This window comes from Thermobia domestica, chromosome 3 (genome assembly GCF_964235325.1).
Source record: "Thermobia domestica chromosome 3, izTheDome1.hap1.1, whole genome shotgun sequence".
NCBI classification, from domain to species: Eukaryota; Metazoa; Arthropoda; class Insecta; order Zygentoma; family Lepismatidae; genus Thermobia; species Thermobia domestica.
In genome coordinates this window covers 174,458,001-174,746,358 of record NC_137456.1, presented here as the reverse complement: position 1 = coordinate 174,746,358, position 288,358 = coordinate 174,458,001, and the positions used below count along the sequence as shown (strand labels likewise).

At 36.0% G+C, this 288,358-nt stretch overlaps 1 protein-coding gene across 4 annotated transcripts; it reads right to left on the bottom strand.

Annotated features, from left to right (window-relative positions):
* Positions 1-67,156: 67,156 nt before the first annotated feature.
* Positions 67,157-260,247, bottom strand: LOC145680868 (TBC1 domain family member 19). 4 transcript variants are annotated; one of them, XM_081752006.1, is made up of 15 exons: positions 260,024-260,247; positions 249,978-250,105; positions 218,589-218,777; positions 215,755-215,893; positions 212,446-212,533; positions 192,533-192,593; positions 181,128-181,248; positions 177,195-177,307; positions 174,222-174,296; positions 171,777-171,839; positions 165,014-165,176; positions 160,040-160,241; positions 152,296-152,482; positions 147,296-147,419; positions 67,157-67,494 (listed from the first exon to the last, which is right to left on the bottom strand). In XM_081752006.1, the coding sequence occupies exons 2-14, from the start codon at positions 250,077-250,079 to the stop codon at positions 147,345-147,347; spliced, it is 1,578 nt and encodes a 525-aa protein (XP_081608132.1). In that variant the 5' UTR covers positions 250,080-250,105; positions 260,024-260,247; the 3' UTR covers positions 67,157-67,494; positions 147,296-147,344. The 4 variants fall into 4 exon arrangements, with proteins under 4 accessions (XP_081608132.1, XP_081608130.1, XP_081608131.1 ...); XM_081752004.1 differs by having other exon boundaries at positions 260,019-260,245; XM_081752005.1 differs by having other exon boundaries at positions 259,920-260,068.
* Positions 260,248-288,358: the final 28,111 nt, after the last annotated feature.

The following is a 288,358-nucleotide window of genomic DNA, read 5'->3' as shown; positions in this document are numbered from 1 at the left end:
ACGTCATTGTGGCAAGTTGGGGTGTTTTATCGTACCTTGGCATTAATTTGGTTACTAGCACATAGTTTCAAGGTCATAAGTTGTAGGCCGCTTGAAACAGCTATTACACAGTTATTTGAAGAGTTTCAGGCAGGCGGAGTGTCGGGCGTTTGACTTGCAGCTTTCGTTACAGCGTCTAAATTGCAGTATTGGATTGCGTCCAGCTTCTATGGCTGGTAAAAAAGTTATATCGCTTTCGTAATATGGTAAGAAATACAATGTAACAGTTAGGTATAGTATATATGACTAGTTTAATTAGTCGGAAATTACTCTGTTTCCTTGTCTTATTCTTTCGATTATGTTTAAGTACTGTGTCTTCATAGTATTGTTTCACTATTTCTAGAAGGAATTAAGTATTAATGAAGTAAAGAATAAGCAGAAGCCCACTTTGACGTTTACTATTTCTCATACTTCATTGAGAATGTTTTGATCCCCAATTGCGCAAACTTCTAGTATGTGTGTGTGTTTCTTTTTGTTGTTGTTGTTGCTTACACTGCTATAGATATGAGCTCCTTCATGGCTAAGCGGTTAGCGTACGCGCCTTTGGTGTGGGAGACCCGCGTTCGATTCCTGGCGGGAGTGGTTCGGAGTCCATGTTAATCAGTAAGTCCACGTCTCATACAGCCTCGTTGCAGAAAAGGATATTAAAATCAACTCAGCACTGCTTTACAGATGGAGTTGTTTGATTCAGGGTTCGAATGATGCTTTTTACGGGAAGCAGGCACGTAGCCAAGGGGTGGGTCCAGACCCCCCCCTTCGGATCCAGAAATGAAAAATATTAAGGAAAGATGAAACAGAAAGAAACAGATGAATCAGCCTCAAAAATATAAAGCTACAATAAGCGTTTTGGTTACTCTTTCTTACGAGGAGCTTTGTGTGGAGGAAACGGGAGGGGGGGGGGGCGGATCAAGTTGAAACTGGATATTATTGTAACGGAACATTCCGAATTCCATCTAGCTCCATGTTAACCGTATGCAGCGGCGCAAATCTGTCTTCAACATTGGGAGGGACGGGTAAGACAGTTCTCATAATTTTTTTTAAGGATGTTCAAATTATGAAGTTGAAAAACAATGCTGCGGAGGATCAGGGGAGCAGAGTTGTCTTCAAAATTGTGAGGCGGGCAGATTTAAGGCTTATTCTGGGGTGGGGACATCAATTTCATCTTACTTTCCTTTGTGGCAATCGGACACAAATCATCACATTTCTCTCCAAAAAACGCATTTCAAATCGGATTATTGAGGGGAAAGTCCCCCCCAGTTCTAAGATTGGAGGGGACATGTCCTCATCCCCACGGGATTTGCGCCAGTAACCCTATGGACTACAAATGACGATCGATAAACCGGTTCTTTCAGATAGCCTGTCAGAACTTAAGCAATGCCCAGAATTACCAATAATATGAACCATTTTGAATTTCGCGGCAACACTAATCCATTTTATAGGATGTCTTTACTCCCGAAAGAGATGTCGTTACTATCCTTGACGGCATTGAACTAAGATAAGAGAAATAGAAAGAAGACAAGAAGAACCGAGTTCGAATGACGTCGGAAGACTATGTCTTTGTCAATACTTTTTTCTATTTTTTTACGCAAGATTTCTTCATAATTCTTTAATTAAAATACTTACTAACATATCCTCATTTTATTGTCCTAACAAATCAATATGGATATGTTGTCAGTAAAATAGTTTAGATTGATCGAACCCCTGGTGTGATAACCACAGTATTTCGTCACGGACCTCCCGTATTGCGAAATCGTGGCTACGTGCCTGCGGGGAGGGGGCGACTTTTCAGATATACAATCCAAGCATTTTATTTCTCAGTGATGCAAATATGTAAAATATGAAATGAGGGAAATATTTTCCCGGCAAGGGAGAAATTCTTTGGCGAGTTGGGGAAATTACTTGACGAGAGGGAAAATCTTCATCCTCCCGTTGATTCAAATCTTGGTCGAAGATCATGCGAGTAGGATTCCATATTATGCTGTAGGTGTAGGTCGTACACAGTCTTGGCGCTGAATAGGATGCTAAGCTTCAAGCCAACCACACGTCTGTAATAACCTATTGCGATTGAATGGTAATGTAACGTAATGTACGATATGTGCATTTTCTAGATGCCATAAAATTATAATATTAGTTAAACATTCCACGATTATGTACTTCAGGTTAAAGGAGTTTGATGATTAATTGAAGTGAATAATCGAGGCAGTGATTCTCAATCTTCTTGACTTACGATACACTTTACTAAACCCCAGTGACATCGATATATTTGTTTAGATTTTGGATTGCTTTCCAACAAGTCGAGCCGCGCCAAAGCTGTGTAGGCTTACTAAGTTAAGTGAACTAATCCTAATCTAAATCCATTGTTTTCGGGGGCGCAGAAATGGACAGTGACACTTCCGATACTATTTAAATCAAAATTCATCCAAGCAACTTGGGGAGGGAAAGAGGGGAGACGGATCTTACAAATAATCGAAAATAACCGATATGAGAGAGCGTTTCGTAATAGTAAAAAAAGTGACTGACTAACGTAACATACATGCATTACTGGTTTTCTTATTTTCACCCAACGAAGCAGGTAATTAACGCTAGTACTAGGTATGTGTAGACTAAATGAGGTGATTTGTTTCGTGACCCTTCGAACAATGTACGAAGCGGATGCAAGCAGTTAATACATGGAGTTAGCTTACCTAAATTTAGATTTCGCTTTCCGAAATCTTAATGGATGTATTAAGTGATTTCATTACTTACACTCTCCATCTCTAAATACAAAAATTCAAAACACATTTTCGATTCCAAACTATGACTCTGCTAGACAAAGAAAGCATAGTCCAGTGTATGTTTTACTTCATTTTCATATACGTGCTCGTAGGTTTTCTCGGGGACTTGGTTTCCTCCCACTTTCTCATTTCACCAAATATTCCATAATCATTAACTTGCTTTAATCACCGACTCCCTTAGCCTAACAGCATAATCGTGGGACATTAAACTCAAAGACTTTATTTTTATTTTCAGGTAATTACTTTTCTCTCCCTTATTTATTTTTAATTTAATTTCTCTTTCAATTTCCCTCTTTTAGGAACATCAACATAATTTGCAATTCTTTCTCATTATAATAACACTATTAAAAGTCCCATATGCAGCTCACCACGTTGGAACCCAGCGGAAACAGATGAACAACGAATATTGTCGAAAATATGTATTGCTTACAGCGGCGTAGTGAGCGTTACAAGATTGGGAGGGGGATGAAACTTGAAATTGCCAAGTCTTGATTTTTATCTTAAAAAAATGTCAAGTCTTGATAAAAAAAATTTCCAAGTGTTTCGAAAATCTTACAAACCCTATGAAAAACTATTACAGCAACCTTATTTTCATATTCGTTCCATTCCACGCCCCGTCTGAGACACGAATAAGATCAGCCCTTGTTCCGCTCTCGAGTCCAATTTAACATCTAACCTCAGGATCATTATCATCACCCACGAAGCACAACTATTAATTTGATAACTCATGGCTATGTTAGGTAACCTCCGCCAGCTAATCTTCACGAGAACCTTTAAAGTTACAATCAGTTGTAGAAATGCATTTAAAAACGTAGAATAAGGTAGGTTATATTTACTGTTTGTGATGTAGAAGTGCCTAATTTACATATGAAACATTCAATTGAGTTGTTCAGTGAGAGACCAGGCTAACTTACATCCAGGTCAAGATTGAGATTTTGACGGAACAGCATACTAATGTCATTAATTGACCTTTGCCTCAACCACTTGTCTGTGTGGCTTGTCCTGAGACAGGTGCGGATCCAGGGAGGGTCTATCTCCCCCAAGAAGAGGAAACTTCGTGTATTTTAATATAAAATAAAACCCACCCAGAGTTGAATCTCTTAAAAGTAGCTCTATCTTGTAAGTAGTGGCATTACAACCCACCGCCCCCCAGTAGTCCATCCTGGATCCACCCCTGTTGTATACTAAGCCAAACTATGAATATCAGTCGTATCCTTTGTAACGTGCTGTTTTCATTTGTTTCCTTTTCTTTCAGAAAGTTAAAATTGTCAGTTAGCCTAGTCTCTCGCTAAACTGTCAATTGAGACAAAAACACACCAATAATTGTTGATGCCAACTAAAACATACATATCCAAAGCCTACAAAATATATCACATTATTTAAGTTTTTTTCTTTCTTTCTTTTTTTTTTTCAAAATTGCTTGCAATGTTTTTCTTCGTGCCAAGCATCCGAATGTCATCTTAAATTCTGACCTTCTCATTTCACTACAATTCTTTGAAGTGTAAGACTGCGCAGCTTTTTTTCCCCCTCTCTCTCGCTCTCTTCAGTCCTTCAGTCTCCCCCCACTTTGATTTCATGATTTCGCACTCTGATGAAAAGTATTAAACACCAAAATGGAAAAGTACTAATATATAACCTCTCTTTTAGTAGCCCCTCCAACCACACGCCCGGGGCACGTGCCTTGCTTGCTCGCCCATAGCTCTGTGAGCTATATAAGTAAAATACAATGCGCGCGCATATGTAAACTTGGTGCCAGCTTTGATTCTCACTGAGAGAGTATACATATAATGTTGGTTCGAATTCCATCAAAACCATAGGCTCATTTTTGTGTAATCTTGGTACTGAAGAAGACAGTAGACTTCAACAAATATTCCTGTCGGGCCTCGATGGCTCAGTGGTAGAGCGTTCACCTCTGGTGTTTGGAGTCTTTGGTTTGATCTCAGCTCGCGCCAAGTAAACTTTGTGGTGGACAAACACCGTGTGAGTGGGTTTTCTCGGGGTTCTCCCGTTTCCTTCCACTTTCTTCATTCCACCATTTCATTCATTATATAATCATCAGCGTCTCCTTTAGCCTAGCCGGTATACCCGTCATTATTGATACAACTATTATATACAGGATGCATCAGAAGTCCCTTGTCATCCTTTCTGAAAACTACAGGGATGTAGTTACATTGACTGCGAGATAAGAGATACACATTAGGCCCAGAGGGATACTTTCGGATTACATCACGCGGACGGTCGCCATCTTAGATTCGAAATTGTAATACGGACGATAAGTGGGTAGTGTGATACATGGCCATGCACTAAAATGTTCTGAGGATGTCAAATATGCAATCAGATATCATGTAACTTATTCTGGTGAAATGTTATTGGCAGTGAACCACGTGAGACTATATGTAGTGGTATGTCATACCCTTCTGTTCCCCCCCCCCAGTGATAGAGACATACCGTTTCTGGTTTTTTAGTGATCAAGATATACCTTCACGGAAGAATAAATGCTAAATACCATTAATAAATCCATTTTTTATACGTATTGACGAATAGCTTTGCACATAAAAAGATTTTATTTCTTATGTAGATTCTAAGTTGACAATACTGACATTTTTACCTTTTTCTACCTTTTGTTTGTAAAATGAGGTGTTTTCAAAGAAGTTCATCTAGTTTATATTTTGATGTGCCGTGTTGAATTGTTTCTTTCGTATGTATGTATGTGTCGTCTTGTCTGAATTCTTATAAGCGTCGTGTTTTGAGCATGGGCGGATTTAGGGGATTGCTGTGGGGGCAGATCTTACGGGAGTTTGAAATACCCCTCATTCGAGTGTGTGGTCCAGGAGTTTTCCCGCTGGAAATTGTTAATATTAAAAGTCGGTTTTTGAGCACTTTCGTGTATAATTCTCTGATACAAGGTAAGGGCTATTTTTATTTATTTTTTTCCAGAAAGTTGTTCACGATGGATGGATCAGTCTCTCCGTTTTTTTCTCTGTAACTAAAAGAAGCTTTCCAGTGGTTTTCAGACATTATGTAAATAGAAATGCAATCTTGTAGGCTTCACACCTCACTGCATTTGAACATTTAGATAGCCGATATGTCGAGTCAAAATCGTAATAAAACACACCGCCTCTGATTTTTCCCACTTCGAACACATTTCCCTGTTATAGTCAGGGGTAAAAGCGAGGGGGAACGCGGGGGACGCAGTTCCCCACCTCGAAAAATATGTAGGGCGTCCCCCAGATCCTAAAATGGTACAATGGGCAGAGATAGGCAGGAGGAACGGCGTGGAGTGATGCCGCTACCTACCGTCCCCCCACCTTTTCAGGTCCACTTTTACCCCTGGTTATAGTATATGTTCCACATGTTCCTACTGAGCAATAAACATTTGCAGAAGCTTCTTCCAATTGCTGTGGACACAAAGTAGGATATAGGGTCAAATTTGTGCACAGACGATGGCGATACTTTGTTCTAGATGATAAAAATTATGAATATTTACTGCACAAACCATAGCCTTAACTTTTCCACTTAGCTAGAAATTGAACAGCGTTAGGTCCGGTGATCGAGCAGCCATTCAACTGCCTCTCGTCGATCAACCCATGTTCTAGAGAATTGTTCAAGTAGTGACGCAATACGAATCCATAATGAAGAAAGCGCCATGGTGTTGAAAAAACTGCGAGAATGTACCATCCTCGGGCATCGCAGCTCGCAATATCTATCCCTGTACGAGCGTGAGGTATTATTCCGCAGTTAATTTTATGGAATGAAAAAGTGACTGATTAGACGTATTCCTCATTTGTCTGCCAACAACATAATTAATTTTTTTGCGCTGGTCATGTTGGAGGGGTCTTGCACGCGGGGTTGTCAGGTGACCAATTGTGCATGTTCTGCCTATTAACCTTCCCATTTACGTAGAGGTCAGCTTCATCTGAAAAGAGTATTTGCATAAAAATGTTAACCATAATTACTCACTGCACTTGGCGATCAACATCGTTCTCGTGGAGATGTTGCTTCATTTGCACCTCGTGCGGATGCACTTATACACGCGCAGACCCTATGACTCAACCCACATTGCATTAATAAATGACGTGTGCTCCTCTGGGGCCACATCGAGAAAGAAGTCAGCACTGCCGTAGGCGTTGCTTCATCTGTAGCTCTCTACGATCGTCCGCTACGACGTATGTCCACGAATGTGCCCGTCTCCTCAAATTTAGTTAATTACTGTGACACTGCAACATGTAACACAGTCACATTGTGGATGATTCTGTTTGCAATCGGTAACCACTGTACAGGCACTCCTCCCGCTCCACAGTTTGAATATTTCGATGCATTCCTCACGTGCTAACGGTATGGTTCTACATCTAGAAGAAAGAGGTAAATACAACGTTCAATTGGCAATAACTTTTCACCAAATTAAGCTCCATGGAATCTGATTGCATATTTGACATACTGAGAAAATTCTAGCCCGTGGCCATATATATATCACATTACCCACCAGTTTATAACAAACAAATTTAATCCAAAATGGCGGCCGTCTGTGAGAGTATTTCCAAACGGCCTAATGTGTATCACCCATCTCACATTCAATTAAACTACACCCGTGTAGAATTTAGAAAGGAACTTCGTATGATGTATACAGGGTGTTTCGAAAGTCCTCTGACGTTACAACAAAACGTAAGAGGAAAAACCATTTCTAAATATGTTGTTTTCAATCTAAAGTGAACACTTTTTAAATCGGAGGGGCCGTTTGGGCTGTACTCTTTATGCGCCCAATGTGGAATTAAAATGCAATGTTACATTTACCTGGACCCACAACATATGTGAATGAAGTTACTGTTTGAAATGGGGGCTAGCCATCGACATGTTAGCGTAAAAATCAGTAACTTCATTCACTTATGTTGTGGGTCCAGGTAAATGGCAACGTTGCATTTTCATTTAACATTGGACGCATAAAGAGTGTACAGCCAAACGGCTCATCCGATTTTGAAAATTCCTTCAACTTACATTGGAAACATCATATTTGGAGACGGTTTCCCAATTACATTTTGTTGTAACTCTGATAATAATCGAGTTACTTTATGTCAGGGGACTTTTGAGACACCCTATATATCTTATGGAATATATGTTTGATGTCCCTATAACTGTAGTATAATTTAGTTTGTTTAAATTTACAAGTTATTACAAGTAGATTCTGACTTACATGCGTAAGAGTTTGTATGTAACTAACTAATGAATTCTATTTCATGAAATTTACATTGAAATATTTAACACAAAATCTTTTATATTCATGCTTAACTTAGTGACTTTGCTTTGGACTGCAACTGATTATTGTACCCCATTATTGCTTGAGAAGAAAACCGATGTCCGAATCTTCATTTGGAGAAACCAAAGAACTATTGGAATGCTGAGGATTGCAATCATTAATTTCTACACTTCAAGGTGCGTAAATTATATCTAGGTATATTCTGTGTTTATTGTTATAATTACTATTACTATTACTATTATTGGGTTTAGAATCAATCAAGTACTTCATGATATTTTAGAGGGATCAAGATGGCTGCCAGATAGATAAATATTTGAGCGTCAGGCCCTTATTTCTTTTCAATTTTATATTTAATCAATGTCTATTCCCCCCCCCCCTCATTATTCCACCAAATCGTATTCCAAGATCATCAATTTTCAATACTCATTTGTGACTGTCAGCATACATAGCATAACCGTAGGAAGTAAAACAAAGATTTATTTTTATTTTTCGTTTTCATGTCTTTTCTTCATAGCTGTGAAAAATAACGCCTTCAACATCATAAATTTGTATGCTACTTGCCTGCATTCGAGCACAGTAATCAACTATTTGGACATTACGAAGCAAAGCAGGTCTACTTTGCAGTTAGCATAGTTTTGAAAGGATGTGACATAATGATATTGGTGTTGCGATGTTCAGCCTAAACAGTGCAAGTAAATAAATCTGTAACAATTGTATTGGTGTTTAGCTTACATGTCCTCCAGACGGGCCATTTTTTTTTAACATCTTGTTACTTCTACTCTATATAAGGGGTCGCGGTGGCTCAGTGGTGGAGCGTTCACCTCTGGTGCTTGGGGTCCTGGGTTCGATCCCAGTCCCCGCCAAGTGAACTTTGTGGTGGACAAACACCGTGTGCGTGGGTTTTCTCGGGGTTGTCCCGTTTCCTCCCACTTTCTTCATTCCACCATTTCATTCATTACTCATCATCACCGTCTCCTTTAGCCTAACCGGCATAATCGTGGGACGTAAAACTCAAAGATTTCATTTCATTTCTACTCTATATGAAGTATATTCTGAGGTTGTGTTTTTGGGGACGTGGTAGCTCAGTGATGGAGCGTTCACCTCTCCTGCATGGAGTTCCTGGATCGATCCCAGCACGTGCCAAATGGGCTTTGTGTTGGACAAACACTGTGTGTGGTTTTCTCGGGGTTTTCCCGTTTTCTCTCACAGTTTTCATTCTACTATTTCATTCATTCTCATGATTATAGTCTCCTTTAGCATACCCGGCAAAAGCGTGGAACGTAAAACTCAAAGATTTCATTTCATATAAACTTTGGTGCAAAAATAGATGAAGATATTTTGCACCACATACAAAAAAGTATGTTCAACATACTAACATAATGTTTGTTTGCAATGTTTTCTCTCCTGTATTTATACATTTCACTTTTTACACAAAACTGCATGTGTAACGAATTTATGTTACGAAATTCGAGACGAGACATAGCTCTTCCAATAGAAACAGATACAGTTTTCGAGACGAGACAACTTTCGCGACACCTTTGTGAGAGGTGACAGTCTCAAATCATTTCTCGTGCGTAACCCTAGCCCATATCGTGCGTTATCAAAAAGCATGTTAATGAGAAATAACAACATGTAAATACAATATAGGTAGTTAAAAACATTTTTGTTTTCATTCTTCAGTAATGCATTATTATTAACCTCAGTATTTTATAGTCCATTCTTAATCTTAAGGTGATATATAATTAAGTTTTGAATTCGGTTAACTTATTTTGTTTCTCAAATTGTATTAAAAATGTATGTACAAACATGTTTATTTTCATTCTTGAATGCTTAAAGTCACTATAGTTATTAAACATAGTAATTAATATTGTACTCTTAACGTTAAAATAATATACAGTTAACTTTTGAATTCAGTTAACATTTTTCTTACTGAAATTGCTTTAAAAAGTATGTAAAAACTTTTTTATTTTCTTTCTTGAGTGCCAAAAGTGATGCACAGTTATTAAGATTAGTACTTTATACTCTATTCTTAATTTTAAACTGATAAACAGTGCGTTTCTGAATAAATTATGTCAAGTTATTTGAGTGACGAACACTGGTACAAAACCCTAACTACCACTGGAACATTTCGATTTTGAGATGACTACTACCGGTGCAATACAAGGGATTTTAAAATATTGTTTTTCCTTCAACGGCTATTCGATTTTGAATTCTGACTACATGGTCATATAGGAAGGATCAGTGTCTCTTTCCAACTATGGTACAGCTCCGACCGATTCACGGTGCTCACAGAAGAGACAAAAGAGTATGTTTTCAACCTTAAAGTAACGACTACTGGTGTTCTTGCCCTGGTATGCAAAAGTAAGTGGGTACCCCAATGGGGTAGAGGGGTACTATGCGGTACCTAATTTCTGCATTTTAGATATATGGAAATACATGTGTCTAAAATGTAAAGAACTGATATTTGTTTACCGAAAACTGCAACTCGGTAAGCCTTACGGATACCGAGATATGGGAAAATAAAGAGCGACACGATATGTATGTGGGGCTTGCATACTTGAAGGTACAATTTGGAAAATGAATTCAAATATGACTAACGGCTATCAAGATATTGTCAAATAAAGAGAGGACCAATACAGGTATGGGATTTTCGTATTAGATGATAAAATTTCCGAAACCGGTCATGGAAAGTTAATAAACACCAGTAGCAATTCCATCTTCAAGTAATTAGATATTTCCATGGGGTGTTAGAACATCTTACAGTCTACCAAGATTAAATTTTAAAAGCTTTTGAAAATATAACTTGACATTTGTAAAGAGTATTAGAAATATGTATTTACCTAAAACTTGCAGCTAGTACATCTAACATGTAGGGAAACACCGTGAAATAAAAGAGTATGAGATGTTGAAACTTCGGAAAAATTATTGGTCCCAACAAAATTAAATAAGATGGTATTTCTATGGGTTAAGTAAGTACCTCAGTACAATTTCGATGGAAAGATTAGTTCTAGGTTTTCTTCAGGCAGTTCCAAAGGTTCATCGAGCTGTGTAAAAGAGTGAAAATTCCCTGTGAATATCTAATATAGTAACCAAAATATAACGAGTCATTTATTTTATGACGTAAAAATAGAGATCTTTAAGGATTTGTACTTCTGGGTCTTTGCTATAAGAAAGAAATTCAAAAACCTACTGTATATACCTTAATATGCAATTAAATCAGTGAGGACACAGTAACTTAGTGGTGGGGTGTGTACCTAGTATGTTTTGCAGAAACTACACTGGAGTATTCTCTTAATTCCCAGAGATACGATCACACTTAACTGCCCATTTAATTTTAAAATGAAATTAAGGCAAGTGAATGCTGATGATAGAATTGATGGAGTGTAAAGGTGGGAGGAAACGGGAGTACCCCGAGAATACCCACGAATACAATGTCGACTACAAACTGACTTGGACACGGATCAAACCAGGGACCCAATACACCAAAGGTACGCACTCTACCACTAAGCCACCGTGCCTCCACCCATTTAATTGTCTATTAAGGTGTATACGGTAGTTTTCTGAAATTTCTTCTTCTTACAGCAAAGACTCAACAGTACAAATCCATGTGGGTCTCCATTTTTACGACGTCGTAAAATACATAATTACTTATATCTCGGTTGCTATATTAGATATTGACAAAGAATTTTCATTCTTTTTGTACGCTAGGAATTATCACGCTTGGATTTACCCGAAGAAAACTTCGAGCTGAATTAATCTTTCGATCGGAATTGCCCTGACGAGTGTGAGGTACTCACTTAACCCATATAAGTACCATCTTATTTAACTTTTATTAAGATCAAAAGTTGTTTTATGAAATTTCAAGATCTAATACTCTTTTATTTCACGTGTCTCTCTAGCTGTAAGATGTACTGGCTGGAAGTTTTGGGTAACTCTATTCTCTTTTCTAATACTCTTTACAAATGTCAAATTATATTTTTCAAAGCTTTTAAAACTTAATCTTTTTAGACCCATGATGTTCTAAAACCCCATGGAAATACCCAGTTACTTTAGGATGAAATTGCTACTGGTGCTTATTCAGATTTCATGATCGGTTTCGGAAATTTCACCACCTAACACGAAAACCCCATAACTGTGTGGGTCCTCCCTTTATTTGACAATATCTTGATAGCCATTAGTCATATTTTCATTAATTTTCTAAACTACTGTCAAGTATGGAAGCCCCACATACCTATGGTGTTCCTATTTATTTCACCATATTTCGGTAACTGTTAAACATACCGACTTGCGGTTTCGGTAAACACACACCTGTAACGTTCTTTATAAGTTTATTAAGATATATTTTAGAATGTTTAGAAATGGGAGGTCTGCGAATGCCATAGTACCCGAAAACCCCCATAAGGACGTGTGTGTAGTGTATTGAATTGAAACTACTTTTGAAGTTGTTGTTAGCCCTCAGTAATTACGTTTTCGAAACTGCACAATCTAGTACGCAAAACTCACACTTCTATGGTGTTGTCCTTTATTTTCCCATACCTCGGTATCCATAAGGCTTACCGAGTTGCGGTTTTCTGTACTAAACAGATATCAGTTCTTTACATTTTAGAGACATATATTTCCACATATCTAAAAATGCAGACATATTAGGTACCCCATGGTACCTCGAACGCCAGTGGGTACCCACTTACTTTTGCATAGTAATACATTTCGAGTTGTTCAGCATCAACAAACACTTTTTTTTTAATTCATCATTTTTCTACCAGAAACCCAAAAGTCCATACCTGACCCAACAGATTTTGTCCATTTAATCTAAAAAAAATGTTAAATATTTTAAAATGTAACATTTTAAATATTTTTGGATTTTTGTTTCAGGTATTTCATGTATCAAAACAAAACCAGGATTTTGCATGAAAGACAGCGAAAAGAAGCAGTGTAATTTGTGGCTAAAAGCACGTCCTTTCTGAAGACAGACCCGATTGTATTTACATTCTTTTGTACAAATATGTAACCTTAATAAATATACTGCTCCGCAAATTATTTCTTTCTTCCATAAATTAGAATAAATGTATGTCTGTTTAAAGAAAATATTTGTTAGCGTTAAGTCTTTTCAACTCTTTTTCTCTGTAAATAAGAACATTATACCTTGCAACATTTTTTTTTATCATTGTGCAATTCCGATTGGATAAAGTAAATCTGCACGAAGCACTATTATTTCAGTCATACATTAATAACTAATGTATTGTTCTGTGAATAAGGCAATGGTATAGTGAATATGTTTTAACATAAAATCTGTAACTCAGCTTTTCAGTAGTCAACTTTATTGAGAATCCGAAGAAAGAAAGAAAAAATGTTGGACTTAACGAATTTCAAAATTATTTTTATTCGAATTCTGGACTAATCCAAATTATCCAAAGAAATCATTTATGTTGCTCTCTACAGATGTATCCTTTCTCCAAATCGTATGAAAAGGAGACTTCATACATCGTTATATTTTGTATGTACTGTGTTTCGTATTTATTTAATCACTTTGTACCTTTCTCTAGTGTTGACAAGGCCGCAAGTGTCAATCGAATAATTTAGTGTTTCACTCATGTAACCTTGTGACTAACGTACGTCCTGTCGGTATATATATGTTACTGGGTTCGGTTAGCGACAAACAATTTTTAGTGTTAAACAAATACAAAAATCTACACGCAATGAGATACGATGATCTTTGCCTCATAGACAATACCAAGCAACTAACGGTACTGAGTGTGGTTGAGTTTACTAGTGGTATTATCTGGCTAAAATCAATGTTCCGAGAGCTATACTTCTTTTTGTGCTCTGAATGCAAACTTTGATATAACCGTTTTAAATTATTGTACATCTATCTATCTATATAGCTATATCTATATCTATCTATCTATCTATCTATCTATCTATCTATCTATATATATATATATACAATTGTAAACTAGAAACTTCCGAGTAATTCTGAGAATCATCGCTCTTTCTTTAAATAATGTATGAGACTATTACACTGCTCGTTACTTAAAATGTTGAACTAAGAAGGATACATCCAGGAAAGTCCAAATTTGCAGAATGTGTAGAGCAGGGAAGGATAAATATGTTTGGTCGATGGCTGCACAGCTTCTCATACCTGTGAACTCCGCCAGCTACAGTTGATGAGCTGTGGCATTAGATCGTAAGACGCATGGCTTACCATACCAGAAGAGAACATCCTCTCGATGTCTCGCTGTGTTACAGTCGTTCTGGTTGTCAATGTTGGGTCAGTTCTGCTCTGCTATCACCACGTTGTCACACAGCGAATACAGCGGTAAGTTTAACCCTTAACGTAGCAAGCCTAAGTCGTCAAAGTTGTTTACTAAGCTGGAGTCTTCTGGGGACCCCAAGTATTATTTTAATTTCTCAACATAGTATTGCAGAGGGTTACTCCAACTATTATTTTTTGGATGTCTAGAAGCATACTTAAGTTAAATGAACATTGTTGACGTCAAATATTATGTATATTTGAACACTATTCAGTTCTTCATACAATTTCATACTTGTGTGTTCGTAAATCTGAAACACAGGTTTAACAATGGAGTTTTTACATTTTGAAGTGTGTTTTTATTTTTTGTATTTTTTAAAGAAACGCATCGTTGATCTAATCATGTAATTGATATCTCAAAGGGTTGCAGGATACATATAAAAATCGAGAATAAATTGATTCTTATAATTGCGGCAGTATCACCAAATATCACTCTCTGGGGTCCCTAGAGTACCCCGCTTGGTATGTTAAGGGTTAAGCATATTCGACACTTACTATTAGATATCGGCTTGGGAACTTTGGCGTAGCTACCCTGTCTCCCTGAAGTTGCATTTTTAATGGGGAGTACTGTTTAGGAATCATCTTGTGAGGAAAAACGTTTTCAGCTGACACCATGTTTTTAATTATAGCTTCATTTAAAAAATAACTTATCTGTTAATTAAAATGTGCAGAGAAGTTATTTCTGGAAAATCCTATTCACGCCTCTTGTGGTAACAACTTCTGCATTTTGGAAGAGGATATTATTAAGGAAAAGAATGAGGTAAAGTCGTCTTTATATAGTACACACGGAAAAGAAAGTATTTGACAGTTGACAAATTTTCTTTTGCCAATAGCTCGGCAACAAATTAATTAATTTGGATCTTTTTGTTGTTATTCTTCGAATAGTTATAACTTGACAACCTGCCAAAGTCGGTACTCTGATAGGTTAATTTATTGTTGAGTTTTTAGGAAAACAAATTTTGTCAACTGAAGAATATTTTCTTTCGTGACTGTACAAGCAATGGATGATAACGGCTTAATAAATGATTGTACCTGAGTCTTTTTTTAGTTTGAACATAGGATTGTACATGGCTGTGCATTTTGCATTATTATTGAAGTGCTGCAACTAAGTTATTGCAAAAGGTATGATAAATTCTTACAGTAATATTGTCACATATTGATTTACTCTGTATGAAAACTAAAATAGTTTAACGTATGGTTACCCTCCTTTGTGCCAATAATTTTAAAATTAACTCTTGTGCCACTTTTCAACACTTGGCTTTGCAGTAGCGTTCCAAAGAATTAGCAGGAAGTCCAAACTTACACCCTGCAGATAAATACATTTCTCTGGACAGTTTCACTGCTCCAAACTAAGGTTTGAAAAGTGTAGTATTTTTAGTTTTATTATTATTGGCACAAAGGAGATCAACCATATTTTAAGCTATTTTTGTTTCCATACAGAGAAAAACAATATGTGGCAACATTACAGTAAGAATGTATCATGCATTTCTCAGTATGTTGCAGCACTTCAATAATGGTGCACTATACGTACAATCTAGATCCTGAATATGTCCAATTCATATATTACAACAAGGCAATACGTATGCGATACAGGTAAAATCCGTATATTTCATATGGACAATCTACAAGCTACATACATCCAGTCCATACATTACATATGGCCAGCCTGTACGCGACATACGTGTAATCTATATGCCGCATGCAGACAGTCTGTAAGCTGCATATGTGCACTCTGTATGGTGCATACGGATATTCTGTATGCTGTATCGGGACAAGCTGTGTGCGACATAAGGAAAATCTGTATAATACATAGGTACAATACGTACACTGTATCTAGTCGTACGTACGGGGCACAAGTACAATATAGATGCTGTCTCGGGGTTGAACGCAAGAAACACACGTACAGAACGTATATTGCATACTTCTTGAAATTACGCTCCGTCCCGATAGTCAGTGAGTGTCGTCATTATTAACCCACATGCTACATACGACCCTGACGTCACAAAGCTAGATATTACCTCCGTATATACTTGTTACTGTAGATGACGTCACACGAATGACGTCATTGCACTTATGTAGACAGTACGTATAATACATACTTTTTCATCTATACGTTTGCTGCAGGATGCTATATACGGTTGTACGTTAAGTCCAGAAACTACAGGAATTACGAATGTAACCTACGTTTTTAAGTATGCCACCTACATTTTTTTTCTCAGTGTAAGAAAGCTGGTAATCACCTTATCTGTCAAAGAGAACGATAATATTTAATGTAAACTTCAGTACAATATCATGATACCAAAATAAAAGGGTTATTTAAGGAGGGGGTTGAACCCTCCGTGGGAACTTTAAGGTACTAAAAAAGGGAACAAAATTCTAAAATCCCGGTCTAGGATGGATCGACTGATCTCATGACGTCATATCACGTAACCTAAACAAAAATTGAATTTTCCTCATGGGCTGGGGGACTAAGATCATGTAACTTCTATCCACCAATCAAAATCGAGGTACCAAAGCACTCATCTTACCTGTAAACGGAAACAAATCAGTGAGGGATTTCTCCACGTTATACCATGTAATCTGTTCACCGTGTGGTGGGTCTGAAATCATGTGACTTCTATCAGCCAATCAGTATCGTGGTACCAAAGTACTCATCAGAGAAAATATCCGTAAAAGGGAACGATTTTCAAAAATCCTAGGACCTAAGATCACGTGACCACTGTCAGCCAATCAGCATCGTGGTACCAAAGCACTCATGTTACCCATAAAAGGGAACGAATTTCAAATATCCCAGGGTCTAAGATCGCGTGACATCTGTCAACCAATCAGAATCAGGTATCAAAGCACTCATCTTACCCGTAAAAGGGAACAAATTTCAAAAATCCTGGTGAGGGATTTCCCTGCGGGGTGACTCATGACGTGATACCACGTGACCTGAAAAATTTGAATTTCCCGCGTAGGTGGGGCCTAAAGTCACGTGACCGCTATCAGCCAATCAGAATCGAGGTACCAAAGCACTCATCTTAGCCGTAAAAGGGAACGAATATCAAAAATTCCGGTCATAAGAGAGAGTGAGGATGAGTCATTCGCGCCAACGGGGGGGGCCATGGGTGGTTCACCTCGTTCCCTTTTAGGGGTACGAAATTGCCAAATTTTAGTACAACCACGTGTTTGTTTTGGCTCAATTTATCCCCTTGCATGAGGTCCTATTACCTTATATGATTATATTGTTATGTATATTGGTCCATTCCCTATTATAAGACATGGGTATATTGATGCACCCTTTAAAACCTTGGCCCACCTCTTTATTTTGGAAATTGCCCAATTTAAACATTTGCTATAATAGTATAAGACCCTAATATATATATATATATATATATATATATATATATATATATATATTACTATAAATTTGGGTGGTCCATCTCGTTCCCTTTCATGGGTACGAAATTGCCAAATTTTAGTACAACCACGTGTTTCTTTTTTGACTTAATTTATCCCCTGGGATGAGGTCCTACGTATTACCTTATATGGTTATATGGTCATGTGTATTGGTCCATTTCCTATTATAAGACATGGGTATATTGATGCACCCCTTTAAATTTTGATTTAAGCATTCGGTATTATAGTACAGGACCTCAACATGTATCATGATAAATTTGGGTGGTCCACATCGTTCACTTTCATGGGTAAAAAAATTGCTAAAATATAAACATAAGCAATATGTTGTACCATGTGTTTGGTTTTTGGCCCAATTTCTCCCCTTTGATGAGGTTCTATTACCTTATTTGGTTATATGGTCATGTATATGGGTTCATTTCCTATCATAAGACATGGGTACATTGACGCATCCTTTAAAAATTTGAGAGGGGTATCCTGGCTCATCCACTCGGTTTTAGAAATTGTTTAATATAAGCATATGGTATCATAGTACAGGACTTCAATAATGTACCACTATAAATTTGGATGGTCCACATCGTTCCCTTTCTTGGGTAAAGAACTATCAAAAATCAAATTTCGGAGGTTATTGACCCCGTCTGATAAGGATTTAGCACGTTATATGGTTTATTACCTTTATATGTTTATGTTCTCTTTTAAATTTGGGAATTATCAAATAAAATTCGGTAAACGTTTTCCAGGACCCATTGGTGTTCCTGTTATGATCAAATATTCAAACTTTAAAGGTTATTGACCGGCTTTATTATTAAATGAGTACAGGATTTATTACTTTTCATAAGACACAGGTGTGTTTGTGTACCAATCTTAAATTTTGGGAGGGGTACATTTCTTATTGTCATATCAATAATTGGTAATTGTTCTTAAAATTGGATAGTATCTCATTCATTGGGTAAATCATTGTCAAATATGAGTATGATCACGTGATCAGTTATTGACCTATGATGGGATTAGGAGTCCAGGACATTGGTATATTGAAACTTTATAGGATAATTTGAGAATGCGTCATTGGTTTTGATTATTCCCGCCAAATATAAACGTAAGCAAGACGTTGTACCACGTGATTGTCCTTGATGAGGTAGTGTACAGCGATTCATTTCCTTTGTTGTGGTACTTCTTAAGTTTGAGTACACACTTCTAGAAAACAGTTGGTTCTACTCAGGTAAACAATTGACGGACATTATTGACCTTATTGAACATATAATGATATGATTAACTCTACGACTTAGGTATATTAAGAGAAGTATTCTTTAAATTTGGGAATGGTGATAGACAGAATTTTAACATAAGGCGCGAAATTTGAAACAATACATTGAACTTTAGTCACAGCTCATAGTCTAAGATCATTGGTGGTGATTGATTTGACCCTGAGCTTTAGAAATCTGATAGCTAACCTTATTGAATCTTATGACTCATAGACGAAAGGCAATACATGCTACAACAGTAGTCTTAACGGAATACATGCTACAACACTGGCAAAGTTATAGTTGATGCAATTTGATTGGTTGATCACTATCTTTCGTGCAATCTGATTGGCTGATCACTATCTTTCGTGCAATTTGATTGGTTGATGAGTTTCAAATCTTTCCTGCATTCAGTTTTAAGTTTTGTTTAACATTTAAAAAGTTTTTGAAAATTTTTGTTTGATACTTTGGTTTGAAATTTTTTAGTTTGAAAATTTTTGTTTTGAAATTGTTGTTTGAAAAATTTTCTTTGAAATTTCTTGCACTCTGCGGAACCGTTTCGAAAAGAATCGGAGCAGTTTAGGTAAGAAAATCTGGCAACACTGTTTCCATTAATGAAGCACTTACTGAGCAATAAATCGCTTAAACACACAACAATGTAATATAAGAAAACTACAAGCGACAAGGATGGACCCCTCTTTCACCATTGTTTAAAAAGGTAAGAAAGCTGGTAATCATCTTATCTGTCAAAGAGAACGATAATATTTAATGTAAACTTCAGTACAATATCATGATACAAAAAAAGGGTTATTTAAGGAGGGGGTTGAACCCTCCATGGGAACTTTAAGGATAACCATAAAAAGGGAACAAAATTCTAAAATCCCGGTCTATAGTGGATCGCCGTCATAGCACTCTGAATTTCTAGCATTGGGGTGGGGTAAGATCATGTAACTTCTATCTACCAATCAAAATCGATGTACCAAAGCACTCATCTTACCTGTAAACGGAAACAAATCAGTGAGGGATTTCTCCACGTTATACCATGTAATCTGTTCACCGTGTGGTGGGTCTCAAATCATGTGACCTCTATCAGCCAATCAGTATCGTGGTACCAAAGTACTCATCAAAGAGGATACTTGAATTTCAAAAATCCTAGGACCTAAGATCACGTGACCTCAGGTACCAAAGCACTCATCTTACCCGTAAAAAGGGAACAAATTTCAAAAGTCCCAGGGCTTAAGATCATGTGACCACTATCAACCAATCAACATCGTGGTACCAAAGCATTCATCTTACCCGTGAAAGGGAACGAATTTTCAAATATCCCAGGGTCTAAGATCACGTGACTGCTGTCAACCAATCAGAATGAGGTATCAAAGTACTCATCTTACCCGTAAAAGGGAACAAATTTCAAAAACCCCTGATGAGGGATTTCCCCGCGGGGTAACTGATGACGTCATACCACGTGACCTGGAAATTTGAATTTCCCGCGTGGGCGGGGCCTAAAGTCACGTGACCTCTCTCAACCAATCAGAATCGAGGTACCAAAGCACTCATCTTAGCCGTAAAAGGGAACAAATTTCAAATATCCCGGTCATAAAAGAGAGTGAGGATGAGTCATTCGGGCGAACGCGGACCCCTACTACTACTATAACGAATACAGATTAGATAACAATGCATTTTAATAGATTATCACGTGTACACCACCTGATGGAGTTTGGTTCTTATGGCGTGATATATTCTGTTATTGATATTAACAGTGATTTAATAGCTTTATATCTCTTCCGGTTTTGGTGGAGATAGACATATCAAAGTAGAGATGGAATACATTCTTGGAATGCTTAAGAGATTGCAGAAAACTACTTCTTCATATATAGTACCGTTTTCACTCTATAACGATCTACAGGTACATTGAAACCTGACTCATCGTTTCTGCTGAAGTCGTAGTGGATTTCTACCAATTAGTAGCTACTTCAGGATGGAAATGATATGTGCTATTGAGACGTTTAATCGATTGTAATAACCTGCTTCTATTTATTATAATTTTTACTCTATTTCTGCCAATTTCGGTTTTAATAGAGACACAAGGTGGAGAAGAATATATATTTTGGAACGCTAAATCATTACAAGAAACTGCCTCTCGTCATCTATGTGTTACAGATTTTGTTCTATGTTAATCAATATTGCAACCGGAAATGTCTGATTTCTGTCACTTCCGCATTGAACAGAGGATTGAGAGAAAAGATGGTAATTATGCTTAGAACGCTTAATCGACTCCGAAACACTGCTACTCGCTACCTGTTATCGTTTTAGCTTCATGTACATCTATTTTGAAACCGGAAGTTGATGTGGAATTTAAACACATTACGCCTCCATCTTTAACTTTCTACTAAAATCCAAAGTATTTTAATTCCACAACAACTTCCGGTTTCAACAACTTCCGGTATCTTCTAATATCTCTTTTCGTTTTTAGAAACATTTTTTAAAATTCAAAACAAACCACCTTTATCAACTTTATTTCGTATATACAGAGTGTTTCAAAACAACACCGACAACGTTTGGGAGACAACTTTTATAGAAGGAGTTTGGTTAAGGGCAAATAATTTGAAGTACTCAACAATTGCCTCTGTAAAAACTTGCAGAAGTACCGCAGGATTCTGAAACATGGCACATAGTAGTTCTTATGTGAAGTCTTGATTCGACTGCGGTAGGTCTCATAGTATTGGAGCTATGGACCTTTAAAGTTCATTTTTTCATGTTTTCGGCAGCCTATAACTCCGAAAGGAAGCATTTGTGCACTTAGGTTGGTCTATGCTTTTTGTCTTATCTTGACGCCAGGAATCACCTCCCAAATGTTGTCGGTGCTGTTTAGAAACACCCTGTATATCCTTATGTTTCTCGGCATATATTGTTTCTTCAAAATAATCAACAACAAACCCGTATCAAACGATTGAGTTTGGTCTTGAATCGAAATTTGTAAGTAAAGGCACTAGAGTAAATTTGGCCACATTCGAAATGTATTTTGTAAGTTTCTCATTCTGGTTTTCGTAACAAACAACTTTCTCTTCAAAACAATCCATAACCAAGGAAAACAAACGAAGCATAATATGAAAGGAAATGATAATAGAAGAATTTTCTTAGCTCAGGTTGTGAAAAAAAATGCCCTTGTACAACAGTAGCTGTATATATACAAATGTATCAATATTTATAGAACATTTATGCAAAATCCTTGTAAAAACCTACATTTCACTTTTTTTTTATCTATTTCACTGTGATGTGATAAGCTGGGGAGTTAAGAAGGGTGGGGTGCTGACTGCCACAGCCAATTATCGGTGCTGACTGCCACGACTGTGGCTGATTGCAAATATGAAGGTGCTGAGTGCCACGATGGCGTGCTGACTGCCACGAGCCTGAGAGAAAGTTGCTAGACGTAACATTACCGGACGCCAAGAAGCATGAAAGAAACGTGATGAACCTTAGGATCGTGTTGTTCAGACCAACACCTAACAAAGGTAAACAGGTCTCTGTATGTACACTCATGTCCAAAATTATTGTCGCATGACTATAAATATGTTGTTCTAGTATTATAATTTGATAACGAATTCGCCCGGTATTTCTTATAATGTTAGTATGTGTATAATCGGCAAAGACAAGTATGTGGTAAATTTCATGTCAAAAGAGCAGTAAATAAGAACAATAAAACGAAAATAAATTTTCTTGTCCATTAGTTACATTTTCTTTTACTCATTATGATTTTCGCATTTATAATTCTTTCCCTATAAAATTTACCACAAATATACATTTCCTGATTATACACATATCAGTATTAAAAGTACTCTGCAAAATTATCAAATTATATTCTTACAAGAAGACAGTTATAGATATGCGACAATAATTTTGGACATGAGTGTACTTCAGTTTTGTAAGGGAGCGGTGCGTACAAAATTGGTAGGATTTATGTATTCTCACTTAAACTCCCAATGTCATCATGAACTGTGTACAGCTGCGCAAATTGTTTCGAGCAGCTCTTGAAAGTTCCATCAAAAAAGCACTGCTGGCTGTCCCTCACAAGGGAAGTTCAGGATAAAGCACTCGCCTGCAGAGATACTAAGCATGCCATTTAAAGTCACAATTCATGCTGATTACAACAAGCTAATAAAATTCCTGTACGGTTGAGAACGGTTCGAGATATTCAACTTGGAAGTTTATATGAGAAAATGTGGATCTGCGCATTTATACGCGTTAAGTACAACATAATTAGTAACAAATATTGACATACGAATTGAAAGCTATCGGAAGTAACAGAAAAAAAGTGTTTCGCAATAACTAACGGGTTTGTTAGATACAATTAGTCATCACATTGTTCACAATAATCATAGGTTAGAGATGAAAATTGATCACTGTTGTTCTTCTGTTTTATGAAGAAATGACGCATGCAAAAGACTCCCTTGCACCATGAACATTTTATATGTGCAATTGCGTTGCATCCGTCAAGGGAACAGTTCGCAGAACCAAACCAAAAAGCAAATTCGACAAGTGATTCAAAAGTTATAGGCCTATAATTTGTTCGTAACCTGCCTTTTAGAACGCAAACTGAAACAATCCAATGTATAGCGGTGATCGGAAGTGATTCGTATGGACACGAACTTTATTTGATTCTTTCGTTGGTACATTATAGCGTCCAGATGAAGAAGTTTCATATTATGTACAAATCTGCCATAATATTTGATTGATCGGAATCAAAACACATCAAATGGTTGCACAAATCGTGTGCAATTCTTTGGTATCTTCTCAACCATTAGGTCTTTGCCATCCGTCATGCAACTTGTAATGGACAATTTGTCTGTGGATGGACCCCAGTGATCAAGCAATAGCAAGTTCAAACCATCAGGCTTCGCCATGGGAGAGAATACTTAACGCATTGAAACGTGCATCCACTCATTTTCCCATATAAACTTCCACGCTGAATATCTCGAACAGTTCTCAACGTAAAGGAGTTTTATTACCTGTTGTAATCAGCATGAATTGATCCTTCAAATGACATGCTTATTTCTCTGCAGGCGAGTGCTTCTCCCAAACTTCCCTTGTCAGCTGGTTTCAGACCCTCATATCAATTAAATAATGCAATAAAACAATTAATATAAACAATGAAATATGCAAATTGTACATATAACAGAAAAGACAATTCCTTTATAAACATCCAAGCGTATGTCGTTCCACTTAGTGACCAACCTTGTAACTTATAGGATGTCACATAGATTTGCTGTGATACTAAATTAATCCCTAATTAGTCTCTACTAAATTAATCAATAATCATAAATTTAGTATGAGGGATTAATTCCTCTCTTTCCAAATACAGTTTCTCCCAGGCTCGTGGCAGTCGGCACGCCGTCGTGGCAGTCAGCACCTTCATATTTGCAATCAGCCACAGTCGTGGCAGTCAGCACCGATAATTGGCTGTGGCAGTCAGCACCCGTGGCAGTCAGCACCTATCCTTAAGAAGTACCCTAACCTATAGCTTTCTATACCCTTGTACTTCCTTTTTCAAAATTGCGCAAATACCAGTTTCACAGCGATACAGAAAATAAAGTAACCGTGGTCAAGTTAATCATTAACAATTCCGTAATAAAAATCAGTATTAATATCAAAACATGAAAAATATGTACAAATACTTTTTTGTGCAAGAACTACACTGCAATGTAGACAAAAGTTTCAAGTAATCCCTTGTACAGGATTATGTTTATTTTATTTTGAGCGTCTTCGCTTGGCTTGCCTTTTGTAGGTTACATCTGGAGCATCCCTTGCAATAGTCCAACAGTAGTCGGCCAATATGTTAGAACTCCACTTTCCCTCATATCTCTTCTCCATGGCTGCAATATCTTGATGGAAACGCTCACCATGTTCGTCACTTACTCTCCACAATCTTCTGGAAAGAAGTCTAGATGTGAATGAAGAAAGTGGAGTTTCAAAGACATATTGCAACCAAGATTTTCGTAGCACAATAACAACTTTGCTACCAGTTGTTTGTAATTTGTTGCTCGGTGTCTTCCCAAGAACTGTGAACAAACACTCTTCAAGCTTTCCCACGCAGCTTTCTCCTCACCTTGGAGAATTTCGTCGAACTTGTGATCTTTGAATAGTTGCCTAATCTATGGCCCTATGAAAACATCCTCTTTAACTTTGGCATCACTTAATCGAGGGAATTGTCCTTTTAGATACTTATAGGCCTCATCCTCTTGGTTCATGCTCTTAACAAAACTTTTCGTAAGACCTAATTTAATATGTAGAGGGGGAAGCAAAATTCGGTTACGATCTACCAGTGGTTCATGCTGCACATTTTTCACTCCCGGCTGAAGAGTTTCTCTGGTACTCCAATCACTTTTGCGGTAATGAGATCCACGATCTCTACTGTCCCATTCACATATAAAGCAACAATACTTTGTATACCCTAACTGCATTCCTAGCAACAGGATACTTTAAGGTCAGCACAAATGAGCCACTGAAAATCGTAATATTTAATGGCTTGAAGTAAACGTTTCAAGTTTTCATAAGATTCCTTCATATGAACTGCGTAACCTACAGGAATTGAAGGAAGTTCATTTCCAATATGTAAAAGCACTGCCTTTAAACTCACCTTGGACGAATCTATAAAGAGCCTCCACTCCGTAGGTTCGTAATTAATTTTAAGTGCCCTCATGAGACAATTTACATGTGTACATGCCACAAGTGTGTCTTCCATAGTAAAAAATGAAGTGAACATCTTCTTCCTATTCCGATACACTGAAATATTTCCTTTTTCCGCAATAAATTCCATTGCTTTAAGCGTGACGCTAAAATTTCGGCTTTGCTTTTCGAGAGGTCCAAGTCTCTGATTAGATCACTTAGTTCCCCTTGAGTAAGTCTAGAGGTTCTTCTTGAGGTACGTAGGGTCCTTCGAAGTACGTGATTCAGGAGCTTCAATTTCTTGATCATCATCAGAAAAAAGATCGTATTCTTTAGGTGGGTCAGGAACAGGTAGCCCTTCTCCATGTGGAACAGGGCACATTGCAGAAGGAATGTTATTATAGATCAAGGCCCGCTTCTTCTTCGTGGAAATTCCCTTCTTGACGGAAGGAACCATACAAAAATAACAGTCTCTGATGTGGTCGCTTGGCTCCCTCCAAATCATGGGCACTGCAAAAGGCATTGAGCGCCCCTTCCCATTAAATCCAATTTCTTAGATTGCTGGCACAAGTGTTACACACAATGTGGGGTGCCCAAGATTTATCTTGGTCTCCAATTTTACAACCAAAGTAATATTGATAGGCTTTTCTTATTAGTGGTGTTATAGTCTGCTTTTGTGAGGAAAATGTCACTTCCCCACACACGTAGCAGAAGCTATCCGCACTGTTTACACAATTTCGCGGCATTTTTGTTTATTATTGAAATCCTCAAAATGTCACTTGAAATAGTTCCGACAACTATTTAAAAAATATACATTCGAAATACCAGTATTTTTGCGTACTTGTAGTTGTATTTTTATGTCCTGCACTACACAAACGTGACACCCAAAACGCTGATAACTGCATTAAACCTGTCTTTTCTAACAATAGCAGAACACTACTGAGATAAGGAACACAATGAAACCAAGCGTTCATATAGTTTCTCCAGTGTTGCCGGGTAGTAAAGTCCGGGTAGGAAAATTTTTGTCCACGAGCTTCCACGTCGAAAATGGCCTGAAACAAGGAGATGCGTTGTCGCCATTATTATTTAACTTTGTGCTGGAATACGCCATAAGGAAAATCAAAGATAGCAACCAGGGCCTAGAGTTGAACGGCATTCACCAGGTTATGGCATATGCTGATGATGTAAATTTAATAGGGGAGGATAGGAGAACAGTAGAAATAAATGCAGAGATCTTATTAAACGCTTGCAGGGACATGGGTTTAGAAGTAAATGCAGAGAAAACTAAATACATGGAAGTGCGTCGGGACCGTAATACGGCAAATTGTGGAGGCGTTAAAATATTAAATAATGCTTTTGATAAAGTGGATACTTTCAAATATTTAGGATCAATGTTAACAGACGAAAATCATATTCACGAAGAAATTAAATGTCGACTAAAAGCAGGGAATTCGTGTTACTATTCGGTTGAAAATCTCTTGTCGTCGCGAATTCTGTCGAGGAATTTGAAGCTTAAAATATATAAAACGATAATCATGCCTGTTGTTCTGTATGGTTGCGAAACATGGTCGCTTACTCTGAGGGAAGAACATAGACTGAAAGTATTTGAGAACAGGATCCTGAGAAGAATATTCGGACCCAAGAGGAACGAGAATGGGGAATGGCAGAAGCTCCATAACGAGGAACTACATAGTTTATACGGTTTACCCAACATTGTTAGGGTCGTCAAGTCTAGGAGGCTTAGGTGGGCAGGTCATGTAGCTAGAATGGAAGAAAGTAGAAACGCTTTCAAAGTCTTGACTGGTAGACCCATAGGAAAACGACCATTAGGAAGACCTAGGCGCAGATGGGAGGATAATATTAAGATGGATCTCGCAGAGATAGGAATACAAAGTAGAAACTGGATGCAATTAGCTAAGGATAGAAGTCAGTGGAGAGCTTTTGTGAACGCGGCACTGAACCTCCGGGTTCCATAGGCCATAGAGTTAGTTAGTTAGTTAGTTAGTGTTGCCGGATCAGTGTAACATTTTACCCCAAACGAAGCGAATATATTTATTTTTAAAGCGTTATTATTAGACATGCCTGTAAAACGAAAAGTAGAGCTAATATTCGAAAATAACTTTCAAATTTGTGATCAGCACCACAAAATCAATAAGAATTAGCTGATTTTGTTCAATTTACATTTTCGTTGTTGAACAGTGTAATCAACAACAAACGTATATCGAACGATTGATTTTGATTTCCAATCGAAATTTGTAAGTGGAGGGACCAGGGTAAATTTAACTCCATCATAACTATTTTGTAAATATCTCTTCATGATTTCCAAAAGGAACACTAAAAAAAAAAAAAAAAAAAAGAGAAACGATCAAAACAAATGAAAAACATACGATTGGTTACGGTTTTGGATCGAAATTTGAAAGTGCGGCAGGGTAATGAAAGTTAAAAAAAAATGAAATCTTTATGGTTTATGTCCCACGATTATGCCGGTTAGGTTAAAGGAGACGGTGATGATTAGAAATGAATGAAATGAAGAAAGTGGAAGGAAACGGAAGAACCCCGAGAAACCCACGAGCAAAGTGTTTGTCTACCACAAAGTCCACACGGCACGAGCTGGGATCGAACCAGGGACACCAAGCACAAAGGTGAACGCTCTACCACGAGATACCGCGCCCCTGGTAAGGAAAGTGTAAATATCTCTATAATTTTCGAAACAAACATTTTTCTTCAACACATTAATAACAAACGATTGACTTTGGTTTCGGATCAAAACTTGAAAGTGAGGATGACTGTGAAATTGCCCTCCCCAACTTTATTTTGTAAATATCTCCTTACGTTTATCGAAATATCTCTTTACATTTATCGAAATAAACGATTTTTCCTTCAAAACAATCAACAACAAACAATTGTCCTCGGTTTCGAATCAAGACTTGAAAGTGAGGGGATTGTGAAGCTGCTCCTCCCATCTTTCTTTTACAAGTATCTCCTTACGTTTTTCGGAACACATGATTTTTCCTCCAACAGAATCAATAATAAACTAAAAACAAATGATTGACTTAGGTTTCGAATTAAAATTTTCTAGTGGGGGTCGGTGTGTGAAGTTGGCCCCCCTAACTTTATTTTACAAATACTGTATCTCCTTATGTTCTTCGAAACAAATGGCTTTTCCTTCAACACAATCAATAACAAACGAAAAACAAGCAATTGGCTTAGATTTCGAATCAAAATTTGAAAGTGGGAGTCCGTGTGAAGTTGGCCCTTCTAACTTTATTTTGTAAATATTTCTTGAAGGTTTTCGAAACACACGATCTTTTCTTCAAGGCAATCAATAACAAACGAAAAAAAAACTGTTGATTTTAGTTTGAATCAAAACTTGAAAGTGGGAGGAGAGTGTGAAGTTACTCTCCAACTTTCTTTTGCAAATAACTCCTTACGTTTTTCGAAACGAACGATATTTTCTTTAAAACAATCAATAACAAACGATTGATTTTTGTTTTGAATCGAAATTTGAAAATAGGGGACAATGTGAAGTTGGGCCCTCAACTTTATTTTGTATATATCTCTTGAAATGTTTATTTTGAAACAAGCTATTTTTTTCTTCAAAACAATCAAGAACAAGCGAAAAGCAAACGACTGATTTTGGTTTCGAGTCGAAATTTGAAAGTTGTGGGCTAGGTTTGAAAGGTTCTCACCACAAGTCCCACGTCTATTTCTTCTCAAGTTGTAAGCTACTCGTATTTTTATCGAATTCCGAATAAATGTTCTTATTTTTACACCTTCAAACTTGGTGTAAGATATTTTAGATTCGATTTCCGGTAGTAGATCCTTGAACACATCATTCCCGTTCCAATGTTTTTCAAAATAGTTCAGAAATCAAATAATATTATAATTTATTTGTATAGGTTTCTAGAGAATACAAATATTGCTTGGTAAACTAACCAATGATTATAGATGGTTTTATTTCTTGCTTAATTCACCATCTTAACCAGTAAAATTATAATAAGGCTCATTCTTGTAGAATGAGGAACATATCGATAACACCAACTCTATTTCACGGCCGCGATGGCTCAACAGTACAGCACTTACCTCTGTTGGTGGGGCTCCTGGTTCGATCTCAGCTCACGTCAAGTGGGTTTTGAGGTGGATAAATACTAGGGGTGACCAATTCCGAACCAGAAAGTAAAATCGAAAATTCTGAAATTTGGATTTAAAAAACCGGAATTCGGAAAAAATACGATTTCGTAAAAAATCCGGAATTTTTCTGAAATCCGAAAAGTGAAATTTTCGATTCCGAAGAATAAATTTTCCGGAATCCGGATAATTTTGGCCATCTCTAATAAATAGCCCGTGTGTGAGTTTTCTTCGGGTTCTCACATCATCTCTCACTTTCTTCATTCCACCATTTCCTTCACAATCATCATAATTCTCTCTTCGCCTCGGAATATACTCACTTCAATGGCGGAGCCAAGGGAGGGCCTGGGGACCAGGCTCCCTTGCTCAAATTCTTGCCCCCCTAGTGTCTCCCCCAAAACACAGTGATACTGCTATAGGTCGACAAACGATGAGTTGATAGTGGCCACAAGTGAAACTACTTCCGAAACATCTCTCGACAAGTTACTAACTGTAGAATACCCTATGTTGCAATAGTCTGCGTTCCGAGTAAAAAGCTCCAGGCTCGTTTTTGTTTGTAGTACAGCAAGATCTAATTCGAAATCTGTAAGGTGCGTGCACTGACCTCACCATCTGAACGTTCCTTTTAACCTCTGTACCTTATCTGGTTATGTTCTTTGTTTTCGGCAAAGAATCAGAAAAAAAAAGCAAAACCAGTCGGCGTTCTCGTTCGCTTCGATATTGAGTCATACTAAAATAAGAGATGCTTACTTACAAATAGCATGTAGGGGGTATACTGCAGTAAAACATTACACTTGTGTTGGACGAAAGAAATCTTCGTACACTAAGTAATTAATTTCCATTGATTATGGCGACATAGAACAAATGTATAGCATCCATTAAATAATTTGGTATTATTATTATTATTATTATTATTATCAAATAATATCAAGTCGTCTTGTTTAATATACTTGAATCCCAATCGTTCGAGAAAATTAAGATATTAAATACTACCAACACCTACTATTTGCTACTGATATGGCTCTCCTTCTCGACTACCTTCTGGTCTTGTCACTAGTACGTCTAGTTTCCTAACGCTCTTGACTGTTGGCAAGTCAGTAGAAACTTTCTGCTGCGATGTTAACAAGCGACACTAGCGATCTCTAAGGAAAACGGAGTCAGCGCTTTGTGGACCTATACTACTAACTAAAGCCTGGGGAAATGAGAGTAACAAAAATCAGTGATTCTTTATAAATAAATCGTTCAGAAGTATTTTCTTTTAAACGATTTTAACTTGAGCTTAATCCCAAAGCTCCTACCTGTAGAGAAATTCCGAAATTTATCACAGAACCGGTACTACAATCTCCTGGATACTAACCATCAGGTAAGATACCGAGATGACACAACTTGGTCGCGGCAGTAATGCTATTTTGTGTAAAAGTGATAGTTATTCCTGTGACCAGGTTGTATCACCCCGTTATCTGATGTTTAGTAATCAGAGATATATCAGGAGTGAGTTTGTGGGGCTCGTCCAAAGATATTCCATTCAGTAAGTTCAGTCAGTGAATAGGAATTTTTGTCACAGATTTATATTTGTTCTTCGTTAACATACACATTTCTGAGAAAATCACATGATAGGAATTATGTAGAACAGTAAATCAGTGGTGATATGAATTTTCAACACGATATACTAATTAAAGCTTCTCCTTCAAATCTAATCTCAAAACTAACAATATTAATTTTGTTATCGTCTACAGGATAGTAGCGTTAAGTTATTTCAACTACATTTGAACTTTAAGGCTTTGAAACATCCGAGACTCAGAGGATAGAAATGAGGAAAATGAATCGATAGGGCCATAAAAATTTCTCTAGTGACACCGAGGAAGAATCTTGGTAATCTCCTCAGTCGAATGTTTATCCACGAGGGATCGATCTCACCTTCCGAATCTTAAGCTGATGTTCTACCGCTGAGTTTTGGCCATTCGGTGTGGGTGTGAAGTGTTTGTGTATTTGAATTCACGTCAAATTCTTAAAGCTAATGAAGGTAAACAAACGAGAGAAAGAAAAAAGGCCACGTATACTTCTTTTGCTGTAAGGAGTCCCGATTGAAATGTCTGTTCGAACACTGATATTAGGGAAAGAAAAACACATGTTCTCTTTCTGCTTCAAAGAGTGTTCACTTCATCATTTTAATAAAGTAAAGCCACATTCATTACTCAGCTTTAGAGCTCAAGGGTAAAAGTAACCAAAAATAATTGAACTACGGCCAGATCAAAATAAGATGCTAAAATCGGAGAAGTTCCCCGTGCGCCAGCAAACTAATTATTGGTGTGTTTATTGGTGTAGATGCAGATGAAGGGGATGCTAATTGCAAAATTTGCCCTGGGCACTAAATGTCTAGTTTCGTCACTGATTAGGCTACCATATTTTTGGAACGTGAAATCGGGACATTTTTTCTGAAATATTAAGAATACATGATAATTATTGGCAGTTTACTTTAAAGTGAAACTTAGCTTCAAGAGCAAGGCTTACAATTTAAAGTGGGCTGGAACGGTAAATCAGTCTTCAGTCCCTGTTTCTGTGCGACATTTGTCTCTTAAGAACATCTGTCCTTGTCCATCACTTTTTACTTTATTATTATTATTAATACAATTTATCTACCAAACAACTATTTATATTATTATGCAGTATTAAACTAAATCTGGAGTTTGTGATATTTATTTACTTCCATCATTCCATCCGGCAAATTAGTGTGATCTGTACTAGAAGGAATGTTTTCGGGCTGGTAAAATTTGAGATGACTGCTGCTATGCTATAACTTTGAGCGTCGTCTCATCTCAAGCAGATGCAGATATGTTGGAAAATTTGATTCTTGTAGATTCACTAGTTCAAACGTTGTCGAAGATGAGGTCTGGAGAATATGACTCTCAACGAACAACATTCGAACAAATTTATCAAGAATGTTTGGAGATACGCAAAGGAAATGGTCTTGAAATTCCAGAGCCGGAAACAAAGAGACTATAGGGATTCCTCGTGGAAACGAACTAGACATTCGCGATCGAAATATCACAAATTCATTTTGGATGAATCTCTTCCTTCATTGGAGGCAGAAAACGAATTTATACTAAGAGACATTTTTCTGCTTACTATTGATAAGGGAAATGTAGCAAAATCATTAGATCAATCACCACATCCAAAAAGTGAAAACTTTCTAAATTATAACATTGTCGAGCCTATGGCCCAGCATTATGGAAGTGATCTGGAAATATTCAAATATGAACTTAAAATCCTCCCAAATACAATTAAGTTGTATGAAAACGAGAGAAAACCAAAGTTGATTCCTTGATGAATATCGTTCATCTTTGTATCTACAGCAACGCACTCCTAGAAGCTACAAGCTAGATATTATCTCCGTGAATATATCAGTTTCTAGTGTTACATGTGAAAGGCTACTCTCAAATTTGAAAAGATTAAAGACATAAACGCAATTCAATGACTGATAATAGGTTGAAAAACTTATTATTACTATTATTATTAAGTATTCTTCCTTTCGGCAGGTCGTGGGACTAAGGGGGATTTTTTTTTCAATTTTAGATTTTGGCCTGGAAATGTTTCTTCCACTTTTGTCGATCTTCAGCTTCCTCTTTTAACTCCCAATATTTTCTCCTATCTTTCAAATCATCGATTAGCTGTGTTCTTGTTCCTGTTCCTCGCTTCCCTTCCATCCTTCCTTATATGGCGGTGTTAAGAAGACAATTTCCAATCCAATTGGCCTTTTTACGAAGGATGGTGGCTAGAAGTGTCCTCTTTTCTTCTGTCCGTTTTAAAACATATTCGTTTGTTGCTCTCTCTGTCCATTTTTCTTCTCTATCTTCCTCCAACACCGCATTTCGAAGCTCTCCAAATATTCCCTCTCTAACTTCCGTAATGTTCAAGTCTCTGTACCATACAGTCCAATGCTCCATATACAGTACTTGACCAACTTCTTCTTAGGTCCAATATTGAGCCTGATAGTTAAGAGTGATCTTTCCTTGTTGAATGCTTCTTTAGCTATGGCAATTCTTGACCTGATCTCTTTGGTGCAGTAAGCGTCTGTCGTCAAAATACTTCCCAGATACTTGAAATTATCGACCTCTTCAAGTTCTCTTTGTTCTACTCTGGTCCGTAAGGGCGCGTTTCCACGGAATATTTTCATGACTTTCGACTTTTGGATGTTAATTTCCATTTCATACAGTTTCTTAGGGTCAACTATTTATTCAATCATCTCCTGTAGTCCTCCTTCGGTTTTAGCCATTATAACTGTACTATCTGTATGCCTGATCTTGTTAATGATCTGTTGAAAAACTTAGGATTACATTATATTGAAGAAAATTACTGGATCGTTAGATCTTAAAGAGTTTGTTGATTAGTTTGCTGCTGCCCACAAGAATAGAAAGATCCTCCTTTAAGTAGAGGCATGAACCTATAAGTCATTTTTCTTTACCTGTAAAAGTGTATTTCTCTGCTTCCACTTAAATCAACCAGACACACATATTTTAAACACAGTGATTAAATAACTACTTACTTATATTAGAAATCAATTGTAGTAATGTATCCAAGTTATTTGAAGTAGTAAATTCTTACATTTTCACTGTAAAAGTGTAAAATTATGAACAAGGATGAAAACACACACACACACACACACACACACACACACATATATATATATATATATATATATATATATATATATATATATATATATATATATATATATATATATATATATATATATATAGTGTGTGTGTGTGTGTGTGAATAAAATATTTCATTCACTGGAGATTGGAGATGGCCTCCTCAAAATTTTCTTGGGCCCTTCATTGCCCCACCCCCCGAAAAAATTCTGGCTGCGCTACTGACTCATCACAAGTGAAAACAATCTATTCTACTGTGTTGTGTTTTCTAAGTAATAAATAATTACGTAGAGAAATATTAGGTTTAGTATTTTATTTGTATATTTTTTAAAGGTTGAAAAGTGAGGGCGCAACTGATAAAAAAAAAGTTGACTTCAACGTTGGGCAGCTGAAAAGGCAAAAAAGTATTGTTTGTCAAATACGAGGGTCACTACGAAAGTTTTGAGATGTGAAATAACTTACATACTTAAAATCAATTTAACACTTACATTTTCTCAAAGTATTCGCCATTACAGTGTACACACTTTTGCATCCTCGAAGACCACTTTTGGAAGCAGTGTTGCCAGTCTTTTTCTTCAAGTGTTGAAAGTTCATTCTCGTAAGCCACTACAGCTTCTTCAGGGCTGCAAAATTTCTTCCCACGCATGCGATCGTTGATCCTGGTGAACAGAAAAAATCACACGGGGTCAGGTCAGGGTTATACAGCGGATGAGTCATAAGTTTGACCTCCGTAGATTCTAGAAACTAAATTGTGATGTCGGCCGTGTGTGCGGACGCGTTGTCGTGATGAAGCAGGATCCCACGCAATCCAGTTCTTAGACGCCGTTCCTGAAGCTTCTGGAACACTTTTGTTAGGCAAATAGTGGTGTACCACTGAGCAGTAACAGTCCTTTGTTCTTCACGTGGAACAGTTGCAACATGGCCAGATTTGGAGAAGAAAGTTGCGACTATCTTCTTCCTCACACTTCGCGGTCGCTTCACTTTCGGGGGTGGATTTTCGTCTGGAAAGATCCAAACTGAAGACTGGCGTTTATTTTCAGGGTCAAATTGATAGATCCAAGTCTCATCACCAGTAACAATGTCACAGACGCATCGAGAATTGCCTCCATCAAATCTTGCAACCATTTCTTCACACCATTCCACACACATGCGCTTCTGCTGTTTAGTCAAAGTGTGAGGCACCCAACGAGATGAAACCTTCCTGAGCCGAAGGTGATCATGAAGAATTTTTGTTACTGCTGGCGATCCAATGTTCACTGTAGATTCAATGTCCTTGAAAGTTGTTCGAGGATTTTCTGGAATCATTTGTTCCACAGCGGCAATGTTTTCATCTGACACAGCTGTTGCCGGACGTCCAGCTCTCTCTTCATCTTTAAGTGATGTCCGGCCACTTCTGAGTTCACCAAACCACCTAAGAATTGTAGCACGGGAAGGAGCAAGGTTGCAGGGGCAGGAATTGCCCTCCAAATGCCCCTGCAAACGGTCAAGGTTTTGTGTCTCGTTCAAACTACTTTTGAAATCGTAAAGGATCATTGCCGAAAAATGTTCCCTTTCGAGCTCCATTCTAGACAGCCGAATACTGCTCACATAAACAAACAAGTGAAGGCGATACGGCCACGCCGATAAGCGAGACGAGTTGAAACTTGCTTCGCTTCTTCGCTCTGGATACCACTACCAAACGCAATTGTTGGAATTCAAATACTGTGCCAAAACAATGCGTATCTCAAAATTTTCGTAGTGACCCTCGTATCCGTTTATCGTCCTTCTCTTGTCCTATTGTCAGTTCCTTCTGTCATAATTTGAGAGGTGATGCATGTTGACCAGAATGTTACTGTAGCTTTAGAAAGTAAAAAACGAAATCAATCTTTTGATTTTATCGAAATCTTTTTTATTTTATGTACGTGGATTTCTCAGTGTTGTTTCCTTATCCGCTTGTTAAATTGTCCAGACAAGCCAGAAAAGAATAGCGTTGTCTACATACGTAGGTGAATTTTGTTGTCTGTCTCCATTGTATTACTTCGTGTCATACAAACCTGCGTATGCAACAAACTGTAAGAACTTCCTAGTTACATTAACATTATGCTGAAGAACGTATTCTCTCAAACTGACATTTTTCTGCACACGAAGAGATTTGGGTTTTGAGACATCACAGGTAGTACTTTTCCACGTTTCAGTACTATCTCTTCCGTGGTTTATAAACTGAGGACTTCCTAGTTTCACTCGGTCTCTAGTATAATCACCGTAACTAATAGGCCAACACCTTAAGATTTCAGAGAGAAACAGCCGAGCCCAACGTTATTTTTTAGTTCTTCAATAGTCTGAATTCTTTGTGCTGAGTAAGGAGAAAAACATGCAATGAGAAATTCGTTCACTTTTCCTGAATTTTTTTTTTTTTTTTGCCTCACATCAGAATTTAAATAATGTCTTCAAAGTGACAAGTTACAGGATGCGCAAAAGGTGGAGGGGAAAGCTGTTTTTTCGTCATGCCAATGCGACTTCCTTCATGCAGAACTCTGGAGCCGCTACTGCTTTAACCTTGCATAAGATTTCAGGAAATTAGTTACATGCACATACTATGATCTTTATCTTCAAGAGCTCTTTCTTGTTACCATTTGCATCAAAATTTATCAATGAATGCGCTGCTGCCGTTTTGCGTCCCTTGGGGTTTTGTTAGTGTACGAATTGATTCCCGCATTTCACAAGTTTGTCTAACGATAACATCCGAGTTGATTCCCAACACTACGAACCCTCACTGTCCGTGTTGATTCCCGTGCTGCTTTAACACAGTTCCTGCAGGTGTCGCTACTCACTTGCGAGAAACCAGTTCATTGTGTGCCAGCGATGGAGTTTGAAGTGATGCTAAGTGAAAAGGGCAAGCAACTGTTGGTGATAGATGGTTACAAATTTTGTTTCCATAAGTGTCTCGTCGGTGGAGTTGAAAGATATAAATGTACGAGAAGAACATGTAAGTGTTTTGTAATCCTAAACTCTTTAAATTGTGTTGTTCGCTCGCAATTAGATCATAATCATGAAAAAGATAACTCTGGTACATTAAACCGGCAAAGACTTAGTAATTCAGTCAAAAGGAAGGCGGAAGAAAATTTGTGTGAGCGCCCGTCGAAACTTATACGCATCGAATTAGCTAATAGTGATATCGACACACTCACAACACGTGATTTAGTTCGAATTAGGTAAAATATTAATGCTGCTCGCTCACGCAAGCTTCCGAAATTGCCTAATAACTTAAAAGAACTTCACGAAGCCCTAGAGAAAAGTGTTTTCAACACAAACAGGGGTGAAAACTTTTTGTTCGTGAATGACTCAGAAAAGAATATTGTTGGTTTCTAGTGTGAAAGTAATTTGGGTTTTCTTAAGAATTCGAAAACTTTATATGTAGATGGGACTTTCAAGAGCTGCCCTAAGCTGTTCCACCAATTATTTATAATTGACGGTGTAAATAAAAAAAACTATTTCCCGTTGGTATTTTTTTTGCTCCCAAACAAAACCTCTGAGACATACAAGGAAGCTTTGTGCTTAATTAAAAAATATCACAAATCCAGACATTATATACGTTGACTTTGAGACCGCAATCCACCAAGCAATTGCTTACGTTTGGCCCCAAACGACTATAAAGGGCTGCAGATTCCATCTCGGTCAGTCATGGTGGAGAAAAATTCAATCCTTAGGACTGTCAAATGATTTTAAATCAAAAGACTCTGAACTAGGAGCACTTCTTAAAACCTTGTTTGGACTGCCTCTTCTCCCACCAGATCAAATTGAAGACTGCTTCGTAGAAGATCTAATGTCCCGCAAACCTACACATGAAAAACTGGATGAATTTTTTGATTATTTACTTGAGACCTATATTCTCGCAAACAGCGACTTCCCACCCATAATGTGGGCCGACTTTAATAGTAGTTCTGAACGGTCTACTAACTGTTGCGAAGCATTCCACTCTAAACTGAACACTCAATTTTACTCTCCCCATCCAAACATTTTCCACCTGATAGAAACATTGAAGGGTGTTCAGACTGAAACTTATGTTAAAATGAGAAGCGAGAAGAAGACCACTCCCAAAAAAATGCGGGACAAACAGAACTATATAGAAGAACAAATGATTAAGCTAACAGAGTCTACCATTACCCGTTATGAATATCTTCGGAAAATCTGCTACAAGTTTCTCCCATGTACATAATCCATTACTTATGCTTGACAGTTGCAACTTAGCAAGTAAATTATGAGAGTAACAATAAAAAAACTTATAATAAAAATGTGTAATGCATGTGAACTAGTGTTTCTTAATAGGTGGTCCGTGGCATCTTTGCTAGTAATTGTGTTTCCTGACTGTGTTTAGTGAATGACTGAGTTCAGTGATTGAAAATATTTTAGTGGTGTGCTTAGTTATGCAAATGAAGTTGATATATTTACTCCAGCATCTTCCATGTAGCGGAAATGGTGAGTCAAAAGTAATTTTCTTCTTTTTCTGTAGTCTGTTCACTGTATAAAATTTCTCAAATTTATATTGCAACTTGTACCTGTCAAGTGAATTATTCAAAAGTTGAAAGTTGGTATTATTTAGGATAGTTTGCTTAACTACAACTTCACAAGCAGCCAAGATGTGATTGGCACACGTGAATCGGTACTGTATGCGAAATCGGAATCGCACGGTATGGGAATCAATTCGTACGCTAAGGGTAAATACGCACTCACCAGATGGGAATCATCTCGTACGCTAGGGGTAAATCCACTGTCAGCTAATGGGAATCAACTCGTCCGTTTCGGAATCAATTCGGTATCAGCCAATGAATGTTCAAGAATTGTTTTAATATTGTTGAGCTCATGCCTATTCTAAGCTCGCGTGACTTTGTTTGGTCCCTTGTTGAATAACCAATGGGAGTATTGAATTTTTTTCGGAGTTAACCCAGCATCACAAGACAATTGAAGATCTACTATATATATATATATATATATATATATATATATATATATATATATATATATATATATATATATATATATATATATATAAAGGATGTTAATGAACACTACCGACAAACTGTAAGAGGTGATCCCCCTCACATCAAAATAAAAAAAAAAAAGTTAATATGGACCTATGGGGAAAAGTGCATAGTTTCAGAGCTATGGCTGTACAAAATCGTGAAAAAGCAAAATTTCGAATTCGAGAAACTGTGGATGGTGATCCTTTTCAGCGTAAAGGAAATCATTCATACGCAGGCCAAAAATGCACATTTCATTAATGTTCAGGTAAAATTCCCAGGCAAGCCATCAACCGAATTTTGAGATATACTCTGGCTTTATGATAGGTCTAAAGTAGGCAAACGATAAGGCTTGATAGCAGTGAATACGGAATCCTTTGGCACGATGTCGGAAGTGTTAAGGATCGTCAGCAGCACGGTCTCTCGTACTCGGGAAAACGCATGCTACGATGTTTTCTTTCACGCTTATAAGTGAAGAAAACGTGAAATATAGTCTACTTTGACGAAATACATCGCATCATATGTTATTCTGAACACAAAAGAACATGGAGATGTCGGTTCCTAACACGTTCGACTTCCCTCCGAAGCATTGGATGACCATTGTTGTCAAGGCTTACCTCCTGCCTATTTTGGACTCCCCTTGAAATCAAGGTATTTCTGAAAAATCTATTGAAAGCATATCTGAGAATTACACTCTGTAGGGAATACCTGATACACCTATTGACAATTGATGAAATATGCACTTTTGGATTGTGTATGAATGGCTTCCTTTAAGGTGCTAAGGACCATCATCCACAGTTTCTGGAATTCGAAATAGGTTCTGTTGAAATTTAGCTTTTTCATGATTTTGGACAGTCCTAGCTCTGAAACTATCCACTTTTCCCCATAAGTCCACATGAACTCTGTATTATTTTGATGTGAGGAATCACCTCTTACAGTTTGTCGGTATAGTTCATTAACACCCTGTATATCCCCATCTTATTCTAACAACATTCGACTACTTAATATACAGATGGTGATCAGAAAAATGGAAACACCTGTAGTTGGTAACACGTCAGATGTATGGGTTGGCAGTGGTGTCGTGGCGCCCACAGCGCCGGGCCGCTGGTGGTGATGTGTTAGGTCGGTCTCCATCCACGTCAGGCGCAGTGGAACAGCAGTGTCCAGTGGCTGCAGCAGACGGAGGTAGTGTAAAATGGGAGACCTCTCAGATTTTCAGAGGGCAAATTGTTGGTGCGCGGTTATGTGGAGTGAGTGTGACGGCAGTGGCTACTGTGTTAGGTGTGTCGCGTGGGACAGTGTCGAAGGTGATGACGGCCTACACAACACACGGGAAAACCACATCGGGAAAGCGGAACAGTGGGCGGAAGAAAATCATGAGTGACAGGTCACGCCGGGTACTAAAGCGCATTGTCACGCAGAACCGTCGTGCCACTGCGGAGCAAGTGACGGAGGAACTTAATCAGCAACTCCCCCACCCTGTTTCGACAGTCACAGTCCGCCGCGAATTACATGACATGAACTTACGGGGTCGTGTTGCACGGGCCAAACCGCTCATCAGGGAACATACCGCTTTCGCACGCCGCAAATGGTGCCGCGACCATGCAACTTGGACCATTGAGGACTGAAAACGTGTGATATGGTCGTATGAGTCATCCTTCATCCTATTCCCAACCAAGGGTCGTGTTTATGTGTGGAGAACGCCGAAAGAAGCATATGATCTGCAGTGTCTCCGCCCAACTGTGAAACATGGCGGAGGCTCGGTGATGCTGTGGGCCGCCATATCATGGTTTTCATTGGGTCCTGTGGTCACACTTAGCGGACGAATCACTGCCAACGATTATGTCGCAATTTTAGGAGGCCACTTGCATCCTATGGTCCGGATGTTGTTCCCGGACAATGACGCCGTCTTCCAGGATGATAATGCACACATTCACACAGCTGGCGTTGTTGCAGCGTGGTTTGAGGAACATCGAGATGAAGTTCAACACTCCCCTGGCCCGCCCAATCCCCAGATCTCAACATAATTGAACATCTGTGGTCCGTCTTGGAAACACGACTCCGGCGACGATTTCCACCTCCATCCTCTCTCACAGAACTGGCCGATGCCCTGCACGAGGGATGGTGTAAAATTCCACTTGCTACCATTTACGACCTCTGTGCCTCCATCCCATGTCGCATCAAGGCTGTTCTGAAGGCGAAAGGTGGCCCGACACCATATTAATCTGGTAAGTTGCAATTTCGTTCAGGTGTTTCCATTTTTCTGATCACCATCTGTATATGCCATGCTGAATTAACCTCAAACGCAATATTAATTCATATATTATTTCTTTTACAAGAATTAAATTTTTGGGATCACATCCTACTAACATATGTAATGTAATTTGATCCTACCCACATAGATATGTTAAAAAATAGTGGCGAACTGTTCCGATCCTAAATCTGGACATAATATAAGGAGTCCCACAAAGAAGTGTTTGAATTTTAACAACTCGAACCAATATGAACAAAATGATTTTTGAAAAAAGATGTTCAAAGGATTACTGATAATGTTCTAGTGTCGAATAGATTGAAAATGCCCTCCATTGGCAGCAATACATTGCCGGCAATGCTGTTGAACAGACCGACTAACATGTGATATAGTTTCCATTGGAATGGATTCACAGGCAGTCTCAATAGCATGGCATCTAACGTACGTGATATTATGCTATAGACAGTGTTTTTTAGAGTTTCTCACAGAAAGAAGTCTAACGGCGTTAGATCGGGAGATCTGGGTGGATACTCGACACTCTTCGTCAGGCTATCCACCTATCAACAAATGTTTCATCCGGGAATTGCAGCACGTTTCAGTAATGTGGCAGCACGCGGTATTGTTGAAAGAGAAACAATCTTCATCTGGGTACAGTTGATGAACAGCTGGGACATTTTTTCCTGCAACATGTTAAAGTACTTTGCACCCGCCACTGTTCTTTTAAATAGTGGCCCGACAAATTCTCTGAGAGACACGCCACACAACAATGATAACACAGGAAGATCAACAACTCAATCTTCCATAACATGGGGTTATCTCTTGCCCAGTACCTACAGTTTGGCGATTGATGGTTCCATTCAATTTAAAAGTTACCTTATCAGACCAAACAATGAAATCAGTCAACTATTCGTTATCGCAAATCTATTCACAAAATTGGAGGCGCCAATCTGGAAATGTAGGATTACCATTTTGCTTGTTTTAAAATTTGGTGAACACCTGATTTGGTTATACATGATTCACACAAAGGTTGCTCTATGAACTTCTGTTAAACCTTCTGAAAGTTTGTAACACTGCTCCACCCCCCGTCTCTTCTTCGGATATCTAAAGATGGTAAGAGAAGTTTGCAAACTCATGCACTCTATATTATTTTCCATGCTTTACTTCACTTTTATGTAAATCAATATTTATTATACATCTGTTAGGATACTGCAGTGAATATCTATCACAACTTCATGATAGAAAAGACGATAATATGCAGAAATGTTAAATCTGTACGCTCTCTCTGCCTGTGTGCTGGGGACCACGGTGGCTCAGTGGTAGAGCGTTCAGCTCTGGTGCTTGGGACCCCAGCCCCCGCCAAGTGAACTTTGTGGTGAACAAACACCGCGTGCGTGGGTTTCCTCGGGGTTCTCCCGTTTCCTCTCACTTTCTTCATTCCACCATTTTTCGATTCATTTCTCATCATGACCGTCTCCTTTAATCTAGCCGGCCTAACCGTGGGACGTAAAACTCAAAGATTTCATTTCATTTTACCTGTGTGCTGAACAAGGTTGGAAAACAAATTTCCCTTGTACAAATACTAAATAATGCGCTAATTTTGGCAAAAAAAAAAGCACAGTAGTTTATTTCTAGTGGGTTTTCTATTGTAAAGCTACAGCCTCGCCGGTTTTCTAGCTACATATTCTCCTTATTTCTTTTTGCTAGTTAAAGACTTTACCTGAAAATTAAAAATGAACTGTATTCCTAAAACTTCAGAACATTTATTTCATTTTATTGATATATATATTGTATCTAGGAAAAAATAATGAAACCACGAGCAGAAAATTTCTCCGATCACGAGAATTGTAATTTCATTAAAGACATTATTGAATGTAAAAGACTGACTTGGAGCAACGAAGTTTAAACCCCCAAATTCGGCCGTTCAAACTAAAACCAAGTTCATCCACCATTTGACCGAGACTTAACCTTGAACGATGTTAGTGTAACAGACATTTTCACTGAACTTGGCTATGATCCTCGTTCAACAGTTGAACTTCGTTGGTGCACAAGGCTGGAGGACGGACTATTTGCATTCCGCCAAAGATGTAGGGTGAGTTGATATAGATCAGACGTGTATTCTTCTGCTCTGCGATTGCTCGCAATGGCGAATTCCTAGAGAAGGTTAAAGATATTATCAAGAATGCCCCTGTCATGAGAGAATATGAGTATTATTCTCGGGGACTTCCGTTTACATATTCACGCACCAAACATAGACAGCTAGTTAGCAAAGAAGACTGAAGTACGTTAAGTTACATGGCGAATCTATATTATGAGGGAAGAGGAGCAAGAAGAAAAACAAAGGCGGTTGTGCAATAGCCAGGTTGCTACCGATATAACAGTGGATGGAAAACGCAAAGAACATGAAGTAGAAGAATAGAGTACGTGCCAGTGAAGTACGGGAATCAACATTTCAACCGGCCAAGCGCCCCACGAAATCTCAACTATCAACTATTCCAGTGCCTACCAGTAACCAATTCATACCCCTGAAAATTCGGATGCAGTTTTGTCCTTAGAACATGATGTAATAACGGATACTTCTAAATCAAACAACACTAATATTAAATTACCTGCAGCTGCCTCCTCTGACCAACTGCAGTTAAGCCGCAAGAAGATCAAATCTTTTCACATTTATGATTACTCAACAGACAAAAGGGTAAAACTTAGCCATGGGAAATTTCCATATGCAATGAATTTTCGTAGTGCGCAGTAACGAAAGATAGCGTGAAATTTCAATACTCAAACCAAGACGACTATGGTATACTGGAACAGTCCTGCGAAGAGTTTCAGCTATCCTATTCAATGGAAACTGCTAAACTATATTTTCACTTTAAAGTTGTGATCAGGAAGCTCCCAATCGATACTCAATTGGACAACATACGGACTGACTTAACGAACAGATGATACGAAGTGATACATGTTCAGCAAATGAGAGGGAAAGGCAAAAGCCCGTTGCCACTTTTCCTCATTATCTTAAAGAAGACTCCTGAAGCAACGACCATCTACGAGTATGATATTTGTTTCCTGGAATTTTACAAAATTTCAGTGGAACTATACAGGCCAAAACAGTATATCCAATGCTTCAGACGCTAACGCTTCCCTCGATGTCTGAAATATTCAGCAACCCATTTCACGTATAAGTGCACAAGAAACAAAGACAAAGCTTACAAGTGTAGCCATTGCGGACGGGATCATCAGCAAACATTAGGGGATGCCCGCTGATTCAACGTACTAAAGCAAGACGAACTTCGAAAGAAGCACAGCTGCAGGAACAAGATTTTTCACCACTCACTGAAGACAGTACACCACTGCCCAAGAACAACCAACTACTGAGCTTACATACACAATTAAAATCAACCAAAGAAAACGCTCCACCATACCTCAAGAAAAATCATCCGCAGAACCGGAAGATTATACCAGTACTACCATTAAACAGCTCATCCAAATCTTCCAGTACTTCAAACCTTTGGCACTACTTTGTGGAGTCAAGATGATGTAACAAATTCTCCAGGCTAAAGACACTCCCAGTAAATGTTCGATTTTAATCGAGATTTTAGCTGACTTCACGTTAAAAAAAAAATCAAGGTATTGACTGCAACAGTTGTGTCTGGAGCAGACTCATAATATCTATAATATTTCGGCCAAACTACATCACATATAAGAGGTAAGAGTTATCGGTCTCCAGTTATCGATTGGTGCAACCCATAACTCGAAACTTAAACACTGAAACTGTCAGAAACCCTTCGCTATTCAGGCAACACACCTCAAGTTCATACCTCACCTCTAGACTCGCCTTCATCTATAAGTTACGTAAGTCGAGAAGAAGTGGAGCCTTCGAGGTTTACTTTAACTACCACAAGGAACACAATGTAAGTGCCTTTTCGTATTAAAACCTTTTCTGACAGTTTCAGATTTATTGTTTCATATTTCAAACACAGCCTTTATACACGTTATGAAAATAACTAATTAAATTAAAATCTCTTTATCACTCAATTATCTGTTTCCTATTCTTTTCAATTCATTTTTCTCTATTTCTCGCAATATTCGTGAGAAATCAACCCATGATTTAGATAGACTGAGAACCTAATATTAAGATTTCGATTATCAGTTGATACTTCGGTGAAGAATAACATTGTGGAAGAGTCTTAATGAACTTGTAGAATTCTGGGTTCGATTCTGAGTGTATAGAAGTTTTAGAATTAATGGATAATTAAGCACATTTTTCTTCGATATTTTTTCTTTCTACGACATACACACCTTTCTCGTATGTGTGTGTTTCTTTTCTTGGTTACGAAATGGTTGATATACATTTATTGCTTTAGTACATTAGACTACAAAAAGTACATGGTTCGATTTTTTTTGGCATGCTTGGCATTTAAGGTTTATTAAACCATTTTTCATGCCAGTTGATAAATTAAACGAGTTATTAGACAATATCAAAATTGAAGTTTTAAAGTTAAAGAAAAATAATAAGAAATACGCTTTTACACAAACACATATTTTACACTTGTGCGGCGTGCGTTGAAAAGACATTCATGATCTCAAACACTATGTCAGCGCAAAGTAAGACAGCTTCCGGTCAAGGAAGTTGCGACATAGCAAGAAGCATTCAAGTACAAATATCTAGAGGAACATATCCACCCCCTCGCTGTAATATAAGAACAAGGGATGAATATTAGAAACTTTCTCAATGAGTATGATAATATTGCCAATATCGATTCTTGAGACAATACGAAAAAGAAGGAAATGTTACTTTTAGCTTCTAGGGGAGACTTTCAGAAATGGTTAAATATATTTTTTGAGCGTAGAGACATTTCAATTGTCTACAATTGTATGAAAATTTTATTACCGTAAACTGGGGCTACTGGGGCTATTACCATGGCTCTTTTTCATACTACTCCTTGTTATTTATTGCAATTAATTTTTCTTCTCCTTGTGATGTTTTTAGAGCTTAGTCCATGTTACTTTTTCTTGCAGTCATGACAAAATTTTACTGAGATTGAAGCCTCCCACGAGTCAAAATGTACTGTTTCCAAGTAGCCTCGAAAGCGGGACTACTTGAAAAATATATGTCTTTTCATAGTAGTAAGAGCTGTGTGAAAGAAGGAGCTATTTGGAAAGAACCACTTGCAAGATCACATTTCCCTGAGAAAAATTGATATGGAACATATCTATGTTTCTTTCATAGTAATGCATTCCTAGGCTGTTTTAAATAAAAAAGATACTTTTTTTTTTTGCACAACCTTTTATTAAACACAATAAATTGTTGAACTAATCTAAACTAACTACAGTTGTAAATTTGTCTTCCTGAAGGCCTACAGAACCAGTAAAAAAAGTTTTTGCAATATACTTTTATAAACGGTAGTTTTTCAAACAATGCAAGGTAAATTTTGGCAAATGCCAATATACACATAAGCTCTTGAGACTTCTTTAAGACACTAAAACATACCCTACATATTTTTATGAAATTTATGTATATATCAGATCAGTAACTGCCTTATTGGTTTACAAAATTACCTGGTACCATTTTTACAAGTGTACATTTACGTTAACTCTTTGCAAAAATATCATATGGTACTGTGATAATAATAATGTAACACAGTACAATAGAGACAAAAATTCATGTATTAAAATTCTTTGCTGCAAAGTCATATGGAAAACTTGTTCTCTGCGGTTGTAGGTAGGTTCAGGGAAAACTTCAATGTCATCGCTGTCCATCCCCTGACCAATATAATCATTTTTAGTAGAAAAAAGGAAGGAACTTTAAAAAATGGCCACAGATTGTAACAAAGGAAGTGGAAATGTAAACCCAATTCATCCCATCAGGAAACTTTTGAAAGCAATGTTATTTAGCAGAACCAGGTAAAAATCACTTTTCATTACGGAAACACAAGGCCAATTTACAGAAAATTCAAAAAACACAAAAAGGAATCAATTGCTATGAGAATGTTTAGACTATTCTATAAATAAAACAACACTTATGACTATCCATAGTGTTTATTTTAGATGTCTATTTTTCATTCGTTTGAAAGAAAACGACGTATCTGTCATAGTTCTTTCATTATTATACCATATAACAAAATATGTCAGTTTTCCAAATAGTCCCAGATTTTCCAAGTAGCTCCAGTTTATGGTACTCTACTTTGGATGTTGAAAATGCATTCCATACCATTCCAATTGCAGAAGATTCTAGGGGTTCTACAGCACTTAACATTTCACGTTGAGGACTATTGTTATGTTCTCTTCCTGAAGACTATTTAAATTCTCCGACAAAAGAAGAAGCAAAACAGTTATCATATGATCACTTCAGGGCTTGTATCATTAAAGAGTTTGGAAATCCACTCTTAGTTGGATCTAGATCAATTAAGGGAAAGTATTCAATGTCCAGATCGGTCACTAATTTTGTTCACAATATCATATTAATAACAGATTTTGATAATACTTTAGCAGAGGATTATCGCTCCCACAGTTTCCGCTTTACAATCATATTTTTAGAACAGGTAGAAACGCAATTGTTTAAAAGTGTTGAAGAACTACTTTCGGCTTTCGTAAAAATTGAAAAACCTAAAGCGAGAGCTAAACTATGGAAACAACGAGAAACGAGCAATTTGCAATCTTGGAAATCTGTAATTCCAAAGTTAAGAAACAAAGAAATCACTGAATTTTCAGATTCCGACTCGACTGATGACACAGATGACAAAAGCACGCATCAACAAGAAAAGCATTTGTTATCAAAAGTAAAGAATCAACACACAAAATACCAGTCAACATGTTTCAGACACTACTGACACAATTAAGATTGAACAATTACAGCAAAAAGTAGAGAAATTAACGTTGAAAATCGCTAAGGTTAACGAAACACAGCAATCGAGAAATAAGACGCATAACAAAAGCAAGCAAAACGGAAGTAAGCACTTTAGAAACACAAAAGACAATGGAAAATATTATCGTAACAAACAATAATATAATTGAAAGAGTAAAGCACGTGATAATCCTAAACCTTTCATCACAAGAATTCAATCTCCAGAAATTTTAATTTTTATTTTCAAGCATCCTTCTTTCGAAATCAATAAGCGTCATACATTCCAGTAAATCAACTCCAACGATATCAATCTTATCCATCTCAGGAAACATTGTCTCCTGTGTGTTCTTACTGTGATCACTCTTTCATTCTCAGGATAATTGTTAAAAAAACGTCATTTAAACATGCAAAATCTATGAATGTAGAGGGCACGTTCACAAACACCAAAAACATGGCAAAGAGAATAATAGAAAAATCCTCCACTATAATTAATGACAAAGATTTTGTTATATTGCTAGTATTAATACAAAACAAATTAGCTAAAGTAATCTTAGACTGTGGGTCATAAATATCAATTATTAGAGATAATATGGTTCCAAGAACTACAAGAATTATTAGCGAAGATATAAAATTTCCTAGTTGTCAATTAACTAGCTTTAATTAAGATACGGATAGGGACAGAAATTTTCGTCATGTGTTTAGAATAATAAGAATTTTACACAAGAATTGCTGCTTGGAAAGAATTTCTTATTGGCCCACAACTCTCAGACTGATATGGTGAAAAGTACTTGAAGTTTGAGAGATATGGTAGATCACCTAGAATAACTATCCCTATAGAGAAAGAAGACGCAGATCATAATGTCTTCTCAAAAACGGGTAATTTGTTAAAACAATATTTAGGTCCCATGTTTGTGTTGACAAGAAGTATTTTCCGTTAGAACTATTTTCCGTGGAAGTTAATCACTTCTAGAACTGGAAAAGAATATTTGTTAGAATCTAATAGCCAATTGGAAGAACAATCAGGAATTTTGATTCTGATAGCAGTGTTATCGAAAGAACAACTTTTCATTCCTCTTATTAACCAATTTGTGTATAACATTATATTACACAAAAACAAAGTTGTAGGTTTTGTAGATGATGTCATATCTGAAAAGGAACTTAGTTGCTCTCATTCTACATCAGAAGGTGTCGAGTCGGAAATTTTTGCAAAAAGAACAAAACTTGTTTGAAAAATTAATAACCGATATAGTGAAAACTGCAACATTAGGAAATTAAAGAAAACAAACTTTTAGATCTGATTTTTCGTTATGCAGATGCCTTCACTTAGACAGAGAATTTTTTGGGAAAAGGAAAATCTATGAACACCATTCAGTACTAAAGATACACATGCTTTTAATCTAGTCCCAGCGGCCTTAAGACCAAAAATAAGAGAATAAATTAATATTTTGTTGGATCAAGGTGTGATTGAAACCACAGAAAGCCCATATAATTCTCCAGTGCTATTTTTAAGATAAGGAACGGGGATCTAAGAATCTGTTTGGATCCGAAACTTTTAAGTATGCTTCACAGCGTGGTTCTGCCTCCCATCTATGAAATTCTGTCTACAATTGGAGGAAGATTTTATTACTCTACTTTGAATGTTAAAAATGCATTCCACATCATTCAAATTACAGAGGATTCTACGGATGTTACAGCGTTTAATATTTCTCACTGAGAGTTATCGTTATGTTCTCTTTCTCAACACTATTTAAATTCTCCGGCAACAGAATTGTGAAAATGTCACTTTCCAATGTTATTTTTATGCATTTTATACATTATATAGAAGGTAATCTGCGCACCGCAATTCTCAGGAAAAAAGTTACAAATTTTAGAAAAAAAATATTTTATAGGTTAATTAACAAGGAAATCAATCAGCGACCCACTACTGCTAAAAAATGAAAGAGCTTTTTAGAGTTAATGAATTATATAAGGATATTTTTAAAGAATAAAGCAGAAATAGTAGAGCCTTTACGTAGGCTGATGCGGAAAAATGTAAAATTCGACTGAAAGGAGGAACAGGAAATAAGGTTTCAAACTTAAAGAAGAACTCATGAAAATCCCAATGTACAAGTCTTATGGTCCGAAGAAACCTCTGGCCTTGTTCGCGGATGCTTTACAGAAATCGATTTCAGTGATTTTGGTACAGTGTGAGGAGAATAATCAGTGATATTCAATTAGTTGTTACAGCACAAATTTAAGACTCAGAGAAAAATCTAGACATTTATTATTTGAACTGTCGCCTATTCTCAATGCTTTCAAGGCGCTCAAACTATTTCTGACTGACACAGAGATTTTTCTTTTCAGATAATAAAGCGATCTCATATTTAAAAAAACATGCCCAATTTACCATCAAAATTAGCATGTTGGCAATTACATTTGGTGGAATTTTCGTATATACCAGCCCATGTAAAAAGTCACAAAATATGTCTGGTTGTAAATGGAAGCTAATAATACTTCTACTTCAGAGAATTCCAAAATTGACGAACTAGACACCTTCATTGCATTTATAGACGAGATAGACGTGTCAAAATTGTAAAAAGACAACATTTTCTCTCTATATTTGCCACTTTGGAGGGATAGCCAGCAGAAGACCCAAAATTGAAGCGTGAGTCATTTTACTACGAAATTAGAAATGATAAATTATTTTGAAAGTAAAAATAACTGGGAGGACATAGATACCTTTTGTGCATACCATTGTCTTTGAGAAATTATAACCAGTAACATAATGCTAAATTAGAAGGTACACACTGTATTCTCAAAATGTTATTCAGTCACAGTTAACAATATTTACATGCCTGTGAACAAAAGACGCACAGGATTCAATTGCATGCACAAACGTTTCCATCATATAATCCAATGGAAACGATGGTTTTGGTTGAATTTGTCACTATGCCTTTATCAGCTTTATACGGACACAAACATGTGCTAATAGCCTTCGACAAATACACAAGATAAGTAATAACAAACAGTATTCCAGATGTGTCAGCAGGGTCAATATTTCAAGTATTGTATGAAATCGTACAGCTATTTGGAGTACAACGGAAGATTGTCTCAGACAAATTTGCCGCACATAAATTCCCTAAAATTATGCAAAAATTTGCGGATATATTTGATATTCATTTGGTTGTTGCGAATACACTAATACACTGTGGGATTAGCAGATGGAACAACATAGAATTCTTTACATTATATTGATCACAAAATGACCTCATGTGATACATAACTACACAATTTTAGGAGTGATTAAAAAAATGGATCAAATGATTGCGTTTTTGGCCAGGGATTTTAGGAATGATAAAAAATGCATCAAAAGATTGCGATCTTGGCCAATAATTAGTTTTTGGATCAGGGGCCAAAGAATTTTTGAACGAACCCTAAATCAAGATTTCGTATTTTTTGCGGAATAAGCGCGTCATACTGAATAAGTGATAGTTTTGGTTTGGCTTCACTATATGTAGTTTTCTAGATATATATGGTGTACAACAAACTTTTTGATTGAATTAAATATATTGGATCTTTTGGATCAGGGGGCACAACATTTTTGAGCGGCCCCTAAATCGAGTTTTCGTATTCTTTTACGGAATAAGCACATCATACTGAGTTAAGTGATAGTTTTGGTTTGGCTACACTATATGTAGTTCTCCAGATATAAGGCTTACAAGAAAATTTTTACCTAAAATATATTGGATCTTTTGGTCCAACAAAATGTATTTTCAATAAATTCTCACATACATAAAGGAATAAAATATTCACCACACTACTTATTTTTTGGTTGGAATACTAGAACACTACTTAATCATGAATTGGACCTACCATGTCAATATGTTGACAATGACATTCGTATCAAAAGTGTTAAGAATGTGTGATAATTAGCATATTGCAATTTAGAGAAGAGATTTAGAATGCAATAAGACTATTTTGAACGAAAGTTTTCAAACCATTAATATGAAGTTGGACAAAAAGTTTTAATAGAAGAAGTGAATCTGAAACAAGGAATACCGAATTTGTAGTACACCAAATAATAATAATAATAATAAAAAGTAATAATTGAATTTACGATCATTTCCAGAAAAGGTCAACCACATCTTCTAGACTTACCTAACTTATAAATAAATGGCAAGCCTAGAACTGAATTGTGTTGACTGAATGTAGATGGTTCTTTATATATAAAGCTACGGAATGCAATCTGCATTCCTTTTATATTTCCTTGTCTGGAAGTTCTTCGTGTATGTATGATACAATCAAATAAGTTTTAGGCTTGTCTCAATGAACCGGATTAGATTTTGGAAACAGCTCTGACTTAATTTATTCAATTCAGAGAGTTAGTATTTTATACTCAAGCCAGCCCTGAATTGTTTACATAAATTTGAATATATACAATAATTTCTGGGTTTTTATATTTTATGCATTATTCACAAAAACACTATTTTATGCATTACTTCTTTATACAGGATATCCAAGAAAGAGCTTTGGGATTTCTGTAGTATATTGTATGAAAGGACAATGCCAAATGTTTTATTACCTTTCAGTGTAACTCAATATGTGCAGCGTTTACGACAATACAGACATTACGACACATTCTAAAGACCTTATCATGTTAATTGGTATCTGAGCCGATGAAAATTAAAAGGGCAATGAGTCAGCCAGCCAATTAGCTTTTATTCATAACTTACATCCAATTCTTACTTGTCAAAATGTATTCTTACCATCACATGCAAAAGGTTACTGGCTTAATGCCACTAACTGTACAAAAGACCATGTCAGCCACCATCTTGTGCAAGTAAATTTACTAGTGTATTTTCACAAAATACATCAATAAATACCTAATCCTAATCAACCTCTCAGGATGTCAATTATTGTTCTCAGTGATATTATAATTTTACAATATAAACGCATTGTATTGTCAGTGTACTGTATAAATGCAGAACTGTCTATATCGGTTTCTGTCCAAGGCTTAGCAGTTCCAACCGCAGGGACTAAGCCCGGAAACACACGTGCACGAAGCATGCACATTAATTACTTGACCACGAAAGAGTTAAATGGGATAAAAACATTTCTTTCAGCAAATAGCATCAGAAAAAAAAGAGGAGCGAGAGAGAGAGAGAGAGGGAGAGGATGCTGTATAACAATTGGGAAGTTGTCACAGCTATTTTATATTGGATTGTTTTAAAGAGCTCACTTTTTCAGTATTTTTTCTTTCTATTCTTCAGTGGGACGAGCCAAAGTACATCCTTTGTTTGAAAGTACATCAGAGTATTATGGAAGTTCTTACACAGCATTCACCAAAATAAACTCTTTCGGGTCATATAACAAATACTAATCGACAACGATAATTTTCTTTACTGCAGGAATGTTCAGCAATGTTTCATATAAATATCTAACACTTTATTGATAACTAGGATGCCGAAATTCTATCGCTGAGTGATTGGAAAGAGTTCCCTTTAGTTCGAACTTGGCTTCGCTACGTTATTATGTAGTCGTTATTTAATGTCATTTTTACGTTGTTTGCAGCAGAGAACTTCTTACCACGATAACTTTATACTGTACAACGACAATGAGAACGACGAGAAAACATGTTCCGACGTACTTCTTGTAACGATTTGTCTAGTGGTGAATAGCAAAATAGAGATGAAAGTGACAGTGAATATTTAAACACTGAGTTGTCTTTTTATGATGGATTAACTGTGTAGATTATCTATTAGTCTAGTAGCTTAGCGACTGGATCATGCAAAATGTGATACCAACATACCACTTCCAGGGATGATAGACCTATTAATAAGAAGTAAATCCTGATATAGACCCAAAACGGCGGGGGTCTTGTTTTAGGTATATGACGTCATAAATATGGCCGCCAACGAATTTCGACTTAACTGAGTTTAAAAATGTATAACTCCATTACCATTGAAGGTAGAAACTTCCTTTTACCTTTATTTTGCAGAGAATACATTGTGCCTTTATTGTCATTATAAATACTTGCCTTATATTGCCGCCATTTTTAAATATGGCGTCTCAAACTGGAAAAATGTTTATTTTCAAAACGATTTTCTATGTTTTATAGCAAATAACTTTGAAACTGCTATGATTATGGGAAAATACTTTGATATAATCGTCAAAGGTCATTTCAATAGCTTTCGAACGCGACCAGAATCATTGATGTATCTCAACAAATAACCGAGATAATCAATTTTTTGTAGGACTAAATGTCGAACTTTCGTGAATAATGTTCGAATGTATCCGTAGATGAAGTTATATGGCATTTGTAGTTCCATTGGCCCTTTGATAATAGGAACATAGTACCGCTACCAGTATGTTCCTTTTAACGTGGAGAATAGCAAATCACAATTGTTTATCTTTTGTCCGTGCTGAAAACCCTTTATAATGTCATAAATCCAAGATGGCCGCTGCGCTTTATCTCCGGTGAAAATTTCTCGCCACAGAAAGATAATAGAAACATGCAACAAAAGCCAATCTCTTTCTTTGGATGTGAAAAAATCTTGACATAACATGTGATTGACTCTTCTTTGTGTCTATAAGCCAGTATATGACGTCATAAACACAGTATGGCGCCATGGCTTACATACGGATTATGAAAATTATTTATTTCTCGCATTAGAGAAACGATAGAAACGTGCAACAACCATCAATATCTTTTTTTCATATGTAGAATCATAAAGACATAAGTTTTGTCTTTTCTTTCAGGCGAAAGGCGAGTATATGACGTCATAAACCCAAGATTGCCATCGACTCTTAAATATGTGTAATGCATAATATTATATGATTTATTTTTCTCGGCCCAATTCAAATTTTGGTACACGGCCATGAACCTTGAATCATTTCTTTTTTATTTGCTGGACAATCGATTTTATTCGATCGGTGAAATTCTCCTCCTATTGTAGTGCATTGGATCAGATTTGTCCCTGGATGTTCGCCTTGGATCGTATCAATTATATCCGTTGGATGTCAGTATTCGTAAAGTCTTTGGGAGAATTGAATGTACGAAACCCACAAGTATATGATGAATTTCAGAAAGGTAATTTTGTGGAAAGAAAGACTAACAGTAAATATTCATACATGTCCCACGACCTGTTACATGAACAATGTAATAAGGATCTAAAATGTGAAGGAGGTGCCATTGGTCTATTTGATAATGAATGTGCTCTTCTGCGTTGGATGGTTTCGGATCCAGTGATTGCAGGATTACTAACCGAACTTGAGAAAGAGGCAGAAATAAGTGACGATTCAGATTATCACAGTCATCATGAAGATACAGACGCTTTTTCCTCTAGGTTCAAAAAACATGTGAAAGCTTTAATAAATGCATGTGAAGATGATGACAGAAATACATTTGCTCAAGAAAATGGTGCCCTAATATGCGTTGCCACATATGCTGTTATGGATGAGAAAGCAGCTGAGTCTGTCTTCAAAGCAGAAGAATTGGTAAAGCAACAGGACAAACATTTGTTCGGAAACGGCTCATCGAATGCCAGACGCCTTTAAGAGAACCGATTAAAAGAAATAAACTTTCGCTTTTTCACACATCGCAAAAAGAAGGAACGAAGAAAGGACTCAAGGAGTCAATTTTAAAGAGTTACTGTAACCTGTTTTCTTGCTTATACATAGCTTGTCAAAGTCGAGGTGGAAACATCAAAGATTTCTTTGCTCACGAAAACCTTTCGTACCCTCCGTCACTCTCTTCAAATAGTGAATTGCGCAAGGGAGCAAAATCAGATATTATTTCTTGCTTAGAACTACTTGGAACATCACAATACGATGTACCTAGTGTATCGTGTATTATATTTGATGAAGCAATATTAGCTCACATGCTGAAGCCTATTCCGGGACAGACGTTTTCTATGTATTACCCTAACACATTTCAACCATTTTTAGAAAAGTTTGCGAGTGATGCCGTCTTTGACAATTATGATCCCGACAGTCTGAAAAAAGAAGAACGAGATCAACGAGGAAAAGGACCAAGAATACTTGTGAAAGACTCCGCACTAACTCCCAAAAAATGGGCATTGTTTTTGAATAATTCTGAAAACAAAACTGATTTATTTTGACTTCTGTGTAAACACTCACAGAACATAAGTGATTCTGGTGGTAAGAGAGAGATTGTGTGTGCATGTGATGATACCGCAATCAGCAAACTCTAATATGGACGTGATAAGCCTTATGCCCTGCAAATAAGAAGAAGCAGACACACGCATGTTCTTGCATGCATTGCATGCCAGCAACCACGGACATAAGAATATCTCAATTAAAACTGTCGCTTCTGATGTTGTTATTGCCGTTGCTTTATTCTTTGAGCTCAATATATCACACTTGTGGATTGAATATGGGAGTGGTAAAAATAAGAGATATATTCCTGTCCACGAAATTGCAACAAGCCTAGGAAAGTCTCACTCAAAAGCCCTGCTCTTTTGGTACGCATTTGCAGGGTGTGACACAGTGTCCGCTTTTGGTGGTCATCGCAAGAAGACAGCTTGGCAGGTGTGGCAAGAATTCCCTGAAATAACGGATATATTTATCAAACTTTCAGTTACTCCTGCTGAAATTTCAGCTCAGGACTTTGCAGTTCTTCAATGCTTCACCGTACTCCTGTACGATTGCTCTGTCGACAAAGATTAATGACGAAAAAGAATTGTTCTTACGAAGGGATCGCACCTACATAGACAGCCCTATTTCAACACTGTCTGCGAGCTGCCCTACAGGCCGGGTATTACTGGTCTCTAGCTCTCCAGAAAGTGCCCATAATACCCGAAATTTGTAAAGGGGTTGGAAGAAGGTGGATCGTGGTTATTATCCTCTGTGGTCCTTACTTCCAGAAGTTTCTGCGCACTGTAGAGAACTTATTCGCTGTGGTTGCAAGACTCCTTGTCAACACTCTTGCAAGTGTCAAAACTTGGGGTTAATGTGCACTTTGTTGTGTACCTGCGATGGACAGTGTGATAGAGTAGATCATTTTATTGTGAGTTGATCTTGTCTAAATAAGAAATGTGATTAACAAAAATTACTTCCCCTAGTTCTCTGAAGTACGTTTCAGATGTTAAGTTAATAGTCATACTACCTCACAAATATTTTCTCTTCCAAATTCTTAACATATTTAATTGTATAACTGTTTATTGTGTTGCAAATTTATCTCTCGCTGATATACTGTTAAATTTATACATTGAGTCTGTTTCATAAAGATTTTAATACAAACTCCAAAAATATCAAATTAAGCTGGGCGGTGGTTTGAAAACGTGACGCCTTTTGCCTCGAGCTATTTTGTAAAATAATATGAAAAGCATAATTTTCAGACAATTACATTCTCAATGGACTGATTAAAAATATTTTAAATGTAAAATATGTCTTCCGAAATGCACAGTTCCCATATTCCTTGAAATATTCATTTAGCGCAAATACTAGTGCAAGCCTTATACTTTCATATAGCGCATAATTCTTTATTTAATAACATGAAAAATATTCACTTTCGGACAATTAGTATTAAAGAGAATATATTTAAAATTTATTTTCGAATAATGCATAATTTTAGCTTTGTTACTTCATGATTTAACTTATTTAAGGAGAAAAAATAGTTGCTTTGCACGTTTCTATCATTTTCCTTAGGTGAGAAAGGCACAGTTTTCTTCATGCATATTTAAGAGTCAAAGGCAATCTTGGGCTTATGACGTCATATACTTTCGCCTCAAAGAAAACACAATAACTTATGTTACTTTTTGATTCTACATATGAAAAAAGATATTGGTAGTTTTTGTACGTTTCTATCGTTTCTCTAATGCGAGAAATAAATAATTTTCATAATCCGTATGTAAGCCATGGCGCCATACTGTGTTTATGACGTCATATACTGGCTTGTAGACACAAAGAAGAGTCAATCACATGTTATGTCAAAGATTTTTTCACATCCAAAGAAAGAGATTGGCTTTTGTTGCATGTTTCTATTATCTTTCTGTGGCGAGAAATTTTCACCGGAGATAAAGCGCGGCGGCCATCTTGGATTTATGACATTATAAAGGGTTTTCAGCACGGACAAAAGATAAACACTTGTGATTTGCTATTCTCCACGTTAAAAGGAACATACTGGTAGCGGTACTATGTTCCTATTATCAAAGGACAATGGAACTACAAATGCCATATGACTACATCTACGGATACATTCGAACATTATTCACGAAAGTTCGACATTTAGTCCTACAAAAAATTGATTATCTCGGTTATTTGTTGAGATACATCAATGATTCTGGTCGCGTTCGAAAGCTATTGAAATGACCTTTGACGATTATATCAAAGTATTTTCCCATAATCATAGCAGTTTCAAAGTTATTTGCTATAAAACATAGAAAATCGTTTTGAAAATAAACATTTTTCCAGTTTGAGACGCCATATTTAAAAATGGCGGCAATATAAGGCAAGTATTTATAATGACAATAAAGGCACAATGTATTTTCTGCAAAATAAAGGTGAAAGGAAGTTTCTACCTTCAATGGTAATGGAGTTATACATTTTTAAACTCAGTTAAGTCGAAATTCGTTGGCGGCCATATTTATGACGTCATATACCTAAAACAAGACCCCCGCCGTTTTGGGTCTATATCAGGATTTACTTCTTATTAATAGGTCTATCATCCTTGAAAGTGGTATGTTGGTATCACATTTTGCACAATTCGGCCCTTTTATGCTGCTAAGCTACTATGGGGTTACCTTAAGAGTAGGAATAATGAAAATGAAACTAATCTATTGGCGTAGCTAAATTCAAGCAGCAGGTTAAAATTCACGTCCGGAGAATCGAATATGTGATATTGCACAAGATACATCAAAACATGATTCTACGAACTCAATGTTATATAGCCACTAGTAGAAACCTGACATAATCCATAAGTACTTGATTTTCTCATTCCTATACATAAAAAAGGAAGAAATACAGGAACTTCGACTGATCCTGTACCACAGAAGTAAAAAATGCTTTTCTGATACTGCAGATTTGTCACAGAACTATCACTTTTATCTACAACACGATATGAAATTGGATGAAAACTTTGTTTAAAGTAACTAACAATTACCTCCCTCAAGGATAAACACTGTTGTTTCATGCTATGTAATTACAAGTCAAAAACTGTGATAATTTTCATCTATCAGACCTTTAAAAAATCAACACTGAATTGTGACAATACTTGAAACTCAACAGCAATCTCTAAATTATTAAATTAAAAGAAGGTAATAAAAATTACATATTCTATTTGTAGTTAACAGCTTTATAATTTTAAAACTAAGTGTTTAAAACACTATTTTAAAAACTTGATGTTAGAAATTATATTTTAAAAAAAGTAAAAGTGAGCATTTAAATGATTATTTATGACCAGTCGGAAATAATAGTAATAATAATATGATAGAACAAAAACTAAAAAGCTTACAGAAGCCTAGAACAGACACCCAGTTCTACATATAAATAACAATGGAAATATAAACATATTTCACATTAGGCTGAAACTGAAACATCAGAATATTTGGATTAGAGTAGTACATCTACAGTATATCTTTTATAAAAATTAAATAGACGTCTGCTACACCGTAACGAAAAGAAGGCTGTACCGTTTGAAATGAATCACTTAACATAGATAGTACCTACCTCGAACAGGGTTTTTGTCACGCCACTATGAATAAAATGGACATCCTAAGGAGGAGAGGGGGATCAAAATACAAACCAAAAACAGAGAACATCAGAAGCACCTCAAGCTAGGAAGGTTAAAATCACTATATAAACTCCTCATTAAAATTAAACGGACAGGTGCCTTTTCAGTAACTTTTTCGGGCTATCAACCAGGTGAAGGTATTGACATCCGGCTTTTCGAAAGCAGACATCGCATTCATCTTCAGGGATTGTAATGTAAGAGACCGGATGCAAGGCAAGGCAATGTCGGTTTCCCCAAAAGGGAGGAGGAACGTCTAGTCATCAGATTACTTTATCCAATGTGTTCTTTGCATATTTTAGCACTTCTATTTTTGATGATACAACACAATTATTTTCGAGGACGTCTAGGGAACAGTGGTTGTGGGATTCTTCTGATTGCGTATTCTGCTAGTGTTTCCATTTCTTCCAGGGGCTCTTCGTTTTTGTTGAATTGCCTGTGCCTTCAATGGATATCTGCAAAGCAGGAAACTCCCGTATTCAATTCAGAAACTGTTGGTGTGTGGTATTATTAAATTATTATATATATTTTTTTAGGGTTGCTATGTGCTGTTATTTTTCCTTTACTTCTTTGGTGGTGAGTGATCTTAGTTGATTTGATAAAAATCTCACCATTCGTAGACATCAGTATATTGAGATCCTCGTTAAGAATTTGTTGGGAAGCTCGTTGAATGGCCTTGGTCAGCAGAGGATGTTGAGCTGAAGCAGTAATCGATAAAATGGAAGATATCCACTTCATAATCTTCTGTGTAGCAGTTTGAATGACTTCTTGAAGGATCAAGCTTATTGGTTTAGTTCTTGGTGCTTACTCTTCTGATTGGGTGGTCGCTTTCTTGTTGAGTTGCAATTGGAGAAGCTGCTGTCTGGAATTGAGCCTGATAAGAGCCAGTATCAATGTTGACTGGTGTCGGTTTGGTGGTAATGATGTTGGGAATGCATTTGTAGACAGTCTGAATTGGTTTTCTGGGGTAGCGACTATGTCCAATTCGGTGATGGATGAGTTTGCAGACGGCACAGAACTTTGGGTTGATAGGCATGTTGCACTTCTCATCATGACTCCCTGTAGCAAATCTTGTTAACATATAAGTGAGTAGGATGATCGTACATACAACAATTCCAACATGGTTGTGATCTAGCAGTTGCCTTCGATGCTTCAATCTTGAGGTAAGTCTGGAACATCTAGATTCCATTCTTGAATTGATTTGTGCAGGATTTTTGAGAAGAGTCGGATTAGTCGTACAGGACCATTCTTGCCGTTTATTCTGACGAGATTTTCAAAGTCCATTTCCAGTTTGGTGACTTCAGTCTTGATGCGTTGTAATGGGATCTTGGGGTCTATCCTTTTGATGACGCATGTGTATGTGGTGTATTTAGTTCTTTGATGGTAGAGAATTATTGATTAGTGGGTCTGCGTCAGAGTTCTTCCTGGTAGACTGCTTCGTGTCCTGTGACTGTTCTATGTTACTATTTTTCTTTGGTTGCTGCTGGGAGTTACAAATGTCTTGTGCGGTTCTTTCTTCTGCGTGTACTTGTGGTGTTTTGTAAATTGTATGGGAGTGCTTGGTTCTGATTGGTTCCTCGCTTCTTCCTGAATGCTTGGTTCTGATTGGTTCCTCGCTACTTCCTGAGTGCTTATTTCTGATGGGTTCCTTGCTTCTTCCTGCGTGCTTGCTTCTGATTAGTCCTTTTCTTCTTGAGTTCTTGTTTCTGATGGGTTTCTCGCTTCACCCTGTGGTCGGATGTGGGAGGGTAGGCGAGGCATGGCGGTTTCTGAATTTTGTGCGATATAGTCAGCTTTGGTCCTTGACAGGGTCGCATCTTTTCTTCTTTGTTCGTCTTCATTGATGGTGTGTGGCAGAGTTTCACTTAGGGCTGTCTTTGGTGTATTCTAGAGTTTGTTACTTGCTGGAGGGGATGTGGGTAAGTTTTTCTTCTTTCGGGATGTGGTTTGCTTTGGAGAGAATACTCTGCTGGGTGAGATGTATATGGGTTTTGTTGCATCCCTTCCTTTTCTATTTGCGGGGTGGGGAGATTCAGTGGTGTGTTGTCTTTTTATTCTTCCGATGATACTGTATTTTCTTCTTTCCAGCTGTGTATGACTTCATGTTCTGCTGATCTTAGGTAGGCATACCATGTACGGGGACGAGTGCAGAAACACAGTGATGGCTCAGTAAAGCGCCTTTAGTGGATGTGCCGACTTGAGGATAGACTTCTTATTGCTTGTCATGGATACTGTAGTGCGTTCAGCCTATTTCCTGTCCATTTTTCCCTCAGTATCTCTTCTATGGTAGTGACGTGTCTGGTGAATTTTGGTGCTACATTGTGTACAATAGCCTTGAGGCCAGTTTCGTATTGCGCGTAGCGGTGTGCGTTCAACAGCGTAGGAATTCCGTTTTCTTGCTGCGTGCTTCTTGGCTCTTGATTGCTCTTCTGTGTGGGGGTTGGGTGCTATTTTCGTTACGTCGTTTGACCATGTTGAGGTTTGTGAAGTTATTTGTGGCCCTGAAAAAGCCGGATGTGAGAGTTTCGGTTTTGGAGTGGGAATAGAATGATATCTGATAGTTTTGGACGTATTCTTGTGTGTTTGTCTCTATGCGATTTAAAAGAAACAGTGCTGAGTTCCTGTCAGCCGACTGTCGGCAAAGCTTGTTCAGTCTATACAGTCAGAGATAATCTTGGTCCGCGAGAGGGGGTCCAGCCGACAGAAAAACAGTACCTATTGCTAATAAAAAGCCGCTTGTGTAGTTGAAAGTTGTGTTCTTCAGTTTTATTTGTGAAAAGTATCACTGAGCAGCCTATCTGACAAGACTGGCTGCTTGCTCTCTTCTGTGATACATTCCTTCAGTTGGCACCGTTAGGTTCCGAAGTATTAACTGCAAGTCATGCTGATTCGAAGTTCTGTGTCGAAATCTCAATTGCCGTTGAATTTCTTCTTCAACTACACACAATTCCGAAGTTCTTTGTGAAACTAAATTGTAATTGTGAATGAGGGACGGGAAAATAAATTACAGGTAAAGAGGGCCCCTTAGCAAGAAAGCTCGTTCCCTTGAGTGATGCACCAACCTATATCTACGTGCACCTCCTACATGCAGTTAGAAATCTAAAGTAGCATGTCGAATGTTGTTTCGCGCCGTGTTTTTTATCCTAAGACATTTACCGGACAATGTGTGTTAGAGAAGGAAAGAAAGGTAAAAAAGAAGACAGGAAAGCGAGTGAAGAATTTTTCATCTCACCACTGGCTTGTGTAGTAGGAGGAAAACCCCCGGAAACACATGGAGTCCAGGGAAACCTCCTTTATTGGTCATACAAATGCTCAAGTTATTTACATGGTAAACCACACAGACAAGGGGGGGGGAACCATGTAAAAAGCATATTTTACTGTCTGTAATTATTTTAAACTTTAAAAGCTGGGTGTGATTTTAATATGTTAGATGTCTGTAGTTTGGTGGGCTAGTTTGGTTAGTGGAACATGATGTAATATTTTAAGCATGGAATTTGGGCTTCTTCCCCTTCATCCCGTTGTTGCCTGGTTTGGTTTTGTCTCAGCCGGTTTCTTCCTCTCCGTTCTTGGACTGTAGGCGTGCGTTTAGGATTTCCAGTGTGGCAATTTTGATATCTCTAACTAGTTGTCTGCTGGTTTCTTGGTTAGTACGCTGGAAACCCACATAATGATCTTATTTGTGGCTTCTTTGATAGCTTCATTCACGTATTGTTTGACGTGATCTGGTACTGATTCTGGTTTCTGCTGTTATGGTTCTTTGGCTTGTTGTCTTGTCTTCTGCTTTTCTTGTGGTGTATGTGTCACATTTTGTTGATCGTGACGTTGGCTTTCCACGGTATGCTTCTGTGTGAAAATCGTTCTTCTTTGCTGGGGAGGCTCTGCATGACGAGGCTGTTTGGGGAGATGCCACTTCCGGTCCGATGTCCGTCCCTAGCACACGTTGTGAAGAACATTTTTAAACAGGTCTGTTGCAGGTGTCACTATGTGCTTCCTCACAACGGAAACAAACTCTTGATTGGTTACACTGCTGCCTACGGTGTCTATACTGGTAACAGTTCCAGCATGGGTCTGGTCTTGCCTGTGGTGCTTTCCGTTTATGCGTATTCCATGCATTATGAGAAAATGAATCTGCTCTTGATTTGTTGTGAAGACCGTAGTAGCGGGAGTGGCCCATCTGCTGATTTTATTCTTATTATGTTCGAGAATACAATGTTCTGTTTGCGAAACTCTAGTTTGATGGGTTCTAAATCTTCTTCTAGTGGTACCCCTTTTATTACATAAGTAAACGTTGGGTTTTTGGCTTCTGTTTGCAGTTGGGACCATTGCTTTTTTCTCTACTGGGCCTGGAAAGGGTCGATTCTCCTGACATTCTGGTTGAGCTGTATTTCTTTTTCTGGATTTTACTTCTTTGAAGCTCCCAGCTTTGTCTTCTTTATTGTGGCTCTGAGAAGGACCACTTTCTCTATTTCTGCTCTTGGTAGGCATAGGTTTTTTTCTAGCTGTGCTTTCGACGGAAACTTTCTGACAAAAGCATCGACTTTCTCTTTAAAATCCGGGCTGGCATACAAGTCTTCCTTCTTTTGTCGTTGCTGTTCCTCTTCTTGGTTTTTCACCTGTTTGGTCTCTCTCTTTGTGTGCTGGTTGGTTTCTCATCTGTAAGATTCCTTCTGTGTAAGTGTAGTTCTGTGGCTCTGGAAAGGGCCACTTTCTTCTAGTCCTTCTTCAGAGCTCGGCATCTCCTTCCCATTATCCATCACGAAGTCGACACCAAAATCTTCGTGGTCGAAATGCGTAGAAATAGCTCTCGAACAACCTAAAAGGGAAAATTTATCATAAATCTCCTTTTTCTGACTTGGGTTACTTTCATTCCAGAAGCGTCCATTTTCTTCTTTATCTGGCTAATATCGTCTGAGGTCTGAAATCTGTGGCCGACGGAGTACGTCACCAGGGGTAGCGGTTGCTCTGTTCGTTCTCTGGTTCAGCTATGACAGTTTTCTCTGGTTCCGGGCGCTGTGGCTGCTCTTTGCTTGTGTGTTTCTCTGCGGTGGGGTTCTCTTGTCCCTCCTTCTTCTTAGCTGATCGTTTGTGCTTTGGCATCTCGGACTGTTATCGGTCTATTGTTTGAGAGTGTGGCTCTAAAAAGGGCCGAATAACTATATTGGGATTTTGGACCTAAAGAGGACCTTACTTGATCTACTTTCAGTGTGTTTTGTCTCTGCGAACTAAAAAGAATAGCACTGAGTTCCTGTCAGCCGACTGTCGGCAAAGCGTGTTCAACCTATACGGCCAGTGTGAATCTTGGTCCGCGATAGGGGGTACAGCCGACAGAAGAACAATGACTATTCCTCATAGAAAGCAATGCGTGTAGGTCTATGTTGCGTTATTGAGTTCTTATTGCGTAAATTTTCTCTCAGCAGCCTATCTGAACAGACTGGTTGCTGGCTCTCTTCTCTAAAATATCTCCTTCAGTTGGCACGTTAGGTTTCCGGAGTATTCAATTGCAGGCCATGCTGATCTCAAAGCTCTATGGCAACGAAATCTTCAACCGCTATCTCCTCTCTGTGCTCACTACTGCTTCGCTTACTACACACGAGCGACCTCTCTCTGTGATCTGTTCCCAAGGGACTGGAGATGTGAGCATGTGTATATATAGAGACTATTTAGGGGCAGATCCATGAATGAGGGCTTGTGATTGGCTGAGGAAAATGAAGCCTTCTGGTTGGTTGAGGGATGCTGGCTCCTGTTGTCGCTACAAGAAATCGCTATGCTGAATGTCTGTTTCTGTTACTGAAAAGGGCTCAGCAAATTGGGCTGATTTGAAACTTATTGTCTCCATTGAGACTGTTCCTCTCCCGGGAGATAGTTATGAATTCCTTTATTGTTCTTTCCCAAAAATTACTGCACTTGGCTACTACGGTTGTATTTGTAAAATCAATTCTGTGTCCAATCTCTAGGCTATGTTCTGCTAGTCCTGACTTTTCGCGTTGCTGATGTCTTATGTAGCTGTTGTGTTATTTGCATCGTTGTTCTAGTGCACGTCCACTCTGTCCTATGTATGCTCTGCCATTCACATGGTACACGGTAAACATCAGGGGTGTGCAGGTTAAGGTAGTCTTTCACTGGTTTGAGTAATGATCTGATGTCGGTTGGAGGTTTATGAAGAATTCTTATACCATGTCTGGCAAGTAATTTGCTGAGTTTCCCGGAGGCGCGGCCGATGAAAGGCAATATGATAGTAGAGAGATAATCCTCACTATTAAGTTTTTTGATCACTTTGTGTTGCGAAGTAACGGCCCTTAAATTTCCCCGGTCACTTACGGACAGGTGCCTTGCATTTTCGGTAATTCCACTTTTAAAGAAGAAAGGGGTAATTGCTAACATTTATATTTCCACATTCAAATAGACGTAATTTGTCCCATTATCATGATGAAACAGCTGAAAGGTTTGAATGAATTTTTGAACATAAAGCTATTCTCGAGTCGGGTCACTTTTATTAAAATACGTATCCTAAGAGAAGGGTGTTTAAAATACATGCCGAAAATATAGTGTCTCACAAGCCCCTCATGGTAGGGAGATGAAACTTGGTATATAGACTATTTATTAAAAACAAATGAACACATACCCCAGCGTTTTCGAATCGCTTCTCAGGAAAGGAGCAATTTCTATAATATATACGACATTGTTTATCTTATCACGGCAAAATACTCAACCGTTTGAAATGAATTTCGGAACTTCACTCGGACCAAGCTGGACTTATTTAGGTTAATTTCATTAAAATGCGTATCCTAAGGGAAAAGGAGGAAAGGCACTTTCAAGTATTTTCCATAAACTTGTGCTTCCAGCGCAAAGAATCGACATTTCAGGAAGTTCACAATAAAATAACAATTATCAAACCAATCTTCTATTTTATTTACAGAAAATGTTTTTACATTATTTTAACATTTATTTCTGATACAATAATGAAAATTTCTAAGACGTGGGAAAGCCTTTTACACACAAAGTTAATACACAAAAACAGTCGCTAATGAAAATTATAACTTAGATTTAAGCCTATCATATTCCAAGTAACAACGGTATTCATTATATATAGTTTAAAATTTTTGTTGGAAACTAATTTACAATAATTTGAAGAATAATCAAATAAATACGCCAGTTTCTAGCCATCTCCAATTTTCATTATATGGACAAAAAATCTGTACTCTTAAATCCTGAGTTTTGAATACCTGCAAAGCATTTAATAACAATACAGTTTCAATGCATATGTATATGTGCATTTATTTAACATATCAAATTTAAACTATGATTTATGTAGTTATCAAATACGAGAAACAATCGAAAAGTCTTTGTACCTATTTATTTTTGAGCGCGTAATATATCTTATTACATAATCACGATACACGAGCGATGCGGTAGGCTTTTCTTGGCTCGGTCCCAGTGTATCTTCCAATTTATTCCACCGTATGGTGCTGTTATCAGTTGCCAAAGATGGTCGCAGAGCTCAGGACATTCACGCTATATGAGCAGCGAAGTGTTATTAGTTTTCTATGGGGCAAGGGAAGCACAGATATTCCCAGAGAAATGGAGTCGGTGTATAAGGACAAATGTTTAGCAGTGCGAAGTGTGAAATGGTGGTACAACGAGTTTGAAAATGGGCGGGACAATGTCCAGGACAATGAGTGATCGGGTCGATCTTGTTCCCCACTAACTGACACCGGACATTACATGTATTGACGAAATGGTGAAAGCGGATCGACGCGTTCTTCTCAAAGACATTGCCAGCGAACTTGACATTTCCTATGGTAATGTTTATAACATTTTCCACGATTCGTTGGAACAGCCTTCTTTAGTCTCTGTGCGTAATCATGTGACGTAAAAATCTAGTTGGGACACCGCAAGGTGTCAAGTCAGTGGGTTCCTAAACTTCAACAAGAGCAAGCGAATGATCATATCACTGAGCCATTTCCAGCGTTACATAGACGAGGGCAACTGTTTCCTGAACCTCATTGTCACCGGCAACGAAACGTGGATACTGCATTATACTCCCGAATCAAACCAGCGGAGTATGGTGTGGGAACACCACAGGTCGCCAATAACGAAGAAACTCCGAATAATACCATTGACCAGTACACTAATTCTCACAGTTACTTGGAACGCTACTGTCGCACACTTTCTCATCTGCGAGCAGCCTTTTGGAAAAAAAAAAGTGTCAGGGTAGTCGGGATGTTGACAATGTGGTTTTCTACGTGGGAACGCAAAACAACACGTGGTGAACAAAACAATTGCCAAACTTCACTCTTGGGGGTGGAGGATTATGGAGCATCTTACAGTCCAGATTTTGCCCCTAGTGATTACTATATTTTCCGTCCCTTGAAGAAGTTCGTGGCAGAACAGAGGTTCACAAACGACACCAAAGCGCAGAAAGTTGTTCGTTCCGTGATCAGCCGCTCACTTTCTAAGCAGGAGCATCAAGAAACTTGTGTTACGGTGAGACAAGTGCCTCAACAGATGTGGTGATTATGTGGAAAAATAGACAAAGGTGCATAGAACAATGTGTATATTTTGTTTTTCGTTTATGGTTTGTAAACTGGCAGTAAATCCATAGGCGAAAAGACTTTTCAACTTTTCGTCGTATATACAAAATAATATGGCAATATTCATATGTACTGCAACTTGTTGAAAACAATACTTTACTGTATGAATTACCAGAAGTTTAGAAAATACAAAAATCGCAACACTGTTTTGAAGTGCGACCAGTTTCTAAAATTTACACATATACAATAAGCAAATAGCATACAGCATTATTATACAATAGAAGCAAATCTTGTTATAGTAAATACGCAAAGCTCCACTTTTAATTTACACACACATAAAAGTTCACAGAGTTACCCGTAACTAGTGGCACTATTATAAAAAAACAGAGAAACTACAAAAGTATTCAGATGTGTATCAGTGGTTATTTATAAATGCACTTCAGAACGTATACCTAAGTAAAGATGATATTTACGTACAAGCATACGAGAATGATTACAAAGAAACTTCGAAAAACACAAATTATAATTTCGGTTTGAGTCTGTCATATTTTAAGTAACGCAAAACTCATTACATATAATTTTGAAGACCCCGTTGGAAACTAATTCACAATAATTTGAAGAATACTCAAATAAATATACTTTTCTCAATACCAAAGAAATGCAAAGTAAGCAGCATTTCCTTTAAGGGACAAAAATGTTTAGGCACGAGAAAAAAATCTCTAATCTATCTATCTGTTCCCTCTTTTTTTTTTTTTTTTTTTTTTTTTTTTTTTTTTATGTCTGGCACGATGAAATGGCTGGCAATTGGTTTCATATTGGAGTGGCACCCTCAATATGTCTACAGTATGTTATGCTCTCTCAAAATACTTACTATCAAGTAACATTCTCCTCTTTCAATTCAAAAGTAAGTCTGCATATTCGTAAAAATGTGAACAGGCCTTTGACAGTTCAGCAAAACGCTACCGTGTCACTCTTTATCTGCACGTTTACGTCTCCCTTTTTCGATCGTTTATCTGCGTCATCGAAAGCCAATGACATATCAGTTCGGCATATGACATATCGGAGATTCATAGTCCCACAGCAACGTGCTTTTCTTTGTTAGTTATTCATAGATTGACTTACGTTTAATTCCTTGTATTTGCCTACTCATACGAACTACTAACTGTGAACAGCAAAGTTGCCTCTTGTTCATCTGCATATTGATATGCAGATGAGTGCACAGTTACCTATCAAAATGTAAATGTTATTCAGTGAACTTTTGTGATTTTATTAATTAATTGATATATTAAATAATTTAGGGATTAGTTAATATATCACACAGTGACATTCGACAGTATTAGTATAATAATGTGTAGAAGTAAATAACATGTGTGGTAATTTATTGGTATAATTTTGACATGCTATTAGTGCATTTAAATATATTTTACAATTTTTAATGGAAGTCATAGGTGGAACTAATAACGTTAGCCATCATTACGGACATTAATGGCAATTTTAATTAGCAATTTGAAAAAAACTAACATTTTAATACTGAATCCACGATGGAACTTGGAATCTAAAGAGAGCTAGAACAGAAAGTTTTTTTTTTTTTTTTCCTGGAGGCAGCTTTCTGTATCATTCACCTGCATTCAACTGTTGCTAGCTATGTATTCAACAGATGGCTAGTTTGTATCTGTAATAGAAGAGTAATTCTATATGCTAACCTACTTGAGCTGCAGCAAGAAAAAGGAAAGGTGGTTGGTTTCTCTACCAGCCCACTCTGCTAGATGCCATTGTCTCGAATATCATATAACTTTTAGCAGAACTCTTCCTCTCTGTTTCACCCTATGAAGATTATAAAACGGAAGAACGTCAAACACGTCAAACCAGTGTAGCCAGTACAAAAAGTGCACTTTTCTGTTAGAAAGGATGAAAGACTAATGTCCCTTTATCCAATTTTATGTATGGTCAAACGGCAAAGCAGAATGAAAAGATTTTCGGTTTATATTAGACCCCAATCCCAACTGAGATGCTATCATATCACATTGATTATAATAGTATACCAAGGAGGAGTAGGAGGAGTCTGAATTTTAGCGTTTTTTATAATTCCCTTCTGATTCCAGACCCTCCTAACACTCAATTTTCTTACACACACCCTTGATAGAAAAGGAACCCAATTCTATCTTCAAATCCAATTATATGAATCAGTATCATATGTTTACTGGATCATTTTTTATTTATTTATTTATTTATTTTTTTTTAAAGTTAGGTTTGCTGATTTATTTGTTTCTTTTCAAAATACGAAGTAAACATATTCTCATGTCTGGTTTTGTAAAATTTCATTGTTTCGGAGTTTTGATCATGACAATTAACAAAATAGACATGCTTAATCCTTCTCTTCTGGGCGCCGCAGTCCCTTCCGATAAATAATACAGCGTGTATTTTTTTTTTTTTAAAGCAAATTGATACGTACAAATGAAGGTTGAAAGAGAGGAGACCATTAAACCAGTTTATTATCACTAATAGTTGAGTTACAGAATACATTGCTTTGTGAATACACCCCTTTTATTTTGAACATCCCCATAAGTAACAGTTCCTAGAGTACGTACTGATTCACTTTTTAGTAGGAGGGCGGGCTTTTAGTATATGACGAGTTGGTAGTGGGTTGATATGTAAAAATAATCGAAAACGATTGATATTGGTGTCGAATCCGTAGTTTGGTGGTCACTGACATGGATAGTAACTCTCCCGAAGCTGTTCTAGTCTAAGCTTAGCCCCCATCCACATGGTGGGTATGAAAATTAAAATGTCCAAACTCACTAAAATTAGTGTAGAACTCATAGTTTTCGGGGTCGCCAGTTGAATAGTGACCATCTCCAATCTGTCCAATAAGGTTTTATCGTCTCGTCTCGATTATGGAAGACTTAGTTCTCGTTTTGATTATCGAAGGATTAGTTCTCGTCTCATCTCAAAATTTACTCGGATTGTTTTGTAAATTTATTTATGCCCTGATTTTTCTTAATTTCATGCAAAATTTATGAGATTCCCTCCTCATCACGAGAGTTTTACGAAAGGTGTAGTATAACAACAATTTAAACTATGTTAATTTTTGTAGCAGTAGTGTGGCCAGGAAGGATCCGTGGCTATACACCCTCAGAAAGTTTTTTTTTCTTTTAATCCTGCATTATTATTTTTGTCAAAGTTGTACCTAGCCAAATTTAAAATTGTCAAAGTCAATAGCCTATGCTATTCTTATTTTTAATACACTGTATTTTTTGGTGTATTTTATTGATATTTATGATGTAAAACTTGTTTAAATGCGCTTACCCTTTCTCTATTGAAAGTCTTTAAGCAAAACAAAATTTGCTTAAACAAGTCATTGAAGTGATGGGGGAATATAAAGGCTAAAATTCGTAATTGAAAAAAAAGCCTAAAACGATGTTTACGGGGGAGGGTTTCCGGAACACCCACTATCCTATGTGGTATTCCATACTACTAGTGCGAAAAGAAATAACGGTTTTTCAGTTTTCGAAAGAACCGACAGATTTTTAAAAAACCGGGAAGATTATAAAACAGTTCTAATTTTCAGAGAAAATTGATTCAAATTTAAGAACTGTCGCGTTTGTAACTTAAGCCGATTTTTAATAGAAAAACGAACCGTTTTTTAGCAGAAAATCGAACCGGTTTAAAAACAAAAACTGTTTTGGTGAATTCGGTTAGTGACAATTTAAAATGTTATTGAAGATTGTGGTAAAAATAAACTTTAGTGTTAACTTGCGCGGTAGCTTATAATTGTTCGTGTGTCCAGCGTAGCTGGTACGTTCAGCTAGTATATTAATGTAAGTATTTGAAATCCTAACTGTAGCCGACGATAGAAGGAGAAGCATGACACAAGTAAGATTGCCAGATTTACTCACTCAAATATCAGTGAATCGGAACACTTGTAAAATGTAGCTACCTTTGCAGTAGATACACAAAGAAAGTAAGACAGACTGTTACATAATAACAATAGAGGTACCGTAAACTGGGTATACTTTGGCCCTTTTTTTTTTTTTTTTTTTTTTTTTTAAATTTTCAAAATTCCCATTCTAACATCTCCTAAGATTAGGGAGGTAATTTAATGATATTTCTCCTTGTTAAAAAGCAGTAAACACTCAGTGTGACCAAGAATGATGATTATAGTTCTAATTTTTTGATGCCATGCAAGATTTTTCATGATAGGGGTAACTTTAGCCCATTTGCCAAAATGACTAATTAATACACGAAAGTATTATTGTAGCACTGTATTTAAGTAGCAGAAGAGAAGACCAGAGTATAGTAAATACATTGGTGAAATTATCAATGTTTTTTACTCAATTTCAGTAGAACGAGAAATGTCGTCTGATGAAAATATCTGTATTCTACTTGGGTGAATACGAAATCATCTAAGCGAATGAATACTTAATATCCGAAAATAAGAGCACCATATTCTTCATTGCGGTAGAGTACTTTAGCGGTACTATACTGCTCAGTTTTAGGAAGAAAATTCTTGCAATTCAGGCATTGTATAATATCCTCTTTTAGAAGCTATTACATCGCACCATTTGTACACCATTTCATCTTTAATATTGTGGCATTAGCAACACAGAAAATATGGGCCAACGTTTTCCCCAAAATTGGGTCAATGTTACCTTACACAATTAAACGCTTAATAGTTTGTGTGTAATTGAACAAACATTTAAGGCGTTAGCATATTAATATTCGCCAATGAACATGTTTTTATATTTTACTTACTTGTGCATTCAGGATGTGTCACTTTAATGCAATGAACAAAAGTTGTGGAACTTGAAATATGATAAATGTTTACTTGCTAACAATTGCTAGCATCTGGAAACAAATCCAATGTGTTTTCATGTGTTTTCAATGTTGTAATACTTCGATCCACAACTCTTCTTACAGATAGAAACCGTAATAATCATGTAGAAAGAATTCAAATTTTTCTGTTCCTTTGGGCCAAAGTTGCCTTTAAAGGGCCAAAATATACCCAGTTTACGATATGCAAACTCATTCTTTATCAGTTAAACTTCTTACGATACGGTAAGTTTGGCAACATGAACTCAGTTATTGCCACGTCGGCGGAAGCGGGATGACAGTTTTGATTCATTGTAATCTGTGACAGTTCAGTGCGCGTTTGTTCTGTTTTGTTTTATTTTGTTATTTTCTTGTTATAGTTATTTCGTGTGTTATTTGTGTGTTATTATTAGTGTTGTTATTAGTTAATTTTGTGTTTAACTGTTATAGTGCTATTTTTGGAGACAGTGGCTGAAAATTTCCACAGTTATAAGAAGCAAAGAAAGAAAGAGAAACCTCTTTCTACTGGTGAAAAACCCATGTTATTAAAGGTTTATTCATATTTTCGAAACCAGACAGTGAAGCTGGAGAGAGGGTTTGTCAGCTCAAGGCACCTCTGGAAAGGGGGGTGGAGGGTGGAGAGTAATAGTGATTCATACCATGACTGACAGTGGGTTAATTCCTGGAGCTGACCTTGTTTTTCACGGCACAAAAACAGGTGATTATCACGGAGAATTAGATGCGAACAACATTTCTAAGAAAAACACCTCCCAAATGTAATACCAAATGCCGTGATTGTTATTGATAATGACCCCACACACTCAGTAAAAGACGGAAAAATCACTACGAAATCATGTACTAAAAAAGAAATTGTAGAGTGGTTAAAAAATAAAGGTGTTGAATGTGATTCAAATTGGAACAAATTTGAAGTAATAGAAATATTAAATAAAGTTGCTTCTAACATAGAAGTCTCCTACAGAATAGACCGCATTGGAAAGGAAGCCGGACATGAAGTTCATCGTTTCCCACTTATCATTTCGAACCCTCTCTTACTGAACTTGTGTGCAGTAAAGATTTGGGTGTTTCTTGCCTCCAGGAGTAGATCACGTATGGTAATTACACTTTCTGTTCTTCTTCTTCTAGCGCTGTTTGGTTTATGTTCCTCTTATATATTTTCTCAAATCGGCCGCCTTCCACTCATAATAAGTGGCAACATCGCGCTGTAAGACGTCTCGTTGAACGTCACTTCCGTTTTATAATCTTCCTACGGTTAGACCGAGAGTCGAAATATTGAGGTTGAATAAAACAGTCTTCCACACCTTTGAAAAGAATTTATGCAGTAAAGATTTGGGTGTTTCTTGCCTCCAGGAGTAGATCACGTATGGTAATTACACTTTCTGTTCTTCTTCTTCTAGCGCTGTTTGGTTTATGTTCCTCTTATATATTTTCTCAAATCGGCCGCCTTCCACTCATAATAAGTGGCAACATCGCGCTGTAAGACGTCTCGTTGAACGTCACTTCCGTTTTATAATCTTCCTACGGTTAGACCGAGAGTCGAAATATTGAGGTTGAATAAAACAGTCTTCCACACCTTTGAAAAGAATTTATGCAGTAAAGATTTGGGTGTTTCTTGCCTCCAGGAGTAGATCACGTATGGTAATTACACTTTCTGTTCTTCTTCTTCTAGCGCTGTTTGGTTTATGTTCCTCTTATATATTTTCTCAAATCGGCCGCCTTCCACTCATAATAAGTGGCAACATCGCGCTGTAAGACGTCTCGTTGAACGTCACTTCCGTTTTATAATCTTCCTACGGTTAGACCGAGAGTCGAAATATTGAGGTTGAATAAAACAGTCTTCCACACCTTTGAAAAGAATTTATGCAGTAAAGATTTGGGTGTTTCTTGCCTCCAGGAGTAGATCACGTATGGTAATTACACTTTCTGTTCTTCTTCTTCTAGCGCTGTTTGGTTTATGTTCCTCTTATATATTTTCTCAAATCGGCCGCCTTCCACTCATAATAAGTGGCAACATCGCGCTGTAAGACGTCTCGTTGAACGTCACTTCCGTTTTATAATCTTCCTACGGTTAGACCGAGAGTCGAAATATTGAGGTTGAATAAAACAGTCTTCCACACCTTTGAAAAGAATTTAGCGTCTCCAGCTGGTTGAGCGTCTCGTGGCTTAGATTTTCAACGAAATCCCTGAAACTGGCGACCGATCCTTGGTTTTTCCAGAACGCACGATTTACTAAGTTTTAGGAAATATTACCAATGCTGTCGTATATCAGGGTAATGTTCTTGGAATTAGTGCGAAAATTCTTTGTTACATTAATCACCGTGGTTCCTTTCACCTGAGTGATTTACTCGATTACTTCAAAAGAATAGCTCTGTCGTAGAGGGGTTCTCATGTTTTGAAGAAGCAGACGAAAAGCTGTTTACCAACACGAGAAATGATGATATCCTGTTAATAAAGCATTGTCATGGGTTGTCATAATAACTACTTTATCATTGTACAGTCCGCAGCAAAAAATCCTTCAACATGAGCAAGTAAGTTTATTTTGAAACGACGAAGTCTTTTGCTCCAAAATAAGTGTGCAGGGGAGGACGCCGAGGTTTCTCCTGGCGTGATTCGTGCCACTTAAAACGTTATGTTGATTCCCTGCGCTGTTAGGCGTAGTTTCACAATATACTTACATGTTTATGTTGCAGGTTTTTTGCTGCGGACTGTACCGTATGTGGTTTGCTACCACAGTCTGCAGTGAGTCATTTTATTAACCAAACAAACTTTAACCAACTGCAGACACAAAGGTAGGAGTTTCTCCTTACCTCTGTAGGTGAAAGTGGTGGCAGCACGTCTCTGGCCGGTTTCATGAACAAGGGAGTTCAATGAACGTTATGCATAGTGTTGTATTCAAATATAATTTATCTGCTTAAATGATATTATAATTTATTGTGGTGCATATCTAAAGAACAGGAAAGAAAAAGGAAGAAGATAGCATACACTGCATTGCAATAACGTTATTTGGTAAATAGCTACAGAATGAAATATGTAACTGTTTTAATTTTTCATTGCTCGAAAAGCAGAGAGGCTACCCATGGAGAAAGACCTCGGGGGTGAAGCTATTTGCGAAGCAGGTAGGGTCAGGGCGAGCATCTGCCCGGTCTTCTGTTTTGGAGAAGGGAGATTGTCAACCCACGGAGGAAGGGGGACTAATTAAGTTTTAGGACAGAAGACAATGTCACGGCGAGCGTTTGGTCTTTATTCTCTTTGAGATTATTTTTTCTCTCAGAGCGGGAGTGCGGATTCGATAGCGAGTATCGGTGTGATCATATTATAGTTGCCGAAGTTATCTAGTGTTTGCTCCTTGAGAAGGGGGACAATGGTGTGGAACTTTAATTAAAAGAAATATTGTAACTTTGTTGATACCAACGAACTCTCCAAATACAGAGTGATTTTTTTTCACGCCCTACATCAATATGGCAGTATCATACATGAAACAGTGTAATAGATCTTGATAAGCCATACTCAGGAGTTCAGACAACCTCACGGTAGGCTGTTTGTCGTCAGAATATTTGAGATTGTTGTTGTCGATGTCAGGAGTGTTTGTTTGATAGATAGTAGCAGTGTTATTATATTATTGCTACTGAAGGCAGACACTTTACGAGTGAATATCTATATATATATATACGAGGATGAGTCAAAAATTTTCTACACTTTTGTCTCAATTATTCTTACATTGCGCACTTTTGTCTTCTGTCCTCGCATATTTTACTGTTATACTTTGTGGTAATGCTGTGAAAGTGTCATCTTAATTCCTCCATTTTTCTTCCTTCTGTTACAGATATATCATGGCTGCTCCATTAGAAGTTTGCACCAAAGAGGAACAACGAGCAGTGATCTAATTCCTCTGGTCGGAGGGTGTCAAAGGGCAGACATCATCGCAATATGGGAGAAGTGCACTATCACGTAAAACGGTGTTTTTGTTGCTCGAGAAGTTTAAAAGTGGTCAAACAAGTGTAACGCATGAAGAGGGAGCAGGACGGCCATCAACCTCCACTACAGATGACAACAATCAGCAAGCTCGAGAGATGGTTCTGGCGAATAGGCGAATCACTATCGATGAGGTAGCAGCTGCTTTTACAATGATAGTGTCTATTTTTGTATGTACTTTTTAAGTAATGTTTATATTTGCGGGCAAAACTGCCATTTTAAAGGCACAAGCACTTAAGAAGAAGAAGAAGAAAATATAAAGAAATAATTTAAATATTTGTATCATATCGAGCTATTTCTTAATTTGGTTGCTATGACAACTTGTTTATCTGTTTGATGTCGTTGTTATGGTAATGTAGAAAGATAGAAAGAAGGAAGAGCCATCTTGTATAGACTGAATGTATAATATTTTAATGTGACAAACACTATATATGTTGAAAGTGAATATATATATTCAAAAGTGCATAACTATGTTGTTTAATTCATGATAATCTCGTGAACTGTATAAATATACATTTCGAATCAGGGAATGTAACGTAAAGAAAGTAAATAACGTTACATATTTATATGGTGCCGAAACCGTGGAACTTTGAGATTAGTTAGAAGTAATAGTAAGCTATCTCATTTAACATCACGGATTATCTTCTACTACGCAAAAAAGAAAAATATACCGAAGACCTAAAATAAATTCCAATACAGGAGTTGAAGATGTCGATATTCCAACAATTGAGACTTCAACGGATGTAATTAATCTTTTACGTCAAGTAGGACAGCAGATGAATTCTATGACATAACAGATGGATTCCAAATTGGATGCGAGATTGGAACAAGTAACGCAGCAGATAAATACCAAATTGGAAATAACCGACAATAGGACAACAAATTATTCATAGATTTGCAGTGGTGAGAAGTACTGATGATATAGTCGAAACGCAAGTCAACGAACATTCAAACCAAATTCGAAGACTGCAAGAAGAGGTTAATACCATCAAAGAGAAAATCAATACGGCCCAGTGTAATCCTGATCCTGCTCTCAACGTTATGTATGAAGAACATAGGAGAAATGTGTCAAGACCCTGTGAAGAAGACAACAACTCATCAGAAGTCTACTCTGAAAGGGAAGATACTATTTCAAATATTGACGACGAAGAAAGATCACATCGCAGGAACGTACACACGTAAAACCCCGACATCTAAGGTATTTTAGTACTAATAATAGTCGCGTGAAATTCAGTGGAATAAGATCATTAAATTTAGCGGTAGATCTGAGGACATCCCAGCGAGCACCTTTTAAAAGAAATTGGAGGAAGAGTGTAAACTAATTAGAATAGATAAGGCTAACTTCCTCAAAATCTTACCGCATATTTTGTTACCACCTTGTTCGGTATGGTACAAAGCAATCAGAGGTAGTCTGCGCAATTATTCCGATTTTAAAAATGCGCTGTTAGCAAATTTCGAGAACGATTTTATGTTAGCAGACCGAGATGCTCAAAATAGGAACCGACGTTTTTATCCCAAAGTGGACATAAGCCTTACAGATTTTGTAATCTCTGCGTATAATGACTTGAAACAGATCAATCCATATCAGCAGGAATCATGTATTATCGCATCAATAAGAATATTATTATCGTTTAGGCTAAAGCAAGTATTGATCTCTTCGCAATGTATGAATTTTAATAACTTAATAATGATAGTTCAAAATTATGAAAGTCAGACTAGATTGCAAGGTAATAATAACAGAAATCAAGCTAACTATATTACTGTTCGAAATATCAATGTTAGAGAAGATTGTAATCATAATACGAGAGGTAATGTTAGATTTTCTCGTATTGGCAATACGACCGAATCTAATTTCAGAAGAAACAGAAATAATCATACAGCTTTTAGGAATAATGTAAATTATCGAGCTAAATTCTCGAGAACTCAAGGATTTCGTAGTAATTACATAGGTGGCAGAAATGTTCAAAATAGAAGCCAAAGAACGGGTGAAGTAAATAACATACAAGAATTTACTCAAGATTGTGTCATTCAATGCAACCTAATCGAATCTTTTGACAATGCTAATTTAAACTAGATCCGGCTGACGGAACGGGTTAAAGTCACGGCAGCAATTTATTCGCAAGAATATAAAAACAGTGATTTAAACATAAAGGACTGCTTTAAATCCTTTAAATGACAACAATCAACAATATAGTGCTTTAAATTCATATGGAAATTCTGCGATTAGCTTTTCTGTAAATGAAACTATTCCTAAAACTTTAAATTATAGTAATACGCTTCAGTATATTCCTGTAAGCAATTGCCATTGGACGTTTGATGATGATGTAGAAGATATGTGTTTACCCGATAATAATTTTGTTTTCTTAAAAACCCTTTGTACAGCTAAAATACCTATTAAAATTAATAATATCCCCGTTCAAGCTTTGATTGACACTGGCGCTTCTGTATCACTCCTTTCATATTCATTTTGGTGTGAACTCAAAAGAATATTCTAACCCTAGACTGCAAAAAGTAGACAATAGAATTTTAATTGATTATACAGGTAAACATAAGAAAGGGTTATGGGAAAGACACAAGACGTAATTACTATGCAAGACTACGGAATTTCAGTTCTTATGTTAGTTATAAAGGAATTGAATGAAAAGATATTAATAGGCCTCGATTTTCTTACGCAATTAGTTTTGGATTTTGAGAACAGGACATTTTCTATACGAAATCTTAATGATAAAATTATTCAAGATTTGATTCCTGTTAGTGAGTTTCGCTTCCCAATGTCAAGCCCTTATGCATAATGTTTTAAGTGTAAGTAATTGCGATGATAAAACAGATAGCGAGGAACATAGGAATGAAGAGGCTATTGATAAAGCGCATGGAAATTTCGTATCCCAATTGAAGGGAATTCTTTATAATCATAGAAACGTATTTTCTAAAAGACCTGGATGTTGTAAAAATTTTGTGTATGATATTGACGTGGATACCGAAACTCCTCTTGTAACGAAAGCGTATATTATACCATATAGATTTAGAGAGGAAGTGAGAAAACAAATTAGTGAAATGTTCAAGATGATATAATAAGGCCATCACAGAGCGTTCATTTAAATCCTTTACATGTTGTACCTAAGGATGGCAAACGACTGAGAATAGTACTAGATCTGAGAAAATTGAATAAACATAAAATTAAACAAGTTAGATATCCTCCTGTTGAAGAAGTTCTTAGTTCCTTGTAGGGACATACTATATTTGGAAACTTGGACTTAGTAATGGCGTATAACCAAATATTATTAGGGGAAAGTTCTAGACCATTTACAGCTTTTTCATTTGAGGGACAATTGTATGAATACAACCGACTAGTCTTTGGCTTGATTAATGGAAGTGCTGCTTTAGCTTCATGTCTAAATAAAGTGTTAGGACAAGATCCACGAGCAAACGTAATTTTTTATGCAGATAATAACTTAATTATGGGAAAAACACCAGAGGACTATTTGAAAAATTTAGATATTGTTTTGGAACGTTTGGGAAACGCTGATCTAACTTAATTTAGAAAAATCAATTTTTTTTTAAAGAAGTCTATCCAATTTCTAAGGTATACAATAGACGCTGAAGGAGTAAGCTTCAGAGAATCAAAAATTCAAGCTATAAAGGATCTGCCACCTCCAACAAATTTGAAAGAAACTCGACAAGTTTTTGGGTTATACAATTGGTTAAGAAAATCCATACCTCGGTTTGCAGAATTAGCTCAGCCTTTATTTTCTATAATTAAAAAGGAAATTCCATGGCAATGGGGTGTTCTACAAGAAAGGAGTTTTTACAAACTGAAAGCTTGTATTATGGAAAATATTCCTTTGAATCACCATAGGTTTGATCGTCCTTTTTATATACAATGCGACCGATCGTTGTCTGGAATTTCAGGTATTTTGTGGTAACCTAACCCTACTGTAGATGAACCAGCAGTCATACATTGTTTTAGTCGTACACTGAAAAGTTCAGAGAAAGGGTATACGACGACCGAAATTGAATTACTTGCGGTACGCTTTGCACTCCAAAAGTTTGCTCCATATGTAAGTGGTTCTCATTTTATAGTTTTGACTGACCATAGCTATTTATGACATCTTAGGAAAGTTCAAGGGTACAACAGTCGTTTATTGCGGCGGTCACTGGAACTTCAATCTTTTGACTTTGAAGTACAATATATTAAAGATGTAAGTAATGTTCCGGTAGATACGTTGTCAAGATTGTTTCCAGACGATAATCACCGAGTGTTATCTATAAATGGCTTGAAAATTTTACAGGATGAGATAGATAAAATATCCATAGATGAATTGAAAGAACACCAAAAGAATTATGAACATTATTCCAAAATCATATATCATTTAACTTCTTGCCCTCAGGATTGTGGTAGTCCTCGTAATTGGATTTCACTGTATCAAATGTCTAATGAAGTACTTTTGATTGAGATTTCAAATTTAAAAATAGAAAAAATTTGCTTTCCCCTGACGTTGGTGCCTTGTATATTAAAAGCATATCATGACAATTTTGGTCATTTTGGATACTAAAAGGTATATTCACTAATTAGTAAATTCCTTTATTGGAAGTCACTGAGGACGCAAATTAAGAGTTATATTAATGATTGCGAGGAATGTATGAGAATTAAGCATAATTTCCAATCTACATACAAACTAATGATGTCAATCATGCCGGAAAGACCTTATTTTTTCATTTCTATCGACTTGTACGGACCTCTTTCTTGAACACCTACTGGTGATACTTTTCTTTTGACTGTCATGGATGTTTTTATAAGATATTTAGTGGCGTATCCTTTACGAAAAGCAACTTCTTCTGCAATTGTACATCGAATCTTGAATGTGTACATATCACATTGTGGCCCAATTGCACATATTTTGTGCGATAATGGTGGACAATCTTGCAGTAATGTATTTATCCGTGCGATGAATAATGCCAATATTAAAGTACATTTTGTTACTCCATACCATCCAAATAGTTCTATTGTTGAGAATATTCATCGAAATCTTGGTATGTTATTTCGACACTGTTGCAAGAATAAACACACAGACTGGATTAAGTACGTCATGGAGATTACTTTGTAAATTATTCAGTTTCCGATACCTTGGGAGTTGCTCCTGCGAATATTCATACTGGAACTGATTCAATAAAAACCATGGAACAGCATTTTAATGTCGAACTTAATGAGAATGGTGAATTGGATTATTCAAACCTTGTCAGTTGGTACATCTTCGTAGAACACGATAATTCCTTCTGAGAAACAAAAAGATCGAGCGTCAACAGACAGGTAGATCCAAAATTCAAATCAATGATCTGTTTTTTGTGAGGTTACATCCTCGAAAGTGATGCGTCATTGAAGAGAATTTATAAGTGCGATTTATATGCTGGACCTTATTTATGTATTAAACAAGTTAACCCTAAGGTTTTCGAATTAAAGGATGTAAAGACTGGTAAAACTTTTGGGTTTACGAAAAATTGACAAACTAAAGTTATAGCATCAGTTAAAGCATACCAAAAGTAAATGGATGCAATTAGTTGAAAAGTTAGTTCCTACAGAAGTTTTATCTAAGATTAATATAGATCATATTGAAGTTTCAGATTAATCCTTAGTGTAATCAATTCTTTATTGCGTGATTATTTTTGTGATATCAATTTGTTTTTGTTTTGTTTCACTTTGAATATTGTTATAAGTTCATTGTAATTTTTACTTCGTTCACATTTTATGCAATTACATCTATGCATCAATACTAATATTGTCTATCATATTTGTTAAATATGCCCGAATAGATGAAACATGCTACGTTGTATTTTAACCCACACCAACTTTATTGTTAACGAGTATAAATGGCATTGAATTCAAGAATCTATTTAGGATCTAAAAATAACAAACATATTTACCAATTTGAAGGAAAACCAGTCAACATTAGTTTCGCCAATTTTTGGAGTTCACCCTTGTTTAGCAAGCCGTTAAAGGAACATCAACGGGAAGATCCGGAATATTATCCAAGAAGTGCAGCGAGGCCAAAGAGTTAATGAATTCTGCCTTTAGAATGGAATCTTAATGAAGAAGACCCGTGGCAGACGAGACCATGGTTGGAGGATAGTCTCCCAAAGGAAATGGTGTATTCTATCATGAAGTATTTCCATACTGATGAGATGGGAGGTTTTCACGCTGGTTATTCGAAAACTATCGCGAAAATAACCTCTAGATGTACCTGGAAGACCTTATACCGTGACGTCAGAGAATACGTGGGAAGATGTTAGCGATATCAACTCTGCAAGGACACCAACAGGAAAAGGCAAGGAGTATACTACAGTAGGAAGGTTACCGCACCGAACAACAGTTGGTATCTTGATACCGTCGGTCAACCACCAAATTCGGGACCCTACCGTCATATCCTCGTCATTACGGACGCATCATCACGGTTTGTCATGCTTCAGCCTTTGCGTTCCTTGAATTTCAAGGTTATATGTAAACACTTGATCAAGTTGTTCATGTTAGTAGGACAACCTCAGAAAATTATCCATGACCGTGCTCAAGTGTTTTGTAGTCACCATATGAAGCAATTTCTCTTCAGTTTAGGTATCCAGGATGTTAGTATAGCGCCGTACAATCCTAGTAGTAATCTTTGTGAGAGAGTGAATAGAGTTCTCAAGAATATGTTGAGTGTTTATGTTAATGAACATCAACATAACTGGGCCGAACTGTTGGACAGAATCCAGTTCACTTTAAACATCAGTAAAAGTGAGAGTACGGGATACGAGCCATCCGAATTGTTTCTGGGAAGAAAACTTTATACACCTCTTCATGTGTTGTGGGAAATAGATTTCGAAGAGTTAACCAAAGCGCAGGGTGAAGAAGAAAGGTTGAGGAGAGTCACCATCAATATTGATAAAGCATGGCGTAGAAAAGAGAAATGTTATAATAAAAGCACAGAATCATGTAATTGTTCTGAAGCTCAAAAAGTATGTCAAAAAGTTTCAAAAGGCTTCATTAATGAAACATTACACATCTAAGTTATCCCCCTTATTTCATGGGCCATTTGAGATTATTAATAAATCTACCTTAAATACCCTTTGGTTAAGGAAATGTGACCAACCTAGTGTTGTAATAAAACGTCATGTCAAACATATAAAACCTTACATTGGTAATAATAATGAAACCTAATATGTATTCTTTCCTTGTAATAGTTTATAGAAATTGTCTGTGGTTTATTTATTCTTTTCTTGGCAGAGAGAGGTATACCATATTCTCCTAACGTTTTGTAAAACAGAATTGGCAATATTAAGAGGTTTAACCCTGCTGTTCTGTTCGGGTCTATTTGACCCGAAATGGATTTTGATTTCTCATAAAATTTATGATAATTTTTGTAATGTGAATGAAGTTTGTGACTTTGTTTTATTCAATCCAAATTATATTTTTGAAAATCTCAAACTTTTATTATTAACGGTTTTCGAAATTTTTCTATATATTACTAATGTACTGTTCGGGTCAATATGACCCGAAGAAGTTTTTCTGTGGTGTGTATGTGTATTTTCAACTGCTGTTTTATATTTCTCGCAGAACTTGTGTATCTACTTTCGTGATGTGGGAAAAGTGGATGGAAGTTCTTCCTAAGCTATATTATCCTGATGCAAACGTTATTGTTGATGAACAATTATTAGAATTTAAAGTTCGTTGGCCATTCAAGGAATATATACCAAGTAAACGGGCAAAATACGGTATAAAAATCTGGACTGTATATGATAGCAAAACATCTTACGTACTCAAGCAACATGTATATATAGGGGTCTATGTAAAGAATCTGGTGCATAGCCTGAGATGAACCAAGGTATGCTTGTTGTGAGTGATCTTGTTTCCTAACTAATTGGTTATAATGCAACTTGTATATTTTTTTTCATCTCGTTCACTTTAGGACAGCATCTTCTTGAAAAGAAAATAACCACGCTTGGGACAATAAGGAAAAACAAACCTAAACTTTCGAAAATTTTGTCAAACAAAGAACTGCATTCACCGTTGTTTTATTTTGCAAACAATACAAGCGTTGCACATTATATCGCTAAGAAAATTAGAAACGATGTGCTCATGAGTATTCTTCACACAGAAGAAATCAGCAACCGAGTTGACAAGAAACCTAACATAATATTGGATTGTAATTCAACTAAAAGAGCTGTAGACACTTTATATCAACTTGTGAACACATATACATGTAAGCACAAAACCAACATATGGCCAATCATATTGTTCTATAATATGATCGATGTATCAGCTTACAATGAATTTATTTTGTGGACTTGAAACAATCCACGCTGACAAGGAGGAAATCTCATCAAAAGAAGATTGTATTTGGAAGAACTTGGAAAATCTCTAATTTTACCTGAGATACAATCTAGACAATATATGCTTAGAAGTGACAAGACTCGAAGGATTGTAACCAGAGCACAAAGAAATTGTGAATCTGAAGCTACAGTGATAAAACCCGAAGCAAATTCTTATCAAGCGTGCAAGGTGCAGGTACTGTCTATCACCTAACGACAACAAGATAAATTTGGTTTGCTTTATTTGCTAGAATCATATGAAATCCCATGCTGGTTATTACTGTCCGCTCTGTAAATAAAGACTGGTGTGATCAAGTCTAACGCTTACCAATTTGTTTCATGGAAGCTTGTCAATAGTACCGCTTACCAAATTTACCAACAAGTGTTATGCGCGTCTAATGTGTTATATTCTCTTTACTAATTACCAATCTTGTGAAGAGTAAAACCAGTAAAACATGTGGCCTTTACAAATATGAACAGCTGCATAGTAATAAAATTCTTACTACCATAAGCCATCTTGTTTTAGGTGAAAATAACTAATGTTCCAAGTTAAAATACAGTAAACCATTAGCAAATGTCCAATATTTGTGTCTAATTCAAAAGTTCCTACATTTTGGTTTCATCAAGAGTATGTACATATCATGATGATGATGAAATTTTCTGCTCGGAGGCAGGTCTTGACCCGAAGGTCCCTGTGCAAGGTGAACCCACGACGGTTTGCTATTGCCTTCCATGGGATGATGAAACATCCTAAGGACGGGACCTACAATTCAAAGTGGGATCCGAACCACTTGTGTCCCCACCGGGGATCGACGCCGATACCCCTTGATTATAAGGCAACGAGTGTAACCATTCATCCATCGGGGAAAGTATGTACACTCATGTCCAAAATTATTGTCGCGTGTCTATAAATATGTTGTAGGAATATAATTTGATAACGTATTCGCCCGGTATTTCTTATAATGTTAGTATATGTATATGTATAATTGGCAAAGACATGTATGAGGCAAAGAGCAGTAAATAAGAATGTCAAAAGAGCATGTCAAAGAGGAGTAAATAAGAATAATAAAACGAAATAAAAATTTCTTGTCCATTTAGCAACATTTTGTTTTACTCATTCTAATTTTCGTATTTATAATTCTTTTCCTATGAAATTTACCACAAATATATATTTCCCGATTATACACTTAGTACCAGTATTAAGAGTACCCTGCAAAATCATTATCAAATTATATTCTTACATGAAAACAGTTTTATATATATGCGATAATCATTTTGTACATGAGTGTACATGTAATGCATTGTAAAATATTTAAAGACAATTAAAATATTTTCTTAGCACTAGACTATAAGGTTGTCCCAAAAGTTCGTAAACACATGCAAAAACTTGAAATTTTATGCAATTGTTAAATGTTTGTGTGTTTATATCGTGATAGGGATGCTCTTCATTTGTGTATTCCAGATGGCAATTGATAAAATGGTGTTGCGAGTTTTGATTCGCTATTGCTGGAAGCGAGGACTCTCAACCAGAAAAGCTGCAGAAGAGATTTGTGCTGCCGAAGGTGAAGGAACAATTGCATATGCTGCGATCTCAAAGTGGTACAGGCGTTTCGAGTCAGGCAACATGAGTCTTGAAGATAAGCCTCGTTCCGGACGGCCGTTAAAGTTGGATGATGGAGACTTGCAAACCGGGTTAGACACTGCGCCTTCAGCGACCACTCGGGAATTGGCTGCTGAGCTTCGAGTTGGCAAATCGACAATTCACCGACACTTGAAGCAACTTGATTTTGTTCACAAAAAGCCGCGCCAAGATCCGCACGAACTCACCGAAGAACAAGCCAACAAACGAGTTGAAATTTGCCGTCAATTGCTCAGTATTCCATTGGACGACCGTTTTTGGAAGCGTATTGTGACATCGGACGAGAAATGGGTCTATCTGGTCCAGCACAATAGAGGCAAGCGATGGGTTAAGAAAGGGCAAGAAACACCATCAGTTCCAAAACAAGATCGCTTCGGCAAGAAAGTCATGTTGTGCGTGTGGTGGAACTTTGAAGGAATCGTGCATTTTGAGTTGGTTCCTAATGGTCGTGCCGTCAATGCCGAACTGTACTGTCAGCAACTGGAGCGGGTCTATGACAAGTTGAAGCAAAAGTACCCGACTCTGATCAACCGAAAGCGCGCGTTGATGCAGCAGGACAATGCAAAGCCACACACCGCCAGGAAGACCAAAGACAAGTTTGCAGAGGTGGACGGGGTTGAAGTTTTGCCACATCCTGCATACAGTCCGGACTGTGCTACATCAGATTACGGCCTTTTCCACTCAATGCAACACTTTCTGAAGGGCCGCCGATTCGAATCGTTTGATGAAGTCGCGGAAGCGTGTCAAGAATTCTTTAATTCGAAGCCGGCTGAATGGTACTTGAACCAGATCCGAATGCTTGCAGTTCGATGGCAGAAAGTCTTAGAACATGATGGTCTTTATTTTGAGGAATAATGTTTGGTATGTAAATACTTGGCGAATAAAATGTCAATTGTTAGCAAGTGTTTACGAACTTTTGGGACAACCTTGTATTAAATAAACTACTCATTGTTTGAAAACCTGGTCCTTTTCCCATACAATTTAATTATGGGCCATATTGACCCGAATAGTATATGTGTATAGTAAATGGGAACAGAGCAGCGGGTTAAAGTACATTTGTAAGATTCTAGAAAACTGTAAGTAGAGAAATTTATTCTTGGTCAACAATTCTTTTTTCCATTTATTGTGGACTATTTGTAAGGTAAAGGTTAGAAATTTAGAGAGAGGTAGAATATATTATGTAACGTAATAGTTCCAATAAATGTATTTGTATTTATTTTTTGTATAAGAATATATTTAAGAGCACAATGATTAAAACTCTTCAGAGAGAAAGAGATAATCTATTACTTACTAGCCTGTGTCTGAAGTGTGCTGCCATCTGGTGGGCAATTACGGTACTAGAGCCGGAGCTAAACCGTCCCGTACCGATTTTCAAACACTTTGGATTTAACAGGTAAGACGCAGGGTTGGGAAAATAACGACGTCCGAAAGGAGGTCATAATCTATAATATTATAACTATTTTTTTTTATAAAAATATGTAAATGGGAAAGGAAGTTCTAAGGTACCATTCTGGCATAAAAAAGCCTCATTTAATTATATATATTTGGTCTTATTAACCTTCAAATATGTTGCAAATCTTCACTTGTCACGAGGCCCTTTACTCAAGTATCATTTGTGCTCACTTTAATATTCTATTTGAAGTGTTATTTATAAGATTGAGTATAAAAGAGTATTTATGGTTAAGAAGTATTCAAAGAATGCGATATATAAATTACTATTTCTGAACTTCGTTACTATCTATCACTTGTCGTTGATAGGAACGAACAGGTTATTTGTTATTCAACGTGTAAAAAAATCATACTTTTACTTGTTAATAAACATTTGTTGAGTTTCAAATTTCATATTATACTTCGCACGATATATACCAATATGACCTGTGCTGGCTTCCGTCAAATTTATTAGAAGCCCTGCACGTTATAGTTTGATAACCTAAGCCCAGACATGGTACATGTTGGATTTCAATGAATAATTCTGTGAAGAAAACATGCAATTCGACAGAAAAGTATAACTCTATTGACGTCTGTTGAGCACTGACCATACACTGCCTGTACATAGCCCTTCCTAACAGCAATGTACAGGCGATGAACAGCTACATGTTTAACACCTGACAAGGAATAGTTGAACAAATGTTGTAGGAATGACTTCCAGGCTCCAGAAACATTCCCTTTACAGAGACTGTTTTTAATGTTAACATGTTTGAAATGAACAAGCACTCCACATGCGTTCAAAACATGCATTGCATATTATGTGTTTGAAAGCCTGTACACAGACATGTTACATGCTGAATGTACAATGAATGCTTTTTTAAAAGAATACATGCAAATCGACCACGAAGTATACCTTGAATGGCTTGTATTCTGCATTGATCCTGCATTGGCTGTACATAGATATTCCTAACAGCAATGTACAGGCGATGTGCAGCTGCATGTTTTAACACCTGATAAGAAATACCTGAACATGTGTTGTATAAATCCTTTCCAGACTTCCGAAACATTCCCGTTACAGAGGCTGTTCTTAACGTTAACATATTTGAAATAACAATGTACAGTCACTCAAACCTTGGGTTGTACACTATGTGTTTAGTAGCTTGTACATAGGCATGCTACATGTTGCAGCTACAGGGAATGTTCCTGTGAATAATACATGCAATTCGACAGAAAAGTACATCTGGATTGATGTGTTTTGCATTGACTATTCATTGGCTGTACAAAGCTACTGCTAACAGCAATATACAGGTGATGTACAGCTACATGGTTAACATCCAACAAGGAATAGTTAAATATGTGTTGTACAGCGGGGGACACTTCTAAATGGTACACCTTAGCCGTAAATCTCCATATGGCTGTACCATTTAGAAGTGTCCCCCGCTGTACAAGCGATTTCCAGACTACCGAAAGATTCCTTACAGAGAAGCAGATTTTAATTAGCATTGAACGTACCCGCTTTGCTTCATCAGACCAACAATTGATGAAATGCTGCGCCTCCTCCCTCCCCCATGGAGATGGGGCTACTTAGATTTGAATGGCTTCTGGATTAGTACTAATCATCTCAGCGATCCCAACAACTATATATTCGATACTTATCTTGTTCAATTTGAATATTTTATTACCTCTCCCTTACTGTCGATGGGGGCTAAACTTGGATTGAACAATTTCGTAATTGTCATTGCTCATGTCAGCGACCCTGAAAACTATAGATTCAACAGAAATATTGACCGTTTTGGGTTATTTTACGTATAACGCGTTATAAATTCCCCATATAGAATATAGAAAATATCCCCTCCCTAAAAGAGGGAATTTTCGAAAACACTAGGGAACATGTCTGTTTATTTTTAATTATGAGCTAATATACCCAATTTAAACTTAATAAGTTGAATAGCTCGTGAGATACTAATAATTCGTTAAAAAAATCACCGCTGCTCTCCCCTTAGGGTACGTATTATAATCAAAGTGAATATTATAAATCTCCTGTATATACCAGATTGGGACCTAACTATACCAAAACTTATTTCAATCGGCCTTATCGTTTGGCCGTGATGACAAATATCGTCATTTTTAATTTTACTAGCCTTCGGCTAGCTGGAGACTTTGCACACAGACAGTGGCGTAGACAGGATTTCATTTCGAGGAGGGTCGGGGGTCTCCTCCCTTAACAATTTTGACTGAAAACGCGATTTTAGCCTTTATTTAACAACTTTTAAAAATTTCGGGATGTTTAGATCCCTGGATCCTCCCTAGCTACGCCACTGCTCCCAGACGCCCGTAAAGGCTCGGCCTACGACCTCGCACCTCATAAACATGTAAGTATATCGAATTTCACTTCAAATACCAAGTGTCATGTCTCTAACCTGACAGAATTCCGAGCTATACCGAATTTCAGTTCAAGTAACAGGGAGCTTCGTCCCCAAACCCCCCGCTTTTACTTGTACTCGGCCTACGGCATCGCACCTCATAAACCTGCAACCACACCGAATTTAAATTGAAATACCAAGTTTCATTACTCCCTTCTTAGATCCCAAGGTACAAACATCTTATTTTAATAATTGTATTCCTCCACACATTTTTCTTCCCGCCCTTCTTTTTTTTCTAGGTTACATATAGATATAAAAACAGAAATACAGATCTATTTTAAATAAGAGGTTCAGATACCAAATTTCATGTTTCTAACCTTCAGAGATTCCGAAACATCGACGTCTTATTACAATAATTGCAATTCACACACCTTTTTTCCCCACCTGTTTTCTTCCCCTTTTTAGTAAAATATTTAAGAAAAAAAAACGCTAAAAAAATGTGTCAAATTATTTCCAATGAGAAATCCAAATACCAAATTTCAAGTCTCTAACCGTACGGAATTCGGAGATACGGCCGTCTTTTAAAAGTTTTTCCCATCCCATTCTTCTCATTCCCCGTTGAGTTTCCAAAAATCCTTCCTTACTGGCACCCTACATCACATATCTTATGTACTGTCCAAATTTCAAGTTTCTAGCTTAAGTGGTTTGACCCATGCATTAATCAATCAGTTAGTCAGTCACTCTGAACTTTGTCGTTTGTATATTGAGATATGTGTATGTGTTTAAGTCATAGGCGTAACTAAAGGGGGCAATGTTGTCCCCCAGAATACCATTACAATACTATATGATCACTGAAAAATTCTTTCAATTCTCAGAAGTAAGGGCCATGCCCCCCTCAGCTAAATATCCTAGTAATGTTAATGGCTTAATCCTCTCCTTCAATGAGTTTCTGGCTACGCCACTGATATACAGTGCTTTTTCGTGTAAAGGAAACATGGATCTTTATAGTAGCTTGTATGTCTTTCATGTTGGTAATATTTGCCTGCAAACTGGGGTTGCTAACTGTAAAGGCTATGTTAACTGTGAAGTACAGCCACAATACATGCACAAATTTAATGATTGAAAATATCCTCACAAGATGTCAGCAAAAATGTGGACGGAATTACGTAATTGTCTTTATTTAATTCTAACGGCATATAAAATAAAATGATATAACATAAAATCATATGAACACGCAATGCACACGTATCCTGTACAGGTACTGTAAACGTTGCCTATTCGGTGCATGTAAAAAGTTAATCAACATGCAATACACAAGTAACCTGTACAAGCATTATACACATTGCCTGTTCAGTGCATGTAAAAAAAAAATTAAGAACAATAATAATCATGCAGTGTACATGTACCTGTACAAACAATGTACATGTATCTGTACAGGCAAAGTACAAACATTTTACAGTTATTGTGTTGGGTGCTCTAAAGGGGTGCTGGGTGTTCTAATTGGGTGCTGCATACCTGAAAAGCACATGTATTTCACTTTATACATGCAATGTACATCTACTGTTTCTTTCTCTAGACATGTGCATGTCTATGAATTTGTGTTTGTGTTAGTGATCCTGAAAACAGCATGTTCCTCACCTGTAAATAAACTGTTTCTTTCTCTGAACATATACTGTACATTGAATGTAAAGGCTTCTTGTGTGTGCTTGACGCTTGTAAATGCATGTTCTCTGCGTCTATACAGGCACATTAACTGGATAAGTCTAGGCACTGTATAGGTGAAAAGTCGTGTTCTATTTTTAGGCACATATTGACATTAACTGTACAGGTGCCTGTTTTTTTTCGTATAGGCAGGGATCCAAAAATATAAACATCTTATTGTAATTGTGATTCTCACCTTTTTTTCTTTCCTTTTAAGCCAGATATAAAAAATACGTATAGGGTGACATCTTATTATAATAAATGCAGTCCCTACCTTTTTTCCCGCTGCTTTTCTTCCTCTTTTCACTAAAATATCAGAAAACGCTTAAACACATCTCAAATTAGTTTAAATGAGAAAGACAAATACCAAATTTCAAGTCTCTAACTATGGGGATTGAGCGTTTTATTATAATAAGTGTAATGCCCACCCATTTTTCTTTCCGCCCCTTTCCTTCCTTTCTAGGTAATATATCAAATAACGCTGAAATACGTGTCTAATTATATTAAATGAGAAATTCAAATATCATGTTTCTAACCTTCAGAAATTCAAAATATCGACATACTATAATAATTGCAATCCTCCACTTCTTTTCTTACTCTTTTAGTAAAATATCAGAAAACGCTATTTAAAAAAAAGTGTCATATTATTTTAAATGAGAAATTTCAATACCAAGTTTCAAGTCTGTAACCTTAAGGAATTCGGAGATACGGCCATCTTATTAAATTAATTTCCATCCATATTTCTCTCAATTTCCCGTCGAATTTACAAAAATTCTCTTTAGTAGTACCCTATGTCACAAACCTTACGTACTGTCCAAATTTCAAGTTTATAGTTTGAGCAGTTTGGTCTGTGCATTGATCAGTCAGTCACTCAGATAGAACTTTGTCTTTTATGTACAGAAATATGTCTTTATTTCACTTTTACGTTGTATCTGAAATGTTGTAATATATGAAATGGAGACTTTTTCTTGGATCGGATTGTACTCCACTAATACTTGGTTCAGAAGCTGAAATTAAAGGAATTAATCATATTAATTTTACAAACCAGAGATCATTTTAAAAACTGCTTATTCAATTTTAGATTGTATTGTATGCGCTGTTTAATTCTGGGAAGCAAATTTTTCTCTTATGAACTATTTTGAAAAATCATCTGTTTGCACCCTTAGGGTATTTCAGTTTTTGCGTTGATAACGATTAGGTCATGTCTGGCAGGACCAAAAAGTAAAGGGAGCGCGAGAGGGAGACTTGTTATTCTGGAGATTGGAATAGGATGACTCATTAACAAATGAACTAAATTCCTGAGTGGCGGAACACGGAAAGTCTTCATTCGGTTACATCTTCTACGTCAAGGTGTTAGTTACGTTACTCATTTTCTTGTGCTCCATATTTACTGAAAATGAGTACAGTCATTATTATTTCAACGAGCAAGTGAAAACTGAGTATTTTGCATAATGGTTACATCAATACCTCCCTCTCTCGTCGTTCAAAAATGGTAATATGTATTGGGTTTGTTACAAACAAAGACATCGAAGGTGCACCGTACGAATTATAATGAACGATAAGTAAGAAATTATATCGACAAGGGAACAATTGTGCATACCAGATATTGCAGCCACTGAAGTTAAAGAGAAGTTATACAATGCGAAAAAACGTGTTCGGCAGGATTAGGGGTCAACGTCGTCACAAGTGTACAGAGAAGAATTTGGTCTTCTGTTTAACAAAGGTTTCGAGTTTGCAACTGAAATACCGAGATACGATACAATCAAGAGGTCAACTGAACATAATTAAGAAACAAGTTGAGTGTTACAATGTATTCTCCTAACTCGCGGGTGATCGGTATTGCCGAAGAAATTGTAAGAATGCGTCATGGGTCTAGTTTTCTCCTCGCAAATTATAGGAGTGAAAATAGTGTTAGTGACTGTTCTACAAAGGGTAAACAAGTGTTGGAAATGTCTTGTTTTTCGTGGATGGTACATTTAAAAGTTGTAGCAAACAATTTAGTCAAGTATATACTATACACGCGGACTTGGGAAGTTTCACGGAAGAAAGTAAGGTGATCCCAGTAGTGTACGCGCTTTTACCAAAATGAAATATTGAAGCATAGACACGTTTCTTCTCTATAGTGAAAAATAGTTCCCAATAAGAATCCAAGAGTAATAAAGATCGATTTTGAACAAGCGTGTATTAGATCGCCAAAACGTATGTAACCTGATGTAACTACTAAAGGTTACAGCTTTCATTTTAATCAATGTTTGTGGAGGCAAGTACAAAACAATACATGGACGATTCCGAAGTACGTATACATATTCGAAATTGTTCGGCATTGGCATATCTTTCCGTGGAAGATATAGAAGAAGGATGGCTATGCATAATCTTGCCGACGATCTCAAATTATACTCCAAAGTAAGTTCGATTGATAACTGCGTGAAACTTCAACAGGATCTAGAAAGAGTTCAAATGTGGTGTGATAAGAATAAATTAGTGCTGAATGTATCCAAATGTAAATCTGTATCTTTCACGAGGAAAGAAAATGTAATTAACTTTACTTATACAATAAGTGGCAATTCCCTGTCTACCCCAAATACTATCAAAGATCTAGGAGATATATTTGATAGCAAATTAACCTTTGCTCAACACATTGACGCGATAACGAGTAGTGCATCTAGAAACCTAGGTTTAATTTATAGGATAGGACAGGATTTCTACAAAGAATCAACATTTATAAGGTGATATTTCTCATATGTAAGGTCAAAACTAGAATACTGTTGTACTGTTTGGACACCAAATGTCACTAAATACTCTGATGCAATACAAAATATACAGTTTAAAATTCTTAAAAATGCTTGCATATAAGAAAGCTGGTTTCTACCCAAAGTATGTCCCGTATGTTAGTAATGAATTTTATTTTTCAAACATTAGGAAAAAAGAGATGGGTTTTTGATTTGTTGTTCTTAAATAAATTATTAAACGATAAAATTGATTGTCGAGGGATATCAAGGCAATGGGTACAGGTCACGATAGGGAAGTGCCGGAACTATCAGGACCTCGTCACTCATTTTAGGGAAGCGTACTTGAGTGAAGAGAAACTAGCTAACTTCCGTGCCTCCATTTTAACTTCGAGATTCGAGACACGGGGCAGTAAAAAGCCGACAGAGTACTTATTGGAGTTGCTCCACACGAATAGTATTCTCGACCCCCCTTTGCCACCCCAAGTTTTGTTGAGAGTATTGCCCAGGCAATTACCGTTTTCGATCTACAGATGTATAGTTTCCTCGAAACCACGCTCTATAGATGAGTTACTGAGCATTGTAGGTGAGCTGCAGTCCAACTACCAGCCACCGAATTTGAATAGCCGGAGGGGAATCAATTCTCTTACGATAGAAGTAGGTCGTTCTTCTCCCCCACCAAGAAATAGTAGGCCGAGTAACCCCACTAGAAACAGGAGGTACCATAGGGACACTGGGCCTTATCATGCTAGGGGTAACAGAAGAGGCAATAGTAACAGAGACGGCTATCAAAACGGTAATTGGCGTTCGAGGAACTCCAATGGTCGATCTCGCAACGATGGAGGGTCTCAAACCGAGAACGTTAACAACAGAGGGCAAAGGCGTGGTAGAAACCGGGGTCGTGGCAATGCACAACGAGACAATAATAGGAACGGTGACTATGCTGCCGAGGTGAACGAGCTCCGTGTTCACGAACAGAGGGCTACTCAGTCCACGAGACAAGTCTCGTCTCGTGGCAATTCACGTTCAAATAGCCCAGGGAACAATGCGAGAAACTGAGGACTGTCCGCATGTTCTCAGGACGGTAAAAAGAATACTAGCGTGCTGGATATTCTATGCGAACCGGCGAAAATTACTTCTGAGAATATGCGTATTAATAACGTTGAACATATTCATGTATTAGAAGAAGAAGAAAGTTGTGAGACAAGTGTAAAAATTGTACAGACACTCGAGAATGATGACTGTGAGACATGTATGAAAATTATTAGCATGACACATTTCAATCGTGTAGGAAACGACGACATTCGTCATTCAGAAATTTTATTTTTGAAAAGAAATGGGGACAAAATTAAGATTGATAGAAATTTGTTCGAGGAGACGAATGCGATTTTTAGAGATTTATTAGAGACATCTACAGAGAAATTACCTACTAATAATTTAGTAACCCTACCGGAAGTAGAAGTAGGATTATTCGACAAAAAAGTTCTGGCATTGTTTGACAGTGGTGCGAGTATCAGCGCGATATCGATACAGTGTTGGGAAATGATTGACCCCCACCTGCATTTATTAAATCCACCAATATACGTGTCAGTTCTGCAATCGGTCGTTCTCTGGCATCGATTATTGGTCAGGTCTTATTAGAACTAATTATTGCGGGAAAGGAGTTCTATACTTCAGCAATAATTGTGAAAGGGCTGAACCGTGAACTCATTATGGGTTCACAGTTTTTCGTAGAAAGTAGGGCAATTCTAGATTACGAGAGGAACGTCCTTTTGTTAAATTACCCCCACCATATAGAAGTTTCTTTTCGCGATATAGAGGTCGAAGAAGAAGAGCTCGTAATAAGAAAATTATCCTGGGAGTTCGAGGATGATGTGGTTGATTGGTGTAATCCCACAGTAAATTCCCATCGCGCTAGAGTCTGCAGATGGATGCCACCAGCGAGAGTTGGCTACTCTGCGCAGCCGGTTGGACGATGGGAAATTTCCAACCGCAGCCGAACTAGCAAATGTCGTATACTCGCCACAGGAATGGGCGAAGGTTCCACCAGATGACATAAGAGACCACGTCGAAAAGTACACTGATTTGAGGGGGGATGAAAAAGAAAAGTTGTACGCCGTGCTCTACAAGCATAGGGAAATCTTTGACGAGAAGCCCGGTACAGTGAAGAACTACCAACACACGATAGAAGTGACAGATGACAGGCCAATGAAGACCCGAAAGTAACCGTACCCGTTACGTCACAGGACTGCCGTTACGAACACTAAATCGATGGATGGCGTGGGAAATCATAAAGAAGCATCCCACTTCTTATCTGAGTCCGCTTGTCATAGTGCCAAAGAAGAATGGGTCGCTCGTAAATGTGTGGATGCCCGAAAGCTCGGGTCAATTACGCGTTGCGAATTCGATCAACCGATCCCTGCACTAAGCACTCTTCAAGACTTTTGTGAAAGACGTTGGTTCAGTAGTATCGATGCAGTGGATTCCTTTCAGCAAATTCTAGTAGAAGAATATAGCCAGAAATATTTGGGTTTCCTGCACGATGGAATAACTTATGTGTTTAAGAAATTGCCATTTGGTACGAAGCAGAGCTTAGCTTCATGTGTGCGTGCGATCAATACCATTCTCGGAGATGAGTGTCGCGATTTCTGTGGCCATTATGTAGATGACATTACGTTGTCGTCATTTTCTTTTGAGGAACACTTACCTAGATATAGTCTTGGGAAAATTGAAGTCAGGAGGTCTCACACTAAGGCTCAAGAAGTGTCAGTTTGCGCGACGTAGGATTTCTATATTAGGTTATGATCTCTCGCCTGCTGGAATACAGAAGTCGCAGGAGAAACCAGAAAAGGTCATGGAGTTTAGAAAGCCCAGAAATGTCAAAGAGTTAAGAAGTGTTATTGGGTACTGCCAATTTTATAGAATATTCAGTACGCAGTATTCGGAAATTTTGTATCCCTTATTTCAGCTACTAAAGAAGGGAGTGAAATTTAAATGGCTTCCGTGTCATGACGAAGCGTTTGAAAGGATACGTGAAGTCTAGGGAAAAAGTAGTGCAAAAGAAGCCATTCCCGGACAGAGCTAATCTTGGAATGCGATGCAGCCGACGTCAGCTGTTCGTCGCATCTTTACCAATTGGATGATAACGGTGAGATCCGTGTAATTGGGATGACGTCACGCATTTTCAATGCTGCAGAAAGGAATTATGGTATTTCAGAGTACTTCGTATGGCCGAAGATGAGAAGTGCCATCAAGAAATTCTCAGCTTCATGTGGTTTGTGCCAGAAAGCATCCCCCCACACTTATCGTTCGGGACCACTGAACCCAGTTTTAGTGCCCCGACCTGGGTATATGATCTGCTTGGATTGGCTCGGGCCTCTCCCCTTGGGGGTAGGCAACGTGAGCTACATTCTGGTGTGTGTGGATGCTTTCTCGAAGTTGATTGGTTTATACACCTGCAGAAGGGCGATCACAGACACAGCGTTGAAGGAGTTCCTGAAACTGTGCCCGTCCGCCGAGATCATCTTGACTGACAACGGGACACAGTTCTCAAGTTCGAAGTGGAAGAAGGAACTCTCGGACTTAAACCTTAAGCCTATCTATAGTACACCGTACTATCCTCAAGGAAACATGGCCGAGGTGGGTGTGAAATCGACAGTGAGAATGTTAAGAAAATTGTGCCATGACAAGCAGAAAGAATGGCCCAAACATCTAGAAAAAATAGAAAAGTGTCTCAACTCAAGCGTACATCTGTCGACTGGTTTTAGTCCATATCAAGTGCACCTGGAAGAATCACCTTTAAGAGAATTGGCCAAATTATTTGAGATCCCAGAAGTAGAGAGAGACAAATCATTAAAGTACTACGCAGAGTTAGCAGCACGAAATTTGAAGAAGTCTGCACAGCGGAGAAAGAAGGCCTTTGATAAACGTCGCGAGCCAGCGCGTTTCGAGGTTGGAGTACTGGTGTACTGGTCAGAGCTTTTCCCAAGTCTGACGCTTTCTCTGGCATAACCAAGAAAATGTTTCTCCTTTACACGGGACCGTACACCGTCCTTTCAACATCCAACAACAATGTGTGTACTCTCGGTGATCCTGAGACAAAAGAGATAAAAATGAAGAGGAATGTGTTTGACCTGAAAAAGTATGTTCCGCGCGAAGAAGCGCCTCAGCAAGATACAGCTGATCTGATGACGTCGTGAAAGAAGAAATGTAAACAAACCGCGTCATTCAGGAAGGAAGAGTGAATGATCTTTCGCTCAAAGTCACACCTCTCCACAGGTGGTAAGAGAGAGTAGTTGCGGTGAGTGTCGTTTGTAAATAGATAGGTCGTATATGGTTTATATGGTTTTTGCTAACTAGTTTTTTTCCTTTTCATTTTGTTTGAACATATTTATGTAGGCTAGGAATATTTTCGTTAGTGTATTGAATATACGGCACATGTATGATGTATAGGTAAAATGTATTGTCCTCTCTTCTGAGAAAATGCAACGATTAAGTAATTAACGGGTATAGCAAATTAACCTTTGCTCAACTCATTGACGCGATAACGAGTAGTGCATCTAGAAACCTAGGTTTAATTTATAGGATAGGACAGGATTTCTACAAAGAATCAACATTTATAAGGTGATATTTCTCGTATGTGAGGTCAAACTAGAATACTGTTGTACTGTTTGGACACCAAATGTCACTAAATACTCTGATGCAATACGAAATATACAGTTTAAAATTCTTAAAAATGCTTGCATATAAGAAAACTGGTTTCTACCCAAAGTATGTCCCGTATGTTAGTAATGAATTTTATTTTTCAAACATTAGAAAAAAGGAGATGGGTTTTTGATTTGTTCTTAAATAAATTATTAAACGATAAAATTGATTGTCCAGAATTAGTTTCATAAGTATTATTACGTGTCCCAACAGGTAAGACTACTCGTAGAACAGCAAACGCTGGGACATTGTATTGTAGAAAAGCAATAACTACCATAGGACATAAGTCTCTTCTATGGAGAATGTGTGCTTTATACAACGAAATGATTAGATTTCATGTAGTAGATGGGTTTAGTAGAAGATCAAAAGAAAAAAAGATCAAAAGAATTGTCAGGCAATAACTTCTGTATAATTAGAATTAGAAGATGTATATTTGTGTATGTATATAATGTATATATAATAGTGTATGTTAAATAGTTTTATATACGACACTATAATTGGGCATTAGGCCTGTTGTGTTGTGTTACGAAATAAATAAATAAATAATAGAAGATTCGCCTGATAACCAAACAAATCCGACAATTTAATGATTACTTTGTGGAATAATGGCTGAAAAATCTACATATACTCCTAGAAATGTGGAACCGTTGCAAGGAGAGTCATAGAACGAATAATTCTGTAGAAGGATGGAACCGAAGATTAAAGGTATTATTAAAGAAGCCTCACCCAAATGTATTTCATCTGATAGCAAGTCTCAGAGCAGAAGATGAGTACAATGACTATCTGATTGATAGAAATGTTTTGAATATTGAAGGCAAGAAGGAAGGATAAAATATGTCAAATTAGACGAGAATATTAGAAAGATGTGTGAAGAATACAAAGTTGACAGAGATATTAGGAAGTTTCTGAAAAAGATGGCTTACATTCAAAAGTAAAATCAAGAGTAAAACCAGCGAAATTTCTTGAGGACTGCTTCACCAGAAACTACAGTAAACCAGTGAAAATCTTTGAGGACTGCTTCACGTGTACATAATTTATCAGAAACTAGACTAAACCATTTTTTTTACTTTCACGTGTATATAATTTATCAAAAACTAGAATAAACCAGTGAAATTTTTAAAGACGGCTTCACATGTACACTCATGTCCAAAATTATTGTCGCATGTCTATAAATATGTTGTTGTAGAAATATAATTTGATAACGAATTCGCTCGGTATTTCTTATAATGTTAGTATGTGTATAATCGGCAAAGACATGTATGTGGCAAATTTAATGTCAAAAAAGCAGTAAATAAGAACAATAAAACGAAAGCAAAACTTTCTTGTCCATTTAGCATTATTTTGTTTTACTCATTCTAATTTTCGTATTTATAATTCTTTTCCTATGAAATTTACCACAAATATTCATTTCCCGATTATACACATAGTATCAGTATTAAAAGTACCTTACAAAATAATTATCAAATTATTTGGTCTAGGAATTAATTCGTGCGGGTGGACAAGAGATGGCGCAACGAACGGAGCATCCCACAGTTCCGTGTATCCACACATGTGTTGCAAACCCCTGTCATCGCGTATCGTTCGTAGTATAGGGCAGTGGATTAAAGCGTCAACAACACCAGTTTGTAGTTAAGTGAACATGGCGCAATTTGTGCCTGATAAAGTGTTTTTGCGGGGTGTCCTGCTGCATTACTTTAACATGCAGAAAAGTGCGACTGAAAGTCATCGTATTTTGGTGGAAGTGTATGGTGACCATGCTCTAGCTGAGCGAACGTGTCAGAAGTGGTTTGCACGGTTTAGAAGTGATGATTTCGACTTGGCAGACCAAGAGCGAGCTGGACAGCCAAAAAAATTTCAAGACGAAGAATTGACAGCATTGCTCGAGCAGGATTCGTGTCAAACGCAGGAACAACTTGCAGCAGCATTAGGCGTTGATCAAACAACAGTCTCCAAACGCTTGAAAGCCATGGGAATGATTCAAAAGATGTCACATTGGGTTCCACATGAATTGAAAGACAGAGACGTTGAAAGACGAAAAACCATTTGCGAATTGCTGCTTCAACGACAGAGCAGAAAGGGGTTTCTGCATCGAATTATTACGGGTGATGAGAAGTGGATCCATTACGAGAACCCTAAACGAAAAAAGGCCTGGGTGAAACCAGGTGAACCAGGTCCATCACAACCAAAACGAGATATTCACTGTGCAAAGGTCATGCTGTGCATATGGTGGGATATGAAAGGTGTGGTGTACTATGAGCTGCTGCAACCGGGTGAAACTATGAATGGAGAACGTTATCGACGACAATTAATGCGTTTGAAGCAAGCTCTGGCCAGAACACGACCAGAATGGGAGAACAGACATGATAAACTTATTGTTCAACATGATAACGCTCGCCCACATGTCGCAAAACCGGTCAAAACCTATTTAGAAAATGTCGGATGGGAAGTTTTACCCCACCCGCCGTATTCACCAGACGTTGCTCCTTCGGACTACTACTTGTTCGATTGCATGAACAACGATTTGATTGGACAGCGGTTTACTTCTTCAGAAGATATCGAAACATGGGTCTCTGACTGGATCGCTTCCAAGGATGAGGACTTCTTTCGCCACGGAATCCGTACATTGCCTGACAGATGGGCGAAAGTGGTGGCTGGCGATTTACAATATTTTTCTTAAGATATTTATGTATTTTGTGTTTGTACTACAGCTTCAATGTGTGCGTACCAACCGCACGAATTAATTCCTAGACCAAATATATTCTTACAAGAAGGCACTTATAGATATGCGAGAATCATTTTGGACATGAGTGTACATAATTTATCAAAAACTAGAGTAAACCAGTGAAAATTTTTAAGGGCTGCTTCACATTACATAATCTATTTGACAAAGGAAATAGCTTGCAAATCTTGTAATTGTAGTTTTCGACAAAAGCAATTTCCTGCAACTTTTAAACTGCCTATTTTCTGTACCTCATATAAGAAACAGCTAGTCCTAAGCCTAGATAAAGTGTGAGGGAAAATTGTAATAGCATTGATTTGTCTAACAAATTCTGCCAGATCGTGACGAGATGTTCTATATTATGAGAAACAACTTCCTTTGCCATCTGTGAAATTTAAAACTTTAAAGTGTTCAGTTCTAATAGTTTCATACCTTGGTTTCATTGAAATTCCCAGTTTACAATAGATGCAACGCCCTCAAAAATTACAATTCTCGCCTTCCAAAAGTAATAGATAAGACAGTTGTTGTTTTCGATAAACCGCGATAACTTGCTATGTAAACTAACTTTTATTCAATTTCGGGACTTTTTTCCATTCTTAACAGCATCATTGTGGTACCCCATACGAAAATTAAAATCTGTACAAGTACTGTACAGGCACTGGAAACGCATGTTTAGTGCATGTGTTACATTTTTCCAGGTCCTGTTTTATGCATGTTGCATGTTACATACTGTAATCAGCACACAAAAGTGTTAAATATTTAATTTGCATACTAAATTTTTGCATAATAATACACATAATTAATCTTTTAATTAGGACGATTTTGATATTAATTGTAATGAATTTACATATGTAGCAGAGGGAGCAGACTTAATGTTGGTATTTTGTGTATATATATTGTTTGTGTAACAGATTTAAGCATATAAATGACATCAGGACAGGACAGGATACAAGGAACAGCGATGAATTAATATTATTTGCATATGATAATATAGAAGGACGTAGGAGTTGAGTTCGAAATATGCTAGGATTTGCGTTTCGTAGAGGCAGAGAAGCCCTCAGAAAAAAAAAAAAACTTCAAGAAAGCTCGCTTCTATGCTGTTGCTTTGTCTGAGTGAAGCTTGGGTATGTACAGTTATACACTGTATCCATCTTGTTTTGGAATAGTAACCCAAGAGCTTCAAACTTCGTTTATAAGAAGAGATAGGTACAGTTCCTAGTGTGGTGTTTGTTAGTAACATACAAAGTCTCAGTGTAGTCACCAAGTCGGTGAACACAATGGCTTTGCACCACACGCAAATTTAGCGTGTCCATGGCAAATCGACGACACAATAGTGTGCGAATATAGATAACTCCGCCTTCTTTTGGCGCCCTAGATAGGGTACGCGTCCTTTTCGCTAACGAACTTCTGCCTGGCTGGAGAAGCTGAAAATTTTGAAATTTGGAAGAGTCCACCTTGGTCCTTGATGTAGTAAGTCAGAAACACACGATAGATGTCTCTGCTGTTTAAGAATTTTTCGTCTGCTTCCCTCAGCATGTCCTGCTACTCGAGTATGTTTTGATATGTTGTGAAATAAACTTTCTGGATGATTCCGTACTATTTACATATATTTTAGATCGTTACTATGTTATCAGTAAAGTAATGGCTTGTATTAATATAGATCAGAAGCCTGGTTGATGGTTCTGGGAGGTAACATATGGGAAAGACACAAACCTAAGTTTTTTTTAAACCTCCACCCATATGCTAATACTGGGAGCTAAGAATGGAACGCTCGCCAGAAACACAATCCTTGATTTCAGGTGTCACTTAATGACAGCCCCTAAGAGGCTGTCCACAGCGTAATTAATATGTATATTCTGTTTATTTTAATTCATTTACTTGGATAAACAATTTTAAAGCAAAGAAACATTGAAAGTAACCAGTGTAGATTGATGCTACCCCAAACGTCACTTGGACAAGAGTTTGGGTGATTGGTCACTAGGTGGCAGCACTTGTCACGACACAGGTCGGAGTGCATAGCAAGTGACGAAATTGTTGATTTTTTTGTGTTTATTTAAACATTATGAATTAATACGTTACAGTGTTTGATAGTGAAATATATCAAATTAGAGCTTATTAAACGAGCTATGCAGTGAGTATAGTGACACTAAATACTTTAATTGGTGTAAGCTATAAAGTGGTGAAATGTAGGCAAACTTGTTGATACATAAAATAAGTAGCTCACAGGTAGTCCCCTGTGAGGGCGGAACTTCCACCCACCTATTTTTTTGAAGTTGCTGAAAGTGGATTCACCCGACGCGAGTTTCGGACGAACAATGAACTTCCGTTTGAATAAAACCGAAGAGGTCATGAGACTCGGGGCAGTTTTTTTTTTGGAGATTCGGTGGTACCCACATCGTGTGCCACAAGTTCGTTATTAAGTGGCAGTTGATTAATAGATTCGGTGGTACACACATCGTGTGTCACAAGTTCGTTATTAAGAGGCAGTTTTTACTTGACCGTTGAAGTGTGACTGAAAACTTGTAACATGGTGATCGCGTGTGAAGCTCAGGATGAGCATGTTATTTTATTCAGAGTGAATTTGAAAGATTAATCACTGATCCATTGGTGCTCACAAACTTAGTGCGTCAGTTAACTTTCATGCACAGTGAACCAATGCTTTGATACAGTAAATTCTCAAAAAGAATCTCCAGCGTCGTACCCACGTGCAAGAGACTGAGTGCGAAATAGCCTTGTACACGTTGGGCCTAAGTTAAAATCTATGACATATTGAATTGTATATATATATATATATATATATATATATATATATATATATCCTTCGTCACCATGTGTAAATATTCATTCTTTAGTGCTTCGTGTATATAGAAATTTTATTTGTGTGATTTATTGTTGCTGCAGTCGAGCAAGACTTTCCAGTGCAACTCCAATTAATAGCACTATGCTCGAAAGTACAACCGCCACTAGTGTAATCCAATACATAGGGTATGAATGACAGACCCCTAAGGAAGCGAGGAATGCAGACATCCTGGGAACCAGAGAAAGAGGTGATCCGGCAACCGAATCCAGAGTCCCCCCGTCATCTGTAGGAATCAGCAGGAATCAGCGGTGATGTAGAGAAGGATCGAGAACACAAATATATGGACACTGCAAGAAAGAAGACATCGGTGAAAGTGTGAAGAAATAGCGTGCACGAACGGTATCGTAAGCGAGAGCTCCGCTTCCACATCAGTGTTATTCAAAATTTATAATTATTTTTTTTCTTTTCTTTTTCGTATCTGCGCGCGAGTGCGTTGTCAGAATGTATTCTCACACTTTGAGTTCTCAACAATATCATTAAAAGGATTGAAGCAGAATTATCGGAGAGTGTTCCCTTTTCATCACCCAGCTTTGCCGTCAGGTATGTGTTGGAATTTTCAGTCCTTATGTTTTCTTTTCAGGCCAGATGCCAAGATTATATAAAGACCATGAATCTGCTGGGCATATTTTATGTTTAAGTGAGTGATTTTCAAACTCAGGTTGGTTGTTAAAACCGCGTGTACCTTGTAATCAAGATTCTCATGTTTCATATTTTCTAAATTATATTTTCAAAATTTTGATTTCAATACTTTAGACTCTACCGACACAATTACATTTGCATCGAACTTTGTGAGTGGAAGGGTACGCATAATTAACGTAATTATTAGCTTGTGTGTGATGTCTCCTCCCACACTAGCATTTTACTAAAGTAATTAATTATCTGTTTTCACATCACATGCATTAAATCTCTCCCCCGTTCACAATACCTGTTTCATGAAAGAAAACAGGCGTTTCTGGATCTGTAAGTGAATGTATTGAGGTCTATTTTGAGATAAACGGACATGCGCTGTACAGTGAACTCGGTAACATAAATGTACAGTGCATGTATAGACACTAGTTTTGCCTTCAACATGTTAAAGAAGTAACAAGCACTTAGAAGCGCTCAAAAATGCGTTGAACAGTGAATGTTTAATAGTTTAAATAGAAGCATTTTACATGTTGCATGTACAATGAATATTCCTGTGAAAAATACTTGCGATTCAACAGAAAAGTACACCTATATTGACGTCTGTTCTGCACTGACTATACATTGTCTGTACATAGCCTTTCCTAACTGCAATGTACAGGCGATGTACAGTGCATGTCTAACACCTGACAGGGAATAATTAAACAGGTGTTGTACAAACTACTTCCAGACTTCAGAAACATTCCCTTTACAGAGGCTGTTTTTAACATTAACATGTTAAGAATGAACAGGCACTGCACAAGAGTTCAGAACATAAGTTGTACAGTATAGGTTTGATAGCCTGTACCCAGACGTGGTACATGTTGAATTTCAATGAATGATTCTGTGAAGAAAACATGCAATTCGACGGAAAAGTAGACCTGTATTGACGTCTGTTGAGCACTGACCATACACTGCCTGTAAATAGCCCTTCCTAACAGCAATGTACAGGCGATGAACAGCTGCATGTTTAACACCTGACAAGGAATAGTTGAACAAATGTTGTAGGAATGACGTCCAGCCTCTAGAAACATTTCCTTTACAGAGACTGTTTTCAACGTTAACATCTTTGAAATGAACAGGCACTCCACATGCGTTCAAAACATGCATTCCATATTATGTGTTTGATAGCCTGTACAAAGATATGTTACATGTTGCATGTACAATGAATGTTTCTTTAAAAGAATACATGCAAATCGACCACGAAGTATACCTTGAATGGCGTCTGTTCTGTATTGATCATACATTGGCTGTACATTGCTGCTATTGTTAACAGCAATATACAGGCGATGTACATCTGTATGTTTAACATCTGACAAGGAATAGTTGAGTACGTATTGTACAAACGGCTTCCAGACTCCAAAAACATGCCTTTTACAGAGGCTGTTTTTAATGTTAACATTCAAGAAATGAACAAACACTGTGCATGAGTTCAAAACATGCATTGTACAGTATGTGTTTGTAGCCTGTACACAGACACGTTACATATTACATGTACAGTGAATGTATATTTGGAGAATAGATGCAATTCGACAGAAAATGTATAGCTGGATTGATGTCTGTTTTGCATTGATCATATATTGGTAGCACACAGCTTTTGCTAACAGCAATGTACAGGCGATGTACTGCTGCATGTTTAACACCTGATAAGAAATAGTTGAACATGTGCTGAAAAATCCTTTCCAGACTTCCGAAACATTCCCGTTACAGAGGCTGTTCTTAACCTCAACATGTTTGAAATAAACAAGCAATGCACAGTCACTCAAACCTTGGGTTGCACACTATGTGTTTAGTAGCCTGTACTCAGGCGTGTTACATTTTGCAGGTACAGCGAATGTTCCTGTGAAGAATACATGCAATTCGACAGAAAAGTACATCTTTATTGATGTCTGTTTTGCATTGACTATACATTGGCTGTACAAAGCTACTGCTAACATCAATGTACAGGATATGTACAGCTACACGGTTAACACCCGACAAGGAATAGTTAAGCATGTGTAGTACAAGCGATTTCCAGACTACTGAAAGATTCATTGCAGAGAAGCAGATTTTAACGTTAACACTGAACGTACCCGCTTCGCTTCGTCAGACCAACAATTGATAAAATGTCGCGCCTCCTCCCTCCCGCCATGCCGATGGGGCTAAACTTGGATTTAACGACTTCGTAATTGTCATTGTTCATCTCAGCGACCCTGAAAGTGGCGGATCTAGAAGGTAAAAACGGGTGGGGGGCAGCCATAACCCTATGAAGGTATATCATTAGTTTACTATAAACTTGCAAAAATATATAAATAATAGGTTCACTTATTTTTGCCACTCGAAAAACTGGGGGACCTAGGCCCCCCGGCCCCAGGCTAGATCCGCCACTACCCTGAAAACTATAGATTCAAAACAAATATTGACCGCTTTGGGTTATTTTACATATAACGCATTATCAGTTCCCAATATGCAATATAGATGATACTTCCTTCCCTCCCTAAAAGAGGGAATTTTCGAAAACACTAGGGAACATGTTTGTTTATTTTGAATTACGAGCTAATATGCCCAATTTCAGCTTAATAAGCTGAATAGCTCGTGAGATACTAATGCTTCGTTAAAAAAGCTCTCCCCTTAGGGTATGTATTATAATCACAGTTAATATTGAAAATCCCCTGTATTACCCAGATTGGGGTCTAACTGTGTACCAAAAATTATCTCATTCGGCCTTATTGTTTGGCCGTGATGAGATGACAAATATAGTCATTTTTAATTTTACTAGCCTTCGACTAGCTGGAGGCTCCGCACCCAGACAGTGGCATAGACAGAATTTCATTTCGGGAAGGGTCCGGGGTCTTCTCCCGGAAAAAATTTTTTACTGAAAAGGCGATTTTATTCTTTATTTTAAAAACTTTTAAAAAATTCGGAGTGCCACTCCTCTCAGACGTCCGTAATGGCTCGCACCTCATACACCTGAAACCATACCGAATTTTAGTTGAAATACCAAGTTTCATTACTCCCTTCCCAGATCTCCACGTATAAACATCTTATTTTAATAATTGTATTCCTAAACACATTTTTCTTCCTGTCCTTTTCTTTCCTTCTAGGTTACATATAGATATAAAAACAGAAATACAGATCTATTTTAAATCAGAGGTTCAAGTATCAAATTTCATGTTTCTAACCTTTAGATTCCGAAATATCTACGTCATTACAATAACTGCAATCTTCACACCTTTCTCTTCCTCTTTTTACTATAATATTTTTTAAAAAACGCTGAAACATATGTCAAATTATTTCAAATGAGAAATCCAAATACCAAATGTCAAATTATTTCAAATGAGAAATCCAAATACCAAATTTCAAGTCTCTAACCGTAAGGGATTCGGAGATACAGCTATCTTTTAAAAATTCTTCCCATCCTATTCTCCTCCCTACTCGTTGAATTTCCAAAAATCCTTCCTTACTAGTGCCCTGCATCACATATCTTACCTATTCTCCAAATTTCAAGTTTCTAGCTTAGGTAGTTTGACCCATGCGTTAATCAATCCGTTAGTCAGTCACTCTGGACTTTGTCTTTTGTATATTGAGATATGTGTATGTGTTTAAGTCAGGCGTAACTAGAGGGGGGGGGGGGGCAATGTCCCTCAGAATACCATTATAATACTATATGATCACTGAAAAATTCTTTCAATTCTCAGAAGTAAGGAGCCATGCCATCTCAGCTAAATATTCTAGTAATGTTACTGACTTAAGCCTCCCCTTCGATGAGTTTCTGGCTACGCCATTGATATACAGTGCATGTTTATGTAAAGGAAACGTGGATCTTTATAGTAGCTTGTATGTCTTTCATGTTGGTAATATTTGCCTGCAAACTAGGGTTGCTAACTGTGAAGTACAGCCACAATACATGCACAAGTTTAATGATTGAAAATATCCTCACAAGATGTCAGCAAAAATGTGAACAGAATTACGTAATTGTCTTTATTTAATTCTAACGGCATATAAAATAAAATGATAAAACTTGTAAAACTATTTATAATATAAACAAATACGAGTTAGCTTTTTAAATATCTTTTATTACTAGTTGGTGCGCGTGCATTCAAATGTGGCGCAAAGTGCGAGAACAAAGAACTACCGGTATATAACGTATATGTATGGGTTGCGGTGTTATACAAGTTGAGCGAAAAGAAGTCGTCACCTGTGTCAACATAATGTCAAATTTATATATGCTTGTAGAGTGGGATAACGGGAAGAAATCAGTTCTTCCTCGATCACGCTGTGAAGAAGAGAGCGTCTGCATTAACAACACATACGAAGTTAAATGGAAGGAGGCAAACTGTACAATGGAACAGTTCTATACATTTGTAAGTCTTTGTGCATATTCTTTATAAAAATATAGCATATTAGATATGTGTAGTAACATACAATATGTAGAATTTTAATTAATATACTTGTGCATGGTTTTTAATATGTTTGTCTATACACACAATGAAGCATAATATGCCAATTCACGTTTTCTCGTGTTAGGAATATCGCTTGCTGCGCTGTTTTCTCCACGCTTGGTGACGTCCTAGCTTCTAAACTATGTACTTTCTCTTCATGTCCACAGGATTTTTTTTTTTTGAGTAATCACCTCTTTCAGTTTGTCCATGTGGTTTATTAACACACTGTATATACTGCATATCAAACAAGACGCTGCACTTCTGTAATAAAATCACGCGCAAACAGTGGGCATTACGCACGCATATGCTTCTCGGCGTAACAAAGGGCAGCATTGGCCACTTGGTCACAATAAAGAACTAAGTTGTAATATTTGACGTTAGTTTCATTGTACTTACGATTATTTTTTCAGGAGCAAGAGGTGATTGCGAAAGGCGTCTTAAAATTTGTGACGATGATACAGACAGAGAAAGTGTTTCAAGTGTAGATTTTCCTGAACACGAAGTGTTTCCAACACGAAAAGAACGAACATTCCAAGAAGAGTTTGAAAACTCAAAAGTTACAGTAAGCGGTAGTAGTGCATCGAATGCCACAGCGTCTGTTACAGAGAGCTGTGTAAATTGTAAAGAGCTAAAGAAAAATATTGTCTCTCTAGAAGAAAAATTGCATGAGGAAGAATGTACTGTTGCAGCGTTAAAAAAAAAAAAAAGAGTGCTCAGTAGCTTCCAAGCGAGACAAACGGTTGCGAATACCACATAATGTGAAACAGTTTTTAATAGATTGGTTGGAATTAGACTCTCACGATCCTGATCAGTCGAACTCTGAATCTGGCGTGACTTTTCTTCTTTCTTAGACTACAGAAACTTGTAGTACATCATTTAAGGATAGCTTCTAACATAATTTTGCATGCTTTTGGTTGTAATGATGACTTTTTCGCTATTTTATTACTATATAGTAATCGTATGGTGACGAAAATGCTACTAAAGAAATCATGGGACTTTTTGTTAATTGTTTGTAATATACAAGGTGGTTCAAATATGACTTTTTAAAATACCAAAACCTTTACTGAGAGCGAAAGAATTGAACATGCCACCCTTCAAAGTACTCTCTTCTAGAGTAGATACATTTTTGCCAGTGTTCTGGAAGCATTTTCATACCCTTTTCATAAACTTTTTTCTATTGGTTGCGAATCCCTGAACACTGACAATGTTGGAGTCGTTATCCACTCCATTCATGCCTTCCAAGTGAGATTTAAGCCTTTAACTACTTGGAGCCAAACCTCATACTGTATTTGGAGTCTCGCTGTCAAATTTCAGATGACATAACGTTTTCTCTAATGAGAAATTTTATCAATAATGCATTCATTGTTGCACGCTCCCAGGTAGCTATTGTTCGCTCATCACTCTCGCAATTCCTGGACACGACTGAGCAAGTTCTATCTGCACGGGAGTTAAGGTGGAGTTAGTGGCTGTACTCACTCAGACTCACCAGCAAGTGCATAGGTTGTGGTGTGCAACAGCAACAGTTGTGGTCATATTTAAACTCCCTTGCATATTCATTAAAGATATTATTTCGTGGATCATTACACAAAACTGTTTGCAAGTTAAACCTAAGATATACATGCCAGGAAAGCTAAAGATGCAAATCTCACTGTATTTTGCTTTTTTACTGGCTTGCTTTTTAAGGGTTTAAATTAAGTGATGTGGGCTACAGCTTAGCCGAATTAGTCCGGGTTCTGTGTACGATTGTCGGTGGATGATCGGAGATTTTCTGATTGATTAGGAAGCTACGTGTAAGTAGAAAACTTCCTTCTACAAAGTCAAAAACATATCATATCGCCTAAGATACTGTCCATGTATCACACACTTAAACGTATGCTATCTGGCTGGGCACAGCCTTTCGTGAATTGTGTGGACAGTGACTTTGAGTTTTTAAGTGGTGATTTCGGATCAGTCAAGGGAACTTGTTAGATATTCATAGTTACATTCAGTTATCTCACTTGTGATAATTACCTTCGAACTTAGGACCCTATCCTGATTCACATTTGCTACTGTAAATGCGTGCTTCGATTTACTTTTATTTTTAATATCGTCCACATTTAATTATAAATTCTAACAATTTTCTACTGTTACACCAATATACTGCGTGGTACCATTGAAAGTTAACGTTTAGTGCAAGAAGATATATGTCGAACTTTTCATATACAATCGTAGTTAACTTTGTGTATCTTTTCTTGCTTTCTAGGTTGGTGGACAAACTTCATCGCTCAGAGATGAAGTTATATTGAGTACTGACTACCCTCAGGTTACACTTAAAAGGTCTGTGGTACTGAGATGTTTGGCAAGTGCAAATGACTGCCCCACAAAACTTACTAGAAATTTGATGTCTGCTCTCTTTACATGTACAGAACTAAGTACGTGCTCAGTAACAGGCCAAGGAAAAGTGATGAATATGTTGAGACGTGATGTTATTAGTGCAATCAAAGGTAAGTACTAAACACTATTTTTTTTTATTTTAAAAAATCCAGTGAAATTGAACTAACAGGTAAACAACTAACTGTTGCATTTAATTGTATTGAAAGCTTTACGATATTCGATCTTGGTATCAGAAATGGCAATAGGAAAATTTACTAAATTGTCCCTTTTAAGGTGAGGTTCAGAAATTCCCATAAATTCATCTCTTCATCACAAAAGCTGAACAGGGCTCAAAAAATATTTAAACCGTGTTCACTATTCGTGAACCTATTGTAAACAAAGTGTATTTATTGTATCCCTCCGCTACATTTACTGCCAAATTCTCAATCTGGCGAAGCGTATCAAACTAAAACAATGTATTATAAACAAACATTTTACATACTACTTTGGAAAGTTAATAACAGGAAAGCATTAACGTAACAGTCCTAAAATTCGATCTGTTTTATGTGGATGCAAAAAGAGACAACATACGTAGGTTTGATTTGATTCGGATCACTAATAGTGAACACGATGTAGATTCATGCAGACCATGTTTTTGAACTTTCTCAACAGTAGTTTCAATTTAGGGAAAACTGAATGTTACTGGCCGGTAATGGATTACAGTTTGCCAATAATTAAACTACTTTTATTTTTTTTTTTTAAGAAAAGAAAATTTAAGGGATGATACGCAAGCAAATCATGTGGTTGGTTAAAAGAGGCAAGAAAAGAGTAACTCGAGGACTTCCAGTAACACGATGTTATCTACAAAATAATCTCATGGCGGCACTGAATTATGGTCTTGACTTATCGTTTGGATATCGACGTCTGGGACTTTCGGACGGCCTGAGGTGAAAAACTCCACTTTACATCCACCGGAATTTGAACCGGGGATCGTTGAACAGGCAGTCGGATACTCTAACGACTGGACTATGACCAGCCTTTAATATTCTATAGCATTTGTGATAATTAATAAAAAAGCTTAGAACCATGTAATCCTAATTCTGGGCATTAACAGTAATGTTCCATAAGTTAGACTTACTTAAGGGTCTTCACTACAGCGAAATCAAACAACTGCTAATTTTAGAGTTTTTCTGTAATGTCTTCACAACAAATAAAAATACTCGAAAAGCAGAAACGGAGTGAACTAGACAATACGATTTTACATGTGATACTTTTACTATAATTCACCTATCTGCTTTGGGTATGATGCTATTCACAGAACTCGCAAAAAATGCTAAATCTATCTACAGTTGCAAATCAAAAGCAGATAGATGAGTTGTGATAACGGTATCACATGCAAAATCGTATTGTCTAGATCACTATGTTTCTGGTTTTCGAATATGTTTATTTGTTTTGAAGATATTACAGGAAAACTCTAAAATTAGCGGTAGTTTAATTTTGCTATAATGAAGACCCTTAAGAATACTCCCATTGAAAAACAAGGGAAAAAGTTGTTGCAGTGAAATAATCAGAAGTGTGACACTGAAAAGTAACGTTTTTGAGAAGAAAGGAGTTTTCTATGTTCTTAACTTCTGATATCCGCATTTATTCTTTGATAGAAATGTCAAAGTGTTCGTATATTTTAGTAGCAATAAAATAGACATTATATTTCGAACTTTTTCGTTTGTTTGTTCAGTTAGAACATCTTTTTCTGAGTTGGATAGTGTACTCTTTACATGTAAAAGTGAGTAAATTTTAAACCTGTTTAAAATAAATTTTGTGAAGATTTACGGGGTTATATATATTTTCCCTCTTCCTTCAAGCGGGAAATTTTCGCTTAGAATTGTTCCGTTACTCACAAGTTTCACTGTATATAAGCCTGTGATGAATTATGAATATCTGTATACATCTGATTGTAAGATTTGCTTTCGTTTTCCTTATAGCTGGGGATTTTTTTTTTAAAGTTGTCTGTCTCTTCGCTGCAGATTTTAATTCTGTCTGCGCGGCTCAAAAATGTATATTTTCTTTTTTCCTTAGACTTCGTAATTGCTAAGTACCCATCAGTAAAACCATCGAAGATTCATGCTGCCATGACAGATAAATGTGTACAACAGAGACGAATGGCCATGAGGAAAAGCAGTGTTCGAAGCTCAGAGGAGAGTGAAAACACAAAGGAACAGAACTAATCAGTCTACATCTATATCTATTTTTTTTTTTTTTTTTTTTTTTTTTTGTGTGTGTGTGTGTATTTTTAGTATATTTTCAGAACACAATTTTTCATATGTGCTTTTGATAAGTTTCGAGCTGTTCACGAACCTGTAACAATCTTTTGCATAAATGAAGCGATCATACAAACAATATTTAAATGAAGATAGTGCGCTTGCATTACAAATAGCAAAGATACCACGAACAACTGCTTACAGATGGTGTAATCGTCAGAATTATACAAGTGCTGACGATACAAAGGGCAGTAATGACCATCATGTGTTGAACTCTTGCGTCATTCTTTCTGAAAGAGAAAGTGTTGTATCAAGTAGTAACCCCACATCCCAATCACCAACAGTTCAACATATAGTTGATCAACCAAGAAAGTTACCTGCAGATAAAATAAGTCTAGATCACTTAAATGAGATGGACGATAATGTTAGCCTCGCTGAAAGATGTGGAAGTAAGTCAGAAGGTAACGTTAACATCATCATGCAATTCATTAAACGCAATAAGATTTTACAGGTTGCTATTAATAATCTAAGTTTAGTACAGTCTATAAATGCTAAAAATGTGCCAATCTCTAAGCACTTGCTGTATAGAAGGTTTAATGAAACGTAAGCAATCACACAAAAGAAACATTACTTTTGTTGTAAATGTGGTAGTTTGTTTGAACAGTCTTCCAATAACTGTGGAAGATGTTTACAACATGAATGTGGACAGTTACACTACTTTGTAACACTTGATCCAAAGACTCAAATAATGACAACCTTTTTGCACAACCTGATTTCATTGAAAATTTATCGAGAGCTCACACACGAAACGTTATGAGTTTAATACGTGATGGTAACATTTATGTCGAATTTAAGAGTAAATACCCACAGTTAATTTCTGATGAAGGCAGATTTGTTTTATCTGGAATTTAAATACTGACGGAGTTCAATGTTTTGTTGGCTCCAACATCTCTTTTTGGCCATTATACATTTCAGAAATTAGTTTTAGAAATTAATTAACCACATCGGTGGAAAGCTGAAAATATGTTGTTAGCTGGTATCTTTGTCATACATAATTTACCAAAAGGTTCAATGAAAAAATGTGATCTCTTACACTGTACTATCTACAAAACAATTGTTTCACAGCTTAAAGATTTAGAAGCAGGAGTTGAATTATCTACTAATTTACAGATATTCGGGAAACTTGTACAACGTGTTACGTTGTTTTTTTGATGGGAACATTTGATAAGATCGCAAAATGCATTGTGCAACAGTTGGCTTTATTTAACGGAAAATACGGGTGTAGCAAATGCTTACAACCGGGTAAATATTTGCGAAGAGGCTTAAGAGTTTATCCTTATGTAAAGGTAAATCCGAAGGGTCCTCTAAGGCGTGATGCCGATATTCTGAACTGCTCGGAAACAAAGGAATATGGAGTGAAAGGAATATCTGTTTTCACACAGCTCACTTCATACAAAATAATAGAAGGCACATTGGTCGATTATATGCATTGTTTGTGTTTAGGAGTATTTCGAATGTTAATTATGGTGTGGTTTGATCTAAAAAATAAACAAGAACCCTCGTATTTAGGTCGAAAAATAAATAAATTGGATAAAATTTGCTAGCAATTAAACCTCCATCAAACGTTACACGTTTTCCTCGTTCTTTCAGAGAAAGACGTAACTGGAAAGCAATAGAATTCGAGCTTATTTTCATATATTATTTACCAATTTTTAAACAAATTTTTAAGATGATATGTATTTCAATCATTTATGCCAAATCGTAAGACCTTTGGAATGTTTCTTGTGTAAAAATATCAATGCTGCCCCAATGCAGTAACAGCTGAGGTTATTGTTCTTATATGCATCGCCTCAAACGTGTAATATATGCAGGACAATATTTAAACTGTTACTGCGTAGTAAGCAGGGTTTCCACTCAAACTAAATAACCAAATTCACGGTTTTCACGTTTTAAAATTTTTCAATTTCTTGATCGGAAAGTGTATAAACAGAATCTCTACTGACCGCACTGACAATAAAAACTGCCTGATGCGGAATTGAACCGTGGGCGTGGCAGCCGCTATGTTGCAGTAGAATAATTACACTTGCCCTCGTTCAACCTTACAATGCCAACTAAACACACAAGAAAAAGGGAAAACACTAATTAGAATTTTCGAGGTTTGATAAAGAAATTCACGGTTTATTCCAGGATTTTCACGGACGAAATCCACGGCTTATTCACGGTTAGATGGGTAGCCTGGTGAAGTAATTAGTACCATATTATTCATTCAAAATTATATGTGTGCAAAATTCACTTGTCACTGAACGGCAACATGTATGCATGTCCATTTACAGATAATTTTGTAACTGCGAACGGAGTAAGTGGAACTAATATATCAAAATATAAACACTATAATTACTACTCCGAATTTTTTTTCTTTCTAAAAAAGGAAAACCTTTGACTCGTTAAGGTACAGTCATGTTCAAAGATCTGGGAAAGCTACTTCTTTTCAGTCGTAGCTACTCACCTTTGACAATAGCTAACACAGCTTAACATAAATGAAAGGTTTGTCGCCTTTAGTCCTCTTCGAGATCTTTTTCTAACCGTATGTAAAGAAAACGGAAGGTAGACTCTTTTAAAATAGATGCGTCAAAAGATTTCTTGAATATGACTGCATATAGGCTCGTGTACACAGCAAGTGCAGGGAAAACAGATTTTAAAGAATTTTTGCATGAATATATTTTTTTAAAATTTATTTCCTGGGAAGTAGCATGTACACGGCTTGTACAAGTGTATACAAAATATTATTTGTACTTTTTGAACTATTGTGGTACATTCAAATGCAATTTACTGTTACCTAAAAATTACTTCTAAATAAGCATTACAGTTTTTATGCGTTAAGTATAAAAATACTTTTCTCTCTCCCTCTGTATATAATAAATCTTAACTATGAACCCACAAAATATTTCGACTGTACACAGTACCGTTTTCTACTTATGTCTTTCTTTTAGAAATATTGTATGGTCCAAAAAATAAAGTGCATATGTTTTGAATACACGTGTTTTCATTGTACATACTGCCATCTACGTCAGTTTACTGTTATACAGGGTGTTAATGAAGTAGACAGACAAACTGAAAGAGGTGATTTCTTACCTCAAATTAAGAAAAATGTTTATATGAACATGTGGGAGAAAAAGTGCATAGTTTCAGGGCTAGGACTGTCCAAAGCACGGAAAACGTAGATTTAACACGTGTTATTTCGAACACGAGGAATGGAGGAGCGGCGGGCTCTCCACATCAGCATAAAGGAAGTCACAGAACACTCCAAAAATGCTCATTTCAGCAATATGTAATGGGTGCGCCCGGGATTCCTCACATGAAAAAATTCCAAATACGTTCGCAACAGAACTCCCAGTTATGCTCCAACTTGAAAATGGGTCCAAAGTAGCCGAAAAGTAAGCCTTGACAGCAGTGATAGGAGATTGGAAGTAATGTTTCTAATGTTCAAAATAACGGGCGTCGGGATATTTTTCTACACGTTTTTGGACAGCCCTATCTCCGAAGCAATGCGTTTTCCCCCACATGTCCACATGAACTTTTTTCTTATTTTTAAAGGTGAACATTAAGAACTTATTAAAGAAAGAAAGAGAAAATAATAATTTAAGGAATCACCTCTTTCAGTTTGTCGATCTAGTCCATTAATATTCTATATATGATAAAAGAAGCGAACATACGAAAAAGATTTCTGAAAGTATCTGGAATTCAAAAAGAAATATAATCAACCATGCATAGGAGATATTTATCACAATTTTTGCTTTACAGAAATATGTATTTTCGTACCACGTACAAATCAAACTATGAAAATTACACAGAAAAAATCGACACTGCACTGATGGGGATGTGTACGAATATCTTGCAGGCAGCTGCTCTAATGTCGTTTAGCAGCAAAAACACCCAAAAATCAGATGTTTCACTGACAACTCAGTCGAAGGAGGAACACACATTTTTCTGAGTTTGCTTTATGAGAAAGGGGAGAAAGAGGAAAAAATACTTCCTTATGTTAGTTTTACACAAAGTACTTTTTGAATATTACAGTGATATCTGCTGTGCTTCGTATTAACGGACTGTTTTCTTCCCAACCAGAAACTTTGCTACTTGTGATCTCGAAAACTCATGTATGTATGTTTTATAATTTCATTCGGAGATGTAGCTTCCTGACAAACTATACCCACAAGACGAAAAAATGTCAATATAAGAAGAGTAATAAATATCCAAGTTTCCTTAACGTGCGACATGCCGAGCTTAGCTATAGTTAATTCTCCAATAAGAGGCAGCAATGGATTCACAGTAAAATAGTGTACTTTCAGATGTGCAAAAAGTTTCTGTTGCAACGTGCTGAAAGTCAGTTCCAAAAGTACAACATAATTTCGGAACCAAGTATCAAACAGAATCATTAACGAAAAAAACGATAAGAAAATGGTTTATATTAAAATTTGAAGTAAAGGACTTATGGGTATATGACAGAAAACAAATAGGCAAGCCAATGTGTTAGGCTGCGAACCGCGTACGAGAATTCTTCACCAAAAGTCTCCAAGAAGCACATCGCGCAACCTGAGAATTGTAAATGTTCAAACAACTGTTATTTATGCTACTCAAAAGAGTTGCTTGTGAACTACACCACTTAAAGGTGACCCAAGTTCTCACCTCTTAATAATATCACATCCGTTAACACTGTGTATAGACTATCGTAGACTCCTACGTCACTCAACCTCATTCCATGACTTTTCCCCCTGTGGTCGTATATTAAAGACAATAAGTGCTCATCCCGCTCACACCCTAAGTTAATGACAGTATAGTCTCAACATAGAATCAACGCTGGATGCAGTTAGCACATCGACATTGATATATTACAACGTGTGCACCGGGCAACAACTTAATTACAAATTTGGCATCAAATCACGAAAGGAAGGCATATCGAACATATGTCAAGTAAATTATAAACTTGCGTATTACTATTTTCAGTGACATGTTCTCAGCCTCAATGGATGAGTTAATCCCTCAGCTACGAACCTATATCTCGAAGAGGATTTTCAAATACCCATTATATGAAATTTTCTTCCTCTTGCTCCGATACAATCAATCTCTTTTTTTTTTTTTCTAATCATACATATTCCAATTTAAAAACGATGAAAAGAATGTGTCATTTCCAACTCTAAAAGTACATAATTTTCTAAACAGAATTTCTCTCGTTAAGTAGGATATATTCTTGCACAAAGGTAGAATTTTTTGTAAACTCGAAAATGTGACAGTGAAAGACCAGACCATTTTTCTACGAAAGCATGGTGGACTTGTCTTTTTACAACTTTCATGAAAATATGTTCTTTTTCACACAGAACGCACTGCATTACAAACATTTCTAATATTCTACAAGCAGAAGTCGTACAATTTTCACCTTCTTTTAACAAGAAATAACTGTCATCATGTTTCTTGCCTTTTGAATAATTCAAGGTACAATATAAAATCTTTTTCGTATTTTTATCTTTTATTCTATTACATTTATACAAAAGACAATTTGAATCACTTGCTGCTGCATTGACAACGCAAGTTTGCGTTAATGATATATTGCTACACTTACGAAGAATCCTATCGTTGTTTGAAGTATTTATTTTACATAGTTTTGGGAGTGACACCGAATAAGAACTTAGGATATATTCACTGTGTGAGACATTCGCTGATCGAGTCGTTCAATGCAAATCCTCTGAGCAACTGCTGACCAATATACTGTGTACCATAAAGTTGTCGTTTTAAAGTACCATTTAAATATTCGAATGGGAAGCAGGAAAATGAGTATAAGGGTCCTGCATTTTTCACACAGTCACTAATGTGTAGTATATCATGAATGTTGGATGACATAAATCTTTCACCGTATAGATGCTGCATTTGAAGTACGAAAGAGTGTAAACACTTTTCCATAGTTGGTATCTCATGAGCATTGATATTTTTACACAAGAAACATTCCAAAGGTCTTACGATTTGGCATAAATGATTGAAATACATATCATTTTGAAAAATTTGTTTAAAAATTGGTAAATAATATATGAAAATAAGCTCGAATTCTATTGCTTTCCAGTTACGTCTTTCTCTGAAAGAACGAGGAATACGTGTAACGTTTGATGGAGGTTTAATTGCTAGCAAAAGTTTATCCAATTTATTTATTTTTCGACCTAAATACGAGGGTTCTTGTTTATTTTTGAGATCAAACCACACCATAATTAACATTCGAAATACTCCTAAGCACAAACAATGCATATAATCGACCAATGTGCCTTCTATTATTTTGTATGAAGTGAGCTGTGTGAAAACATATTCCTTTCACTCCATATTCCTTTGTTTCCGAGCAGTTCAGAATATCGGCATCACGCCTTAGAGGACCCTTCGGATTTTCTTTTACATAAGGATAAACTCTTAAGCCTCTTCGCAAATATTTACCCGGTTGTAAGCATTTGCTACACCCGTATTTTCCGTTAAATAAAGCCAACTGTTGCACAATGCATTTTGCGATCTTATCAAATGTTCCCATCAAAAAAATAACGTAACACGTTGTACAAGTTTCCCGAATATCTGTACATTAGTAGATAATTCAACTCCTGCTTCTAAATCTTTAAGCTGTGAAACAATTGTTTTGTAGAAAGTACAGTGTAAGAGATCACATTTTTTCATTGAACCTTTTGGTAAACTATGTGTGACAAAGATACCAGCTAACAACATATTTTCAGCTTTCCGCCGATGTGGTTAATTAATTTCTAAAACTAATTTCTGAAATGTATAATGGCCAAAAAGAGGTGTTGGAGCCAACAAAACATTGAACTCCGTCAGTATTTAAAATTCCAGATAAAACAAATCTGCCTTCATCAGAAATTAACTGTGGGTATTTACGCTTAAATTCGACATAAATGTTACCATCATGTATTGAACTCATAACGTTTCGTGTGTGAGCTCTCGATAAATTTTCAGTGTACCGCCTTTTACCCTCGACTACAACCCTGCTTGTACCAATTTAAATAATAAATCTTTTTCATTCCACAAAAGGATGGACATGCTAGGATGGACATGTTTATATATTGTTAACTTTATAGGATGTATTATAATTAATGATTGTAAATTTGTCTTCATTCAGGTAGGTGTTGCATCTTGTGCCAATTTAAATTATATATCTTTTTCATTCCACCCCCCCACTTACCCCCCCACACACAAAAAGGAAAACTTAAATGAGATATAAAGTTTTTACATATGGCTAAGTTTGCATGGTACACTATAATTAATGATAATAAATATAATAATTTTGTGTGTTCAAATGTTGTACCAGATATCAATTTGAGTGATATATTTGTATCTTTTAAATTGCAGGAAAGAATGATATGTCAAAAAAAGTAGCAGTCAAGATGAATTTGTGTTTCGATATTATGTGATATTGTCTCTGTAATGTTAAATTATGTAATAGTGCATTTTCTGCTTATTTCAGAAAAAAAAAGATAGGAAATAAATAAAGCACATTTTTTGTTGTCCTGGAAGATGTACAGAAGAACTATAGTTCACCATTTGGGATGCGGAACATTTAAGGATAATGCGGAAGATCTGGTGATACAGCCGAAATTTTTGAGGATACCGTATACTTGAGGAACTACTTGATGGATCATCACCAAATTTGACCAAAATATAAAGGGTCAAAATTTGTGAAACTTGTTTGTTGTTAGAACCCGTTACTTAATCGGGAATGGTACAAATAAAATGTTTCCGGTTTTACTATTGATCGCCATACAGCGGAAACGGTAACACGTAGCCACAGACGGTTTTCAGCAATCGATTATGCGTTTCAAGAACATATGAAATTTCCATCCGTAATTCTGTACTAAAATTGGAAGTAGTTCAAATACACTATAACTTTCGTTTTCAATAATATATATATATATATATATATATATATATATATATATATATATATATATATAATATATATATATATATAGAGAGAGAGAGAGAGCAAAAACGGTAATACACAGCGAGAATCGGTTTTCTGCTATCGATTAAGCGTCTCAAGAATACATTTTATTTCCATTCACAACTCTCTACTTAAACCGAAAGTGGTTCAAATACACTAACTTTTTCAATCGGGATGCGGAAGATTTGAGGATGCTATAAAACTTATCCGATTGAGATGAAACTTGAGCTATGACCTCACCCTGCCCTCGAGAACCTATATCAGACACGAATGGCGATGCGATCAAAAATTTTGAAAATGCTCAAAATCAATTTGTAAGCATTTTAGCAAATATATGAGCATCTTCAAGAAGGACATTTCCTTTCGTTTTCGAAATTCGACAAGTTTCTATTATAAGTAAATAAATAAAGATTATGTAGTTGTATAACGACGAATACAATAGTAAAATTGTCCAGCATTTGGAATTTTTAACACATTACTTCTTATTTTAATGATGTAATTTGCTAAGCTCTTAGGCTTATTCGATATTAAAAATATCTAAAAGTTAGAGGTTTCATTCAAGGACAACGCTACAGGAAGGGCCAGAGCCTTCCAAAAGTGCCTTCAGCCCCCAGTACCCCCCTAGATTTAAACCTATTCTCCAAATACTGTATGTAATAATATTGGTAGTCAGCTCCCCTGAAAATTGAAGCCACAGTCCTTAACTCCTTCACTAACTTTAGTCTGGCACTGTCCCTGTTTTTATTTATAGAGGGGCTAGGTTAGGACCAAGCATCTATCGTCACACGTCCAACGGTTTAACTTTCTATCCGAGAAGACAGAACCTGTTTAGTGCTGCATTCCACTGAACCTTAAATGAATTTGGTGGTACCTTTCTTGACAAACTCTCATAAAATTACTTATTCCTAGCGATTATTATGCGAAACTGTGAGGTGATATCAGAAAAACAATGATGTATCATCTACAGAAGTTATTAGTTTGGTAAAGTTATGCCTTTGCCTTCATACAGTAGTTAAAACACATTAACCGAGTAGTGGTCGATGACTAAACAGTATGCTGTCAAACATTAAAGAAAAGTGGTCGAACCAGGGTTGGATTTACCATGTAATACGCTTAATTATATATATTGATTGACTACATTCATTAAGGTTAAAAATAAACAAGACGGCTGCATACATCCAATTCTTTTCTCCTTTTAGAGAGAAAAAAAAGAAAGAAGATAGTCATTATTTTACGGCCACACACGTGAGAAAAAAAAGCGCGTCGCCAAGCTTGTAAGTTTCGTAGTTTCTTCCGTGAAATTTTAGACTGTAGCGTCTTTGCAACCCTGGAGAGGAATTTTAACATAGACAATTCATTGACTGATACGAAACAGACCATTTATTTATTTTAAGATTGTTACTTGTAGGTTGTCACCAAGACACTTTCGGGAAAATGATCATATATATAGCAGACGGGAGTGTGGTTTTAAACAGTGTGGGGACCTTTTCCCAAAACTAGCTAACATTCACACAGTTCAGACTAACTGGAGACGAACAAGCAGAAACAGAAATTAGCAATACGTTGCCAAATTTATAAGAGAAATAAGCACACGAAATTTTAATGTATAAATAAAGCATCGCTACTAAGAGTATATAATGGAATAGGTAACATTGCCAAGATAGGAATAATATTATTTAGTAAAGGGACGAGCGTGAATAATGAGCTGTATAATGGATTATTAGAATTAGACGTGTAAAGATCTGGCAACAATTAAACACATGGTAGAAAGAAACTGTCCCAACGCTGTGAACCCGACACTTTGCTTCGGAAAAGAATAAAAACAACCCCAGAATCGGCTACGTAAGGGGTCCAGAATGGCCTGACATAACGCTAGAAAAGAATTTTAATTATTCGACACATAAGCAGAAAACACAAACCGCATGATGACACAAACGTAACAAGACTAAGTTGTGTGGTCATTTTAAGAAATTTTCCCAAGACTCTCCGGCGTCTCTCGATATTAATTGAGACACGTAAGATGTACCACGAGAAGACATAGTCGCCAAGCGGTCATAGTGTGCAGCTGCAAGAGAGAAAAAAGAAAAGGTCTTTGAAAAGCAACCCCAAGAGAAGAAAAAAAAAACATCATAGAACAAGGGAAGACGTAGAGAAGAGGGGTGTAGAAATACGCAGGAAAAAATGTGGGGGAATTTTCTTAACTAAAATAATTAGCTAACTAAAATTACTGTAATACGTAACAATGATCGAAGTTGATTATCAATCTACTGCTGGGCAAAAGATCATTTCTAACCTAGTTAAAAGCTGTACATAATCTATGAAAATATTTAGAAATAAAATAGTATCATTATTATTATTATTATTATTATTGGTAACTAGTATTTTGCAACATCATAAAAAAAAAGAATTGCGAAAAGGAGGATCATTTTAATAGCGTATAACATATTCAAGTAGATATAGATATTTTATAGAAATACCTTAATTATCATTATATACAGTGAAACCTCTCTAAAGCGGACAGCCGTGGGGAATCAAAAATTGTCCGCTATAGAGAGGTGTCCGCCTTAAAGAGGTTTCAATATTTTCTTACGTAAATTAGTAATCAAGGTGATATGAAATTAGAAAAAAATATTTTTGTATGAATCGTGTATTTATGAATATTACCAAAATGTTACGATACCTGCATTATCTTCCGCCATCCAATACTCTATGTTCGAGGCACAACATTGAAATAAGACGCTATAGTTCTCTGCACTTTACACTTATCACTACTTACTACGTTTTCAGTATACCGCTTTAATTTGTGGGTTAATTGCAGTCCAGAAGTGTCTTTTTTGAGACAATATGCGTACCCGCGGGCAAAAAATACCAAACTCGTCTTCTGCTTGCTCAGAGAATCCAAAGAGACAGCAGCATAACATGTCATTCCAAACATCGGGCAACTGTCAATCACTTTTGTGTCTAAAATAGCTTGGGTGGGAGTGGGATGCATACAAAGACATGCGAGTGTTGCTAAACAGACACACATCATCTGGGTTGCTGAGCAGACAGTTGAGGAAGCTAAATGTCACATTGCTTCCTTGGTGACACATACATGAAAAAATGAATTTTTACTATACTTTCTAACTTGTTTCTAGAGAAAGTGTCCCTAATACGGAGGTAATTGATACCTATAAAAGACAGAAAAAGACTGTCCGTGTCCGTACTAGAGAGTGTCCGCTTTAGAGAGGTTTGCCAATATGTTTTTTCCTATTCCAGTGTTTGGGTATTACAAAATATGTCCGTTACGGGAGGTGTCCGATTTATAGAGGTGTCCGTTAGTAGAGGTTTCACTGTATATACATAGCTTGTATGTTGTAAATTTCGTCTTATTTAACCGACAAAATATTATTATTATTAACACTATCAGTGGTAGAAGTATAGTTTTATTCAACATCATTAATACCACCATTATTATATCAAGCCAAGATTGCGATAGAAATATAAATATTCGTATTCCAGTAAGTAACATCTGAGAAAATTAAATTAAATTGTCACAAAAAATATAATATTTAATAAATCAGGTTTAATAAATATTCAAATCTATATTTGAAAAAAGATAATTTCGTAAGCCATTCACATTTGTCACTGGAGAATCATTCTAAATTGATAGTACGGTAACCTCAGCAGGATGTCTCTGGCTAAAGAAGGTGACTGAAAAAACAGAGAAAAGGGGAGGTCTTTGTTAAGAAACAGGAGAACAAGCAATGAAAAGAGAGGGTGGTCAAGAAAAAGGAGAGAAACCAATAAGATAGCAAATGAAACTTACTGAAAAAAAAAAAAAATATATGGTAAAGTTAAACAAGGGGTGTGTCAGAACGTAGGAAAATGGTCAGAGTATGTAAAGGACAAATAGGAAAGGAGAAACAAAAATGAATAAATAATTAGTGTGAAATAATAAAAGAAGACGACAGAAAGAGGACATGCAGTTTTTTGGTTAGGTTGAGAGCAGTTAAGAGGTTGAAATCATTGAACCGCGAAGTCCAGACTTTAATTTAGGAATAACAACCCGTCGAACAAGACATCTTAGCGCCCTGAGCGTTGGAAGACAGTTTTAGTGGGGCAACTGGCGCTAGAAATGCGGGAGGCCGCAAGAGTAGGCTATTTTCGGGCTGTGATAAAGGACAGTTAGTTGCAATTCCATATTATAACGGAAGACCAGATACCTAGTATAATATTTTGATCAATGTTTTAAAGAAATGCAACATTGGTTGTGGTGATAGAACTCAGTGAATGGAGTAGATGTTTGGAACTCGGAAGAATTTCCAGGAGTGTAAACTATCTAAAAAACTTTCCGGTGAACGGGACAATAAAAGCAACACGGAAACCTTCCACACAGAGAAACAGCGAACCTACCTTCTGGGAGAAAAGGAAGATGTTCAATGGATAGTAATCAGAAAGAAGGTAAAGTGGCAGACATTTTATTAACTGAATTTTGAGTGCAGTGCGCGATAAAACTAAAAACCAAATGACACACTATAACGTTATCGTTATATACGTCTCAATCAACCCTCGTGTTTGATGAGGATTTCTTGGAACTGCTGCGCACCAGTATAAGAATTCTTAGAAACCAAGATGCTGCGAACTCCTTTGCTTATACATTTCTATGCGTGTGTGTGTGCATCCACCCACCTACTCTCCTCTTCGTGCGACCAAATACGGACAAAAAATTCAACTCAGTTTAACATTTCTTTCCCTCCTACCCAAAGCTGAATTCCAAAACCAAAGACAAGGGTGGATTATACGTCATAATGTGTATTTTTTACTATAACCAATTATTACTTATGTAATCATGTGTTTAAATGTGATTAATATGTTCCCAATAAGACAATATTCAATTAATCAACTTTTATCAGCAAAGAAATTACTTAAAAGTTGAGTGTTATGTGGGAACTATCTTTTATTCCACTAGTGTATTCATACGCCATCAGAGCGACTACAAGGCGTAATGCACAGCAAAGGCGGCAGGAGTTTCGCCCTGGAAATGAACCGCTAAACACATTACTCTTCAACCGTTTTAAAAGTGGCCAATATTTTTTGAATTTCGAAATTGTATGTGCAAAAGGCGAAAATAGATACCTCCAGTAAAATTTTAAAACTTTAATAACCAGTGCATATACCAATATAAGCCAAAAATTATCAGTAACCAAAATAATAACTAACTAACTAACTCTATGGCCTATGGAACCCGGAGGTTCAGTGCCACGTTCACAAAAGCTCTCCACTGACTTCTATCCTTAGCTAATTGCATCCAGTTTCTACTTTGTATTCCTATCTCTGCGAGATCCATCTTAATATTGTCCTCCCATCTGCGCCTAGGTCTTCCTAATGGTCGTTTTCCTATGGGTCTACCAGTCAAGACTTTGAAAGCGTTTCTACTTTCTTCCATTCTAGCTACATGACCTGCCCACCTAAGCCTCCTAGACTTGACGACCCTAACAATGTTGGGTAAACCGTATAAACTATGTAGTTCCTCGTTATGAAGCTTCCGCCATTCCCCATTCTCGTTCCTCTTGGGTCCGAATATTCTTCTCAGGATCCTGTTCTCAAATACTTTCAGTCTATGTTCTTCCCTCAGAGTAAGCGACCATGTTTCACAACCATACAGAACAACAGGCATGATTATCGTTTTATATATTTTAAGCTTCAAATTCCTCGACAGAATTCGCGACGACAAGAGATTTTCAACCGAATAGTAACACGAATTCCCTGCTTTTAGTCGACATTTAATTTCTTCGTGAATATGATTTTCGTCTGTTAATATTGATCCTAAATATTTGAAAGTATCCACTTTATCAAAAGCACTATTTAATATTTTAACGCCTCCACAATTTGCCGTATTACGGTCCCGACGCACTTCCATGTATTTAGTTTTCTCTGCATTTACTTCTAAACCCATGTCCCTGCAAGCGTTTAATAAGATCTCTGCATTTCTTTCTATTGTTCTCCTATCATCCCCTATTAAATTTACATCATCAGCATATGCCATAACCTGGTGAATGCCGTTCAACTCTAGGCCCTGGTTGCTATCTTTGATTTTCCTTATGGCGTATTCCAGCACAAAGTTAAATAATAATGGCGACAACGCATCTCCTTGTTTCAGGCCATTTTCGACGTGGAAGCTCGTGGACAAAAATTTTCCTACCCGGACTTTACTTTGGGATTCACTTAAACATATCTTAATTAATCTAATTAGCTTTCTCGGTATTCCAAGTTCTGTAAGAACGTTGTATAATGTTTCTCTCCTAACCGAGTCGTAAGCCTTTCTAAAATCAATAAATAGTTGATGTACCGGGGTATTGTATTCCCACTTCTTTTCGAGTATTTGGCGAATGGTAAATATTTGGTCGATAGTTGATCGATTTCGTCTAAATCCGCACTGATAATCTCCAATAATTTCATCTGCGTATGGGGTCAATCTTGCTAACAGAATATTTGAAAGGATTTTATAGGATGTTGACAGAAGAGAAATGCCTCGATAATTATTACAGTCAGTTTTGTCGCCTTTCTTGTGAATTGGAACAATGATTGATTCTTTCCACTCTTGTGGCAATTCTTCCTTGTTCCAGATAAGGAGAATGAGTTTGTGTATCTTGTTCCACAATTTACCGCCTCCAGCTAAAATTAACTCAGCCGGAATTTCATCCACACCCGGAGATTTGTGTTTCTTCAATTTCTTTATAGCGGCTTCCACTTCTATTCGATTGGGTTCTGGAAGTGGTCAAATTATACTTTTGTAACGTCCAAGGATCCATCTGAAGGAATTAATTTCCCAAGTGGCTGTGGAAAGAAGAATACATGTCTTGTCTTCAAGAATTATTGCGTATTTCCATGAATCCCTGAAATCGTGATATTCGTGCGTACTTACCGGCACCGTTTCCGTGCGCGTCTAAACCGTATTTTTCGGCCACTATTTCCTTAATGGAAATTTATTGTGTTTGTGTTATACAAATGTGTTTCTGATTACCTAAAGGTTAAAATATATGTGTTAAAAATATTCATTGCGTGTGTTAATTTCTAAATCAAGTGACAACACGTTTATAAAAGATATATTGTGCATAATGCTATAAGATAATATAAGATAGTGTTATTGTGCATATTTTATTGTGTTATTTTTATTATTTAACAGGATAATTATTGTCATATACTGCATGCATGTTTCAACATTTCATTTTTGTCGTAGTCACAATGCATTTAATGTAGCGCAGTGCAAAGGTACATTGGTCTCTCTCTGTAACCATCCGGTACTAGTTTTACCTTTTGTGCTCCTCACAAGTTTTCTTTTCGAGGCTACAGGATACATTCGGAAATACAAATACAACTCATGTGAGGCTGTGGATAAAAGAGGTTCTAACCCTACTATTGTAGTGTGATTGACCCGTTAGAGACGGTGGGCAAATGAGGAAGTCTTTTTGAATTAATCCAAAAGCACCCGAACCTTAAGACCGTGAGTGTGTATTGTTCCCTTACAGGAACATAAACTGCGATACCGTCATAAAATGGCTTTCCCTCACAAAGCATTAGGAATACAAACCTATGACTGCCATAAGTGGTTTATCCCAAACGGGAACACACGGTAATCGAACCCAACACACTCATAATACCCTCGATTTAGTCATTTATAATTTGAGTGAAATTAAATTTCTTCCCTTTTGTTTTGGAAAATGAATTAAATTATTAGTGTTAAAGAAAAGGCCAACTTATATTTTTGTGTTGGGTGCAGTATAAAATATTTTCAATCCAACTGTAAGTTTCATGAGTTAAATACAATTTTGCAATTAACATAAAACTGGTATTCTACAAATAACACTATTATTCAACATTGTGATAACTGTATTTATATTTGTAAATTTTATTTTATCTCTCATTTTGATTATTAAAGTAGCCAAAGTAAACAATGGAGTTTTCATTAACCAAAATTTATTGTTGAGCAAATAAAGAGTTATGGTACAGATAACTTTAGATGGAAAGCTAGCAGCAAACGGAAGCCCGACAGAAGACCGAGGCCACGAAACCCTGAGATAAAAGTAATTAATATATTATGGTAAGTCTCAGCAATATTTTGACTTTTAATACGTCCACAAGGCCCAGGCCTAGGGGCGCAACGTTCCAAGGGGCGAACTTTGGACGAAAATTTAATAACCTAGACGAAAAAAATCCAAGTTCATATGAAATTTTTGAGTTTAACGTCCCACGATTACCCGGTTAAGCCAAAGGAGACGGTGATGATGAAAGAATGAAGATGATGGTGGAACGAATTGTGGGAGGAAACGAGAGAACCCCGAGAAAACCTACGCACACGGTGTTTGTCCACAACAAAGTCCACTTGGCGGGGGCTGGGATCGAAACCGGATACCTACGCACGAGATGCCTACGCACTGAGGCACCGCGGTCCCCAAAAACGTCAAAGTTCAATAATAATAATAATAATAATAATAATAATAATAATAATAATAAAAAGGAAGCTCTCCAAGAAATAATTGATTTTGCAAATCTAAGGCTTGAATCATTGGTCGAAGTGAAATTTTAATCTTATACTTGCAGTAGACATTTGCATACAGTGTCCAACCCCCTTCCCTAAGTTCTCTTTCGGATGTGACCCTCGACATCTGCCACTTTACCAATCTCTATCTAGATAAATTTCAACAATTTAAACAGTTATTCTGATCATTATAGAGACATTGAGACATTTCTCTGCAAGTTCTTGTGAAGAAAAAAAAAGTCGAAGAACTTTGGACATTTGCGAACAGCTGATTAGTTAAACAAACTTGTGTATGGAAACATTGACTTTGTAGGTCAATGTCAGGGTTCTGATATTCGTTTGTTTGAAGTGATCGAAACGCCATCTATCTTGTGTAATCTACCCGCAACTATTACGTTTCCATTAGAATGAAACGTAAGGTAGGCAGGGGTAGGAGCGGAGCATAAAATTCTGTTCGTCAAATTGAAAATTAGTGAACTGTATTTTCGGTATGATTTTGGCTTATAGTGCTCCTATATGTAAGGTGGACGGAAGTAAAGTATAAAATTATATGTAAAGTGAACGGGGATATACTGCTCAGCGAGAATTTGTAAGTACTAAATTTTATCCTATTATTTTTCTCTCTTTTGGCCAACTACTGCAAATATTTGGTGAGTAGTATGTCTTTGCTCACTATATTTAATCATTTGTTGTTAAGTATTTGGAAATTAAATTCAATTTAGTAGTAAATTTTGATATGAGTAATTTTCTAAATTATATAATCTGTAAATTGCGTTTAGATAATTGAAAAGTGGAATGATAATGTTGCAAAACTTCCGTACTACCATTGGAGCTCCTTCGTAGCTAAGTGGTTAGCGTGCGCGCCGAGACCCGGGTTCAATTCCCGGCGGGAGCTCATGTGGTTCGGATTCCACGTTAATCAGTATTTCCACGTCTTATACAGCCTCGCTGCTGAACGGCACGTTAAGCTCAAAACCAACTCAACTCAACTCCGTACTACCATTGAAAAATGGGAAAGGGTTAACTTTGGTTTGGATTTGAATATTTGTGTATGCACCTTTATTTCGTTATTGTTGAATTTATTTTCATGTTGAATGACTTATACAATAAATTGTTAATGTTGAGGAAAATCATAACTTTTATCTGGAAAAGATTACTCGTCCAATTGTTCCGCATTAAGGGAAAGAATACTGACCTTTCATAGGTAGTGGTTTACTTCCTGTCAAGATTGCTTAACAACATTCTCGGTAGTTTCAATATTAAAACTATTACGTACAGTCGAAAATTTGAAACGAATTTCTTGTATTATTGAACTAGCTCGTATTGTAAAACTCAAATTAATCATTTTCTGTAAATTTACTTAAAAAAATGAATTTGTAACAATTCAAATCTTTCTTTACAGGATACAAAATGAAAATGCGTTAAAATTTGTACAAAAACCAAGATATTTATAAAATAAGTTTTTTTTTTTACATGATTATTTTGTATTGTTAAAATTTTGTACATCGACGGGAGGGGGAGAGTGCCAAAAGTTTTTGGGCCTAGGGGCGGCAAAACATTAAATCCGGCTCTGGGTCGAACACTAAAAATAAATCAATCATCGGTGTTTGTCCGACCAATATTACATAAATGGTATAAGTTATCTCCGTTTTGGATAAAATATAGACGAAATATAGCTTTAAGAACACATGTGAGCTAGCTGCATCCTCCTAAGTTTTTCCGCTCTCTGAACAACGATTAAGGATTATACGAAAATGAGTTAAGTGGTCGAGGACTGGACATTTGCCCTAGTAATACAAAACATTTATTTATGGCTGTTCTGCTTAGTTATATTTATACATAAACAATTATTTGCTAACTATATGAATTTTATTTCCAAGTAAATAGTCGGTGTATATGAAATTCTATATACTTATCAAGATGTAATAATGTCCCTCAAATACTCGCCCAGAAAATATGTAAATTCTATTTTCTATTTGGAGCAGGCAGGGGTGTCCACAGGCTGGTTTTAGGGCGTTGGTTGCAACCGTTACTTTTTGGGGGGAAGGGGGAGGGCATATTTTCTTTCAAAATGACAGAATCGAATTTTTAATTATACTGTAATTTTCCTTTCAAGAACGGCAACCGTGAAGGCGAATGAATGTATTCTCTGTGGCTTGTAAGGATAAAATTATGACGGAAGGTGGAATAAAATACTGTATAGACTGATCCTGTTTAGAAAGAATGGACAAGGGCTACCAAATGATGTAGCCTGCAATGTATTCGACATGCAAACTAGTGCGAAAACTCATTGGGGAGGGGGAATCTCGTTAAGAATTTAAGCACTCTGTTTTGGGGGGCGAATAGTACATTCGGGGGGAAATTGCGTCCAAGTAGTTGGAGAGATGAACTCTCCTCGGCAGAGAGCAGGGGAGGGCTGCAATTCTTATGTGGTTAACTGCTAGCCCGCGATTCAAGATTCCCCTCCCCTCTAGAAAATTCGTAAATAAAACACTGACTTAGCCTACAAAATCCCTATTAAACAATGGCAAAAGAAATCACAAGAGAAAACTACAGTTAAAGGGACAAAGGAAAATATCCAAACCAGTTTTGGCGGTAATGTATCTTTAAAAATGAAGGTAAATACAAAACAATTTAATTTAATCGGTTATTTTGTGATACTAAATTATGAATATTCCTGACCGGATTTCGAAGCCAAATACACCAGTGTGCTCGACAAAACATCAAGACATTCCATGATTATTTTCTACTTGCTTCTAAGAAATACCTGATGACAAAGAAACTAAAACTTGTATCCCAAGTTAGCCAATGAAAAAAAAAGGTAGCAGACCAAAGATACTCCCTGCTTACTTATGGTCGTTTCACAGCAGGTGTTATCTTTAGATATAGAATAAAAAGCTTTTGTGTAGAGAACAAAAAATCTAGTCTTTTCGAATTACAATATACTTCTTCCTGCTATTGGAAGAACCAGGCGTCTACTTTGATCCAACTTCACTCAACCTCACGCTCACATCACTAGTCTGACCTCACGCTCACATCATTAGTCTGACCTCACGCTTACTCAATCTCATGCTTACATCACCAGTCTGACCTCACGCTCACATAACCAGTCTGACCTCACGCTCACTTCGTGAAGTTGAGATCAAATAAGCGTGAGTTCCGAACTCGTGAACGCCGACCTCATGAGTTTGGACACCTCTGCCGCCAACACCTGGGAGAGATTAAAGTTACGGTGAAAATTCACAAAAAACAGATTTGAAACTCGAATAATTGAAATTGGAATGCGAAGAGCTGTTGAAGTCTCTTCAATTATTTCAGCAAGACATTCAGAAACTGAGTACTGAAACGTCAGCAATCCAATAGTGAGCTATAGCATCACAAACGACGAAAAAGGCTGACAGCCATTTCATTTGGATAGGTGGTCAAAAGGGAGATAGCGCAAATTGTCACAATCTTGTGCATAATTTGCTTTATAGAAAGACTCCTCAATGAAGAGTATGATGTATGGAATCACACATGAGTCGTTAGTGATAGAGGAGTATAATAAAATGAATACATCCTTCAATGTCACGCGATGTAGACTAGTAGTTCACAGTAGCTATCCTTGATTAGCTGCGAGTCCTGATGGGCTTATAAACGACGATGGATTGTTGCAACTGAAGTGTCTAAGTTCAGTTCATGAATATACTCCAACAGAAGCGGCTACAAAATTGAAGAATTTTTACTTACACATAGACTCTCTCACCAAGGAGCTGAAACTGAAAACTAACCATAATTATTACTATCAAATTCAAGGACAGTTACAAGTGACAGGTAAACAGTGGTATGCCTTTGCCGTTTGGACACCAAAGGGACTATCCCTTGAACGTATTCGGAGGGATGATAGGTTTTGGAATAAAGCGTTCCCAAAATTACAAACATTTTATATGTGTTGTAATTTACCGGAGTTAGTGGATCCTCGAGTAAGAAGAAGTCACAAGATACAATTTCGTGATTGGAGGGATGATCTCAACTCTTAGAAGGAAATGAGTCCAAAATATACCATGTAACTTGGGAAGCTCATGCATCCAGCTGTGCATTTCTTTATATTTCTTTATAATTCTTAAAAAGTTATATCTAAAATTTCCACCATGTAACAGTTTACATTTAAAAAAGCTGGTATGCCATATTTCATTGATGATTATTTGAATATCACATGTGGAAACGTAAGAAGTACTGTAAAGTGGTAAGACTTTTTAACAATATTTTCATTTGAGAAACAAGTGAGTTTCCTTTCAAAGTGAAAAACTACAATAAGTAGCTTCCAAACTATGGGAATGCAATAATAAAACTGGAAGTAGTATAACTTTTGTTTCCAACAGAGTGATCGTGTGTTCCCATTTGGCAGAATCCTGTTTCGCAGATAGGGATTCTAACTGTTTTTCGCGCTCAGCGTTGTCATTTTCGAAGAACAGAAAAACGCAATGAGTGTACATTCCCGTTTAGTAGAATGAGAGACGTAGGTTTTTAGAAAATCTGTACTGCACCTAAAGTACTCCAATCTTTTAATTATACGCTGAGAAATGCCGACATGTGTAGTACATGTTGAGAAATTGATCTCTCGTTTGGAAATTGATTCCATAGAAACAAACATGAGGGTAAGATCTTTTACTCATTGATGACAGACAAGCACGGGCGTAACTAACGGCCCGCAGATCCCGCCGTGTGTGTGTGTGTGGGGGGGGGGGGGGGGAAGGGCTCACAAAACTTTTCTATAACATAGTAAACCTGAGCACGTAACTTGGTAATCTTTAATAAAATGAAGACAACTTTTAAAATGTCTTCGCTAGACAGCTGTCAATAATCCACAATTTTCTGCTGCTTCTAAATTCTAACGAATTTCTTGAAAGGACCTTGGCCGCATTCCTCCAGTTTTGTTGCACCCTGTTCTCCATTTCTGCTGTCTCTAAAGTTTTATGAGCATCAACCATCCCTTCAGGTCAGTGGATTTTTCTCCCTGTATCTAATGGTTTTCCAGCTGAAGAGGCCACCGCTAGTCCCCTTCCCACGTCCCTTTGCAACCGAAGGAAGACACACACACACACACACACAAAAGGTCTTGTCAAGAAAAACGTGTGTCGCCAAACAAATATCCTTTTGCGAACAAATAAACGAGAGAGAGAGAGAGAAGGGGGAAAGGCAGAGATTTTGGTGTGTATCGGTGGAGGGATGGAAGGCAGATCTTGACATATGCACGGAAAATGACTTAAAATTCTAGTTTCTTGTTTTGGAAACCGCTCAATTTTGCTACCGTCACCGGGTGTTCACATCATCATCAACTCTGACGTGAAAGAAATTCGTGTGTTTGTGTCGTTCGTGTAGTAACTGTCAAGTGAAGTGCAGAGAAGATGAGCTCAAATAAATCTAAATATTTGAGCGGTTTTCAAAAACGAGAACTCGAAAGGGAAGAATCTGTTAAAAAGTTGCCTAAAATTGATTCTTTCTTTAAAAGTGTCAGAGGAAATTCTTTGCCAGGTCCCAGTGATAGTGCTACGTCTCGTAATAATACTGCATAGGTTGCTAATTTAAGTATGAATGTGGCACAAAACTCACAGGAATACCATGTGACAGTGACAGTGATATCTCAGCACACAGTGATTTTGAATCTGATAATGCGTAAAATATAATTGACACTGATCGTGGCCGATATAGTGATGAGTTAGATCAGATCTGAAAATGAAACTTGTTCATTCAGAACCTCACCAGCTGAAAGGTCCTTTCCGAAGGACCCTATAACAAATAGATCTTTCAATTCTGAATATTACAACATTAAAACAAAGACAGGACAAATCTTACGTAGATTTTGGTTGTTACTCAACAATACTAAACGCAGTATACTGTCATGTTCGCTAGTCTTTCGCCGACAGGAGCAACAAAAGCTTTAATAATGCGTGGTGCAATGGTACAACTAGGGATTGGCAAGAGTTATCAAAAAAAGTAACAGTAAATGAAACATCGATGATCAACCTCACATCATCTTTGTCTTCCGAACAATTCAAGAAAAGCTGGTCGTTACCGTCACATTTTTTTAAAACAACAGTATAGGAGAATTACCGATATATTATCAAGGCTATTGAATGTAATTTTAACATTAGCTCGTTGCAACATACCATTCCGTGGTCACGAAGAAAGAGAATAATCTCGTAATAAAGTAAATTTTTAAAGTATTATTGACTTACTTGCTCTATATGATCCTGATTCTTAAGTCTCGTATTGACAATGAGAAAACAAAAATAAAATATTTAAGTCCAAAACAACAAAATGAACTAATTTCTCTACTTTCAAAGACAGTTTTGGGATCAATCATACAAAAAATCAAAAATGCTCCATTTTTTCTATTATATGGATACGACTTAGGAGATAAGTAGGGTTGATCAGTTAAGTGTTGTGCTTAGATATGTACAATTCGATGCGGAAGCTCAATAAACATTTACGAATCTCTTATTGGGTTTTATGAAATGGAAGACCAAACAGGAAAGTCTTTTGAAAATAAGGTTTTGAATATAGTTGAAAAAAAAAAAAAAAGTTGGATCTAAATAATTGTCGTGGTCAGGGGATGACGGCGCAGCTAACATGAGCTGCCAATATCAGGAACTACAAGTGCGTATCAAGGAAAGAATACCCGCTGCTTACGTACATTGTGCCCCCCCCCCCCCCCACAACCTAAATTTAGTTTTAAATGATTCTGTTAATAACATATCAGATATCAGACTTTTATACATTAGTGCAGGAAATATATGTGTTCTTCAGTGAAAGTTTACCACGCTGGCAAAAACTGAATGCTCTTAATAATGAAACAGTCAAACGAACACTCAAAAACTGTCCTACTAGATGGCATTCGCAGTTTGACAGTTTGTTCGCCTTGAAAACTGGTTTTGCGCAAGTGATGATGTGTCTCGAAAATAATATTTTGTTTTCGAAAGCATCTGAAAAGAAAGAGGCCATGCAAATGAAGAAATAACTGAATAGTTTGCGCAAGATGTTACAGTCAATTAATATTGTTTCGAAATATTTGCAAGATAAATCCACTGACATTCTGAAAGCCACTTCAATGTTAAAACAGGTGCAGAATGGTATGTCTGAGTTGAGACAGATTTTCACAAATATAGTTTTAAAGGAAGCGGGAGAAATTGCGAATAATTGGAAAATAGACCCAGCTTTTAAGCAAATACGACAACGTCACGCTAAAAGGTTTTTCGATGAGTTGACGATTAATGAACGAATTCAAAACCCAGAAGAATGATTCTGAATGTTTGTGTTTAACGTTTGCCTTAATGTGATTATCCATCAGCTTTCAGTACGCTATGCAAAATGAATGATATATCAGCGAAATTTTCGTTACTGCAGCCAAGAGAACTAATCAGCTTAGAAGAGAGGGAAATTACGAAAAACTTTGCGAATATTATCCACAAGATTTATCTCTTATCCTTTCTGGACAGATTGTAAGTTTTAGATTGTAAGTAATGATGGAACAAATTCGTGACCTTTCAACTGTAGAAGAACTGGCCGAGTTTCTGATAGTGCAAAACTCCGTCATTGCTAGTAGTGTCCCGGATTTATGTACCGTGCTGCAACTGTATCTCAATTTACCAGTCACAACAGTATCCGCCAAGCGGTCGTTGAGCAAATTAAAACTTACAAAAACCTACCTGCGCAGTACCATGTCACAGATGAGGTTAAGTTCACTGGCTTTACTCTCCATTGCAAGTGAAGAAGCCAGCAATATTAATATGGAAAGTGTGGTGAACGAGTTTCTGACAACAAAACAATGACGCTTTGGAAAATTATGATGGATATAACTTCTGGTGAGTTGTCAGTTAACTGCAATATTTCTTTAGTGTGTAAGAATGCAATGTAGGAAACTAGAAACATGATTCTCATCTTGGATCAGAATTTGAGTAAGGGAGCCCTTTATAATTTCATGTATCCAATTATTATTTTTAGAAAATAATAATAATAATAATAATAATAATAATAATAATAATAATAGAAAGATTGATATAAGGGGCCCATTTTTAAATACTGCGGGGGGGGGGGGGACACATGAGATCTTAGTTACGCCATTGCAGACAAGGACAAGCTCTATTACGAGCCGAACCTCTTTCTTAGATTTATATTCGATTTATTTTCCTTTCACCAAATATTTCTAATAGTGAGGTGCTACCAAAACTCTTCATGTAGTTCTGCGAAAGAGGAAATTGAGGTGAATTACTCATCGACATTTAGCTGCTAGGACACTTTTGCACAATGGGAACTGGTAAACTTGGCAACGCTGAACACTGATAACACATTCTGCCAAACAGAAGTAACCAGAGTGAAAAGATCAAAGATAGAACCTGTTCCTCCGACGCTGTATACATATCAAATTGCAATTACCTGCTATCTTGCACTTCCGGTTTCAGGAAAAGAATATGCGTGAAAGTAGAATAAACTATTGGGACGTGGAATCGGTTCCCAAACAGTGCTTTTAGCAATTTTACCGTTTCTGTTCTATGGCGATGAAATGTGGAAGCATAAATGACAATTTCTACAACTTGTGATTAAATCGAGTTTAACGCAGGAGATGGAACCTATTCTTGCGACAATGAGTACATTTCATAAAACTGCTCCTCGCCATCTCTTTCCGTTTTTGCTCTATGGCGACCAATATTGAAGCCGGAATTTTATTATTATTATTATTATTATTATTATTATTATTATTATTATTATTATTATTAACATTTCCAATTTGAGCAGAGGTATAATGGAAATGATGATACCTACTGCTAGGATACAGAATCAAAGACAAAAACAAATTGCTTGTCGTTGTCTCGTAACAAGTTTTGCTCTTTGGTCAATAATAAAAACAGAAGAAATTGGTAATATTTTACTATTTCCAGTTTTAGTAGGACGATGCGTATGAAATTTTATTTTCTCTTGAGACGAAGAATCGATTCCACAAAACCGCTTCCTGCTATGTCACCATTTCTGTTCTATGGCGAACAAATTTGAAATCGGAAATTGTTAATTTCTACCTATTCCAGTTTCAATAGGGGATGAACATAGAAGATGAAACTATTTTTGAGACACCGACTCAATTCCAAGAAACCGCTTATCGATATTTCTTACGGTTCTTGCTCTGATAACTCTTGACAGATAGACGGATAGTCATTCTATAACACGTCCCATACTTACGCGTAGCATAATTCGGAATTCTACACCGTACTTTCGTTTCGGAGTTGGGTGTGGCTTTCAAGGCATTAGAGGAAGGAGACATGAATAATTCAAACAAGATCCCCGTAACGCTATTATTTGAAAGGTAAGCAGATTTTTAAAATAATAATAATAAACCACTATTTACCTGTTGAATGAAGAAATGATAGAAGGGATTTTCAGATTGTCATAGACGTGTGAAAAATGAGTAAATGTACTGAACTTCCTTGGAACAAACACACACAGACCTGCATCTCATAAAAACGACCCACCAGCTGTGAAATCCCTCGACAAAGAAGGACATTTGAAGGGTAAGGGGAAAAAAGAAGGAATGTCACAAAATTACATTTTTGAGAGAACGGCATTTTAATATTTGAAATCACGTACAAAGAATAGGGTTATTAAATCTTTCGTCCCTTTTTACATGGATATTTCTACATCTACGCGTGCATGGCATATACAATGAAATAGTACCAAGAGTCATTAACAGATAGGACAAAGCACCCGGTAAAGCACATGCATGGACATTCCTTGTTTTTTTCCCCTTACCCTTCATTTGTCGAGGCTACAAGGAACAGCCATCAAATCATTCTTGAAATGGGCGGAGAGAACAGACTCACTTTGCCTGTTCCATTCACATAGCTCGTGCGAATTCTGTGGACTTTTCCCACTGTTTGTAAGCTATGAACAGAATATCTCAATAACAATTTGTTGAAGTAAGGCAATTTGTTGAAAACATGTCAAACAACTGTATATACTAGTACCAAATATCCACCTGCACACACTAGCGTTAAATCATATTTTACTTGAGGGTAGGAGCGGGGGAAGATTCTGATATAACCCATATAGATTTTCATACTGTTTTATGTTATTGAATGTGTCTATGTCCCATAAATAATGTAATCGAAATTCCATGAGAATCATGCACTCAGTAGCGTAGCTAGGATGTTTGTAAATGTGTGTGAGGAGGAAGGGGGGATTAGTACCGTATATACACAAAAATTACAAACCTAAAAATATATAAACAATTACTAACATCAAAGTACCAGAGTACATTGTCGGAACTCTTCGAGGGGAGGCCCCACTAAGACCCCCCCTTCCTTAAGCCACTGGATGCACCAGATAGTGTAGTGAATGAGCATGAGTGATAAGGCAGCATTTGGTAAATTTATGATGGAGATATCGCGATTTTCGTTTTCAACAATGAAGTGTCTACAAAAATGAACTTCACAATTTCGTATCAATACTGCACTAGATATTGTAGTAGAATAAGCGCGTATATACGATAACTTTTGATAAATCGTCAACGAAATTATTATAGTTTATTTTTCAATGATGGAAACTCCTAACAATGATAATAATTAAGTAATCGCAATTTCGTTGACGACATACTGCAGGCTATGAACCATGCAGTAGATGTTATAGCAATCTATAGACGTGTGTGGTGTGGCAGCATTTGATATCGTAGCCCGCCTTTTCAACAATGGAAGGCTCACAACAATGAGAATAATGAGGAAATCAAAATTTCGTATGGGTAATGCACTAGATATTGTACTAGTACATATGTCTGCGTGATTTGACATCCATTGGTGAATTACTGACTGAGATATCGTGGCCAGTGTTCTCAACAATGGAAATAATGAGAAAATAAAAATTTTGCATAGGTAATGCGCTAGATATTGTACTAGTACATACATCTGAGTGATTTGACATCCATTGGTTAATTACTGACTGAGATATCGTGTCCCGTGTTTTCAACATGAATGGTTGTAACAATGGAAATAATGACTTAATCAAAATTTTGCATGGGTAATGCACTAAATGATGTTGAGGTATGGTAATATTCTAAGTTTGGTTTTATTATTGCTGTAAATAAAGTAGTTATTGTGGCCCAATCTTTTTTTTTTTTTTTTAATTTATTTTCTAATATATTTCTATTGAGCGAGGGTTGCACCATCTCATGGCTCAGTTTCAAACTACTTACAGGTAGGGAAGAACCTTAAGTAAAGTTGGATGGGAAGAAATAAAGTATAGGACACGAAAACCAAAACACAAAAGTGTTGGTCGCGATAGGCTCCTCATCCATTTATTTTTCTCTATTTCCGTTTTCCCTTCTCAGACAAGCAGTAGTTCGCGTTTCCACATATACATAATCCAAGAAGTTCATAGGAACAACGTATTCTTCACTGCACCCCCCCCCATATATATATATATATATATATATATATATATATATATATATATATATATATATATATATATATATATATATATCACAGTTTTTTTGTTTATATTTTGTATAGTAAATTGAGATACAAATTTCAGTTTGTATCGCAATTTGTAAATTTTGAACTATAATGAGTAAGTATAGATTCATAAATGCAACCTAATAAATACGAAAGTACGAAAAGCATATAATTGTGAATTACTTTCCTATTTATTGGGTTTCTTTTATAAGTCTTCTATTATTATTATTATTATTATTATTATTATTATTATTATTATTATATAGTTATGCAGTAATAAAAATAAGGAATTTGGTCAATTTCAAACAGTTGGTCGATTCATAAGCTTAATAAACATGGAAAGTAAAACGGACATTTCTGTGTTTTACTAATTATATATCCAAGCCCTACTCATGCTACACCATATATCGGCTAGGTCCAATATAGTTTGAATTTATTTTCTCTGGTGCCAATGCGCCTTTTCTTCAAGGGACATTTTTTTCTTATTATTACACACTCAGAAACAAGGATAGGATGACCCAAAACCTGAAAAGGTCTGGAGGATGACCCACTAGCAACAAACCGACAAAGGGAAGGAAAGACAGAGTGGAAAACTGTTTTGCAACCCAAAGTGAAGGCATTTTTTTCTTGCAGCAACCGCCCCTTAAAATAAAAGTTTCTTTAAGTATTAGTAATATTTTTTCAGCTTGCTCCATATTTTAGCTTCCATGGTAGTAATGAAAGATGCAAAGATGCATCGCAATTTGCAATACATTTTTCAATTTGTATCGCATTTCCTTGTTCTTGCATCGCAAACTGGGATGCGATACCGCTTAAAAAAATATATATGTTCTGTAAACGGTAAATTGAACATTGAAGCCCATTTAAGTTGTTGTCTCTTAGAAAGGCGAAAAAAAAAAAAAAAAAAAAAAAAAAAAAAAAAAAAAAAAAAACCGCATGTGTAGAAGAATTTGTCTTGCGCCAGAAATTGTTAAACTTCATACACTGATTGCACGTGGACTGGTTCTTTAAATAGTGTATAATGATAAAATTTGAGGTCATACTTGTATAAGCCACGTTTGATTACACAGTAGGAATTCTACGAGGTTTACGAAGGGTTGATTATTTATTTATTTATTTATTTTTTTTTTTTCACGATAAGCAATTTGCGCTACAATGTAAAATTAATTTAGGTTAGTATTTTAAAAGTTAATTGTTCTTCGTTTGTCATATACGTATCTAGTACTCTATCTTCATATTTTAGGTATTTTTGATTGAATTTGCGTTTGAAAGCAAAGCGGGCATTGTACACTATCTAGTGTTTGAAAGTACATACGATTTATCCTGGATCATCACCCTGCTACAGTGACTGTTTTCTACATATAATTTCTCGTCCCATATTCTTAAACGGTTTTCTTTTGAATATCTAAATAAATAAATCAGTTCAATGTAGCTAATAAAAACAAACCTTCTCACATTAGACGAGGAAATGCAACCCTAAACTACCTTCTGCACAGTTTATTTTGTTTATTTATTTATTTTTTTGCCAGACTAAAACTAACATCATTTCATGAATATTGAGTTTGCTTCAACAGTGCAACCGAGTCCTAGAAATCTGTACTTTTTACTATGAACTTAGTAGCAAAGTTCCTACGTTTCTTTTAGTCAGTTTTACTCATAGCTGCTACCAGGAACTCTCCAATGGCAATCAGTTCCATTCAAAACTCTAGCGAGAGCATGAGCACGGAAATATCTTTTCTACATCTTTCCTTGGGTGTTCTGTGATTGCGAACGCTGTAATAAGTAGATATTTCTTAAGAGTAATGATTCTCTGCCGATCCCTGTTTGTGAGCTTGCACTGAATACAAATGTTCTCTATCATTCAAAGTTTTGAATAATCATGGTGTCTACTAAAATTCCAAAATGAAATTTCGTGATTTTTTTTTTTTTTTTTAACGAAACCATAAAATTTGGTAACATTCTCAACAGCGAATTAGGCCGAATTTTCATGCACGTGATAGAAGCGTGCTTCCTTGTGTTTTGGTAGCTTCTAAAGCCGATCATAGACATTTTTGGTGGTGAATTTTGACGTTTTATAGAACAAAATTTTCCAGTCTGTACTTATATTTGTACAGATAAAAAAAGCCGTAACCCAAGAGCTAAATTTCGTGACTTTTACTCGATTTTCATTATCGTTTTCTGATTTCGTGACTTTCGTGACCGACAGACATCCTGATAATAGTGAAAATTATTTTGTGATGTTTCAAAATTTCTTTTCCTTTTTTAAAGAATTTGGTGATTTTTGAATACGTTTTCTGTACCCTTATTCCCTTACCTTTTCTATTCCCTATAATGCAACTATGTGATAACTAACAGAAATCAAAGCTTCTTATGCAAAGAATGACTTAAACATCAACTATTTGCAACAATTAAACACATTACTGCAACTATCTCAGTTCAACTGCTATTGAATGCACCTGAATACTTTTGTTCTGGCATAAATAAATCTAAAAACAGAATTTTTAATCTAAACTATATATCAAAGCATGGGAATGCACAATTTCTAAGCATCAGTTATTTTACGAAAAAGACAAATATCACACACTTTAATATCATACACGTTTGTCTGACTACTTTTATTTGTTTCTGCAATGTAAATTTTAATTTACACATGACTAGTTTTACTTTATGGTTTCTATTTGTGAAAACTTAAGTCTTTTCAACAACTCTGAGTCCCAAGTCTGGAGGTGAGGTGCACCGAATATTTAAATAAATAAATAACAAAAACACTGGAAATGAGACGGAAAATACCAGTGAGGTTTCACAGCAATTATATCTACCGTGGTTTGCATTTAAATGAATTAGCTCATACGTAAAGTGTAATTAATTGAACAGAAAATCAGAGTTTAATGACAAAAGATTTCTATCACTAAAATACTTGACATTTAAATAGCATTTAAGTCACTTTTCTTTCAGAGAACATCAAAACGATTATCATGGAGGATAAAGAACAGCTAAAATGTACAGTACGCTTGTCTTTGTGTCACAAACAACTTTCTGATGTCACCATAAATACCTCCAGAACATCATATCAGAGGAGGAATTTATTTTTGATTTATTTGAACATTTAATTTTGACGAATAATATATGTATTTTTAAACTAAAATTATTCATGGAATGTTGAATAACTTTTGTATTTCTTAAGATCAGTACATAATAACTATTAAATTAATCCTCTTTTATTTTTTATCTACGCTTACAATTAACTTTTTCCACGCAATATAAATCAACGTCGAAGCAGCATTTTTATCAGCTTTGAAACAAAGAATTTTGATCTTAATTTTGATTATCATGACAGATGAACAAGGCAATACACAAGTCAAGAAATATCACTACAGCAAAAGTGTACCTTCTTTATACATGTTCGTTCATCAATAACTTGATAAATAATTTGAGTAGAGTCTTCCTTGGTGTAGATAAAATAAAATTCTCAATAACTTACATAGAAAGGATCTCTACAAAATTGGTAAATTTGTCCTACCCATTCAGTATTATAATATATTACCTGAGAAATTTTGTCATCAATTGAAACAGTTTTTGACTCAGTTTGAACTTCAAAAGGTGTCTCTCATGAGGGCCAACTGAATAAGTGGCATAACCATTACAGAGGACAAATCAGCCAAAACAGCCTGAAACGAAAAGTAATTTGATATTGAGGAAAGATTTAGTTCATGCTGATGCTGACAGAACATAAATGGAATTGCTACCAATATGTAAGAACTAAGAACTCATTTAATTCCGCTGCATTAAAAAAATCAGAAACATTTCGAATATATATTCTTCCAACCTAAATACAATAGTGGAAGCACTTCTATCGCTGATTACTCTTTGTTAATAATGAATAACACGAAAGTTGTAATGCATATACTTACAGAATATGTTTATATGGAGTTTTTCTTGTAGATTACTCACAAATAAAGCTCTATCTAAGATTTTGCGCATTGCTGAGACCAAGATTATCTTTTATTTTAAAGTAAAAAGTTAAATGAATAGTCCCATGCCAAAAATAATCAAACACCCACGATTGCAAATAGCGCATTTATTTATGATATCATTCATAAGAACGTTCTTTTTCACTTTCTGTACTTGGCAATGTTAAGAAGGAAACAGCATTTTAAACACTGTAGAGGAAAAAATAATACAAGTAATATAAATGGTAAATAGTCATAATAAATAATTAAATACTAACGCTAGTAACGGTAATGAAAATTGCAATGTAAAGGATGTGAAAATTGGGTTAATTTAAGGTCTCCAATATAAAACAGCAAGAAAATTAACATTTCTCTAACTATACTAAAGACAAAAAATAAAAATACGATTCTTTTGTTGCGCTATGCTTTCTGACTAAAGCAATTTTTGATTATAATTCCAGTTCCGTTCTTATTGTCTTTGAGAGTCCAATAGCTATTTATTCTAAACTAATTTCAATGTTACACAAAATAATTAAATAAAATAAAAATTTTAAAAAATCAAATGTCAAACAAAAACTGCAGTTGCATTTCATTTTATTGTCTACTTAAATAATATGTAGGAATGTAAATTTGTATGTAATGTTTACTTAGTATATCTGGCGTTGCTCAATTAAAAAAAAAAAAAAAAAAAAAGCAATTTTGTAGTTTTAACAAATTGATTATTTAATACTCTGCTGCTAATCGACGTTAACAGATTAGTTACATAACTTCATTCATTGAAATAGTTTATTCCTTTCCATAAATGCTGATGCCCATTTCTAAGAATTCCTTTATAGATCTTAATTATACAGTAATCCTATGACAAAATTTCTTTTAAATTAATCACTGCAGTTATCTTTTAATCCAAGTTTAATCATTACGTAAGTTATTCCAATTCCAATTTTAATTTTATTCATTCTATTCTAACCTCACTTTTCGTAATTCTATTAAATATTAGCCTTTTAATTTATATTAACATTCTGTGCTCATCGATGAGCTTAATGCAATATAGGTTTTAATGAAAAATATAAAAAAGAAATATGTGATATATATACACTCTAAATCACATATTTATTATTTATAATTATTTTCATTAAAATATCAATTCATTAAATAGCAGCCCAAACGTGTTACGCGTGTTTTCAATAACTATTACTACCACTATGACAAATAGGCCTCATCAAATAATGAAATTGATCAGGTAATATATATATTCATATCGCTGTAAATCAGACTTAAACAGATTCATTTTAAAAGGAAAACAGAAACGGTTAGTAGTATATCACAGCATTCGCTCAAACAACACACACTACTTTCTATCGAAATTGAAATGATTCACTATTATGCATAATTTCACGGCACAACTGTATTTTAGAAAATGAGTAAATAAAGCTTTACTTTTGTAACCAATCCGTTTTTTTTTTTTTTCTGAGGTCGAAAACAATTACTGAAATGTGCAAAAACATATCATAGTATCTCCAAGTGACAGCCATTTCTCAGTCATACTTCCATATTCGTATTCACCTTAACACTGGTGCAAATAAGGAACATGCAAAAATAATGAGAACTGGTGTACTTCTGACTAGCAGAAAAATATGGTCAATAATTAACTTTTGGCTGACCACAATCCAAATTATTGTCAAATATAAAACTTATTTCTCCTCGTCAGTAGGACCGCTCATAGAGTTCATGGGTTTAAAGGCAAACTTAATGCGGCATCATTGTCAACTCCGTTTCTATGATAAACACCACTAGTAATTCAAAAGTCGCTAAACTTCTATATTATCGATGGACTAAATTTTATTCTTGCCATCAAGCGGTGTTTAAAGAGTCGCTAAATCCATATTTTAATCTAATTTTATTTAATTTAATCTCTGGAAAAGTTACGATTATTTCGTCTCTGACAGAAATTTGAACTTTGAAAAACTGCAACTGAATTAAGAAAACCTAAAATAAGATATTTTTTGCGAGTTTCCGATATTTGTTGAGATTGGTCCCCCTTATGAGCGGCTATATTACCTGGAATCAGTTGGTAGTTGAATCAATAACCTTTGTGATTTACTTTCGGAGATACTTTCCGCATCCAAATTCCAGTAATTTACAAATAGAGTGACTCTAATCAATGTCTCTGATTTCTTAATTAAATTTATTCATATAATTTGCAAACGATTAGAAAATCACTGATTTTTCATCAAAAAATCCTTTGCCGGTAATAAATACCTTTGTAATTCACAGATTAGTAGATATGCACAGAACGGTTCTCTTCCGTAACTTTCTCTAGTTATTTTACTTTTTTTTTTTTTTTTTTTTTTAATCTGGTTCCCAACTAACTTTACCATTGACTTCTTGCTATAAACACCTTGGTTACCTGTACAATGAAGGCTACATAATCCTCACTATGAAAACATCTAAACAAATGTCATTTGGTTATATTGGAAAGCATTGAACTCAGCCAAAAATAGTTTATTAAATTAAAGAAAATCACGCAAATCGTAATGAAATTCGTTTCTTTTAATCTCTAAATTGAAATTTTAAAAATTAATTCTGATGAAATAACCTGAATTTCTGGATGAAAAATATTTTAAATTATCATATTTGAACAGAGAATTATTATATACGATCATTAATATATTACTGCGCATATACACCAACTATTTTAGATTGAAAAAATGCTAACTGTTAATAACTATAAACGGCACTGTAGAAAAAAAAAAAAAAACATATTACTGTAACCAAAACTTGATAACTACAAGACACTCCTATATTACCTTTTATTATTATTATACTAATAACTTTGATCTATCTTTCATTATTACATTTCAATAGTGCTGGGTTATCATTTAAAACCTGAACACTAATCGACTCAAGTCCTCTAGATTTTATATTATTTCCTTTCTCACTTCCTAACATCCACTTCTATGTTTAAACATCAACTAATGAAAACTTCTATCATTATTATTATTATTATTATTAATGTTTAACGTCCTACCTTTATGCTCCGAGGCTGATGGAAATGACAGAACCTCGAGAAAGCCCGACACGGTGCTTGCCCACCAAAAAGCTCATTGTCACTAGCTGGTATTGAACCAGGATTGTTTTGTGCATTCACCCACATACCACGTTCGAGTTGTTGCACAACCAACACTACTTACAAAAATAACGTGTTTATATATATATATATATATATATATATATATATATATATATATTTGGTCTAGGAATTAATTCGTGCGGGTGGACAAGAGATGGCGCAACGAACGGAGCGTCCCACAGTTCCGTGTATCCACACATGTGTTGCAAACCCCTGTCATCGCGTATCGTTCGTAGTATAGGGCAGTGGATTAAAGCGTCAACAACACCAGTTTGTAGTTAAGTGAACATGGCGCAATTTGTGCCTGATAAAGTGTTTTTGCGGGGTGTCCTGCTGCATTACTTTAACATGCAGAAAAGTGCGACTGAAAGTCATCGTATTTTGGTGGAAGTGTATGGTGACCATGCTCTAGCTGAGCGAACGTGTCAGAAGTGGTTTGCACGGTTTATAAGTGGTGATTTCGGCTTGGCAGACCAAGAGCGAGCTGGACAGCCAAACAAAAATTCAAGACGAAGAATTGACAGCATTGCTCGAGCAGGATTCGTGTCAAACGCAGGAACAACTTGCAGCAGCATTAGGCGTTGATCAAACAACAGTCTCCAAACGCTTGAAAGCCATGGGAATGATTCAAAAGATGTCACATTGGGTTCCACATGAATTGAAAGACAGAGACGTTGAAAGACGAAAAACCATTTGCGAATTGCTGCTTCAACGACAGCGCAGAAAGGGGTTTCTGCATCGAATTATTACGGGTGATGAGAAGTGGATCCATTACGAGAACCCTAAACGAAAAAAGGCCTGGGTGAAACCAGGTGAAGCAGGTCCATCACAACCAAAACGAGATATTCACTGTGCAAAGGTTATGCTGTGCATATGGTGGGATATGAAAGGTGTGGTGTACTATGAGCTGCTGCAACCGGGTGAAACTATGAATGGAGAACGTTATCGACGACAATTAATGCGTTTGAAGCAAGCTCTGGCCAGAACACGACCAGAATGGGAGAACAGACATGATAAACTTATTGTTCAACATGATAACGCTCGCCCACATTGCGCAAAACCGGTCAAAACCTATTTAGAAAATGTCGGATGGGAAGTTTTACCCCACCCGCCGTATTCACCAGACGTTGCTCCTTCGGACTACTACTTGTTCGATTGCATGAACAACGATTTGATTGGACAGCGGTTTACTTCTTCAGAAGATATCGAAACATGGGTCTCTGACTGGATCGCTTCCAAGGATGAGGACTTCTTTCGCCACGGAATCCGTACATTGCCTGACAGATGGGCGAAAGTGGTGGCTAGCGATGGACAATATTTTTCTTAAGGTATTTATGTATTGTGTGTTTGTACTACAGCTTCAATGTGTGCGTACCAACCGCACGAATTAATTCCTAGACCAAATATATATACTTCCTTTTATAAATGAAGTACGAACTTTAAGACAATGCTAAACGTATTTACCTCAATATTTTGAAGCGTATTTACTTCCAGAAGATTTTCTCTTCGAAAACTTAAAATCGAGACAGCCAACAAAGACAAGATCTCCAGAGAATCATAAGCAAGCACTAAATCCCATAGGAAGAGAAGCTGTTCTGGTGGCAAGTGACCACTGAAACCTCTCATCAACCATTTGAATACTACACGCACTCTGAAAGATAACAAAAATTACGATAGCATGGATGAAAATAATATAAATGCAAAGTTCAGGATGTATTCATCCTTCAAACTAGAAGCAAAGTTCTTCTTGGTTATACCACCAAAGTCCCTCACATACGCAAGTGATCTCTATTCAATAGAAAAGTATAATCATTCTGTGTAAACTACAATCAATGTCCAGATACAGATGCTCTAAGCTTACAAATTTCCGGCTTCAATACTGAAATCTGGCATATACTGTTTGTTACCTTTGCATTACTGTATCAACTTCATTATTAAACTGATAAAGATTTGTATACATACGCAAATATGTGTATTTGCATGTTTTGAATTTGAAAAATGAGCACAATTACTGCTCCTCTCTTCTCCTTCCATGTGTAAATATACTAAAACATAACAATACTACCAGCTAATTAGCTCATTAATAAAGTCAACTTTTGGTTACCAAGCAGTCTACTGATTAAAAAAATACAAAAGGAAGAAAATATTAAAAAATAAAGCACAAAGCATCTGTAAACGAAAGTCATCTGGTCATCTACCAATGAATGTTGGAACAGTACAGCTTTCACACGAAATCTACAGAAATCCAGAAAAAAATGCTGACATCCCATAGTCGAATATATACAAGACTTTATGCGAACATTTTTTGTTTTCCTACCAATTGGAATTCTCGCAGGCCGATAGTCTTCTTTCTGTTGGAAATCAATGAGTTATTCAGTCATTAATATTTAGTAATGAAGCAACCTTTCACCTTTCGGGTAGAGAGGACTCAGTAACATTCGAATCTGGGAGATGGACAGCCCACATTCCTACGAAAAGTAAATATATGACTCCCAACACGTGTACTAATTTTAGTGATAGAATTTACAATTACTTACCTTAACCCGCAGTATTTAATATTCCCGACGATAATTTGGTTTACAAGTCCTGCAGTCTTCTTTGTCACTTAACACACATATCATTAATAGTTACATTTCTGCCATACACGTTATAGCATACCAGCATCGACTCAGGTCCATATTTATGTAATCCTTATCAAAATAGTAAATTTTACGCCTATTTTGGTGATTGTTTCACTCCTCTCCAGGTCTGGTACCATAGTAGACAATGATTTTTAATTTAAATAATGGTACCAGCTCTTGTGTGCAAACGCAAAACTGTAAATCGTGTATTAGTGAAGTGACTAAAGATAAATACCGAAAGACGATATAAGGGCACATAGAAGGTAAAACCCCACATCAAATTAAATTAAAAAATCTGATGCCCGGTTGCACCAACCGAAAATTAAGATTCGATAAGATAATCCATTGATTATTTTTATCTTTCGATAAGAATCTTACATCGTTGCACCAACAGTTTGTGAGAAAGGATTAACTTATCCACGAGTAATCGGAAGCTGTATAAAACTATGACGGGAAGAAAGCGGGTGAAGTTGACTGCTCGGGAAGACAAATATGTTTTAATGCTTTTGGACAAGCATATCCTTTAACAAATAATAATAATAACAGTCATATTAAATACTAGAAAGAAGCTGTTTCTGATATTCCTATATATATATATATATATATATATATATATATATATATATATATATATATATATATATACGAGCGCTTTTTTTTTTTTTTTTTTTTGGATAAGCGGAATGGCGTGGAAGATCAACCGGCGAGAGCTCATGTAGTTCGGATATTACATTAAGCAGTAGGACCGCATATTATATAGCCTCGCGGCTGAAAGGGATGCTAAACTCCAAACCAAATCAAATATAGATATCTAGGGTCCAAATATTAAATTGAAAAAAATAGAAGAATAGTTTTGTTCTAGCAGATCAAACTCCTTTATCCGGCTGTTAAGAGACATTTTCAAGTAAGGGTGTGTAGTCCATTTTTCTTAAATAATTTTTTACTACAAACTACGCTAAGCTTCAAACAAATACTGTCTTGTTTAAAATCCAACGTTCGGTATTTGCACTGAAGTATAGGATAGGATAGGGAGAAGTAGAGAATATTAGGGTAGAATACGGTAGCGTAGCGTAAGTTAGATTACGTTAGCTCAATGCTTTGCCAATTTTTTCAAATGTAGGGTAGGGTAGAGTACGTTAGGTTACGTTAGCTCAATGTTTAACCACTATTGTAAAATGTAGGGCAGAAAAATGAAATGAAATCCTTAAGTTTAACGTCCTACGTTTATGCCATTTAGGTTAAGGAACACAAGTGAATGATAGAAAAATTGGTGGAATGAGAATTGGAGAAAACAGGAGTACCCTGAGAAAACCCACGGACACGATCTTTTCCAAAACAAATTTACTTGGCCTGCAATCGAACAAGGGACCCCACGCACCAGAGGTAAGCGCTCCAAATGTAGGGTAGAGTAAGTTAGGCTACCTTACAATCAATATTTAGGCTATTATTTTGAAGTGTAGGGCAGAGTAGGAAAGGTTAGGTTAGGTTAACTCATCATATTGCCGTGTCTCACCATCACACTGTATTTAACAGTTATATGAGTATAAGTGGGGGGATAATGGGAACATCAACAATGAGGTTATATGTCCCCGTCTCGCCCCCCACGACTCTGTTCGGACCACCTTTTTAAAATCCAAATTTTGATATAGATTTACATCTAAATCGCATTGCCAATTCCGCTGAAAAAAAAAAAGGTTTAAGTTTACATTTGCGTTGCCAGTTGGTTATACTTCATTCCAGAAAGTAGCACTGGTGTACGTAAATATGGCCATCTTTATAAAGTAAAGTTTATTTTAGTAGTTGACTGTCGGGTTTGCATAATGTTACAAATTGGCGATGCGGTGCAGATTTACGTATGGATCCAGCACAAACTTCTTGCATATATATACTTCTTTTTCAGTAAATCGACCTTTTGTATCTTAAACAATCATTCTTGGGTGAGGACTTGCATTCCCTTGTACAGGTTCATTTTAGGGGAACTTCAGTGTATGTACACGATAAGAACTATTGCGCAAAAGACACTAACCAACTCTTGCTAGATGGTCACTAAAAGCATGAATGCTATCTAAACAAGTTACGGTAGAAGCGCAGAGGAGTGACCCGATCGGTAGCGAGGGTGTGCGTTAGCGAAGGTGGGTATAGATATAAACGAGGATAGTGCAAACACTATATATGGCATCAAATTACCTTACATGTTGAATAATGTATTTGCTCGTTACTAAAAGGATTATATGTAATACCCCGATTTTTTTATTGCTTGTATATTTGTGTTCCAAATTAAGGGTTAAGTGCTGTATCGTCGGACCAGTTTTAGGAAATTTACCGGGTAAATTGGTTAATTTATTTTGATTTCTGATGAAGAATTATTGAAAGTCATGTGATGGGAAAGGTTGAAGTTAAGGAAATGTCTGTTGTTGGTTGTTTTAGATGTAAGCGGCATTACATATGTAGGCGGAAGGGACTATTTGGCGGATAGGTACACTTGCTATGATTTAGTGGCAGATAAGGCAGTGTGGAAATGGCGCGTATGTGTCAAAGTTCAGACACTCATATTTGAGTTTTATCGAATTATATCCTAACTAAATGTAAGTTAACCAACCTAACCTGCTAGGTGACTACTACGACAATGTGTTTCTGCAAACAGTGCAGATAGTTATTATTATGAACCCATGACAAGTGCTATTGAAACTCGTATCATTACCAAAATTCACGTTTTCACTACCCTCGCTTGCGCGCATACACGCCGCTCCGCGCCCGCTCCTTTCGGATACACTTCTGCGCTATCGTGTGGGTCCACTAGCTTCGCCCTGCCCCGACTGGGTAGGTAGCATTTGTGCTTTATAGTGGCCACCTAGCACAAGTTGTTTTATGTTTTTTGCACTGTAGTTTTTATGCCATACCTATATCTGGACTCCATATTTATACGAATATATTGATTTTTTATTCCAAGCTGTAAAAGTTTATAAATATCTGTTTTCAAGATAATTGACTTGCAACTCAACCTAACCTAACCTGAGGCTTAAGTTTAGAGTTGCTCCTCCAGTTTCATACCTACAAAAAAGCAGTAAAAACATCAAAACGTGCAGTTTTACTATCCGGATCCATAATATAAGCAGTAGTAGTAGTAAGAGTAGGAGTAGGAACGGGTTAGTAGGGTTCTATTCTTGACATAAAATGGGCACGCTGCTGAATCATCGAACCTTCCGCGTCTTGCAACCTTCCGAACCTTCCACATATCTTTTCTCGTATTAAACATAACTTTACTGCCAAAGTTACATACCTAAACAACGCAAAAAAAAAAAAAAAAAAAAAAACCTACAAATCATCATTTCTTACCGCATTTCTCCTGTAAATTTTCCTAATTTTTATATAAAAAACGGACTAACCTAATATAATGTTATCTAATCTAATCTAACGAAATGTATTTTTTTTTGTTTCGATTTTCGTGTAGTCCGGCGATACAGCACAAATTCTCAAATTAACATAACGCATTACTGACGTAAATTTCATAATTATGTGAACCTCCTAAGCTCAGACATTTGTCGTTGCGCAGCATGAATTAGCAGTTTATGATATACTATGATTAATAGCTACCTTATAGGAAAGTCCACGAGGAAGGTTCTAGATTACTGGTCGGTTGATTTCTTTCTGTACTAAAGTTTATACATTTAATTTACACAGTACTGCCGAGCGAGCGTTAGCGAGTGAAGGCGGGTTAGAGCCCCGCACGGCACGTTGATTTCTGTCTTTATTACTGATCAATCTGAAGGGGGACCAGTAATCTAGGACCTTGTCCGCGAATAACAGGTTCGACTTTCATTAATATATTTTTACGTAGCTATGTATTTGGGATGTCTTCAGGTAAGAAGAAAACGTATTTCGATTAGTAACACATTAGTCTGTTAAAATATTATTACAAATTTGTTCTGTAAATTTTACAAATCTATGGATCCGTGCAGTAAATGTGCACCGGAAATTCTAATGAAAATTTGCTTACATTTTTTTAAAAATATATACACATCAAGTATAGAGGCACGATTATCGGTAGAAGTACGATGGCAGCAATCAATAGTTTTTATTGTAAAATTTGCAGAACATGCTAGCAGATTTAATGTAAGGATGGGAGCAATTCTAGTTTATGACATACAAAGTTAATGTTCCAATTTTCTGCTTCGGTTTATTACTTTTCTTTTCACACTTATTTCTGCAGTGTTTAATATACAAGGGCATATTCAACCCAAATAAACCAAAATTGTAAAGATTTAAAATGCCAATAGTCCTGTTAAATGAACGAATGTTGTAGTGTATACCATAAAATATAATTGACCCCAAGAGAGTTTCTTGCAGCAAGGTCGAATCTTATAAATATAATTACCTTAACTGTGAGGTAAATTTAACCTACTATGTCCAACTCTACTAGATAGCCACTAAAAACTACACTTCTTCAATTCACAATCTATAATAAATAAGTCAATGAATATAATGAATTAGTGCAAGTATGCTACTATAATCGGTCCATTGTAGTAATGACAGATATTTATTGATACAAATATTTTTTTTTTTTTTTGCTTTAGGAACAATTGAAATAAGCACAGTAACACCATTTATATCCACATAACCACATAAATAACCACATAAACAGCCAAATTATTGATATAATCTTCTGCAAGCAATCCTGCAACAAAACAGAGTACTTCGACAGGAGAAAACGATTACAAAATGCATCATCGTTGAAGTACTCGAAAGGATCTTCCCTGTCTCATTGTTCTTCTAGGTCGGATAGCATATTCTATCTGTTCGAGCACTTCAGATTCATCTAAAATATCCAAATGTTTTGCAAGCATATTCACTCTACTCACAGCTGATCACGACGTTATCAAGGATTAAACTCCCGTTTTCGATGGCTAATGTTAATTCGACGATTTGGCAATATAATCTTCAGATCAGTGTTGGTGCAACACATTATCCTCACTTCGATGATTAACTTTAGTTTAATCCCTATCCACGGATTAATCCTCGGTTGGTGCAACCGGGCATGAGTGTGTAAAACCCTTAGACCCAAAATAAATTCAAAAATCTGAACTTAAAGATTTAATCCTTGTAAAGGGCAAATCATCTGCTAGAGTAGTTAGTCGGTTCACTGCCACGTCTTTCCCGATGTCGTTCACCGAAGTTGTCCGAGACAATTATTGGTTGGAGAGAATTATTTATTTATCCCGTTTCCATAGACGACTTTTACTATAGTATCATTGATGTTCGGAAAGGCATCAGTTAAAATCTAACACTTAATGTTGACCTTAGCAGATCCCTCCACCTTCTCTCCGCTCGTACCCGCCAATTAATACAAAACTTTTTTTTGGGGGGGGGGGGGACGGCGAGATGTAAAAGTGGGGATACCTACATGTTAAGTACATTTACACATGTAAACACTTTAACATTTTCTTGATATTATTTTTAAGTTTAGTCTTTGCTCATATTTGTACGCGACGCGAAGGAACGACGGATAGTTTAAGTGAAGGTCTAGTATTGTCTAATCAATAAAAAATATCATATATTTATGTCACTAGAAACTGGCAGTCGTAGTTTTTTCCGTCAGCACTTCATAATACAGTTAAAAGAATTATTAGGTAAGTTTATCTATGTTTGGACTAACACACACTCTATGACGTGTCTAGTATTGTGTCTTATCCATATCAGAATGACGCACTATTCTCTAAATACTGCGTACTTGGCTGAGAAGAAAATTTCCCGAGAAGTCTTATAAACATATTCATCTTGAATGCATAAAAGGAAAACATAAACATGTAATGTAGTCTAGCAATACCGTATAGTAAAATACAAAACTATCGGCTGATCATTAATAGAGAACAGTATTTGTTTTCTTTATTTAACGTACTCAGTTTCTTGAATTTAATTTGGTATGAGGGTTTTACTTTCTACATGTCCTTATATGGCCTTTCGATACTTCTCTTCATAATCACCAACACTAATACACAATCTGTATTATTTTCCATTGTGCAAGATTTGCTTTTAGTATACTTAAATCCGATTTAAACTACTCGCTGAGCAAAACAATACGTTTATTGTAAACTTCGGTACGGTATAATTTTTACAATAAACGTATTGTTTTGCTCAGCGAGTAGTTTAAATCGGATTTAAATACGATTTTACAGTTTTGTATTTACGTTTGCACACATCAGATGGCACCACTATTCAAACTTGCAAATCATCGTCTGCTATGGTACCAGATCTGGAGAGAAATGAAATAGGTGTAAAATTTATTATTTTGATAAAGATTGAAAAACTAGTGTCACAGACTTTAGAAAAGAATGAGAAGTTGTGGTAGCCATTTCACTATGATGTAGAGGCAGAGTACGGGTATGTTCTAAATTGATATGGATGCCAGAGATTTTCTTGGTCAATAATGGAATTTCCTACCGAATTTAAAACTCATTGCGTACAATTAAATATGGACGTAAGCATTTTATTTTATGGCCTGTTGTCATGTTTGAACGTACTTCTTTGCACGAAATGAAAATTAAAAATAAATAAGTAAAATACACTACAAATATAAATGGAATACTTACGGTTGAATATTGATCGCTTTAAAGTGTAGCCAGAGTTCCGGTTCGTGTCTTTGCAGTAGTCGTTCGAAAAGAAGACACAAACAAAGTATTCCTTGTTCATGTGATGACACCTCGTGCAGACGAAACCAATACCTCATGTAGAAGGCTCTGAACGTATAGTATAATTGGATTGGGTCATCATAAATATAACAGAACGGTGTGGCTGAAATAAAGAGTACAAAAACTAAGCTGAATTTTCACACAGATAACAACTAATCAGACTTCATACTAGATAACAACTATCTCTAAATGAGGCTGGGAAAACTTTTGTTTGCCCAATTAGTACCCAATGAATATCAATAATAAATTTTACTTAAATATGCATTATGATTTTACAAAAATTGTTAATCTTATTTATAGGATGCAAAAATCAAAATGCATTTATATAACTGAAATACAAAGTATTATATTAACAATTTTGCATCCTATAAATGCATCCATGGCAGAATATAAATGCATGTAAAAAACCTAAGAAAAAGTAAGCATTTTGTTTTATATATATTCTGCCATCCGTAGCTTGCAAGTGAAATGTTTCTATTTACTGACTTCAATATGTATGCGTCCTGAACAATTACGAGCTGCATTCAAGTTTTCCTTTCTTCAGGTACTGTAAGCAGACGAATGTATGTAGTTAATCTTAAAATACATGAACATACTTCGTATTTTGATGTACAAAGGCACCATTGTAGAGCGCTAGTAATGCCTACACCCGCTGCTAGAGTAAACAGCGTGCGATCATCCGTTTCCTCCATCTGCGTAGTGCGGCAGCGATCGATATTTGCCGACAAGTCAGTGTTGGGACATGTGATGAAGGTGTAATGGGTGCGAAGAGTATAAAGTTTGTGAGTGCGGAAATATAATACTCGAATCTAAGCAGCCTCGACCACGAAGAAGTCGGATCGACAATATGATTGCATCATTGGAGGAACACCGTTCAGGTATGTGTAATACCATTTGCAGACTTAAAATTTCCATGGGACATGTTGAAATCGTTTTGCATGGAGACCTGAAAATGCGAAAAGATTCATCAAATTATGTTCCCCGAACGCTGAGTGTTGATTACAATGCTTCATGAGCAGCGATGTATTAATCTTACCATGTGATCACGTTATGGATGCCCCTTTTTAATTTTGAAACGAAACGGCAGCTGTCTCAATGGAAGTACACAGATTCTTAGCCACCAAAGAGATTTCAGGTTATCACTAGTGATCAGTAATGTCCGGATTTGTATGTAATTACATATTTTTTTTCCTTCATATGTAGGTTCGTCAAATGTTTGTGATTCACACCTGTAGAGTGCTTCAACTCAAGTTCCATATTACATATTTTTACATATTTTGACCAATATTACATATTTCTATGGTTTCTACATATTTTTTATATAAAACTGTCTTAAAATTTTGCGTTTACTGAAATTTTAATTTAAAATAAAAAAAATAAACTCTCCAACTGTGCAAGGCTTGCATCTAGATTCAATTTTGTCATGTCTATCTTTTCGTTTCTTTACCGAAAGAGAAATATATCTCATTTTTTTATTTGTCAAACCATGTTTCGCAGAAATTTTTGCCGATAACAAAAGAAATGTAAGAAGAAACAAGTAAAAATCCTCCCTACGGGGTACATTAGCAGCGCCCTTTATTCTCAACTCTGGAGGAAGACAGATCACGTGTTTGACAGGCGACTGGACAGAAAATTCCTGAAATGAAGTCTATTTGATTGCTATCGGAGGTCGGACGGGAAAAAAGATGAAAGCACATCCTGCAATTGAAGTTAAAACTGTATGCTAGTGTGCTTCCAGGAATTTACTGCAAGAGTTCGTTCCAAGAAGCTGGCGACAATGGCAATATCATAGCAGGTAACCTACGCTTTCAAAGAACTTCGCTTGTTCAAGTGAATGACAGGAGGACAGTACTCTAGTATTGCAGTTGCAAAAGGCACGTGTTCTGTATTGACCGTCGAAGTTAGAAATGGCTCCGGTTGCCTCAACTTTATCCGTGAAATTGCAATCGTGGGTAACTATCCATGATGCGTTTACTACGGACGGTAAAGTGGTGTTGTGCCAAGTGTGTGATAAAAAAATAGATGTTCAATGAAATCTCAGTTAGAACAACATGTACGAAGTGCACTCCATGCAAGAAATAAAAATTTGCGAACTGCAAAAAAAGAAAAAAAAAAGTACTCTTGACACAAATGCATCATGATACTTCAGCAAGTGAGTTTTTCAAAGACTTGTGCCAAGCAATGATAGCAGCAAACATTCCTTGGAACAAAGTTCAAGTGCCAAAATACGGGCGTCGAATTCCTGACGAATCCACTCTTCGAAAGTGTTATCTCGAAGTTTGTTATAGGAAAGCTTTAGATACCATTAGGGCAGAAATAGGTAGTTCATATATTTGGATTTCTGTGGACGAAACAACAGACGTTTTGGGACGTTATGTAGCAAATTTAGTGATTGGAAACTTAAGTGAAGATGCTCCATCTAAATCCTATCTTATTGCGAGTTAATTGCTGGAACGCACGAATCATTCCACGAATGCTCGCTTTGTAAACGATGGTCTTCAAGTGTTGTGGCCGGGCGGAGTTCAAGAAGAAAAAGTCCTTGTTCTCTATACAGACAATGCAGCGTACATGTTAAAAGCGGCTAGAGCACTTACAGTTATTTACCCTCACTTAATTCATTTCACCTGTATGGCCCATGCTCTTCAGCGTGTTGCTGAAGAGGTGAGAGACAACTTTTGCGAAGTAAATCAACTAGTTTCTTCCACACACACACACACACACACAAAGTTTGTTACGGCACCACAACGTGTTCAAGTTTACAGAGATCAATTGCCAGACGTGCCACTTCCTCCGGAGCCTGTGCTAACGCAATGGCGCACTTGGATACAGGCAGTACATTTCTACAATGAACATTTTCAAAAAATTAAGCCTGTTGTTCATTCATTTCCATCGCAGTCAGTTTGCATTGCTCAGAAACTGTTTAATGACTCAAAAGTAGCGTGTGATATCGCATATATAGACAGCAATTTTGGTTGGCTTTCTACAAGCATTAAAAAGCTAGAGACTGTTGGGCGGCTTCTTCCGGAATCCATGGAAATCATAGAGAATGCAAAGAGACTGCTGCAAGGTGTGTGTTAAAACTGTATGCTACTGTATGTAGGAGATGTAGGAGAAAAAGTTCGTAAGAAACTAAATGCAGTGCTGGAAAGAAACCTGGGTTACGACAGCCTATTGGCAGTGTGTGAGATTCTCAGTGGTGAAACAAGAACCCCCCTGAAGATATTTCCCCCAACTACATCCCCCTGTTGAAATACGTTCTTGTTACCTCATGTGATGTGAAGAGATCATTCTCTGCAAACAGAAATATTTTATCCGATCGCCGACAAAATTTTACTTCTGCTCATTTGGAAATGTTACCTTGTAACCCATTGTGCAACAACACATAGTTGAACTGCAGGCACATCTTTTGTAAGTACTTTATTTCAAATTTAAAATGTTCATTAGTGGGAATATTCTTCAATCTTAGTTCAGCTGGTATTGTTTAAAAGATACAGGACTGCTTTTTCCTGCATGAAATAAATATATATAAAACAATACTTTTGTCTTAAGTTGCTTTTAGTATTTAAATTTGCATATTGCGTATACTTCATTTTAAGATTGGGACGTGGTGACGGATGCACATTTAGTGTAAAAGGTTCTAGATTTTAAACGGGACCACACCACACCACATGGGATTTCTGACGTACAAATGCCGTATGCATTGCTTTTCTCGGGGCTTTCCTGTTTCTCTCTAGCCGATTCACATCATCCTTCATTCGCGTCAGATTTTTATTATCCTGCAATCAGTCACGTCAGTGACGTATGGCTGTCTCAGCTGTTCAAGCATTTCACTTCATTGGGGGACTTGCATTAAGCAGGATAAAGTGTAGTAGATTTTCCTTTTTATTTTCATAATTTGTTTAAAAATTGCATACTCATACGCGTGTTAATATTACGTTTTCATAAATATGTAACATATATAATATTGCATATTCTTATATAATATTACATATTTCTTACATTTTTAAGCGATTTTTGTTACATATTTCTTACATTTTTAAGCGATTTTTGTTACATATTTCTTACATTTTTAAGCGATTTTTGTTACATATTTAGGGGGTTGATATTACATAAAAATCCGAACTCTAGTGATCAGAAACTGATGGTGGCCAAATTTTGGGACAGCGAAAGCGTAATCCTCACTCATTGTGTTTCAGAGACTAGTACACTGACGGCTGTATCTTACAAACATGTTTTAAAGATTAAGTTCACTCCAGTATTGCAAACAAAACAATCAGAGAAGGTTGTTCGCGTGTTTTTCCATCAATGTAATACTATTCTCCTCATCGGGCATTCCTAATTCAGAATCTTCATAAAACAAACTATGAAGTGGGGTCACACTTCCTATTCACCACACCTCGCTTTATAGCAATTTTTGAATGTTTTTGACAATAAAGGACACTCCCTAGACGTTCATTTTCAGTGGAGCAGTTCTGGTGCCAGCGGTTTTCCAGTGATCGCAATTACGAAATAAAGTGTGTAAAGCTATATTTTATAGGATAGATAAAATCGCAATTGGAGATGTAAAGAAAAGGATCCAGTGATGCAGGAAACACAACTGTTGCTGAAGATGTCCGCAGAGCAGAAGGAAATGTACAATTAAAGGAACAAAACTGAGGCACAAGGTATGTCACGTTTCTTCAGTTGTCACTATTTTCTCTACTAACACAAACTTTATATTTTTGATTATTTTAATCTTTTCTTTCAATATATTTGCACTGAAAAGCAATTACTGTTGAGTTACTCTCGTTGTAAAATATTTTAAAGTGAGACACACATTTCCAGGAAACTTATAATACATGAATATAAATAAGAAAAGCTTATTTGACTACTTACCGTACATGGTGAAACCGTGAAATGGAATAACACCACTTGGTGGAAAAACAACTGTGTCTTCTGGAGAGTTCGGTCTTCCTTTTAGAGTGGCAAGCATAGGATTGCTAGCACTATGATTAAACAAATACAGAATATCGGTGTCTCTTGAAAAACATAGCAACACCTGTTAAGAAATATTGTATAATTACTGAGAAACAAAGTTTAAAGTAAACTTCTTTCAATTCTACAAATAAATCATTTTCCAAAGTTACCAAGAGCACTCTGAACTCAATCGAAAGTTTAAAATGTTTATCCACAAAACATATGTAAACAGAAACAAGAGGGGTGTTCAACTTACGAGTTTGATTGTACATAAATTGCTTTGTTTGCGGATAACTTATATTTTCTTGCAACATCAGAAACAACCTACAGAAGACTTTGACTTTTTCCAGTTTACAGTACAATAATAATCATTCCAACACTCCTCTCTTTTCTAACTTTATCTATTAAAAATTATAGTCTCTGAGATTCTGTGAGATGAAATTTTCTCTTCCGTCTTAGTCACTTCTCTCTCTCTCTTTCTTTTTGTTATTTCAAGATTCCTTAAATATTTAGTTTAACGCCTATCAAGAGGCGATCATATTTTATTGGGTGTTAATTAATTTTTTTAATTCTGCGCTCAAAAACACAACCGTTCTACCATTGGTTCTCTTCAGTGGCGACTTCTCTGGGTGTGCAAGTTGTGTGTTAACGCCCAAAGAAAAACAAACAAACAAAAACAAAAATAAAAAAAAATAAAAAAATAAAATAAAATAAAATAAATAAAAACTTTTAACTTAATTAAATAGATTGTGAAACTCAAATTTTACATATATATATATATATATATATATATATATATATATATATATAGAGAGAGAGAGAGAGAGAGAGAGAGAGAGAGAGTGGGACAAATAATCAAGCACTGCGATGAGGCAGTTAGACAAGCGAGTCTTGGTAACGCTGTGAGTACATTTCCACCACATTATAAGATTCACATTGCGCGTGCGCTTCATACCATCCACCCCATGCTTCTGCGATCAAAGGTATTGTTTTCAGTTTAAACGACTTAAGTGTTCTTTGGCTCCCCTGCGTCTTTCAAGTTTACAATTGTAACGGCTTTATACTTTTAATATGTCTAGTGAACGTAGTTGCGTACCCAAGGGGCGGGGGGGGGGGGGATCGAGGTTTAACCCGTCTTGAGAATATTACTATTAGGTGTTCTGCCTTTAGACAAGTCCTGAGACTAATGAGCTTTTTTTATTTATTTATTTATTTATCTTATTTTTTTAACGTTTGGGCCTAGAAATGTTTTTTCCACATTTCTCGATCTTCGGCTTCCTTTTTTAACTCACAATATGTATTTTTTTTTTGGGGGGGGGGGAGAAATAAATGTTATTTTTTCTGAAGTAAAATAGTCCCCCGTTCGGATCTCCGGGTGGAAACTACCCCAGGAAGAAACATTAGAGGAGAAAATAATAATAATAACTCATTTCCGCATAAGAAAATGGAACGTACGAACTGTGAGAAGATATCATGGAAAATTGAACATTTACTATATTAAGATATACATACACACAACAATCACGCTTGTCCTAAAAGAAATGAAAGTGAGTACTTGAACCTTCACGGATTTCTGCGTACGCCACTAAGTGAAAGTAAAATTCAAAAGCTATTAAGTTATTTATTATTACTTTCTTATAATGAGAAGAAACAAATCGGCAATGGTCGACAGTGCACTAATTTTACAATGTCATGTACTGTGATGGGCAAAAATAGTGCTGCTTTAAAGAGAGATTTGCGGATGCAGTGAAGGAAACAAATTTACTGCTGGATATGTTTGTTATTTTCAATTGTGAAAAATGTATGGAATCATAAACCCATAAATGTATGGATTTGAACTATCTTAATACTGCAGTAAAGAAGCATGGTGTGTACAACTCCTAGAAGTATCGACCTTCTTTTGCATTCTTAACGAAGGCCTGAAAGTACCATGGACAATGAAAAGTAAAGAACAGGGATATATTGAAGAGGCTAATTAAGGCCGTCTGCTATTTAACAAAGCAGAAGCTATTATTCCGCTTTTATAACGAGGAGTCAGAGTTACCAAATTTATAAATAAGGGAAATTATATGGAATTTCTTGCTTGCAAGTGCAGAGTTTGTTTCCACATTAAAAGAACATTTAGTTTTCCGCTGTACTTTAGCAACCACTCAAAATTATGTGGTAAATTCTGTTGCCGATGTTCTGAGAGATGTGAACATTACAGTGTGAACATTAGGGTGGAACGAAAATGGCCTTCTCTGTTATGTTTTGTAATAGTGGGGGAAAGTTGCCTTTTAGGTTCAAAGAGAAAAAAAAATGTAGTTTATATACTACATCATCTTGAGGTGCCGCAAAGAGCTTACAGTTTCTAAAATACTTTTAAAAAATGAAAAATTATAAACTTTGATAAATTATTTTTTATGGTTTTTTCGTACATATATTGTTACAAAAGATAACTGTCAATACATATATAAGCATTAGAAATGGAAAAAGTTATTAATGACAAAATATAATTAAAAATTTTTTGATGTCAAGAATTTTTTATTTTAGCTAATTTTGAAACTTTTGTGAATTATTTTTGTTGTTACAAACAGTAGTAAATAATGCTAAAATAAAAGCTCGTCAAATGAATTAGAGCACATGTTAAAAAAAAATATCATTATTCACTTTTAAAGACATTGAAAATTCCATTTTTATCATTTAAAAAACCTTTAACGATTACAAATGTTACAGCTGCAAAACGTTTGTTTCTACTTCATTGACAAATTACTTTTTTTTTTTTTTTTGTATCAAATTTTGGCATGTTCTCACAGCAGTCAATTTTTGCTCTTACATATACTTCTCTTGCGATTGAACCACAAACATTTTGAGCCGATTCAGTCACCAGTTCACAGCTCTTTCCACTTCTTGCGTGTGACAAGGAAGCCGGAAAAAGTCGATAAGCGGGTCCACTTTACTATTTGCTTGAGCATCAGATGTCTTCCGTATAAAGTCTTTGAGAGAGTTAGTAGAAACATGTTTTACCAAGGTGGTTCAGTTACGTCATTTTCATCCCATGAGATCATGCCGATGTACTACTTTGCGTCAAAGTTTATCTGTGGAATTTTAAACTTCCTGACTCCGCCTCTACTTTCTGTTCTTACTTTTAAAACTCGTCGTAAACCAAATTCTCTTACATTTTTGCGCTCATCACCTGCATAGACAAAAGGAGATTTCTGCAGCAGCAAAGTATCCATTTCTTTGAATAACCGGTATGTTCTTGAAATCATCAGAGAGATAGTGTGAATATGAGATAAGCTTACAGATGCTTGGAACCACAAGTACATGAAAGTTTTAACTTAATCTTAAACCACACAGGTGCATACACTTTCACAATGTTCTCAGCCAGAGTCTTAAGGTGTTCAGTTGGATTTTCAGTTGCCACATACAATCTAAGTTGCTAATGTAAGCCACCTGGAGTGAGTAAGTTTTCCAGTGTTTCTTAAAGATAAATCTAGTGAACAATTTCCACTTGATACAGTGATACACATATCCAATAAATACTTCTGATCTGCACTTAAATCATTTACATTCTTCAAGAGAGGAAGGTTATTTTCAATTGGCAAGAAAGTAACCAGACAAGCACAGAAAAATTATCAGTTTTACAGCTGCTGACCTATTTCGCCTTTAAACTCAATGGGTCCCTTCGTTTACCATCTAAATGAATAATAATAATAATAATAATAAAAAGTTAAAGATAGCTCATTTCCATGGAACAAACAAACTAACCCTTATAAACGTCTTTCTATTTCATTTTCCATTAAAGAAATCACACTATTATTATGTCTAGTAGTTAAACGGTTCCATCACCCAATAGCACTAAAGTTCAAAATCTGTTTGTTGTGTACTTATCTTCAAGAAACTCCAGTATATTGTCTGCTATGTCTTTTCCAGTAACGAACTTAGGAGTTATGTGGCCTAAAAACTTTGAGTTTGGTTCCTCTATTAGTGAAACATGCTCTTCTAAATTTTTTTTTTTTTTTGGTACAACTTAGTTCCTTTCTTTTCTTGAACAATTGTGTTGTATTTTCTTACATCAAAAACAATCCTCTGTTTTCGGTTATCTGATCATAAAGACTGTTATTAATGAGATCTCTTCGATTTTTTTATCTTGTTCATCTAGTCTTCATCCTATCTATTATTTCGGTTTTGTCTTCCCTTGTGATTAAACCCAAGTCCTGTAAAGCGCAATAGCTACAGCTGCAGCAGCTCTAGCTGATATTCCGGTACGGTCACAAATGGAAGCTACAGATGGTAATTTCATACGCATTTGAGTGCCTATCTTTTTCTCATTTTTTAGTTTTGAAGGGCCTGGTAGTTGCTCTTAGAAAATCAAGTCTTTTTGCTCTTCAGCGCTGTCATTGTCGTCAGTAACTGTCTCTGTTACACTAGTACTTTGTGTCTGTTCTAGATTAAACTTAACTGTTCTCTACAGTTCTTTACTTTTTCTTGATTCTTTCTTCTTCAAAGCGTTTGTAGTAGTTCTATTAACATTTCTCATAACACTTTCCCGTTAGAGCGTTATCTTTTAGAAACTCTAGTTCTAAAACTGGTGCTTTTTTAATTTTTTCTTTTATATACAAGTATCAAAACGTTGACATTTGCAGGCGACAATATCAGATAAACGTTTAGCTTCTCTAAATTTTGCGAGGTTGAGTCAAACTTATCTGACCCTTTTAGACTTTAATAAATTCCTATTGGAATTTGGAATGATAAACTCTCATCATTTGTGAAATTCTAAGGTTAGAAACAGCGGGGACTGAAGCTCTTTACTATATTTTTTTTTCTATTTTAGGAACTAAAGTCTCAGATATTTCACTTACAGTTGCACTTCATTACATCTTCGTAAGTAGGCAGTACAACTTCACACAAATCATTAAATCTTCCTAAAATAGGACATTCCTATATTTGTTTTATCTTAATTTGTTTAGACTGAGCCATTTTAACTCTCAAAAATAAAGCAGCACACAAACTAACAAAATATTACGTTACTCTGTTACACAATAGATGCCAACTCAACTGAACTCGGTAAAATGACTGACACCTGATCTGAGCTTGTCACCACACGCAAAACAACTTCCGCCGCCCGCCTCCCAAACACCCGTTCCGGCGATGACTCATGCTCCTGGACACCAATACGATAGTTAAACTGTTTTTATCTTTCTATTCACACGAAAACGCCTATTTGAAACATTTTATTGCATAATCAAGACATGTAAAAATCAAAAAGATCAAAAAGTGTGTTCTTACAAAACTTGATTGTTCTTGCGGCGCCTCAAAACATAATTCAAAAAGCTAAAAAAGTGTCTTTTTTAACATAAAAACTGCTTTTCCGACAGTATTTGAAATAAAACAAATTGACAACTTCTTAAAGCACTTAAAAATGTAGCGAAAATTGCAATTTTATGAAACTTTACCATCCTTCGGCACCTCAAGTCGTGCTTTAGTATTTTTCATCTATATATATATTTTTTACCTTATCTACACTAAAAGGCAACCTTTCCGCGCTACTACAAATTAAAAATCAAAACTTGTTATTTTTTGTTCCACTCTTTTGAAGATATCTCATCCGGAGTGCCGTGGTGGACATTATAGTGTCGCTCACTGCTATCTCAGCGCTGAATTATGTTAACATGTGTGGTCTTATTTGTGTCGATGATGTCTGATGAGCACTGGACTGGGAGAACACATGGCTTTAGGTCAATTTTCACTGACCCAGAACAACAAACGCCCCAGGCTACAATGGGGGATTGCAAACTATCGCTTATCTGGTGAGTAAAGATGGTCGTTTTCGGACGAGTACCGCTTTAACCTGTCTAGAGTGGTTGGATGCTGTCATGGTGATCATAATCCGACAGCATGCATTATGGAACGTCATAACGGTTGAATGGCAGATGTCACTCGGTGCAACACGCGATTTCGTCCTGACGACGCTACTGACTGGCTTGCACGGTCGTGTAATATGTTGCCAAGTCGAACATTGTAATAGTTGAATGGCACCTTGTACGGTCACGGTCCTCCAGCCGACAATGTCCTCATTTATAATCTCGTATACAAGACACATGGCAGGCAATTATTCAGGAATACATCCAATGCATTTGGTTCGATGCTACCATATAGAGACTGATTGCAGCACATGGTGCCTTCATTCACGTCATATTGATTTACCAAGATGCAGTACAGCGCTGAAATTGTAACCACTTCGTATAATTATGTAGCGAATCTATAGCATAAATTTCATTCTACTTATACATGGCTTTCTTCGGGTTGTAATTTTTACAAGCACCATTGTAATTAAGATTATCAGTATGTTGCTAAAAAAGAAAACAGCAGAAAAAGTGATTATGGAAGGAATTTATTTCCTTTAAGAAGCGAGAAACAAATTCGCTAGATTAAAAAATTTACAACGGATTTTTGAAAAGAAAATGAACGTGAAGAAAACGGAAGATGAAAACGAAACGAAAGAACGTTAAAAAAGAAACTTCTTTTTACTTCTCTTAAGAATTAGTAACTAAGTGAAACTACTGCTTAATAAATGTACCTTAATTTTATCTACAGCTTTGCATTATACAACCAGAAACCAATGGCTCCCTACTGTATTTGCTTGTACTAGTCATACCGTAACCGATACTAACTTTAGAATAAAATAATAAAAATATACCTGATAGAGGACATCTTCAAACACAAAATATTGGTCATCATTAGACGCTGTTAGTTGAACATCCTACAAGAAAGAAAAAAATACTAAAAGTTTAATTGTTTTATTGTAGTTTCCAGGGCTTAACTCTTTATTTAAGCTAAAACATTTCAGTTTCCAATTCTCTGAACATCCAATGTACATAATAAAGGTTGGCAATTTCTTTTCTCTTTAATGTCAGAGATTGACTATATTCCCTTATTCTGTGAAATACAATCAAAACTCTTTTTATTTAATTTTCCACATCATGCGTAATATTCAAGTCTATGAATTATTGATACGTTTTAGCATTGGGAGAACTGTTGTTGAGTTTAAATGCGTTGTAATATATGTAGAAAAACACTCTACGGTCTGATTCTTGTTGATGCGAGAGTTAGCAAAGGTTCTACCATTCGACTAGATCGGCACTTGTGTGTCTGTTTCACGATAACTTACATGAAACTTTTTCATGAAATTTTCTTTGGGCCTTTCTTCAACTTGCAGAACTAACCCTACTGCCTGGAATTGCAATCCATCAGGTAAGGGGGTAAAATCCAGCCTCAGTTGCACGTTTGTACATATGCATAGAAAATAATTTTCCAGTATTCCTATGAATAAATTATTCGATTTTGATAAAATGTAGTGCATATTTTTCTTTATGGCATTCTGACCATCCCTATTGGTTGCGACTGAAATAGATCGAGGATTATTGTATAAAACAGGTTCCCACAAACGTTTATTTTTCTTCGATGAAGTTTGCCAATATGATTCTATTTTGATACGATATAGCATATATATATATATATATATATATATTGATGCTTCACAATCATGCCCATTGCTCGAAATTAAAATCGGTCAAGAGTGAGGGGCTGAAATACCCCCGATATTTTGAGAAGAACTTAAAAACGATATCTTTCGTAGAAAATATTCGATTTTTATACAACATTAGTGTACATGATCTTGGAAGGCTTCTTTCTTTCATTTGATTGGGTTTAAAATCAGTTAAGAACCAGGTGAATTTACCTCAATGAGGGGCCAATACTTCCTTCTCAATTTTAAAAAGGTACACTCATGTCCAAAATGATTGTCGCATATCTATAACTGTCTTCTTGTAAGAATATAATTAGATAATGATTTTGCAGGGTATTTTTAATACTAATACTATGTATATAATCGGTAAATGTATATTTGTGGTAAATTTCATAGGAATAAAATTATAAATACGAAAATTAAAATGAATAAAACAAAATGTTTCTAAATGGATAAGAAAGTTTTATTTTCGTTTTATTATTTTTATTTACTGCTCTTTTGACATGAAATTTGCCATATACATGTCTTTGCCGATTATACAGATATTAACATTATAAGAAATATCGGGCAAATTCGTTATCAAATTATATACCTACAACAACATATTTATAGACATGCGACAATAATTTTAGACATGAGTGTACATCATAAATTTCATTTAAAAAATGATGATGATGATTTTGAAGCTTCAGACCAATGAAGAATGAGGGAGTGCATTACCTACCTTCTGATATATTTTAAAAAGAACTTCCGCGACATCTTTCGTAGGAAGTATTCGAATTTTATACAGTGCAGTATATTTTATATTTATTATTTTTTTTGGGGGGAGGAGCTTAAATCAGTCTAGAATGAGGAACAAATACCTCCTGGTTTAATATATATATATATATATATATATATATATATATATATATATATATATATATATATATATATATATATATATTGCATGATTACTCTCGTGTACGTTATTTGATTTTGACAATACGTTGTATATGTTTACTGGGACTTCCACAACAGCCTCACTGTTTGAAGTCAGTCAAACATAAGGATTCACTTGACACTCTTTCACCCACTCCCTTGCCAAAATTATATATATATATATATCTGTTCTATGATACCTTTCGTACTTTTTTTTTTCCCGCATAAAGTACACTTTTTTTGGGGATTTACAGGCGTCTGTATTGCTTGGAATTGAAGTGTGTCAGTAACGAGGGAGTGAATTTTCTCCGATTTTTATAAAATATGGTGTCTGTTTTGTTGGAGATTTTAGAGTTACTCGTATAGAGTTAAAATTAGAGAGGAAAGAGGAACAATCGCTTGCTTTAACAATGCACATCATCGCTAGTTAAGTTCACAGCGTGTGTAGTAGCATTTCTGTCATGCATTATGTCTGTCTATTATGAATACAGTTAAAGGAACTATTTCACAATTGTCAGTAAATGTAGTTGATGGGTATATTGACTTTACCTAGTATATATGCATCCGTCGTAATTCTTGAACTGCTCTCCATCATGTCAATAACTCATCTAATTTTTAGATATGTACACCACAATACACGAGCCATAATTATTAAAAGATTACCAAAAATAATATATCTATATAAATATAGTCTACCTTAATAATCAACTTGTCCACCATCATATCGTACTGTAACACTGCCTCCTTCAGTTCCTTGAAGTACTGTATATGCTGCAAAATATAAATGGAATGATTTCTTCAGTCGAAAAATTTCTCATAATGGTATCTATAACTTGATTTAAATGCTGTACATTTCTAACGTTTTGGTAAACAGCAGATATTACAAAACGGTATTACCAACAATATTAATTAAACTATTCATAAGGAGTACTGCTGACATAACATAAATTGTTTAAGTTAGACTTTTGTTCCCACAATCTCTATACTTTATTTTGAAACTGACAGCAAATCGCACAAATTTAAATCAACATATAATTCTTCCCTCTCTGAAACAACAGTGAGATACTACTTCAAACTGTAAAAGAAAAAACAAACGCTACATGCTATTTGCAAACAGTAATTCGTAAAAGAATCAATATTCTACGATTAACTCGGGGAATAATTGAGACTACTGCAACAAACTTTTGTAGGGTACTTTGTAGACCATCATTTAGACTTTTTTTTTTTTTTTTAAACCAAATTTTATTATAAAACGAAGATATTTGAATCTTTACACATGTATATTCGCATCTTGATAGTAACAGTTCTTTTAATAGAAATGTAGTGGCAACTCTGTATAATATTAGGGAAGATTAATGTGAATCACTGGCAGTTGATGTAGACAACCTCACGTTCCGGATGCGTTTACTCCCAGTTTTCTACAGGTACCCCATTTATAGAAACTGGGTGGATCTCTAAGCTGCATTTCAACGTCAGTAGAACAACCACTCCCACTAGAGTTTAGATCTGGGGCAACCATTTGGTAGATAAGACACCTTAACAACTACACAACCGCGGATCGTAATAATAATTAAAGGATTCCGAACACACACAATATCTGTTTACTATATTATATCTCCAATCTGTTTACAACTAAAGCCTATGTCATACTACCTTGACTGAGATATTTATAATAGAAAAAGAATCGAATACAATTTTCTACTTCATTCTTCCGTTTATTTTTAATTCACAGTTGTCCACAGCGTGTTTGTCAATCAGTCAATTGTGTACATAACTTCAGTGACAGATCAATATGTAAGATCATTCATGCTAGAAATGTATAATATCACTCAAGAAGAATCAATATTTTGAAAATTATTTGAAAAGATAAATAAATACTGCAGTCAGACAGTTGTATGATGGAGGATGTACTGTACATCAAGCGTGAAACCATCCAGTAGGTCCTGAAAGATCTGGGTCAAAAGAGGATTTCTTCTTTTTTTGCGAGGTTTGTGATTCATACTTTGATTGAAGAGCAAAAATCGGAGAGTGAGTGTTGCACAGAGTTGATTAAATTCATAGAATCGAACCCTTCATTACAGGGTCACTTGCCACAGGCGATGAAATTTGCGCAAAATAATCATCCTTTTTAACAAAGAATAAGTGTAACAATTAGTGGTTCCTTCAAGCGCTAGCAGCTGATTTCTCCTGTATGAGAATGCTTGTCCTCATTCAGCAGTACTTGTGACAGTTTTTAGAGAAGAATGCGGTCCCCAGACTCACTCACTCTCCTCATTCACCGGATTAGGTTATCGCAGACTTCTTCCTATTCCTCAAACTCAAACTGATACTGAAGAAATTGCGTGTCACAGATAACTTAGAGCTGAAAAGACATTACTAAACTACATCCAACTACCAAACGAGATAATAAAAGAAAAATAATTAATCTGTTTTAAGCACTTTGTAAGAATAGGTAAATTTAATTTCAATTATATGTTTCAACACACCAATAGTAATGTAAGGGTTACTAACAGTTTGAATAATTACAATGATTAATTAATAATATAATCATATTGATAAGTTTTACGAAAACAAATACTCGAACATTTTTCCGAGAGAATGAATTCGTCATTTATGTACAGCTGTATATAAAACGCTCTGGAGACTCTCATTTTCACCAATATCTCTATATTCCACACACGAAGGGATCTGTGACTCTTTTCTTACTCTTATTACTAAGTTATTAGTAAGGGGCAAACGTATGGCTAGAGGGAGAGAAAATCGAAGACGTTAAGACATTCCCTATTTAGGAAGTCTAAAATCCTCGGATGGAAGAAGTGAAAAGGACGTAAGTTCCAGACTAGCGCAGCTAAACAAGCATTCAATTGGAAAAGAGGACTGCTAACATTAAGAAATGTGTCGTTGGACATTCGAAAAATAAATATATATATATATATATATATATATATTAAGACCCTGGTATGGAGCGTGCTGCTTTACAGGTCAGAGACATAGACATTGAGAAAAGCTCAAATATCCAAGCTGGAAGCACCTGAAATATGATGTTGGTGCAGAATGCTGCGCATATCATGGATCGAAAGGAAAAGGAATGAAGACGTGCTAAAAGAGGTTAATGAAGGACGACAAATAATGAAGATAATAGGAAAAAGAAGGAACAGCATGCTTGGCCATTTTATTCGGCATTCCGATTGGATCACCGTGTTTATAGAGGGAAAGACAGAAGGAAAACCAGGAAGAGGAAGACCAAGGATAGAATATCTAGACGCAGTTACAAAGAAGAGACCTTATCAAAGTATAAAACAGCTCTCCCAAAAGAGAGAAAAGTTTTAAAATTTCCATGTTGCCCACCAACCTATGGTTGACGTGAGAAAGATTACAAAGTTATTTTTACATAAAAGATGAACACAATACGTCATCACTGTGAGTCTCTTTTGCAGAAACTAAGAAATCACGATGTTCAACACGGGTCTGAAGATACAGCATCATTTATTTTGCAATTAACTTCGGAAGCACACGTAGCATCTATTATCAAAACTTTCTGCAAAATCATCTTTAGTACAAGTTTAAGGCACTATCTGAAATTTATTTATTATGAAAACTATTCCTATTATTACATTGAACTTACATAAGATTTCAGATGAAAATATTACAAGAGTTGTTGACACCTACCTGCTCTTTCACATCAGATCCCAAAACCTGCGACCATACTTTTCCTCTGAGACTTCGAGGACAACCCTTCTTCAAGAATTCTTGAGCTATAGGTGCATGGCCGCTTAAAATAACTGGAAGATAAATAGGTTTAAAACAATTAGTACTTGTAAAAACAAAACAATCAGAGCAAAATGACAACTTAACGAAAAAGAAATAATAATAAATATAAAACAAAGGCAAATATAAAACATGTACAAGTTTACAGTTTTCAGTTTACAATTTTTATTTCTCGGGCAATCTACAATCAGAGATTATGTATACTCGTCATTACCAAAGTGCCAAGGTCACTTTACAGAACTAAACTTTAGAAACTTAAAAATTAAGAAACAAAAATAATGTTCATAATGTGATCAGCGTTTTTCCTATCTAAATCAATTTGTAAACTTGAGCAACAATATTTGTACTCAACTTACGTGACAATGATTTATATCAGACTTTAAATCCATGAAATCGATATCATTTAAGTTCTAGAAGGGATCGTGTTGAGAAACAAACTAGTTCAGAGATTCAAGCAACTTTTAAATATTGGACACTTTCTATATATATATATATATATATATATATATATATATATATATATCAGGGCTCAGATTTCTATGACCTAAACCTTTGAGAATATATATGTATTAATACTCTAAACATGGCAAAATATAATTTGAAATACAACCTGAAAAACTAATCAACTTCACACTACTAGAGAACTTGACTGCAGGTATCTTGAAACTATATTCAGAAGTGTCAGGATCTTTGAAAAAGAGAAAGAAAAAAGTTTTATCATAAGCACTAGTGGCCAGGGGTAAATTTTTGCAGGGTAATATCTTTGATCATATTTAATGTGTATTACGAATATTTTTAAAATACTACTTTCATACCCCAGAGGTGGATGGAAAAACTTTCCACCAACATGCAACACAGAAATTGCACTGCAGAAGAGGATGCAGAGACAGAAGTGGCAACTCCTCTTTTTTGAAGTAGCTGATATTATGCCAGGTCAAGAACAGTTACTCCTCACACTGCCTAGTATTCATCAAATTTCGTTGTGTAAAGTTAAATATTTCTAAGAAAGGAAGTTCTAAATAATCTCGTTGTCAACATTGGCATATACATTTCTGAGTAATAAATGAAACTCGCCTAAAATATGACCAAATACATGCTTTTATATCACATAGGGTCTATGACCTAAACCTAAATTATCGTTCAAGTTCTACATAATCTCGTTGTCAACGTCGACAGAGTAGTAAGTGAAACTTGCCTGAAATATGACCAAATATAAGTTTTATATCACATAGTGTCTAAATATGACTTAAAGATAAATTATGGTTCAAATATGCTTACACGACCAATAAAAAACGTATTTTTGTGAGAAAAAGCGGAATAGCTACTACTCACTGCTTTATTTTGCGGTGAGTAATAGCCTTTCTGCTTTTTCTCATTGAATATAATCACCGTTCGCAATATTGTGATACATATTTTCTTTATTCATAAGTAAAAACGTATTTCTATGTAATTAGACACGTAAGATGTGAAGAAGCAGTTCCTCATAATGTTTATTGATTGTTAATTTTCTATAAAATTCAATAATTATAACTTCCCTTCTAGAGATGTTTTCAAAGTAAAATGTATGCTCAGAGATAAACAATTATATATATATATATATATATATATATATATATATATATATATATATAATTTGGGATTATTTCACTTTGTAGTGTTTCCCATTCGTCTGAAACAAAATCTTCAATCAAAGATTGAACTAAATAGATTGTGCAATTGAATTAATGTCTGTAGAATACAACGTTTCATGTACGTTATGAAAACTCAAACGTTTCAGAACAGGGTTGGTCAATGGTAGTTTTGAAAAGGCATTGTCTGTGGCCTTCTGATAAAACATCATTCCATGCAAGAATATTGTGTTCTGGTTTTCAATTTTTCTGGAAGTTTCTTGTTTTTAATCCTAAGAGTTCAATAATATTATTGAACTCTTGATATGAACTTGGAAATAATGTTCGAATAAGTTCTTCAATAGACTGATCTAAGGTCACTGACGTTTACCAAGCAACCCAACGAACTCTTGACAAGGGTGCACCGACGTACATAAATTATTGGATCCTCAGACAGTTTTAAAAACTGAAAAAAGGTGTAAAAACTTGTTAAATGGTAATGATGCATAAACTAGAAAATGTAACTGGCTAAGAGTTCTCAAAGGAGAGTGATTTACACAATGCAGTATCTATTTAAATAAATCATTTTGTCCTGGCTTTTGATCTCGTTCGGAAAGTTCTGAGAGTATTTATTTTCTTTTTAGTATTATTTTATACTACCGTATTTTAAATATATATATATAATGAAGTGGCACAATTTTCTTTTTCTTACTTCTTTCGCACACTTTTAATAAGCAAATCTATGGAGAGGTCAGAAAGTTCTTATCCTCATAACGATAGAGATGAGCTATAGATCTGCAGTTTGATCCATAGATCTAGATACTAACCTCGTACTGCCTTACATTTCTCACATCTACCAATGAGTACACTTTGCATAAAAATCTGCGATTTGGAAGGAAATAGGCTTTCATTGCATTAATAACCTTCTCATAAGCAAACTGCCTACCCCTGCAAATGTTTCTTCATATTTAGGAAGAGGAAGTAATCGGACGAAACCAGGTCGGATGAATATAGAAGGTAGGGCAAAGGTGCAAAGCACATTAGTGCACAAAATTGAGTGTTTCTACTGGTCGGTATGACAGTGCATTACAGCAAACTCCGTCTCTTTACTTAGATAGCATCCCGTAACTTTTGCAATAGGTTCCTGTAATATGTTCCTGTCATTGTAGTCCCTTTTTGTACGTCATCAATCTTCACTGATGACGTACAAAAACGAACTACACTTTTGTAGGCTCAAAATACGGACAACATGACTTTGCTGGATGAAGGCTACATTAGCCTTTTCGAGGTGAGAGAAAGGTACGTTTCCATTGCCGTTTTACTAATTTCTTTGATTTCATGTCAAATAGAAATACTCAGCATTTATGCATAATAACTAATTTGTTTACAAAAGCATCCTTATTCTTGTGGTATAGACCCAAAATGCTTTATGCACATTGCACACGTAGCTGTTTCTGGCCAGGTGTCAACAATTAGGGAATTTTGCTCATATCAGAATGTCATATAATATGATGTGAACAGATCCCAACAAATGTGAACAGATCCCTAGTTAAATAATTAATAGTTACATATCTATCTTCAAACACTAGCTACTCAACTTTTGCCATCATGCTTGACTCAGGAGTTGAAGGACGACTTTCTCTGGGTCATATTTTAGACTGCAGGTCATCTTGTGTAGACTTGTGCGACCGCATTGAATTCTTTCTTACAGCGTTTCGCTGTGTTATAAAAGGGATAATTTCTCACCACACACACCTGCCATCTCCTCATGTATCGTTTGCATCGATTTTCTTTGAAGACTGGGGAATCTAATCACAAGTAAGTATTCGATTTGGTTCAACATGCTGCCCTGGCTAGTTTTCACGCCATAACATCAATTCAACACATTGTAAAGACATATTTGCATACATATTTGTGAGGTGCCAACCTACAAATTTTTATATTACTAGCCACATCTCTATGGTGGTGAGAGAAAGAATTTTATAGCCTACCCTCACACAAATTATTTTCTCTAAACAATCAACTAACCAAAGCTTTCTTGGAAAAAAAGCTGGATTATTACTTGTACTCTAAGCTACATCGTCTTAAACAGTAGTTTGAAAAATGTGCTAGAAAGCTTTTTATATTTCACGTTACATTAAATATTCAACTTATTGAAAAGTACCTTTCTCGCCAAGAGCTTTTTATATTTCACGTTACATTAAATATTCAACTTATTGAAAAGTACCTTTCTCGCCAAGAACAGTTCTCTCCACTTCAAGAGTTGGATAGTTACTAGAAGGGGTCGGCATATTTGGGTTTACTCCAAGCAATGGTTCTCCACGTGTCAGTTCTATGTATAGAGATTTCTACAACAAAAGAAAAGTAAGCATATATACATCTTGAAAACATACTAAATACTAGAAAATAATATAACAATGTGTTTCACCAATACCATTATTTTTTTTTTTAATTAATCAAACGAAACTCTTAAAACAAAAAATGAATCTCACTTATCAATCTGGAGACACAGATATTAAGAAGAAAATATATCTTCATACTTCAAACATAAAAATTACGAAAATAATAACATACATTGTATATAATGTTATATAAATGACATTTATGAAACTCATGATCTAAAATTCTGCAGTTCATTTTCAGAGATACTTTATCATTCTCAAGGATTTAGATTTCTGGGCTGTCGGCATCTATGACCATCTACCTCGTCACGTTTGAGGAATGACTTCCTCGGCGAGCACACTATCCGGGGAAAGGGAAGGAAGGAAGCGGACTGGGACCTGTAAGTTACCTTAGGTACAAGCCCAGTGTGAATGAGGAAATCCCAGGAAAACCTCATTCAGACTGGCTGGCCTGAAAAAGCGTTTTACACTTTTTCGACTGAGTGCCCTCATCGGGAATCGAACCCGGGACGTCTCTCACCGTAAGCGAGAGCGTTAGCAACTACGCTACGCGGGGCCACTCTATCATTCCCAACTCAAGGAGAAAATATGTACTTTTACAACCAATAATAGTTATTTTTATTATGGGTTGGAAATTTGCATATACGACATACATTCTGTTCTTAATGGAAAAATACAGTTGTTTAATTTCAATTTGAAATATAACCTCAAATTTACTCGATAAAATCAGTTCGACATCAAAATACGTAGTACGTTCGAGTAAAATAGGAATATAATTTAATTTGTGCTAAAGTACTAAAGTCAAATACATTTCACACCTTCATCGCAGTCATACTACAGAAATACATTATTTAAATAAATGTAAATAATGAAGTGATTCTTTTTCACACACAAATACTCGTATATTTAGTAGCAGATGCGTTTCTTTAGGAGTACCTTACGTCACATATCCTATGTTTTGTCCAAATTTTAAGTTTTTAGCTTAAGAGATTTAGGTTGGGCATTGATCAGTGAGTCAGTTAGAACCTCCTTTATATAGAGGTATAGGTTAGAGGTATAGCAGATGGTCAAATTATTGGCCTACCTATCTATATTATAAAAGTGAAATCGACATTTCTGTGAAGGGTGGCGAGAAAATTTACGGAATTTCCTGACTTCCCGATTTTCCAAAATATTTTCTGAAATATTCTCTCATATGTACGAGTAATTAGCCACACAGACTTTCCCATGTTCATCGAAGAACAAGACCAAGAAAACATGGCAACGATGATAGATCGTAATATATTCTGCCCCTACTCAACTAAAACAGTGAATAATATAAAAACAAATATAATGTATTTTAATATGAAATTACAGAACACTTACATAAAAGAAAATACAGCACAAAGCAAGAAATTAAATATCTTCCCTTAAACTTTAATCTGTAATGTTAGTGAAAGGAAAAGGTTACAGTGAGACATTCACCGAAAACGGGTGGAAGTATATATATATATAAAAAAAACTGACTGTTCTATGTTAACAATATCTTTCGAAGTATTATGTAATTCATTTCACTCCTTCAAATGCTACATTTCCACATCAATACCAAACATATCTTACGTTATTATAGTTTTCTTAGTTTCAAGTTCAATTAGAATGATGTTCTGTCTTCTGTTTCTTTTTGTTTCTTTTTACCTTCTTCTCATCGTTTATTTGTTGCTTCTGCAATACGAATAAGAGCATTTCGTCCCTAATGAATCATGGATTTCCTTACGGGTAGTTTCTCAAGACTACCAGAAAAGCAACTGTATCGTATCCAAGTCTGCGTGCTATTCAAATTTGTTCTTTTAAAAAATCTGCTACAAACTGCGCACTGACTGAAATATCCTCTTTCCAGATTTGTTTCATGAGAGAAAACAAGATAATTTTAACATTTCTTAATCACTGCACTCTGAATTATCCAAATTATTTACCCGTAAGTGATCTAAACGCTGTCCAACTCATAATTGTTTACAATTGGATTTGAGTAACTCTTTGAAATGCCTCACAATCAATCTGCCCTATCATCATCTAACCGATTATTTTTAACTAGTTTAGCTAAAACAAGACATCACGCGATTCACTCCAACATCAAGTCCTGCAGACGCATTAAAATCCAAATACGTAAGAGCTCTTGTCAATTTCTAATTTAAAGGTGACTTCTTCAAAGTTTAAGAACCAATTTCTGTAAACACTTTCTGTAATTTTGGCGAAAATCCAGTGTTCAAATCCGTTATGAGTTGGCATTATTTTCTTCATTTTCCACATTAATTCGTATACATGAACTAAAACAACTAAAAGCTTCTGGTAGACTGAGAGGAGCGTCAGCCCGAAATTCAGTAGAGAATGGTACTCTGTCTGAAGCAAGCGCTTTAAAAAAATGCAATTATAGAAATAAACATTTTATCTTCTTTCAATATACCTGAAACAAACTGACAGCTGATTTGACTCGAAGAGCTGGCTTTTTTTTTTTTTTTTTTTTTTTAAATCCTTCCTGACAATTTGAATATACAATACAAAATAGGGATAAATATCAATGGCTCGTGAGCAACACTACTATTTTCAAGCTAATGCACAAGAAAACTTCACTGGAAAATTTTCTGAGCCTCTATAGATGTACTCGACACAGCATGCTGGAACATCCTTAAACAAGGTATGCAGAACTGTTAGAAATTCAACGAGTCATCATTTTGTTGCGTTCATTGCAGCAATAAATGCTCCATATAAAGTAACTAACCCACAGCTTCCTATATCAATTATTGCAGTGTCATTTGGCGACGTCTTTATATTTGACTTGAAGGTATGCAGATATATAAAATTTACATTGGGGCCATCAATTACAATTTGAATCATCTTTTTTAAAGTTCAAGGTAAATGTGTCTCTTTGAAAGCAAACAATCAGAAGCTGCAGAGTTCTTTAGAAACATCGATGCACAAACAACGCGTGCACACTTGCCCTTACGGTACGGTAATCCACAATCCCACATTTGTCTCCTTCAACAACTGAACTAGTTTACTTCTAAAGTTTGGTGACAATAACTTACACACGAAAGTGTATGTTACTTTGTCACGTTGAAACAGCATTTTCCTGACAATCTCACTGTGTGGAAACATGAGTTCGACTGTGCTTCTGCTTTCGTTTTTTCTTTTTCTTTTTTTTTTTTTTTCCCTAAGAATCCTCGTAAACTACTTTATTTAATCCCCGAACTCGTATCTACTTGCATCGTAGAATTCATATTTGAATATGCAGCATCACCAGAAGCCGTAAGTTCTATAAGATGAGATATAAATAGGATGACAATCCAAGTCAAAAGATACTGGCTTGATTCCTTGATTCAAAAAGACATTAAATGCTCCTAATATTGAGACGGACACGGCCATCCTCATATGGCTTTTACTCTTCATGTGACTTGTTACCACTTGACGTCCAATGTTACTCAGCGGAGGGTATTAAGAAATGTAGCAAAAATAATTTGTCACCCGGTATTTCCCGAATCCATGATACAAAATTATCTAACAACCACGAATTGAATGTGGTCTTGGAGTACTTGGAAACCCACATGCTTGTTATTTGCTCAGGAACACTGGATACAACGAACACCAAACACTACAGCTACAACACCTCTTCACTTTCGATACTGTCTCTTCAACTTGAACCACCACGCTAGACCAGCAGAAAGATACAATAGATATAAATACATACAATGGGACTCTTGTATGTTGCTTGCTTGTAACAGAAATAAAGATTCATGATTTCTTTAATATTACCTCTTTCAAACCCGTGTAACATCTGAAACATGCTCGATCCCTTGGTACAGTTTCCTTCATTTAATATAGCACGTGATAATAAATAGTCATCAAGAACGAATCAGTTTGCTTCCGTATTTCTAATCCAAGGATTTTGGCGAAAAACAAGATATAAAATAGGAACATACGAACATAATGGAGATCCCATTCACGACTTTTTTCCCCATAGAGTAAAGATGTGAGGATGTCAACATTAAAACAGGAATTGCACACATTAAACTTCGTTACCTCCACAATATAGCGGAAATAAATGAATATTATATCTATTAATGAAGAGGAAAATATATATATACTAAGTCACCTTTTCACTCTTTGTGTGTTACAGAAGTCGCACCTATAGAGAATTCTGGAGTGTAAAAAAATTGGTTGTTTCCTCCTTTCAATAGTATATATGAAATCACAACCGTCATAAGATGCTCGGTACATGGACGCAGGATTGTCCAATCATAGCACAGGTCTGTGGCATAACCCACTTTGTCTGAGATGAGAGCACCGTGTCACTTTTTTACTCTTTGTGTGTTAAATGAATTACTATGTGTATTACTTTACCATAATTTGAATTGCAAATTCTACCCGATCCTTTTCCTTTTATTTTACTGCGAATGCTAAATAAAGAAATCCAGTCTTTGTTACGTATTTTTGGGGAGGAGTGCTAGCAGAATTGTCCCCATGGTACATTTTCTAATCTCCAGAATAGTTTTTGTGCCCCTCTCCTTAAAAGCTGTATTTCAGTTACAAAATATTTTTACACGTCTTGTCTGAAAGAAACTTGTTTTGTAATCCTCTGAACATTTCGCATTAGCGTTGAAAAAGCATACAAAAATTTTGCTCAGAGAGTGAATAAGAGAGAAAGTGAAATTGTATTTAAACTCATGTAGCATAAATATTGTTCACAACTTGGTACATCATTTTTAATATCAAAATAATTTTAAAAAGAAAACAAACAATATTTTCATTAAAACTTATGAGACGCATCATCATTAATGAAAATTATAAATGTACAACTATTGATGGATAATGATTAAATATGTATCTATAAATGTATATTAGTAATTAATAAATATTGCACTATAAGCACGAAGTGGAAAGTACACTTTGGTAATTATAGACATATCTCATATTTTAAGATATGTCCAATTAAATTAGTCCGACTATTCACTAGATATTTATAAGGGCCTGGTTCGATATTTTAAGTTAATCTTCTAAATAACTCAACGCGTTTTATCACTTTCTTAATTGGCTTTTAATATTTGACCATGGCAAGTATATATAATTAACTTTTCTGCACATATAATAAAATATATATAGACCTTCATACACACTTATCTACTCGTTAAGATGTCTACGTATATGTACAATTATTTATATCGTTGCTATAGTAACAACAACTCATATTTTAGCTACCGATTACAAAATAATAATCTCAAAATCTCTATATGTCTTTTTTTTTTCATTATACATTATATTGCTCACATAATTCGCCTCTGATCCCCCTTTCTGTAAAATAGGCACAGATTGCCAATGATACATACAACGTTATCGTTGTAGATGTCGCCTCGAACGGGACTTCCATAATAGTTTTACTATGAAGGAAAGAACCCTGGGTTAGATATCACGCCAACATTTATCTTTTGAATAGCCCTCACATATATATAATATTAACTTTAATACACATACATAATTAACTTTTCCATTTATATATAATATACTATAACATAACATAGTTTTATATTTTTGTCAATATATCTCGACATTAATAACGACGAATTATAATTATCATAATTAAGGCTATTCAAGAATTAGTCCTAACTAATAGTTTCTTTATAGGATACAAAATCAACTATTCCTTCATATGCAAACAACACTCTTTACAAAGATCTTCATAAGATTAGGTATTGATAGGATCAGTCAACAAAGCTGGAACATATAAACGCATTGATGGTTATCATTTAATACATTAATAAACTTTGAAAAATTAAGAGATTCGATATTCATTATTCTTACTCATTCCATATAATAAGGTGCATCTATTTAATATATCTGTCATTACTTTCTTAAGTTTACATTAAAATTACGATCTTTTATTTTTAAATATTCATAATATTCAAATAAGTGATTATGAGATAACTTTGCAAAAGACATGAAACACAAATTATCATTTCTTCAATTAGTGCTATAAAAGGAAATTGCAACAAAACTATAAGGAACAAATCAATAATATTTTCAATTAACTGCCATAAATTAACTTCGTCAATATTCCGTAAATTAATGAGTTTTACCCATAATCAAAATATTTCATAATTACATATGTTTTTAACATACATTTTAATAATAAATCGACTGAAGAACATATCAACCATAGACGTAAGCAAAGGTCAATTTAATACAAATCCATCGGACGCCTTTTTGTCAGTTCAAGTTATACGTTCGAAGGGTTCATTTAAGGAACATTGTATAGCACAATCTTGTGTACGTGCTTGTCTTTCATAGGATGATACCATATTTTGACTCCTATTTACAGAAATCCTGCCATCTGCAAATTGATTTTGTGAAGATCTGCGGTAGCTATTACTCCTACGGAAATTCCTGTTGTTATTTCTAAAATCCCTAGCTCCATTTCTATAATTGGGTTGTGTTTGATTTCCGATACCATTATAGCTACTCATTCTAGTATTGGAATTACGTACATTAATATCATTTTCAGGTTGTATATCTACATTACGAACAGATGCATATTGTGTCTGATTACGTGCATAATTACCCTGACCTCTATCCTGCATCTTATTGTTATTCTGAATTGCAGATTGACTCTCATAACTTTGAATGAGCATAATTAAATGATTGAAATTAATGCACTGAGCCGACATTAACAACTGTTGTAGTCTAAATGGCAATAAGATCCTAATTAAAGCTATAATTCGGGATTCCGGATGATTCGGATTTAATGATCTTAGCTCATGATATGTTGATACTACAAATTCAGTAATACTACGGTGTAACTTTGGATTGTAGTGGTTCGTTCGTAAAACAGCATCTCTATTTGCTACCATAAAATCGTTTTCATAATTCGACAAAAGAGCATTCTTAAAATCTGAATACGAATGAAGACTACCTCTAATAGCCTTAAACCATGTTAGGCAAGGTGGCAACAAGATATGCGGTAATATTTTTAAGAATTGAGACTCATTTACACCGATGAGCTCACATTCATCCTGGAATTTTTCGAGAAATGCCCTAGCGGGTATATCTCCTGGCACGCCACTAAACTTTGTGAGCGACTTTACTTCGCTAAACCGCAACTGATTACCTGTAGATGTCTTCATACCTCTACTGGAGATGCGTCTGCGTTTGGATGTTTGCCTCTCTCGTTCTTCTCTGCCACTACTCTCTCCATCACTCGATGATCCAGCAAATTCCAATGTTGCTCTTGGAGGATGATCAGGTACCCAACCTGTGGTTATAGGATGACTCGTGCCTTCTGTATCCTGAAATGAAGTTCCGGGAATGCATCTTTCTTTGATGAAATTAACTTCATCTTGTAGTACTTCGATGTGGTTTTCATGTGCGTTAATTGTCGATTTTAAAACATCCATAGATTCTCGAATTTCTGTGCTTCGCTGTACAACTTTTTCTATTTTCTCTTCGTATTTCTCGAATTTTTGCACCACATGTAAATTCATTTGATCTAACTGATGTTGCACATGCTCCCATCTATCTTCATTACGTTGATTCAATTTTACTATTTTTTCATCAAAGTCGTTGGCTAGTTGCGTTAATTTCTGGTCCAATTTTTCATTCACATGCATTTGCTGGTCCAATTTTTCATTCACATGTTGTATTTGCTGGTCCAATTTTTCGTTCACATGTTGCATTTGCTGGTCCAATTTTTCATTCACATGGATTTGCTGGTCCAATTTTTCATTCACATGTTGCATTTGCTCCGATTGGTTTTTCATCTGCTAGAACTGATTTTTTATCTGTTGAGCCAAATATTTTAGAATGTCTGCCAAATTGTCCCTCGGAGTCAATTCAAGATTCATACTTTGTCCTTTAACCAAATTATTACTTTCCGTGGCCATATTTCGTTTAATTACTTTTCCACTTCGCAAAATTGTGATATTAAGATCGCGTTGAAATGCCGTTTTTACTAGACCTTCGAAACGACACTTTATATAACTCCCGTGGTGAGGCACCAATTTTTATAAGGGCCTGGTTCGATATTTTAAGTTAATCTTCTAAATAACTCAACGCGTTTTATCACTTTCTTAATTGGCTTTTAATATTTGACCATGATAAGTATATATAATTAACTTTTCTGCACATATAATAAAATATATATAGACCTTCATACACACTTATCTACTCGTTAAGATGTCTACGTATATGTACAATTATTTATATCGTTGCTATAGTAACAGCAACTCGTATTTTAGCTACAAATTACAAAATAATAATCTCGAAATCTCTATATGTCTTTCTTTTTCATTATACATTACATTGCTCACATAATTCGCCTCTGATCCCCCTTTCTGTAAAATAGGCACAGATTGCCAATGATACATACAACGTTATCGTTGTATATTAACCCAATCCATACGCTGACGTCCAACTTTACCAGTAGTTTTTGTAAACTCATAAACACTTCCGAAATAAACCTTTTCGCAAATTAAAACACAGCAATGAAAACATAAAAGCTAAAATATAAGTAATCGTATTTCAAAACCCATTCGTTTGCTTAATTACCCACCATCATTTAATGCAGAAAAAGGAACTCCAATAAAATCAAAATTAGTGGGAACGAAAATGGAAAAAAGTTGGAATTTATGCGTGCATCGAAAATGAAGTTACCATTGATCCAACTGCACTTTATGGATAATTCTCCAAGATGATATTCCACTGCACAAGCGAAAGCAACATATAATACGCACAACTACAGAACGTAAGTTTGTTACACATCATTAGTGGGAAAGACAGATAAATTTCTAATTTTAAAGTTGGCAATTATCGCTAAAAAAAATAATAAATAAATAAAAAACTACGTGAATATGATGTATTTATTGGATAGTTTCTACAAAAAGGAACAAGTACATAAACTTACAAATAACTCAGTATATAAATATATATATATATAAATTTTCACCTTTGCACTTGGAAAGATTTTAAAATTAACCTTTACAGACCATATAACGACAATAAAAACCGTCCGGTGGTCGGTACGTTACATTGGAATAACAAAGCTTGCCCCTATTCAACCTTACAATGTCAACTATTCATACAAGAAACGGGAAAAACGTTAAAAATTAAAATTTCTTTCGATTTTTATTTTCTTTTGATAAGTTTTTCCTATTGATTTTTATTTATTTATTTGCTTTTATTTTTGAGGTTTGATAACGAAATTCACGGTTTTCATGGTTGAGTGGGCACCTTGTTTTCGGAATTTTTTTTGAAAAATTCTCTCTGTTACTTCTCTCTTGTGCATTGAACTGAAATACGTAGAACATCGTCTTCTAGGTTGGACCGTTGGTACTTGAATGAGATAATATATATATATATATATTCTACTTCAATTAGAACTTGAGTTATAGTAGCTATAGTTGCAGCCAGAATTTTTTTAATACTTGTCTGGCGGTCATTTTTCAATATGGTGTGCAAACACGTCACCGGATATTTTGGGACTACTAGCAGTGGTCGAAGTGAGACGGTATGTGGTGGTATCCCATAACGCCTCTGGTTTTTCTGATGAAGCCATACCGCCTCTTGTTTTTTAGTGACTAAGACATACCATCACTGGAGAGTAGATGCTAAATACCTTTAATAAATCCATTTTTATTCATAGTAATTGACGAATAGTTTCGCACGTAAAAAGATTTTATTTCTTATGTAGAAATAATTCCCAAGTTTACAACACGGACATTTCTGTTATCCTTTTCCTAACTTTTGTTTTTAAAAATGAGGTGTCTTCAAAGTCTCTCCACGTCCCCTCCCCGTAACTACAGAGAAGCTCTCTAATGGTTTTCAGTCATTATGTAAATAAAAATGCAATCTTTTAGGCAACATACCCTCACTGTATTTCAACATTTAGATAGCTGGTATGTCGAGTCGAGATCATAATAAAACATACCACCTCTGCTCTTTCTCCACTTCGAACACTGACTACTAGTATGTTGTTATGTATACCTTGCCGAAGGTGTGTGCCTGATTTCAGCTTACTATGATTTTTTGGGGAGGTTTATCACTTTTAGACTTCCAAACTATGCTACACGTAAGTGTTGAAAGTCTTATAAAACGAGTTTGTCCGCCCGTCTGTTGAAAGCTATCAAACCAACATTGGTAAGAGATACCAAAATACGGCTTTTAGCAATCGATTCAGCGCCTCCAGGAATAGATTCTATCTGCTCTGTTAAGCCTCTATTCAAACCGGAAGTGGTCACCATGAGTAATTTTCAGTTTCAACGTTTATCGCCATAGAACGAAAACGATAACAGACAGCACGAAGCAACGGTTTCTCACAAACGATTCAGCAACTCAAGGCACCATATGAATATCCAAAACATTCTAAGAAAACCAGATGTGGTTCAAATTTACTATTAGTTCCGGTTACAACATTGATTTCTATAGAACAAAAACTGCAGCGTTCCAAGAATAGATTCCATGTGCTCTGTTGACCTTCTATTCAAACTGGAAGTTGTTAAATTTAGCCACTTCCAGTTTTAATACTGATTTCTGTGGAGCAAAAACGTAAATACTATCAAGATCGTTTCTTTTGCAATCGATTCGGCGTCCCAAGAATTGGTTTCATCTCCTTTGTTAAAGCTCTATTCAGACCAGAAGTGATTAAAATTAGCCATTTCCGGTTTCAACGTTTATCGCAATAGAAGAAACCAGTAAGGGATAACGAGTAACGGCATTTTGCTATGGATTCTGCGTTTAAGAAATAGGTTCTATCTTTGACCTTATTACTTTATTGCAACCAGTACTCTGAATTCGCATAATTTGGAAGTCTTAGTTTCAGAATGTGAAACAACACTCACTTGTTTTTTGTCTAATTTAACTGGATTCCACCTTAAACTGTAGGCCATATCTCATTCAGCTTTAGCTCTCTTTCAACAAGCAAACATAGCAACAACAAAACAACTAAGTAAACGTAACTGAAAAGAAAATCCTATATAATACTGAAATTGCACTTTCCAACAGAAAGTACTTAAAAAAAACTTTCACAATAATATTTTGCTTAGCTATCTAACTTGCAATCACAATGCATTAAGTACACTTGCACAAGAACTAAGTACAGTGCAGAAAATAAAACTTAAAAGCATAATAATAGTGGTGAAAATTAAAATAAACACACTATATATGCAGAAAGACGATAAACAGTGAATTTTAAACCAGGTACATAAATACTTACGAGTTCATTAATTGATTTTACCCTTAAAGGCAACATACAAAATTCCCAGTTACACTCAGCTCTGGAATAAAAAATACCACTTTCAACTTACATGTTGCACAAAATACATGAAAGGTGGATAAAAATATAGTTGCTAATTACATTTTTCATAGCTCCTTTAATTTAGTACACTTCCAGATATATATACATATTTTTATTTCTTTTGTCAGATGTACAGATTTGTCAAGTAAATCATTACTTTAAAATGTAGAGATATATCTAATATCACTACTTTCCCAAAGCAGGGTATTCATTTCTAGTATCCCTGACGACTTCATTGAGTCTGTAATTCATTTCAAATAAGCTGATAGGCAATCAAAACAAACTGCCCTTCTCCTCATTCCTTTGCCACCGCAGAAGGGAAAAACAAATCGCTAATTTTAACAGGGAGGGGAAACTTTCTTAAGATCTTATCGTGTAAAATCTAACTCTTGTCCCAATTTGTATCTGATGTTGAAAAGGCATTGCTGCTCCTTTTAGCCAGTATCAAATCATGCTAGCAACAATTATAGTTTTAAAGTTTTGTCTTTCAAAGAAGTGTTGATTTATTTATATACTAAAGATTTATTTTTAGTTGTCTTTTTTAAACTGAATTTCTAGAAATAAGAACTCATTCGTTATGATGTTAATTCCTAAGATTCTTTCTAAGTTTCTAAGAATCTAAGAGTCGGAAGAGGTTACAAATCAAACCAATTCTCTAGAAATTCTACTTTTTTTTTTTTTCTTTTTAATGTAAGAACATCTGTTTACAAGAGGGCCGGATGAGATAGTGTTGCTTTTTTATCATTTCAAGTTTCGCCGTTCTCATGCTACAGCTCTAATATATTTCCCTTACAGGCTGTATCTGCTCTTGCAATACATATAATTATGAAATTATTGTGTAAATACAGTAAGTACCCATTCAATTCCTGTCATCGTTTGCAATTGTAACATCATTTCACAACCCACACTGCCAAGAAAACGTCAATTTAATTTAAATTTATTATTATACTAAAAGATGTGCTACTTCTCTCACTCATACAGATAATAGCAATAAAGTGTTTTAAAAATGTAGCGCTATTCTGAAAATATAACTAATTCTTCAGATATATTTACGTAATTCTATATTTGTGGAAGTTCATAGTGGAAAGAGGAACATTAAAATTCACGTTTATCAGGTCACGTGCGTGAGCGTGGTAGGGTGAAAACTTGTTTTGATTTCCTATCAGCTTACCTGGAATGAACTCTAGTGACATTTCCCTTCAGTATTTCTGTTCGGCAGAAAGTGTCACAGTCACTAGTACTAGACTTTGATTTTATAATTAGATACGTTTCTGTCCTTGAGTTTGTTTATAGCGAGAATTAAAGTGTCAAAGGTTTTGATGTGTGGTTTGCAAAAGGCATATTTTGCAAGAGTGTAACTGAATACGTACCGAAGAAACGGCGTACATCACTGCAGTGAACGAAGTTACAAGAGTCATACAGAAAGCAATAAGCAAGTTTTTTCATGATCCAAGTTCTGGTTTTATTTAAGAAAAACAGACTATATCTTAATCAACCGACTTTACTTTTGAACAGAGCTCCTCCGTGGCTAAGCGGTTAGCGTACGCGCCTTTGGCGTGGGAGGCCCGGGTTCGATTCCCGGCGGGAGCTCATGTGGTTCGGATTCCACGTTAATCAGTAGGTCCACGTCTCATATAGCCTCGCTGCTGAACGGGACGTTAAACTCAAAATCAACTCATTTACTTTTGAACAGTCTCCACTTATTTGCACACCACTTCTTCCACCTTTTAGGAAGCTTGGAAATACTATCTCGGTAAGAACTTGCTCCAGCTGCTCGCAGACACTGCCATATACTGACACACCGCTCTTTGTATGTCCTCCGTCATCTGGTAGGGATGATCTGGTAACTGACCCTTAACAAAACCGAAAACATGATAGTCGAGAGTGTGCAATACCGGTACTAGGGATACTGAAGCAGATTGTCCTACCCTATTTACACAATTTATCCCTGGTCAACTGAAAAGAGTGCGAATAGGAATTATCACGTTGAATAATTATTTCCTTTCCAGCAACCCAGAATAGAGCTTGAGAAGGTTTGTACGCAAAATAGAGTATTTATAGTTTCCCCAGGTTCAAGAAAATCAATCAGAATGCATCCCAGAAGACAATAACCATAACTCTGCAATCAAGACAGCGTTTTTTCCTTTCCTTTTTGCAGGCGACATGGAGTAGTACTATTCTATGTTCTGCCGCTGTTTCCGGTTCATAATGATAGAACTTAGCTTTCACAACCGATCACAATACTCAATTAATTAAAAGAAAGAACAAATAAAAACTTCCTTTGATTCCTCTAAAGAAGTTTCTGGCAATAGTTTTTCGGTGCACTTCGTATGTTCAGATGATAATAACCATGGGACGCAGCAATATCAAAATTTTTGGATAGTTCAAGCTCGCAATCATTTTCTGTGCTGTATAGTAAAGTCTTGTTGCAATTATGTCCATAATGACCCTGTCTATATTAATGATGTTAATTCTTTCCATGTTTCATTGTGTAAAGATCACTCATAGGTAACCACTCCGACGCTAGTCTTTAATGTCTATGTTCCTATCTTTTAAAATATTTTCTCACTTTCTAACACTGCAAGATTCTATCAACACACCTTCATATGCACGTTAAATCTTACTATAAATTTCAGCAGCAGGAATTCCTTACTCACGAATGTCTGCATTCACGCAATCGCAGTTAGTGACGTCATACTACATTGACGACCTCAGTGAAGTCTGTTGAATTTGAAAATGCACTTGGCGTATATCGATGGATTATCTTTTTGAAAAAATGTTGCTAATTACTTTAAACATGCTCCTCCTACAATGATGGAATATATTCAAAGTACTTCTAATACAGTTTTCAGCTCAGAAAGATTATCCCCCCTCCCTTAAAAAAAAGATCTAAATAGAAATGGATATACGCTGTAACTTATCGTTACAGTGATTAGAAAAAAAAAATCTTTTCATACCCCCCACTCTTTCCTTTTTACCGTATAGATTTTTTTTTTTTTGTGCTTTCTTAAGCATCAGCGCTTTACCAAGAAAACAGAAATTTCAGTTAATAATTAATCGTAAAAGATTTGTAGCATCAAATTTTCTTTCTTTGGGACCATAATAGTACAGATTATTATTTACAGAATCCTTTATATTTATTGAATAAATATAGGTTAAATAATTACTAGCAAATGCTAGCGGATATTTTTTTCCTTCGTAACATCTGCCACAGGTGGATAGAAGAAATGTCATTGGCTAGATTTTAGCTTCCAGATTTCTAGAAGCTGGGAGGAAGAGTTGTAGAAGCGCCTTTCTTCATATACCATGATGGAATCAACAAGCACTTTTTTGGCTATCAAAATTTTTCAGTTTTAAAAGGTTTCCGGCATTGAATTTGCGTCAGATGAGTGACTAGGTCTTCAAACTGTAAGTACAACAGATATGTTCGAATAATCAAAATTCACAGATAGACAGACATAGTGTTTTGCGATCGTAAAATTCAGACTTCGTTGAGTGAATAAGGACAGCCATATTTGGAAATTATTGAACATGTCTAATCGTTGAACTATAAAATTCTTCTTATTTACCTTTACTCTCGCTCACGTTTCATTTATGTATAACTGAAAGCAAACATAATTATTATTTTTTTTTTATGTGAATCAAGTTCAAAATGGTACGAAGTATTGTTTATGTGAAAATTGAACACGTAGCCATGCGGGGCTAAAGAGGGTGTTGAGTGCCAAACAGGGTGTAATGTAGCTAGCTAAGTTTTCATTTCCTCCTTAGGAACCTTCAGTTCCTAGGTGAGTGTTGTGTTGTTGTTTCCTTAACATCAGAACATTATGAAATAGTAGGACCTTAATCTACACTCTCTCTCCCCATTTTCTAAATTTTTTTTGTTATTTATTCAAAACAATTCAAAGAGGGTTTCGTCATATAATATTTTTTTAACAATAGCAAGAATCTTAATCCCACCATCCATCAGAGATTCATAATTATTTGGATAATGATATTTTTATGTGTAGTGTATAAGTTTGTAGTGTATATTTATTATTGCTTTGGTTGGGATACACACTAGTGATTATAATGGACTCATAGTTTGTTTCTATATGATTAGCCCGTTGACGTGGTCACTTCTGTATTAACATTTTAGTGCCGGGTTATTCTCGTGTTAGTAACCACTCTGAATTCGTATTTCCATATATATATATTTAGTCTGGTTCGTACTGTGAGTTCTCATGCGTGTTTCTTCGCTGTGCTATGTTTCTTTGTCTCGTGGGGATGGTGATAGATTGCATCATGGATAATTTAGTGATGGCGAAGGGATGTGAACCACTGTAATTTAGTGAGGAAATCCAGGTGTTCGAAAATTTTGATAACGAGTCGTTGTGTGTATATTGAACATTCATTTTCCTTGGACAAAGTGGTATTCGAGAGTGCTTAACGTGTCATTAAAAATTTTATCTGTTATTACGTAAATTTTAACTTTCAATAGTTAACTATTGCAGTAATTAAATCGCTTCGTTGTGCTTGGATAGTTTAGGATCCGTTCGTAGTTGTAGATGTGGCGCTAGCAGCGTCGTATTCAAAGCTGATTGTTGATATACAGAGCAAATTAATAGATAGTAAATACAAGGATATTCAACAGAAGTTATTGATAGAAATGGCAGAATATTTTACCGAATAGTGTGCGTATCGGTTAGTTTTCGCAGTAAATCCGTAATGCTTTGTTTATTGGAAGGTAAGCCTGAAATTTAATTAGCAATTTTCGAAATAGTATGGTAAGATGTGAAGAGCTGAAAGTAGTAGGAATGATACATAATATTAGTTTAGATGAATGGAACGGGAGTTTTCGTGGAGTATATGTATATATATACCGGGTGAGGCATTTAAAACTGTTTTTTTGAATATCTGGAAAACTACAAATCGGATTTTGAAAAAGTTGTAATAAAAGTTGTTCGTCTCGAAGGGGGACATCCAATGATACCACACTCGATCCCCTGCCCCCACCCCCCGGGGGCGGGAGGGGGGCAACTTTGAAATCTTGAATAGAAACCCCCATTTTTTATTCCATATTCTAATTCCCCGTTAAAAAATACGTAACTTTTGTATTGAACATTTTTTTCGTTGCGTGATAGATGGCGCTGTAATCGACAAAAATCAAAATGGCTCACAAACATTTGAAAAATGAGGCATTTAAAACTGTTTTTTTGAATATCTGGAAAACTTCAAATCGGATTTTAAAAAAGTTGTAATAAAAGTTGTTCGTCTCGAAGGGGGACATCCAATGATACCACACTCGATCCCCTGCCCCCACCCCCCGGGGGCGGGAGGGGGCAACTTTGAAATCTTGAATAGAAACCCCCATTTTTTATTCCATATTCTGTTCCCCGTTAAAAAATACGTAACTTTTGTATTGAACATTTTTTTTCGTTGCGTGATAGATGGCGCTGTAATCGACAAAAATCAAAATGGCTCACAAAATTTGAAAACGAGACAACAATAGAGGCATTTAAAACTGTTTTTTTGAATATCTGGAAAACTACAAATCGGATTTTAAAAAAGTTGTAATAAAAGTTGTTCGCCTCAAAGGCGGACATCCAATGATACCACACTCGACCCCCTGCCCCCACCCCTGGGGCGGGAAGGGGGCAACTTTGAAATCTTAAATAGGAATCCCCATTTTTTATTGCATATTCTGATTCTATGTGAGAAAATACGTAACTTTTGTATTGAACATTTTTTCGTTGCGTGATAGATGGCGCTGTAATCGACAAAAATCAAAATGGCTTACAAACATTTGAAAAATGAGGCATTTAAAACTGTTTTTTTGAATATCTGGAAAGCTAAAAATCGGATTTAAAAAAACGTAAAAAAATTCACTCATCTCGAAGGGGAACATTCAACAATATCACACTCGACCCCTGGCCAACCTCCCGGGGGCGGGAGGGGTCAACTTTGAAATATTATACGAGAACCTCCATTTTTTAATAAAGGTTTGGATTCTCTGGGAAGAAATACGTAACTTTTGTATTGAACATTTTTTTTCGTTTCGTGATAGGTGGCGCTGTAATCGACGAAAATTTGTTACGAACAATTGAAAAATATCCAAGAAATACGCATCAGATTAAGAAAATTAAAGTAGATAGTTTTTATATCTTTGTAAATGCTATCAAATGACACCATAGTTGACTACCGTAACGCTATCTCAGTTATTCTGAAAGGTGGTTATTCTAAAATCTTTAATGAGAAACTGTAATGTTTTAAGCAAAACACTTGATTCTCCAGAACATAATTCATTACTTTGCCCAAATTTTTGGTGTAATTTCTGTTACCGATGTAGGTGAAATTTACTTCAATTGGACTACGTGGACGTAGTATCTATTAGTTGGTTGCCTTTGGTTTGCTGATTCAATGTGGGTCCCCTTGCCTCTCACTAAGGAGGTGCTTGTTTCAGGTAAGCCCCTTGAGTCTCATCATCGAGGTGTTTGTTTTAGTTGAGCCTCTTGCATCCTACCATTCGGGTGTTTGTTTTGGGGTTGTCTCTTTGCTCTCACACATCTTCATTGTTTACTGAACAAACGAACAAACGTTCGAAATGGTCCCCCTTTTCTGCAATAGACTACACATTGCAAGTAGGGATAGGCACGAGTCGAGCTTAAACTCGACTCGAGTTGAATTCGAGTCGAGTCAAAGGTAATTTTCTCGAGTCGAGTTCCAAGCCGAGTCACTGTTTTGAGCTCGAATTTCGAGTCGAGTCGAGTTTGATAAATGGCTCGCACATTCAGCTCTTTTTAACTCGTTTTTAAATTATGCCCTGTTTAGACTGGAAAGCGAAAGCCATGAGAAATGTAAGCAGTAATGTCGAATACTTTTAATATTTCTCACGACAGAGGTACATCTGGTGGGGGTACGTTTAGTATATGTCATCTCGTCTCGAAAACGAGACAACAATAGATTTTATAACGAGACAGCTTCAAATTTCGTGAGCACCAATATAAGTATATACTGTAGTTCTTACCGTCTAGGCACGATCGACTTTTTGAGCCCCAGAAGAAGCCCAATCCGTGCAGTGATGTCAATAGGCTCGGCTGGTTCAACTGAGCGAACAGTTCAAGCCGGCTCGGTTGGGGTGGAAAGCCATCGGCTCGGTTCAATTGAGCCGGCTTGGTTGGGACGAGCCAGCGACTCGGCACAATTGAACCTATGGCTCGAGCCGGTTCCATTCGGATCAGCCACCAACTCGACTCATGTGAGCCATCGGCTCGAGCCAGCTCCATTAAAAGCAGCCCATCGACTCGGTTCGACTCAGCTTAACTGAGCCTATGGCTGAGCCGGCTCGCTTGGGTGAGCTGTTGGCTCACTTTTCTGTTTGGCTTGATAGTGAATAAGCTGTGAGCCGACCGCTTGAGCCGATGACAGCCCTAAACCCGGACCAAGCAGTTTTGAACATGTTTGACCGACGCCCTATAACTTTTATCAATTTTTGGCTTGCTCCTCCGGAACTCAAACCCAGAACCTCATGACCGATGTCCTTGCCTCCTAAAGACTTGTCGACTACGCAGATAGACAGTCAACTAGTTTTTAGTATTCAGATACAAACCGCCTATCTTTCGTATAATAATAATAATAATAATAATAATAATAATAATAATAATAATAATAATAATAATAATAATAATCATAATCATAATAAGTTGTAGTAGTGGTAGTATATTACTAGTAATATCATTGATAATTATATTATCTACGTAGGATATTTGAAAAGAGTATTTGGAACTACACACAGGATTTAGCTCGAATTGGCTCGACTCGACTCGAAACTTAACCCGAATTCGAGTAGAATTTCGAGTAGAGTTGGAGGAAGTTTTTCGAGTCGAGTCGAGTCGAGTCGAGTTTCAAAGAAAACTTGCTCGAACTCGCTCGTGCCCATCCCTAATTGCAAGTGTTACACCTACAGGAAATCTAACCATGGACTGCTACGCGTGATAGCAGTTCTTGCTTCGTAGACGGTAGTTTGAATAATGCAAAATGTATCGCAAAAAATAGTCACAATTTCGAACATTTTCTTATCACTTGTCAGCGGTGTTTACTCATTTTGATTGTTGTCTATTAGAGCGCCATCTATTAGACAGCGCCAAGAAAGACAATGTTACATAACGTACTCACAAAGTACGTTTACATGTCATTCAGGGTTATGTCGTTGTTTGTATTGGTGAGAATAACTTGTAGTTTCAAGGATTAGTTTCTTGATGTAATTCTATTGAGTGGAGTTCGATTGTGGATTTCACTTTTAATGGGATGTTAACTGAAAGAAAAGAATATGGGCATCAAGACAACAGTCCGTATCGTATGATGAAGTTGGACGTTGCTATGTAGTTAGAGTCTGTGATCAATAATGATGAAAATAGTTGTTCATTAGTTACAGAAAAATTCTTATCATGGATCAATTGAAGATATCAGTAACATTAGGTGACGAAGTTAAGGAGTACTTTGAGTCAAATAGACAGTAGAAGAAGCACGTTTAAGGTATGCTAACCTGTTCCCTGATAGGAATGTTCCTTCTGCAACGACTTTTCGCAGTATTATTCAATTATTTATTGAAACTGGAAGTATTCAACCCAGACAACGAGTCCGATCACGGCCTGTGACGAACGAAAATGCCGCAGTGAATGTTTCAGCTGCAGTTGCTGCAAATCTTCACATTAGTTCTCGGCAAATCGCACAAAGTTCAGGAATGTCGCAAAGAAGTGTTCTGCGCATACTGCATGAACACAGATTCCATCCATATCACGTTTCGTTGCATCAGGAACTACATGGGGACGACTTTCAACAACGCTTAAACTTTTGCAATTGGATACAACAGCAATTAGCAGTTAATGATGATTTTATTTCACAGATACTTTTCTCTGATCAGGCAACTTTCACGAATACTGGTCAAGTGAATCGGCATAATATGCATTATTGGTCAGTAGATAATCCTCATTGGTTAAGGCAAGCCGAGCGTCAACGTCCATGGAGTGTGAACGTTTGGTGCGGTGTTTTAGGTACTCGAATAACTGGCCCATACTTCATAGACGGGAATTTGAATGGTCAAATGTATGCCGATTTTTTAGATAATATTTTGCCAACACTACTGGAAGATGTCCCACTTCAAACAAGAATGAATATTTGGTTTCAACAAGACGGATGTCCAGCGCATTATTCACGGATATCTCGTGAGGTTTTGAATAGAAAATATCCTGATCGATGGGTTGGACGAGGTGGTCCTCAAAATTGGCCTGCACGATCCCCTGATTTAACTTCTTCCGACTTTTTCCTGTGGGGAACGCTAAAAGCAAAATGTTACACGGAAGAACCAACAACCCCAGAAAATATGCGGCAGCGTGCAAACATTAGCGAAGAGACACTTAGAGCAGTAGAATTGTCCTTCAGAAACAGAGTTGTAATGTGTATTGCAGAAAACGGACACCATTTTGAACATTTGCTTCGTTAAAATATGGAGCTTCCGATGGTGAGAGGCAAGGGGACTCACCTTAAACAAGCACCCCGATAGTGAGAGGCAAGAGGACTCACCTAAAACAAGCACCCCGATGGTGAGAGGCAAGGGGACTCACCTAAAACAAGCACCCCGATGGTGAGAGGCAAGGGGACTCACCTAAAACAAGCACCCCGATGGTGAGAGGCAAGGGCACTCACCTAAAACAAGCACCCCGATGGTGAGGGGCAAGGGGACTCACCTAAAACAAGCACCCCGATGGTGAGAGGCAAGGGGACTCACCTAAAACAAGCACCCCCATGGTGAAAGGCAAGGGGACTCATATTAAAAAAGCACCCCGAAGGGAACAAATTACTACTACGTCCACGTCGTTGTTCCTGGGTAACGCTAAAAGTAGTTTTAATTGTCGAGTTTATTTTCAAAACGGATCTTGTCCATTTTTTCTTTTTTAAATTGAGATATCAGTAGCTTTGAAATCTTTGAGGTCGTATCTTTCTGTTTATGAATTGGTTTCTTGCCAAAACTGTCTAAAACATTTTAAAAACAGTAATTTGAAAAGTAGGTTTTTGTTCATAAGTGATATTGTCCACAACAACATGGCGCACTGATAAGGAAAGGATTTTTTAATTCCAAAACGGCTCTTTTCTATAACCATTGAATGACTAGTTGCCATTTTCGGTTCAAATTGTCTTTTGTCCCAATGCTATGCATTGCATCAGCAAGCAAGATAATAGTGATAAACAATTAAATTTCACGGGATTTACATTCATTTCTCCTTCAAGAAAGAATATTGTGTTATCACCGGCTATAACTGAAAATTTGATAAGGTTTTAACGATAAGGTTGGTTTTAGTTACTACGACGCCATTGTTGGAGTAGCAAAAGTAGCTTGAAGAGTGTAATGAAATCACTCTGTCCTATTAAAAAGAAGCTTTCCGGCGTAAATGTCCACGGAGATGGAAAGATTAAAAGATTTGAAAGAGGAGGATGTTATTATTACACCAAGTCCACCTGGAAACGGCAGGAAGAAAATGCGTAATCCTGACAAGTGGAAACGCAAAACGTAAAAATTAAAAGAGTCAACCTATTCACCCAAATGTTTGCACGAAACACTTTAACTGTAACCATGTAGGAGGAAAGACTTAGATGTACAGAAATGTGTATGCAAGATATTTGCAAATTTCACCAATGCTTCTATTTAGTTAAAAATAAAATAATCCAAGACAATTTCATATTAAAGCATACGAAACATTCAACACCACAACGAAAAAGACCAAAGAACAACATGGAAGAAGCAACACAGCTTTGGATTCGATATTACGATCCGAAATGTGATAGTGACACCAAAACACTGCTGATAGTGTGTAAGAATTTTTTTGTTGTGTGTTAGGAGTATCTGAGAAACGGTTTAAGCTAATATGTAAACGGAATTTTGAAAGTGGATAGCTGGCATCAGAAAACAGAGGAGGAGACCGTAAGTCCCATATGTTTGAAGCCAAGAAGAAAACTGTTAAAACATTCATTGAAAGACCAGGCCCGTATTTAGGTAAGTGCTATTCTATGCTCGAGCACAGGGCGGCAGAATTTATTGGGCGGCAAAATTTTGGAATTTCTCTAAGATTCACAATAAAGTAATATTTAAAACTAGCAATCTGCAGAGTCCCGCGCAAGGGCGAGAAAATATGTTAAAAAAGTTATCCTTTCCCACCCCATTCCAAGCGGTGAGGATGAACTTAAAACATCATGAAAAATGATACCGTTAAACTTAGCGACCTCGAAAACTATGAATTCAATACTAATATCTGTCGTTTTCGATTACTTTTAAAATCTCGCCCCCTTCCTGGGGAGTGGAATATGACCTTGAAGTTGAAATGTATTAAAGCTGTCGTTATACATCTCAGCGACCCCCCACCCAAATAACTGAATTCAACTATAAGAATATTGGTCGTTTTTGAGGGGGCGGCAAAATTGTGCGGGGAGGCAGCAAAAGGGCACATAGGCGCACAATATTATAAAAACGGGCCTGTGAAAGACTAATTCCTGTACAGAAACATTATTGCAGACGAGAAAATGGAAAGAAGCATTAGCTGCCAAGTTATTTGTCTGTAGCAAAACTTCACCAACTGTACAATAACGATGTGGAAAACGATCTTCGGGTTCCATACTCTTATTTGTAACTGAACACAATATAAGTTTTGGAAGTCCTGCTGTAAATAAATGTTCGAAATGTATGCAGTTTGACTTGAGACTTCAGTCAGGGAATACCTCTTGTGAAACTGAATTTTTGATACATAAGAGAAAGGTGAAGCCTTTCATTCCTTATTGAAAAGTAGAAACAATGATGCAATCATTTAATTATTCGACTCGCAAAAGAATCATGTTCTTCCTCGAGTTCCAGATCAAACCGCCTATTACAGCAGCACAATTGTAGTTGTTTAATTTTACAATTTACGAAGGAACGTCAACCGATAGGGAAACAAAGAACAAATTGTTTACACAGTATATTATTGGACAGAAGCACACGTAGCCAAAGGATCATCGGAAATTGCATCAGTAGTGTTTCATCGTCTGCAAAACACGTCATGTGAAGGCGTATCAGAAATTCGACACTTTGTAGATGGATATGCAAGGCAGAATAAGAACTCTGCTAAGATTTGCATCTTGTTCCATTGGCTGAATGATGCACTATATCTAACTTCTCCAGGACACTCCTATCTCACTTCTCATCGTGTTTTATAATAGGATTGAGCTTGAGCTTAAGGGTCGTGATACAATGATACAGCCTAAAGGATATGCTAAAGTGTTCCGTAATCATAAATAGTAATCGAGATGTTTGACGAAACTGCCTTGTACAACTGGAAATAAGTATCGTAAGAAAATATGAAGAATCCAAATGAATGGCACTTCAAATTCCACAACTGTTAAAATAAAAGTTATGTTCTTGCAACAGTACCAACTTCACCCATTGCAGTAAGGGGTTCGTATTTAAGATTTCAAAGTTGCCCCCCTCCCACCCCCGGGGGTGGGGGCAGGGGCTCCAGTGTGGTATCATTGGATGTTCCCCTTTGAGGCGAACAACTTTTATTACAACTTTTTCAAAATCCGATTTGTAGTTTTCCAGATATTCAAAAAAACAGTTTTAAATGCCTCATTTTTCAAATGTTTGTGAGCCATTTTGATTTTTGTCGATTACAGCGCCATCTATCACGCAACGAAAAAAATGTTCAATACAAAAGTTACGTATTTTTTCACGGAGAATCAGAATATGGAATAAAAATGGGGGTTCCTATTTAAGATTTCAAAGTTGCCCCCCTCCCGCCCCCGGGGGTGGGGGCAGGGGGTCGAGTGTGGTATCATTGGATGTCCCCCTTCAAAACGAACAACTTTTATTAAAACTTTTTCAAAATCCGATTTGTAGTTTTCCAGACATTTAAAAAAAAACAGTTTTAAATGCCTCATTTTTCAAATGTTTGTGAGCCATTTTGAGTTTTGTCAATCACAGCGCCATCTATCACGCAACGAAAAAAAATGTTCAATACAAAAGTTACGTATTTTTTCACGGAAAATCAGAATATGGAATAAAAAATGGGGGTTCCCATTTAAGATTTCAAAGTTGCCCCCCTCCCGCCCCCGGGGGGTGGGGGCAGGGGGTCGAGTGTGGTATCATTGGATGTCCCCCTTCGAGACGAACAAATTTTATTACAACTTTTTCAAAATCCGATTTGTAGTTTTCCAGATATTCAAAAAAACAGTTTTAAATGCCTCATTTTTCAAATGTTTGTGAGCCATTTTGATTTTTGTCGATTACAGCGCCATCTATCACGCAACGAAAAAAATGTTCAATACAGAAGTTACGTATTTTTTCACGGAGAATCAGAATATGGAATAAAAAGTGGGGGTTCCTATTTAAGATTTCAAAGTTGCCCCCCCTCCCGCCCCCGGGGGGTGGGGGCAGGGAGTCGAGTGTGGTATCATTGGATGTCCCCCTCCGAGACGAACAACTTTTATTACAACTTTTTCAAAATCCGATTTGTAGTTTTCCAGATATTCAAAAAAAACAGTTTTAAATGCCTCATTTTTCAAATGTTTGTGAGCCATTTTGATTTTTGTCGATTACAGCGCCATCTATCACGCAACGAAAAAAATGTTCAGTACAAAAGTTACGTATTTTTTCACGGAGAATCAGAATATGGAATAAAAAATGGGGGTTCCTATTTAAGATTTCAAAGTTGCCCCCCCCCGCCCCCGGGGGGTGGGGGCATGGGGTCGAGTGTGGTATCATTGGATGTCCCCCTTCGAGACGAACAACTTTTATTACAACTTTTTCAAAATCCGATTTGTAATTTTCCAGATATTCAAAAAAACAGTTTTAAATGCCTCACCCGGTATATATATATATATATATTTTTATTATATGTATACGATACCCCGGTGGTATTGTGTACATATGATAACCTTTATTACAATACAAATAGTGGCATATATATTTATAAAAGCATATTATAGTATAGGATTATCGAACCTATGGGCTATTTTGTGAATTGGTTGGTGTTCCGTAGTATTGACTAGTACTTGAGAATATAGATATGTTGATTTGTGATTATGAATATTAAGAATATAATAGGAACCCAACATATAAAAATATAAGCCCAGTAATGAATATACATATGAGAGGCCACCAAGTGAATGAGTGTGTGAATGTGATCGGAGTCTCCTAGACCTATCGTCGAATATTATAATTTCGGAAAAGCTAATTCATAAGATTGGGTTGAGTGGAATTTAGTTGCAATTCGGTGTGTAAATAAAGGGGAATAGTGTAATAATTTCGATGCTTATTGATATCTTGCGAAACTTCATAATACGTCCGCATATTATTTAGTAATGTTATTATACCATACCTTTACAATATTTCCAATAACGAGAAATATTCGGTGAGGAAAAAGTAATACAGGTTAACACATCCTATAGTTTTTTTTATTTCGGTATTTTCCAGTTTTTTTGTTCCATAGTTTTTTTTTTATATATATATATATATAAGCATTAAGTACTTTCTTCCTACTTTGTTTTCATGTGAGAAGAAGTTTTCATCTTCTTGTATACCTCATGGCTTTTGTCATGGTTCCTTCGGGGCAGAGCGATGTCGTGATGTGGGGGACATGTGTGTGAGCTGACAGTGGGACAGTTTAACATTATTTTACATCACCGATGGACTTGTACTATAACTATCCGATTTAATTTCCAAGCTTCCCTCCGGACATGTAATTTATCTCTTATTGAAGCCTGCTGACATTCTGACTGCTTTGACAATAACGCTAATCTAATGTCAAATGTCGGGATGAAGAATTGATAATGATGATGATTTAGAGAAAAAGAATATATTTACTTAGTTCATCTTTTGATTATATTGTTTATTTACTTACATTTTTATTGAACGGGATTATTTTTTTTTTTTTTTTTTTTTGAAAATTTTCCTTTCTATTGTCTCCTTTGCTTTTAACCGACTTTTGGTGGTAACGAAGATTGTTTGTTATATAGAATTTTTTTCTGTAAATTCTAATTCTGAAGGTCGTCTAGCGGAGACGGAATAACTAGGGCGCAGGTACTAAGGGGGAACTTTCTAACGGTAGTCCTCCTTCGTATCTCTGCTTGGTCACAGACTTCTAGCGGGTTTCAGGATAGTATAATCGGTCTGTATTGTGAGGACCGTACGTTTTTGGGGTTTATGTTAAATTGTTTCGGTTTAAGTCAACAAATGGTTGCAAGTTTTATCATCTTCGACGACCTAAAATTGTTCGGTTTTTCATTTGCTACTTCGGTTCTTTTCCTTGTATCTCTGATTAACGATGACTCCAAGACGTCGATTATTCAAAATCTAAGAAGCTAGCGTTATTTGGAATGGGGAAAGGATAAATTTTAAAGTTACTTGATATTTTATCGGCTTGGAGGCATTCGATGTTCGCTCTTTGATTTTTTTTTCCTTTCTTATCTCTTTCCTCGAACTAAATTTTTTGCCATTTGTATATTCCTTGATATAAGTACTTTTTTTTTTTTAATATTTATAATAGGGACATCTCTAACAGACATGTTATATATACATATTTCCTTTAAGGGGACTTATAACTGAAGTTCTGGGATTTTGGTTCCGAAATGGGTTCATGATCTTGGAAGTCATTTCCATATTGCTGAGAAATTAGTCTCCATTAAATATACCTGTAATCCGATATTCATAGTGGTTCTACGGATTATATTTCTGCCAGTTATAGCAAAATAGTATCCTTAACATCAGCTAGGCCTAGCTAATCACCAATAAGGAGGAATATTAATCACCTGCGTACGCAATTAACATGATTTTTCTTAAATTTTGTAAATATACCTTGATGAATAAAAAAAAACTGTTTATTGATTAAAAACCTTGGGTTGGATATTTGTGGAAGTAATTTTTTTTTTATTTTATGTATTATTTTAAAATTTTAATATTTATCGTCCATACGAGAATACTACTGTATAGATATACAAGCTTCTGTTATTACGAATTTAAAAGCTCTCACCAATAAGGAGGAATATTAATCACCTGCGTACGCAATTAACATGATTTTTCTTAAATTTTGTAAATATACCTTGATGAATAAAAAAAAACTGTTTATTGATTAAAAACCTTGGGTTGGATATTTGTGGAAGTAATTTTTTTTTATTTTATGTATTATTTTAAAATTTTAATATTTATCGTCCATACGAGAATACTACTGTATAGATATACAAGCTTCTGTTATTACGAATTTAAAAGCTCTTACTATAATATTTTTGTAACTAACTTAATATACCCTTTTACTAGACCGAGACTGTACAGCAGAATCTGTTGTTGGATGTAATTACCAGTAATTTTGTTTCATATCGTAATACCTATGTTTAAGACTTCTAGTTAATTAAATAAGAAAATCTTTTGTAAATTGCTTGTTTGCACTTCGATTTCAATTTTCTGCGCCGTCTCACTTAATCAGCGATGAGTATACTGATGACATTTTCTGGAATTATCTATGTTACAAAATTTTAACCTCTATTCGAAATCAATTGATGGAAAATTAAAATATTAACATTTATATTCGATGTTGCCATGTAAAGTCAATATTTTTGTACATGATTTCTCTGTACGGGCGAGAGTACCTTCAGGAACTATGAAAATTTTCGTAATCAGTGAAGAATCCGTAATAATCATTCCATTCCAAAAGAAAACTCCAACACCCAAATTGAAAGTTTAATTTGCGTCAATTTAGTGCATTCATCTTTATAGAACAATGTTTCCCTAGTTATTCATTTGGAGTTGCCATAGTGCGAAATCACATCCAATTTATTCTAGAAGTGCAAATAGTGACAGATTAACGCAGATATCCCAATATGCCGGAATCAAAATAAAGTTTGGAAATAAATTACTATATTAATTTGGATAGACAGGAATAATGTACTAAGAAGATATATAGATTATGAATCACCTTGATTTTAAGTATGCCCAAATTTCAGTGAAACAAGTAGTGGCAAGGAATTAATAATTTACAGGAACTGTGATTTACTACATTTTATTCATAAATACACCGTCTTATTCACAAATAGTTGGCCTAAAAATATATACATTGTTCTGCAATAATTTTGGAAGAATGTAGAAAATTTCAATATATTTAACGCGATGGAACACTTCCCTGAGAATTAAAGTTCAGAAATTTTTTTTTTTTTTTTTTTTTTTTCAATTTTACTCAATGTTATTTAAAAATTTCATGAAACTTTCTTTGTCTAGTAAAGCCATAAAAGACTTTTTTTGTTTAACCACTAACTGTTTTGAAAATCATTTGATACTGCAAATTTTATGTGAAATACTGCTAAAACCATTTCCCTGTTTACTTCCGTTGTGGACGGAGGTATTTCCATTTTGGAAAATATTAATGTGTTTATTTCGGAGTTTAAAAATTTTTTTATTTGAATATGTCAAATTATTAAATGTAAATAAAACTTCCAGCTGGAAAAATGTTTCTTTATTTTCTATAATTTGTAGACCAATGCATCCTAGCAACTAATGGTAGTTTAGTAAGATTTTAATTTATTTTTGCATTTATGTATTTTAGGTTGATGTGATGGTGTGGATTTACTCCGATTTGGTTATAAAGAATATTTCAATAGTGAATGAATATATACATATATATATATGAGAGTAAAATCAATACCCAATTTAGGCATGCACTGAAAACAGTATCAATCGAAATTATGAAGTAATATCATATTATTACTCCTCTAAATATGATCTAGATATATACTTATATTCAGTGCTGTATAGCACAGAAGAAGATGGAGTAATCGTTGAAACGGTGACTGGTTAAAAAAAAAAGGGAAATAGTGAAATAATTTAAATTGCAGAGTTACTTTTTTTAATGTTTTCTCTCAGGGTTATTCTTTTATGTGGACAGGTTAGATACTGTTTCTTTCTTCTCTTTTCTTTTTCTTCTTTTCTTCTTCTTTCTTTTCCTTTCTTTCTTTCCTAGTCTAACGGCCATACTCATGTCATTTCATTTTAAAGACATTTCAATTTCTCTGGAATGTTTTTAATTTCTCTTTTCTTCGGTGAAGTGTCCGTTTTATTCAACACACGGTTAATATTTCCTATGGTTTCTTCTGAAATCGTTGCTATGGAGATGACATGAGAGATGGGGTTAGAACGCATATAAGTTATAGTGCTCAAAATAATAATAATAATCATGATTATTTTCAGAACAGTGGTATTTAATCAAATTAACCTGGGAACAAAGTTTGATGTGTGGAAGACAAAAACAGTGTACTACTGACGCAAAGTGGAACTGTGTTCTTATACCTAAATTGTTATTTTACTTTACGGAACAATTTTTCGTTCCTGTTTATTCGTCACAAGACAATGACACCCACTGCACTTGGAAACATCATGAGATTAACATTGATGTATTTGAAACGTATATTTAACATTTTTCTAACATTTTATGGACATTAATTTTTGTAATGAACTTTCTTGCAAGCAAATATTAATCCACTTTGAAATCTTAAAGCACTGTGTAGATGTCAAAACTAAAATTTTCTCTAACCTACTATTGTATCTAAGGAAGCACAAAAATTATATACAGAAAAGTACGTACGAGAATAGAATAGTAGGTAGTTATAGCGTTTCTCCTTATCTACACTTTTCGTCTTAGAAAACAACAACAGATACGTTAGAGAAAATTTGAGATGTGAGGAGAATAATCTAAGTTCGTAAAATGAATTCCAGGTCTTTACTACCTATAATATGGTATTAAATGAAGTAATACACGTTTACAAGGCATTCACATACTTCAGAGCAGAAGTTTCAGGGGCCTGATAATTGTCATGAACTGTGTCCATAGATTTCTAGGTTGTAAGGAAAAATGGGAACTATTTATAAGTTTCTTTAATATCGGTCTGTAAATGTTAAATTGTTTACTTTCTAATTTTTTTTATATTTGTCATTGTCCCCACGTTATTAAACTTTGAAAAAATTGAACATATTACGATGCTTCGTTCGGATTACACTTTAAACTGTAGATCCACGTTTCACATAGCGTCGGTGTTGAGAAGGACGCTAAATCTCAATGCAAACAACCTTCGCGTTATTCATGAAAGTTCAAAGAATGATGCAAGCATAGTGAACAGCTTGAATAATTTCTTTTTTTAGATAAATAAGATTCAAAATTAGGTGCTCTAATCACCAAACCAATGAACGAACTGAGAACCAATAGATAACATTCATTTGTCTATTTAACGAATTTTCAGATCCAACATCTGAGGTTAATTAAACCTGGGAAAACTGAAATCTTTAGTCAAACGTCCCACAGTCATGCTCTTTAAGCTAAAGAAGACGGATCATTAATAGAATTAAATAGGCATATGCGCTAACTACTAGACAAGCGGGAAGAGCCAAATAAACCTGGTATTGTCAACGACCAACAATAACAAAACGGGAAGGAAATCGGCCTACACCTATACTTAAAGGTTCCATTCCAGCATTCACCTGTTGGAACTGAGAAAAACCACCACAAAATCCTGTTAAGATGGCCAGCCATCAGATTCGAGTCCAGGCCCTCCCGATTGCGAAGCAAGAACGCTAATACCTTCCATCTAAGATAACATGAGATCTTTTAAGTTAAATGACTTCCTCACTAGTATAATGAATAGCGTGTGTGCTTCCTAGTGGGAAAGAATCGAACAGACTTCAAAATGTAAGTATCATCCTACACAGTCTCCCTATTGATAAAGGACGTAAATACAAATCAGTCAATCAATCAATCAAGGTTCCAGTTAAATGATAAAGTTTAAAAAGTACTCACACAGAACTAGCGTAATTAGGGCTCTTGATCCACAACAAAACTTCCAGAAAATCTTTTGGTGCATATACTGGCCGGTAATCGCTCAGATCTAAAACAAAATTCACCCAAAGAGTTCATTCGTAACATTTCCATGCAACTAAATTTCCTATTAGATTCTACTTTTTATGGTCTATAATACTATATTATGAAACATGGTATCATTTAATTTAAATTAGACTACTATTTGAGAAAATAATCAAGCAGTGATTTTATTTTATTAAAGATGTCAAAAGTAAAGGGACAAGAATAAAAACAGGTATTCATGTAATAATGCTTTATAATATTAAATTCGATTCATTACTGTCTGAATGCCTAATACCAACAAGCTGCTAACACTGTTCTTCTTCCACTTACAATTACACCTATGAACAGAAATATTATACATGTGTAATATGGAAATATTATATTCCTGTCCTCTACACAGGTTGTAGAAAATGTTGTATATCTATTAAGTTACCGCTACATAGAATCAACATGCTCCACTAAAATATCTCGAAATATAGATATCCAATCTGTGTAGGCGTGGTGATTTAGGATAGAGGGGAATTTTATTGTAAACGAATTCAGAGGTTGCGGGCGTTTTTAAGGTTATTCCTATTTCCGTTTACTTCAATTTTATTGCACCAAAAATTTAAACCGTTATTCACTTATTCTATCACATTCTGTTTACGTGAGCCTTTAGATTATTCCTGCGAATAAAGATTTAATCTTACTGATGGTTACATAAATTATTCATTCTTTCCATTTCATTCTAATGAAGCTTGGGAAATAAAAGCATAGCTTTAATTTTCAACTGAAAAATCTATGCATGTTTTCAAACACATATATGATAAATCCATAAAAAAAACATGCTTTAAATTACTCATAACTGTAAACATAATGTTTTATAACATAGGTTTCGGAGGAAGATGGTAACCTCTTCACTTGATAAAATTAATTTTCAAAATCCGGGAATGTTTCAGATTTGAACATGACTGTATTTCATATATACTACCAAAAATTGGGTAGTTTACTCTTCGGTATGAAATACTTTTAATAATAATCACACTAATAAGGAGAATGTCTGGGAACACGATTCTCCATTAGGAATCTGTCCCTATTAGCCCAAAAAAGCATAGGTGCTGGCCGAAAAACTAAATAAATGTAATACATCATGCGGAGAAATTGCTAAACGCATATTTCTTTTTTACACAATTCACCCAAATTAATCGTATACATAGAAGTACAAAGAACCTGAAAATAATACTCGCGCTGTAAACTGACTAATTATTCACATCCTTCTTTTCTGCATATCTATCTTCATAATGCACTGCAAACTTTACACTGAGATACATCTTTGGTGCGAGAGATACTTGCTTTGAACCCAGGTGGCCGTTGTAGTTTCTGGTGCACAACACCGTGTTCGTGGGTTTCTTCAGGGTTCTCTGGTTTCCTCCCACATTATCATTGCACCAATTATTTTATAATTATTAACCTTCATTAACTAACTGTCTCCTTTAGCCTAAACAACATAGCCATAGGACGTTAAAATTGAAGATGTCATTTCATTTTATTTTTACAAATCTGATTCATATTCTGCGCATCGGATATCACATGTTACAAGTCGAGTTGGTGGACAGATTCATATGTCATGATTTTGGGATAGAGAAATTTGAGATAATATTGACTGATATAAATGTAGAATCTATTTTCTTTATAAAATATTAATTTAGTGTAAATAAATTGTTATGCTATACATGTGAGGCTATTATTTGTTGATAAAATTTGGATTATGTTATCCCATTGTTTATCTAGATTCAACAGGTTAACTTTGAAAGCCCTGGATTTTTTGTTCTAATTTAAAATACGATTCATAAATGTTCCTTTCCACAAACGATGCAGTTTTATATAAATTTTTTACATTTTTAATTTTAAGTTGTGACGTGCTGCGAGGTTTTGATAAACCACACACTGCTGCGCCTCCTTTCTCGGTATCTCCAACATTCCTTAATCATTTGTGTCTCAGTGGTTACGCCCTGAAACCACCCTTTTGAATGTTTCTTCACTCTCGTGTGTTTGTGGGTGGTACCACGATGCCACATTGATTACTGCTGCCATCTACTGTACAAAATAAACAACTAATTCTTACCTAGAATAGTAAGAGAAACCAAGTACGTAAACAATAGTGAAAATTGTACGTAATATTTTCTACATGGAAATAGTCTCTACGTATCATCGTAAAATGAAATCTTTCAGTTTAACATCCCACGATTATGGCCTTTAGGCTAAGGGAGATAATTAACACAAATGAATGATGATAAAAAAGTTGGTGGAATGAGAATATGGGAGTACCCCAAGAAAACCCACGGATACAATGTTATCCACCACAAACTTACTTGGCCGAAGATCGAACCAAGAATCCCACCTACCACAGGTAAATACTCGACCACTGAACCGAACCATCGTGCCACCTTATGTATCATTTAATTAGATGCACTCAAAAAATATTTTGAAGATATTCTATTTATGGTCCTCAAAGAGTTAATTCTAGTTTCAATATTCTTTTGGTCAAGCGATGTATACAACAATTAGGACATTAGGTAAGAGTTTTTCCCTTAGTGGGCAGCGATAAAAGTTTTAATTTTTACCGATGTAACTTCTCTCAAGATTTGCCACTGAATGAACATAACAAGCAATAAGAAGTGGAACTAGTATTTGTATCTTCTTTGGCAAGTCTTTATCCCTTGCTGTTTAATTTTCTAACACACTGAACTTGGGTTAACTGATATAAATATAATCATAGTAAAAGACGTTCTGAAACGGTCTCCAAGGAAAAAAGATCACGCACATATCAGGTGGTTCGGTTTATTTGGTGAAAATACAAAGAGCTAGTGACGAATGTAACACTATGAGCATAGAAAGAAAATTGTTTTAATATAATCAAGCTTCACAATAACTAAATGTTTAACTTATACAATACTGAATAATGATTGTTTTACAGAATATTGCAGGTTCCACAAAAATAAATTCTACTAAGTAGATTTTATTGTACTTTTTAAGTTTTGTGTATTCTTAAAAACATGTTTATTTATGATAAATGTTATAGTAACTATTAAGCTGTCTATGGACAGTATTAACCTAGTTCTAAATTTCAGAAGAAGCTTTGATTCATATTACATCTAAATTATTGTCGTTCTACTCATGTTTTAAGGTCTAACAAAAGTGGACAACTGTGAAACCACCTTGAGTTACTCTGTAGCTAGAAAATTTAATATTAATTTACATATTTACCTATGTCGTAAGTACTAAGCTCTGTCCATTTTTCATCCAACTCTTCTTTTTCAGATGCAGGTCGAAACTTTGACAGAACCTGTCCTAATTCACTACACATGGAGTTCAGTGATTTCTGAATTCGTTTTTCCCACTGAGCCTGTAAAAGAATAATCAGTGTATAAAGGAGCCTAGCTATGAAGAAAGTAAAACCACAAAAGAATATGCACGACCAGAAATACGTAAATGTACAATATTTTAGAAATAAGTGATAGACAAGAGAGACATTTTAGATAAATACACACACGGATGACTAATCTAATCATGTAAAAGGAACGCCCATTTGTAAGTTCCATTATCAGCAAACACTGGTTTGTAAACTAGTCATTTTAATTAATAATATAATGACTGGTCGGCGCCCATGTCAGATATCTTTTAGAACCAATTAAACTCCTAAGACGCGACAATTTTCACAACATTATTACATTTTAATTTTAAACCCGTGGACGTAATTCACGACTTTAGAATAAATAAATAAATCAAATAAGAATCTGTCATCTACTTCCATGAATTCAATACGGTTGTTTCAAAAGAAGTTTCGAGAAACTTTCTTAAAACTACTGGAAAGTACAGGAGCGAAACTTGATGAAAGGAACTTCAAAGAATAGTAATATCTCACTCACTTGCCTGAATTCAATATGAACATGGCAAAATAATAATAATAACCAGTTTTCATTGGGATATACGAACTCTGTGTATCTCTGTGAGATGATAATGATCAGTCGAGAGAGCACATGGCAACAACATAAATTTGAAAGTAACACAAATATTTACGTGGAGGCCACACCGTAACAAGAAACATGAACAATAGCTGAAGGAGGTACCGAAGTATGAATTTCCCAGAAGTGTTTTACAGTATTTTATTTTTCTTTCAAACTGAAGTTTAATATTCCTTTCAAGCATTGAGGCTTTATGAAATGGAACGTACTTCTCAAACTATACTTCTCATTCTTTAACTCAGCTTTAATACCACCACTGAGAAAAACCCGAGATCACGTACATGTATATGTAATTTACAATAGTATGTAGATATTAAAAACACACAGAGTAGCTCATTATATTTCCAATATTTAAAATATATATACACAAAAATAAGAGAATAAATGAATATAAGACTATAAGCATTCTTAAATTTTATATTGGCACACGATTTGATTTATAAAGTATTGGCCAGAAAACACTGTTACATTATTTTTTGAGGGAAGAGGATGAAGCTTAAACTGGATATTTCTTAAATTAAGGATTTAAGTGAGATTATTTTATATATAACAGAACAAGTAAATCGAATTCTAACATACTATTAACGAGTGTATACGAATGCACTACGAACGTCCAATTAGAATTACGCACGCATCGAGTACACAAACAACACATATTACTGCATTGTTAGCAGAAGCAAGTGTAAAAGTGAAATATAATTTTTCAGTTTAACGTTCCACGATTATGTCCTTTAGACTAAGGGAGGCAGATGATTAAGAGGCAATTGAATGATGACTGAAAGATTGGTGGAATGAGAATGTGGGAAGAAACGGGAGTATCTGAAAAAACCCACAGACACGATGTTGCCATCAAATACTTACCTGGCCGGGGATCGAACCAGGGATCCCACGCATGAGATGTAAGCGCTCTACTACTGAGCCACCGTGCCCTCCCAGATGCAATCGTAAGTGAATTTAGAAAATTGAGACACAGCATTGTTGATATCCTAATCGACCTAAAGATCACTGCAAATGAGAATACTAATCCACAATCTTAAAAGAACGGTTTCACCGAATTTCGAGAAGATCAGTCAACGAATTTAAATCACAATATTTTTCCCCAAATTTTAAGGACTTTCTACAACTTCTCCAGAACAATCATAAACTGACACTTATGAGTAGAGATTATTATATTATTTAATATGAAGACTTCCAGTTTTCTTTTCAAAGTAAAATTGCTCTTTCATTTCTATCATAATGGAAAAACAGATAAAAAGATTTTATAAAACTACTTACTAAATATTTTGGGCAATCTAATCTATTTCTGACTGATAAAAATTACAGAAATGTGGTTAATCACAAAGAAATGAAATTAGTTTTAAAACAAACTTTATGCAGGAAGAAAACACAAGCAAGTATATCATTGTGTTAAACTTTCTTTATGTATAAGTTGACTGGTATTTCCTTCAGGACGATGAGTTTTAAATAAAGGATTTTTTTTTTTTAAGTAAAATCGAACGTAACCGATTTCACTTTCATTCCAAGCTATTTGCTAATGTGTTTTAACAGATATACAAGGTGAACCTGAAAGATGTGCACAAACTCCGGGAGGTGATTCGTGACATCCTGACAAGACAAAGGTTCTATTATATGTTGTCGAAATATATATGTATATAACTACCATATATATATATATATATATATATATATATATATATATATATATATATATATATATATATATATATATATATATATTAAAACTTATTTTACTTGAGAAAGTTTGTTTCAGAACAATCTGAGAAATCCAAGAGAGACAAAAAGGAAGAGTAAGTAGAGCATATATAAATTAAAATAATAATCAGGTTTTTTTTTCTGGAGTATACGAACTCTGTGTATCTCTGTGAGATGACGATTTTCACTCGAAAGAGCACATGGCAACAACACAAATTTGAAAGTAGCACAAGTATTTCCGTGGAGGCCGTATCGTAATAAGACACGTGAATAACAGCTGAGAGGGGGGGTACTGAAATATGAATTTCCCAGAAGTGTTTTACACAGCCCAACACCTGCAAAGTAATTATATTAGACTCTTACCTGAGCTTTTCTAAGATATTGAAGCGGCTCCTTCTTTGGTACACCGTTAATAATCTTGTAATTGTTATGAGATCTAAGCCAATGGTATACTGTATTTCTCAGTTCTGTTTCTATTCCTGCACTTTTTAAAGCTTTCACAAATGAATCGTGGAAATCTTCCTTTGAGACCAGTTCTGATGCTGCCAGTTTCTGCAAAGAAAACAATTTTCAAAGTTAATATTACAAGACAGACTTCACACACACACACATTATATATACATATAAAATTACAACTTACTGTCGGAGCAGGGTAATTCTTTACAAGAAAGAAAGTTTATTAAAATATAATTTTCCACTTTATGTCTGACTGAATTTGCTGATAGTGATTCTAGCGCAGCAATAGAAGTTTTTTTACGCTAAAATAGTAAATTTCAATCTCATCAGCTTAATAGCAAATTTGTCTAAATATGCATACAGTCACTGCCTGCTACAGTCCTGCCAACGATTACTGCAAGTACACTTCACAAGCCGTGTGTACACATAGCTTTGTTAAGATACGATGGACTGTGTTCTCAACTTTATGGACATTGCTTCCAAAATGCAGGAGGCAATAACCATAGAATTTGTATTGCAGAGTTGTGTGTAGGAGATTTGCAAAACTTTGGAAGTTCTTATAGAAGGTTGGTCGTTGTATTTCAGTATTTAGTAAAATTTTCTAGACGTATATGCTAATTATATTATGGATGAATGCTTGGAACCTGTTTTACGTCTGCTCCTCGATGACTACACAGTGACAAGTTTCTCTCAAGCGATAATTGACTTATGGGGGATTTTATTTACTACAAAAAGAAAAGCCTTGCTTACGTGCAATGTGTAATCAAATGTATCGCTGTGATGGGTTATGTTCTGGGACAGGTAGGCGGGGAGTTTGAACGCTTCATGCATATCAGTGATTATTAATGCGAATTGAAAGATGAGTTAAAACGTTTGAAGGTTATAGAAGGTTGGACAATGGGCATATTTATATCTCTAAATTAGGTTGGGAGAATCACAACTACCGAAATGGTAGAAAGCGTATGCTACCTTTGTGCTGGGTAACGGAAGGTTAAACTGTATCTAATACCTTGATAAGTCTGCTTGGCACGAGAGGCAACATATTGAGCACGTTCTCTACAACTTACCTGCAGGTAAAACGGCACAAGAAGTCAATGATGTCAACTATTTGAACCGCAATAGATTCCGAAAAACTAATTACAATATTTATGACAAAATTATTGTATTTTTAGATACTCACACGGCCACCTTATCATTTACAAAATGTAATATAGATTCAATATGGCAGTTATGATTCAAAATTATCCTAAAATACAAACCTTTAATCCGATTTACTAAGGTGAACACAGATGTGCCGTAATGACTTTTGAATCACTTTGTATTTCTGCTTCATATATTACTCCGTCTAACTTGTGTACTCCTAATGGCCAACCAATTTCATTAGCCTCTTACTTCACTAAACTTTGTCCTCCTTCAACTCGGCAAAATTATCGCGTGACTACATTCCAGTATGATGTTCAACTGGAGGCTTCTCTGTTCTCTTACGTTTCTTTGGATTCTACTTCTCTCTTCTCAACCTGACGAAGTATTCGACGAATACACTTATAGTCTTCTTCTGTATCACTAATATTATATGATAATGCTTTCACTACTGTCTTGTGGGTAATTTTTGTTCTATGGTCGTTTCGGGATTATCCTTAGTTCCAATCACATTCAGTAACAATTGCCTTCAACAGACCTCTTATTGAACGGAAATAATTACTGTTTCATCAATTCAGGGGTGGAAAATGTTAAAAATTCCCTTCATTAAACAGAAACTGTGTTATGCAGACAATGGAAATCAAAATAAATCTTTTAACGGAAAAGTCCAAGTTCCGAAATGCAGGGTTTGAAATTTTTTTTAGACAATTTGTGAAACGTCAGGTGTATACACATGTGAAAGGACTACGTTGTCTGCAAAACAGACACAACGGATAAAGATGACTTAATTGAGACTTATATGGAAAGTCGGAAAGAACAGCAGGTGTAGGAAGAAAAGGAATATGGCATTGCGCCGGAACAAGTGTATAAGCTAAAGACTTATCTAGATGTCATCAAAAATTTAAAGGAAAATTTATCTTACGGCAGACTGATTCTGATATAGTGTGGTTTCTCAGACTAAAGTGTTTTTTGAAAGTGGAACAGCCAAGCAGCAACGTATACAAAAAACTCTTCCTGACTGCTGCTAAAAATAAAGTTAACACGAGTAAATATTTTCTCTGTTCAGCATTTTATTTTATCTTAGTATATCCATCATATTTATGTGCACGGTTTTTTATTATTATTATTATTATTATTTTTTAGCATAGGTCTATCTTCGTTAACCAAAAACCTATTTTTAGCCCTATGACACCCACCTGGGATCCGTGCGGACCCCAGGCTTCATTATGTGCATATATTTTCTCTGTTTGTATCATATTTTTCTCCATGATTCAGGACATTTTTTTTATAAAAAGATGTTCTTAATTCTCCCATAACAATTTACTTGTTGTGCGCTTTTGTGCTTATTTACGAACCAAAACGTATTTAGCACACCTCGGGTCCGTACGGACCCCACAGCTTTCCATGCTGTCATATGGCAAAGATGGATAAATAAAGCTTGCTTATTGGTAGTACCTAACAATGACAACCTAAACAAATGTAAATACACAAACCTCTGAGTTGTGTTATTTTAAAAATTGCCAGAAGATGGCAACACAATCTTTGTCCTATTATTCTATTACAATTTGAATACTTTGTTGTTGGATGTTGTTATACACATTTTTGAAACAAACAAATTCTATTGAACAAAAAGCTCACTCTTTCTATGATAGTTATGAGGAAGTAATTTTATTTTATTAGTATCTCAAAGTTGCCGGAGTATATTACTACTCGAATATACAGACAATGATGCATTTGAAGTCAAAATTACAATGAAAAAGTTCTGTTATTTAGTTGCATGTCCCGTCTAGGACTTCCTGAAGAAAACGTTCTGCGAATGTTAGAAGAAACTGATACGAGATAACTGAGGTTGATCGGATGACAGTCATTACGAGTATGATTGTGAATTTTCTGCGGAAGGGAAAAGAAACCAAACTACCGATACTTCAGTGAACTTGACGTGAACTTGTTTTCTGATAGGTACACCTTGTCTCGAAAAGGTTGAGCGCATTCTTTATTGCTGTTTCCAGGCAAAAATTTTCTAAGCCCAACTTCGGATATCTTCGGAAAAAAGTAAACCAGGTTCGAACCTGGAAGCCAACCTTTGCAATCGGGAAAAAGTTTGCAGATGTGTTTTTCTTCTTTTAAATATAACAAGATTTGTTACCAAGTGTAGAAAAAAAGCAACATTGATTGAAATGCTGAATGATACAATAATTCGAAACCTTGTGTTAATGTCAGCAGATGCTTATTTGTCATTTTGCTCTCCATAAGTAAAAGAACATTTAGATACGTAAACGAATTTTTACACATGTAAAAGAATGCCGAAAGCTAAGACATAGAACATAATTCTCGCCTGAGTACTAAAATAAAAGTCAAAGTAGAACAAAAACAGCGTTTGCAGTGGATATGAATGTCACAATTATTTTGAGAGCAGCTATACATCGCAGAATCATCTTCCAAAGAGTGATTGTGTTAGCTCAGTGGTAAGCGTTCAAATTGTAAGACTGTGAGTTCGATTCCCATCTGGGTAAAATGCTTTTTTTTTTATGAAATTCTATTTTCCGCAATACATGAAAAATTATATAAAATAATTACATTAAAATACATCAGTTGTATATGGTGCCTTCCATCTCAATTCATGCAGAGCATGTACCATCACCATCTCAGATATTGTTGAAACTTTTTTATAGCAACTAGACATGTTTTTAAGAGACCCATATTTTTTTGTTTTGTCGAAAAAAAAATCCCGCCAAGTTATGGGCCATCAAAGACGGGGAGTACAATTTATGAATTGTAAAAGACATGGAAAATGGTCAACTTCGGAGCCCCACCATTCAGCTATGGAGAAAGGTAGATTTATAATTCTTGTTGTGGTATGTACATAAGGATATAAATAAACTACATTTTATTATAGTTTGGTTTGTGTATGCGTGTCTTTTTGTACATAAATTAACAAATGAACGTTAATTTATCTGAAAAGTCGAAGTTTGCGAAGTTTTTTCGAGCACTTCCGGTTCGAATTTTAAAATTCTGTTTTCACGGTTGGTAAGGCCTAGTTATCCGCTTTCCGAAAAAAAATTGTATCGCTTCTGTGTGCAACGGTTTTGTCGCAAAAAATTCGAGAAATTGTAAAATTCTCAAAAATTGCCATTTTTGGGCGCCATTTTCTCGAAAACACAACCTTTTAAAATTCTGAAATTTTGTTAAATGGTTTAGCTTTACATGAATAATAAACACACTAAATACCATTCTCAACCAATGCTTCATGAATTAACTACAGCCTTTTGAAGTTAGCGAAGTTTCGTTAACTTTGATGATGTTTGTGGTTCACGTTAATTAAATGAAGAATAAAAGATTTTCCTGACTGGTTTTCTATTATTTTGATCAAGAAAGCGCTCTGGAATAGTAAAATCAGCCTCCCCCTTACTCGTCCGTTTTCTTAAACCGAAGTAATCTGAAATGGAAATTACGATTACGAAACACACAAATTTTAAGTTTACTTAAAATGGCCATCCAATAAATTCTGATGATCTATAAAAAGCCTGAACTATTACCTCAGTGATGACTTGGAATGATCCAGACAAAGTCTTAATTAAATGATCCAGACAAAGTCTTAATTAAGTGCGATATCATTACAGTGATCGAAAAAGGACAAAACGTTAAAAAAAAAAAAAAAAAAAAGAATTTCTTACGCGTTCCATCAAAGAAATTTACGGACTTTCTTTTAAACAGAACAATCTCAGCATAAGAATGTGTCACTCGGAATTTTATAGTATTCGACTACAGTGGGTCAGTCCGCAACCTGCTAGGGAAGTGTGTGTGTGTGTGTGTATTGTGCACATTTTAAGTTATTTGCTACTGCGTTGCAACAAATCAAAGGAGCAACCTGTATTGAAGCTGTCATGAGTGACCTATTTCCTTTAGTAGTATGATAGGCTGAAAATGACAGTTGTCTTCTTCAAGAATGTAGTGAATGTCCTGGAATGAAAGGAATAGAGTACAGGAGGGCAAGGGCACGCGGGGGGTAAGAATACGATTCCCTAAAAACAGGGGAATATATTCGCGTATGACAATAATGCGTCACGTGGAGTTTGATGTTAATGGCGTCTAGAACCTAAACAAGTTTGAGTGTGCTGCGGAAAACTACAAGCTATCTAGGTAAGTATTTATGTTTTTCTAATAGTTTGATATAATATTGGGACATAAGTAGTTAAGGAATAACTTACACACTTTTTTTTAACGATTTCAAAGTACTGTTAAGCGTTAGTTTCTAACATATCCATTGCTTGACAGGATGGAGTAAATTGACTTTCTTCCAACAGTTGGCTGTGCAACATCAGGGGAAAGTCCATTGTGTAGTTAGGGGGTAAGGGTAAACAGATGCCGACGGGGCAAGGATACGCGTGCGTACTCTTGTCCCTTCGTTTTTAAGAAAAAAAAATCCAATTTAATTTACGTCTAACAATCAAAAAAGGATGTAGATTCCGTTGTAATAGACAGTGACAGCAAGTGTTACGAATACTGGTTCCCATATGTAGCCTATAACGTTAAGAATTCTGAAAAATCCTGACACTTTCTTATGTACGAGGGAAAAATTGTTATTCTAAATACCACTCCTCACACAACAATATCTAAAGCAAACTCCTCTAATTTTACTTAGCCTGAAGTAAGTAAAATGAATACATAACGCTTGCCATTAGATACATTGGGCAAGTCCGGAAGACCATCTTCTGAGCAATCGTAACGCCCCGATCGCGTCAATAATGCATCAACATAGTGTAAAATTAATACATTAGGTGAATTATGGATACGACAGGGGCCTACGATTGCTTATCAGATGATTCTATAAACTTGTCCATTTAGAGGGTGTCTTTTACGGTATAAAATAAAACTATATATATATATATATTTTTTTTTTTTTCAGATCATGTTGCGCAATTATCAGAGGAAAACAAATATGCGGCTTCTTACAGAACAAGAGTTCACAGAAGCGAGAGAAAGAGTGGAGTGGGCGAGAGCAAGAGGAGCTTCGCTTCAATGATACCTTCGTAGTTGACAAGCATTCTTTAGAACAAGAAACTGATGAAATAAGCTGAAGTTGGAAAATATACTTTTATAAATGGTCTAAATATTATCTTTTTTTTTTTTTTTTTGTACCCTATGCGTTCTCATTACTGATATGAGGAGAATTAAGGGTTTTTCCTTCCTTTGTTTTTCTCAGGGAGAACCTACAGCGTCTTTGGGCACAATGAAGTCAGTGTTTAACGAAGAAATGGAGAGCGAATTGGTGGAATATATCACATTACTGGAGCAACTTCTTCTATTGATTAACTTTAATGATCTAACAGTAAGAAGAATGGTGTACTATTTTGCTGAACGTAACCAGTTACCCCACCCCTTTAGCCATGTGAATCGAATGGCAGGAAAAGATTGAACGGAGTCTTTCCGCCGTAGAATCCAACTATTGCTTTGCGACAGCCTTCAAAGCTGGTCTGGGAAGAGCTCGTGGTTTTAACAAGCTACAAGTTGAACGCTTTCTTAATAGTCTACAAGATCTTGTAAGAGAAAACGGTTTCCCTCCACATGAGATCTACAATATGGAGGATCTACATAAATACGGTTCCACATAAAGTTCCAAAAGTGTTTTTGACTAAAAGAAAATCAGTTGTGAATAAAATTGTACCTAGTGATCATGGAGTTACTACCACAGCTGTTTGCTGCATGAGTGCATCTGGTTCCTTTATTCCACCTGCGTTGATATTTCCCAGAGAACGAATGAAAAAGGAGTTACTCGATGGAGCGCCGCCAAGTTCTGTGAGAATATCTGATTCTGGTTTCATCAACTCACAACTTTTCGGAGAATGACAGCATCATTTACACCAACATGTCTGATCAAATCCGGTCACGAAAAAGCTATTGTTACTTCTTGACAATCAGTTATCTCACATTTCAATCGAGGCGATTTATTTCTGCAGGGAAAATGGGATTGTGATGTTAAGTTTACCACTCCATACCAGCCTAAATTGCAACCGTTAGATTGCTCCCTTTTTTGGCCACTAAAATCCTGGTATTCAACAGTGTGTGATAAATGGATGAGAAATCATTCATTAGGCCCAATTACACAATTCCAAGTTGCGATTTTGTTCACTGAGGCTTATTACAAAACTGCAACCATTAGTAATGCAGTGACCGGCTTTCAAGAATGTGGAATTGTCCCACTGAACCCAGATGTGTTCACTGAAGATTTTCTTCCTTCTACTGTTATGTCGTAGACCTAAATGTAGAAGCCAGCTCTAAAGATGAAAGCATTCCTGAAGCAACGAATCAAGTAGAAGACCCGTATAGAGTCCAAAATCTTTCATCGGAAAATTCACTGGAAGTACACTGGAACCCATGCGGTGCGTCCACATCAAACATTCCTCTGCCAGTTGCTCGTTCTCCATCTGTTACCAAACCTTGAGCTACTAACGCTGGATCCTCACTACAAGCAAGCAAGAGCTCATGCAGACTCTCCGCTTCAAACACTCATCTGCTGGTTGGACGTTCTCCTCCATCTGTTACCAAACCTTCAGCCAGAAACGTTGGATCATCACTAGAAGCAAGCAGAAGCTCATGCGGACTGTACACATCAAACATTCTTCTGCGGGTTGCTCATTCGAATGTGTCCAAACCTTCAACCAGTAAAGCTAGATCTTCACTGGAATTAAACACGAGTCACATCACACACTCTTCTAGTGGTTGTCAGTCCTTCTCTGTCTGCCACCAAGCCATCAACCAGCAAATATCGATCTTCTTGAGGTCAATCTGAGATTCTGACATCCTCTCCTTTCGAACAGAACTTACTTCTGAAACGGCACTTTCCAAACACCACGGCAAACGTCAACTTGCACCAAAGAAAACTACAACCAAAGACAACTCCTCAGGTCAGTGAGAAACTAGTGTACGAGTGTCCATTATGCAATATCATCTATAGCGATCCTCCAACAGAAGATTGGATCCAGTGAGCAATATGCAATGACTGGTGGTGTGAACAATGCACATTATATGCAGCAGTGGGCGCCTTCATCTGTGACAAACCTTCAGCTACTACTGCTGGATCCTCACTACAAGCAGCTCAACTGTTAATGATCAACGAGTGGGCACAATTGTTAATGCTCATTTGAGTGTGTATCTAAAACGGTTCACGGTACCATCTCACAGAACTCGAGATAGAGGGATTTGTTTGATTGGCTAAATTAAAACCTCAACAATTTATCCTTCTACAAGCGAGATTTTCTTCATCGTTTTCGTGGCAAAGTCAGAAGAATACGCGGTTAGTAAACTTAAGGTTGAAGGTTTGCGCCCACCTCGGGGTACTTGCTTTCTTTTCTAGTGTTTTTACACTCACCTGAATATAAACAAATCAGCCGTATAGGCGATTTAACATATTTGGGGGGAGTAATTTTGTGGTTCGTTGGCGTTTCGTCGAGTCTCTGCCGCTGGTGGTATAATTTTCAAAACGGAAGTGGGGCCACCACGGATCGTAGCTGCGGGATCACCAACTTTTGGCGAAAGGTGTTCAGTTGCGCATCGGTGGTCCACTCACGCTTACGGCATAGGGGCTTGTATCTGAAAACTAAGAGAATAAAGAAGCATGGTATCCATGAATCCCGTTGGCACTCCTAAAAATCTGAAACGATGAAACAGATGTCAAAACCGGAAAACACGTATTTTATAATTTCAAAGGTACCCCGTATCTAGGTAAAAGATTTGCCCCAAGGTCCTCCGGAGAGTCTCAGGAGGGGTGCGGAACTCAAAATGTGAAAATGGCAAGAGGAATCAAGTAGAATATCATTTAAAAGTATTGCTATTAGGTGCTTGAATTAATTCTCGCTGTTGATTAACTTAGGGCAGTAGTTGTGTTATTGCAGCACAGCAGACTGGGACAGGATACCTATTTGGAAGTGCTATCCTTGGGCTATTAGAGCACTATTTGACCTTCGAATAAAGTGAAAAGAACATCTGTTTTCAGTGTCTTGAACATGGCGGAGTTTGTGCTTGAAAAACATTTGCGGGAAGACCTACTCTTTTGCTTCCATCTTAAAAATCTAATGCAGAAAGTTATCGTTTGCTAGTGGAAGCGTATGGAGAGCATGCTCTATCAACGTGTAGAGAGTGGTTTCGAAAATCCAAAAACAATGATTTTGACTTGAGCGACAAAGTGCGTCCTGGTCAGCCGAAAAGGCTTGAAGATGAAGACTTAGAGGACCTACTGAAAGGAGTTTTAGCTTAGACGTTTAGACAGTTATCTCATCTCTAAATGTTGATGAATCAACTGTTAGTAAGCATATCCATCGTAATGATCCAGAAAGTGGGAAACTGAGTGCCACATGAATTGGCGGAAAGACATATTGCAAAACGTTTAACCATTTGTGAAGTGCTGCTTCAAAGACATAAATGGAAGTAGTTTTTGCATTGCATTGAAACCTACGATGAAAAATGGATTCGTTACGACAATCCCAAGAGCAAAAAATCATGGGTGAGGCCCGGAGAACCATCATCAATGCCAAAGCCGGACATCCATGGAATGAAAATCATGCTGTGCATTTGGTGGGATCAAGTCGGTGTGGTTTATTATGGTGAGCTGCTTCCACCGGATCAAACGATGAATGCTGATCGTTACCAAATACAATTACTGCATCTGAATCAAGCACTTCAAGAAAAACGACCGGAGTATGACCAGACACACGACAAAATGTTTCTGCTCCATTACAATGCCAGACCACATGTTGCAAATGTAGTGAAAGAAACTTTAGATGGGTTGCGATGGGATGTTTTACCCCACCCGCTATATTCACCAGACGTCGCCCCTTCCAACTACCATTTGTTTCGATCCATGCAGCATGATCTTTCTGACCAACACTTCAGAACTATCTAAGATATCCAAAATTGACTCGATGGATGGATTGCCTCACAGGAACCCGTAATTTCCTATCGCGGAATACATTTATTATTCGAAAAGTGGGAAAGGTTGTAGCTGCCGAGGGACAGTACTTTCAGTAAAAGATATTGCTTTGTTCTTATGGAATGACAATTTATCATTGGTATAAAAAACAACGGAAATTAATTCAAGCACCCAATAAAATTAAAAAGAATATGGTAAGTCTCTAGTCTTTATGCTAAACTTGTGCAAAATAGCAAGCGTTCAAGATGGTAATAAATCCTTCATTGAAAACTCCGTGACCATCTCCAGAAATGTGAAACGATATCAGAAGAGGTAAACAATTGTCTTACCATTGCAAAAGTATAATGCACCAAGGTGCCCCATTATGGGTTTATTACATCACTAATACTAAATTCTACGTTCTACGGTTGTGTCTTTAGGCTAAAAGACACAGTGATTGTGAATTATGAAATTAATGGTAGAATACAGAAATGGAAAGAATGCTGGGGTTAGGTCTTACGTAGGTAAGTGCTTGAAAAAGGTAAAAGCAAAACAAACAAAAACAAACTAAAACAAAAAAGCTTAAAAAAAAAACTCTACTAGTAAATAAAACTCATCTTGCCTAGCATTCTTTCCATTTCTATATTCTAGCATTTATTTCATAATTCATAATCACCTGTCTTATAGCCTAAAGAACACAACCGTGGAACGTAGAATTTAACATTAGTGATACAGTATAATAAAAATACAATGGAGCACTTTTTGTTCTACGTTGGTGCATTATACTTTGCAAGTGTTTACATCTTCTGATATCGGTTTCACAGTTTCACATTTCTAGAGGTGGCCACGGAATTTTCAATGAAGGATTTATTAGCATCTTGAACACTCGCTATCTTGCACAAGTTTACATAGAGACTCGAGACCCTTAAAATCTTCCTTCTTCTAGCAATACTTTAAAACAATTTACTACTTAATTCCCCTTACCATGTTTAAATTTTGAGTTGGACCCCTCCTGAGACCCGGTAAATGTTTTTACCTCGACACGAGGTACCTTTGAAAATATTAAATACGTGTTTTCCGGTTTTGACATCTGTTTCACCGTTCAAGACTTTTAGGGGTGACAACGGACTTCACGGATACCATGCCGTAAGCGTCGGTGAACCACCGATGGGCAACTAATGATCTCTCGTCAAAAATTGACGGGCCCGCAACGACGATCTGCGATTGCTCCACTTCCGTTTTGAAAATTATAACACCAGCGGCAGAGACACGACGGAACGCCAACGAACCACAAATCTACACCCCCAAAAATACGTTAAATCGCCTATATGCGTGATTTGTTTATATTTAGGTGAGTCAAAAAAACACTAAAACTGACTTCCTCACGGAAACGATGATAAAAAGCTTGTTTGTTGAAGGATAAATCATTGAGGTCTTAATTTAGCCAATAGATGGTACCGTGAACCGTTTTAGATTTATTGCTTTCTGGTGAGATACTATCTCTGTGCAAAATTTGAGCATAATCACCGACGTGCACCTTCGGTGCCTCTTCTCTTCAGTACAATGTTAACCAGAGATGGTATGGGTCAATGAAAATTTGATCCACAACTCATCATGACCCACTATCACCCACTACCCAAATGACCCACTCTGACCTACTACTCATCGTGACCCACTCTGATTCACCACCAACTATGAACCACTCTGAACCATTGTGACCAACTCTGACCCGTGATCCACGTCCTCCTCTCTATTGACTAAAGAGGTTACACTTGTAATAAAACAAGACTGAGAAATTATCACTTATCGGAGTTTGAATTTCTACCGTTAATCTCTCAAGCACCGCTCTGTTACAATACTGGTGGATCTGACCTTTACGATATACAATGGTAGTGTTTTTCATCTTCCGAATTAAGATGAATTTAAATTTATCATATATAATTATTTCTTTCTTGGCTTACAGATACATTTCAGTAGAAAATAGGATGAAATTTGAAAGTCTCAAATCAAGATAAAGTAGACCGACGTAAAAAGTTTTCCATATAATTAAGCATGCCGTACTAATTTAATATGCCCATGTAATTAAGCTTGGAATACAAATTTTATGGCCATTTTTCTGACAACTTTATGGCTTGATTGCCTTAAGCTCTGAACGCTCCATATATTAAACAGCAGCTTCAGCAATTTTTATAATAGAAAGCAGTGGGTATAAAGTGCGAAGAACTGTAATTTTCATTTCTCAATTTGTTTCCCAACTAATATCAATCTTTTTCGATTATTTTTACAAATCAACCCACTACCAATTTCCAATACATAGAAAATGCCCCCCCCCCCCCAACGCTCATAAAAGAAAATTTTAAATAATGCCAGGACACGCTCTGTTATTTTTTTTAAAAAAGAGTTATATACTGAATTTCAGCTAAGTTGAATGGCTTGAGATACTCAATTTTTTGCAAAAATTCGGACCCCTACTCCCCCCTAAAGATATGTATTGTAATGAAAGTGATACGCGTATGATAACTTCCCAGTTGAGATTGGGGCCTGATTATATACCAAACGTCATTTCATTTGACTTTGCAATTTGACCGTGATGATCACGCATACATAGTTACTTTCAATTTTTTTTTATAATAATTCATATATTACAGATAATTCAAAAATATTTTTTGCAAGCAGTTAGCTCTTCTAAAAGCTCACAGGCTGCCTCTCAAAATCGGACTCCTATTGCCACTCTTACGATTGCAAATATCAAAATCCAAAAGTACCTGAACTTTTTCTTCATTAGAAACAAATGAAAAAAGAAGAAAAATGGAGATCTTGAAAGCAAAACGTAGAGAAGCTCACAAGTGTTCAGAAGATGCTGTCTACAATGCACTGAACAGAATGGGTCAGTGTGAGTCACGATGAGTGGTGTTTCACAGTAGGTCACGTCCTTTGACCCACTCACAAATCTTGACCCATTTTACCCACTTACCAACCGACCCATTGACCCACTCCATCTTTGATTTTAACATGTTTTATTTAACACTTTCAGTCCCAACCCTATTTGAGTAAATTTCATCCCGGGACCAGACTACAGTTTGCTATGAACACTGTCAGCCAATGTGTATCTATTTGATACACGTGGTCCATTAGTAAACCCTCACTGTGTATCAAAAAGATACACATGGGGCTGAAAGTGTTAATTTAAAAGACGGACACAACTTTTTCATCGATTGCGAAGGATGGCTTAATATAATAGTTGAAATGGTCGTTTCTTCTCACGGTGAGAAATTGATATGATTAAAAAGCCCATCTTGAAGTGGGTACAAACTACCTTCCAAAGTTATTAGAAACGCTTTCTCAGCCTCGAAAAAACAATTAAATATTTCAGTAATTTTAGAGATTTTATTTTAAGCTCTCCCAGGCCATCATCCTGTGGAGATGGGGATGAATTTGGATGTAAACTCCATTAGGAGCATCACTATCCATTTCAACGACCAAGACAATTATGGATAAAACACTAAGACCAGTCTTTTTACATTATTTTTACATGTCACCCCTCCCAACTTCCATAACTCCATACTACTACAATATTTTTTTCTTAGATTGAAAGTAATATGTCCCCCAAGTTTGGTAAAGGTTGTCCCAGGCATTCCAGAAATACGCTGGAATATTCATTTATATAGAAACATTAAAATACTTGGAGCTGTGCGAGCAATGCCTTCGATGGGGAAATTCAAAATCAAGCTGACATGTTCGTTCAGAGGTGTTGCTATTTATCTCGGTGATAACGAAACTATGGACTCTACAATAATATTGGTCGTTTTGAATCATTGTATATGTTACTCCCTTCGACTCTCCTTATTAGATGTGCTAGGGGATCTTACTCTTACTGGAAGTTGAACTTAAAGGTCATCAGAACTGCTTCCAATGAACTTGGGGACCCCGAAAGATATGGATTCGACACTAACATTGGTCATTTTCAATTACTTCTACATGTCACAATTTCACACACTCCTTCAGGGTGCTAATGGGGGCTTAACTTACATGGCATCTGGACTGCCATTCTTTATCTAAGCGAACCCAAAATTATGAATTCGACACTAATCTCGGTCTTTTTTATAATTTTGATGTCAGCCCCTTTCATTCCTCCTAGGAGTGCAAACGGATACTGCCACCACTAGGACTAAATTTGGTCTTAAATGGCATTAAAATTTCTACCAATTAATTTAGCGACCAGTGCTGCATTTAGAAGCTCGACGTCCCTACGCACTTTTGCTCTCGGCGCCCCAGTAACTACATATTTCTCCGCCCCTTGATCCCTAACTTAAAAATAAAACTTAATTCGAATACGCTTAATTAGTGAATTTATTACAGTTAAATACCACTCACTAGATGCTACAGCTACAACTACGTAAGAAAAAATAACAAACGGGAAACATGTTCTGAATTATTTTCAGATTTGTTACGCTATCATTAAACATATTAGAATAGTAAAAGAGGATTGTTAATGAAATAGTATATTTGCTCTTTATTTTTTAACTTTTTCAGGCGAAAAAATTAAAATATTTAATTTTTAAACTTTGCGCTCTTCAAATATGTTGCCCTCTAGGCACGGGCCTAGTTGGACTAATGGGAAATGCGGCACTGTTAGCGGCGCTGAATACTTACGATTCGGCACTAATATTGGTTGATTTCGATATCTTTATCTTGCTACGTAACCAGCCTGGGTGCTAATGGGAGCTTAATTGGACTTGGATTGAAAGTAAAACTATTTACCTGAGCGTCCACGAAACTATGGTTTCGATACTAATATCGATCCTTTTCTAGCATTTTTGATATGTATCCCGACAGTACTCTTTTCCAAATTGTACGAAATATGGTTAAAATTGCTCTAGACACATCAGAATTATGTTGAAACACACACATACATACACTTTTATATATATAAATACATATACAAATACTGAGTGAGCGAGCGAGCGAGAGAGAGAGAGAGAGAGAGAGAGAGAGAGCGACCCAAGGCATCACTACTTCCACACTGCAAAAGTATATATCAGATATTGAATTGAAAATCTATGTAAAAACTTTCTGCTGTGGCATGCTTCATAAGGACAATTCCAGTCTACTCGCGTGACCTTTGGGGTTCATGAATTTGTAGCGAGCGTTCCGACTTTGGATGCTCTGTTTATACCCTCTTTTTATGCCTCGGATAATTTTTCAAGAACATCAATGAAATGCTGTAAAAAGAATGTTGAGAAGTAACATTTATATGACAAATAGCTGCAAATAAGTACACTACAATAATTTATTTATTGCTATTAAACGATTTTCTTAATTTGTATTTAACATTCTCATATATAATACGACGTACTGTGTACACTTATCCCAGATGTTAAACATAATAATTACTATGTGCTGCAATGATTATGTTATATATATATACAACTGATGTATTTTAATGTAATTATTTTATATAATTTTTCATGCATTGCGGAAAATACAATTTCATACCTTACGATCTGAAATCCAACGGCTTACCACTGAACTAACACAAGCAGTCTTCCGAACGTGCTTCTAGCGATGTATAACGAATCTTTAGATAATTATGACATTCATATCCACTGCAAACGCTGTTTTTGTTCTACTTTGACTTTTATTTTAGTACTCAGGCGAGACTTACGTTCTATGTCTTAACTTTCAACATTCTTTTACATATGAAAAGATTCGTTTACGTATCTAAATGTTCCATTACTTATGGAGAGCTAAATGACAAACAAGCATGTGCTGACATTAATACAAAGTTTCGAGATATTGTATCATTAAGTATTTCAATCAATGTTGCTTCTTTTATACAATTGGTAACAAATCTTATTATATTTAAAAGAAGAAAAATCTGCAAAATTTTCCCGATTGCAAAGGTTGGCTTCGAGTTTCGAACCTGGTTTACTTTTTTCCGAAGATACCCGAAGTTGGACTTAGAAAATTTTTGCCTGGAAACAGCAATAAAGAATGCGCTCAACCTTTTCGAGACAAGGTGTACCTCCGCAAGGTCGTAGCTGAATTTTAAACTTATCACCGCAGCATGGATCACAGGCTGCAGAGTTTAGAGCTCCAAGTGAAAGAAAATGGAGCAGGCAAGAGTAGGGAGCAGAACACCGGAAGTTGAAGCAAATATCGTCAAGGAATTTAAAGGCTTCAAACCAGCAGAATTAAGCATCCAGAATGAATGAAGCGCGTTCAAAGTTGTTTTAACTTCAGAATAAGCAAATCTAATTGTGCAAGAAACTAAACCTCGTATCTACTTTCAGAAAGTAAAGAAAGCAGAACTCAGAAAGTGATCGACTGAAAGGACAGTAACGAAACTGAAACATATACCTTTATCGACTTCAATATTTTGGCAATATTGCAAAAATCGGCAGGAGAAAGCTTGAGTAAATTGTGAGCAACGCTCAATATTCCGTGAGCGGAAAATGAACTTCAATATTCCGAACAACGATGTCGCTGAATCGTTTCAACTGTCTTCTTAGTTTTCGTTGATTTGGTAACATTCAAACTCGTCAAGATAAACTGAAAAGAGACAAGATGTCATAATTCCGTGAACTCTGGGAAATATTCGTTCTGAATTTCCAAAACTTGAACAGACCTGGAAATTTATTGACTGTGGATGAACAGCTGGTACCTACACGCGGAATATTTCTTTCGTGTTTACATTCCAAGTATGCCCGAAAAATACAGTATAAAAATTCAAAGAAGTAGTATATGCTGGTCAGCAAGCAGGGCATGAAGATGAGGCAACGTAAAAGACCTGGTGAAGTGGCATGTAAAGCCATAGTTAAGTAAGGGAAGAAATATAACCATGAAGATATAATTCACAATCACCGAGCTCGCCGAAGAGTTCCTTCTTCAGAGCAACAGTTGTTAGTACAATCAAGCTTTGTTGGATGCCTGGAAAGGTATTTCCAAAGAAACCCTGCGAAAGCTGAGACGGAGGATGCCGGGATTGTGCCAAACTGTCATCAAAGCTAATGGAAGACATATCGATGAAACGGCAATCTAATGTTTTCTTCTGTTAGTTGTGTCATTATATACCTTTCTTTTGTTGTTTTCCTCTTTATGTATTGTAATATATAATGTCCAAAAATTGTACACTGTTTCAGTTGAATAAATAATGACGTATTTACAACAAAATTCATCACATACTCTTGTTCCTAAACTTTTTGCCGGTAGTATATATATATATATATATATATATATATTTATATATATATATATATATATTTATATATATATATATATGGTGTTTATGAACTATACCGACAAACTTTAAGAGGTGATTCCCCACATCAAAATAGGAGAAAAAGTTTATATGGACCTATGGCGAAAAGTGAATAGTTTCAGAGCTAGGGCTGTCCAAAATTGCGAAAAAGCCAAATTTCTAGATGCCCTATTTCGAATTCGAGAGACTGTGTGTGGTGGTCCTTATCAGTGTAAAAGAAGTCATGCATACGCAATCCAAAAATGCATATTTCATTAATGTTCAATGGGTGTACGTATTATTCCCTGCAGGGTGTAATACCCAGACATGACATCAACCGAATTTTGAGATATGCTCTGACTTTATGAGTGGTCCAAAGTAGGCACGCGATAAGCATTGATAGGAATGAAGACGAAATTCTTTAGCGCGATGTCGGAAGTGTTAAGGATCGTCAGCAGCACGGTCTCTCGTACTCGGGAACTCACATGGTACTATGTTTTCTTTCACGCTTATAAGTGAAGAAAACGTGAAATATTCCGTGACGAAATGCATATCCTCACACGTTACCGTATTGCGAACACAACAAGAAACATGGAGCTGCCGTTCCTAGTACTTCCGCCTTCCCTCCAAATCATTGGATGTCGATTGTTGTCAAGATTTACCTCCTGCCTATTTTGAACCCTTCTTCAAATCAGGGTACATCTGAAAACTATTGAAAATTGATGAAATATGCACTTTTGGATTACTTATGCCTGGCTTCCTTTAAGCTGATAAGAAGCACCATCCACAGTCTCTCGAATTCAAAATAGGACCTCTTGAAATTTGGCTTTTTCGCAATTTTGGACAGCCCTAGCTCCAAAACTATGCACTTTTCGCCATAGGTCCATATGAACTTTTTCTCTTATTTTGATGTGAGGAATCACCTCTTAACGTTTGTCGGTATAGTTCATCAACACCCTATATATAGAGTTTTCTTTAACTATACTTAATAAATAAAATTAAATAACTGTATTTAACAATATAATAAAAATAAAACCTAATGGAAAAGTGCCTAATCACAATATTATTGACTGGGATCCACACGCACCCCAGGTTGGCATCATAAGGTTAACTGAAACTTTTGAAAGTCCCGTTCGATTTCGATTGTATATATACATATGGAGACTGTTTCAGAACTTCAGTTACAATGCTAGGAGAGTAATGTTACTTCCGAAAGGAAGTCAAAATGCAACCGTAATCAAGGGAAATCGTAATCGGCTTTCCATTTGGTTAGAGATGCAGAAAAGCCGGTTTTTTTGAATCGATGGTTTTTTGCACATAAAAAGTTGGCTTTTTTTTGGGGGGGGGGGGACGAAAATTTTGGAAACTTTGGCTTTTTTCATTTTCATGCTTTTTCTGTTTAAATAGCTTTTTTATTTTATTTTATTTTATTTTATTTTATTTTATTTTATAGTATACTCTAAAGTTAAATAAGATTCCATGACCTAAATGCCATATTTCGCTCTGGAATTCACCATCATGATGGATGGAGCACATGGTTTATGAATTAAAGTAAACACAAAGTAGTAGTATTTGAAGGCAATTTTAGAAGTTTAACTTTATTTTAACTTCTGAATTATCGACATTTTTTCTTCTCTAGATCATTTCTTTTTAGTCGTTCATCCGTAGTTTCACTTCTTAGAGCTTAGTACTTTAGCTTCTAGCACATAATTAAACTTATGTTTTTCAATATATCCATCAGAGCGTACGTTTCTCAACATATCTGTCAGAGCTTACTTTCACATTTCCGTTATACTGTGGCTGTGCAATGACTTTACAATAATCTTCCGGACACAACCTTGAATACCATTTGACAGAAATAATCAGTATCGGATTTAGAAAAATATTTGGGAGGGGTTTTTCCGAATAATGTTTGGTTTTTCTAAAAATTCCTAACCTTTATTTAAGAGGTGCTTAAGTTTATGAGTACAGGCATAACAAATATTTCGTTTTGTTTGTATATTCAGCTATACGCTTCCAGATACAACCCTTGAAGACAATTTTATACTGATAATCAGTGGCGGAATTAGAAAAGTATTTTAGGAGGGGCTTTTCTTATTAATGCTTAGTTTTTCTAAAAATTCCTAATGTTTTGAGGACAGCTTGAAGTTTATGAGTAAAGGCAAAACTAATATTTAGTTTGTTTTAGAAATTCCGTAATTTCGGGGTAGAGGCTTCAATCCGAAAGACATCCCCACCCATACCTTCTTCACAAATCCATCACTGCTGGTAATTAGTAATAACAAAGATTTAAAAACGATTAGAAAGGAAGTCGGCCAGGACTCACAGTACACGCACTATCTCTAGATTCACAGATGGAATTAGGAAAACCTTTTGTCAAAATGGTTGAATTCCGGACTTCACGATAGAAGCGCGAAAGCTAACCACTTATTCATGTTTGTTGTGCAGTTGTGCTTAACTTAAATGTATTCTCTCTCTCTCTTTCTCTATGGCCACAAAAGCTCTCCATTGACTTTTGTCCTTATCCAATTCAATCCAGTTTCTACTTTGTATTCCTATTTCTGCTAGATCCATCTTAATAGAGTCCTCCCATCTGGGCCTAGGTTTTCCTAATGGACGTTTCCCGATTGGATTTCCAGTTAAAACTTTGAAAGCGTTCCTACTTTCTTCCATTCTGGCTACATGACCTGCCCACCTGAGCCTCTTAGACTTGATGACTCTAACGATGTTTGGTAAACCGTATAAATTATGTAGTTCCCCCTTATGAAGTTTCCGCCATTTCCCATTCCCGTTCCTCTTGGGTCCAAATATTCGTCTCAGAATTTTACTCTCAAGTAATTTCAGTCTGCGTTCTTCCCACAGCATAAGCGACCATGTTTCATAACCATAAAGCATAACAGGCATGATTATCATTTTATATATTTTAAGCTTTAAATTCCTTGACAGAATTCGCGACGACAAAATATTTTGAACTCAATAATAACAAGAATTTCCTAATTTCAGTCGACATTTAATTTCTTTGTGGGTATGATTTTGGTCTGGTAATACTGATTCAAGATATTTGAAAGTATCCACTGTGTCGAAAGTATTAATTGATATTTTAAAGCATTCATGATTTGCCGTATTACGATCCTTGTGAACTTCCTTGTATTTAGATTTCTCTGCATTTACTCTTGTCCCTGCAAGCGTTTAGTAAGGCCCCTGCATTTCTTTCGATTGTTCTGTCAGATTTACATCATCAGCATACTCCGTAACCGGTGAATACCATTCAACTCTAGGCCCTGGTTCCTATCTTTGATTTTTCTTATAGCGTACTCCGGAACAAAGCTGAATAATAACGGCGATAACGCATATCCTTGTTTCAGGCCAATCTCGACGTGGAAGCTCGCATTTTTCTACGTGGACTTTACTCTGGGATTCACGTAAACACTTAATAAATCTAGCTTTTTCAGTATTCCAAATTCTGTAAGAATGTTGTACAATGTTTCCCCCCTAACCGAGTTGTAAGTCTTTCTAAAATCAATAAACAGTTGATGTACTGTGTAATATATTCCCATTTCTTTTCCAGTATTTGTCGAATGGTAAATATCTGGTCGATTTCGACTAAATCCACACTGATAATCTCCAATAATTTCATCTGCATATAGGGTCAATCTTATTAATAGAATGTTAAGAGAAATGCCTCGATAATTATTACAATCAATTTTGTCGTCTTTCTTGTGAATTAGAACAGTGATTGATTCTTCCACTTTTTTCAAATGTATTCCATAGTTTTTCTTTTTGAAAAAAAAAAAATTCTTAACGATATGTTGAATTTTCTTGTTAGAAAGTCAGAAACCTTTAGGACTGGGTAAACCGTGATGGTGGTTATATATTCTACAGCCTACGAAACCATACGCTCAGATGAACCGTCTATTACGTATATGATCCATGAACAGAAAATTCGATACTTTCCCGATTCTGAACAACCTTAAGGAACAGTCAGTGCATTACAGAATTTGGAGCTTTACTGATTTTGTAGATCCGAAGCACCAGATAGGTAGTAACAGATTATTACGTATGTGATCAATCAGTGAAAAATTTGTTCGAAATATTCATACAATGTATATGAAAGTTAAAACTTAACTGAAAATTTTCAAGAATGTACAGAACCACCCGAAACGAAGCTCTTGATGTGCAGATTTCTCTCAAGTTTTTCTTTATTTTGCTTCAAAAAGAGTGTATGATATTTTGAAGTAAAAATACTACATACAATTTTGCTAGTTATTTGTGTATCATTTTTAAAGTACTTATTGTATATAAGAGGCTAAAATATTATTATATATATTGGTTAATCCTTTGGAATTCATAATGTAAATATGTTAAGAATTTTAAAAAATCTTCTAGGTTTCATATTATTATCTGCATTAACCACTAATTAAATGAGTTTTTTTTGTTGTTGTTGTTGTAGAGAAGCGAAACAAAGTCTGCTTTATCAGTTTAAAGCAAAATTTTCAAAAAAGCCCAAAATTTCCCAAGCAAAAAAGCGAAGCAGAAAAAACCGAGTATTTTTCCAAAAAAGCCGTTTTTTTCCCCGAGCCGTTGCATCTCTACATTTGGTGAAAAAAAAAATGTATATATATATATATATATATATATATATATATATATATATATATATATATATATATATATATATATATCTTTGAGACCACATAATACAAACGCCATTGACTTCACAGGAAGTGGTATAGAGAATTTTAGGGGTTGTAATTGAACTAACCAATAATAAAAAATTAGGACTTCTGGGAAACGGCGAAAAGAGTTTTTCATTAGAAATAGTAAGATCCCAAGCTTATACAGTTATTGTCAAAAGTCTGAGCACACTACTGATTTTTCAGAATTTTCCCAATAAAAGACATTGTGTTTATACAAAACCTCTGTTTACTGGTCTTGTTTCGTAAAATTAACAACACTGTTCATTCAAGAATATTAAAACGCATGATCTTGTTTATACGAGACACATTTATTAAGGACAACTGCTCTGTAGTAAACAGATAACTAACGAACAGACAACTAACATCATACCTTGTCTGTTGATGCATTGTTTCAACATCTAATTGTGTTTGTACAAACCCTTATTAGGATTTATATGTTTATTATCACATACAGGTATGTGCTATATTGAATCGTGTCGTATATGAATAAAATTGGTTCGAATCTGGCATTCGATCGTTTTGTTTTCACTCACGTGAATCAGTAAAATAGTGTGAAAAACGTGCAAGCACTATAAAATGCGGAAGAAAAATCATGAATTAAATGTCGAAACACCTGCTCAAATGGTAATTCTTAGAGAGAAGAGCTATTACGTGTGGAAAATCGCTTAGTAGTTGCTGATATCAGTCGGGACATTGCGTTTCTTGAGACAGTCACAAACTGTTTTACATATTGGACTGAATCAAACTGATTATCCAGAAATAATAACTTCTCGTAAGGAAAACTTCATTAGGACTACAAATTTCCTCAATGAATTTTTCTCAGTAGAGACAGAGCAGAGTATTTTCATGTCCTCATGTGGATACGCAGTATATTAAAAAAAATAAAATAAATAAAAAAACCGGGTTTGTATGGATATACTGTATCTTGCGTGGAAAATTCTGAAAAATTAAAAGTATGCTCACCAATATGAAAACTCCTTGCGTAGCATTCTTCATGTTTTCAATTAAGTACTACAGACTAGTTTCAGAATAATTTTATCTAAAATTTTTCACATTGCTTTGAATAAAGCCAGGCGGTTCTGTGCTATTGGACACATTACTTGACATGAAGGAAGACGCTGGTAACTATGGAGAGAATTACATGAAAAGAAATGAAAAAAAAAAAAAAAAGACCTAGAGAAAGGACACAATTGAAATATATGGACCAAAAAAAAAAAAAAAATGTATAAGGAAGTGTGAAACGGCTTATATATATATATACACAGTGGTGGATCCACGATATGATAGTTTGCAGCTTTATCCAGTGTAAAGCGGGATTGAAGCCTAATTTATCCAGTGTATACATGAGCATCAAGGGCGGGGCTATAGCCCCCCTTGGATCCGCGCCTATATATATACATATGCGTGTCTGTGTGTGTATATGTGTGTAAGGGTTGATTCAGGGTGTCCACTCTCAAAGTGTTTTGAAATTCCCGGTTTTCCCGGCTCTACTAGATAAATTCCCGGTTATAACGGGCACTAAAAGACAAATATTTTGCGAAAGAGGCGGAAGGATTATTATTTAGTTCCCACCCGAACAATATAAAATTATGCTATCGAAATAAATTATATTTTCTTACCTGTTTTCATTACTTCCCGATAAGTGCATTGATTTTTTCTTCTAGAAGAGCAGCTTCTTTTTTTTTTTTTTTTGCCTCAGCAATTATCTTTGCCTTTTTAGCTTCCAATTCTAGTCTTTCTCGCGTAACACGTTTTCTCTTTCCTTTTCACTCAAATCCTTCGCCTTTTCCTTCAAATGTTCAGTATACCGAGCATGTGTGTTTCTGGCCGCATGTATCATATCTCTGCTGATTTTAATTGACTCCAATCCACCTAATGCACTCACACCATCATACACTTGTCTCATGGCAATAAGGCTCTCCTGTTTGATTCTCAAAAATGCATTCAGAATTCACAGAAAATTCTCCCTCTACTGATGCATTTCCGTGTGACAGTATCAAAATACATTGTATAAAATCATTGAGTTCTCGTACACTGTCCTCACTGAACACGCTAAGAAGTTCAACATAAAATGCATCCAGACGCTTCTCCTTTCTTTTAAACGTTTTGCAGTGATTAATAGATTCAGATGACGAAAATACCTTTCGATATTGTGCCATAATTTTACCTGTTTTGCTTCCCGTAAACCATCGTTTAGCTACCATCTCCTCCAAAGATAACGTCAAACACTTCTCCGCTAGTGTCAGGTTGTGACCAATAAGCACAGGATCGAGACACGAAATAGCTCAAGTAAGTTTGTATTTCAATGGTGACCTATCCATTATTTTACTAATCATCGCTGCGATAGCTTCTCTGCATATTCGTCGCAGTGTTAGCTTGTCTAGATCCGTTATTTCCTTGATTCCACGCATGGCATCCCTAGTTGCAAAGCCTATGTCCACATCTTTAGCAGGAAGAAGATTGTTTGGATCTGATATATCTATTTTTTGAACACATGCACCTGCTTTATTAAGAACATCACCCTTCACTATTTTTTCCATTAATCTTTGTATGAGAGAAGTGAGTTCTTCATGCAAAAAGGGTTCCATGGGTTGGTCTGTTTGAAATTCGGTCAGAAATGGTTCCACCATTGAAGCAATAGTTGAGAATAATGCTAATTTTGGTGCTAGCATTTTGTCGTGCAATTTTTTTCTCTACAACTGAGAACGTTGTCGAGCTAGGTGTTTTCTTGTCCTTCTTGACACACGCAATATACATATATATTTAAATGAGGCAACATTAATAAGGCTAGAGATGCAACGTCACTGTTTTCTACCCATCCAATAGCACAAAACTTCTTTGGGAAAATATCAGATTCAGTGTAATAAGTGTAGTCCGACTTCGTGCTGGCGAGTCTTTGAATAAATAATACAAAGCACGTAAAAACAAACCCCCACTAAGTCCCAATCTGTCTTCTGCATGTCGGTTTTGAACGCCCCGCCCCGCCCCCCTGTATTATGAAGACCGCAACTACCAATGCTTAACAACACTGGACTTTCCGGCGTATGTTGTAGTTCAAGTTGCAAATCTGACAATAGTTTAAAATTGACGCTTGGCCCATCCATAGACACCTGAATGAGTTTCTTTAAAACGTCCAAAGATACCTTTTCACTGATACCTTTTAACAAATCTGACGCTGTTGAGTGTCCGAGAAAAACAGATGTAAAGTATCTTGTAACAAGAGATTTGTTTGGATCCCAAAATCGTACATGTAAATCCATTTGTTGCCTCTGAGAAACTTTATTCAAAGATTCGTCGAAACAAATCACAACGTAGGTACAGTCTTTTAATAACCTCTGAAGCTCTCGCTCGAAATAGGGTGCTAATCCAAACACTACTGTGTACCCCACTTTAGTTCAATGCAATTGCATTTTTTCTGCAATATCACTGTCAGAAAACATCAATTTAGTTTATGCACAACGCTCAGCTTCTCGGAGAGACATATGGTTCATCACAATTTGTAAACACCAAAGCATCTCAGCTTTACTAACTGAATCTGCTATTAGGTAAAGTTTAATAGTCGGTTTAGAAGTACAATGAATACTGCCTGACTGACAAGAAAAAGATGTGTCATTCTCAGTCGAAGATGCAGAAGTTGACGCATGACAATGATCGATAGATGAACTTTGATTCTATTAGTTTTGGACTCCTTAAACGCAACATGAGCTAATCCATTCACAACGCAAATGAAAGTCCTCCAGCTGATTTTTCCACTGTATTAGGCAATAAAAAATAATAAGAAACCATAATAATATATCGGCATATGTCGGCCTGATAGGGGCCAGAATTTCTTAGCAAAAAAGTTGCTTTAAAAAAAAATGCCTAATTTTGGTTAGATAAGCTCAGTTTCGGTTAGGTTGGGTTAGGTCAGGTCTGGTTAGGTTAGGTTTGTTTCGTTATTTATGTTTGTACTTACTATCACGGTCTGTAATAGATTGGCCCGCAAGAATTTGTGCAGGAAACTTTAATATTTCGCTTACATTTCTCACATAAGTATGTATAAAATTCAGAATTGACATTTCACACCCGATGCAGTAGCTTTCAACATTAGCTTTCCGTAACATGAACTCATTTCTCCTATAAGCATTCTGTTCTTTTCGTAGTTTTGGCCCCCATCTGTTTGACATAAGCCTATCTTAACAGGTAGAAACAGAGATGAGATATTAAACTAAAGAATGGCCTTACATGCGCACAACGTTGATTGCCATGTACTTAATATTCGATTGTATCGGATTTGTTAAGGTTGGCCCTTGTACTTTATCTGTGGAGAAAACAACGCATTTATTTTCGTGAACGTAGGTAGCCCTACAGGGCAAGTTTATGCGTGGGAACAACATGTCATATAGCTAAACGTAATGATTATGTCAATTTAAGTTAAAACCTATAACGAATAACGCAAATTTCATTAATATCGATGATGCGTATCTTTTTGACTCCACACCCAAATACACAAGGAAACAAAACCTGATTGTACCTAACCTGTGCATCCGGTGAGAAGGGGAACAATAACAGGTCCAGCACGTGTTATACTATGAATTTCATATTTTTCTTATGTACAGAGTTCAATGTACAGTAAGGGACACTTCTGGATGGTACACTTTTGCCGTCAATTTCCATATGGGTGTACCATCCAGAACTGTCCCTTACTGTACATTATCCTTCACAAGGGGCACTATCCTTCCTTATGTATTCTTTTATGGGCCACTCGCAGCATCACCAAGCACGTACACGCACTGTAATCCTCATTTGTTTTTAGTTCATTGCTTACCACTGGGAAGTGCTAATGTTGTTTATAGTGGCTGCTTCCGAAAACAAGCTCATTTCCTTCACGCCGTTCCGTTACGTTATCCTCATTTGCTTACGCCGTACTTTTGAGTATCCAAATTGGATGCGATAATAATGCACCACTATGTATTAAATTTACACGTACTGCGTCACTAACATAAGCCTAACGTAAAATTATTACATTAAAAGTGGATTACTGCCGGGACCGGGGTGACGATTGCTCATCAGACGCAATCTCAAACTCGCTCAGTTTTATACATAGTCATGAATAATTTATTTATTTTCTGTGGTGTGAAATCACTGTAACAAAAGCCTTTCTACTGTTATTCCATGCTGTTAAGAGAATAATGACCATCAAGACGTAATATGCTCCCTTGTAATTATTGTGCTGATGTTACCACGCGTGATTTAAAAAAAAAAAAAAAATGGACTAATGACTTTCTTACTGACTATTTTGTCTTTTTTAGTCACTTCATGATGCAGAAGTAACTTTTGCCTAATCCAGAAAATTAATGCTCCCCTTTATTTTGGCACTCCGCGCCTGAAAACTACTTTCGTTTTAGTTTTGCTTACATCCGTACATTTGAAGTATTTTTAAAAATAGTTTTAAAGACACTCAATAAACTTGTACGATATCAATAAATGTTTTCTGAGGACCAGTCCTACAATCTCCTGATGCCGCTTAAATGTCAGATAAGAACGGGATGATGAGTAATCATAACATTAATATATTATGTAAAATGAGAACACTGCCGCAAAATCTTGCTGAAAGTTTTAAATTACTCAATAAAATAGTATACCAATAAATATTCCCTCAGGGCAAGCCCTACAATTTCCTGAAGTCTCTTAATCATCAGATAAGATAATGGAATGATACAACTTATCACAGTACTAATGTGTTATTTTACGTAAAATAATAACTACTGCAGCAACATCTTGCTAACTTATCTGATGGTTAAAGATATCAGGAGATTGTAGAACCACACCTATTACTAAACAAGCAATCATAACTCCCAACTAGACAATCTCATTCCCGCCATTTACTGTTCACATTCATCTTTACATTGCTATTCATTTTAAACAAAAATAATAATAAAGAATATATCAAAGAAACAACTGGTGCTACTTAAAGCTGAATTACAGTTAAATAATTATCCATATTTCTTTCTTAAAAGACCAAGGCTAAAACAAAAGACCGCACACATGATTGTTGACTACAACATAGCGCTCTTTCAGGTTTCAAACAACCCCCTTTGACGCATCACTACTCTATTCTTTTTTCTAAATACAAAACTAACATGGTCGATAAGCGAACCACAACGTAGGATTCAAGCGAGCGCCTGTTTCACCGTCGCCACGTTCACTTGCGATTCATCATTGATGCTGAATTCGGACGCCCCAAACGGTGGATACCGACAGGATGACGCTGGATCCAACCCAACGGATCATGAATTCAGAAGCGCCCAGTGACTTATCGGTAGAAAAGAATTGAGCTACGCCTTGCATTTTTAACTTTCGGCCTTCTTTGGCTATTATCGTTGTTTCCCGGTTCTTTGGAGAAATTCATGGCTTATTCCCGGTTTTTCCCGATGGGTGGACACCCTGTTGATTTGATTTTGAGAATAACGTCCCGTTCAGCAGCAAGGCTACACGAGACGTGGACCTACTGATTAAAGTGAAATCCGAATCACATGAGCTCCTACCAGGAATCAAACCCATGTCTCCCATGCCAAAGATGCGTACGCTAAGCGCTTAGCCACGATGTGTAGTATAGTGTGGTATTGTAAGGATGTGAGACATGGGCTCTAGGAGAAGAGGAAAGACAGAGAATAAATGCTTTCGAAATGTAATGCTATAGAAAAATGTTGAAACTTAGACGGGCGGGCAAGGAATAAAATGAGAGAGTAGTGGAAATGGTAGGCGAAGAAAGGAGTATACTGCAGAATATTTTGAAAAGACAAGATAGGATGATTGGACATTACAAGACATAGAGGAATCATGCAACGGGCACGGCGGCTCAATGGTAGAGTGCTTACATCTTGTACGTCAGATCCCTGGTTCGATCCCCCGGCTAAGTTAGTTTGTAGTGAACAACACCATGTCCGTGGGTTTTCTCGGGTACTCCCGCTTCCTCCCACATTCTCATTTCACTAATTTTTCCATCATCGTTCACTTGTATTAATTATCCGTCTCTCTTAGCCTAAAGGGCATAATCGTGATATGTTAAACTGAAAGATTTCATTTTGTAGGAGTGACGGTAGTAGATATGGAGAGAATGAATGAAGGAATAATACCTAGACGAAAGCCGCGATTCAAATATAGAGAAGAAACGCTAAACAACCAACACATGCACTGTAAATCTGACCATGAAAAAGAAAGTGAAAAGAAAAAACCTTTATATATTTATTTAAAGAAGCTAATTGGCATACTTTGAATAGTATTTAAAAAGTGGTAAAATATATCTCCCTTATTTATTGCATATTTACGAGTTTCCTTAAACAGTTTCATTCACTTATTCCGTGATCTTTCTCAACAGGTTAAATCACTCACATGAAGATGCAATCACTAAGAAAACATATTGCAGGGCTCATGGTGATTTGGTCGCTTCTAAATAGTTGAAAAGTGACCAAAATCTCATCAAAAAGTAACTTTAAACCTTGATGACAAACTTGGACATAAATTGAATTTAAATTTTCTTTTTCAGCTAAAATAGGGCTGGCTGGATCACAGCTGAAATACGTAATAGTTAAACATGTTAACATTAAAAATTATTTTACTTAAGTTTGTCAACTATTAAAGAATTGGATTACTTGTGTTTAGAGGTTCATTAATTAAACACATACTTTGCACGGCCCTAGAAGGAAGAATAGACACAGAAGGGCTCCCAAATCCACCTTAAGAGCTTAACACCCACTAACTGCCCACTGTGCTTTAGCAAGATTAAAGGTTGAGGTGAGAATAAAGCTGACTTGGTTCACATGTAGGGGGGCGCGGTGGCTCAGTGTTAGAGCGTTCACCTTCGGTCCTCGGGGTCCCTGGTTCAATCCCAGCCCGCACCGTTGTGGACTTTGTGGTGGACAAACACCATGCTCGTGGGTTTTCTCGGGGTTCTCCCGTTTCCTCCCACTTTCTTCATTGCACCATTTCATTCATTCCTCATAATCACCTCTCCTTTAGCCTAACCGGCATAACCATGGGACGTAAAACTCAAAGATTTAATTTTATTATTTTGGTTCACATGTGGCAGCAAGTGCTGAAGTTTTCAGGAGAGAAGAAGTAAAAAGTTTCTGCTATTTTCCATTTATTTTTATAATATTTTTTCTTAGAAAACTGCCAATGTAAAACATAAATTACACGAAAAAATGACTTTATCCTCAAAAGAGTAACTTTTAGTGACAAACTTGAAAAAGAGTAACTTTTAGTAACCAACTTCAAACCAAAGTAACTTTTAGTTTTAAAAAAAAAGCGACTCGCCCTGATATTGCTCTTCTGATGCAAGTGTTTCTCTTGATATATTTGATTTTGTAGAATATATAAACATATAAGGAGAGATAATAGGGACGTCAGTCACGACTAAAGACTAGTGACGAAACACGTACTACCCACAGTGCTGCAACGAAGTAAAAGACAATGGACAATAAAACAAATAAATAAAAATTTAAAAAATATGAAAATCATTGCAAGTTAGAAAATAAAACGAGAAACACGACTTACGATAGTAAATATTGGAAATAAAATATTTAACTATAACAATAAATAGGAAAAAAACAACAATAAACTGTGAGAATACAAGATAAAAACATTAACAACGGGAAAGAATAAATTTGCTGAACAGACTTAGAAAACGGAAGCGAGGTCATTAGCATGCATAAAGTCAAGAACATGAAAAACACAACCTCCGTCATCCCCAATGAAGTTCGTGACGTTCCCTGAGGTCTCAGTATTCAGGGCATTTGACAAGAATCTGCTGAATACTCAGTGGGACAATATGTTCATAACACTGACGGTTCAGAGCATGCAACAAATAAGAATGCGTCTAATCCGCAAATGCGCTGGGAGCACTTCATCTCAGAGAATAGAGTGAGAAGAAGTTTGTCTAAGTCCGAAGACAGGCTTTCCAGTCTGAAGTTTATTGTCATGCGCCTGGGTCAACCTGCTTGTCAGAAAATAATTCTTGCAAGGATTCATTGGAAAAATTCTGGAGATTCTACCCGTTCAGAAAAACTAAAAGATGCAATAAACAAGATAGATTTATACCAGTACTCTTTAAATAGTACCATTACTTTAAATCTTACTAACTTCGTGTAGTTTATTGAAATTTAAAATCTTTAAATCTAGATTTTAATATAAATATCCCATGAATCTCACATTTTCTTTTAACACAAAATCAACAGTAAAATAATAATAACATTAGAACTTAGCTTTGTGATCAAACCAGCTACAACACACACACTTAAGTATCCAATTCTATTTTAAAAGAGATGACTAACCTGGACATCGTTATAAAGTGACTGATATGAAGCCATTTTAATCATTTCTTCAGCTAGCTTCTCAGCTGTAAAATGAATGCTTTTTTCTTTCAGTTGGTCCATTTTCGTAATTTCTTAACAGCCTGCAACTGAAAAGACGAACAGATTTATATTGACAACGAAATATATTCTGATATAACTTTATGAAAATAAGGCATTTACGAACTGTAAGATACAGTGAGCAACCCAAAATGCCTAGCAAATTATGTTAGTCCACTACTTAACCTGAACGCCAGCGATCTAATTCACAATCAGTCTTTACCACTGAATTAAGACCAGTACTTGGTAGTGAATATCACTATTCTTGGGTTATTTCTTGATTATTACTTAACTTATAAGTATATGGTATGCATAAATAAGACCCATACGCAATAATCTTTTTGTCTGGTATGAAGCATTTTAACTGTAAACTTGGCAACCCTATTCTTAATTACTATTACAATCCTCTTTACTTAAGGAGCCTTGCTGTTTTAAACTACTCAGTTAAAAGCAAATAAATAAACGTTGTAATCCCACAATTCCACCAGGCATTTGCACATTGAATGATGGGACATAGATTTAAAGTCACTAATATAATAGACGATGCTGAAACTTACAACATTTATTTATTTACTTTTAATTTAAATTAATTTAAAAATCAAGGCTACTGACAGAATGAACATTATTACTCGGTGCGTGACGTTGGACGCGAGTTAAATTAAAAAGTCATTATTAGAGCAACCCACATTATGCTTTATTTTTTGTGTAATTATGCTTTATTGTTAATTTCAGTCATTGTTTTATATTAATCGTGTATAATGTAAAATATTTACTATACATTAAATATTCTAAATATTTTGATCTATTTATTAATAGTTTATGCAACCAGTTTCTTTCATATTTAATGAAATTTCTACTTCATGCATTGTAAAGAGAGATGATTTACTCGAGTCAGTTTTTGTTTCACTTGTGTGCGCCTTAGAGGGGCATACAGGAAGGGAAAGTAAAAGATATCACCAAAAAATACAGAAAGTGCTGAAGTTCAAGAGGCACACATAACAATATAGTGTAGAGTTCTTTTGTACTATTCGTTGTTGGCGGAAAGTTTTCTTCATTTCCTTCTTTTTCTCCACATCAAAGGATTACACCGAAAAGTTTACAGAAATAAAAATTAACTTTTCATTGTTGCATTGTTATGTTCTCAATGATTTTGCTTTGTAAATATTGGTTTTAAAAAATATTAATATAGTATGTTGAACTTGCAGTTAAACAGAATTTTCCAAGAATTGTGTTATATATTTTAAATTATGCTTATTTTCTAAAATTATGCTTTTAAAATTAGTTTCTTCTGGACCCTTAAAAAACCACAACCATGTTCAAGGTACCAACCATATCTCTAAATTGCTTTTATGCTTTTGGGTTGCTTTAGTCATTATGTTAGGCGTTATGTACTAAGTTCGAATCAAGATATCACAAGGTGTTAACTGTAGTGGAAGTCCTTCAATTATACCGGACTTTGTTTTACATACTAGAAATACTGGAATTTCAAAATTATAAAAACTGAATTAACAATTAAATTTTGTAAATTTAAGTTTCAACCAAAGTTAAGTAAGCTTTTTATTTGACAACTTTTCAAGCCGAAGGTAAGTAGACCAGACTAGACATGATTGACTGCATTACATACATAGTGAGCTGAAAACACTAAAACATTCCATTAAAAACTTAAAGCAGGCCTTCTACTGTAGTTATGCAATAAGTGTGAATGTCAAGCATATTTCTAGTGGCTAATTGATCAATATATGTACACTTAACTATTACTTTTCACTTTGAAATCGTTCTTTTTTTTTTCCTTTAGCCACTTTCTTTAATGCAGATTAAATGCTTACATTGTGACGAAAAAAAAGTGTGTTTAAGTTTTGATTTTTATATTGGAATGCTAATAAAAAAAAAAGTGATACCAGAAATACGGCATACTGCAATTCCTGAACTCAATGTCTCAGACACCCTGTATGCGAAATATCTTTCCCTTAACTCGATTAGGATTTAGGATTTTTAGATTTCTGGGCTCTCGGCATTTAAGGCCATTTAGCCCGTCACGTTTGAGGGAGCACACTATCCGGGGAAAGGGAAGGAAGGAAGCGGCCTGGACCTATAAATTAGGTACCACCCCGGCATTTGCCTGTTGTGAATGAGGAAAACCCAGGAAAACCTCATTCAGGATGGTTGGCGTGAAAGAGTGTGTTACACTTTTTCGACCGAGTGCCCCCACCGGGAATCGAACCCGGGACCGCTCGCAGCGAAGGCGAGAGCGTTAGCGACTACGCTACGCGGGGCCATTTTCCTCAACTGGAGTGCGCGGGAATCTTTTCTTAGTAGTTCTTTATTGGACTTAAGGAAGAGAAGAGTTTGGCAGACGTAATACGAAAGAAAATACATTTTAATTTTCATAAGTATGTAATTATTAACTTTAAAAAAAAAAATACAAAAATTAAATCAATATGTTTTAATTAACATTAAGAAAATTATTAACAGTTCGTCTGATTCCTTTATTTCCTAGCTTTCTTATATAATACAAAAATTAGATCAATATTAGATCAGAAGTACGAGAATCGTGAACAAGCGAAAAATCAATCCATGACGAGGTTAGGCAACAAATGCCACAAACGCATTAAACTATTTAATTTAGATGAATAAATAAGATAGAGATAGAAAATAAACAGATAAATGAGGTGAGATAAAGATAGAAGTGTAGGAAATGTATATATCTTGATTCGCGCTGTTTTCAGCTCTCAGCTTACTTTATATGTTGTAAATTGTGATTTTTACTATGTACCTCGCGCCCAAACGTCCTGTCCCATTATTACGTAAGTAAAGAGATGTAGTAATGGTTAAGAATAATATCAAGATTTGCAAAATCTAGTTAAATGGTTTACACCATAAAGAATGTTTTATATTAATAAGTTGAGTAAAAATGAAGAAAATACACGTAAAAATAGTGAATAGTGATATTCACTACCAGGTAAAAGTCATCATATGGGAGTAAGATATTTCGTGGTGGAGCACTCACTTTTGCTGCGAGAAATTTTTGGTTGGATCCCTGGCCATAGCTACACGAATCTGTGGTGAATAACATCATATTCGTGGGTCTTCTCGCGGTCCCCTGTTTCCTTCAACTTTCTCATTCCACCAATGCTTGAAACAAATCAAATGTAATATGATCACATCATTTTGTGTGATATTTGTAATTGATTTCGTGTGCTACCTGTTTTTGAATGACTCCGATGTATTCATTAGTTCTGGAGATACGTGCCTTCCAAGCATTGTGTAAGAAATAAAGTGGAATTTTTATCGATATCTCGATCGATTGCTGGCCATGACCCATACTATCATTCCTCAAAATAGGGCACTTCCTTTGTGGGACAACCTACACACACACACACACACACACACACACATACATATATATATATATATATATATATATATATATATATATATGTGTGTGTGTGTGTAGTGTACAGGGTGTTTCAAAACAACACCGACAACGTTTGGGAGGTGGTTCCTGACACCAACACCAGACAAAAAGTATAGACCAACCTGGGCGCAGAAATGCTTCCTTTCGGAGTTATAGCTGCAGAAACCATAACAAAAAAAAAAAAAAAAAAAAAAAAAAAAAGTCTATAGCTCCAACACTATGAGACCTACAATAGTCGGATTAAGACTTCACTTACGAACTAATGTGCACTATCCAAAAATCCATATTTCAGAATCCTAAGGTATTCACGCAAGAATTTTTGTAGAGGAAGTTTGGCTACAGGCATATAACTTGAAGTACTCACCTGTTACCCTATAAAAATTGTTGCGGAAGTACCTTAGGATTCTGAAACATGGATTTTTGGATAGGGTACATATTAGTTCCTAAGTGAAGTCTTGACAAGACTACGCTAGGCTCCATAGTTTTGTAGCTACGGACCGTTAATGCTTATTTTTTCATGTTTTCGGCAGCCTACAACTCCGAAAGGAAAGGAACCATTTGTACACCCAGGTTGGTCTATATTTTTGTATTATCTTCGTGTCAGGAATCACATCCCAAAAGTTGTCGATGTTCTTTCGAAACACTATATATATATATATGGGTGATTCCACGAAAAAGGGAAATTTTCACTTGGAAAATTTTTGTTCCGTTGATGGTCGCCTATTTCAATAAAAATATCACATGCACTTACTACTACTAAGTACATGTTAATTAGGTGTTCAGCAGAGCTGAATCGTTATTGGTGTAGTAAATAAAAAATAATAAACTTTTCAGCACCCACGGAGTTGAGACCATAGGTCACGGAGTTGAGATTAGTTAACACGGAGTTGAAAATTGCTGTGGAGTTGAGAAACGTGATACATCTGGGTGATAAGTTTTGGTTTATAAGTGATTAAGCTTATAATTTACATAAAAATTGAAGTAATTTTCCAATAGTTTTTGTAAGTTAGAATTATTCTCCTTATGTTGAATAAAATTCTAACAAACTAGATGACACGTAATTTGTTATACAAAAATACTCCAGAAAATACTGCAAGCATATGAAAATATATCTAATGAAGGTTCCAAAATTGAGTATATATATATATATATATATATATATATATATATATATATATATATATATATATATATATATATATGTTGTAAATACGAAAAAAAGAAATACACATACACTTATCGAATATTGAAAAATTATTGCGCTTTCAATATGTTGACTATCATATGGAGAGGACAAACTTTTTACATAAGCTTACGAAACAGACGAAGTAGTCACTAAACCTGTCTATTGTCTACTTCATTTATTTTCTGAGCTTATGTAAACCGTTTGTCTTCTCTGTGTGATCAAGTCCACACGTCGAAAGTGCAATACTTTTTCAACATTCGGTAAGTGTATTTGTACCGTATATTTGGTATATATACAAGGTGTTTCAAAACAATACACACATCGTTTGGGAGCTGATTTCTGACACCAAGATAAGACAAAAAGTATAGACAACTGGGTGCACAAATGCTTCCTTTCGGAGTTATAGGCTGCCGAAAACATGAAAAAAATGAACTTTAAAGGTCCATAGCTCCAAAACTATGAGATCTGCCGTAGTCGGGTCACGACTTCACTTAGGAACTAATATGTGCACTATCCAAAAATATGTTTCAGAATCCTGAGGTACTCACGAAGCAATTTTTATAGAGGGAGTTTGGTTAGGGCGTATAATCTGAAGTACTCACCAACTACTTCTATAAAAGTTGTTGTGGAAGTACCGCAAGATTCTGAAACATGGATATTTGGATAGCGCACATACTAATTCCTAAGTTAAGTCTGACCCAACTACGGTAAGTCCTATAGTTTTATGCTATGGACCTTCACCTTCAAAGTTAATTTTTTTTTTCATGTTTTCGGCAGCCTATAACTGCGAAAGGAAGCATTTGTGCATCCAGATTGGTCTATACTTTTTATCTTATCTTGGTGTTAGGAATCACCTCCCAAACGTTGTCGGTATTGTTTGAAACGCCCTGTATAATGCACATTAAATGACAGTGTAAGGCACTCATCATTTCTGTTTTCTTTGGATAATTCGATGTTCTTTGTTAAGAAGCCTTCATTTTCCACTCCAATGAAGGAAATGTCTTGAGGAAACAGGGAAGGGCTGTTCTAGTCTACACAGAATGACAACTGCCAACGCTTTTTAAACGTCAGGTTTAGTAGGCTAGGAGAAATTCCTCCCGATCCGCGTCATAAAATTGACTGTCCGCATATTGCCCTCAGACTCTTCGACAATCTCTGAAAAGAAAACAATTAGTTGATCATAAGATTCAGACGTCAATAGGTTAAAAACAGATACCATCCATCTTGACTTGACTGAAGTTTTACCTCCGGCTACCTGACAGCCCCAAATCTGAACTTCCGCGAAACACTCCTTAAATGGGCTAGGACCCTCCAGCCGGTCTTTGAGTGTGAATGACACGTGGTCAGCGTGTCGGCTCCTACGACCGTTGCGATGGTCTGCGCGATCAGGTTTCAGTACATCTCTACTCAAATGAGTTTTTTAATTGCCTTACTGTGCGAAGTAAACACCATTAATTTTTGAGCTTCCACCGGGAAACAAACCCAGAACCACGCACGAAAGGCGAGCATACCAGTCACGAGACCATAAACGAGCTTTATTTCTATCAATATATTGAAAGAACAAATATTTGGAAGAGCATGAGCATAACAAACACTACAGGATTATCAACTCCGTGACTTGTCTCAACACCGTGGATTCCTTAGTTTTCAGATGGACATGGAGTTGAGAAAATCGAATATAATTTATTTTTACCGGCCCACTTTTTAACCAGTACATGTGAGTAATTGTGTACGAATTTTCTACGTTAAGGCGTAGGTTCCTCAAGGGAAAGAAGGTATATACCATACAAATACATTCAGTAATAAATACCATGGTGTTGAGAATCAATTAATATACGCACCTGCTTTCCACACACAAAAATATTTTTCCTATAGCTTTTAACACATGCACACAACCTTTTCTGTTCTTCAGTCAAACATGTCTGCCTTGTCTTCTTGTGGGTGTTGCCAATGTGGACGACCATGCTATCTGTTGAGAGCAATGATAATTTTTTCTACCGCCATGGAGGTGAGACGAAATAGAGGTGACAGAAACGAAGCATAGTCAAGCTTTCCAAAATAATCGTTATAAAGATTTACTTTCCACAAAACCGAAACATTGAAGTGTTCTCTTCCATTTAATTACCATTAAATGATGTTTGATTTGCGACTTCAGTTGTAATTTATTGATTAAAATAAGTCAACTGTAGTCTGTGACAGCCCACGGTGTTGAGAAATTGAGTAATAATTATTTTTTTACGTATGTTTCGTGTTATATTTGCAAACTGTTATACATGGCATACCTACTTTGTGACGGTTACTACCAAACAAAATAAAAATGAGGTGATTCTTTCTAGTAGTAGTTTGAAGAAATGCCCGTGACATAAAATTTCCCTTTTTCGTGGAATCACCCATATATATATATATATATATATATATATATATATATATATATATATATATATATATATATATAGAGAGAGAGAGAGAGAGAGAGAGAGAGAGAGAGAGAGAGAAAACCGGTTGTTAAAAAATTAGAACAGCACCACTGGTAATGAACCACAAATTTTTATATATAAACAGCTTTATAACTGTAATTTTACGTTTCACGTTTACACCTTGTAAGTCAGAGACTAATGACAGTGAAACTATCATTATGCAATAATTTGTGGAATAAGAATGTAAGAGGAGACAGTACCACAAAAAAATTTAGGACATAACATTGTCTAACATAAATTCATATGACCTGAGCCTTTATTATCCAGAAATCCGAACGTTAATGGCATACAAAGATTAGTTTAGGTAAATTAGGCAGGTTAGAATAGATAAGGTATGACCTTTTGTCAGACTTGTCCTTGGCCTAGAATCGACCCAGAAACCTCTACATTGAGCCACAGTGCCACCAGCACAACTGAAAATGAAATTAAATCTTTAAGTCTTACGTCCCACGATTATGACGGCTAAGCTAAAGGAGATGGTGATAATAAGAAATGAATGAAAAATGGTAGAATGAAGAAAGTGGGAGGAAACAGAACTCCACGAAAACCCAAGCATACGGTATTTGTCCACCACAAAGCTCACTTGGCGCGAGCTGGGATCGAACCAAGAACTCCATCATGTGTGTTGTATAAGCTGGTAGGGGTTACTACAAGTTATGCCGATTACTTAAATGTTTGGTGTTTAAACAAACCTACTATTCTTACTTTGTGGATTACTAAATTTTACAATCGATTTTCCCAAAGAGTGAGTTCGTACTCTTAACTCTGTGCCTAGAATAATTTCATAGAAAAGGCAGTATGTTTGTGGTGATTGTACATTAGCGATTCTATTCTTAATCTGGACGAACATTTCTTTGCAATACAAATACACATAAAAAAAAAGTAATTCCATTGTGGTTAAATCTGTATCGCCGGACCAATTTTATGAAATTTATCTGGTGACTTGAAGAATTTATATTGCTTTTTGAGGAAGAGAAAGTGAAATCAGGCGAGGGGAATAGTTGCAGTCAAGAATATGGTTGCTGTTGCTGGTTTGTTTTTGATGTAAGCGGCACTCCATGTGGAGGCAGAAAGTGATCATCTGACGAAGAGATACACTTGTTATGATTTACTGGTAGGAAACAGAGTATGGAAATGATGCGTAAATACAAGACTGTGACATATCGTGGACAATGTTTAGCAGAAGGGGTCCAGCTACTTTTTTTCTAAAAAAAAAATGTTACAATTTCGGTAGCTTCTGTTGACATTAGGTTAGTTTAGGTAAGATTCGGTTACTTTATGTTAGACTACATTAGCGTAGGGGGCTAGTATAATTTTGGAAAATATGATAGAATTTCGCTTATTTCTATTAATATTACGTTAGTTTAGATTAGTTCAGGTTTGTTTAATATAGTTTAGTTTAGGTTAGGTTATGTTAGGTCGAAGCACTTGCATCTTCCATTTCTCCCGTCAATTTTGTATTCTTTACGTACTTCTGGACCTCGTCTGCTAAACATTTACCCATATCATGCTTGAGTTTTATCGAGGTATACAAAAATAACGAATATCAGTTGTTAAAAGTCTGTGAGACATGGTGTACTGAACAGGCGAACAGTTTATCATAAGCGCGAAACAAACTGAAACTACAGAAAAGAAGAGGGGATAGTGTTGGAACTGGGGGGTGGGCTGGAAACACATTAATCTAACCTAACCTGAACCAACAAAAAATACACAATATATAAAAAGTAAGCAATTTTAACTCAAAGAAAGTCTTGAACCCAAATCCAAAGACATGACAAGAAGAGGAACACCTAATCTAACCTAATTTAGTACATTTTGGTATTTTTTGGGGCTAATGTTTAGCAGAAGGGGTCCAGCAATTGTTTCTATAAAAATGTTACAATTTCGGTCATTTCTGTTCACATTAGGTTAGTTTAGTTGACTTTGGGTTAGTTTAATTTAGGTTAAGTTAGTGTAGGGGTCCAGCATAACTTTCCAAAAAATGATAGAATTTTGCTTAGTTCTGCTTATATTAGGTCAGTTTTCGTTACGTTATGTTGCGTCTAACTACTTGCATCCATATCTCCTGTAAATCTTGTGCTTTTTACGTGCTTCTGGACCCCTTATTGGGACGGCATTTAGTATCTCCCTCAAAGTTGTCTAACACACAGGCCATGCAGTTTATGCCGTATAAATTGTTTTACCAGTATCCTTGTTTATGCGCATACCCATCACGTGTGACAGGCCTGCTCTCTACGGACGATTTCTTACTGCTCTGGTCCCCCCCCCCTGCTGTGCTCCTGCCGTGACTCGGTTAAATAACATTTGTTTTAGTGGCCACCTAGCTCAAGATGGTTCGTGTTTTATGCAATGTAGTTTTTATCCGATACGTCTACACTGAATTTCGAACAATAATCCCAACCGTGTATGCCAGAGTCACAGCATAGTGGTCTGGAGGAGAAACTAAATATATTTTTTTTTTTTTCGTTATTTTCTTGTAGTCTTACTTTACAGCACTAATGCCTTCCTTTGTACTGTCAATTCAACCTATAAGAATAATAATATCAAAATGTTCACAGATTTAGGTTCATAATTAAGATCACTCATATCAACAATCAGTACTAGAGCTTACAAAACCAAGGACGCGAATGCAAATTTATCCTATTCACATGTTATTACAACACTAAATTTTTGAATAATAATGGCTTAGGTTAATAAATTTAATTATTTCGCAAATTTGCATATAAAATTTATAGCATGTAAATTTACGATCTCGTCTGCTAAATTCAAATACACAGTTTGCTGACCCCATGAAATAAAACGAAAAATATTTAACACATTGAAACTTGCTGCACAATAACTACTATAAGAAATTAAAGTTGAAACTTAATAAAAATGAAAATCACCATACAAATGTCAACAAAACCAGTCCCTCCACTGTTTCAAAAATATTGATCAAACACAATGTGGCTAGATCCAAGATAATATTTCTGGTGATAGATGGACATATGCTGAGACGCCACTTTCCGTAATGATTTGTGTTAACGAAACGCAAAGTATGCGTTTCAATTTAACATTACAGTTAACCCTGTCTCAGAAGCGACTGAACTAAGGCTACGATTCAATATATAAAATTCAAGACCTTACTTAACGATCGTGTGAAAAGTTAACTTGACCCTAGTTCAGGTTGAAATTTTCTCCTGTCCTTATTTGGACCCTGGCCCATATGAATCTTCATCCTATTAAATCGATGAATACAAAAAACAACCGAGCATCGGCGTCTGATTGGCTAGTCTCGTCTCTGCCATCCTCTGATTGGCTGCTTTTGTTTCCGCCATGATTGTTGGCTTAAAACATTGCGATCCTATTGACCGGAGTGGGCAGAGTAGGGTTGGCGAAACTGTGACGTTGGGCTTTAAGATTTTTGTTGTAAGGGCAGATCCTCTATTTTATAAGATCCTTGCATACAACTACCAATCAGAAAAGAGTAGCGCCCGACGACATTCAACTTTATTTCTCGATGTAATTTCAAAACAATGCTGCCTAGACAAGAGAAGCATTAATAGTATTAATGGAGTCATACGAAAAACATTATTTTTTGTATAACATGAAGCACTATTTATATTATTTTTTAAAAAATGCAAGAAAGAAGACCTTAGAGAAGGTATGCACTGAAGGTATCCGCCCGAACACTACAGGTGTGAACAAGTATAATTGCATCTTTTAAAAGAATAAAAATAGGTGATATAAGCATATTGTGCAATTTGTATACCAAAAAAATGTAACATGTTAAAGAAGCGTGCAGGATTACTTTTGGTGCACCACTCGAAATAATTGTTCAAAAATTAGAATTCTTTCACTAATTACCTTCTTATTGTGTTCTAAATGATTTATAATGGGCGACATGAAAATATCCAAATGGCATATTTAAAACTCAAGGGGTATCATAAGCAAGTGTTGAAAAATTATAATTCTTTTACGATTTGCATATAAATACAGCGTCCGGATGCATGCATAAAAACTACAGCTCCAAAAGCAAACAATTTGCGCTAGGTCGCCACTAAAAGCACGAATGCTATCTAACAAAGTCATAGCATTCCAAGCGTTATCGATGGGGTGCGTTTGAAGGGAACAGGCACGTAAGCGAAGGTGGGTACCCTCATACGCGAGGGTAGTGGAAGGGAGTGGGTTTTGACAATGATACAAGTTTCAATTACATTTGTCATGGTTTCATACTAGTGGCGTTCCACTTATAAACAATTTCTGTAAACTGTGCAGAAATTCACCACCGGTGGAATATAGTATCTATACAGGCATCTTTCACATCAACTCACTTATTTTATCCATCGTAAAGCATTTGTAATAATTTTAGACTAGTAATCCTACACTTGTAAACATAAAATTCAGATGTGATGCGCCAAAAGTAAACCAGGGCTAAAACCAGAAACAATGAGAGCTAATTTTCATCAGTGTTATGTGGCTTTCGTGAAATTTTAGAGAACAATTCTACAATGCTGATACAATACAAAAATTCCGTGTGTTCTGCATGAGATGGGTTCCCGACGCGGTATAAGTTTACTTTATGGGCTATGAGGGCATTTTGTGTGAGTACTGAGCTGAGCGGATGCACTCAGTATCTATACTAGAAAATTGCTCTTTCTTCTTTATTTTAGCCCTCATTTACATATTTGGACAAGTCATCTGATTTTCAATTCTACAATCTGGTGGATCCAAGGATCTACAGACCATTTTTCTGCTGACACAGACTCCCCCATGTTCGTATTTCGCTGCTGAATTTTCGGAGTTACTAAGTTCAATAATGTATGGAATTCTGCATAATCCGTTCTGTAGATTATTTGTTTTGTAGGAACGATGATCTTCTGTAAGTAGTTCATTATTCACCATTGAAAATATGGTGCTTTCCTGTGCATTATTCAGGGGACAATTGATTGCCCTGTGCTTAACACGTTTTTCGTCTGTTTAATACAGTGACCACGAGAGGCTCTGCTGGTAAAACGTACCTAGTTTTAAGGATCGTCTGAGACCCCTACATCATTCATTTATTCATCCATGTCGTACATTATTGGTCAGAGACCAGTACATAGGACTTGTCAAATAATAAGAAAACATTTCAATATAATTGATTTACATTATTTTAAAAACTATCACCCAAGTATTCATTAATATGATAATACATTTTGTTACACAAAAAATTAAATAGTTTATTTTTGAAATTTCCAATGTTTTTGATATCCTTCAAATAACTTGGGAGCTTATTAAACAACTTAGCGGACATAGGAAGAACACTTCTTTTGGTGCACGCATAGTTTTGGTATGCTGTGAATATGTTATTCTTTTGTCGTGTGTTGTATGAATGTACATCATCAACATGAAGAAAACTGCTTTCATTTCTCTTTGCATATATGATACTTTTGTATATCTACAGACAAGGCACAGTTAAAATTTTATTTGACTGAAAGACCCTTTTGCATGAGGACCTTGGTGATAGATTAAAAATAGATCTTATTGCCTTTTTCTGTAGACGAGAAGTAGTAACACTGGAATAGGAGGTTCCCCAGAAAATTATTCCGTAATTTAACAATGATTGAAACTTACCATAGTACAATAACAGCAAAGTTTCTTTTGACACTGAACCACGTAGTCTATAAATGACAAAACATATACGGCTTAATTTGCTGTTTAGCTCAGTAATATGTGCATCCCATGTAAGCCTATTGCTTATTGTTACACCTAAAAGTTTAGTGGATTTTGAATAGTCTACATCAGTTGAATTTATCACAAAGTAGTAGTGGTCCCGTTATATGCAACTGAGTCAGCAAAAATTTTTGTGACGTCATAGGTCAAAGGTCAATGACCTTGGCCCTGGGTCAATGACCTAGGGGTACATAGGACCACCCCTCTAAATTTTGGCAGGGGTACCATGGCCCACCCCCTAAATTTTGGCAGGGGTACGTAGGACCACCCCCCTTAAATTTTGGAAATTGCCAAATCTAAAAATTTGGTATGGTAGCCTAGGACCACAGTATGTACCTCTATCAGTATTGGGTGTCTATGTCGTTCCCTTTTATGGGTAAAAAATTGCCAAAAATTCAAATCTCGGGGGTTTTTGACCTAATTTATCCCTTTTGATGAGGTGTTATTACCTTATATGGTTATACGGGCGTATACAGGGGTCCATTACCTTTCATAAGACATGGGGATATTAATGCACCCCTTGAAAAATTTGGGAGGGGTACCTTGGCCCACCCCTTAAATTTTGGAAATTGCCCAATTTCAACATTTGGTATTATAGTACTGGACCCTAACATGTATTATGATAAATTTGGGTGGTCCACCTCATTCCCTTTTAGGGGTACAAAATTGCCAAAATATAAACGTAAGCAATACGTTGTACCACGTGTTTGGTATTTGGTACATTTTATCCCCCTTTGATGAGGTCCTATTACCTTATATGGTTATATGGTCATGTATAGGGGTTCATTATCTATCATAAGACATGGGTACATTGATGCACCCCGGGAGGGGTGCCTTGGCCCACCCCTTCATTTTTGGAAAATGCCCAATTTAAACATTTGGTATTATAGTACAGGACCTCAATATGTATCATGATAAATTTGGATGGTCCACATCGTTCCCTTTTAGGGGTTACAAAATTGCCAAAATTGTACCACGTGTTTGGTTTTTGGTCCATTTTATCCCCTTTGATGAGATTCTATGATTACAGGAGTCCATTTCCTATCATAAGACATGGGTATATTGTTGCACCCTTCTTAAATTTTGGCAATGGGGGTCCACTGAAATTGTCCAATTTAAGCATAGTACAGGACCTCAATATGTTTCGGTGGTCCTATTGTCAAAATTTTAAGTACAACCACGTGTTCGGTTACTGACTCAATTTATCCTATTTGATAAGGTATGGACGGGTATCCCCTTTCAATTTGGTAGGACCCTTCGGGTGTAGTACAGTCACGTGATCGATGATTTGGTTTTGATGCGCGACGAGGTCCCTGGTCAAAGTTCTCTAGGAATTAGGTGGAAATTTTGCCCAGGGTTCTCGTCTTATATCGCACAGTTCTTTAGGAGAATCTGATAACGTTGTATGTGGAATGGACAATAAAAACACATAGATAGGCATAAATTGTATTTTATTCATATTTTTGCTTTCTTCTTTTTCTTTCTTATTGACAATGTTTGTATATTGAGCTGGGTTTCTTCATTAGACCGCCTCCTCTTCTTGATTGCGATGATTTGTTTCCATGTTTTGCAGCATAGCACCCGTTTGCAAAGCTTCGTATTGTGAATTCTGTAAAAAAGAACGAGGAAAAAGATGATTAGTATAGAAATAGATGATGATTAAACAAATACACTTACAATGATAAATATGATAAAATTACCTGGAATGTATATTGCAGCAGTCTACGATCATTAACCGTGGGTACTGTTGTGAACAAATATTGAATTTCACGCAGAGATTTTCCTTGGGCTTTACAGCACAAATAAAAATAAGCATAATAGCCACATACGGATGAACCAAGACTTTGCATTTGGCTATTATTATATTTATAGTACATACAATGGAGTTTTAAGAATGCAACATGGTGTGGTACATAAGGAGGAAGGCCATAGCTGTCAAAATATTCTCCAACACCGCGATTATCAATATAAATTGCAATCCAATGGCTTCCTAGTTTTGTAGATGGATCTGTATTTACAATGATTGCCAGAGGAAGAGAAATCCGTGAGGGCAACTCATCACTTGCAAATACCCCGGTAAAATGATTTCTGAATAATGGACTACCGTTTAAAGCACTAGCTAGTCGTAATGTATTCAACATCGTGAATGAAAATGAGACATAACGTATACGTACCTTGTAATTTAAAAGTCCAGGATAATGTTGCGCTGGTGGTTGATCTCTAGGAGTGAGGAAAACTCTCCATACACAATACAGTTTGCAGGTGCTGCTAATTTCTCTTGGAAATGAACTTCCAATCGGATGGCTCCATGTCGTTGTAAATTCCAATAGTGACAATCTCCAGCAGAAGAATCGGGAATTAGGTCAAATACAAACAGTGTATATCCATTCTTGTAGTCGGCTCTTGAAATTGTATTTCCAGTATTGGTAAAATGTATGCCAGAGCCTGAGAACAATGTGTGGTACGATGAAATGTAGAGATTTTCTTCAAAGTTGGGTTGCAATGGTTTTGAAGGTACAGCTTTTCCATCCACGTACAATGTAAAGAAATTAATGTTTAGATGTTGAAATTCAAATGGATTGGTGGTAATAGTTCCACTGGATGCTTCATTCGATGTAAATCCTACAATAATACGATTTGGCAATGTTCCCATAAACAGGTTATCAATAGTTTTGGATTGTATATCCTTCGGCATGGTAAATGATTTCATTTGAACCCTTGTCAGAGGATACTTTGCCGGTGTAGATTGTAAAATTTTATTGTGTGCCAATTTGACACTAGGGCTGATGCTGACTTTTTTCACCTGCAACGATGCATCTAGAATATTGATTTTTGCATTGACACCACTTTCACCGGCCATGAGACAAAAGTTTGGCTTTGCAGGAATAAGTTTCACACGTAATTCCACTCCATGAGTTAAAAATTTATCTTGATTAAAAATGTCACAATGAAGATGTCCAATCATATCGAATTTCATACTTTGTTTTGTCAGTTCATAGCGTTGTTGAAATCCTTTGTTCTCACTTGTGGTTGCGTTCATATGACCAGCCGTATCTTGAAACCACATTGCTGTTTGTAAATGTGTATTTTTAGCTCCATCACTATAATTGAGCAGTTTTTCCAGGTACGAACGATATGGATGATTATGTGACGGAAATGAAATCAGTTTATTGTTCAAGTAGATTTGTACTTCACTAAACATAGCATTTAGAAAATCATTGACAGGTGCAATTGCTTTATCCGTATTGATGAAGGGGGAACCATCTGGTTTCACAATTTGTGCTTGGATGTATAATAAGGTTTGTGGCAAATCAATATATTCATCACTGCTACCACTCACTACAAATTCTATTGGTGAATTTTCAGCTATTGAACTAATTGGTTTGTAGCCAATAATACGATTGTCCAGAACACTGGTTTGGGTGGGTAATGTTGAAAAAATGTCCAATTCACTTTTTACACATTCACAGGATTGATGATGTAAGAAAGCCATCGTCGAATTAATCAAAAATATCTGGTGACGATGCCAATGATCTCTTCTTCTTCTTATGTGATAATTTGCGTCTCTTTGTAGGATTGATGGTGTTGTTGATCGTTGGAAGGTCAACCTCAAACTGAGAGCAGTCATCCCATTTTCGTTTATGATATCCACTTCCCAGCATAGTTTTCAACTTATTTTTAGCTTTTTCTTGTAAATTTGTTTTTGCCTCTTGCATCCGTTGATGAAACGATTCTTCCAGCGGTTGATTCGAGATCACAACATCATTAATCATATTGGCACCTGATTTTAATAATTCTTTTCCCACAGTTTTAGCGCCTTGCTTCACAAGTGGTAACACTGAACGAAATAAGCCACCAAGGAAACTTCCAATGCCATGTCCTGCTTGATAGGGACTTCCCACATAGACGTTGCCGATACCGGATAACGCTTGTTTTTGGTAGTATTGCAAATACGGATCAGTCATGACGACGACGACGGAAATGTAGTTTTGTACACACCGTTCCAAAGGTGAATGGCATACGATGACCTGTGCTATCCCTTATATCGATTTGTATTTGCTCAAAATTCATTTTTTCCACCGGAACATAATGTGCAGGATTAAAGATTTGTACTGCATGACTTCCAAAAGTATGATTCACAGGATCCATGTTGACAATTCGTAGCAAGGGTACCATTGTATCTCCAACAATGACAGATTCAATAATGTCACAGTAGACGTACATTTGTGATGGTAAGCCTAATCGTACATCCGGTGTATATTGTCCCTTTTCCATATCTTTTAAATCACTTTTCGGTTCAAATCCAAGCATTAAACAAACACTTGGTGAGAATTGTACAGAAGTATGAATTTCCTTTTTGGGATGTCTTATGAGGCATATATTATTAGTTGCGTCATGAGATATAAATAAATTGGTTTCTTTATGATGTATATTAATCGCATAAATAAGATCCCGTATATTGTTATAATAGCGTACAGGGATCGTTACAACCTTCCCCGGTTCTTGATCACTACTACTTGATGATTTGTAATATATTTTATTGTTTTCACTGTTAATGTTCAGCAAAGAATGTGGATAATGAATCTCTACAATTGCCACATCCCATTTCTGGCGAAACTCTACACGTCGTTGTAATTTCGTAATATATGAAGTCAATGTATTTTCTGGAAAATAATCCATGGAACTATTACTGGGAAGTGTAACGTAAAAATCTTGATCAGGTTCCATTCTTCTTCTTCTTCAATGAAGTTGCAGGGATCCACGAATTGAATGAGGAAGGATATCCTTTCCACTGGACGAGATACTCCTTTCTGCGACCTTTTGTTGAACGTCGAAGGGAGCGGTACTGGTTGTAATTCTTCTCTGTAGAAAACACCATCGATGAGTTGATGATTTAAATCCTCTAGTCGATACACTGGTGGGTTTCTTGGTACAATGGCTTTTACACTGAATATTTCCCAAGTCCAGTTCTCGAGGTAACCCTTGTCAAAGATACGTTTTGTTTTACTTATACGAACAGTATCACCAACAGATAAATCCGTATCTTGTTTTGAACGTTGTAGCTTTTTGTCGTATAAGTTATGCCACACCTCCAGTAAATTGTCCTGAGAAACGTTTGCAGGTGCCATTTTAATACTGGAATGCCGACTTTCATTGTATGCTTTTACAAGTAAAGGCAATACTTTGATGTAATTGTATGTTTGATATTTGGTAAAGTATTTCCACATACGATGTTTCAATGTCTGATTAAATCTTTCTGCGATGCTGGCTTTAATATCTGGATCCTTTGTTGTAACATGTTGCACGTTGTGTTTCCTGAGAAACTCTTGTACTGTCTTGTTGGTAAATTCAGTTCCTTGATCACTACGTAGCACAATTGGTTTCCTCTCCTGGAAAATCATTTCAAATGCATTCACTATATCCTCGGCACTTTTTGATTTAGTGGTACAGCCCACCCGTACCGACTAAACACATCAATCACTGTAAGAATATAGCGGTAATTGTCATTATAGTTTTGAAGTGATTGTAAATCATTTAAATCACATTCCCATTGATCATCAATATTGTTGACAAGATAAAAATCTCTACGGAAACGACGACGTACAGGACGATGTAACGTGTAGGTAGGTTGTTTGTTTAACCAAAGTTTTATTTTGGCTAGAGGTATAGATTTTCCTGTGGCTTGCCATAATTTCTTTGCAGTAGAAAACGATGCAGGATGTGCTGGATTGTAATAAATGGATTTCAACTTTTTGTTCATGGTTTGTACGTTGACCATTGTGGAATGATACGTTTTCTTTTTGGTCGGACTTCTAAAACATCATCATCATCTTCTTCTTCTTCTTCTCCGGAAGAAAATAATTCAGGTGCCGGTTTTGGTGGTGCAGATCCTTCAGATGCTGTTGTACTATTATGCTTGACAATATAGTTTAATCTCCGTGGATTACCAATCAATTCTTGAGGTGTGTTTGACGATGCAAGGTAGTTGCAAAACAATTCCCAGCCTTGAGGATTAGAATGTTTCCTCGGTCGAGTCACATCACACATTAAATCTACAATATTGGATCCATGTAGTTTATTATCGTTGATGTACACTGTTCCTTTATGATCCCACGTAATTGCGTCATCTTGTTTTAAACGTCGGAATAGTAGTTCGGCTTTCTTACGATACATTTGTGGTATTGCGGCTAAAATTTCTTGTTTCGTGCTATCGTCAACATTCGGGACGTCACCTTCAGGTTTCATTGATGTAATTGTGAATGGTATTGGTTCTTCTTGTTTACGTATCACATAAAGATATTTCTGTAATATTCTATTGTACTGATTCCATTTTTCTTCATCACTTGGATACGATGTATTCAGTATAGATTGCATTTCACGATCGAGATTAGATTCTCGATTTTCACTCACACGGGATGATGATGCATGCATTCGTTGAAGCATTTCTGGTGGCACTAAAACCATCTTCTTGCTATGTTCCATGATGTTTATTGTTTAAACAAAATACTGGATAACACACTTCCTACAATAGGTGCAAGTAATGCAGGTAAGAATCCCCCTTGTTGTACGGCTAAATGTTTTTTCTTTTTATCCAATGATTTTGTATTGTCTACGAGATAGCGGAGCGTGTTCTTGTAACGCTTTAATCTTGACTTCTGCGCACTTGTCAGTGGAACATTGCCTTTTAAGACATTATAACAACATTCACAAATACTATGAATTAATGAAGCGTCTGCATTGGCAATAATAGCTTTACGCAATCTTGGTTTAGCTTTGTGCAGAGCACGTAGCAGATCAGCGTGTTTCACTGTAGGAGACATCGTGACAGACTAAGTCATTCTTTTCACATGCACAATAATTTAAACATGTTTTGTTGGTACGTAAACATAATGATGCAAATCGTCGGGAAAAATATTTGTACTAAATCGCATTTCATCGGGTGTATCTTGTTTAAGATCCATCAGTAAATAACCATGTGGATTTCTTGTTGCGTCTGCATAACTTTCTTGTAGAAACAGTGGATGTTCAGGCATGATTTGATAACTCATATGCTTTATTTGTGACTTGTCACGTGGATTTTTAAACAACACCAAATACGAACAATTTAAACTCATATTTCTATTTGCTTTACTTTGATGAAATACATTTTGTGTTATAAAAATAACACTAATATTTCGATGATGTGATCCTTTTGTGAACATATCAACAATATCACTATTCACTTCTCACATATGGTCATCAATAATAATCAAATGTGGTCCATCTTGAGGCTGAAAATCTTTCATTCGTGGAAGTCCTTCGTGAAATTCTACTGGAACCGGCATTGTTGCATACACGTCTTGCCATTCTGCATAATACCAGTATATCTTACGAAATTTTGCATTGATCATGGTTGGGAGATGTGACAGTAATCGCTTCACAAAATACGTTTTTCCACACCCACTAGGCCCTGCGAGAATACAGGTAAATGGATGTTTCCACTGTAAATCCATGATGAACACTAACACCTTGTTTCAAAAATGATGCTTATTTAAAGCGAGTACAATTTTTTTTGTTTTAGTTTGTAAATTCTTGCACTCACTGACGTGAAAAGGAAAAACCGTTCATCTGTTTATCGAGTAGTTGAAAACCGTTTATTTGTTAATCGAATAGTTGAAAACCGTTTATTTGTTAATCGAATAGTTGAAAACCGTTTATTTGTTAATCGAATAGTTACAAACCGGATAAACTTTAACGGTTAACCGTGAAAGCTGATCACTGTTTGATTTAAATTCTATTTGAAAAATTTTTCGTTTCAAATGTTTTGAAATTTTTGTTTCAAAAATTTTTTGAAAATTTTTTTTTCAAAACTTTTTCAAATTTTTTGTTTGAAATTTTTCTTTGTAAATTTATTGTTTCAAAATTTTTTGTTTGAAAATTTTTCGTTTCAAATTTTTTTGTTGAAAATTTTTCGTTTCAAAATTTTTGTTTCAAATTTTTTCGTTTCAAAATTTTTCGTTTCAAATTTTTGTTTTGAAAAATTTTTAGTTTCAAGATTTTTGTTTAAAAGTTTTCGTTTCAATTTTTGTTTTGATTTTTTTAGTTTAAAAAGTTGAAAAAAAAGTTTTAAATGCCAACAATCTTGTTCAAAGTTTCCACCTAATTCCTAGAGAACTTTGACCAGGGACCTCGTCGCGCATCAAAACCAAATCATCGATCACGTGAATGTACTACACCCGAAGGGTCCTACCAATTGAAAGGGGATACCCGTCCATACCTTATCAAATAGGATAAATTGAGTCAGTAACCGAACACGTGGTTGTACTTAAAATTTTGACAATAGGACCACCGAAACATATTGAGGTCCTGTACTATGCTTAAATTGGACAATTTCAGTGGACCCCCATTGCCAAAATTTAAGAAGGGTGCAACAATATACCCATGTCTTATGATAGGAAATGGACTCCTGTAATCATAGAATCTCATCAAAGGGGATAAAATGGACCAAAAACCAAACACGTGGTACAATTTTGGCAATTTTGTAACCCCTAAAAGGGAACGATGTGGACCATCCAAATTTATCATGATACATATTGAGGTCCTGTACTATAATACCAAATGTTTAAATTGGGCATTTTCCAAAAATGAAGGGGTGGGCCAAGGCACCCCTCCCGGGGTGCATCAATGTACCCATGTCTTATGATAGATAATGAACCCCTATACATGACCATATAACCATATAAGGTAATAGGACCTCATCAAAGGGGGATAAAATGTACCAAATACCAAACACGTGGTACAACGTATTGCTTACGTTTATATTTTGGCAATTTTGTACCCCTAAAAGGGAATGAGGTGGACCACCCAAATTTATCATAATACATGTTAGGGTCCAGTACTATAATACCAAATGTTGAAATTGGGCAATTTCCAAAATTTAAGGGGTGGGCCAAGGTACCCCTCGGGGGGTGCACAAATATACCCATATCTTATGAAAGGGAATGGACCCCTATACATGACCATATAACTATATAGGATAATAACACCTCATCAAAGGGGATAAAATCGACCAAAAACCAAACACGTGGTATAACGTATTGCTTACATTTATATTTTTGGCAATTTTGTACCCCTAAAAGGGAACGAGGTGGACCACCCAAATTTATCAGAATACATATTAGGGTCCTATACTATAATACCCAATGTTTAAATTGGTCAATTTCCAAAATTTAAGGGGTGGGCCAAGGTACCCCTCCCAAATTTTTCAAGGGGTGCATTAATAACCCCATGTCTTATGAAAGGTAATGGACCCCTGTATACGCCCGTATAACCATATAAGGTAATAACACCTCATCAAAAGGGATAAATTAGGTCAAAAACCCCCGAGATTTGAATTTTTAACAATTTTTTACCCATAAAAGGGAACGACATAGACACCCAATACTGATAGAGGTACATACTGTGGTCCTAGGCTACCATACCAAATTTTTAGATTTGGCAAATTTCCAAAATTTAAGGGGGGTGGTCCTACGTACCCCTGCCAAAATTTAGGGGGTGGGCCATGGTACCCCTGCCAAAATTTAGAGGGGGTGGTCCTATGTACCCCTAGGTCATTGACCCAGGGCCAAGGTCATTGACCTTTGACCTATGACGTCACAAAAATTTTTGCTGACTCAGTTGCATATAACGGGACCACTACTACTCACAATGGGTGGTACTGTTCGAGGTGTACATGAGTAATGAAAATTTAGTGCTTTTGTTTTCTTTGCATTTATCAGCAGTTGATTCTGAGATGTCCATTTTATCAAACGCTCCACAGTTTGTTTTAATTTATTTTCTAGTTCAACTGTATTGTCCGCTGTTACAAAGACATTTACATCGTCAGCATATAGTACAATATGTTGGGGATACATATATTGAACAAGATCATTTATGTAAAATAAAAAAGAATTGGCCCAAGAATTGAGCCTTGAGGAACACCAGCAGAGATAGTAGCAGTTTTGGATGAAAATCTGACTTGCTTATTGTTAATTATTTTTTGTATTTTTACTACTTGTTTTCTGTTTGTCAGGTACGAGCGAAACCATTCATGTACTACACCCCTAATACCATATTTCTGGAGTTTTGCCAGTAGAAGAGAATGTTGAACACTGTCGAATGTCTTGGAGAAATCAACAAATAAACCTACTGCATATTTTCCCTTATCAAGTACTGTAGAAACCTCTTTAATAAAGTTAAACAACGCTGTATCAATTGATTTGTTTTTTTGGAAACCATGTTGAGAAGACGAGATTAGGTTATGACAGGATATAAAATTTCTCAAGCGCGATAACATTAGTGATTAAAAAATCTTCGAGAAAACAAAATAGAAACAGGCCTATAGTTTTGAACATCATAAGTATTTCCTTTTTTGTGCAAAGGTATAACTTTTGCAGTCTTCAATCTGTCGGGGAAAACGCCTGATTCAAATGATACATTTACAAGAAAGCATAGTTGTTTCACTATTAAATGCGCACTCTTTTTTATAATTAGGGATGGGACTTCATCTATACCTGCAGAACGGGTACTAGAAAGCCTTTTGATACAGTCCAATAATTCTTCTTCAGTTACCGGAGTTACATACATACTATGTTTGTTGCATGGAATATTTCGCTCTACAGCGAGATCCAACTTTCCAGGTGGTAAATTCGTATTAAGAAAATACTGATTAAAGACTTCAGTAATGGCAACAGGATCAGCGAAAAAATTATTTCTATAATTAACTTGTGATATTTCGCGCATTGGGACAGTCTTTGATGAATTGTTTATTACGTTCCACGCACCTTTCATTTTGTTTTTATATCCGTGTATTATAGTGTTATTGTGGATTCTTTTGGCTGTTCGAATAATATTCTGATATATTCTTTTGTATGTTTTTATATGGGAAATAACTTTAGCTGGTAAATTAACACAGGTTTTCTTAAGTTTATGATAATATATAAGCTTTTGCTTTGAAAATTTTATTCCTTGCGCGACCCACTTTTTCACGTTATTAAGATCTTTCCGTAACTGTAATGGAAATGCTATGTTAAAATTATGTAAGAAAACATCAACAAAATAATTGAATTTGTCATTAGCACTAGGTAAGTCGTACAAGGGTTTCCAAGATGCACGAGATAATAGAAAACAAAAATAATTTATATTTTCCGTTGAAAATAATCTGGTTGTTCTCGTTATCGGTTTCGGACTTCCCTTCACTAGTTTCTCGGTAGGTATTCTACAATAAATGGCTTCATGATCAGAAAATCCAAGTTCAGTAACCTCAAACAAACACTTAAGATTACTTTTTGGAATAACAATTTGGTCGATAGCTGTCTTTCCTTGACGAGTAGGTACGTTAATAATAGTTTGTAGTTCATATAAATTTAACATATCTTGAAACTTGGATTTATCAGTTGAATTCTTTAACCAATCTATTTTTATATCCCCACAGATAACTACACTACTAAATTTTCTACGTAAGTTCGCTAGAAGTTTCTCAAAATTTTTAAAGAAAATTCCTAAATCACCAGAAGGGGTCCTATAGATACACACAATACAAATATTTAACTTCTGAAGTTTCGATGCGACTACCTCACAATGCATTTCGACGCAAAAATTCCGAACGTCAATCTCAGTTGCATGTATATAAGAGCGAGCAAAAATTGCGACACCACCTCGACTTTTGACTGTACCAGAGTAGTGAGTAATAATATTAAAACCGTTTAAACTAACTATATTAACGATATTTGCATCTAACCAGTGCTCACTTATACAAAGATGCTGCACATTTGAGAAGTCGCTTTCCAACAATACCTCCAGAAGATAAATTTTGTTCCCTAAACCTTGCACATTATGAAAAAGAAGGTGTAAAGAGTCAGTATTTCCTACCATAAAAAATCATCGGATAACATCTTACGCATTCTCTTCTGTCGTTCTATCTTTTGAGCATTTTCAGTTATGTTATTACAATCTTGTGCTTTATAGATTGAACTACTTGCCCTTTGTATTAAGCTAATTCTATCAATATGATCTACTCCTACACTACCACACTCTACGTTAATATTGGAGTATGCATCAAGGATCTTGCATACGTTATTGCTACTGTCTCGTACTACAGGTGCTAGACTTTCATTATTGTCTAACAATGCTTGCCATGGTAAAGGGATGACGCTTGTCGAGACTACAGATGATGATTCTACAAGTTCAGCAAATTTATTACACATTGAACGTTTTCCAGTGTTGTTTAAATGTAGTCCGTGTGTAGTAAAATTATCCCTTTCCATAAAGCCCAAATCAACGTACCTTACGTTACAATAACCTTTGCATATTTTGGAAATTTTGCTGTTTGTTTGTTTTAAATGTACATTAACACAGGAGTTACCGTCTAAGTCATGTCTATGTGGAATATCTGCTACAGTTACGTTAGTGTTATTTAACATATTTAAACACTTGTACATATTTACCACAGCTTTGTTACCCTCACCACGTGCAACATCGTCCCCCCCGCCAATGATTATTAGTGTGTCTTTCATACTCATATCCTTGCATAGTGAACCACAGTCTCTCATTGTTTCACTCATGGTGGCACCCGGCTTCGTGATACATGACACTTCATAACTGTTGCTTAATACGTCTTTTAACAGAACCGCTGTGTTTCTGGCGTGACTGTCCCCATCACTTCAGGATAAAAGAAATTGCATGGAAGTTTGAGTTAAGCAGCACTATTAAGTTGTAGCCTGGGTTGAGGCCTTAGTTCAGATCCGTGTGAGACGGGCTTTATAATTGATTTTTGCATATGTTGCATTGCGTTACAGTCCGAAAATTTTGCGAAAGCTAGTATAGGATAAGGCCCCAGGAATATGTCATAAAAAATATCGGTGCAGGTTTAGGATAGTTTGTCATAAAAATGATAATTTATTGTTCAAAGTGAGTGTATAGGAAAACGTTTATAATGTGCATAGTTTATAGGGAGATAATTTCCACGCTTTAGAGCATTTGTGCACAATGTAGGTAAATTGCATTTTATGTTTACAAAAGTAGAGTTATCAGTGGGAAAGCAGAATCAAACTGCTACTTTCGGGTGAGATTCCGTTTAAATTGAAGTTACATCACCTGTTAGAGGTTAAATTTACATTGAAGTTGTATCACCCGGTCGTGTCGTAATGTAACGTAGTATTTAATCCACTTTCCATACAGAACTTTATTGATAAAATAAAGTGATTTATTTACGCTACGAGATATAGCTGAACGAGTTGAGCGAGCGAAGGGGGCTAAAAGCTCCACAGGACTCGTTTTATTCCACCTTTATCACAAATCTCAATGATCACAATTCACAGAACCATGTGACATTACATCACGATCGGGTGGTGTAACTTCAATATAAATCTAACTTCACTCCCTTCTTTCACATGCAGGAGCAGGGACGAACTGGCAAACGTTGGATTATTTGGCTTATCTACACAGTCGACACACCATTAAATTTTATGATAGTAATTTTAGTTGCATTTTCGAGGATTTTTAATACATGCTAACAACAAAATATCTGTAATAAAAGAGAGTTGTTATAAAAGTTTCTGTAGTAGCATTTTAAAATCTTTTCCTATTAAATTAGTACTAAAGTAATTGATTGTTTTCAATCTTTAATCCAACCTGCAGCTTGCCTATTTTGGTTAATTTTTCATATTTTTCGGCTTTTGGAGCAAAACTAAAACCTTAGCTTCAGCAGAACCGAAAGTTTCTTCCTACTTTTTCTGCAGCAATATTCGCTGTATTGTTTTACCTATAGCTAACTAGTAAGACAAGTTTAGAATTGAAAGAGTACGGTACTTTTAAAAACTCGATAAAAAATCTACGAGCCGTTTGGGCTTTACACTCTTTATGTGGCCAATGTTAAATGAAAATGCAACGTTACAATTTACCTGGACCCACAACATAACTGAATGATGTTAATTGTTTTTTATTCTAAATAAGAGTTTGGTGAGTGGGATCATGTTTGAAATGGGATCTGGATATGGACACATTAGCGCAAAGGACAGTAACTTCATTCACTTATTTTGTGGGTCCAGGTAAATGGCAACGTTGCATTTTCATTTAACATTGGGTGCATAAAGAGTGTACAGCCCAAACGGCTCCTCCAATTTAAAACAAATCCTTCACTTTAGATTGAAAACATCACATTTGGAGACGGTTTTCCCTCTCCAGAATAGTTGTTAAATACAATGAAAATAAGAAAGTAAATCTACACTCAATACCTTTTCGTAAAATAATTAAAATATAAGATACTATGTTGCAAATCCCAGCAATGGGAGGTATGCTCCTAACTTCTGAGTTGAATCGACCTTTCAATTTTATCTCAGTCGGTTACTAAAAGGGCATTTGCATAGATTTTAGCCCTTAGTATCTCAAGACGACTATAAGGTTGGAATCACTATAAGGACTGAAAGAACCTCGCAATGTTAACGAAGATGACGCCCGGCTCCCAAAGTTATTGATCTTATATACTCTTATTACCACTCACTTAATATTTAAGAAATAGTCCATAAATGGATATAAAAATAACCTTTTCTTAGAAGTATGACTAATTTCAGTTTACTTTGGATATTTTTTTCATTTATTGCAGGATAAAACAATTTGCAACATAATTTTAAATAAATATTTGGGGGGCAAGCAAAGTTTTGGGGATGCCGGTGCCCTCTCATGCCCACCCCTTAGCTACGTCCCTGTTATCGACATTGTTGTGCTTTTGTGAGTTCACACATTTCTACACCAATGTCCCACATGATTATTTTGATAAAGCGAACCCATTGTTACTCCTAAAATTTTATCTCCATACAGGCAAGTCTGCATAAATTTATTTCAGGTGGGTCAAAGACTTTTCGCAGGATCCAAATTCAAGATGAGCATAAATTATATTAAAATTTGTAACAACACCCCGAAAATTAGACTAAATTTTCAGAAAAGTCGGGATTTCGGGAGAGTCCGGACACGCAGGACATTCTTCCACCGCCTCTATCGCCACATCTCTGTCGCCACACGTAGAAGTAGAAATCCTAACTGAAATTTGATATTTACACATTTCATTCAAAACGATTAAACGAGTGTTTAAGCTCTTAAAAAATGTAGTGGGAAGGAAAGAAAGAGGTGAAGGTTACTTATAATATAAGATTTCTGTTGTCAATATTTTGGAATTATTTAAGATTCAAAACATAAAATTTAGTATTCTGAATTTTAATATTGAAGTAATTAAGCAGTATTTCGGTCTTTTAGGGATTTGGCCTAGAATGGAAGGATAGTCTAAAAGGTAGGAGTGAGTAGATTGGGTACAAATAGTACACTAACCTTGAATCTGCTTTTGTGTACTTTTTTGAGTAACTGGGAGAAGTGGCAAGTACTCCTTGTTGATTATTCAACGATATATTTCATGTTCTTTAATATTTGTATTCACGGATGGTCGTTTTATAGTATGACAGTATAAATAATTGATGCTTTCTTCCTACGAATATTAATGATCCACGTATATATTCCAATGACACTCATATAGAAGAAATATGATAATATATGCAGCTATGAATAACGAGGTGTGCTGACGTTTTATGTTGAAAGAGAAGGTGTCTTATAATGAATGATTAAAGCTGTTAGAATGTTTAAGAAATGCTAATTTGACAAACAGAATATAAATTCCATTTAGAAATGAAATATGCAGATCACACACTTATAAGATGTTAATATGTTTGTGGAGATACGGTTGATGTGGAATGGAATATCACGTGATGGACTAAGCATGTTAAATACCCGGTGTTTTAGTGAAAAGGAGTTATAGATTGGTTTTAAAACATGGATTTACCGAAACCTTTGAATCTTAATACAGTTGAAAGTGATTTCACAGAATCGTTATCTTTACCGGAGACAAAGTTTTGAACATTGTTGGAAGTGACCTCGCATTTTCCGCCATAGGAGACAGAAGTTACCATGTTTAAATTGGATATATTGACACTTTTACCGGGGACGGATAAGTTTTTTTGTCAGTGGTAAGCGCACAACCGAAGACACTGGAAAGATATATTATTTGGGATACATTTTCATATAAATACGAAGTTTTATATAGTTTAAGATATATTAGTGGAGAAAGAGTTATAGTTTTGTAATTCTTTGGTAGGAATTAGCAGATTTTGTATGTTCTTTACGGAATTCCAGATTTATTTTGTTGTGTGAAATGACAGCACTTTATGTACATATAGTATTTGTTTCGAATTATACATATATAACACAATATTCAACTGTAGTGTTTTAACGTGATACATCATAGTAATTTGCCTTTCTTGGTTGGAAGAGAGGAAAAAACAGTGAGTGCATTCCATAAGCGATGAATAAGCGGAAAGAGGGAATGAAAAATCATTTTTACTTTCTTTGAAGCAACTGAATAAGGTCGCCGAGGGTTTCTTGTTAATTTTCCTTGTTTTGTATTGTTTCAAGAGGAAACTTACATCTTTGAAAAGTCTGCAGAATGTAATTTATATGGATTCATGTTATTGTACCACCATCGTTGCTTAGTTATACATATTAAGAAAACTATGACATAATGGTAGGGACAGCTGATTGTGTCTTCTCTACCAGGTAGCAATGGTCTTATTTCTGTTTCTGTGTGTATGTATGTATCTATGTGAGCGTGTATGTGTGTTTGGGCTTCAGAACTCTCGCACAAAGGATCTTTGAATTGAATATTTTTCTTCTTCTTTTAGGAAACACTATGTTATATATGAGGCTAGGTAGTTGGGTTGCTATGCTTAAAATATATTCCTTATTAACTAGTTAGTTGTGTGTTTACGTACAGTTAAATGAAAACAAATTTAGTTCGTGGATGCAAACCTATGCGTGTGTTTGTGTTTCTAAGTTTATTGTCTCTCAATTATATCTTTTCGGACAAAGAAGAGGAATGAATAACGTACGCAATTATAATTTCGTGGTACGAGAATGTATGAGGAAACGAGAGAACTTTAGGCACAATGTTTTGTACTAGAAATATACTCTGACTGAACGAAAGCATTTTGTTTCAGAAGTGACTTATTTTATGGACAGCACTATTTACTGTTTACGAAGATTTGGTACCAAACATTTTATAAGGAAAGAAACGTATTGTAGGCAAATAATGTTGCAAGCGTAATATAGTACAGTTAGCGGATGAAATTCTAAATATGGAATTAGATTTCTATCTAATTGCATACAAAATACGTTAGGTCGAAGGAAATGGATCGAAAATAATAAATTCTGTTATATTAATGAAGTTGATTGCTTGAGTGAAGGGTATTTTAACACTGAAAACCTTTAATTGTCTTTCTCTGAGAGTTCAATAGCGACTATGCGTATAAAATAGTAGACGAGTAAACGAGATATATATGTAATATCAATAATGCGCATTGGAAGAACTTTGGCATCATTTAAATAATGTAGTAGCGACATTAATAGTGCGTTTGTTTTATTAGGATTAGCTTTACATACAAATTGAAACATTTGATTTATAATAAGAGATCACTTCGAACACTGTAGTATGGTTAAATTATTTTACAGCGTCAGGTAGAAGGCAAGCAGTAACACAATTGGTGACAACTATTAGCATGTTTGTGAACTATGGGAATTGGAGTGACGGAGAGACCGATATGTTTTATATATATATATATAATATTGAGTATGGATATTGTAATATATGATAATGAGTCTGACTTTGATGCCTAGAAGATTATGAAACCGAAAATTTAAAATGTTTTGAGAGTTGCATATGATATTCACAGAAGCTTGATACGATTTTGTATTTTCCTTGAAGTGTAATGGGTGTTTATTTTAACTAAAAGGGCATTTTATTTATAGATGTTGTTTCTAAGTTAGAAAAAGAAGAAAATATTCTGTTAATGGTGTTACGGCCGCTAGAAGGGAAATAATTTAATACCTTCTATTACTGGTAATAGCTAACATGTCCTTTTCTTATCAGTTGAAATAGGTGTCTGTCATTTTGACATTAATAGTGTGTTTTGTTTATTGGGATAAGTCTTATATACATATGGAAACAATTGCTTTAAATAAGAGATAGCATTTTGAACGTATAGTTTTGTCAAATTGCTTTACTATAGACTTCTCTTAACATTAAGTACAAGGTAACCAATACCTTCCGTGATAACTATTAGCATTACTGTGAACTGTGGGAATTAGCGTGTTGGAGAGACCGAGACGTTTTGTGTATGTAATAATGAGTATGAATATTTTACTTTGGCACTTAGATTATGGAACCGATAATTTAAAAAATGTTTCACGATTTTGTATTTTACTTGAAGTGTAATGAATATTTGTCTTTACTAAGAGGATATTTTGTTTGAGGTAATCATTCAATAAATTGTACTTTTGTCGAAATTTCTCTGTATGCATTTTGCCATTCTGCGTAGTACCAATAAACATGACGAAACGATGTATTAACCATACGTGATAAATTAGACAGAATCGTATTACAAAGGAAGTTTTTCCACATCCACTTGGTCCTGCAACAATACATGAAAAGGGATGTTTCGACGTCGTATCCATGTTAAGAAATGTGATATTTCTCTCTTCATGCGTATATTTATAAAGGGTCGTATTACATTTGTCTTCTTTTGTTGGAAGGAGTATAGCCATATGGAAGAGTTTCATATGTATTTGGTATTCTTGGTTGTTTTATATAATTTCTTATAAACTTTTGTTTCGGGCATGCTGTCGATAGCAAGATCTTTCCTGCGGCAATTTTTTTTCTCGTTGGTAATTTTGACTTCAGTGGTACGAGATTCTTCTTCTTCTGCCTCCTCTTCATCATCTACTATTATTTTCTTCATTACATCAAAATTTACGTATTTAGATGATTCATACTTTAATGAAAAGCCTCGTATCTTGCATACTTGAAACTCCTTCGTACTGGGATCAAAAATACGTAACGCGTAGTTCTTGGGTCCAGCCGAGACGTATCTGAAATATAGGCCTCTTTACCATATTCGAGCAATTCATTTGTTAAATCACCTAAAAGTCACCATTTGGAATAGTACTTTCACCAGGTTTTTGAGTATAAATTACTGAATCAGTATCAAAGTACAATACTCTTTCTTGTAGCTGATCTAAATACTTATACAATTCTAATCTTGCTTGTGCTGTTGTGTACGCGGCTATGACAACGTTTACTGTTGTTAGTGAAACAGGAACTTCATCTGTGTATTACTAATATACATATACCATGTCATCCTTTACTGGAAATATTTGATGTACGTCTATATCACGAGATGTTAATCTCTCATATAATTCCTTGGGGTCATTAATAATGCTAACATGCCCCATGTTCTCACGTTGACCAAATTTTCTCAAAAATAAATTTAGCATTAATTTAGCTAAACTACTAAGTGTTGGATTATGTTTAATTTTCTTTTCATCTAGAAGTATTCCCTCCTTTTCATAAAATTGCTGAATGTACTTCTGCTTTAGCTCATCTGTTTTACATCATGATGGCCAAACACTAGCTTCCGTTTTTGCTTTCAGGAAGGTGTTTACGTACTCTGCAAATAATCCGCCACTTTTTGTTTCTTCATCATATTGAACATCACATGCCCAAATTTCATAAATATCTATTAGTTTGTATCCTTTCTCTATTGCTTTTCTTACTTCATCTGCTACTTATGTACCATGTAGAACACGCTCTTCATTGCTGTGATTACAAGGTGTCTGGTTTAATTCATCACAACATGTACAATAAAGTGGAAACATCAATCTATCATTTGATTTGTAAGGTAAAACCTCATGAAAGAGAGTTTTTGGAGGAAGAATACTTTGCTTAACTAATCCTTCTACTTCATCAATGCTGGGAATATTTGAATCTCCAAGCAGATAGATAGTGGAATGACGAATAGGAAATTTCTTAGTCTTAGAGATATACGGATAAAGCGAAATAACATCTTTGTATGAAACAGTTTCTCCTTCAGACTCTTGTGCTTTATGATACAAACGTATGGCATTCACACGTCCTCCATAAAAAGCGTCACGAGGATTCATGTATTTTCTTTGTGTATGGATGGTTACTAACATACTTCTTCATCTCTTCATTTCCTGCCAATTGCTTTTTAAGCTGGATCGCTAGGCACCTTTAGGGTAAAACTTTCTCACTAGATGGCAGGACACATTGCGATACATGCGATATTGCCACATGAGTTACGGATAGAAAAGTGTTTAGACACGATCGCATTTTATACATTATTTACAACAAAGAGGAATGAGAGCTTTTATTTCCATTTTACTCAATACTGCATGCTTTAAAATATGAATTAATTATATTCTTTGATCAAAAGTGATTTTTTAACTCATGAAACGTTATGCGTATCTCTCAAACTAGATGTCTTTACGGTGCAGATTTAGAATGCCTATACTAATACAAAATCATTACATAATTTCGTAATTACTTAATCTTTAATTACTTAATTTCATCTTTTGGACAAAACAGACTCTTAGTACGCTCAAAAATGGTGTTTTATAAGCGTAGTTTAATCCTTGGTGTAAAACTTACCTCTGCTTTAGAGATTTAATATTCCCCAGGGCATATATTTTGTAACTTGAATGTCTTAGTGTAACTTTACTTTAGATGGCATAATCATCAGACCCGTATCCAGGGCGGTCTAGGTGGGCCGAGCCCCGCTAAATTTTGGCTGTCCCCATAAAATTTTCATGGTAGGCTTGCAATTGAACTGTAATATGGTGATGAACTATAATATTGTTAGATCGAGCCCCCTCTAACTTCATCCGCCCCTCCCCTACAATTTTGGAGTGGCTACCGGGATGATAATCATTATGGCTAAAATTCCAGCGTTTTCTGGCCAAACATGGCTACGTTAAATGAAAACTATCACCAACTTTTACAAGGTTGCTTACTTATATAAACAGATTTGTTCCACAATCCAGCTGGAATGAGGAATCTGAGATAGGGCTTTATACAGAGTCGTTTTGACATATGATTAGCGTCATACTAAAGGCCTGACTACTGCAGGAAACATATGTTAGTAGAACTCTTTAGTAATCACGCGTCAGAATGACTCTGCATAAGTTCCCTGGGGCGAGTAAAACTACGCGATTAGCACTGTGTTAAGGTGTCGAAGGCGCTATTTGAAATTTTCTAGTTTAATATTCCACGATTATAATCCGAATCTAAAAGGAGCAGTGATGATGATTATCGAAATGTTGTACTGAAGGAAGTGGAAAAACACCGAGAAAATCCACGCACACTATGGGTTCTACAGGAAGTCTTCCTGGCGAAAAGTGGGATGGAACCAGCGATCTCGTGCGCCAGAGGTGATCTATCTACCAAGCTATTTACAGCTAATTTTATTAAAATCTACTAGTATATTTAACCTACTTCATTTCTCCAAGTGTTTTGCAAGTACTTGTTTTTGCACTTTGATTGCTGTACTTCATATATCACATGATCTTCAACAATAATAACAAGTATGTATTCTGTAATTCTTGTTTATAGTGGCATATATTCAAAACAATTTTACGTAACAATCTTTTAGTACTGGTTCATACTTGATACTATGCATACCTGAAGATAATAACAGTTCCGAATAAGAACACTTTTATCCAGAAACACCCGCAGGATTTTTCCAAGGTCGGGGAAGGGGCAAAAGCCTGATATACATTGATGCGCATAACGCATGATGCAAAACAGTTAATATTGAGGCATATTGCATATCTTTGTGGACTACATTAAATAGGTCTATATTAAATATTCTAGTAGGTGTAACCAAATATAGTGTTTCTTCATGTGTGTTTCTGGGTAAATCGTTTTGAAACAACCAAACACCTTTCGAAAATGCAAGGTAAAGCGATTGTTCCCTTGCCTCCGCTGCGGATGTTCATGGACTGATCGTTGACAGAGTATACGGGTCTATTGCTTTATTCAATGGTGTCATTCACCTAGTTCTCCCGAACCGGTTATTAAAATTTCTCAGGTTCTTGGAACCGGTTGTTAAAATTGTAATTCCACTTCCATATCCGGTACTTACGGAAACAACAATTTTCTAGTGTTACGAGGTGTCAGAAAACATTTAAAACTTAAAAAAGGAAAATATTGAGTGAATATGGAACAAATGAATTTCATTTTTCTACACAATCCACTCTACGCTCAATATAAGTTTCCCATTACTTACAAAGTGTCCCAATCATAGATGTTCATTTTACTTCGATCTCACTCACCCTCGCCCTCGCAGTAGCAGTTGGCCCTCGCCCTCGTTCACCATCGCCCTCGCGAATGGAATTGTCCATCACCCTTGCGCGCCCTTTGGTGCATGGGGTCCTGGGGACAATTCCGAGTGGGAGAACATTGAACGACAGTGGATCGAATTCCGCGTTAAACCTATAGGTCCACTTCTCATAGCCTCACCGACGAAAGAGAACGCTAAACGGCAATCAGTCAACAGTTGCAAATTTTGGCTGCATAAGCAACTTATGTCTTGTGGAACTTATTAAATTTAGTTTGTTAAAGCAGCTCTTTTAACAAAATTTCAGTATTAACGTGTCAGATATTTCTATTTAAGGACAAGAAAAAACATATTATTAATTTTGTAACTAAATGATAGCTCTACCCACGTAGATTATAAAAGCAGAAACAATGAAAATCGATACAATAGTGACTGATATTTTAACAAATATTGATTAAGATAATAGTTTGGGCTGTCACAAAACTATGAAAAGTTAAAAATTCCGATTAATTGTAACAACTTCATCAGTGGTGGAGATTGGAGGAGGATGTATGCTATTAATCAGCCCATTTCATGGGCATCCAAATTCACGAGCCCAACGCTCGCTAGCTCGGCATTCGCGCTCGACCGTTCTCGGGTTCAATAATTAAGCGCTACCCCGAGCGCCAATGAAATAAGTCAGCGCGAGTCCAACTGAGGGAAGTGAGCCCGAGCACGATTCCTAAAGGAATAAATGAGCGAGAGCCCAGTTGAAAAAAATGAGCCCGAGTCCGAGAGAGTCCGGAGCAAAATGGCCATGTATGAACCAAAGTCATTCCATCAAGTCTTTTTCCATCTGATCTACTGCATTCTGATGGTTCTCTCATTGATTGTGTTTGTTCAGATATCAGCGCTCTTGTCATTTACAGCTGAATGACGTGAGTGACTGTCTGTCTGTCTACCAACACTCTTTAAACATGACAGTGTAGTAGACACTTCTTATCTAAAACGTCTCCAGCACAGGGAGGGCAACAATGAGGCACACTTACTTCTTAATGTAGCGCTATTTCTACCCGGAAACTTTCATGGGAAAAACCAAATATTATTCTTATTTGCATTTTTATTTTTAATAATAATGTACGTACACACGAGAAATTGTCTACTGCAATTAATTGAAAGGAAAAATACGATTAATGTATAACCTTGCTATGACACTAACTTTTCATCTAGGGGACATGGCAGATGATATTTTAAATTTTGCCTCTCTCCAAAAGAGGTCAAACAGTAAACTCCAAAACAGTTGCTTTTAAGGAAGCTTGTCCTCCTCCCTCACGTGCCCTCGCTCTCCTGAAGGAAGTTGTCTCTAGCCATCGTGCACCCTCGCTCCCGCAGTAACACTTGGCCCTCACCCTCGTTCACCCTCGCCCTCTTCGTCGAAGCTTTTCCTCGCCCTCGCGCACCCTCGCCCCCGCCATCGAAGCTCGTCCTCGCCCTCGCGCATCCTCACCCTCGCCATCGAAGCTTGTCCTCGCCCTCGCGCACCATCGCCCTCGCTGCCGAAACTTGTCCTCGCCCTCGCGCACCCTCACCCTCGCCATCAAAGCTTGTCCTCGCCCTCGCGTCACTGTGGGCGAGGGAACTTGAGGGTGAGGATGCCCTCGAGAGGGCCACCCTCGTGAGGGTGAACATCTCTGGTCCCAATGCCTCTAAAGATTTTTTTGATTGAATACGCAATTAGTCATACACTATTCGTTACACCTCTTCATCAGATTGCAACTTCTTTATCTTTAGTGCCCTTCACCACTGAGGCGAGATTCGGTACGGAAGGAGGATGAAATGAAGAATGTCAATGATCGCAGCCATTGCACAGGCAGTAGTATGAGGCCGAGTATTGTTATGTTATAGAGGAAATTTGTTTTCAGAAGTCCGTGTTACTTCGTATAGTAAGTTTAGGACCTTTTTAGAGATCGGAATACAAGATATTATTGACTATGCGTTCCCTATGCTGTAACGCTCAAAAATGTCACACTTTTGGTCCCAGAAGAAAGTACTAACTTCCCCGTATATGATTGTGTCCGATAATGGATACTGCCATTGCATGCTCACTTTCTTACTTCCGAAATGTAATAGTGCACCCATATTTCATATCCAATAACGAATCTATTCTGAAAATCACTACCTTCTCGTTTACGGCGTAGGAAAATCTCGTGAGACATTAACACATCGCTGCTTCAGTTCGTCTATCAACTGGCGTGATAGCATCCTAGCACACACACATTCCGAAATCTGAGCACAGCGTGGATAATGTTACAGATTGAACAGTGACTTATCCAATAATTGTAGCTACTTCATCCAGTCTCTGCGTTGCCCCTTATCACACTTTTAATTTACATAGAGCATTTTCTGCTTTCATAAGAAAATTATATTTTATAATTAAAATTTAACGACTCTACTTGTAGTAGTATGCCCAAAAAATCACTCATCTTTACTCTTTTATATAAGAGTACAGAAGGTAAATACAGTCAAACAAATGGACTTCCATGAACAGTTTCCGATTTCTTGTAACTTACTTATTCGTACATTTCCCGCAAGCTGTGGTTTTAAATTTACGCTCTGTCAAGGTCCAGGTTTCAAAAAGGAACTAACTGGAAATATAATAATATTATGTATTTATGTACATGTGTAATATGTATAAATTTATTGTCTTATTAAAGCTTTCGTAATCTGGACATAAATTTTGATTTGCTTTTAATACATAAAAAGCCTGCTCCCCTAGAAAAATTTGCAGGCTACACCCCTAAATGACTATGTAGTAATTTCTGCAAAAATGGCATAGGACCTAAAATTTAGGTCTAGTGCCTATATTTTTTGGACTTGTGCCGTTTAGGACTTGTGAATGTCACCCACTGTATTGCATAATAAATGTTCTTAGTTCAATTTTAAATTTACTGCGTAATTAATGTATACAGTTGGTATTTAACGATCACACGTGAAATGTCTAGTGAGCTTTTGTCCAAATTAAGTAAATTTGGTGGATTTTTGTCCTACTCTTAATAAAATACTTTCCGCATAGTATATATTGCAATTCTGAATGTTTGCTTGGTTTCCGAAGTCTGGTAAAATATGCTTTTTAAACCTTTTTTAATTTTTTTAAATTTATTTTTCTTTTAGGAATTTGTCTTGGGATTCTCGTATCTCCATTCGAAAGAAACGAATTTCTTAACTAATTATGTAATTAATTCTTAGAATGAAATAGGTTGTATTATGTCACTCGTGTATAAGTGCAGAACAGATAGTGATAATAA

Excerpts from the sequence above, each read along its gene's own strand:
- LOC145680868 (XM_081752006.1), bottom strand. The coding sequence starts at position 250,079 with ATGGACCAACTGAAAGAAAAAAGCATTCATTTTACAGCTGAGAAGCTA. Across the intron at positions 171,840-174,221 it reads TGGACAAGTTGATTATTAAG|GATGTTCAACTAACAGCGTC; the intron begins GTAGACTATATT and ends TCTTTCTTGTAG. Across the intron at positions 152,483-160,039 it reads AAAGCGATCAATATTCAACC|AGTGCGTGTAGTATTCAAAT; the intron begins GTAAGTATTCCA and ends GTTATCTTTCAG.